The sequence below is a fragment of the Lathamus discolor genome, chromosome Z (assembly GCF_037157495.1).
Source record: "Lathamus discolor isolate bLatDis1 chromosome Z, bLatDis1.hap1, whole genome shotgun sequence".
NCBI lineage: Eukaryota > Metazoa > Chordata > Aves > Psittaciformes > Psittacidae > Lathamus > Lathamus discolor.
Window position 1 is genome coordinate 23418922 of NC_088909.1, and position 272427 is coordinate 23691348.

Sequence of the window (272427 nt, forward strand, 5' to 3'; positions counted from 1 at the left end):
CCACACAGCATCAACGGGGCTTAGCTGCAGCGGATGAGCAATGTGTGCGTGTGTGTGTCTGTGTGTGTATGCATGTGTGTGTGTGTGTGTGCGTGTGTGTGTGTGCCGGCTGTGCCAGCTGCTCTGGATCAGCTCAGGATGCACTGTGCCAGGCAGAGAGGACGGGGGGATAAGCTCTAGCAGGAGCTTCCTTTCCCCCCTCACTGCAGTTCAAGGCAGCCCCTTGGGATGCTCTAAAAAGCAGAGCAGGAACAGCCTCACTGAAAAGCATCTCCCAAAGGAAGGCCCCCTTGACTTCAAAGAGAAAACGAAGCTTGAGTCAGGCCTGAAGATGAAAGGAAGCCAGGTGATATCCCACACAAGAATAAGGCTTACAGCAGGCTCTGCAAGACCTGGCACGGTTGCTGGTGACTGTGATTTATGATTGCAGACTCTGGAAATCTGTCACAGTCCTGTAAATGCATTTCTTGGTCCTAATAAAAAGCCACAGTGTCTTGCAGTGGAAATGGCCAGTCCAGGGCACTGCCTCCTGTTGATGGGAGAGTTCATGCCCTGGCAAAAACCTTGTATTTAGTGTTGGAGAAGGTGCTCAGAGATGCCAGACCTCAATGTTTCTGCAGTGATGAGGAGCAGAAGTCATCAGGATTTCTACTGTCACCTTAACCCAGCTCTCTCCTGGGCTGTAGCAAGGACTCAGCTCATGGTCATTTCAGTCCTCTGGTGTCATGGCCAGGACCACTTTGCCTGCACGCTGGCTCTTGCAGCAGTACCCCAATGTGGTATGTTCCTTTTGCTTGCTGCCACAAGTCTGCTATGGACCTTCCTCACCCAGGGCGACAGAAATGCCCTTGGCACCTGAACCTGCAGGATACCTACACTGTGGTCCCAAAAGGACAAGAATGAGGAGGGGAAGGAGGGAGCCCAGGCTATGCCTGCTCCTGCTGTGACCAATTCTCTGCCACAGAGAACTTCCATGCCTTTGTGGGGTACTACACACAGCACCCAAAACCATGTGTATATCACAAAGCAGCAACTACAAAAGGCCTTCCCAGCATGAAGCAGCTCAACAACTGCCCTTGCAAAGGTTCATCCTTGCTGGGAACTGAGCTGGGGCAGACAGCAGCTCTCCCAGGAGCTAAACCTATCTCACTCTCACCATTTTCACTCTTGGGTGCCCAATATGCACCTTCAGCAGTCTTCCTTTAATGTGGTTATGGCAAAAACTCCCACAAAACCCAGCCAAAATCAAACACATGATCTGCTTTGGGCCCATGACATTCAGGACATCACGGTCCCACCAACCTGTTCTGCTGGGGCCTGGCTCTTCACTCAGCACCCAGCAGCCCCTACACACAGCCAAGGCACCGCACATTTTGCAGCAAGTAGTGAAGAAAATATTCCATGTCTCAGCTGAAAGCAGCAGCAGGACATCTCCACTATCCACAGAAACTCCCAAACTGGGGTCTCCAGGGCATCCTGTTGGCCTCCAGAGAAAATCATGCTCTCTATACTTGTAGAGAAGCCTGAGGGCTTAACCAGCATAGCCCAGCCAGCACATGGAGCTCTGCACTGGTGGTAGCTGGACAGAGACCATTCTTCAGGTGGGTGTCTGCGTCATACTGCCAGCAGGTACCCCTGGCCACAGCAGCAAGGAAGCTGTGAGGAGTGTGACCACAGGCCAAACCTTCCTGCAAATTCAAACATTATCACTTCAACAGCTACATGATACTCCACTTCTGCTAATCAATCACTCATGTAATTCAACGAAGAGTCACGGGTCCTCATTCCAGCTCTTACAGGAGTCAAAAATCAGACAACAGAGAAGGATACTAAAACAGACATTTAAAGAAGCCTGGGGCCAGTGATCATACCTCTGCTGCCTTGCCAGAATTCCCCAAGGACTGTTCCAGGGAGTGCTCAGCCTGTCTCTGAACCACACTTACCCCAAAAAACCTTCAGCAAAGGGAGGACTCACCTACTCCAACTTCAGCTCTGCAAGGATCAGGGGTTTCCAGGAGCAGCTGCAGCACTACCTTCTCCTTGAAGGCAAGCACTACTTGAAATGCCCACTGCATGAGCACCACAGCATGGTGTGGGCCAGGTGACACTGCTGGGATGCTTCCTGATGGAGCCGGGCCAGTTGCCGGCACTCAGGGGCACTCCTGGAATGGAATGAAGCTTTCAACATAGAGCAGATGCCTTCCTGCATCTCCCTGCTGAAGTAGGCTCTCCAGAAGCAAAACTGTCTGGGCGTAAAGCTCCAGGGGGAGTGGACTTTGCACAGACCTCTGAGCAGCACAGAAGCCAGCGTGAGCACTGGGGTGATGGGCAACACGAAGGCTGGGAGTCCAGCCTCCCTGTCCCATGCTGGCTATGCCAAGGGGGCATTTGTCCCCAGATATCCCATCCTGCTCTGAACCATTTCTGATGAATACTCAGCAGCGTGAGCTAGGCAAGTGGACAAACAGCTTAGCTCCATTCACATGGCACCCCAGTCTGCCTTACCTGCACCTGCCATAGTGTGGAAAAAGGGTTGGGTGTGGTTTCCATGTGTCGTGGTTTAATCAAAACATTTAATGGCTTTAACCTGACAAAGGGGAGATTGAGATGTCACAAAGAAGCTCTTCCCTGTAGGAGGTGCTGAGGCCCTGGCACAGGTTGCCCAGAGAAGCTGTGGCTGCCACATCCCTGGCAGTGTTCAAGGCCAGGTTGGAAGGAGCTTAGAGCAACCTGGTCTAGTGGAAGGTGTCCCTGCCCACAGAAGGGGTTTGGAACTGGATGAGATTTAAGGTCCCTTCCAACTCATGATTTGGTAGGTTTCTATGATTTGGTAGGGTGATAAAGGCTCCCCCTCCTCTACTGGTGCACCTATCTGTTCACACACAGCCCAGCACAGTGCAGCAGCAGTGGCCTCTCCAGAAACAGTGCATCCTGCCAGACCAGGGAGACAGGGGCTGTGCCGGTGCCATGGCTGTCAAGTGACAAATCACTGGAGCACATCCATGTCATTAGGATGTGTGCGTAGCTGCTATCCCAGGCTCTGAGATTAGCTGGCTGCTAGGCAGATCTGGACCTGCTGGCAGCTCTGGCCTCAGTGCTCAGCCAGGAGCTTGGAATGGGACATGCAGCCTGGAGAAGCCAGGAGGGCAGGGAATGCCGAGGCACTGTAGCGTGGCAGCCCAGACAGCTCCGGCTCCTCACTGCCAGCACCGGCTGCTGTGACTCAGGGCACTGGCTACGTGCCCCAGTGTCTGCACTGGGATTTTTCTGCACTCCAGGCTTGGCTGTGGACTAATGTGGATCTGTTAAAGAAAATTCCTTGTCCTGAGTTCCCCACAGCAGAGTCTCAGATGTCAGTTTCTTAGAAAAATAATTTGATAATTGAGTGGTACAGGAATAGGAACAGCTCAAGCTGGGTGCTTCCGGAGAGGGACCCAGCTCAAAGCAATTCCTGGGTTTCATACCCTTACAGTCTATGCACCGACCACCACACACTTTTCATGTGCCCTGCATGCATCTCTGGATCCAGTGGTGAATTTTGGTCTGGGGTCTCCTTGTCCACCATTGAGGGGTTTCTTTCATTGTCTCGAGGTGGGCTATAAATTCCTTCTCATTTCTCTGGTTGCTGCCCCTTGGTATTGATGCAACTCCTTTATCTTCCGATTTGTACTGGTCTCTTACACAGCTAAGCACCAGTTGTGGTAGCCTAAAGCTTCAGAAAGTTCCTCAATCTATGATATGCTACTAAGCAAAACCACCCAGTCAAAAGAATTCAGTTAAAGGAAATCAGCTAACTAAACTTAACTCACAACAGATCTGGCAGCCCAAGAAATTGAAAGGTTTCAGGACCTGTTGTATCCCAGAGCTTCTGATGAGAAACCTGTACTGTGGGGAAGCCCCAGCTGCTGAGAAGGTGGAATAGGTCAAACTTGATCTGACAGAGTCTATGCTGGTGGGGGACTTGGCTTAAGGGTGCACAGTGGAAAGTGGTATATGGACAGGACAGTCCTGAAGTTGCTCCCTGACCACTTGCTGAAGCCCCTGCACATGGTCCAAAGATTGATAGCGTGTAGGCAGATGGGAAATTTAGTTTTCAGGGTGCAGGGAAGAGCAGAGATGCAGCTTAGTTCTTCCATAGACACTCTCCCAGGTAGTTACTGCAGTATGAGTGTGCAGAGGGCCAGGAGATACAGCTCTTTCCTCTGGGAAGCAACTGAGCTCTCTCTAACAACCTGCCTGCCTCAAGTTTGCCAAATTGTTGCCTCTTCCCTTTGTTCCAGCATGAGAAATGTCTCACTGCAGCCTGATGGCAAGCACACAGTGCAGGGATGAGTCCCTTAGCCCTCTGCAGAGTACTAAAGCTGCCGTCCTTTACCAGTGGCAGCCATGGGCATATCCCTATCAAGGTGGGACTGTTCTCCCTTGACAAGGGGATTGGAACTGGTCTTAGGGCACTCCTGGCTTAGGAAGAGGCAGCAGCCAGCAACAATGACGCAGCAGGCTTTCTACTGCCTCTCAGCTAGTCCTGCTGGAAGATGGACAGCATCAGGTAAAGCGACGCTGCTGCCTCCAAGGAAAAAGACACTGGAGTCAAGATCTTTATCAGCAACATACAAATAGAAAGAGAACCTCTTGCCTTATCCCCAAAAGCTATGGCTTTAGAAAGCTGGTCACTAGGCCACTGTGGTGTTTGTCCTTATGTCCTTAAAGCACGGATCATGTCTGCCCACATGTGCTGCTGGTTGGTGCCTTTTCTGTGGTGTGACTGTGGTGCTCTCACTGAGCTGGGGCTGAGAGACATGAAGCTCTCCACTGCTCTTACTTACAAACACAGCAGGAGCCTTAGCAAGAAGTTCCAGGTTTTGTTCCATGTGTCTGTCTTGCTGGCAGCTTTTCCTTTTTACCTTATGAGCAGAAGACAGCTTCTTCTTCCTGTCACCTCTGGGATCATCTGTGGACAAGGGATGGTGTTGAGAGTTGCTTGAGTTATTTCTAGGAGGCCTATGAAGGGCCATGCTCCCAAGGCGAGTCTGAACCACAGGAATCTCATCCATGGACTCAGCAGACTCCAAGTGATAGTCAGGTGGGGGTCCTGCTGCCTGGATGAGGCTACTGCTGCTGGGGGGCACAGCAGCTTGCAGAGGAAAAGACGGCATTAAGAGGTGAAGGCCATGGGGAGATGTGGTGGCAGCAGGCATGGTTGGGAACTCTGCAGATGGTAAGAAAGAGAGAAAAAAGCTTAAGGAGAGAGAGAGAGAGGAAGATCCCTCGGCCCCACAAAGACATCAACGAGGCCAAGAACTCTGACACAACTGATCCACTAACATCAAAGACAATCATACATATATTTATGAAAAATTAGATATGAAAATGTACAAAATTTACACTCACTCAGCAGTGTACCCAAGTCTGATAATTTTAGAGTATCGACAAGCACTCAGAAGGACTCATTTTCCCTTCTTAGGCAAGGTAACCTCCTGCCAGTGCTGGGTTTTCATGACACACATCGTTTCTCTGTGCCAGCAACAAGAAATCCAGTCCAGAAGCACAGAAGATGACTGGTGCATCTCACCTGACCGGGGATCTGAGAAAGAGGGCCAAGGACTAGCGTGTGTTTTAGATATGCTGACCACTGCTGAGGAAGAAGCTTCATGTGTCCACTTTCTTCTTTCTTTCTGTCGCTGTGAAAGCAAGTAGCCCAAGAGAATGAAAGTCATTTTGTCAGCCCAAACTAATGAGACAGGGTTTATAATTGCTACCTCTTTTTAATTCCTCCTATTTTTAATAATGAGCATTAGGTATGACGAAAGACCAAGAGTATTTTATAGTTTAAGACTGAGTTACTATAAAGCAATGATGGAGAACAGGTATTTAATGAACACACACACACATTATCTGCATACAGTGATTCTCTGTGTGCATGTACTTTTAAGCTGTTGCCTCATATAGCTAGAGGATGTACAACACATTTTTGGACAGATGCATCTTTGGAGCTAAAGTAGAAGAGGGGACCAACAGGACATCCTGAGAGAGATAGCTTTTACCCAGAATACAACTATAGTTGAAAACAGAATTCTTATCATCTAGATGATAAGACTTTGATTAATAAGCTTGGAGGAAAGGGGGAGATCATCACCACCTGCCATCTGAGCAAGGGAAGAGAGCATCTGGATGTAGATACATGAATATCATGGGCACAGAAAACTTGACTTTGGACAGCTGATTCATACACTTTGTATCTACATACACCCCATCCTTCCCTGGTCAGGTGCTTTAACACTCATATTTGAACATACAAACCAATGGATTTTGCTCTACAGAAACGTGCACAGCTTATTACATCAAAGTCACTGCACTGGAGCAGCAAGACATTGTATTACTTTTACAGCTGAGCTGTGAACTTATGACGGAACTGCAGAATATATCTGATCACATGTGTGAGCTGAGACTGGAGAGCATCACTTGGATGCAGTGATGCAGGGCACAGGTACATGCTGAGGACGGGAAGAGCATATGTACAAACAAGGTAGCCCCACTTTGCATCAGAGGATGGGTGCAACCATGGTGAAGTGTCAGCAGCAGAGGTTATGGCACTCAGCAAGTCTCCTGCTTACCTGAGAAGGGACTGCAAAGTGGAGGTCAGGTGAGGAACTCTGCTCAGGGTCAGCTTCATCTCCGTAGGCATAGAGCTTTGAAAAGCTAAAACACACAGCAGATATACAAGAGGATTCCTTTAGACATGACTGATGCCCACTTTGCTTACACTTACACATCAGCCTGACCAAAGCACCCCCTGTCTTGCACAGCATTCCCAGCAAAACTGCAGGGTAACTTTCCTTGCACAACTGTTCAAAATAAGAAGGGTTTCCTCTCCTTTCCCCAGGAACATGAGTTCATAGGGAAGGATTAAGTAAGAGGCAAGGACGCTGTTTTCTCAGGAGTGCATGCCTATGTTATAGGCTTTGCTATTTTGATTCATCTCTCAACAACCTGAAATCGCGTAACTATAATGAGCTCAATATAGGAATTATAGGACAAATCAGACAGCTTTAAAGAAATTTCAATATAAAACAGCTTTAAAAAGTGTTATAGGAAGGATATTTTCCCAGGGGAGGGCAGGCAAGTACTCCTGCAGGTGTGTACCCTCCTGAGCCTCAAATATTTCACTATGCCTTCATTAGAACACTGGTGTTCTCTAGCCTCCTAAGTACTTTTGTCTTAGGGTCCATTAATGACTTTGATAACAAATTCCCATTCACCATCCATACTGCTGGATTCTTATCTATAACTTTACTTACCCTGTTCCTGAAGTTACTGTTGAGAATTTCCCTACTTGAATACCAGGATCCGTATAACCAGGGTTACCTGAAAAAATGTCTGCTTCCTAAAAGAAAGACAAAAAAAAAAAGAGGTCGTATTTTCAGAACAATATGGACACCAAGCGGAGAAGAGGGATTTTCACTACAGATACGTCTTCCTCCTTCCTCAGCTGCATGCCAGACATATTCTGTTCTTACAGCTAGCACAGCAGGAATATGCTGCTTAAGAAGATGGAGAACCAACAGTGAGACAATTAGAGGTCCCTGATTCATTCCTTTAGTCCAGCCAGTATTTCATGAGGCTCAAAACTAAATCACACTTATGGAGACCAGCTTAATCATTTCCTGGGACCAGATTCAAAAAATCACTTAAGAGGCTTTAAGTTATACAGTTCAGTCATAGAAGCTAAGCAGTGAATGCAAAAAACTTCTTTTCAATTCAAAATGGAGGTGAGGAAAATGAAAGCATGCAACACACAGGAAAAAAACAAGTATTTTCTGGGGTTTGTGTGAATCATGTATGGCTAGTAACTGCTGGATTTTAAAAAGTGTGATACATTGCTCATTTGCCTGAATTCAAAGTAACAACATCATGAACTTTAAAATTGTATACTTTCATAAATGTATAAGAAGATGCAGCGAAGGAAAGGGACTTCACAAGGGCCTGTAGGGACAGGGCAAGGGGGAATGGCTTTAACCTGACAAAGGAGAGATTGAGATGAGATCTTAGGCAGAAGTTCTTCCCTGTGAGGGTGCTGAAGCCCTGGCACAGGTTGCCCAGAGAAGCTGTGGCTGCCCCATCCCTGGCAGTGTTCAAGGCCAGGTCAGACTGGGCTTGAAGCAACCTGGTCTAGTGGAAGGTGTCCCTGCTCATGGCAGGGTGTTGGAACTGGATGAGCTTCAAAGTCCCTTCCCTTCTAAGCCAGTCATAGCAGCATAGCTTATGCTATGAATAAGCCTCAGAAACGCAAGTGTCTCCATTACAGGAAAGAGATCCAGTTCTGCCTCAAAAGGACACAGTTAAAATGGTCAGAGTACTAAGTGACGCAGGGTATGAAGCCCTGGTGTCAAAAAGGATGAACCACTCTCAGAAGAACCTCAACACTACTTTTCAGATGCTCTTAAACTCGAATAATTAGCAATTAAACTCGAATACTTAGACATTGTTAATCTTCCTTAATCCTCTTAAACATTGTAGTGTGCAGTGACTATAAAGACACACATCTATTTTAAGACAAATTCTAGGTGGTAAAGATGGAGGGATTTGAAATGTGATAGGCATTAGTTTCCAAAAAAGCTTAAACGAGCTTAAGAGGACCTATTTGTCTGGACAGCCTTATCAGCAAACTTGAGAAAATTAAGTCAAAGTTGGATGTCCCACAAATGGGTTCCTGAGAGAACCGGGGCCTCTGCACTTCAACAGATCCATAAACAATCAACAGGAGATGGAGTCTGGTGATGACACTCCCTTCTGTAAGGCCACAAAAGCAAAAGCCAACCACAAAAAGCTGCAGAAGATTTTTGCAGTATTGAATTACGGGGTGATACAATGGTACACACAGAACAACACTGCTAGATATAAAGTGTAAATTTTACATAGAAAGCAATGATCTCTGAACCAGAAAAGAATTCATGGAGCTGCACATTTAGTGTCAGACAAGAAGTCAAATGGGAAAAATCAGGTAGCAGTTTCAAAAGAAACAGAAGAAAGATTGGTTTTGAGCATGGAAATAAGCTGTCACCCTCACTGGCACAGAATGCTGCAGGCGCCAAGTGTTACATGGATTTGAGAAGAAACAAGAAAAGCATGTGTGACAAACCAGAAAATATAAAGCTGTTCAGAGCTCTATGCTCTAGAAGCCAGAAGACAGTCAAGCGCTGGGAGAAGGTGCTGGGGACTACAGCCCCCGCACTCCTCAGCATCCACAACCAGCCAGCGCCAAGCAGCACATGGGTTTGGTGAGCTCTGGCCAGACTGCTCTATATGCCAGAAGAGAGATTTCCAAAATGACTAGTTACTTTTTAACATCTTGGCATCAATGTCTGGAGTCTCAGTACTCTTGTAATTGTTAGATAAGAGAGTTGCCAAAATGGAAAGACTTCAGAGTTGTTGCATTTTGCATCATGCTCTGACTTTATTTGGTCTTGTAAAGAAAACAAAAGATGTGGAGAAGAATTTGCAGCTGTGGTAACATAAAATTTTAAGGGATTTGGTTTAGCAGTCCCAAACAATAGAACTTTCTGATTTGAGAATTATGCTACTTGGGTCTATTAAAGTAGGGTTTATGCAAGTTCAGGTTAATAACTGGACAAGGACCTGCAGGGACAGGACAAGGGGGAATGGCTTCAACCTGACAGAGGGGACACTGAGATGAGATCTTGGGAAGAAGTTCTTCCCTGTGAGGGTGCTGAGGCCCTGGCACAGGCTGCGCAGAGAAGCTGTGGCTGCCTCATCCCTGGCAGTGTTCAAGGCCAGGCTGGGCGAAACTTGAAGCAACCTGGTCTAGAGGAAGGTGTCCCTGCCTATAGCAGGGGGTTGGAACTGGATGAGCTTTAAGGTCCCTTCCCTCCCAAACCAGTCTGGGATTTTATGATTCTATGACTCGATGTCCACAGCATACAAACAGGCCTGCAGGACTGGCATTTCAAAGGAGATTAATAAATTATTCATCTTGAGAATAACATGAACAACTTCTTTCCAAGCAGGGAATGAAAGAGCTTTTTAAATCCATTTTGTTCCTTTCAGCCTTCCATTAATTATGTATAACCAAAGCAGCCGCATGAAAGACAGTAAACCATTAGAGCTGACTAGGAGAAGCAAATGGAAGAAAACTTGATCAGTAGAAAATATAATGTTCCCTCAAGGAGACAAAACCTACAGCTGCAGCACAGAGTTCCCTCTGCTCCCTCAGTCCTTAACAGGACAGCCAGCATCCTTCAGCTGCAACAGGAAGATGAAACCACCTTTTGCAGTTGGGTTGTTAGGATTTGGCTCTTAGCCTTGCTGAAAACAGACTGCTCAGTTGACAGACCCCCAAGTTCATTGACACCTTGCAAATCCTGGTCACACTCAGACCTCCTCTAGAGGCTGAATTACAGCTGGTCCACCCCAAGTTTCATGCTTACAGCTTCAGGATGAATTCAGTCCCCTTGCCTGCTGCAGTTGCTCTTACCAAGCACTTCAGGGGCAGCAAGCGTTATCTGGCTGGAGGGGAAGCAGAACTGATCAGGAAAAAATGGTTCTTGACCCAGATAAAGAAAAACAGAGAAAGTCTGTTGCAAGTGTTGAGGCTGAGGGTGAAAACAAGGTCCATCTTAACCACACATTGGAAGACAGAAACCATATTGACAATGTGGGGAAAGCTGAGTAAAATCCATGTGTATTATTTAAAATCAAACCTCACGAACCTGAAGCAGTGCCCAAAGCAAGTTCAAAGCTTTAGGAATGTGAAAAGAAATCACTGTGAAAGCCAGCTGCCTGGCATGAATGCAGCTATGCATTAAAGCATTGTTTTGGTTTAGTTTCTATTTCTTTAGACTGCTATGCAACTGCCTACAGAAAAACATGTTACTTGCACTTACTGCTTTGGGTACAGTAGTAGAGGCAAAAGCTGTATATGTCCGACTCTTTTGCATTCTTTGTGACACTTGTATCCCTTAAGTGTACAAATCTAGGGCTTTTACTTTGTGAGTATTCTGAGAAGGATTCTACAAGCAAATAAGAATCCTTTAACCTGAACAAGAATACTTTAATCTGAACACAGCTGAAGATTTAAACACAAACAGAGAAACGGAAAACTGAAGCCAAAAGCAACACCCAAGCTTGAATAAAGCTCAAACCCAAGGATTAAAGGGGACATGCATATTTCTGCTTACTCCCTAAAATGAATGAACAGCCAAGACAAAAGTGGGAAGAGGATAATTTCTATTTTATGCTTGCAACATCTCGGATGAATTACAAAGCATGTCTGTGTTCAAGCTAAAAAAGGCTGCAGTCAACATAGCTTACAAAAGGCAAGTCACTTGGTGTACTCCTACTCCAATCTATTTGGTTGTGTTTATCTCGGGTTGCTATGTAAGAAACAGGGAAAATCTGGTGGGTTAACATTTTTCTTCACAATGTTACTGGGCATCATCCAGTCTTTCTTGTTCCCCTAGGTACTAACTGTAGTCCTGAAATACAGAACAACTTTTTACCCTGCTTCTTCCAGGCTTGCTGCTTCAAGTTAACCATATTCAAACACATCTGGATAAGCATCAGCACAGACAGGAGAACATCACTGAATTACTACATCCCAGAGGTGCACACAGAGTCCGCCCCTTTTCAAATATAATTTCCTTATCAATCAAAATTCAGTAACTTGGAAATCATTACAGTTAATGCTTTACTACTGTTTTAATTTTCATAATGAGCAAAAATCTGTGAGATAAAATGCCAAATATTTTTGTTCTTATGGAAACACAACATTTTGTTGTTATGTTTAAATTGACAGTTCACTTTCTCCAAGACAGTAAAAAAGATATATATGAAAATCTGGGGTCTCCATATTACATGAAAGGGAATTAGATCACTTTCCCCTTTGATTTGATAGGGAAAACTACGAATGAGTTCAGAGAGATCCCACTATCTCTACACAGAATACTTGGGTCAAGCTTGGATTTAATAAATTTCTTATTAAATATAAATTGGCTCTATAAAACTGGTAGCTTACTTGCATAATAAAACTAAAAGTTTTGCAGAATTGCAGAATAATTTAGACTAGGAAGAATTTCTGGAAGTTTCTAGTCCAGCCCTATGTTAAAGACAGTATAGAATCTATCCTGTCACATTTTGAGTAACTCCAGAGATAAAGCTCCCTTGCAGCAAAACAAATTACACTTAACCTCACAGCTCCTAGTGGTATTCTTACAGTGTAAGAATATTAAAGAGCTTGTAGAGTTCTTAACAGGACTACAGATCAACAGCAGGGTAGTCACAAGGACCCTTACCACTGTGTAGACTCAAATCAAAGAAGAGCAGGTATATGGCTCATTTCTGACCACAACTGGTGTCCTTTTCCTTTTCAAAGTGGTTAAGCCATTGGTACTATTATCTGCTTGACGATTAGCCTCTCTTTCTCCAGGCTTGGAGCCTGTCTCACTTTCAGTGATGACCTGTGATTCCGTCCACAAAAGCCAGCAAGATATGCACTGCCACCCAAACAGATGGTGCTGTCCTTTCCAGGGCCAGGACTCTTCCCACTTTTCAGTCATCCTCGTTTGTGCTGACACAGGCATTTTTGTGACTGCTTGGTGAACAGAGTGGAAGGGAGCTGGGCCAGCTAAACACAAGCTCATCTTTTATATAAAGTTTATTCTTACCCAGATGAGTTCCCCCACCCTGTTCACTGCACGACTGCACCGAACAGCTGTGCTGGCAGAAGAGAACAGATAGTACAGGGCCCAAAACAAGTCGTGGAGGAAGAGAGTGGGTAGGATTGATTCCTTTGAGAGCAGTACTTGCTTATGCCTAAAGCATTCACCGAGTTACAGGCCTTACACTTTCTCATATCCTACCCAACTCCACAACAGGACCTCTAAAGTCTCATCTCTAGCAACTGCCTCTGAAGTTTGGAGCTTACAAAAGTGAAGCAAACTTTACACTGTGGACAAGTGAGGCTGGTTTTGAGAAATGGACTGAAACTACAACAAGTACCTGACTGGATCTCATCTGGTAGGAACCAGACTCCTGTTGATTTTCTACCTCTTCCACATCTTGCCGGAAACGGTGCTGCAGGATGTACTCATACGTAGTCAGTTTGTTCCGCACTGGGAGGAAAGAAAGAGCTGTCAGCACAGGAAAGGCCACTCCCTGATGACACTTATACCAACAGTCTGAAAAATTATACAATCAAATAGTAACTATAAACATGAAATGACTGATACTATAAGCCAGAAGTACCTTTGCACTATACATCTTTTACTGTCATCATCACAACACTTTCTCACAGTCCTACTATCCTTCTGACGTCTCATAGACATAGCACAGCCTCCTATACTGTAGCAATTTGTTCAGCTCGTTTCAGAGGAAATCCGTTATCCATAACCCAGTAAGGGTAAAATCTGTATTGTCCAGAAAGCTCACTGAGCAGTTAGAAGGTATGTGATGCTAAATGGAGAAAAGAAATTCAGCAGATTAGCATGTCCTGTAGAGGAGATTGAGACTCTTGATGTCCAAAACAGCGAGCATAAAACGCGCAGGTTGCCACATGCCAAATACATGTATCAAGAGTTTATATGTGCCTGAGTTTATGGGTTCTTCAGATCCACCCTCCCAAACCTGCTTCCATGAATGACCCAAAGCATATGACATTTCTGAGCAGCTTGGTTTCCTCACAAGACCCAAAATGTTACAAGGATCCAAAACTCAAGACATCCCTCCTGCAATGACCCTGTTATGGTAACTATTTTTAGAGCACAAAACACAGAAATGGATGCTGAAGATATTTAGTGCACAGCCTGGAAGTCATTCTTCCTTTTTACAGAAGCATAGCAGTTACAGCAGATGCCTACGATGTGGAACAGCCAGGCTACAATACTTTCTCTGCACAAAGACACTTGTATCAGTAATATCTGACCTCTCAAAACCATGCCCTAAACACAGGACTAGTTCATAGGGAAATGAGATAATGCTGCAAAGGATGGGGCAGCCACAGCTTCTCTGGGCAACCTGTGCCAGGGCCTCACCACCCTCACGGGAAAGAACTTCTTCCTAAGATCTCATCTCAATCTGCCCTCTGTCAGGTTAAAGCCATTCCCCCTTTTCCTGTCCCTGCAAGTCCTTGCGCAAAGCCCCTCTCCAGGTTTCTTGTAGCCCCTTTAAGCACTGGAGCTGCTCTAAGGTCTCCCCTTAAGGAGCCTTCTCTTCTCTGGGCTGAACCAGCCGAGATCTCTCAGCCTGGCTCCAGAGCAGAGCTGCTCCAGCCCTCACAGCATCTCTGTGGCCTCCTCTGAACTCACTCCAACAGCTCCACATCCCTCTTGTGTATGTGCCCCAGAGCTGGACACAGGACTGCAGAGGGGGGTCCTCCCCCAGAGGACAGTAAAAGGGCTGAATCCCCTCCTCATCCGGGGATGCAGCCCAGCACACAGGGGGCTCTGGGCTGCAAGTGCACACTGCCGAGACATGGTAAGTTTAAGAATATTGCTTCATAAGCAAAGGGCTATAAACCATTTTTAATTCAGGGTTCACTGGTTTCTGAATATTTAACAGTGTAACTTTTATAATATTTTAATCAAGCTAATTGGTTAAAAAGACTGTATTTGTCTGTCCAGATAACACTGCAGCACATCCTGTGCAATAATCACAGAATCTTAAAACAGTTTGGGCTGGGGGGGATCGTCGAAGCTCATGTAGTCCAATCCTCTGCAATAAGCAGGGACATTTTCCACTAAACCAGGTTGCCCAAAACCACATCCAGCCTGGTCTTCACTGCCTCCAGGGACGGAGCATCCACAACCTCTCTAGGCAACCTGGGCCAGTGTCTCACCACTGTCGTTGTTCAAAATTTCTTCCTCACGTCCAGCCTGAATCTCCCCTCTTTTAGCTTAAAACATGGCCTGTGAAGAGCCCCATATCCCTTTCTTTCCTATATTCCCTGTTATTTTTTAATTTGTATTCTGCTTACTATTGGTCTCTCAATACTGAAGACAAAAAAATATCTTCCCTCCAAACTTCTGAAGTGCCTTTCTTCACTGAATGCCTCTAGAACTGAGTCACAGTTAAGACTGGTGATTTTGAATAAATGGACCTACTATTTCGAGAATAACTTCCTTCCTTTTGAGTGACAGCAGTGAGTAATTAAAATCAGGACGGAAACTTTGAAAAATTCACTGTGCTTGTAACAGAACCAGGTTCTAAAATGTTCATAGTCATACCTAACTTAAGCCAGGTTTTTATGTGAAGATAAAAGCCATTAGCACTCACAGGGGTGCTGGGTTTTTTCTGTATTTTTTTTTTCAAGGTTTATGAAGAAATACTCATGAACAGTAATTACACTTTAATTTGTAAACTGTATTTGAAGTCCTGAAAGAGGTTACATGGTTCATTCCAACACTGTCTATGTTAAAGCATTCAGATGAGACCACTGAAACTACAGGAGTGAACCAGACATACTTTGTCTATCTCCCTGAATTCTTATTGTAAGTGTAATGCATACACTCATATGTTACACACAATATAGGCTTCAGTAGGGTAACATCTCCCCTTTTAAGCAAGGACTTACACACTGTACTTCTGCACAGCTGGAACCTATTTCAATAGGGTAGCAGGTTTTAGTGTCATAAAATGTCAACAAACATAAACAACAATTAAATTCTGTTTCCATGTAAGTCAAAGATTTAAAATTGAGTCAGAAATGAAAGTTAATTTGGTTTAAAATTTATTCTGAAAAAAAAAAGGGGGGGGGGGGGGGGCAAGACAAGAGCAACAAAAATATTCCCCAAACCCTGAGTACAACCAATGTAACACAAGCATATTTCTGACATTGGAATGTCTTTATTCCAAGGAGGGAGCACCCTCTTGTGGAAATTGTACATGAAGACAGGATAAATGCCGCTTGGTATGAAACTGAATAATCCTTTCTTTTCCATTCAAAAAAAAACCTTCCTGGAGTGGCCCCAGCTTCATTATGCTTTTAGTTTTTCTACAGTGCTAGATCAGCGGTTGAAATCTCCAGGCATTGCTATTAACCCAGCAAAGTAAACTTCCAATTCCACCAAGAAAGCAAAATTGCAGCTTGACCAAATTTAAGTTAAGCTGAAATTGGCTCTAAAAGAAAAACGATGGAAAATGAACTCATTGAGGGTATTGTTAATGCCAGCTGATGAACACTCACCCATCAAACACCACGCTTCTGGAGCTGCACTGGTTTGTGCTGACCTAGTTTGTGTTGGCATCATCATCGCTGTTAACTGACAGCCCAAAATCCAGCCAAGGATGCTCTGTAATGGCTGTCCTCATTTCTCTTCTTCCCTGGTTTTGGCACCACTGACTACTGCAAGTGTAAGATCTTTTCTCATTTTGACTTAAATCAGGCAGCCAAATAGCTTTGGCTTCATTTTAGACAATGGCTGAAAAAAAACGGGTTTGACGTTCCTGTGTAGATAAACAAACATAAATATTCCTTCTTGACAGAGCAACAACTAGGAGATATAATGAGGAGCCTTTCTGAAAAACTATTCCTCTGAATTCCATGACTCTTTTCTGTGAGTATGGTACAACTTCCATAAAGGGGACTTAACATGAAAGTCAGACTTTCTATTAGGAATTTAGATCAACTATTCACATTTCTCTAGGTTAATGGATAAACCCGCTCTCTCACACAACAGAAGTGCTGTGGAGCACAGTGAAGAGACTCACAAAAGCCCATATGCGGAGCCAATCTGAATCTGCCATCACCAGCATGGAGCTGGAATTAACCCATTCATCCAACCTGGTCTCTCTACTATTTTCCCCTATGCTTTCAGTTCCAGGTAAGGTGCTCAGACACTTGAATTCAGAAGCCCAACACAAGCCCTATATTACACAAATACTGCTAAGCCAACCTGGTATTGGTACAAAATCAGAAGGATCATGTTAAACCCAAATTTTCTGCCTTTGCAGTGGCAATCTTGCACAAAATGTGTATATTTGTAAGATGGGTGAACACACAGTGAATGCAGAATGAGAAGCAGCTAAGTGAAAATGAAATTGGAATGCAGATGACAGGAACATAATACCTACTGAGATAGATGTGAAAGATCAGGAGGTGACCTAGCAGGACCACGGTCATTAGGCTTAGGAGAATAAAAATCCCAGTTGTGATCAAAATGGCAGGTGCCTGAGTCTCAACTGGAGCTGCAGGAAGAAACACAAACCAGCGATCCGTTTGGTTCTTCAGAGCTGTAAAACAAAATAGATTGTCCAGGTATTACACACGCCTAACTAAACTTTACAGCTAGAAATATCATTAACTCAAAAGTAGCTGCAGACCCATTAGGCACTGGAGGCCTCAGAGATCTTGTATCTGCAAGGCCTTTAGGAAGAGTAGTTAGCTCTGTAAGGAAAGATCTTCACAAAGGTACTCCGCTCTCATGAGACCTCACTTGGAGTACCACATACAGTTCTGGTGTCCTCAACATAAGGATATGGAGCTGTTGGAGCAAGTCCAGAGAAGGCCATGAGGATGATCAGGAGCACCTCCCACATGAAGACAGGCTGAGAACACTGAGGCTGTTCAGCCTGGAGTTCATGGCTGTTCTGCATGGAGACCTCATAGCAGCCTTCCAGTATCTGAAGGGGGCCTACAAGGATGCCAGAGAGGGACTCTTCATCAGGGACTGTAGTGACAGGACAAGGGATAATGGGTTCGAACTGAAACAGAGGAGATTTAGGTTAGATATAAGGAAGAAATTCTTTACTGTGAGAGTAGTGAGGCATTGGACCAGGGTGCCCAAGGAAGCTGTGGCTGCCCCATCCCTGGCAGTGTTCAAGGCCAGGCTGGATGGGGCTTAGAGCAACCTGGTCTAAGGAAAGGTGTCCCTGCCTGTGGCAAGGGGTTAGAACTAGATAATATTAAGGTCCTTTCCAACCTAAACTATTCCATGATTCTAAATACAAAACTGAAGAAACAAGGAATGGAGTTCCTCTTCAGGAGGAGAGCCCACAGAATCCAATGCCATATTGAGATGTGCTGGCTGATTCACAGTTTGAAGAACTGCTAGTACCATAAAAGTGATGGTCGGAGCGAAGCACCATGGGGTCAATGAAGAATTCTGCAAAGACGTAGCAAGCGATGAGCAGCAGAAGCCCAAGGCCCAGGATGGCAGACAGCACACTATTCAAAAAGAGCCTGCCAAGAAAGTGAGAACTCTGAGTGGCCTCAATAACATCACATATATAATTTCAAACTCCCAGCATCTAATAAGGAGGGGGATACAGACAGCTATCCCAAATTGCTCTGACACTTTCTTGCACTTATGATAGATCCTGGTTAATAGTCTTACTTCTGATTCATTATCCTGAGAAACTAAACTGTGACTCTTTAGAGCAACCGTAGTTACAAACCAGACGTGTATTTATGACAAAGACCTCTCTGCACAAAATCTGAAGGCAGCATAACGTGGCACCCAGCCATAGTAACTCTGCTTTCCATGTGGTTTTAGGGCAGGAAAGTAAACTGGGAAACAATAACCAGTGATAGCCTCCTTATTCTTTATCTTAAATGTGGCACAGATTAGAGCTGCCTATACACTGCTGTTAAGTCCTGCCAACTGGCAAGTCTTTTAGGAAAAGCATGGAAACTGGATGCAGGTTGTTTCAGAGATAGCAACATGGTTCTATGCCCAATCCAGCTCTCAGAAGCATGAAGGAAACTCAGTTGGCATCCCATAAGCTTTTCCTGTTACCAAATAAGATTACATCCTCTGTTTTCACTTGTAGATATTCAGTTACAACAATTCTAAGTGTAGGAGTTTTATCCCTGGTGACTTGAATGTCATAATCACATTTGCATTTTCCATTTAGTTTTCTCATGACCGATTTTATTCATTTCTGAAAGAAAACTGGTTCTGTGTGGCTGAGTCCAGACAGGACTGACATGCAAGAGAATCTTGGGAAGAGGAGGGGTGACATTATTGATGCAGCATTGTGCTCCTGTCCCAGTGCCAGGCTCTTACCAGTAATTCCTCTCTCCCACACAGTTGTTGAGCCATTTGCAGTGGTGATCAAAGCCACACACACACTTGTTGCAAGTTCCACAGTGCTTTGACTTGGCACTCCTGCCAAAGAAGGGGTAGCATTAGTGTGGCAGCACCAGCTCATGACCATGACTTACCAGTGACATAAATACAAGGGGATACAGCAGTAATGATCCTGGTAATAGTGAGAAAACCTATGACATCAGGAGTACTTTTAACACCCAAGCATATCAGCCATCATTGGACCACAATCCCAAACACTGCAAATTTTGACTTTCAATGCACGGGGTGATTTCTAAGTTGGAGATCACTGATTTCTTATTTGAAACCTTTTTGCTGTTCTACAAAGCTTGATGTTACTGTCTGCTTTCTGAGAATTTCCTCCCCATATAAGATACAAGCACACACACACACAAGTTACACGTCATTAGGTCGAACACCAACCCAGATAACACAGACCAGTACAGCCCTCACAACACAACACAGGAGCAATTAGATACAACACAGAACCAGGCACACATTTGACACCAGGCAGCCTCCCAACAAACCAAAACCTGCCACAGGATTAAGTTTAACATGCACTATAGAGCTGCAGGGGCTCAATTTCAGTCTTACAGTCTAACATTAAAGACTAACAGTGAGGTGTAATGGTGAGAAAGACAGAGTAGTAGAAGGAAAAAGGAAAAGAGAAGGTACTTACACATTTACATCACAGACATGGCAATGATGGTTTTCAATGACATGTGCATGCTGATGACGATTGAAGGTGGCCAGAGGCCCCAGATAGTTTTTTGCTCGTACATTTGCATCCGCAGGATCAACGGAGACTGCAGTAAGATGAACAACTAAATGGTAGATAAAACACAATCCTGGACACTGAAGGTAACACAGTTAAGGATTATATGAGTGAGTTAATGCATCTATTTTTATCCTTGATACACAAAGCCCACATACGTGAGAAACATACGGCTTGAAATTAGAAATTACTACATAACTGGTTGCAGTACATTAATATGAGTTTTACTTATAGAGATGTTTGCACTGTCATAAATATTCACTAGAAAAAGATAACCAAATCTGCAGGAACAACCCTCTTTATTACAAACTACTTTGCCTCACAGAAATACCCTTCCTTTTTAAAGTTTTACAGTAAAACTCCTTTTTAAAGTAAAGGAGTTTTTAAAAAGTACCTTTACTTACCAGAATCTGACCCCATGTGCAGACTGTTGACATAGATCCACATTTCTTTAGCCCATACAGACTCTTTGGAAAGGAACAGCCAGTTAAGGCCATGCACAGGCCCCTTCACGAGACCAAACTTCCAAGAAAGAAAGAGAAAAGTCTCATCAAGGAACTAGTACGGATCCTTTTTCCTTAGTCAGAATCCCAAGGAAGGGGGTCACCCCCTTAAGTAGGCTCCTACACAATTTACAGATAGACCGGGTCCAGGATTTGTCACTGCTCCTTGAAATACTACCTGTTTGTATTTTTATTTCCAAATGCAGCCAGTCAGAGCAGCACTTTGGATCAGAGACCTAAAATAACTGCTGATACTTGGAAACAATATACAAATATGTAAGAATATACACACACAGAGCAGCCGCCCTGTGGGCCCGGAGTACCACCACCCTAATCTAGAGTTTGCTTCTCAATATACTGCAATTAAATGAGCGTGTGTGCAAAAATTTACCTTCTGGTTTATTTGTTCTACACACAGAAGTGCACATAGAATCCCAGACTGGTTTGGACTGGAAAGGAACTTAAGATCATTTATTTTCAACCCCTACTATGGGCAGGGATGCCTCAAACTAGAGGTGAGCTGAGCTTTACTAAGGCCTACAGAAATAGAGCAGTGGATCAAGGTTAAAAAGGTCCTTGAGAGGTCTAGCAGCCTGGAGCTTTGATGACTGGTGTAGCAGAGTGGGAAGAGATTTGCCTTAGACACAAAAGAGATATTAGCGCTTTATTAACTGGTACTAAAACTTTGGGACACGTTAATCTGTTGAATTGGAGTGACTTTAGATTGAGTTATGAAGATATTTGGTAGACAAATTCACAAGGTTTCAACTGTGATAATACCAAGAATTTGGTAAGATAAGTAGACCATTGAGAATTAATGATAGTAATGCCAAAATCACACAGGTGTTAACTAAAATGATGGTAAGCAAAAGCATCCCAAACATATCAAAGGCTCCATGGACATACATAAATCAGAGTATAAACGAAGTAAGTACATATCCCATCTCTTCAGGACTTTTCCCACCATTCTCTCTAACATATTTTCGTTATCTGGTTCTGCTAAGAAAGCACTAAGTGACACTGAACCATTTAGTTTTATTTTCACCAGGAATATGTCAAAAGCAAACACTTGCTCACAATTTAAGCACTAAATTAAAATCTCAGGTTACACTCTCCAGTCTACCACTCCCCAGGCAATCTAATGCATGAGGAGCCTCTAATCCACAAGGAGCCATACAAGGAGCCTCAAGGCCTGGCCTTGAGGTCATTCCCTCTCTGCACGTAGGCAGTAGTACATACTGTACTGACACTACCACTGGGGTTGCTCACAGCACACCCCTTCTCCAGTCCCTCTCCAATCCCAGCTGTGGGATCAGCAAGCACACACATCTCTAAGGGAGGTGGGTTGAAGAGAGGAGGTGGAAAACACATTGGGCTGAGCTGAGGGAGGCTTTGCTGGGCAGTATATGAGACCCAGCACATAAGACGCCTTCACAGTATCATCTTTTGATATTGCACACATTTAGAGGGCAGTTAGACATGTATGCCACTGCTGCTCAAGACAGACAGACCTCTCCTCTGAGGTTCACACTACACCACCTTGTCTGTCACTCACACATTTTCTACAGAAGACAGGGAGAAGATCAACTGCCAGCCATCACAAGCAACCATGCCATATAATCACAAACGTACAAAGCTGCCTTTCCAGACTTTCCTGGGCTGTCAGCACAGGGAGGTGTGACTGCCCACAGTAGCAAGGATGTTTCAGGAGGGGCTTTCTTAGTAGAAATTCCCTCAAACCCTGCATCACACTTGTAGAAGAATAATATAAAGCAAAGGAGACACATAGGTAGAAGCACACACCAGAAGAGCCTTGGAGGCAAAGATAGGAACCTTAAGAGTGATGAAGAAGAGCAGGATGTCAGTGACCTACCTAAGGTTTAAGGGCAGAAAGGATCTTAAAATAACTGTTTTTACAAACAGAAGATCAAGATTATGGTTATAATTCAGAAAAAGACTGTGGCTCAGCTGCTTTCTCCTACGCTTTCTATGCTACCTAACAACTGACAGTTTATAACAGTCCATGTTCTCCTCTTGACCAAAGGATACGATATAGCCAGCAGACAGCCAGTGGCGGGGCAGGAGAGGAACCAGGATTCCAAAGCCAACCAGTGCAAAGAAGAGGCACAGCAACCATCCAGTAATCTGGAATATGTGCAGTGGCCAGCTCCAGCCATTCCTCCGAGCACGTTGGACCTGCACCTCAGGAACACCTTCACCCAAATTCTCTGGAGCTGTCTTATTAGGAGGTTTATTGCAGATATTCATCTACAGAAATCAAAAACGGAAGACAAAAAAATATGTGATTCAAAAATACTGTGACTGAGCTCCAGTCCTGGAGAGATGCTTCAAAGTAGAGAGAAAGCTGGAGAGACTCAAATGACAACACATCTGAGGAGAGACTTCCCTCTGCATAGGGGATTTGTGATCGATTGTAACCTACAGGTTTTGCCAGTCTTTGAACTGATCTAGACCTAAACTGAGTAAAAAGAGCAAAGAGGGTATTTTGGTGGCAGTCTGGAGACAGAGCACAATATACTGTGGTTTGGGGACCATGTCAGAATGCTGTTAGGGATGACAGCAGCACAAATATTTTCAGCTGTCTCACATAGGCCACATTTTCCTTCCAGCTGGTGTGAAGAAGATAGTGAGAGCGGGTGGCCCCATGGGAGCACGCAGTCTGGAACCACAATGTTACTCTAGACAGCATCCAAGAAAACAGAGATTCCTTTGTCAGCAACAAAGGAAGTGGCAAGGCTAGAAAGTGGATAATCTCATGACTAAAAGGGGAGAAGAAGCAGGAGTTACTCCACAACACAAGTATAAACCATACTGTTGCTAGAGGAACAGAACAGAAAGTTATGTGTGCAGGACATCCATGCAGGAAGCAGCTTGATTATTCAGCTGCCTACAATGTCTGGATTTCTGGCAGGAGAAAAGATTCAACTGCAAAGATGAGTTAAAAAACATATACTGGAAAACTCATGGTGTTTGTGATTCCAGTTTGCATAACAGCTACAAGCTCAGAAGCGGTTTCTCCTTTTTTTTCAGTCTGTGTTGGATTATTAGTCGCTGCTTTTCACTTGCCACAGAGCCAGGATGAGCTTTTATCAACAGAGAGTTGGGCTGCTCTGCTTCATGGGTGCAGCACATGCTATGGAGTACAATACAGGCAGCAGGTCAGGGGGTAGCATTGCAAAACTAGCACCAAGAACCTCTGCTGGGCCTGAGCTGACATGAAGTACCTCTGCACCACACTTACTGTTCTTCAGTAGCTAGAGAGGATACTAAATTAACATCTAACGGGGGTAAGCAACTTCAGTTAATCCGATTAATTCGCACACAAGCTTGCTGAAAGAAAAGGAAGCTCCTTTTCTTTCCAAATGGCTGGAAGACAGCAGGCATGCCAACGTACCGAAAGAGCAGAATTATTCTGATCTTGGTACACCAATGATCCTGCATCGCTGCTAACCAAAGGGCTGGAAATGTCTTTGGGGATCAACTGGTAGAGAAGTAGTGGGCAAGAATACAAAAGTGTTGTGGTTTAAACCCTGCCAGTAACTCAGCATCAGCAGCTGCTCACTCACACCCCAGGCAGGACAGGGAGGAGAACAGAAAGAACATAAACCCCACGGGTTAAGATAAGAACAGCCCAATAACTAAAGTATAATACAAAACTACTACTAATAATAATGATAATGATGAGGGAAATAACAAGGGGAGAGAATATAAAAGTAAAAAGGAAAAAAAAAAAACCAAAAAAACCCAAACAATAAACACAAGTGATGCACAGTGCTCACCACCCACTGACTGATACCCAGCCCAGCCCAAGCAGTGATTGGTCCCTTCCAGTTTACATACTGGGCATGACGTGCTATGGTACGGAACACCCCGTTGGCTAGTTTGGGTGAGATCTCCTGTCTCTGCTTCCTCCTGACTTCCCATGCCCCTCTTTCCTGGCAGAGCATGAGATTGGAAAGTCCTTGATCAGGGTAAGTGCTACTGAGCAACAACTAAAACATGGGTGTGTTACCAGCATTGTTCTTGGACTAAACCCCAAACACAGCAGTGCACCAGCTGCTGGGAAGGAGAAAGATAACTGTTACAGCTGAATGCAAGACAAAAAGAAAGTAATTTATACACATCAGCACAGTCTTATCAACAAGCAGACTGGAAAACAAAGTAATCACTAACTTCAGCCATTGAAGAAATAAGCAATATCTGCCTGCATCTATAGTTTAAATTGTTATACAGCAACTGGTTCACCAATTATGAGAAATAATTACTAATCAGGTGATATTTTTCTCACCAGGTTGCTCAAAACTTGCTTGCACATCACTTTGATCTACCTGTTACAAAACCCAGTCAGGTTATTTGAAGAAATTCTCCTTCCCAGAAAGAAGATTTCTCCATTCCAGGCCCACACTGAGCCTGGAATCCATGTTTTGCTGCAATATTCTGCTGGTTTGTAACACTAGGTGGTTTTAACACTTAATGCCAAGAACTTGGGTACAATTTGACAGGATTTTGTTTACACTAACGTAAGCATAAACCACCTTCTGCACAAACCATCCCTAAAGCTGCAACCATGCCACAGCCGTGTCTCTGCCAAGAGACTCTCCAGAAGAAAACGAGCTGCATGTAACACTGCCATCCCCTTTCAGGAGCAAAGTTCCTCTTGTCTGTCAGTGACTTCTCTTGTTGCTGGTGCATTGATTATCCACCAAAACTGATGAAAAGCAAACCTACACGTGAGGAGACTTCAGAATATAGCATCTCCCGGTCCCAGTGGGCTGCCCTATGCAGCGACACTCCGTTCTGCCCAGCTATGGAAAAGACCGAGCACAGAAACAGCACACAGAGTCACCCTCAGGACAGGTAACACAGTTGGTAACTATACAAGTTAACTATTTCGCTATAAATCACCCGGGAGTTATCAGGTTCAAGCCTTCCTATGTTCAGCCTCCGGCAGCGGGCCGGACCTTGAAAACCTGACGGCCAGGCCGTGCCGCGGGCAGCCGCTCCAGGAAGGCCTCAACAAACCCTCACGCTGCTGCGCACCGCCCTCTCCTCACCTTCTCCCCGCGGAGGCGGTTGAGAGCGGCCCCGTACTCGCCTCATGCCCAAGGCGGGCAGCGGGGCCCCCGGCTGAAGCCAGCCCGGCAGCCACCGGAACCTTCGCGCGGCTAACACCGCTGCGCCCGTTGCTGTGGAAACGGATGGGCTACGGAAGGGCGAAGGGGACAAACCCCTTGTGGCGCGATCGGACTGCTCCTGGGAGCGGGGCCGGGAGGGGCGAGACCTGGTCCCTAGAAACCTGGGTGTGGATTCCTCGCTGCGCCCGCACACTCTGATACCGGGGGCCTGCTGGCGCAGGGACGCACCCCCAGAGAGGACCTGGCCGCCACATCCCGGGTATACCTGGCCACTGCACGCTCGGTCTGTGGAGAGATGCGTTGCCTGGGGGGCAGGCAGGGGTTTTACATGGGAAAGGGCTTTCCCAGTGGGTAAATTTGGATTGGAAAAAAACCTGCACGATGCCTCCATCCCAACCTTTCACCCCTGAGGGAGGTGGTGAATCCTTCCAGGAATTAGGAAGGCCTGAGGGACGCCTTGGGAGGATCAGAGGGTGCCTGTGTTTCCCCAAAAAGCCAGCCGTGAAGTGTTGCTGGTGATGCTGGCTGTGTTGTTATGAAAACACGCAAGATTTTGCAGGTGGAGCTGTTGGAGCGAGTCCAGAGGAGGCCATGGAGCTGCTGCAAGGGCTGGAGCAGCTCTGCTCTGGAGCCAGGCTGAGAGAGCTGGGCTGGGTCAGCCTGGAGAAGAGAAGGCTCCTTAAGGGGAGACCTTAGAGCAGCTCCAGTGCCCAAAGGGGCTGCAGGAAACCTGGAGAGGGGCTTTGGGCAAGAACCTGTAGGGACAGGACAAGGGGGAATGGCTTTAACCTGGCAGAGGGGAGACTGAGACGAGCTCTTAGGCAGAAGTTCTTCTCTGTGAGGGTGCTGAGGCCCTGGCACAGGGTGCCCAGAGAAGCTGTGGCTGCCACATCCCTGGCAGTGTTCAAGGCCAGGTTGGACGGGGCTCGGAGCAACCTGCTCTAGTGGAAGGTGTCCCTGCCTGTGGCAGGGGCTGGAACTGGATGAGCTTTAATGTCCCTTCCAACCCAAACCAGTCTGTGATTCTGTGACTTTGCAGGTGGCTGGGTCTGGGAGGCTCTAGGGTCAGGCAGTGGAAGGACTGGCAGCTGGCTGTGAGCTGGAGCTAGCCATCCCACTCACTGGAAGCTGTTAGGGAAATTCCCTTTCGTAGCTATTATATCAACCAGTCTTTATAGTTAATACATATATTCAGATCATACAGTGCAATGTAACAGGGTATTGGAATTTTACTGGAGACTCTGTTGTTGTTCATGCTTAAGTAAAACAGATGAAAGCACAGCCCAGCCTTGGAAATGAGGACTTTGCTTCATGGAAGTGGTCCACGAAGGATAAAGGGTACCCTAGGTCAGCCAATAAAATACCAGCATCCCAGCCACTCTGACACAGCTTCAAAACCCTCCCAGCATCATCTGGCATCACTGTAACCCCAGCAAAACTCCAGGGACATCTGGATCAACAAGAAAGCAGCAGGATTGCTGGAAAAACATCACTTCTTTGCAAAGTTGTACTGTGATTAGTACCAGTAATGTGAGCGACTGCAATTAGCCAAGTTGTCTTGTACCCGAAGGTTTGATGGGTACAGGAAACCTGTGCAAAACCACCTTTGGGGTGCCAGTTTGGCTGGGACACCTTGTGCAAGAATAAATATTTATCCTTGGAGTTCTCTGCTCTGCATCCGGGCTCAGTCCTCAGCTGGCACAGGCCAGCCCTGTAAGCCTCTCCTGCAGCAAAGCAGCGGTGCTGATTCTGGGTGCTGGCGAGCAGAGCTGGTGGCAGCTCTGGCATGGGTGCATAAGGACGTCTTTATGAGACTCCTTGCTGTCTGCGCACAGTGGCTGCTTTGTGCAAGGGGCCAGCCGGACACTCACCTCAGAAGGCCTCTGTGTGTGGAGGGAAGGGTGTCATGAGGGCAGCACGTCCTTTACTTGCTGTCCCCAAAGGCCCTCATTACCTTTTCAACCTCCAGCTGCTGGAGGCTCTCCCTGTGAATTGGTCTGGCGATGCTGGTGTGGCAGGGGGCACCCATGGAGTGTGGGGGGCTGCACCTCTTGTGTCCTTGCTGCCCACACCCCAAGTCAGGAGCAGGGGAGCAGCTCAAGTGCTCATTGAGCTGCAGGGCTGCAGCTTTAACTGCCCATATGGTCAGCTCCTGTTGGAGCAGTTGCAGGGGGAAGTCTCCTAGCCACATGGAAGCATGGCCTGAAGGAAGCATGGCCCCCAGTCACCATCCCCTCCTTGCCTGGAGTCAGGGCATCCCACTGTGCTTTCCTGGTACCTGACAAAGGAGCCGGTGATGAACCTTGGCTGTGCAGGACATGCAGGGCAGCATGTGCAACCCATCTCTCAGTCCTGCACTGCGGGGATCTTCAATGTGGCCTTCAAGAACACTGGTGCTGGGAGGAACATGAACACTGCATGACCCCATGATACTGGCACCCCGAGCTCTGCAAGGGCACCCTGCTGTGACCATGACCCCAGCTCTCCTCAGGAGCCTCACACCAGGAGCATGGGACTGCTCCCATGCAGCAAGCAGAGCAAGGAAGACACGCTTCCTAAAGACACTTTTCTTTTATTAGAGATTTATCAGAGGATACAAGGAGCTGGACCATGCCACTTACTGCCAGTCCCCTCTGCTGAGTCCCCTGGTGTGCCAGGCGTGCTGGCAGAGGCAGGCACCCCCAGGGAGGTCCCCCATTACCCACAGGGCTTTCCTTATAGCCTTTGTGACAGGTTTCTGCTGTGGTGGCTTTGCCCTACCAGCCTTGAGCAAGCATTACAGGAGAGGGATGTCTCTAATGGGACAAGAACTGGGAACACTGAGCTGAACCCACTTCATCACTTCCTGGGAGAGACGCTGGCTTGGCTGCACAGCCGCCTCCAAATGGGGTCAAAACACATATGGGGACACAAAAGCTGTGACCTTGAAGACATGCTTGCCCAGGAAGGCCTTGCGGGAGAACTCGCTCATCTCCAGCTCCACCTCCAGTGTGGCTGGTCCCACCACGGGGCTGGTGATCACTAGCTCTCCTGCCTGGCGGCCAGAGCGTCTTACAGCAAAGACACCCTGACCCTGGCCACCAGTGATAGCAAAGCGCAGGCTGTCACCCACGAAGCGGGTGGTGGTCATCTTGAAGAGCACGTGGGGCACAGTGTGGTTGGTCCTGAGTGGCAGGTAGTGGAAGGAGATGGAGGTGGGGGCCAGGCGGCAGGCTCGGCTCTCCATGGGGCACGGGTTCCTGTCGCACTGGCTGCCAGGAGAGAAGGGGAACTGCTGCTCAGTGCTGTGCTTTGGCTCTCAAGGAACTGCCTGCATCCTTACCAACTAGCCTAGCCCATGCCACAAGCTGGGCAGAGCAACCCAAGACAGCCACATCTAAGTGTGCCCACCATCAGATCTCTGTCCCACCCTGCCTCTACCAGGCAAATGCCATGCCTTGCGGGGATGCAGCTCTGGGTCACACTCTGAGGCTGGGACTAGGGGTACCACAGTCCCAGCTGGAAGACAGGATTGGAGCCAGGTTCAGATGTGCAGGATGTCCCTGCTCATTGCAGGGAGTTGGACTAGATGCCCTTTGAAGGTCCCTTCCAACCCAAACTGTTCTCTGATTCTATGAGCAGGAGCAAGGATGCTCCTCTGATTGGCTGGCTTGTGCTCAGCCACAAAGCAATTCAGCCTCAAGAATGGGGCTGGACGCTTGTTGCCTGCTGAACGACAGCTGACAGCACTTCATGGATGTGTAGCATAGCAGCATATGCAGGGTGGGGCTCTTGGGGGACAGGATGTTGGATAAAGCCACCATGTATTGGAGTGCTCCCATCTTCACCCCCAGCCACCAATGGAGAGCATGCTAACCACACCCAGGCAATTTACCACGCAATATGGTCCCCTGGACCACAGGACCCATCACTAGGGTGATGACGCAGCCCAAGCCATACACAGTACTCACAAGGCAGAGGTCTTGATGTAACTGGTGTTGTGGCGTGGCAGGGGGCACTTGGGGCGCACGCAGCGGTGGCCCCCAAAGGTGTTGATGCAGACATCGCCCTGACTGCAGTTGTGCTGCTTCCCAGCGCACTCATTCACATCTGCAATGGTAACATGGGGTGAACAGGGCTGTCCCCATCGTCCCGTGGGATGCTACCTCCACTGCTCCCACCACTCTTACCCTCACAGGCATTGCGGTCAGAATGAAGGAGGTAACCAGGTGGGCAGAGGCAGTGGTAGGAGCCGGGGAGGTTGAGGCACTCATGGACGCAAAGCCGGGTCTGGGGAATGGACTGGAAGAGCTGGCACTCATCCACGTCTGGAGTGGTTCAGAGCGGGGTCCCATTATGGCTAAGCCTTGGTTTTCCCACCTCCCCACCATTCTTATCCCTGTTTTACCATGGCACATGCCGCTGTCTAGCATCTGGAAGCCGGGCTCGCAGCTGCAGCGCCGGGAGCCTGGGTAGCCTTCTGCACAGCGGGGCTGGCGGCTGAAGGAGGCGTTGCTCAGTGTCACCCAGTCTGCAGTGTAAATGGGTGTCACTGCTGGGCATGGGGCATGGGGAGATGCTGGGGGCTGAGGTCCCAGGGGGCTGCGCGGAAAGGGGGAGATGGGCGCAGCATGGTCCCCATGAGCATCCTCATCCTCCACAGCCCAAACCTGGGCACCTACAGGAGTAGATGGGGCTCTGGCACCTGGGGCCTGACCAGCCCTGGGGGCAGAGGCACGTGTAGCTCTGGTTGCCATCCACACAGGTCCCGCTGTTGGCACATGGGTTGCTGGAGCAGTCGTCAATACCTAGGGAGAAGGAACTCATGAACACCAGCTGGAGAAGCTCATCTTTGCTCCATCCTGCTGCTCATTGCTGCAGCCTCTGGGCTGCTTTCCCTGCAGCCAGGTGAGCAGAACAATGGGACCCCATGGCTTGGGGTGACAGAGGAGCCCCCAGGCAGGGCTAAGCCTGTGGCACCCTGACCGCACTCCACTTCACCTTTGCAGGAGGGCTGGGTGCCGCTCCATGTGTGGTCCTGACGGCACGTGCGCGTCTCGGAGCCCACCAGCCGGAAACCAGCATCACAGACAAAGTGAACGTCGTGGCCTATCCGCACGCTCCGGCCCAGCACCCGTCCATTCAGGGGTACCACCGGCTGTGGACAGGTCTCTGCAGACAGACAGACACGGGGGAGGATGGACATTGCCAAGCTGGAGCTGACCCCATCCCCAGTGAGGAGCTGGGGTCCTTTGCCCAGGCTGCTTGCTGGGGATGCAGGGCTCAGAGCTGGTGCCATGGGGACGTCACCCCCCTACCAGTGTCCAGGCTGGGGTTACCGTTACGTTTGGTGGCTGGTCTCTGGAGGTGGCTCTGGAGGACAAGGAGCTGTTGCCGGAGGCCGCGCGTGCTGCGCAGTTGGGCAGCCTCGTGTGCTGCCAGCAGCCTCTGCATCTGCCGCACCACACTGAGTGCCTGCTGCTGGCTCAGGCACCACTGGGGGGACATGAGGACATCCCCATCACTGGGTGCCACCACCACCCTGCCGCAGTGTGGGGGTACCCTCTCAAGCAGCAGCATCTTCCGGGTTTGTTTGGATGCAGAACCCCTTCCTCCCCATCCCAGTGCAGGGTCTGCCCCTGCCCCTGTGTCTTCTCCAGCCTCAGATGCTCTGTCTCAGCACTTGAGTGCTGAGCAGCAGCTCAGAAGCTCTGGGTGGGTTTAGCATCATCTTGCTGTAGCAGATAAAAAGCCCCACGACCATCCCTCCCCAGCCCTGGGCAGCCCCATGGGCGCTGTGGCCATGCCGTACCCTTCACCCCGGGGTGGTGACAGGGTGCTGTGGTGTCAGAGGTGGGTGCTGAGAAGCCCCCAGCCTGCAAGGGAGCTGGCAGGGGGCAGGAGGGTCCTTACCTGAGCACTGCCAAGGGGCAGCTGCAGGATGCCCATGGCCAGCCAGGCTGGCAGCAGGACGAGGAGCATCATGCCGGGGCTGTATGAGATGAGGTGCTGTCGGTGTGGCTCTGCCACGCTCCTGCACTCACTGGGATTTATCCACATCGCGTGCCCTGGTGTTTGTTGGTTTTTCCCCTGGCTGAGGCCAAGCCGCAGGAAAGTTTCCCTTTGGCACTGGCGCCAGCCTCTTCCTTCCCTTCCCTCTCCGCACATCAGAGGCTTTGGGGCCTTTCATGTCACAGGGCTAGCAGATGCTGGGGCCAGGCGGTGGCTGCCACAGCATTTGCTGCTATGCCGGAGGTGCCAGGCTCACACCATGGCCAGCCACGGCTCCGGGGGTGCCTGCACGCAGGGCTGTGGGAGGAGGCTGATCCCGAGCGTTTGCTAAGTGTGGGAAAATCTCCAGGAGAAGGGATGGATGTGGGATCAGTGGTGGGGTCTGGCTCTCCAGTGGGCCTGCGGATGCTAAGGACGGCAGCTGGGCAGAGCCAAAGACTCACCGGCCTCGGTATGGTCTTGCTGAGCTCAGCCATGGCTGGAGCTTACAGGGGGACACCAGGGCTCTGCTGCAGCCTAGAGCTGGGGTGCAAGTTGGCATTACAGTCAGCATTAACATTAGGGTCAGTGTTAATGTGAGGTCAGCATTAGGGTTAGGACTGGGGTTAGGGTTAGCATTAGACTCATGGTTAGGGTTAAGGTAAGGTTTGTTGTTAGGTTTAGGTTTAAGGTCAGGCTTAGGGCCAGTGTTTAGGTCCAGATTTAGAGAATGCTTGGATGAGGTTTGATGTTGTTATTATCATGATGGCCGGGGTTCGGGCCAGCATTAGGTTTAGGCTGAGCCTGAGCAGGGTGAGATTACTGATGGATTCAAGGCTGGACTTCTGCTGACATCCAGTTTACCTCCAGTAGTAGGCGGTAGGATGCACCAAGTCCCTCCCACCCACAGCAGCATATGCCTGTCCCCCAACTACCCTCAGCAGGGGTATCTGAAACCTACACATCTGCCCCATGCAATGGCAGCATCTATCATTGGCGCTGGGTCCCCTCCCTGGGGTAGAGCCACATGGGTGCTAATGAGCCCCCACAAGCAATGTGTGTTCCGGGACCCTTGCCTGATCCCAAGTGCTGATGAGACATTTGCCTTTCTGAGCCTGGCACTTGTCCTGCTGCCGGCCCCCAGCCATTGCCTCCTCCCAGCCCATATCTGTGCTGCCCAGCTCTCCAGAGCCAGTATTTGGCTTCCTGCCACAGCGGTGTGTGTTACTTCCCAGCATGTTTAATTCATGGGGCAGGAGGAAGGCTGGTAGCAGGGTCCCTTGAGCTTCTCTCAGCCCCTTGGCATCCACTCTCCCAGCACCCCAGAGTGACTTTGCTTGGGATTCTAGCTCCCACTTTTCTTCCCATCCCAGCCCTGGCTTGGCGGTGGGGCTGGGGCAGAGCAAGGCTTCTGACCCCGATGCAGGGCATCCCAGCGGGGCTGCAGCCCAGGCCCTGGGAGCTGTCTGCTGCATTCGCACCAGCGAGCAACTGTTTTGACAGAGCTATTACTCATCCGTCAAGCTTTTGTTTGAGCTGACCAGTGGTGCCTGTCTGAGTCCTGAATAGGATCAAATCCTGCAACCAGACACACACACAAGCACGCAGGAGTGCGCAGGACCGCGCAGCCGAGCTCAACCCAACACCAGGGCCGCTGCAGGGTGGCTTGTCTCTCCCAGATCCTCCCTGTGGAGCTGTGGGGTCTGGTTCCCCCCCAACCCAGGCACCTGCATGAAGTTCCTGGTGCCACTGGTTTGCAGCCTCCTGGCATGGAGGGTGGGTGAGACATGGTCGGATGCTCCGGAGAAGTTGTCTGCGTTGGCTCCTGGAGGTAATCGGGAAGAGAGGCTGGGGATGGCATATTTAAGGGTGAACCCTGAGCACTGTCCCCTAAACCAGGCCAGGCAGGCAGGGGGCCAGGTGGGTAATAGGAACCCTGGGGTGGCAACAGGGGTCTTGGTGGGTGATGAGGGCTGGAATGGGATGGGGCTGGAAGTGGGGGGCATGGAGCTGGTGATGGGATGAGGCTGGGAGGCTGGGCTGGTGCTTGAGGCCATGGGGCTGGTGATGGGGGCTGATGATGGGGGTTAGTGATGGGTGCAGCCTGGTGGAGTCTGGGTGCTGGCAGGACAGAGGGGGGTGGTGGGAACTGGGCACATTCCTAACAGACTCAGCCCACCCATGTGAGATGAGGGCTCAGCAGGCTGGACCCCCCTGGCCCCTGCCCCTTTTGTGCTCCCAGCCCAAAAGCGCTTTCTTCTCTCCCGTTGAGTCTCCATGGAGACCCGGGTGCCTTCCCCGTATCCCTGGCTGCGGCCGATGGCAGGATCCTTCAGGGGGCCTTGGAAGCAGCCATCAGGCACACCAGAGGATACAGGGAAGGCACTTGCACCGCACAGTGCCTCAGCCCCAGCCCCTGCTGCCCCCCTCCCAGCTCTCAGCGTGAAGGAGACCTTCCTGGTGCTCTCACTGCACAACAAGCTGAGGAGCAAAGTGCAGCCCTCCGCCGCCAACATGCAAAAGCTGGTGAGCCCCCCTGCAGGCATGTGTCTCCCCGTTGGATGTCCCCATCCACCTCCCACAGCATGCCCAGGGAGGGGGGCAGCCCATGGGTGCTATGCAGTAGTTCATTAACAAGCTAATAGAGCAGAAGAGCTGGCTAGCGTGGGGCTGACCCCTGGCCCTGCCAGATCTGGTGCACACCAAAGACAGAGCTGGTCCCTTGGCGTCCCTATGGGGTCCCCCATGTCCCATAATGGCCCTCAGTGTCCCCTAGTCATCTCACACCTGCACACACCAAGGGCATGTCTGGTCCCCTGGAGTGCTCTCCGTGTCCCACGGTAGTCCTTGATGTATCCCAGTCACCCCACGCCTGTATATACCAAGGGCAGGGCTGGTCCCCTGGAGTCCCCTCTCAGCATCCCCCATGTTCAACCTCCTGATGTCCCTCAGCGCTCCCCAGCATTAACCCCCTTGGTGGTGCCCATACACCCCCTGGGCTGTCCCTGGAGACCTCAGTGGCTCACGCTCCCCCCTGCAGGAGTGGGACGAGGAGCTGGCCCGGCTGGCAGCGGCGCGGGCAGCCAGCTGCCTGCAAGGCCCCACTCCACCGCCGGCGCCGCAGCTGGGCTGGAGCGAGGCGCTGCTGCCGGTGGCCACCGGGGGCTTCGGGGCCGTGCTGGAGCTCTGGTTCGCCGAGGGCCGACGCTACGACTACGGGACGGGGCGCTGTGCCCGCAATGCCACCTGCCACCATTACACCCAGGTGGGCGCGGGAATCTGGGGGGGTCCGCAGGCTGCTGGACCGGGGTGACACCCCTCTCCCGCAGCTGGTATGGGCCACGGCGGGGCGGCTGGGCTGCGGCCGCTGCCTCTGTCCCGGCGGGCACGGCCCCAGCGAGGCCTTCGCCTGCGCCTACTCGCCAGGGTAAGAGCTGGGCGTGCGAAGCGGCCGGTGTCCGCGCCACCGTGGGCGGAGCCCCGGCACCAGTGGGGAGGGAGGGCCGCGGGGGAACGAGGCGGGGTGGTGCTGCTGGGGGCGGGGCCCCCGCGGGGGGGGGGGGTGTCGGGTGGAGGGGCGGGTTGGCCAATGGGGATGCGTGGTGATGGGTGGAGGCGTGGCCTTGTGCTGGAGGTGGGAGGCACTTGGCCATGTGGGCGGAGCTTGTTGGGTTGTAGGCGTGGTCTTTGCCATAAAGGGGTATTGGTTGACGGAGTGGGCGCGGGGTTTCAGGGAGTGGGAAGGCGTGGGCGTGGGCGTGGGCGTGGGCGTAGGCGTGGGCGTGGGCGTGGGCGTGGGCGTGGGCGTGGGCGTGGGCGTGGGCGTGTCCAGAAAGGGGCGTGTCTTGCCGCTGTGATCGGGGCCCCAGCTGCCTGCGGGGACAGGGGCAACTGGGAGGTGTCGGGGGCGCCCGTCCTGCCGTACAAGCAGGGCCCCTGGTGCTCCCTCTGCACCGCCGGCCTCTCCGGATGCTTCAAGTCCTGGGACCACAGCGGCGGGCTCTGTGGTGAGAATCCAAGGCCGGCCCCACTCCCCAGCCCCTGCGTGCCCTCCAAAGACAGCGCAGGCCTTGATACCCATGTCTGTGCCATCCCCAGAGGTGCCCAGGAACCCCTGTCGCATGAGCTGCAGGAACAGTGGGCGCCTTGACATCAGCAGCTGCCAGTGTGCCTGTCCCCCGGGATACACGGGAAGGTACTGCCAAGGTGAGAGGGGTGCCCTCACAACCCCTGCCTTCCCTCGCCTTAGAGACACGTGTATGGCCAGTGCAGAGCATGCGTGTGCAACGTCAGTGCAGGGCATGAGCATGATCCGAGGGCTGGAGCAGCTCTGCTCTGGAGCCAGGCTGAGAGAGCTGGGCTGGTTCAGCCTGGAGAAGAGAAGGCTCCTTAAGGGGAGACCTTAGAGAAGCTCCAGTGCCCAAAGGGGCTACAAGAAACCTGGAGAGGGGCTTTGGATAAAGGTCTGTAGGGACAGGACAAGGAGGAATGGCTTTAACCTGACAGAGGGGAGACTGAGATGAGCTCTTAGGCAGAAGTTCTTCCCTGTGAGGGTGCTGAGGCCCTGGCACAGGCTGCCCAGAGAAGCTGTGGCTGCCCCATCCCTGGCAGTGTTCAAGGCCAGGCTGGACGGGGCTTGGGGCAACCTGCTCTAGTGGAAGATGTCCCTGCCTGTGGCAGGGAGTTGGAACTGGATGAGCTTTAAAGTACCTTCCAGCCCAAACCAGTTTGGGATTTTGTGGCCAGCGCAGCAGTCATGGTCTGCTCGGTGCCCACAATTACACAGCTGTGCAGCACAAACATGGACTGGCTCAGCTCAGTGCAGCACCTGCTGTGCAGCACAAGCTCAGCTGGGATGGGCAGGGGCTGCTGAGCCCCCACCAGCTAGCACAGCTCTTCTCCTGCAGTGAGGTGCAGCGGGCAGTGCCTCCACGGCAAGTTCAGGAAGGAGGAATGCTCCTGCCTCTGCGATGTGGGCTATGGCGGCGCTGAGTGCGGCAGTGAGTCTGTGCTGTGGGGTGGCAGGAGGGATCTGCAGGCTGGGACCCCCGGAGCAGGGCTATAGGTCCTCTGGTGGGGCCACTGGCACAGGGACCCATCTTCTTCCTGTGTCCCCAGCAAAGATTCGGTTCCCCTTCCACACCTGTGATGTGCAGATAGATGGCGACTGTTTCATGGTGTCCTCTGAGGCTGACACCTATTACGGAGCCAAACTAAAGTGCCAAGTGAGTCCCTGGGATGCACCAGCTGAACAATGCCATCATGCTCACAGCTCCCCATGCACCTTTCCACTGCCTGGGCTATGTGTCTGGGGCTGACTCGCTCCCTTCCCTGCAGGAGAAAGGGGCGATGTTGGCCCAGATCAGAAACCAGAAGGTCCAGGACATCCTGGCTTTCTACCTCAGCCGCTTAGAGACCGGTAACAGGGTGACAGACACTGATTTTGAGACTGGGAACTTCTGGATTGGTAAGTGATGGCCGTGGTCAGAGTGTGGGGTACACAGGGTCCTGGTGGATGTGCCACCCCACCTTCTGCTCCTCCAGGCCTCACCTACAAAACGTCTAAGGCTTCCTTCCGCTGGGATGTGGGTGAGCCGTCCTCCTTCACCAGCTTCGCTTTCGGGCAGCCGGACAACCAAGGGTAAGTTTCTGTTGGACCTGCAGGACACCAGACTTCTGTGTGGTGTCACCACCGTGCCACCGCGGTGGCTGGCTTCACACAAACCTCCTCCCTGTTCCCACGGGGACACAGGTTTGGGAACTGTGTGGAGATGCAAGCGTTGGCTGCCTTCAACTGGAACGACCAGCGCTGCAAGACCCGGAACCGGTACATCTGCCAGTTCGGTGAGTGAGTGGCTGGAAGCCCTCCTGCACCTTCCCTGGGTGCTGAGCCCCAGGGGTCCAGGCTCCTGGCTCTGCAGGGTCTGTTCCCCACTGCCAGCCCTGCTCAGACCTCTGGGTCCTTCCTGGTGTGAGGGACACTGACTCTGATATCCCATCACAGCCCAGGAGCACATCTCCCTGTGGCAGCGGGACCCCTGAGCCAACAGCTCCAGGGCCTGGCCAGCGCTGGCTGCTGCGCTGAGCCCATGGCTCAGGATAACCCCAGTGCTGTGCCAAGCCCAGGCCATGAAGGCCCCCTTCCTGGCTCCCCTGCACAGGAGATTGGGGGCTGACAGGACCGAGTGTACCCACTTTACATCAGCATCTCCAAAACTGCATGGTCTTCTGCCCCTCACCTTCCTGTTGCCATCACGCTGTGAATGCCCTGCAGGCAGGGAGATGCCAGGTCCAACAGCATCCTCCTCCTCAATTGGTAGCTGGGATGTGTCCAGACCTTCGTGCAGATGCCATGAGGGGCCAAGGGGGGAATTTTTAGTGGGCACAGACCTCAGCATGTCTTAGGGTGAGGACTGACTCAGCTCTCACAGTGGGAGCCCCCCAGCCTGACACCACAGGTTCCTCATCATGATCTTGTCTTTCATTATTACCCCGTTCCTCACCATCACTTGGGTGGTTAATAAAGACCTCTTCTTTGGGAAGAGCAGTTTGTCTTCTTCTGTTGTCCCAGATCCACCAGTCTCTCTGTCTACCACAACCCACATCCTGCCTTACACAGGTTGGTACCTCCAGCTCCGTCTGTGGATGAATGGAGCTGGAGGATGGAGGTGCGCAGACCAGCTCCTCTTGGCTGGGCTTGTGTCTGCAGCACCTTGGAGGTGTTTTGGGGGTGGATTTAGTAAAGAGCTGTTTCTTCCAGCCCCAGGACAGCCCCATATGCTAGCCACAGGCTTGTGCCCTGCTGCTGGTGGGTGTTGTTGAAGGGGACGAGCCACATCAACATCTGTCAAGCTGGGGAGAGCTGGTCAAAGCTGGGTGCAACTGAGCCAGGAAGGCCAAGGGTCCAGCATGTCAGAGGGGGCTGGAGGTCCTAGGTGGGGTAAAGAGCCCAGGGAGGATGGGGATGAGGACAGGGCCAGGGTCCGGGGGAGGATGGAGCCAGGGATGGGTACGAGGACAGGGATGGAGTGGGGTCAAGGATGGACTGAGGGTAGAGATGGGGATAGGGATGAGGAGAGGATGCGGATGGGGATGGGAATGAAGATGGGGATAGGGACGAGGATGGAGATGAGGACAGAGACGGGGATGGGGTCAGGAATGTGGATAGGGGTAAGGAAAGGATGAGGACAGGGATTAGGAGAGGAATGAAATGGGGATAAGGAGAGGGTCGAGGATGGGGATGAGGACGGGAATGAGGACGGGGATAATGAGGGGATGAGGTTGAGGATAGGAACAGGAACGGGGATGGGATGAGGACAGGGATGAGGAGGGGATGAGGATGGGGATGAGGACGGGGATAATGAGGGGATGAGGTTGAGGATAGGAACAGGAACGGGGATGGGATGAGGACAGGGATGAGGAGGGGATGAGGATGGGGATGAGGACGGGGATAATGAGGGGATGAGGTTGAGGATAGGAACAGGAACGGGGATGGGATGAGGACAGGGATGAGGAGGGGATGAGGATGGGGATGAGGATGAGGATTTGGACGGGGATGAGAATGAGGATGAAGATGAGGATGAAGATGGGGGTGAAGATGGGGATGAGGACCGGGACAGAGAGCAGCGGTGCTGCAAGAAAGCGTCGCTGCACAAGGGGTGGGGCGTGGTCCCCTCCCCGTTCCCCCTACCCCGGCATGTCGCGGTGGTGCGGCCCGCGTCCCCCTGCCCGCCCCCGGAGGTGGTAGGGCCCGCTCGGTGGCGGCGCGCTCAGTCCGGTGCCGCGTCCGGGTCCGGGTCCGGGTCCGGGTCCGGGTCCGGGTCCGGTGCCGGTGCCGCGGGGGGATGACGCTTTTCGGCAGCGGGGACGCAGGCTGGAGATGTGAGTACCGACCCGGAGCCGGCCCCGCACCCTCTCAGCTGGGTGACACCCCCGGCACCGGCCCCATTCACACACCCTTTCCCAGGGGATGCTCCGGCACCGGCATGCTCGCCCGGCACCGGCAGCCCAGCCCGTGGCGCGGGTGTCGGCCCGCAGCCAACCTCCTGCTGCTCGTTCGTCCCCCGAGCCCACAGCCCTCCTCCGGGCAGGGCCATCCCCGGTGCCGGGGTCCCTTCCCGCGGACACGCGCGTCCTCCCGGTACCGAGCAGCCCCCACCCAGGTACCAGTACCTCCCCAGGGCTGGGATATCCTCCCGGTACCGGCATGCTTCATCCTCCCCATGCCATTACTCCCAGGACAGGGAAGTCCTCCCAGTAGCAGGATGCCCCTCTGCCACTACAGTGAAAGGAGCCAGACCCAGGCCCATGCCCCTGGGGTGACGAAGCCCTGTTGTCCCAGGTCCCCTGCCCCAGCAGGACAGTGCCCTCTGTGCAGGTGGCCTGTGACAGTGTCCCTGGGGTCCCTGGGTGGGGTGCTGAGCTCTCTGTCGCGCTGGCAGGGAGGGGAGCAGTGGGTTCTGCTGGATAGATCTGATGGGCTGTAGAGAGGGATGTCACCAGTGGTTAGCTTCGCTTCCCTTGGGTGCTGGGGACAGAAATGGGTGCCAGCATTACAGGGTGAACGGAACACCTTGCCCAGCTCACCCCAGAGCAGAGCTGGCCCCCAGACCTCATCACACAAGGTGACAGCCTGGAAAGCACACAAGTGCCAGCTTCCTACAGCTTGGAAACCCTCTCCTCAGCAGGGATTGGAGTGATTTTGCTCCGCCAGATGTGGGGCTTGAGAGGACCTGTGGCTGGTGTGCATGCTCCTGGGGCAGCCTAGAGCTCTCTGATGAGCTGGTGTGTTCCCAGAGGACTCGAGAAGCTTCAGCTCGGGGTTCCTGATGCAGTGGCATCTGCAGTGTCAGTGGTGCCTCACACTTACCATGGCCAAGGGGGAGCGTGCAAGAAGGAGCCCTCAGCATCTCACCCACTGTCTCGTACCCCAGAGGTCAGAGAGATTTTCAAGCTCTCCAAATAATTAAGTATATGGAGATGTTAGCAAAGCATTGCTTGAGGTGGCTCTCAAATGTATACTCAGAAAATAGATTAAAGCTGGCTTTTATAGTAGAATCAGCCACGTTGGAAAAGACCTTTAAGATCATCAAGGCCAACCGTTCCCCAGCACTGCCAAGGCCACCGCTGAACCATGTCACTAAGGGCATCCTCTACACGGTTTGTGAACACTTCCAGGGACGGTGACTCCACCACTGCCCTGGGCAGCCTGTTCCAATGCCTGAACACCCTTTGGGGAAGAAATGGTTCCTAATCTCCAGTCTAAACATCTCTGATGCAGCTTATATGAATGCTGGCTGTGAAATCCCAGAGAAGGGGTGAAGAGCACCGCTGGGGAAGTGTGATGTACATGTCTGGAGACATCTCCATCTAAGTCTTGGCATCATAGATGTCCTGGCAGTCTTTGGGAGTGGGATGCAGCTGAGAGCAGGGCTCCCTCCATCCCTGGCACCCATCCATTGTGGGCACAGCTCAGCAGCATCCTGAGGCTCCCTGAAACATTGCCCAACCACCCAGTAAGAGCAATAGGAAAAGAGGATTCACCATGGTGGTGGTGGGAAATGTCTCTGGGGGTTAATTACCCTCATCATCAGAGGTGTTTTCTGCTGCTCTGATTGGAGCTGTGATGGGTGCAGGCTCCTGGGGGTGGGGCACCAATGGGAAAGGGCTGCTGCAGGGCAACCAGAGCTGCTCTATGTCCTGACACAACCCTGGGCCACTCCTGTCCTTCACAAAAACTTAAATCTAGAAACAGCTGACAGCTTCCAGCTCATCCTGCAGATCATAGAATCATAGAATGGTTTGGGTTGGAAGGGACCTTAAAGCTCATTCAGTTCCAACCCCCTGCCACAGACAGGGACACCTTCCACTAGAGCAGGTTGCTCCAAGCCCCATCCAACCTGGCCTTGAACACCGCCAGGGATGGCAGCCACAGCTTCTCTGGGCAACCTGTGCCAGCGCCTCAACATCCTCACAGGGAAGAACTTCTTCCTGATATCTAACCTCAGTCTTCCCTGTTTAAGTTTTAACCCGTTACCCCTTGTCCTGTTGCTGCAGTCCCTGATGAAGAGTCCTTCCCCAGCATCCCTATAGCCCCCCTTCAGGTACTGGAAGGCTGCTATGAGGTCTCCACGCAGCCTTCTCTTCTCCAGGCTGAACAGCCCCAACTTCCTCAGCCTGTCTTTGCACAGGAGGTGCTCCTGCCCCTGATCACCTTCGTGGTCCTCCTCTGGACTTGTTCCAACATCTCCATGTCCTTCTTATGCTAAGGACAGCAGAACTGCACATAGTGGTCCATGCTCTGGAGTGGGACATCTGCAGCTGGGAAAGGAGTGTAGCTCGCGAAGCCAGTGTGGGATAGAGTGTTGACATCCTTTTTCTTCCCACTGGTCATCCTGCTCTTTTGTCTTTCCTCAGATCTGGACATGGCCAGAGAGCCCAAGCCGAGCCAGGCCAGGCTGGGCCAGAAGCGGCAGCATGGCAGCAGCCTGTACCAGTGAGTGCTAGGGCTGGGGTCTGTCCCATCCTGCTCCTCTTCCTCCTCTGCTCTCCATCACTCCAAACCCAGCCTGTATGTGGTGGTGGACATGGGTCTGCAGGATGTCCCTGCCCCATCCTGGTGGGGCCTGGACACACTGGTGGTTGCTGAAGCCCTTGCTGGTTGCCACCCATGGTGTATAGAGGTCCCTGTTCCCCATCTGAAGGTGCCCAGAGAAGTGCCCATGGTCTCCACACATTACAAATGTTGATGCTGGCGTAGTTCTGGCCTTTCAGTGCTGTTGCTCAGGGGATAGACACCCCTGCAGAGGCATACAGCGGTGGCAGTGGCCCTGGTGATGGCAGTAGATGATGGTGCTGGTAGCAGATCAGGTCCCCATTCCTGTGGGCTTCCAGCTCCCTGGCTTGGCAGGCGCGTGGTGAGAAGGGGAGGGAGCTGGGCTCTGTCTGTCTCATGAGAGCTTTTTGTGAAGCCTTGATTGAACTAATTGCTCTGCCTGTTACCATGGTGCCACAGGGATGCAGAATGGGCAGGGCAGGGACCTGTGGTCCCCTTAGCCCTGGAGCACGGCATCCGCTGCTTTGGCTGTTTTCAGTGGATGCTTTGAGCCAAGAGCTGAGCCAGGAAGAACCCTTGCTGTGTCCATAGCTGGGTGCTGGACCCCAAGACCTGGTCTCTTGTAGTGCCACCAGTACTCCCATGGCAGGGGGTGGCCTGTGGCAACCCCGTGCCTTTCTGCACAGGCTCTGAGCAGCAGCAGCCATTGGAGCTGGCACCTTCCCCATGCCCTGTGCATGGGATGGGATCCTCCCACCTGTTCATTTCCCTCTTCCCCAAGGCAGGTGGTGACCTTCCTCCTCGGGCTGACAGCGGGATGTGAAGCATTCACCATCCCCGTTGCAGCAATGGGAAGCTGGGAGGCAGCAAGGCTGGAGCAAAAGCTCCCAAAATAACCCCAGGAGCAGGCATCAGGGACAGGTCTTGGCCCCATAGGGTTGCCAGCTCATCCTTACTGGTGCTTGTGGGCTGCTTTCCGTGCAGACTGTTGCTGAATGAGGCAGTGTGGCAGCAGGGCTGGGGGTGCCTTTGCTCTGCGGTGGGCTCTGAGCTGCCTCCTATGCTGGGCAAGCCTTGGTGGCCCAGGCAGGGCAGCCCAATTTGCCCATTAGCCCTCCTCAGCAGACCTCCAGCTCCCCCTGGGCTCCAACATCAGTCCCACTGTGGCAAACTCATCTGCAGCAAAACCTGAAGCCCTGGGGACCTTACACTGGTCCCCCATTCCCAGCAGTGTGGCTGGGGAAGGCTTCTCATCCCAGCAATGCTCTGAGCACGGCTTTGTCTCCCCTTGTGTTTGGCTTAATCCCACGCTTCCTGACGCCGGGAGAACTGAAGCAGCAAAATGGACTTCAGCATATTTCCTCCTGCTCCCCCCTGCTCCTGGTCCATGGCACATGATTCATTACTGGCATGTCAGCTGCCCGCACTGGAGGCGCTCCCTTGACAGATCCCTTCTTCATCTGGAGCCCAGCAAGCCGGCAGCGTGCGGAGCCATGGACCATGAAATGCAACATCAGGGGTTCGGAATGCAGCTTCCTGAGAGCAGAGCCTGCTGGTTCTGCCCCGGGGGGGCTCCCTCCATCCCCACAAACACCCTGGTTTGTCTACAGGGAAAATCCCTCTGAGGCACAGCCAGGAGTCCCTGGGGTGTGCTGCAGCTTGTGCGGTACCCTCCAGGATGCACCCCAGGGATGGGGATGGAGGTGGGTGGGTGCCCCTGTTAGAAGTGACTGCTCCACAGCACCCATGATCCTGCAGAGCAGGTGATTTTCGTTCTCTCTTTCTCCTGCAGCAGTAACTGCGATCTGGATTACGATCTCTGCCGGGATGACTCCCCATACCGGTGAGCATCCAGGAGTGGGATGTGCTGAGCACACGCGGCTTTGGTCCATGGGCACCCATCACCCTGCTTTCATGAGGCTTGGTGGTGTTTATCCCTAGGCAGGAGGCTTTTGGAAGTGAACGCATGGAGCCCGAGCAGCGTGTGGGGTGGGCAATGCCCAGGTTATGGGTTCTTCACCACAGAGGGCCCCTGAGAGATGCTTCCTTGGCTGGCAGGGGCTGCTACTGCCCCTCCAAGGTTGTGCTCAGGCCACTGTACTTTTGTGCCCTTGCAGGGTGTACGAGTACCAGAAGATTCCTCCCCTTATTAACCGCATCCCAGTCAAGACCAAACGAACTCACATGGGAACAGGAGGCAAAAGCAGCCCAAGTCCACAGTCCAGGGCCAGGAGCAGCACCAGCTCCACTGTGGAACGGACAAAGCGTGAGTGTGATGGGACTGGGAGGAAGAGGAGGCTCAGCCCTCACATTTTGGTGCATTAGAGCAGTGATGGTGCCCAGAGGTCCGACTCGGTGCTGACCCTATGAGTCCTAAGCTCCAGCAGACACAGGCTGGACTGCCCAGGGCTGGTGGTTGTCCTCTGGACCTGTCTCTGTTCCCCAAGGATGGGGCTGTTCCAAGGATGTTCCCCAGGGATGCTGGGTGGGGAGGATGCTCTGAAGAGGAGGATGCTCCAGAGGTGGCTGCCGAGAGCTGTGTCCCCTGGTTCCAGGTGTGCTGCAGAACCAGGTGGGATCCTAACAGCTCCTCTCCCTGCAGTGCGGGCTGAAGAGCTGCATTCCATCAAGGGGGAGCTGAGCCAGATCAAGGTGCAGGTGGACAGTCTGCTGGAGAGCCTGGATCGCATGGACTGGCGGAGAGAGCAGCTGGCGGGTGAGGGGACAGGCCACAGACCCTCCAGCACCCATGTGGCTCATTCCCAGTGCCCTCCCCCTTCCCCAGGCTGGGAGGACAGGGTCCAGCCCCTTGGCATAAGGGACCGTATGAGGACAGGGTGGATGTTTGCACGGGTACCCCAAGTTTCTGCTGTCTCTGTTCTTGCAGGGTCCAAGGGGAGCGAGAGGAAGAGGTTAGAGACAGGGCCAGAGTCACCATCCCCAGTGGAAGAGCGGTCACAGCGACAGGAGGGGAGAGGAGCTGATGGACACAGCGACCTGTGCAACATCGACAGCACCGCGGAGAGCACAGACACAGAGGAGATGGTGAGAGTGGGGACAGGTCACAGCCTGGTTTCGGTTGGAAGGGACCTTAAAGCTCACCCAGTTCCAACCCCCTGCCACAGGCAGGGACACCTTCCACTAGGGCAGGTTGCTCCAAGCCGCGTCCAACCTGGCCTTGAACACTGCCAGGGATGGGGCAGCCACAGCTTCTCTGGGCACCCTGTGCCAGGGCCTCAGCACCCTCACAGGGAAGAACTTCTGCCTAAGAGCTCATCTCAATCCCCCCTCTGTCAGGTTAAAGCCATTCCCCCTTGTCCTGTTCTTACAGGCCTTGTCCTGCGCTGGGCTCTCTACTCTCCCAAAATTCATCCCTGCTTGCTTGCAGCCTGTGCCCTGGTGGGGAATACCTGGTGCAGAATTGATGCTCCATCAGGTTCCCCGAAGCTGTCATGACTGTGTGCCAGGGTGCAACCACCCATGTCTCCAGGACAGCCCCAAGCCCCCTGCAACAAACCCCTCAGTGTGTGTTACTGCAGCAGCAGTGGCTGCAAAACCCCTTTGGAGCACAAATCCCTTTTCTCCCATTTTACTCGAATCCCCCAGCTGGGTGCAGCGGGTTGATCCCGCTGCTGGCACACATCAAAGGGCAGCCACGCTCTGCGTTTCTCCTTGCAGGTAAAAAACCACGTTCGACTGTGAGGGGAGCCAGTAGGCACACTGGGATGCCAAGGCCTCCCTGCCTGGCCAGCCCTTTCCATCTTGTGTTCCTATTTCTTTTGAGACTTCCAGCTCATGCCACACACGCAGGGAGGTGCCTGCTCTGAGCACAGCCGTACCCTGCCACCAGCAGCTCCGTCTCCCAGCCATGGCCAGAGGAGTCTTTGTGTTCAAGTGTGCTTGGGTTTTCTTTTCCTCCTGTTTTCAGACCTAGGGAGAAGACATGGCTGGGGAGGGAAGGGAGAAGAAAAAAGAAAAGAAGGACCTTATCCCAAAGGAGCATCCCAAATCCTGGCTGCTTTGCCTGCCAGCATCTCCTCACCCATGGGGTGCTGTGAGTTGCAGAGAAAGCACCCCAGGGGTCCCAACACCTATGGCACAGGTCGCATCCAGTCTGCCCACCAAGGCAAGCCCACCCTGCAGATCCACGCTAGGAAATGATTCAGTGGGCACAGGTACAGCCCAAGGAGCCACTGCATCCCAACATTGAATGGAGGAAGGAGGGACCATCTGCAGACCACTCAAGGGGTTTTTGTGGAATTTTAGGCTGGTGCTGAGCCCAACTCCAACACCAGCAGCGGGGCAAGGCAAACCCAATTGCTCCCCATTGCCCCTGCTCTCACACGGCTCTTGGCCATGGGTCACATTTGTGGTCAGCAGGAGCAGGTCTGCCAAGGCTCCTTGCCTGCACCCAAGAAGTCACAGTCCATCCCCTCCCCACACTCCCCATCTCGGTCTGGTGTCCCTGATTCCTAGGTCACCCTTCTCTCACTGATAGGAACCCGTTCTGTTTCTGATTTGCTCTGGTAAAGAGTGTCTTGTGCTGGAAAATAAAAGAATTTGTATTTCTTTGCTCTGGTTACTCAACTCCCATGAAGTTTTTAACCATCTGAACCACATGTGTGGCTTTTTGTACTCAATCTGGGGTGCTGCCCGACACCGCCCTTGGCTCTGGAGGCTCTCTGGGATGCTGTCTTCCCCAGCTCAACCCAGAGACAGGAGTAGCACAGCTCTGCCTGTTTCTCAATGGAAACCAGCACATTCCCCACCAGCTCAGTGCATCCACCCATTCCCACGAATAATCAGACCCCAAAGCAGTGCCCCAAACACCCCTTGAGGAAGGACACGGGGAGCAGAGCAGGGTGATCCCAAAGCCTGGCAGCCAGTCATGAGCGCATCCTTCCTCTGCCCACGCTGGCAGAGGCCTCAGCAGAGCCATGCAGGCAGAAAAGACTCTTGTAAGAACAAATTTATTCTAAAAAGAACCCAATAAAACATGGCTCCTGCCCCATGGTGCCTGCACCCTGCGTGTGTGGATGGTCATGGTGGAAGGTCTCAGCCCTGATCCTGGGACCGCTCCCCATGAGTGCAGGGTCCTGTGGTGCAGGCAGCTGCTTGGAGAGAGGTGTCAGGCAGGGTCTGGCAGCGCGGGGCAGCACAGAGGCTGGTTTGGGGGTCTCCAGCAGTGTGTGGGGCTGTCTGTGTCCTGCAGAACCAGCTGTGTTTGGTCTCCTGCAACAAGCTCCAGTGTCCCTGGGCAGGTTTCTTGAGCCTCTGTCTGTGTGGGAAGCTCCGAGGGGTCTGGGGCTGCTCAAGGGCCGGCTCAGGGTGTCTCTGGCAGCATGAGGTGTGGATCAGACCGGCACCAGGGATCTCTGGCAACGCCGAGGGCAGCTCGGACGGGCCCCGGCCGACAGCCCCATCCCCAGCGCAGGGCCCCCCGGGCGCTCAGGCAGTGCTGGCAGCGGTGGCACGGCCACGGCGGCGGCGGCGGCCGCGGCGGCGGCAGGTGGCCTGCAGCAAGCTCTGCCGCAGCACCGGGTAGAGGCGGTAGCAGGCGTCGAGGCCGAAGCACAGCGCCTCTGCCCAGTCCTCGGGCGTGCTGCCGCTGCCGGCGCCCTGCACGGCCGACACCTGGTTGAGGGCCGGCAGCAGGGCCACTGTGAGACGGACGGCGGCCCGCCGCTCCTCCGCCTCCCCCGGCTGCAGCAGCCAGGCTGCGGAGGGGTCGGGGCCGCGGCACAGGGCGCAGCCCACGGCCAGGTCGTACATCTGCACGCCGGAGTCGGCCAGCGCCAGCGCCCCGGCGCTGATGGCGGCGGCCAGCACGGAGCCCTCGTCCTGCAGGAGCAGCACGCTGACCAGCAGCCGGGTCCGCGGGTACCGCTCCAGCTGCAGCGTGGGCTCCAGCGCAGTGCGCAGCGCCGCCGCCAAGTCCCGCTCCGCGTCCCGCTCCGCCGCCGAGCCCGGCCGCCGCCGAAACCCGCGGCTGGCGAAGGGCGCCCGGCGGAAGTCGCACTGCAGCCGCCCCATTCTCAGCGCCGCCGCCGCCGCCGCCGCCGTGGGGGGCTCGGGCGCCTCCCTCGGGCCCCACGCGGCGCAGAGCACCTTCGTCCCGCCGCTCAGCTCCACGTAGGCCGAGCCGTCGGCCTGGCTCAGCACCGCGGCCCGCGCGAACAGCGGCCGCAGGGCCCAGGGGTCCCGCGGGGATCCATCGCCACCTTCCTCCTCACCATCCGCCGCCGCTACAGCCGCCCCGCACACCGCAGCCCACAGCCCCGGCGCATGCGACTCCTCCGGGCCGCAGAGGCGGCGGTGATCCACCGGCATGATCGGCCGCGAAAGCCAGCAGGAAGAGGAGGAGCCCGGCCCGCTCCGCCCCACAAGGCAGACGGGAGCCGGCAGCCCTGGGGCGCATAGCGTTTATTGGGAGGAAACGCGGGCAGCAGCAGGTCGGGGGCGGGCAGGGGGTGCTGAGTGGGGCCCGGGGAGCCTCCTCCCCGCTCAGTTTTTCTGCTCCCCCAGCCGAAGCCTGGCAAAGTCCGTGGCGAGCTGCAGGGCCTCCCGCAGGCACCCCACGTTCTTGCCCGTGGCCTGCGCAGAGACGTCCTTTCCCCCGCCTTTGCCGTCCATCAGGCCCGACACCTCCTGCACCCATTGGCTGGCCTTCAGGCCTTTATTCGCGGTCTCCTGTGCAGAAAAAGAGAAAGAAAAATGAAAGGGAATTAAACCTCAACCCTGCCAGCAGCGAGGTAAGGGCATCCGTGAGCACGATGCAACAGGGCAAGGCTCTTCCAGGTCCACAGCTCCCAAACACTTTGCCATGCCCACAACCGCATTAGGCCTGGCTCTTCCCCTTCCCAGACTGCGCCTCCCCCTCTCCTGCAGCCTGCTAACAAACCCAAAGCACAAGGGTAGTGGCTCTTGCCAAACCCCAAAGAGTTTTTGGCTGTGTAGTGTTAGAGACAGTAACAGCCTGGAGGCTGTGGATCCTCCACTGAGGAACAGGGAAGGCAGAAGCAGTGTCTCGGAGTTACCTGGGGCACTTGACAGAGGCAGGTGATTCTGCCAGCTTCATTATCTACAGTGAACAGCATGGTGGCAGTCTGGGGGGAGTAAGTCTTGAAGAGCTTCAGAGATTCATTCAGGGCCTGTAGGACAAAATCACAGAATCCCAGACTGGTTTGTGTTGGAAGGGACCTTAAAGCTCATCCAGTTCCAACCCCTGCCACGGGCAGGGACACCTTCCACTAGAGCAGGCTGCTCCAAGCCCCATCCAGCCTGGCCTTGAACACTGCCAGGGATGGGGCAGCCACAGCTTCTCTGGGCAGCCTGTGCCAGGGCCTCAGCACCCTCACAGGGCAGAGCTTCTGCCTAAGAGCTCATCTCAGTCTCCCCTCTGCCAGGTTAAAGCCATTCCCCCTTGTCCTGTCCCTACAGGCCCTTGTCCAAAGTCCCTCTCCAGGTTTCTTGTAGCCCCTTTAGGCACTGGAGCTGCGCTGAGGTCTCCCCTTAAGGAGCCTTCTCTTCTCCAGGCTGAACCAGCCCAGCTCTCTCAGCCTGGCTCCACAGCAGAGCTCCTCTAGCCCTCGCAGCATCTCCATGGCCTCCTCTGACTCACAATCCCTACAACGCACCTTCCCTGAGCTCCTAACCTGGCTCCAGCCTCCGTGGAGACCTCAGGGCCTTGGACTTCTATCTATCCAGCCAGCAGTGTCCTGCAGCGTCCTTTTCTCCAGCACAAGAGACCCTCACATCCCTGCTGGGCAGAAGCCAGGGCAGGGGACAGAGCCAGGACTTGTGTCCCCTCACTACTGCAAGGAACTGTTTCTATTTTCCCAGTTTCAGTTATCTGGGAGCTGGCAGAATTAGTGCTAAGGCTGGAGGGAAAAACACCGTGCCCTGGAAAGTGGCTCCCAGGAGGGAGCAGTTGCTCTGCAGCACGTCTTGAGGACTCAAATGCAGAGTGAAGAAGCTGCAAGGGTTTGTCAGCACAGCAGGCACACTGCAGAGCTCAGGGGGGGCGGCACACATCCCATTGTCCATCCCAGGGAGAGCTAGCACAGACACGATACTGCACCGAGCTCCAGAGGCAAAGCGGTGCTGCTCTAGCTGGGGCTCACAGCACCACTATCAATGGGATACACGCTTCTGCCAGGGAGAATGATGCACTGGCACCATGGAGATGGGGATGGCTACAGAGAGCTTGCAGGCTTCTCGAAGCAGGATCAGCTCCAAGAGTCATGGAGTAGAAGTTTAAATAGGGCATGAAAACCAGAGTAGTACAACCTCAGGGCACCATCAGCCCATTCAGCATGGAGGACAGAAGGAGCAATTTCAGACCTGGCTGGAAAGAACTGGAGCTGTGCTGCAGCAGGCAATGCCCAGGAGGTGGGAGCCCATGTTCAACCTAGGACACCACTCCCACAGCTGATGTGCAACAGCCACATCCAGCAGGCCATCTGTGGCTTGGCAGAGCTTCTGCCTAGAGTTCCTTAAGCCCTCCTGTTAGTGTTGTAAGGGCTGCTGGATGAGCTAGGGCACGGTGCCGTTTCTATTGGGATCCTGCCCACCATCAGGTATGGAAGCTCAGGCAGTGGCCAAGAGTCCCCAATGCCCCAGCCCCCTGTGTAACTTCCCTCCTGTCACTGCTCAGGGCTGGCAGGTAGCAAGAGAGCCAGCTCTGTAACACAGCACCACCCCCCACCCCCCCAGGGAGCAGAGATCACCCAACTGCTCCTCAGGCATGAGGAAGGTCATTAAGGAGTGATCAGACCCTCCCCTACCTTTGCTGAGGCTCCATTTTCCATTTCCATGATGACCAGTGGCTGGTTAGGGTGACTCTCAATGACTTGCTTGGTCTTCTCCAGCACCTGAGGACAACAGTGGTCAGATGCTGGAGCACACACATGGTGTATGCACACAAGAACCACCCAGGTGAAGGTGTAACTTCCCTGAAAGTACAGAGGCTCCCAAGGTGCCCAAACGTACCACAGCCCAGCCTGGAGCAGCTTCATGCTGGGAGGCAGGGTGTGTGGCCTGTGTCTGAGCCCTCCTCCAGTAAAATCCAATGGGACCCAGGAGAAAGCCTGCCCCCAAGGGCACTGCTAGGGCAAAACCACCCCAGATACCATGACTAGCATTGCATTTCAACCCAGGAAACAGGCATGGAGACAGCCATGCTCTGGGATAAGCTGGAAGGCTGAAATGCGTGAGGAACATTCCCACAGCTTGGTTCCCTTCCACACCGGACACAAGTGGAGCTCCCAAAGGAGCCCTCTGCAGCCCTCCTGCACTGTCCTTTATTCCCATCAGGGCTCACTCGTTTCTGGATGTCAGCTTTGCTTGCTCGGTCCAGGTCATCCATAAATTTCTTCAGTGCTTTAACAGCCTCCCTCAGTTCATCTTTCTGCCACTGTGGGATGACAGCAGTGGCCAGTGTCTGCAAAACAGGAGTCGTGGAGAGGGTTAAAGGTATCGGTGACCATGACAGGAGATGCTGCACCACACTCATGAACCTCAAGTGCCTCAAATGGCAGAGCCCACTAAGCTCCCCTCCTCTCCCAGCCTCAGGCATGAGGTGCTGGCTGCAGCACCTGCAGGACACAGGGTGGTGTGGACAGGAGCAGGAAGCTGAACTTGGGCCTCATTAACACCACCCAGTGCTGGTCATCAAGGTACCATTCACTCTGGGGAGGCAGACCACAGATACCATCCTCACCTCACTGAGATCCACGATCTCCTTCTGCACATCCTTGTTGGGAGCTGTCTGGACCTTCACCTTGGCCTCCAGCGCTGACAGCAGCTTCCTGAGGCTGTCAACTCTCCTGAGGGCCTAGGAAAAGAGAATCCCAGTTAAAGTCAGGTAGAGAGAGGTAGCAGGCTGGGCTTTTGCCAACCTCATGAAAAGGGGTAAGGAATGATGCAGCCCTCAGATGGAGGTCAGTAACTCTTTAGGAAGCAGCAGAGCCAAAGCAGGCAGCTTGTGACCAGAACCAGGATGTGATGCTGGCAAACAGGCCCCAGGAATCTTCTTTGCCAGAAGGAATGCTAAGTTCCTCCATAAAGAGAAAGCCATCTCCCCCATGAACCCTTGCAATGAGTATCCCACCAGGGATATTGCACAGATTTGAACAAAAGGAACCTTGGCACATGGTTAATACATGGGATTTTCCAGAGGATCTCTCCTGCCTCCTCTCACCTTCCGAGCTTCGCCCCCAGTGACTGCAACTATCCTCCGGATGCCTTTAGCAATTGCTTCTTCTGAAACAATCACAAAAGGGCCAGCGTGGCTGGAGTTCTGCAAGTGCCTTTGGAAAGAACCCAGAAAGACTCACAATAAGAGAGAGTTAGAAGTCCACCTCTCACCTCAGCAGCAATTGGCGTGGAAGCAAGAAAACCACCATGCCACGAACAGGAAGCAAGCATGGGGACAGGAAGCAAGCATGGGGACAGGCAGAAATCCCAACCTAGCTGCTAAAAGCAAGTAAGCAAGGCAAAGGTGGCAAAGGCTTTGTTTCTGCACTGTCAGAGACTGTGCGTGTAGGCAGTGACAGCACACAGGCAGAGATTTTTCCTTCCTGCAAAGACTGACTTTAAATGGGGAATGCAAAGGCACATCATGATCACCACCACCTCCAGCTCTGCCCTGGGTGTGGCCAGCAGCCACTCTCAGCACTCCCAGCAGAGCTTGGGCTCCACAGGGATGCCTTTCCAGCCACCTTGCCACCTTCCCTGGCCTCTCCAGGTACTCACGTGCCCCCGCAGAACTCTACTGAAGTGATGGAGCCTGCGGGGCCAGAGGGGTCGGCCAGCAGCTCCTCCACAGGGATGCCAATTGAGACCACACGGACAGGATCAGGGTAGGTCTCATCAAAAACTGCCCGCAGTCCTTGGATAGCTTTGGCTGCTGCAAGAGGGCAGTCCTGGGCGTACACTGTCTGCAGAGGACAAGAAAGGGGTGCAGGTAAGAGCCAGTCCTGTCAGTTGTGACTGAGGGCCCAGGGAATCCTGACTTCCTCCAAAAGAGCTTAAAAGGGACCTTCTGTGCCTTACCTGAACTGTTGTTTGTTGAACTGCAGGGAACCCGAAGTCATTGGAGAGACACCTCATCTTCAGAATTCCTGGTATCACTGCCTGCTCAGACTCCCCATGTACATTCTAATGCTTTCTAAGCACAGACTCCTGAGCGGAGCACAGGGTCCTCCAGCATCTGCTCTGGCACCACACAAAGCAATGCTCTCGCCATTGAGGACACATCATGGGGTGGCCACATGTACACTAAATAAAGCCACCCCTGCAAAACTACTCTGCCAAACTTCCTGTAGCTAAATGCAACACCAGCACAGGCATGGAAATATTCCAACCCTACAGAGGGCTTGCTACCGATCCACATGGAGTTTTCCCAGTCAGGATCCTCTGAGGTGATGCCAATCTGTGCACAGTACTGCACTAGCAGCTCAGAAGACTCCTGCTGGGCTGACCTCCCAGTATCCCAGATCATCCAAAAGGTGGACTTTTCCTGAGCATATCCAACCTGGCAGCTGTACCCACCTTTGCCTCCTCAATCATCTGGTTGGCGATCCCTTCAACTTTCTTGATCTCCTGGGTGGACAAGGCTCCCTTGGCTGTGAAGTCGAACCGCAGCCTGTCTGGTGCAACCAGCGACCCTCTCTGGTCAGCCTCCCCCAGCACGGAGCGCAGGGCGAAGTTGAGAATGTGGGTGGCCGTGTGGTTGCTCATGACTGGCCTCCGCCTCGTCTGATGGAGGAAGCCACTGTTAGATGGGATCCTGCACTGTGGAGCCAACATCACCTCTAGCAGCAGAAGTGGAGGTCAATGTTCTGCTCCAAAAGAAACCTAAACTGGCTTGAGACCAGAGGAACTTATCACACTTGCTGCCTTATAGCCTCAGCTAAGGGAGCAGGATGTTCCTCACCAAATTTGTGCATGACTCTTCCTTAGCAGCCCCCTTGTTGGGCCTGTCTGGAGAGAGGCCAAGGACAGACCAGGTCACAGACACTGATCTCTGCTCCTCAGCAGGGAGAAGCACTGCAAGATGGAAGCCTTCTCTCTTGCTCCAAAGATGCTGCCTCTAGAGGGAGGGGAAATGCATTCTGCAGACTAGGCTCAATACAGCATGCACTCAGCAGGCTGAGACTATGGGAGCAGTGTCTGGAGTTAGGCAGGCAGCCCAGGCTCTCCACTGTCATCCAAAACACAGCGGGGACCATACACATTCTACATCCCAGTCCTGATCCAAAATGTGTTTCTGCTGCTGCTCAGCAAAACCCAGCAAGTGTGGCTCTAAGCCATTTGGGTCCAAGGCATTATTTGCCTTGTGGCAGGAGAAAGCCAAGCAGGAGAGGTCTTGAGACAGCCAGACTGAAAGGCCACACTGCTTTGCCTGCACCTTGTGCTGCAGGGAGAGCAGGCCGAAACACCAGGCCCCGAGAGCACCACCAATGAAAAGGGACAAAATCCAGGAAAAAAGAGATGAGCCCATGTGTCACACCATGTCTTAACTCACCTCATCAATAGACAGGTGGACCTGATCTCCTACTTTCAAGTTTCCATACAGAGTTCCTATGTGAAGCACATAACCTCCTCGGACCTGCACATTCTTTACTGTGAATTCCGTTTTCTGTACAGAGTGAAAGGCACCTTGTAAGCAGAGAGGGAGACCAAAGAGGGACGCACAGTCCCGCCAGAGGTCTCAGCTGCAAATGGACAGGTCTCAGCTGGAACCAGACTGCTGTGTGCAATAGGAAAAAGCTGAGTTCCCCCCAGTCACAGTACACAGGGCCACAAAACAGAGAAGTGAATGAAGATAGGGCATGGTTATGGGTCACTGTTATGGGGCACAGCAGAGCTGAAAGAGCTCCCCACCTCAGCTCCCCATCACAGCTGGAAAGCATTATCCTGCACAGCAATCCCAGAACCATCACCACAGGCCAGGTTCTGGCAACAGCCTGATGCTGCAGCAGAGTGCAGCTCCCCAGGAAGCAAGGGGAACAAATTCCAGCACATCTGTGCCACGCTGGACCCCTGGAAAGGAAACCTGTACAATGCCTGACACCTGCCATGGACAGGGCATTGCTGGAGCTTGCCTTGCCCATTCTCCTCCTCTGCCCAGGCCCCAGGTCAGACCAAGTCTACTTGAAGGCTCTCAGGCCCACTCACATCCTCCCTGCTGTTGTCATCCTTGACCATGTAGCCTTCGTCATAGATCTGCCCGCCTTGCTCGGCGTAGAAGCAGGTCTTGTCCAGCACTATCCCACATTCCTGGCCAGTGGATACCTCCTCCACAAACATCTTCTCCCTGCGGATGGCTTTCACTGTGGCCACAAGGCTCCCGAAATCTGTCACCAGGATGAAAGGCAGCGTAAGTAAAGTAGGAAAACCTTGCAGACACTACACAGAAGCAGAATTTCATAGCAACACCTCCCACCTATTGCAGGAGCTCATGGCAGCTACCATATTTGCAGGAGAAAGAACTAGGGCAACGGTTAGCTGGATAAGAATGAATTTCATTCAGTGCTCTCCAAGGCAGGGACTGTCACCTCCTTCCACACTTATACAGTAAAAGTCAGCAGCACACAAGCCGGGGGCCTCCTGAATTTCCACCCAATGGAAGATTTAGCAGGAAAAGCCAGAACAAGTGAGGCAAGGACCCTCTAGCGGACCCAGGAGAAACTGCAGTCTCCTGAACACCGGCAAACGAGCAGCTGAGAAACACAAACATCGGGGTGTGGAGACACAAAGCTGCAGGGAACAGGAATCACCTCAAACGTACAACAACAGATCTGAACAGTACAGCAGCCCTTGAACAGCCTGTCTTTCTCCTTCCCTGCTCGACTAGTAACAAGCAGGCTATTCACCTGCACATGCTTCCCTCCCACCTCCATATCCTGGGCAAAGTGAGCCCAGAGGGGGATCTTGTTGAGGTACGTGCCAGGAAAGGTTTGGCAGCAGAGGATGATTCTGGGATGTTTTTTTCATACCGTAGGTACCACTGGGATCTGAAGCATAGCTGTATTTTGGCGAGTCATCGGTCACCTCAAGCCCTCGGGCCCTTAGCTCTTCGATGGCATAGATGTCCAGCATGAGGAGGTCCTCCCCTCCAGCACCCTTGCCCTGGGATTTGAGCTGCAAATGACAAGCACCGAAGTGAGAAAAATATACCTCAAGCATTGGCCCATGCACACCACATCTCACTTGTATTCCTGACAGCTTCTCAGTTTAGCACTTTGTAGAATCCCAGACTAGTTTGGGTTGGAAGGGAGCTTAAAGCTCATCCAGTTCCAACCCCCTGCCACAGGCAGGGACACCTTCCACTAGAGCAGGTTGCTCCTAGCCCCGTCCAACCTGGCCTTGAACACTGCCAGGGATGGGGCATTCGCTTTGCCCTGTGTGCCAGCAGTTGGAGTGTTCCTGTCTTCTGGCTTCACAGCAGGCTATTCTAGTGCTACCAGCATGCAGAAAAAGCAGGCCTGAGCCCAACAAGGGCAAGGCAAGTACCCAGCCAGCTGGCCAATGCCACTCCATGATGCTGCAGAAAACTTATTAGGAGAGGCACCCAGGCTACAGGCCTGCCTAGACACATCTCCTCAGACAGGGAAGTCCCAAAATTACCAATCCAGAACAGACAGTGGAGAGGTGCTCCGAGCACTCTTGCTGTCTCTGTCTGAATGCTGAGCTTGAGGCCCTGGGCCTCACAGTGAGTAAAATCAGCCTCAGCCAGACAGAAAAGGCATGTCCCACAACAATTGCGGTGCTGTGCCCTGGTCTTTCCTCCAGGGCACTGGGACAGATAAGCTGTGAGCAGAGCTGGTAAGAAAGGAGCAGGCTCATTACTGCAGACTATAAAGAAGGATATCCTCCCTGCCTACCCAGAGACCAGCTCCCCCTGGAGCTGCCATCTACCTGTGCATTTTTCCGCTCTTCTTCAAAGCCCTCCATGTCAACAACAAGGCCCTTCTCCTCTGCAATCAGCCCAGTGAGATCCGCAGGAAAGCCGTAGGTGTCATACAGCAGCCAGGCAGTATCACCTTCAGAGAAAAAGGAGAGCAGTCAGCACTCCTATTCCATAACACACTGCTCCTTTCCCTGGCTATGCACCATGGTAGTACAGCAAAAACCTGTGGTGAACATCTAAAACACTCTTCTCTGACAGCACAGAGATCACACTATCATGTTGTGTGTCTGGGCAGCTGAGAAACCTGAGCAAGTGAACACAGGCCAGAAAAGAGATGGGGGGGCGAGCTCCGACAGATGGTCTTTTGACTCCAACTACGCCCCCCTACACCTTCCACCATCTCTCAATTCCCAACCAAACTGAGCCTGAGCTTTGTCACACATAATAAATGATTTTTGTTGCACCCAGACATAAGCCACAGCCTTACCAGGGATGATTTTACTGTCTCCCAGGCTCTGGATCTTCCGGTCCAGGATACGACGCCCTCTGCTGAGTGTTTTCAGGAACTGATCCTCTTCTTCATTTATAATATCCTTCACCATGTCTGGGTCTTTCTTCAGCTCAGGAAAGGCATCTCCCTGCAGACACAAGAGCATTAATCCTTCAGCATGGAGATCTGCACGTCTCAGCAGAGGAAGTCTTCAGGATATACAGTGGAGTGAGGGAAGGACTTACCAGTGACTGCACCACCACATCAACCAGAGTAGCAAAGAAACCCTTGGGGGCATTGAGCTTCTCATGGGAGTAGCGCACAGCCCGTCGGAGAATCCGCCTCAGCACGTACCTAGGAGACAGTAGAGTCCCTCATTCACATGTTACACCTCCGAGTTGTTCTAGAAGATCCACCAGCATCCACCTATCAACACCCCTTCCCAAGACCAAAAGCACAGGATTCCCTTACCCCATTTTCTCTCAAGCAGCTGCTCACAGCAGCAGCAAGCCAGAGGTGAGGTGCCAGGCTCCAGCTCCATCACCCAAACTGTGTGCTTAAGAATCAGTTCTGTGAGTCCAGCAGCACCACAGCACAGCCCCCTGGCCCAAACTTCATTGTTTTTTTGACAGCACCACTGCACTGAGCAGGGTTTTGTGCCTGTCTGTCCAGTGATCCTTTCTGGGGCTGACACAGCAGGACTGGGACACACAAGAACCCTCAGACCTGTGTGTCTTGCCCTTTTGAGCAGATCTTACTACAAGGATTGAAGCATCAAATATACTGAGCCCACACTCTGCTATCCACTGCTTCAGTGATGAATTCAAAGACATCCCGGAGATCCCAGTGCCCTTGGGGAAGCCATGCTGAACAGAATGGGAGTGGCAGCATCGCAACAGCTCCCTTCTTACCCTCTTCCAGTGTTGTCAGGTCTGCCCCCATCAGAAAGGGCCAGTGTGATGGTCCGTGCATGGTCAGCCAGCACACGGTAGGCCATGTCTATTCCATCAGCATCTTCAGCACCAACTTGCCCCATGTAGGGCCTGGCACCTGTGCCCTATGAAGACAGGAGAAGGTGGTGGGCAAACGGCACAATTGAGGATGGTGGGGACCAGCAACATGGCCGAACAACAGGGAAGTGCCTCACGAGCCACCCACCATTCCACTACCTGTGGCCACACAGGAGGCATGCTCCCCTTGGAAAGTGAAGTGAGAGCTGTGAGACTGTGCATGGTGCCACAGCCTGCACTTCCAGGGTCTGCAACACCAGAGGAAGCAAAGCCAATTTATCTCAACATTAAGAGTCCAGGACACAAGAGAGAGGGAGCGGAACAGAGTGCAGGGAAATCATCTGTTGTGCACACTGGCTCGAGGACCAGAGTCCTGGCATAACCTGCCTAGCCAAGGAACTTGGCCCTGCAAGTCATGTTTTACAGCAAACTGCCATGGTTTATGGCAGAAACCTCCTCTCTAAAGGGATTTATTATAGATCAGCATGTTCCAGGTGGGTAACTGAAGGACAAACTCTGATTCTGGGTTAGCAGCATCACATGCTCTTCCACATGGCACAAAGATGGCACTTGGCCATACAGGACTGCAGAGCATCTCCTTGGGAGAGGACCTAGGACTGCACACCAGGACAGTCCACGGAAACACTTGGGAAAGCTGCATTGCTCATTGTCTTATATTTTCCCCAGGAAATATGTCCCAAGGCAACAATTACTGCGCCAGCCTGTGTTCCTATCCTCAGGAAAGTACAAGCCGCTGGGGCTCCCAGCAGCCAGGGAAGCAGAGACCTGCAGACATAATCGCCCTGCCCAACCACCCCATGCATCTTCCCAGTGATTGAGGGAATGAAGGCAGCTGGGTCAGGCCCAGACCCAACCCCCCCCCAGTTTGTACCTTTTGGATGGCTTCAAAGTAAGGAAGGAAAAGGTCAGTGTCATAGTTGGACATCTTGTTTTGCAGCACAGAGACCAGCCTCTCCAGGCCCATACCAGTATCAATACTCTTCTTAGGAAGAGGTTTCAGTGCCCCATCAGCTTCCCTGCCCAGCCACAGAAAGAAAGATGAGCTGTGATGGATGGAGGCTCTGCAGAGGAAACCCCATCTCCATGGATTCCCATGAAGAAATCCTCATCTCCATGAGATTTCGTGTCATCAAGTTTATGATGTGAGCCCCTGCACAAGCCACATGAAGGACAACTTTGATAAAATACAGTTAACAAGACCCTCAATGACAATCTAGACCCCAAGTGGGATGGCACTTATCCCCTACTGAACTCTGGGCAGATAACTTAAGAAAATACTTCCAGTCTGTACCCAAAGCCAGTGTGACCAGCCTCTTTTATACAGGACAGTCGGGGCACAGAGTATCACAAAGTGAACAGGTCCTGGACAAAAGGGAATGGCAAAAAAGCCAGCGGAAGGTAAAAGAATACAGAATCTGAGCTGGAGCAGCCTGGGGAAGGAAGGAGGTCTGGCTCACCTATTGAACTGTATGAACACCAGGTTCCAGATCTCCAGGACATTGGGATCATCCTGATTGACCAGGTGTGAAGCATCTCTATCCCCAATCCGGTCATAGTGGATCTCGCTGCAAGGGCCACAGGGCCCTGTGTCTCCCATTTCCCAAAAGTTATCCTTCATATTGCCAGGCAGAATCCTGCCCTCAGCCAGCCTGTAGCAAGAAACTCCTATTGAAAGACAGATACTAACAGCAAGACAAGAATTTCCCAAACTAAGAGCTATACCAGAGAAACCTCAGCTCACTAACTCCCTGGATGAGCAGATGAACTGTCAGGAGTCTTGAGAGAGGCTAATCCAAGAGGACTAATTTCTTGTGACTCCTGCTGAGGAGGATCAAGTCAATATTGGCACCTGACACTTGTCCCAGCTGGAGGGAGAGCTCCTGGGTTGTTAGGATGGAACAGCTGCCTTAGGAAGAGAGTAAAGAAAAGAGTCAGACTCCTCAGTTTTGAGCGTACAAGGCTGGGTGGGAGACTACGACTCAGATTCAGAAAAACAGGATCAGACATACTCTGAAGGAGCACGGCCCCAAACAGAAGCTAAGGGGAATAGATGGCTAGCCTTCTAACATAGTTAATCCAATGACTGGATGCTGGGAGGGGACGAGGTGAATGGACTGCACAGCAGTCAGGCATGCCCGCTCTTGTAAAAACAGCATCTTCTCAAGTGTCAGAGGCAGCACAGTGTGCTGTGATCTGACCCAGTGAGCACTTCTTATGCTCTTAAGCTTACAGAAGAGATTTTGAAATGAAAGCTCTCGGTATCTTCTAGCTAATACCAGTACTTCCCTTTTGTTTTGCAGCACCACCACTCTGCAAACATTTGTGATGCTTTGATTTTGTTAAATCTTCCTGTTACATGTGCTCTGCCACAAAATACATACTATCCTTCTTTGAATGACTATTCCTCATCAAGACACACACCTTCCTCAGGCCTTACCCCAAATCCAACCAGATTTGCTTGCACTCCAGGTCTGGCTGCAGTCCTGCAGCCTCATTTCCACCAAAGTAAGTAACATAGAGTCTTTCAACAGGGATGCCAAACTCCTTGGTGAGAAGGTCCAGTGCCAGTTTACAAGCAAGTTCCTGCAGAAGGAAAGATGAGTTCAGCAAGTGAATGCAAGAAGAGTTTCTCTTCAACATGCAAAGTACTGGCTACTGTAGGTATCAGCAGCTGAATAGCCAAAAACTTTCAGTCTTCTGAAATAAGAAGGAAGCAAATTAATATATAGAGCGAACAGGTCATGAGAAACATCTCATGTGGCTTTCCAGATGCAGACAAGTTAAATCTCAGCAATGTTCACTGCCCCCTCAAAAGCCTTTTAATCCTGGTCTTATTCTGTATTCTCAACACTGTCTTTCTGAATTTCAACACTATATTATCAAGGAGCTTGGGAAAGGACACCATTATTTTATGATCATTCCTTTCTGAAGGTCCATCACTGTCACTCAGCACATGCAAGTCCCCACAACTCCAGGACAGCCACTAAAAACTCTGCCTGAAGACTCCAAACTGGCAGAGTTAATTGTCCTGCATTCAGCTGTAACAGGTATCTTTCTCCTTCCCAGTAGCTGGTGCAGTGCTGTGTCTGGGCTTTAGTCTGAGAGCAATGCTGGTAACACACCCATGTTTTAGTTGTTGCTCAGTAGCACTTACCCTGATCAAGGACTTTTCAGTCTCATGCTCTGCCAGTGAGGAGGGGCACAGGAAGCCAGGAGGAAGCCGAGAGGACACCTGGCCCAGACTAGCTAAAGGGGCTGGCACATCCATACCACAGCACGTCATGCCCAGTATATAAACTGCAGGGAGTCACCCAGAAGGCCAGATTGTTGCTCAGGTCGGGCTGGGTAGTGGTCGGTGGGTGATAAGCAATTGCATTGTGTGTCACTTCTGTTTCTTGGGGTTTTCCCTTTCCCTTTAAGTTTTATATTCTCTCCCCTTGTAATTTCCCTTATCATTATTAGTATTATATTATACTTTAGTTATTAAACTGATGTTACCTAAACCAGTGGGGTTTAAATTCTTTCTGTTCTCCTCCCCATCCCAACCGGGGGGTGAGCGAGCAGCTGCTGGTGCTGAAAATTGTCAGCTGGGTCTAAACCACAATATTAATATAATCAGCTTTGTAAGCCTGAAGTAATTAATCTCGAAACATTCTGCAGCTTCAGAAGAACTTCCAAGTTCATTAATTCCAAAGGAGCCACATGCGCCTTAGGAGCCACTCTGTGCCAAGATACTCTCTTTCTTCTTGGCAATTTCTGAGTTCAGAGATGTGTAACTTCATGCAAGAGATTCAGAGTTGCACCTAGCCTGTTTTACCTTGAAATAATCCCCAAAGGACCAGGACCCCAGCATCTCAAAGAAGGTGTGGTGGTAGACATCTTTCCCAACATCATCCAGGTCATTGTGCTTGCCCCCTGCTCGGATGCACTTCTGAGTGTTGGTGGCTCTGTTCAGTTTAGCAAGTGGGTGTGAGGGGTCAATAGTGTTGAGGAAAATGGGTTTGAACTGAAAGGAAGGGAAAGAAAAGAGGGCAATCAAGAAAACCACCAAGAGCCTGTTTTCAAATGCTGCAAGCAACAGTAAGACAGTATTATCTATGTCATGTTACCACTAGCCTGGATGCACCCAAGGCAGCTTTCAGAAACAAGCCTGCTGTCTCCTTCCTGTGAGGAGACTGCAGCACTGCCTAGAGCTTAGTATTCCTACATACACACATGTCCCTGAAGCCCAGCAAACCCCAGCATCTCCAGCGGGACTGAAAGTAGACAGATTCCCAACCGACAAACACTAAAGAAATTAACTTTTTTCAGCAGCCCAGCCTCGGCCACTCTTTAAAACTGCTGTCAGGCATCTGTGCCAGGACTAGCTGTGGTACAAACTGTCAAAGAAGGGAGACTGGCAGTGCTCCCATTATTGCAGACATTATCCCATTATCCCAGGAGACACAGGAACCTCTTCCAACACTCTTGCCAGTTTTGCAAGAGCACAGTGGGCTCCATCAGACACACCAGTCACCTCTGTGTGACCAGAAGGAAGATGGAGAAAACAATAGTCTTCCACATAAAATAGCTTCACAGGTGTCAACTGATACAGGATGCGTCCATAAGGACCACAGTACCAGAGCGGGAATCCTACCTGGTTCATACCAGCATTGGCAAAAAGCAGCGTGGGGTCATCCAGGGGGATTGTAGAAGATGAGTGCACATAGACGTGCTTGTTTTCCTTGAAGAAGTCAATAAATCGTTGCCGGATCTGGCTCGCTGTTAACGTAGTCTCCATACTGAACCTGCAAGTTACAGGTGTCCAAAGCAAGCGGAAGGGAAAGTAGCAAGGCCTTGGTGCAGTCTGAAGGAACAACAAATAAGGTTCTTACATGTTGTCAGCTCAAGAAGTAACATCAGGATCACCGCCTCCATCTCCTGAAAGGGTCCCCCCACATTGGTTAAGTACTGTCACTGACTCCTCAGCTCAACCATCAGCTTGCCCCAGACAGTGCTGCCCAATCGCAAACTTCCTCTCCCCCAACCTCCCTGTTTTCTAGAGCTCTACATCAAGTTACTTGTTCTTTGAAAACATGTGGGTTTAAAATACCCATTTCACCTGAATACCAAACTCAAGTGAGAGGCTGTGCTTGTTCTGCTGAAGACATGGTGGGGGACTGCCAAATCCTAAAACCACTCAAGGTGATTAAATCACAGCATCATGGAAGGGCTGAGCCTGGAAATTATCACGTCATCCACCCCTCCCGCTCAAAGCAGGGTCACTCCAGGGGTGCCTGGGTGCTTTCCCAGCGAGGAACCACATTGCCACACACACGTCAGAGACGGATGACACCTCCTGCACAGCCTAGAGCGTACACGAAGCTGTACTCTGCCGATGGAGCGCAATGCGATCACCTGAAGGGCCAAGCTCCCCCCACCCTGCTGTGGTGCAGGGACATCATTGTACCAAGGCCAGCGAGGCGCTGCACGAAGGCGGGAGGGCAGGACTTGAGGAGCGAAGGAATGAATGGGCACAGCAGCGGCTGCCGGCCGCGGCAAGGCCTCAGAGCAGACTCCATCCGGTCTCAAGCGCCCTCGAGAGGCAGCAGGGGCCCGGCAGCCCTGCGAGCAGCCAACCAGAGCCGGCAGACGCGCATCCCCCGTCGGCCCCGGCTGAGGCGAGGAGACCCCGGCACTGACCGCGGCACTACCCCCTTCCCCTCCCGCTGTCACTGTCCGCCGCGGCCCCCTTGCAGCCCGGCCTGCCTGCCTGTCTCCCTACCTGCCTGTCTCCCTGCCTGCCGGCCTGCCTACCTGCCTGTCTGTCTCCCGGCCTGCTGGCTGTCTGGCTGTCTGTCTCCCGGCCTGCCCGCCCGGGGCGCCCGCCGCCCCTCACGCCGTACCTCCGCAGCCGCCGCAGCCCCGAGATCCGCACCTCCGCAGCGTCCGCTCCGCCCCGCCCCTGCGAGCTCATCGCCGTGCGCCAGCTTCCGATTGGCTGCGCCGCCATCGCTCAGGGTAAAGCCCCGTCCCCTCCCCTGGGCGGCCGCGGGGCTGGGTTTCTCGCTGGCTGATGCAATGGGCACGGCACGGCACGGCGCGGCGCGGCGCGGCGCCCGGGTGACGCGGCGGGAGCGAAGCCACACTGGGAGCCGCCGTGTTGGGAGTGCGAGCGCTGGTGCGGTGCTGGTGCGGTGCTGGTGCGGAGTCTGCCAGGGTGGAAGAGACCTTCAAGATCAAGTCCAACCGTTCCCCAGCACTGCCGAGGCCACCACTGAACCATGGCACTGAGGGCCTCGTCTACACAGTTTGTGAACACTTCCAGGGACGGTGACTCCACCACTGCCCTGGGCAGCCTGTTCCAATGCCTGAACACCCTTTGGGGAAGAAATTGTCCCTAATACCCAGTCTAAACCTTCTCCTGCACAGGTTGAGGCCATTTCCTCTTGTCCTATCCCTTGTTCCTTTGGAGCAGAGACCAGCCACCTCCTGGCTCCATCCTCCCAGGCAGTTGTGGGGAGATAAGGGCTTCCCTGAGCCTTCTCCAGACTAAGCCCCCCACCTCCCCCAGTTCCCTCAGCTCTTCCCCATCACACTTGTGCTCCAGGTCCTTCACTTCCAAAATAGGGATGACAGTGGGCTGCAAAGGCAGCTATGGAGGGGATGTGGAGGGCAAGGAGCTGGCTGGGGATGGTGGTCGAGGTGGCTGCTGCGCTGGTGAGCAAAGCTGTGTGGGCTTCCCTGCTGGGGGATGTAATGGCTACAAGGTTTCTGCATGGGTCTGAGAGGACAAGGTCATGGCTAAGAGGTGCAGGGGAGTGGGTGTCTACTCGTTAGGAACATGCTCTAGTCAGGCATTTGGGGAATTGATGGGGTAGGGACATGGAATCCAAGGGCACGTCAACGGGAGGTGCCATGTTGACAAAAAATTCACTGCGAGGGCGGTCATGCAGTGAAATGTGGTGTCACACTGACAAAACAAATCACTGTCAACCGTTGAAAGTGATTCGGAGAAAACTCCAGGAACAAACTCGCCAACAGAGTTTCAAGCTGACAACCAGGTATTCTTTATTGCGGCACCGGGAGACGGGGGATAGCTCTTCCTAATGTATATCACCGTATTGCTACACAGGCCATCCTTACACAGTCACGGGGCATACATACATATTCGTGAGGCTACACATGAATTACATCATTTTCCATAAAGTTTCCCGCATGCATACAAAAATGTGATGGTGGTCTCTGAGGGTCGTTTACTTCTTCCAACAATCTTCATCACTTCTGGTAGTCTTTGAAGCACCAGCTTAATATTACAGACATAGCAATCATCCTGTCCTTCTACTTAGCAGTTAGTTTAACTGCTCCCATCCTGGACATCTACAAGTCTCAGATACTCCCTTTCCCCAGGTCCTGTTTTTGTATCCTGATTTTCTTACGCTTTTTGTACTAAGGTCCTAAGGACCTAAAACTATGTCAACTACCTTCACGCACCGCAGTTATTTTCCATTACAAAGCCATCAAACTTAACATTGCTTAGGACTGATTACATTTTCTGCTTTTGTGCCTCCTTGTCTCAAAAGGGAGCTCAGACTGTGGGGCCCCTGCAGGTTTGTGGGGTCTGGTTCAACCCCTGGGCAACCTGATCTGAAGTCGTTGGTGACCCTGCTCGTCCTGACAGGTCTTGGAGCAGAGTCCTCTCTAACCTGGGTGGTCCCAAGGTGCTTCTGCAGTGTTGGTGTCTGGTGGTTTGGTGTCCCCTCTTTCCCAGAGCATCCCTTCTGCCCAAGCAGTGGTTCTAGAGCCATGAGTATGTCTGTGCTCCTGTCCTTCTTGGCCTTTGTTGCCATCAGTTAGCCCTTTCCAAAGGTTACTTGCTGCTTGCCTTCCCTGCTCGATGCTGGGCTGCAGCCATCTTCACTTTACTTTGGTCTCTTTACCAAGGAGCCTGGAAGGAAAAGTGGAAACTCCGGTCCTGTTGGCTCCTAATGGGAATGTGGCTCTGGATGCTGCTTGCAGATAGCAGCAGGAATGGGCAGGTCTGTGCAGTCCAATTGCTTGTGCAGATGATTGCAGCCTCAGCAATGCCTGCTACAGTGGGTTTGTGTCTTAACACCATCCAAATCCACACCCAGCATGCTTACCTCTCATGGGGGCTGCAGTCTGCCCACCGAGAGGGAAGGAAACATCACTGCTGCTTCTCCTCCATGCTCTGTGTCCCCTGAAAACCCACCTTCCAAGTGGGAGCCCCTTCACCATTGCCCAGCTGCTGGCCTCGGTATTTCTTTGGAGACTGCCAGATCTGGAACCACTCAGACACTTAGGGAATAGTCAGCTCTGTCCCCTCCACCAGGCCGAGTGGGGCTGAGCAACCAATGTGTCCCTTTGGGCACATGCAGATGTAACAGCCCCCTCCCCACTACTTACTTCTTATTTCCTTCCCCCCCTTAAACTCAGGTTTCACCAATTCTTCTGTTTCAGCTGAGGCTTTTTACATGGTAGCTCTGAGTTTCTTTTGGCACCTTACCTCTGCCTCCTGAAAATCCATGCCCCCAGGCACGTCTGTGCCACAGAAACCTTGGCTTTGCAGGCACCTCTTGGGCTGAGGAGCATGAAGCATTGTCCTCCAGGAAGGAGAAAGGTGATGGCTGTGTGCTTGGAGCCCCAGCAGGGGGTGATCAGGGCTGCAGGGAGCTGAGGATCTTCTCTGTTGAAAGCATTGGCATCAGTTGAGCTTCCAGTATCAGAAATGCTCTTCCTGTGCTTCCTAGGCTGGGCTTTGGATTAGCATCCCTGGCTTCAACCATCCCAAACTCACCCCTCAGACTGGAAGATCACCAGCCACAGTGATGTGGAACTGTTTTCCTATTCCTGGTGGTGTTTCCAAGTGCTTCTCAAAGCTTTTGTTAGAGATAACAATTCTGCAATTGTTATAGTGCTTCTGGGAGCTGGGGCTTTAGTGGGGGAGGACTGGGTGACAGGAGACATCCAGCCCGGTGTGCAGGGTTTCCTTGGCACCCTGGCTGTGCCTGGGGCAGGCCAGGGACCAGGGCTGGTGCTGGCATCATCCCTCTCCCCGTGGGCACCCGGAGCCACAGCCTAGGCTGTGCCCGGCTCCTCTCCCCGTCCCGCCGTGTGTCACTGCAGGGATGGCGGCCCTGGCTCGCAACGTCCTGGTGACACTCCCCAACCGCGGCGTCGGGCTTGGAGCTCGTGAGGCAGCTCGCCACCAGCCCCTGGCCCCCGCAGCACATCTTCACCACATGCCGTGACCCCGGCGGGCCACAAGGGAAGGTCAGTGGAGGTGTGGGACGTGGGGATGGTCCCAAATGGGGCAGGCGGTGGGAATGTGTGGTCCCTGCAGCCCTGCCAGCTCACTGTCCTGGCTGGGTTAGTCTGGCAGTGGGGACAGGGCTGCTCTGGTGGGGTCTCATAACCCCCAACCCCTGACCTAGCTGGGTGGGATGAGGCTGGAGGAGCAGAGATGGTGCCTGTGTCCTCAGACATGGTGCCCGTGTCCTCCTGGCCACGCTCACGGCCAGCCAACGCCTTCTCCATACTGGGATCAGCCAGGACAGGGGCAGCCCCTGAGCCCAGCAGTACACTTCTCCTCCTGCCCACAGGGATGCCCTGACCCCTGGGAATAGCTCCACAGGCTTTTTTGACAAAAGCAAGGCTATCATGGCCCAGCTCTAGCTGGAGTGACCGGGGAGCTGGGGTGGGAGCAGGGCCATGCCGCTGGTGACTTCTAACCTCCTCTCTTGCTCCATTACTTTGTTTCCAGGCAAGAATGAGCTGCCCAGCACCCCAGCATCAAACTGGTCCAGCTAGGTGCGGAGCAATCCGTCTCCTTGCACCTAACATTGCTTCTAGCCCTCTGCTTGCTTCAGGGATGGGTCTGAGGGCACCTTTGCCTTAACACAGGCAGCCAGGCAGCTCCAGCCCTGCTGATGGGGAGGGATCTGTGCACATCTGGGCAGACTTCCCACTTCAGAGCTGTCCTCTGGCTGGAAGCAGTCAAACTGGCTTTAATGGCAGGCAGAGGTGGGTCTGGACACCTCAGCTGAGCAAGATTCATGGGAAAGGTATGACCTGTGTTCCCGAAGATACTAAATACAGTGCCTGGGTTTTGGGCTGGGACATGTAGGTTCGACAGGTGAATCAAGGCAGGGCATACTGGATGGTTCCTAAACAGGAGGGTTGGTTTGGGGTCTTCTTGGGGATGGCCATGGTTGGTGTGCCATTCCTTGCAAGTGAAAAATGGAGAAAAGAAATAGACTGAAGGATGCATATGGGGAATTTTGTCCTACAATGGTGGCAGTATCCCAGGTAGATGCTCAGACCCAGAAACATGCTCCAGTTTGGAGCCCAGACTGGGGAGATGGTCTTTCATCCTTTCGTTGTTCCCGTGGAGACAGGCCAGATTCAGTGGCCTTTGTCACCAGCACTGGAGAGCAAATGGACATGGACAGCACAGGGAACTGGGGACAGAAAAAGGAGAGCAGCCAGGGCAGTATTTGGTGTTGCCAGAGTTGGGGTATTTGCAGGCAGGAAGCTTCTAGGGTGCTGGGCAGGGATGAAGGCTTGGGCACTGGGGTGAAACATGGGGAGATAAAGAGCACCAGGGTGAGGAATGTGCTTCCCTGCAGATGTGTCTTGAGTAAGCAGACAGCACTCTCTGAGAGAGCAGTAGCTGCTCACAGCCCCTTTTATTATTAAACAGATTGTTAAAGTATGATACCTTCTCTGTGTTAAAAAATATCATCTTGCATATTACCTGTGATGGGAAGAGCACGTTTACTTTGCTCACCAAAGCATGGCCAACATAAAAGGGACATCTCAGGGGCTGACCACTAAATAAACCTTCACTAAAACACCAGACTACCAATCAAGTCCCCAAATAAACTAAAAACCTACGAAAAAAAATCCAACAGCAATGAATATTTAAGAAGAGAAGCTACTTCAGGCTGTCTTTCTCCATCCTGAGGAAAAGTTGACTTCAAAGCAGTAACAGGAATGCACTTTTCAGAAAGGAAAGTTAAAAATTAAATCCGAGATGCCAACAACCTGTCACTTTTGTTCTCTCTCTTCCTTTCTCACCCTTACCCTCATATTTCTTTCAAGGAGACAAGACTTTGTTCCTTCAGCAAATTTGCCTGGCATATCGCTGAAGCGTGCTGGTCTCACATTCCTGGCCTCTTGGAACAGTGACTCAGCTAGTCCAAACAGCAGTTAATCATTCACCAAGGCAACTGAAAGATCCCTCACCCATGGTGGAGTGACAGAGCCTTGAACTCTGATCATTATCCAAAGTCACTAATAAAACCCCTACCATATATCCTGCCCCTAGCCATCCACATCCTCTCAAATCCCAGTGCTCCATCCCCTCACATACAGCAGCCCCACAAGAGATTATCTCATCAAAATCCCCCCAAATGTTTTCATGACACCTCTGTGGGGGTCCATGCTGAACAATGCAACGTGGTAACAAGTCCCAGGATACTCAAAATACTTGCTTACACCATAAAGACACCAGCCTAGGTCAGAATCATAAGATCATAGAATCAACCAGGTTGGAAAAGACCTTCAAGATCATCAAATCCAACCATCCCCCAGCACTGCCAAGGGCACCACTGAACCATGCCACTAAGGGCCTCATCTACACAGTCTGTGAACACTTCCAGGGATGCTGACTCCACCACTGCCCTGGGCAGCCTGTTCCAATGCCTGAACACCCCTTGGGGAAAAAGTTGCTCCTGATCTCCAGTCTAAACCTCCCCTGGTGCAGCTTGAGGCTGTTTCCTTTCATCCTATCCCTTGTTCCTTGGGAGCAGAGACCAGCCACCTCCTGGCTCCATCCTCCTGTCAAGCAGTTGCAGAGAGCGATAAGGTCCCACCGAGCCTTCTTTTCTCCAGACTAAACCCCCCAGGTCCCTCAGCCCTTCCCCATCACACTTGTGCTCCAGGCCTTTCACCAACTCCGTTGCCCTTCTCTGGACCAGCTCCAGCACCTCAATGTCTGCCAGAAAAAATAGATCAATCTGTTGCTCATCAGTGTAACAAAACACTCAAGAGGGGTGTATTCAGCCTTACAAACCTTTGCTAATTCAGTCTTGTAGAAGCATAAGAGCAGCAATACAGTTCAGGGGCAAATCTGTTACAAAAAAATAATTCAATCTTTGTGATTGCCTCTCCAAGCCAGCAGGCCCATCAGATAGCACCTGCAAAACATTTGTGTGTGAAATATGCATGGGAGCAAAAACACACTCCAGCATGCCCACACACATGGTTCTAAAGGGCTTGGCGGTGTACTAGGGTTATTAAAAGGCAATATATAAAGTTTAATGTTGGTCAAACCAGTCCATTTCAGATCCTGAAGGTGTTTAGATGACTCCTTTTAAATCAACAATGGCCACTTCAGTGGGGTGAGCACCTGGGAGGGGATGCACTTCGTAAGAAGTAAACCCAAAAGCTGACCACAAACTGAAAAAAATCAGAATCCCAGACTGGTTTGGGTGGGAAGGGACCTCAAAGCTCGTCCAGTTCCAACCCCTGCCACAGGCAGGGACACCTTCCACTAGAGCAGGTTGCTCCAAGCCCCGTCCAACCTGGCCTTGAACACTGCCAGGGATGGGGCAGCCACAGCTTCTCTGGGCACCCTGTGCCAGGGCCTCAGCACCCTCACAGGGAAGAACTTCTGCCTAAGAGCTCATCTCAGTCTCCCCTCTGTCAGGCCCTTATCCAAAGCCCCTCTCCAGGTTTCTTGTAGCCCCTTTAGGCACTGGAAGCTGAACCACTGGAGCTCTCCTCCACTTTGCTTTCTGCCCCAGCAGACACCGTAAATTTGCCCAGCATCCGTGGGGCCGTGCAGGCTGTGGGGTGTCATCTGAAGGACCAGGGCTTGAACCTGCTCATCAACTGTGTGGGTGTCAGCTCGCACACCACGCTGCACTCCCTGGATTCCCAGGAGATGCTCTCTGTGTTTGCCACCAATGCCGTTGGGCCACTCCAGGTTGCCAAGGTACCTTCTGGGTTTCTCCTGCTTGGGGAGATGTTCTTCATGGCAAAGGTGGCCTCAACTGGTGCGTTCTGGCTCTCCCAAATGAGTAGAACTGATGGGGCAAGACCAGGACTGGGGGTCTCCTCTACCCACCCGGAGAAGCAGGGAGGCAGCTCAGCCTATCCCCAGCATCTCCAGCGCTCTGCTCCTCTCTATCTGGAGCTCCTGTCTGCTCTTTCCTTGGGGAAGGGAAAGGCTTGAGCCTGGCCCCTCCTTGGGGTGTCCTCCCCCTCCCTTGCCCTTCTGCTGGGGGTGTCTCTCCCGTGGTCTGCAACAGAGACCTCCAGGGCGCTCCTCAAGCTCGAGGCTTGTCCCACGTTAACAGAGCATCCATGTCTTTGGCAAGGAATCTCTGCCGCTCCTGGAGAAGGCAGCAAAGGGCTCGGGGCAGGAGGGGCTGAGCTGCAGCAGGGCTGCCATCATCAACGTCTCCACCAAGCTATGCTCCATCGGGCTGTGCCTTGGTGTGCACTAAGCCCCCATGTACCCATGCCATGCCAGCAAGGTGAGGAGCTGGGGACGATGCTGGGGATGCTTTGCATGCCGAGGGCACGTGGACGGGTCACAAACCCTCTGCCTGGTTCTCCAAGTGTCAGCTTGGAGACCGAGACAGCAGGACCCAGGACTGAGCCTTTCAAGGGGGTTGTGCCAGTGCTGTACCCCAGGGCCAGGTCCCATTTCCCACCTTGTGGCTGGGAAAAATCCCGCTTCCAGCACATCCGTACCCCAGCTCATGCTGGCATGACACTGCCTCTTCCAGGCTGCCCAGAACATGGTGACAAGGTGCTTGGCTGTGGAGCTCCAGGACAAGGGGATCTTGTGCACAGCCATCCATCCTGGCTGGGTGAAGACCGACATGGGAATGGAGAAGGTACTGGGCTGTGCAGGCTAGGGTCAGCAAGACTCCCACTGTGCCTCCAACTCTTGAGCACTTCGGGATATTGTGTGATGCTGTGAGCTGCCAGGACCATCGCCTGGTGCAGACAGGCAGCAAGCTACAGTGTGCCAAGTGCACAGGATAACCAGCCCTGGCCCCCCAACCCAGCACAAAAGAGCAGGGGCATGGCAGCAAAGAAAATACCACCATGAGCACTATGGGTGCTGCTCCCCAGGCTCATTATAGAATCCCAGGCTGGTTTGGGTTGAAAGGGACCTTAAAGCTCATCCAGTTCCAGCCCCCTACCACAGGCAGGGACACCTTCCACCAGAGCAGTTAAAACAAAGCCAAACCAAAGACACTGCAGCATCCTTCATGCCCCACTTGTCAGTGGTGGGCTGAGCCTTGGTGCTCAAGAGATGGTGGTGACACCACTGGAGATCTGAGGACACCTTTAGTTTTCCAGCTCACCACAAAGCCTCCCTAGCTCCAAAAATACCCAAAGCCACATCTCCTTCAGAGCACTGCCTGTCTGAAGCATCTCTGGGCTGTGAGTACACAAGGTCCTTGTGCGGCTGGGAAAGCACATGAGGATTTATCCTTCCTTGCAGAAGCAGCCCTGACATTTACTTCTCCCACCTGCTGAAACAGGATCCCAGGCATCAACCTCCAGGCAGCTTTTCTTGGTGACTTCAAGAACCATCTCTCAGGAACGTAGAATGGCTTGAACTGGAAGGGACCTTAAAGCTCACCCACTGCCAACCCCTGCCACGGGCAGGGACACCTTCCACTAGAGCAGGTTGCTCCCAGCCCCATCTTTCCTGGCCTTGAACACTGCCAGGGATGGGGCAGCCACAGCTTCTCTGGGCAACCTGTGCCAGGGCCTCAGCACCCTCACAGGGAAGAACTTCTGCCTCAGATCTAACCTAAATCTCCCGTTTCAGTTTAAACCCATTTCCCCTTGTCCTGTCACTACAGTCCCTAATGAAGAGTCCCTCTCCAGCATCCTTGCAGCCCCCTTCACATACTAGAAAGCTGCTCTGAGGTCTCCAGGTAGCTTCTCTAAAGGTCATCTCTGAAGGCTGTCTGCTTTCCGTGCTGGTTATGGCCCATGGCATTGATGCTGCACCTTGTCCCCTCTGCAGGCACCGCTGATGGTGGAGCACAGCGTGCTGGGCATCCTGACTGTGCTGGCCAGCCTCTCGCAGGACACTTCCATGGCCTTCCTCGACTGGGAAGGGAACAGCCTGCCCTGGTGACAAGAAGACAACTGTTGCCTCTTGCCCATGCTGTGTCCTCCTGCTCACCAGCTCACCCCTCTGCATGGTCACTCTGCTCTCGCTCATGCCAGCAAGATGGGAAGGGTATGGGAAACAACTTCTCCTCCCTTCCCCACCCCACATGTGGCCCTGCAGTCCCCCTGTGATCCCCACCTCTGTAAACACTGGGAGCTGATGCCTCTTTGTTTTTTCTCTGCATCCCCAGCCTCAACCTCCCCACCAGCTGCCTGAGCACTGTGTGTCTGTCTGTCCTGCCTCTGACCAAAGCATCTCCCAGCTGAGGGGAGAAGGCAGCTGAGCCCTGTGACCCATAGCCCCTTGGGGACCTCAGGTGGGGCACACACAACCCGGGGATGCCCCACAACAGGGTAGGGGGAAAAACAGCCCCATGAATGCTGTGAAGATCTCTCCTCCTGGGGCAGGGCCTCTGCCCCCACTCCGTTGCCAGACACAAGGGACAGCTGTGGGTTGCGTAGGCCATAGTGGGCACGGCCACACACCAGGGTAAGGATTTAGGCACCTGGGAAGGGGCTGCCCCATAGAGCCGGCAGTGGACAGCAAAGCTGGTGGCTCTTGGCAGGAATTTATTGAGGATGTGGGGTGGGTGGGAGCAGCAGCACAGGGCCGAGCTGCCAGGATCCAGGCTGGCATCTCAACAGGGAACAACCTTCCCTTCCCAGTCCAGGAAGGTGCCGGTGTCCTTCTCAGAGAGGGAGGAGAGCACCTTCAGCATCCCTCGCACGCTCTCATCCACTGTCACCGGGGGCTGTGGGGCAGAGGAGGAGAGGCAGCCCATGCCTGAGACCTGGCTAAGGCTACCCTGGAGCAGGGGAAGTTGCTGCTCAAGGACAAAAGGAAAGCCACCAGCAGGGCACTGAGCAGGGAGTCGAGAGGATGGGGGCACCAGGCACCCAGGGAAAGGGCAGGGGGAGATGTCCCGGCAGCGATGGGACAGGCAGGGAGGTCATGGTCAGGAGCTCAGGGCAGCAGCTCCCTCCCATGGAGAATGAGCACAGGGGCATAAGTGGACCAGCCATGGTGAAACTCCTACCGTGTGTCCGGCAGAGCTCCCCATGTCGGTTTGCACCCATCCAGGGTGGAGAGCAGCACAGAGGACACCATCTTCCTTGTACCTCAAGGACTGGCACTTGGTCAGCATGTTCAGAGCAGCCTGCAGCAGACAGGGCAGGGATGGCAGTGGGGGACAAGGGTGTCAGCAAGGGGTCACGTGCAGACCCCATGGCAGGGACAGGGCAGGGGAAGCAAATCTGTCCCGAGCACAGCATGGTGGTACCTTGCTGCAGCGGTATGAGGGAACGTGCATTAGATCCCACCCGGCAGGAGAAGAGATGGAGCCTCCATCGCTGGACATGTTGATGATGGCTGCCCTGCTGCAGCTCATCGCTGAGCCTGGGCTGCCCTGGGCAGCCTTCTTCAGCAAGGGCAGGAATGCCTGCAGGGAGAAAGAGGAGACAAGAGCACACATGGAGGTGGCACAGGGGACAGGACCAGCTCCTTCCACAGCGGTCAGCGCTGGCACCAGCACAGGAGCATCCTCCCACTGCCCCAGCCCACCAGGCTCCAGCTCCTGTGCTCCAGCCCGCAGCTCCATGAGCTTCTCCTCATGTGGAGCAGGCGCAGGACCCCCTCCCACCAGCCTCTGGTGCTGCCCCGGGACAGCTCAGCTCGGGTGAGGGTCTCACCTGGCCCATCAACAGGGGCCCAATCGTGTTGGTGGTGTAAACGCGGGTCATGGCCTCCAGTGTCTCGTCCTCAAGTGCATTCAATATCACCATTCCCGCGTTGTTGATGAGGAGGGTGAGCCCTGAGCCCCCCAAGTGCTCCCCGACTTGGGCTGCAGCCGCCTTGATGCTGGCAGGGTCGGTGACATCTGCAGAGCCCACACAGGGAGCTCAGTCCCTCACATTCTGGCTTGGAGATGGCAGCGCTGGTGTTCCCAGAGGAACGGCTGCCTCCCGGCTCTGGGCTCCCGGTGTGCGCAGCACCAGGGCGCTCGCCGGGTCTGTGGCGCTGGGCAGAGAGGGGAAGCGGGGCAGGGACCGGCTCAGGGCACCTACCGAGCGGGATGACGACCACGTTGCGGTGCTTGGAGGCCAAACGCTGCAGCTCCTGCAGGAGAGGGGGTCGTGTGGGCATGGAAGGGCAGGAGGGGCTGCGCACAGGCTCAGCCTTCCCCAGGCACAGTTCGTGTTGCTGTGGCTCCATCCCTGCTCTGCCTCGCACCTAGCTCCCTGCTCCAGCTCCTGCCGACGGATGGTGAGCGCTCCGTGCCTCCCGCTCGCACCGCGGGCCACTGTCCCCTCCACACATCCCGTGCACGGCCGGTGCCACCCCTGCCCTGTGCCACCGGTGCTGGAGCCCTTCCTTGGCAAAGCCCCTGCCTGCTCCAGCCTGTGCCCTGTCCCCAGCTCCCGTCCCCAGCAGCACCCGCTGCGTCCAGCCCAGCCTCACCTGCGCCCGCTGCCCCGTGGGGGACCGACAGGCTGCAAAGACCCACTGGGGGGGGGCTGGCATCCCCAGGAAGTGCTGGACCAGCCCCAGGCCGATGCCCCGGTTGGCCCCGGTCACCAGCACCGAGGGGACCCGAAGCCCTGCCATGCTGCTTCTCCTCTTCTGCTCCAGCTGCACTGTTTACTCGGCTCACTCATGCTGCTTTATACCATGTTCCACCCCTCCCACTATGGGCTCACACAAACTCTTGGCTCCAGGTGCAACCTCTTTAGCTCTTTGAACTCTCTACTGGAAACCAGTCTCTGCTATTGAAGGGCAAAAATCACTTCGTTTTCCAGGCACACTCAGTTGACCTCGGCAAAGCTGCCTGATAATCCAGGAGCTAGCGGCCAGTCTGGCCAGGAGAGGCTGTTGTGGGTGAGGAGGGAGCCAGCAGTATGTGGCATGCCCCATGGCTAGAGTGGGCTTGACAGCTTCACAAGGCGGGCTTTCTACATTGTACCCACATGACAGTGGGCAGATGCTGACCTCATCTCCCTTCCCTAGGACCCTGAACCAGGTTATGTCTCAGCTGGCTGTGAGCAGACGTTTTTTCCCTTGATCTTGCCTCTTCCAGCCAATGCCTACTCCTTGATTCTTGGGCAAAAGACCCGTGATGTGGAGCAAATCTGCTGGGGTTCACCGGCAGAAGGACTTGCATGGCCTCCACTTCACCATGGTGCTGGTCATGCTCTGCATCCCTTGAGAGCTGCCTCGCTATGCACCAAGCTCAGCACCTGCCCCACCACTAGCGGAATGCTGGGGACATCGCTAGTGCTGGGACCTCCACTCTCTGCCTTCCCACTCTCCGTATTAGCTCATGCTCTTGTGCCTCTATTTTGCGACTGTCGTGGTTTAAACGAAGTCAGCCATAAACCACACAGCTCATCCACTCACTGCCCCCCGCCTTCTTGCCCTCCCCGTGCCCCTGGAGGGATGGAGAGGAGAACTGAAAAGAATGCAACTCCCACAGGTTGAGATAAGAGCAGTCCAGTAACTAAAGTATAACACAAATCACTACTGCTATCACCAGTAATAATGATGATAAAGGAAATAACAAGGGAAGAGAATACAACACCTCAACACCAGCCAACCAATAACTCGCCCCGTTCCGCCAGCTGAGCACTGACCAACACCTCGTCCAACCCTGCAGTCCCCTAGCCCTTCTGGGTAACTCCCCGTTACATCCTGGGCATGACGGGCTGTGGTATGGAATACCTCTTTGGTCAGTTTGGGTCAGGTGTCCTGCCTCTGCTTCCTCCCAGCTTCCCCTCCTCTCTGGCAGAGCATGAGGCTCAGAAGGTCCTTGGCCAGACCAAACATTTGAGCAGCAACTGAAAACATCGGCGTTATCAGCACTGTTCCCAGGCCAAAAAATGAAAACACAGCACTGCACCAGCTACTGAGAAGGAAAAAAATGACTGCCACTGCTGAACCCAGGACAGCGACTTTTCTCATGTTCTTTGGGGAAGGACAAATGTTTGGGGTTTTGCCCAACCCCCTGAGAGATCTTACCCAGCCCTGGTGGCTCTGAGGCTGTTTAGACTCATCTGAAGGGGCAAGGCCTGAAGATCCTCATCAGCAAGAGAAGTGTCAATCCAAGTGTCACGCTGCCATCTGAGAACTCACTGCATGCAGCGTCCCCTCAGCTGGTGGGTTCTGGCTCTCTCGAACAAGGCATCGCCATCCATCAAGATTGATGGGGCAAGACCAGGTCTGTGGGTCTCCTCTACTCACCCAGAGGAGCAGGGAGGCAGCTCAGCCCATTCCCAGCATCTCCAGTGCTCCGCTCTTCACCATCTGGAGCTCCTGTCTGCTCATTCCTTGGGGAAGGGAAAGGCTTGAGCCTGGCCCCTCCTTGGGGTGTCCTCCCCATCCCCTGCCCTTCTGCCAAGTGCTTCAAGACAAAGGAGATCTTGTGCATGGCCACATATCCAGGCTGGGTGAGACCAACATGGGCACGGAGAAGGCTCTGGGCTGTAGGGGAAGGTCAGCAGGAGCATGTCCCTCCACTGCACCCCTCTCAGGGTAGGCAGAGGCACTCAGTGCTAATGCCCCAGGATCATCTCTGAAGCCTGCATTGCTGTGTGCATGGGGCTGAGGGCTCTGGAGATGCTGAGGGGCAGGGAGGGGACCATAGGCTATGGCCATGCTGCCAACACATGATCCAGGCAGGCATGGAGAACATCACAGCAGCCTGGGGACTTGTCACCATGGGGCCAGGCCTCCTCAGCCCCAGGAGTCAAGGTCTGAACACCAAGTCATAAACAGGGGAGATGTACTTTTGATATAGTTACAACAAAGTGGACATTAGATTTTCTGCTAAAGCAAGCATTTTTAGAAAACAAAACATCTCTGCAGAAGACTTATTAACGACATGTGAATCACAAATACCAAACACAAGGCAGCCTTGGAAACATAGGCACTGAACAAATGCAATATGGTTAATATGCCTAGTGCCTCCAGGCCATTGCTCTGCTGCTGCTCACATCCCTTCAGAAAGCAGAACAAGCATCTGAACGAAGCTTGTCTGGGATGCTTTTAAGCATAATCTTTGAATAAACAGAGGTTGTAATAATTCTTTAGCAGAAAATATTTTGAAAGCAGTAAATACTAAAACAGAATAAAACAGGGTAAAATGAAATCAAATAAAACAGAATAAAAAAAATTAAAGAAAATTAAATTATAAAATTAACTGAATTTTACCATGGGTGTGCATCATCCAGACAAGAGTCACATCCCCACATCTGCAGCCCAGCAGCTGTAGTCCTGGTGCTGGCCATGCTGGGCCAGTGCCAGCCCCTCTGTGGAGGCTGCTGCCTCCCGCTGAGCCTCCTGCCCTGCAAGGGGCCAGGGCTGCTCCCCAAAGCCAGGGCTGCTCCAGCAGACCTGTGCTGTCTGAGGAGGGCTGAGGAAGGGGCAGACGGGACAGGACAGGCATGCATGGCGGGCAGGCCCAGAGAGCCTGGACCCACTTCCCATGTGCTGCCTGAGCTCCATGTGTCCTTCTGTCCCTCCTGGTACCAAGCATTCCCCACTGAGGGGGAAGGCAGCAGGTCCCTGTGACCCCCACCCCCTCGGGCATCCCCAGATCGAGGAACATCTGCGTGGCCTCATCGGGACCTCACATCCAGGATACCCCAAGCCCTCAGGGGCAGCCCCTGTCCAGGAGAAGGGCTCTGCACTTGTTCTGATGCCTCCTGGAGGGAATATCTCCAGAGGGTGGGTCAGGATTAAGGGGAAGAGTGCTATCAGTGTCATTGTAGTGTGTGTCACCTAGGAGCTGCCTGATCAGGAGGAGCAAGCGCATGAGGCCTTCCACAGAATCATAGAATCACAGACTGCTTTGGCTTGGGCAGGACCTTAAAGCTCATCCAGTTGCAACCCCCTGTCATAGGCAGGGATGTCTCATGCTGGACCATGTCGCCCAAGGCTCTCTCCAGTCTGGCCTTGAACACTGCCAGGGATGGAGCATTCACCACTTCTCTGGGCAACCTGTGCCAGGGTCTCACCACTCTCACAGGGAAGAACTTCTTCCTCATACCTAACCTGAACTTCCCCTGTTTCTGTTTAAACCCATCACCCCTTGTCCTGTTGCTGCACTCCCTGATGAAGAGTCCCTCTCTGACATCGCTATAGCCCCCCTTCAGGTACTGGAAGGCTGCTATGAGGTCTCCACGCAGCTTCTCTTTTCCAGGCTGAACAGCTCCAACTTTCTCAGCCTGTGAACAGACAGAAGTAGCCTCACATTTGCAGGTCCTGGTCTTCATGGAGGATTTTATACTCCTGATATCTTCTGGAGGAGCTACACTGCAGGGCATAAGGAAACTGTGACGTTTGCAGACAGCATCGGTGACATCTTCCTGACAGATGGGGTAGAGGAGGCAGCAAGGGGCAGTGCTCTGATGGACCTTGTACTCACAAACCAGGACAGCTTCAATGGGAGGAGTGTCTGAAGCAGCAGAAGTTTGTGCTGCCATTCAGAGGGAGAGCTATGGGATGAGCCCCTCTGTGCACAGGGACAAAGCACTGCCAGGATGACAGCCAGGTCCCCAGTAGGAGGAGAACCAATCTTCAGACCAACCCAGCCGATTACATGCAGAAATAACTCTGAGAAGTTCTCTCAGGGCGTTACTGGGGACGCTCACAACGAGAGTGAACCAGAGACCAAGAGGAAGGCTCAAACAGCGCTGCTCGTTGTTCACAGACACACGTTTATTAAGGCTTGGGCACAACACGGTGCATCAGCACAGGGCCCCGCTGCCAGGATCCTGCCTGGCATCTCACCAGGGAACGACCTTCCCTTCCCAGCTGAGGAAGGTGCCGGTGTCCTTCTCGGAGAGGGAGGAGAGCACCTTCAGCATCCCTCGCACGCTCTCATCCACCGTCAAGGGCGGCTGCAGGGGCAGAGGGAGAAGAGTGAGGAGAGGTCAGCACAGGGCAAGGAGAGTTCCTCGTCCCTCATCTGCTTCCCTCACATGCCTCCAGCTCAAGGTATCTGCCAAGCAGCTCCCCCAGAGCCCAGCATGTCTGGGACTGTTCACTGGAACCTAAATAAATTGGTTCTTCCAGACCCTGGTCAACAGCTCTCTACCTTCTGTGGTCCGGTGTCCTCCATGTTCCCCATGTCGGTTTGCACCCATCCAGGGTGGAGAGCAACGCAGAGGACACCATCTTCCTTGTACCTCAAGGACTGGCACTTGGTCAGCATGTTCAGAGCAGCCTGTGGGGGGATGCCGCAGGGACAGCATTGGAGGAAAAGGGTGGCTGTACTGAGGTCTAGGCATAAGACTGTGACCTCAGGACCTCAGTTGCAAGATGGAGAGGTGCAGGAATCAACAGAGGAGACTTTGAGGGCTTGACAGCTGTTTGCTGAGAACAGAAGGTTGAACCCATATTTACCACAGGGCATACCTTGCTACAGCGGTACGAGACAATCTGTGCCATGTCAAAAAAAGCGATATCCCCAATGGAGCCAGCATAGCTGGACATGTTGATGATGGCTGCCCTGCTGCAGCTCATTGCTGAGCCTGGGCTGCCCTGGGCAGCCTTCTTCAGCAAGGGCAGGAATGCCTGCAGGGAGAAAGAGGAGACAAGAGCACACATGGAGGTGGCACAGGGGACAGGACCAGCTCCTTCCACAGCGGTCAGCGCTGGCACCAGCACAGGAGCATCCTCCCACTGCCCCAGCCCACCAGGCTCCAGCTCCTGTGCTCCAGCCCGCAGCTCCATGAGCTTCTCCTCATGTGGAGCAGGCGCAGGACCCCCTCCCACCAGCCTCTGGTGCTGCCCCGGGACAGCTCAGCTCGGGTGAGGGTCTCACCTGGCCCATCAACAGGGGCCCAATCGTGTTGGTGGTGTAAACGCGGGTCATGGCCTCCAGTGTCTCGTCCTCAAGTGCATTCAATATCACCATTCCCGCGTTGTTGATGAGGAGGGTGAGCCCTGAGCCCCCCAAGCGCTCCCCGACTTGGGCTGCAGCCGCCTTGATGCTGGCAGGGTCGGTGACATCTGCAGAGCCCACACAGGGAGCTCAGTCCCTCACATTCTGGCTTGGAGATGGCAGCGCTGGTGTTCCCAGAGGAACGGCTGCCTCCCGGCTCTGGGCTCCCGGTGTGCGCAGCACCAGGGCGCTCGCCGGGTCTGTGGCGCTGGGCAGAGAGGGGAAGCGGGGCAGGGACCGGCTCAGGGCACCTACCGAGCGGGATGACGACCACGTTGCGGTGCTTGGAGGCCAAACGCTGCAGCTCCTGCAGGAGAGGGGGTCGTGTGGGCATGGAAGGGCAGGAGGGGCTGCGCACAGGCTCAGCCTTCCCCAGGCACAGTTCGTGTTGCTGTGGCTCCATCCCTGCTCTGCCTCGCACCTAGCTCCCTGCTCCAGCTCCTGCCGACGGATGGTGAGCGCTCCGTGCCTCCCGCTCGCACCGCGGGCCACTGTCCCCTCCACACATCCCGTGCACGGCCGGTGCCACCCCTGCCCTGTGCCACCGGTGCTGGAGCCCTTCCTTGGCAAAGCCCCTGCCTGCTCCAGCCTGTGCCCTGTCCCCAGCTCCCGTCCCCAGCAGCACCCGCTGCGTCCAGCCCAGCCTCACCTGCGCCCGCTGCCCCGTGGGGGACCGACAGGCTGCAAAGACCCACTGGGGGGGGGTTGGCATCCCCAGGAAGTGCTGGACCAGCCCCAGGCCGATGCCCCGGTTGGCCCCGGTCACCAGCACCGAGGGGACCCGAAGCCCTGCCATGCTGCTTCTCCTCTTCTGCTCCAGCTGCACTGTTTACTCGGCTCACTCATGCTGCTTTATACCATGTTCCACCCCTCCCACTATGGGCTTACACAAACTCTTGGCTCCAGGTGCAACCTCTTTAGCTCTTTGAACTCTCTACTGGAAACCAGTCTCTGCTATTGAAGGGCAAAAATCACTTCGTTTTCCAGGCACACTCAGTTGACCTCGGCAAAGCTGCCCGATAATCCAGGAGCTAGCGGCCAGTCTGGCCAGGAGAGGCTGTTGTGGGTGAGGAGGGAGCGATCAGCATGTTGGAGTCTTCTGGCATGCCCCATGCCTCATGTAGGCTTTGCAGCTTCACTAGCATCCTGTGGTCCAGATGGGCTTTCCACACTGGACCATGCTGTGTCTCAGATGTCCACCAGCAGATGTTCTTCGCCTTGTTCTTGCCTCTTCCAAGCCAATGCCCATTACTCACTGTTGTATGAACAGTCCTTTGAGTGGCACAATCGCAGCGTTTTACTGGCAGAAGGAAGCCCATTTCCTTGGACAGAGACTGTTCACACATCACATATCTGCTGGTCATGCACTCCATCCCTTCAGGTGCGGTTCTAATTTGAGCGGTCCCTCTGACAGCACCACAGAGGACTCAGGTGCCCAGTACATCCTCCTGCAAAGAGAAATGCCTTAGCAAAGCTCCATTCTCCACACTGCCCATATACAAGGGGCACTGGTACTTCTGTGGTATCACCAGTGAAGCCTCATCTTCCCACTGCCTCAAGTGAGGCATTACAGATGTGCAGGGCTGGGGTTGGTATGCGTGCACATCCCGTGTTCCTGCTCCTTGCAAGTGAAGACATATCCCCAGGAACCTTATGCCAACTCCTTGTTTTCAAGTACCAAGTCCCAGAGCCATTGCATGCGCTGCTGGGCAGCAATGGAGACACTGACACTGCTGACATGTCACCTTCTCCCCCATGATGTCTTGACATTCGTGTTAACCTCAGGCAGGTTGCATGGTCACCCCAGTGATACCAAACAGGCAGTCCTGTCCTACCTCACACCCGTCTTATATTTGGGCAGCTGACCCAAGGGCTTAGCCGTAGACGTGACCTCTGGCTGCTTCTAGCTGCCACCAGCCAAATCCAAAGTAGGGGTGTAATGGGACAAAGCCCTGTTACAGTGGAAGTATCCAGTGAGCCTCTTCTGTGTCTGATACGAAGGGTCGTGGACTGAGTCCAGAGGAGGCCACGGAGATGCTGCGAGGGCTGGAGCAGCTCTGCTCTGGAGCCAGGCTGAGAGAGCTGGGCTGGTTCAGCCTGGAGAAGAGAAGGCTCCTTAAGGGGAGACCTTAGAGCAGCTCCAGTGCCCAAAGGGGCTACAAGAAACCTGGAGAGGGGCTTTGGGCAAGGGCCTGTAGGGACAGGACAAGGGGGAATGGCTTTAACCTGACAGAGGGGAGACTGAGATGAGCTCTTAGGCAGAAGTTCTTCCCTGTGAGGGTGCTGAGGCCCTGGCACAGGTTGCCCAGAGAAGCTGTGGCTGCCCCATCCCTGGCAGTGCTCAAGGCCAGGTTGGACGGGGCTTGGAGCAACCTGCTCTAGTGGAAGGTGTGCCTGCCCGTGGCAGGGGGCTGGAACTGGATGAGCTCCAGCCCAAAACATTCTGTGATATGATGTGATTCTATGTTCCGTCTGCATGAGGGATCAAGCCTTCCATCCCTACCTGCCCTCCCCAGGTCATGGCTCGGGTGGTCTCATTTCACATTGACTCAGCACAGGACAGGTCAGTGGTTTTTATCAAACCAGCACACTCCACATCTAGATCTGGACATCACAACTGTGAGAAATGTTCTCAGCAATAGCAATGAGTTCTTTCCCAGATATTTTAAAACCAAATTAAACGTATACAAATCCATTCCTTTCCCCAAAAGCCTGTGTACCAAATAGCAGTGGTTTATAGAGAGTTTTTGCAAGTAGAGACAAGACTCAAATCAGAAGGGAAAACTTAGCCTTTTAACACAGAAATTTGCCATTTCTGCATGTTGGTGTTTAACTATCATCACCACGTAACCTTTTGAGAGAGAACTGGATTTTGCGCATTCCACCACAGCCTTTGAGCATGAGAAGCTAAATCCCCTTGATACGCCCGCTCTGCCAAGTGGACCTGGCTCGCACGTCCCTTCCAGCCTCAAGAGGTTTTGCAGTTCCCCCTGTACTCTGGAACAGCCCCAGCCTTCCTCTGCTCCCACAGCGAGCTTTTCCGAGGGTGTTCATTTGCTCTCACTCAAAATTTACTATTTTGTTTTCTTAGTGTGAATCCTGAGATAAAGTTCAGGGCACGGGTCTGAAATGCACGCAAACACACATGGATTTCTGGCACAACAAAGGAAACGTAATCTTCATCTGCAGGCGCTAGCCAGCTTTCCCCCTTCTGGAACCTGTGGGAAACATTCCCTGCTAACATCTTCATTTAGTTCCTCTGCTGATACTCTGACTTTGCCTACAGGTACAACATCGGCACATTGAACACATAGTTCACTCACTTGGACAACTTCCTGGTAACCAAGACTGCGGATTCACCCCTCCTCCCTTCTAGCTCCTGCAGCTTTCCTTTGGCGGTAATGCCCCTTTTTGTAGCCCAGTGGTACTTGCTGTACCAACAGCCCACGAACCACTCTTGCTTCCACGGCTCTCTGGTGCTGGGCTGTCTGTGAAGTATTCCTCTGTGAGAACATGACAGCAGCAATCGTCTGCTTTCCTCCTGTGCATCTGCAGCTTGCATCTGGGAGGTGATCCCGGATCTTCCCCCTTCCTTCACCCTGTCAAGTCACAGCCTCTCCTTAAGCTTTACACACTTCATTTTCCCCTTCATTTTTCCTTTCTTTCTTCCTTTTCGTTCCGTGTACCTCCCTGTGCTTTTCCGATTCTCCACACTGGCTTGAGAGACTTCTTTGTCTTGCGAATTCCTACCACTTATCATCAGTGCAGAGACCAGGGTCTTCAGCTGTCTGTCTCAGGCTGCTCTCTCACCAAGGACCCCCACAAGCCTCCCCACCTCAGCACACCTCCCAGACACAGGACTCTCAAGGCCCTTCAATAACCTTGTCTACATTGTCACTTCCTTATGACCAAAGAGCACAGCTATGCTTGCCAGTATATTGCATTTGCACAAGAGCTCTGCTCCTCCAAGGTTTTCTTCTGCTAGGCGGAAGATGAGGCCATCATCCATGGTCTGTTAGAAACCTCCACAGTGCCTCAGGACCAGACAGTGTCGAAATAAAAGAATCAGCCTCTTCAAATCTCCCATTTTTGCTGTGTCACCACCGTTTTGCAGCCTTATACTGTTCTGGAGTCCTAAGTTCGTAACACTGACTTTGGGTCCCTGTGCTCCTTGTTGAGTTGAAACAAGCACTGCTTCTCCAGGAGCCGAGTCCAACCTGGCGCCAAGAGGCAGAGGAGAAAGCAACCGGACTTGGCTGGCTAATGACCCAGTCTCTTCCCAAGTGCTGCTGCTGTCCCCAGGCCACAGGAAGGGACCTTGGACCAGCTCCAAAGAAGGGATTCAGATGGTTCTTTCGGTCTGAAACGTTCTTGCGTGGTCTAAACCTTAAGCTGACCATAAGCATCTGCGCACTCCTCTCCCACACCTCTCAGCAAGCTGTGTTTCCTGTATGGACGCTTTTCATCTCAGCACACCAGGAAGGCTCAGAAACAGCTTTCCAAGGTGCAGCCACACCTTCTCCACTCTCAGATGCTGAAAGCTCCAGTGTGCTCACGCTCCCCTCCGTGTTTGCACAATGACACTCCTCCTTGCAGAAGTATTGAGAAGCGTGTTTTTATTTGCAAGCCAGCGGGATGTGTGCTTGGCACGATTATCTTCAGGAGATTTCATCTACTGGGTAAATAAGAATAAACTCCTTGCTCTTTATCAAGCCTATTTTCTTCAGGGCGTATTCAAGCTGTTTGGGGCCTTGTCATCACGGATTAGTCACCTGCTGAAGAATCAATGGAGATGAATGGACTACTAATCAAGGGGTGGGGTGCAAACGACCCACCCCTGTAACTGCTTGAACATGAGCACACACACCCTACCTGACTCATTTCTTTGTGGCTGAAGAGGACTGGTGACACCCCATTGCAAAGGGATCAAGCTGGCAGTAACGGCGAGAGCCTGAGCTTAAATGCAAGCTTCCACTTGCATGCAAGTAGGAGTCCTCATTCCCCATCAGAGTGAGGAGGTCCCAAGGAAGTCTTCTCATGGCACTGTTTCAGAGCTCCCAGTAGACTGATCTGGGTTACCCCTGCATTGTACCAGCGTGTATTCTTTGAGCCCAGGAGCCCAAACCGCTGAGGACAGATGCAAAGCACGCGGGACCCTGGCAGAGCACTGGTGTCTTAACATAAGAAGGCGGCAAGGCTGAGGCAGATTTCCAAGCAGCCTCTGCCCAGTGCAGAGCACAGCTACAGGAACTCTTGGGTTCTCTAGGACCTAGATCAATCTGTGGGGAACCACATGCCGCTTGTGGCTGCCTCAGGCAGGGAGTAAAGACATTCCTCCTTTCCCAAGCTCATGCCAGCTTCTCTGGTCCAGACTCCAGAGAATCCCACCAAAGTCCCTGGGCCAGGGTTTTCCTCTAAGCAAAGCTTTCCTAAGCACCTTAAGCCAGCTCATTAGAAATAGGAGGCACAGAGGCTTAGACGGGAGCTGGGCGGATGATTAGTGCTGGTGGGAATTGAACATGATGCCAAGAGTGGCAAAAAGTGCAGAAAACACCTTCACTCCCCACACATCCAGCAGAGCCAGGGACAAGCGGGTAGAGCGGGATGGGGGGACTCTACCTGTGGGATACAGCACAGAGGAGCCAGTTTTTCTTCAAAGCTGCCGGTCTTGGGCAGGGTGGAGGGGCACAACCACCTCCTGCCCAGAACAGAAATCCCTGTCGTAGCTGAGCTGGTGGTGGAAGCAAAAAATGTCGACCAATGAACTGTTCATAGTCCGAGAAAACAACAAATCCGAACTGAGTTTCAGAGCTTGATTCAGCTGCCCAAAGACAGACACTGGCTAAATGACTGTGGAATTCTTCGAAGGTACTGGACTGTACTGGTGCCGTTTTAGGACTGTTGGGAAAGGTGCACGGAGAAAGTGCGGAGAAAGAGGCTTCCCTGCAAAGTCTGTATTAGCATCTCTTTAAAGAGATGGCTCCAGCCAGGTCTCTGCACTCTGGTTTCACAGGAGCTGGTGTCTCGTTGCAAGGAAGGAGAAACGAAAGCAGAGGTGGTTTGGGTGCTGCTGACTCTGCCTTGAGCTTGCGGAGTCCACACAGCCCTGTTCTCTGCTGGATTCCCCCCATGCAGCCTGAGAAGTCTCCTGGACACAACCGCCACCCGGTCCAATGCCCAGGTCTGAGGGGTATCGAGGATAACAGAGAGCCCACTGCAAATGCAGAGCCTTGAGCCCCTGTTGGACCTCAGCAAAAGGATTTTTTTCCCAAGTAAATCTTTCCCAGGAGACGTAAAACGCTCCGACTCTTCGCAAGACCTAACTTGGGCCACAGCGTTTGGACTCAGTGCCAGCTAGGGGCCTCAGACCAGGATCAGAACCGCTTCTCTCGGGATATTCCTCTCACAAGAGCAGTCCAGATGCCTCAGCTCCCCAGTTGCAGCAGTGCTGGCAGCTCTGGTAGTTGTCCACGGGAACAGAGCCACATTGCTGGGACCCATGGAGACACCTCATTTCCCCTCTGACCTCTTTTCCGCCACCGTCTGCAGGCAGTTGGGTGGGTTATCCTTCCTGCTTCTGCGTGACGTCATGAAGAGTGACCTCAGAACCACCAAGCAAGACAAATGTGGTTTCTCTCTATGAGATTTGTTATCAAGGATGCAGGAAAATGGGCTGTCACACGTGACACAGAAATACCCCCCATCTCAGAAACACTAAGGCACAGGCTAAATGACCAGCTTGTGTATGGCTTAGTTTGACATCCATGTGCTGGAGTGAGAGAAGGAGGCAGGGATGAAAAGAGCATTTTATCACCTGATGTGTAGCAACAACCAACAACTTCTTTCCAGCCCCTCTTCTTTGTTAAAGACAAAATATGTGACCTTCCTCCTAAAGGCCAGGTTGGACAGGGTCTTGAGCAACCTGGTTTAATGTGAAGTGTCCCTGCCCATGGCAGGGGGCTGGAACTAGACGATCTTAAGGTCTTTTCCAACCCCAACCTTTCTATGATTCCATGGAACTGTGCTACCTACAAGTCCATACCACCCGCTCCACAATGAGACTCAAGCCTCTCAACCGGTGTGACCTGGACTTTTGACTGGTGCCCTAATTCACGCACCAAAGACGTAGGGAAAATCTTAAGCCAGCAGTGGGACTTGTTCTTCTGTCAGAAACATCTCGGCTTCAAGTTATGGGATGCAGCAGAACAGAACATCAGTCATCAGGGTCAGATAAACCACCCCATGATCCATCACTGTGGCATGGAGACGGCTGTTATGGTGGACAGCGAGGAGTCTGCAGAGATCAGTAACAAGTCCCCAGACAGGTGAAACATGCTCATATTTATACTCTCAAGTGCTCCAAACTCCAGTGGCATCAGAATCTGGCTTTTCCAGATAGCAGGGAGATACCAAGGCCCCTCACAGAGAGACTAGAGCACTTTGTGGGCTTTTTGTTGTTGTTGTTGCATTTCTCTTTATTACTTTCTTGGAAACCTCACAATATTTAACTAACAGAATTTTTAAGGAATCGATACTCCTTTATTTGGACTTGGGACTAGCAGATGAAGCAATGTCCACACCGAAAAGAATTCAATTACAGCTGCCTAGAGTCTGCCTTTTCTTCACGGTTTACATTTATATTCAGAACAGGCTCCTATAGACCTCAGCTGTGGCTGCACAGAAACTCTTCCTGCAGAGCAGATCCCAGGGTGTCCTTGTATCCAAGGGTTTTGGAGACAAGACCCTGGGAAGAGTTCGTTAATGTAATTCGCCTGCAGTAGGCAGGATCTTTGTGGAACAGGTGGCCAAAACCTCACTCCTCAGCATGCTTCACCGTAACCGTAGTGATCGGACAAGGGGTGATGGGTTTAAACTGAAACAGGGAAAGTTCAGTTTAGATAGAAGAAGTTCTTCCCTGTGAGGGTGCTGAGGCCCTGGCACAGGGTGCCCAGAGAAGCTGTGGCTGCCCCATCCCTGGCAGTGCTCAAGGCCAGGCTGGACGGGGCTTGGAGCAGCCTGCTCTAGTGGAAGGTGTCCCTGCCCGTGGCAGGGGTTGGAACTGGATGAGCTTTAACGTCCCTTCCAACCCAAACCAACCTGGGATTCTATGCTTGTGTGTTTCTACCACTCTATCCTTACTTGCTACCTGCCTGCCAGTCTTTGCCACAGATAGAGCAGCATTCTGGTGACCAATCACCTAGCAAATGGCCTGAGCACAGAATGAGGCAGGAAAAGAAGAATGGGGCCTTTACTCCATAGATATGCTCTAAGGAGGGTTTCTGCTTCTTATTATTTAGTAGTATAATTAACATCTAGTAAATTCCAGTTTCTATGTCATTGCTCAAATACAAAATGTCCTCAAAGCATTTTTATGTCTGTCATGGAACCAGCAAATTCAGGATAAATGAACCCTGTAGTTCAAACTCAATTAAAGCTCCACCAACATCACCTACAGCTTCAGGAAGTCACATGGATTCATCACTGAATTCTGAAACTTTATGCCCAGTGATTCAAAGTGTGCAATCACTCACCTGGTAATGGGTGGGCTTTCAATCTCCAGGAGTCTCCAAGGAGGACTGACTCCAAATGGCTCTCTGGCAGGGCTCCATTCATACCCTTGTCCTGGCTGAGCTGTGGTGAAGTATGGCCATGTAGCCCCCATAGGCTCAGGACCCAGCTTTCTCACTTGTCACGGCTTTGCACCTTCTACGATATCCCAAAGGAAATTGGGGAGCAGAGGCTCAGTGCAGCAGAACTGCAGTGGAGCAGGATAAAATTAGCACAAATCACCGGATGCTATGAGCAGATTAATATCATTGATTAGTTTCTGATTTGATTCTGAGTCTAGGAGACTCCTCAGTTGCGTGGAAGACAACTTCCTTCTGCAAGTGATAGAGGAGCGGACAAGGAGAGGTGCCATGCTTGACCTCGTGCTCACCAACAGGGAGGGGCTGCTGGAAAAGTGACGCTCGGGGCAGCCTTGGATGCAGCGATCACGAGATGGTCGAATTCGAGATCCCCAGGACAGTGAGAAGAGCGTGCAGCAAGCTCACTGCCCTGCACTTCAGGAGAGCAGACTCTGGCCTCTTCAGGAGCCTGCTTAGAGAGGTTCCATGGGATACAGCCCTAGAGGGCAGGGGGGCCCAAGACTGTTTGCTGATATTCAAGGGTGACCTGCTCCAATCTCAGAAGCATTGCATCCTGACAAGCAAATGGGACAGGAAGGCCAGGAGACCCCCATGGATGGATAAGGAGCTGATGAAAAACTTACAGGGGAAAAAAGAAGCTTATAAAAGGTGGAAATGAGGACAGGCAGCGTGGGGAGAATACAGGGATGTTGTCCGGGAAGCTAGGGACCAGGTCAGGAAAACTAAGGCCCAGTTAGAACGGAGTTTGGCAAGGGATGTGAAAGAGAACAGGAAAGGTTTCTATAGGTATGTAGTAAACAAAAGACAGACTAGGGACAACGTAGGCCCCCTCCGGAAGCTATTGGGAGAACTGGCTACCCTGGATTTGGAGAAGGCTGAGGTTCTGAATGACTTCTTTGCCTCAGTCTTCACTGGCAAACGCTCTGACCACACCACCCAAGACTTGGAAAGGAGACGCAGGGACTGCGAGAATGAAGACCTTAGGCCCACTGTAGGAGAGGATCTGGTTCAAGACCGTCTTAAGAACCTGAACGTGCACAAGTCCATGGAACCTGATGGAATCCATCCGCGGGTCCTGAAGGAGCTGGCGAATGAAGTTGCTAAGCCACTGGCCATCACATTTGAAAAATCATGGCAGTCAGGTGAAGCTCCCGACAACTGGAAAAAGGGAAATGTAAGCCCCATTTTCAAGAAGGGGAAAATGGATGACCCAGGAAATTACAGACCAGTCAGTCTTACCTCTGTGCCTGGCAACATCTTGTAGCAGATTCTCCTGGACAGCATGCTAAGGCACATGAAAAACAACAAGGTGCTTGGTGACAGCCAGCATGGCTTCACTAAGAGCAAATCCTGCCTGATCAGTTTGGTGGCCTTCTATGATGGGGCTACGGAGCTGATGGACAGGGGTAGAGCAGTTGACACCACCTACCTGGACTTGTGCAAAGCATTTGACACTGTCCCACACAACATCCTTGTCTCTAAATTGGAGAGACATCAGTTTGATAGGTGGACCACTCGGTGGATAAGTAATTGGCTGGACGGCCGCATGCAAAGAGTTGTGGTCAATGGCTCGATGTCCGGCTGGAGACCGGTAACGAGTGGTGTCCCTCAGGGATCGGTGTTGGGACCGGTCTTATTCAACATCTTTGTCGCTGACATGGACAGTGGGATTGAGTGCGCCCTCAGCAAGTTTGCCAATGACACCAAGCTGTGTGGTCCGATTGATATGCTGGAGGGAAGGGATGCCATCCAGAGGGACCTTGACATGCTTGTAAGGTGGGCTGGTGCCAACCTTATGAAGTTCAACCATGACAAGTGCAAGGTCCTACACCTGGGTCGGAGCAATCCCAGGCACAGCTACAGGTTGGGCAGAGAAGAGATTCAGAGTGGCCCTGCAGAGAAGGACTTGGGGGTGCTGGTCGATGAGAAAATGAACATGAGCCGGCAGTGTGCGCTCGCAGCCCAGAAAGCCAACCGTATCCTGGGCTGCATCAAAAGGAGCGAGACCAGCAGGTCGAAAGAGGTGATCCTGCCCCTCTACTCTGCTCTTGTGAGACCTCACTTGGAGTATTGTGTGCAGTTCTGGTGTCCTCAACACCAAAAGGACATGGAACTGCTGGAACAAGTCCAGAGGAGGGCCACGAGGATGATCGGGGGACTGGAGCGCCTCCCGTATGAAGATAGGCTGAGCAAGTTGGGGCTGTTCAGCGTGGAGAAGAGAAGGCTGCGTGGGGACCTAATAGCAGCCTTCCAGTACCTGAAGGGGGCCTATAGGGATGCTGGGGAGGGACTCTTCGTCAGGGACTGTAGTGACAGCACAAGGGGTAAGGGGTTAAAACTTAAACAGGGGAAGTTTAAATTGGATATAAGGAGGAAATTCTTTCCTGTTAGGGTGGTGAGGCACTGGAATCGGTTGCCCAGGGAGGTTGTGAGTGCTCGATCCCTGGCAGTGTTCAAGGCCAGGCTGGATGAGGCCTTGTGTTGGATGGTTTAGTGTGAGGTGTCCCTGTCCATGGCAGGGGGGTTGGAACTAGATGATCTTGAGGTCCTTTCCAACCCTAACTATTCTATGATTCTATGATTCTATAATACACTAAGCTATTGTATATGTATCCATTTGTAACAGAGCAAGTTACTGAAGATGTATCCAATCATCATACAGCAAGTTATTGAACATGCACCTAATTATACGACAGCAAGCTATTGTAGATGTATCCAAATATTATACAGCGAGCTATTATAAATGTAGCTGTAGTTGTGGTGTATTACATGAAAATGTATCCAATTATAATACATGTATCCAATTATAATATAGCAAGCTATTGTAAGCCGAGGCAGAGAAACAGTATAAAAAGGACTGATGCTCTATAGTAAGGGGCTTTGGTCTGATCACACTGATCTCTGACTGAGTCCATAATTTTTCTGCGGCAACTGACGCCCAGCGTGGGGCACCCCCTTTATTTCATATTGAAACTGAAGAAATTAAAAGCGCATGGCACCGAAGAAAGTGGAAAACGCGGAGCTGCAGGGACGTCAGCTGTATTCGATCCGCCTGGACAAGGATCGGGAGGTAAAAGCCTCGGAAGGAGCCTTGTGAGCCTGGAAGACACTGTGCAGTGCAAATACGGTAACAGCCGACGGATTGGAAGAGGAAAGAAAAAGAAACCCAAAACAACCAGAAACGGCAATACTTAAGCTCTTCCAACATATGCTCTCTGTGAGAGAGATAGATTATGATGAAGCTATGCTAAAAAGACTATTGCTCTGGAGTAAAGAAAAAGAGCTGATCCAGGGGGTTAATGAAACCTTTGAGCTTGGGACTTGGGAAAAAATCGCTAAGGAAGAAGCCTCCGTTCTATGGATGTTTTCAATCCTTCTTAAGGTGAAGGCAGCAACCTTTAAAGAGACAGACTTACATTTAATGTTGATATGGTTGAAGACGCGTTATCCAGAGACTGATGACCCCTGACACCTATCAACAAAAAGGAGAAGGAGCCTGTGCACCTCCATCAGACTGCTGTTGCTTATCCTGAGGTTCCGATGCCTGATAATTCTGATGCTGACCTGGATGGTCCTTTTGACCTGGAGCCTATTCATCCGGAAAAGAAGCCTCCCCCAGATCCTTATGATAAACGGGCAGCTGTAGAGGGAGAAGCGAGATGGGTGTGGGATGCAGATGTATTGTGTGCTTTCCCTGTGGTGTATGCGCTGGATCAAGACCAGCGGTGGGAAGGTCTCTCGTATGCACTTATCAGGGGTATCGGACAGACTGTGGCGGAGCATGGACTTGGGACCCCATATAAACTCATCTGATACAGTCTCTCTGTGAAACTCATATCCTAGGAGTTGGTAAATATAAGTATATCCATGTTTCTATCGACCTTTGGATTCCTTTATAGATATTGCTGGCCACTTCTTCCAACGTAGGCTGGCCACCTGTGTCAGAATGAGTGTGCATTTTGGTCAGTATAAAAGCCCAAGCCTCATGCGACGTGGGGGAGGCAGAGCCTCTGCAGGGACGCCTGCCAAAGTTGAGCCTGCCACCTTGCACTGTGATGACGCTTCCTGCAGCTGGTTTCCCGATAGTCTCCCCAGCGTCCTTGTGCCACATTCTGCACGTGGGACTGTGTAGTGGGAGTAATGATTGTCTGGATTTTCTGTTTCAAATATTGTTCCAAAAGTTGTGTGTGCGTGTGCATGTGCTGAGGGCAGTGTTCTGTGTATTTTTTGTTGTCAGGTTTGTGTGAAAGTTTTTAACTGGCAGCAGTTTAACATTTCAGGCAAGAACGGGTTAATCCAAAAGTGCGGTTGCAGGAAGATATTTATGGCTGCTGCTGAAGCAGGCAGGCAGCTGTAGCTGCTGCCGAGCAGGTCGGTGTTTGTAGCTGCGTAAAGCAGGGTAAGCGACTTCGGAAAGGAAAACCAAAACTAAAAACCAAACATGGGTAATGATGCAGCAAACTCCTTGACTGTTAAAAATGTGCAGTTTACTTCTGCAGCTGCTTCATTCTTAGCTCCTGGAGTAGCTAGTGCTCAAGCTTTAGCAACATTAAGTTAGGTGTTTGGCTTGTGCAACGAGAAAAAGGGGGAGATGTGGATGGATTTTTGGCAAAGAATGGCCATGTTCCCAAGTCAGCAAGTGCCTACGTGGAGCTCGACACGAACCAAGGATGAAGGAGGACGTGGGTAAGGAAGCAAAAGTAACGGTGCAAGCAAGATAAGAAGAAACTGGAATGTGCTATGTGAGCGGGCAAACAGAGCGCGTCGAGGCAGTTTGAGCGGCAGTTCGCGCGGGTAGGAGAGCGGGATAACTGCCTGATCAAGAGGACTCGCCTGGAGCGCAGGAGGAGGAAGGACTGCTTGCTTGTGTAGACAGACGTAGACGGACCGATCGACCAGATCATGGTCACAACATGATCAAAAGCTGTAGTGAGGAGTGACGTGAGTACCCAGACTGAGCCTTCCTGCAGACATGCGGCCGTGCAGGTCTCTGGCTGCAGTAAATGCCTGAGCCTGGCACTTGTATTGGAGGGAGCCAGTGACACCGCTTGTGTGCGGTGTGAGCGAATAAATGATCTGCTCGGGCAGGTGGCTGAACTGAGGGAGCAGGTAGGAAGGTCGAGAGCCATCAGAGAATGTGAAAGCGAAACAGATTGGTGGAGCCACACCCTAAGGCAAGGGCAGAGGGAAGTGGTTGAACAAGTGGTGGATCCCCTTCCCTCCTACCATCAGACAGACGGAGTGAACTTAAGGGACAAGGAGGTATGGAGGGAGGTCCCTCCTCGGAGAGGTAAGCGAAAACCTTCGCAATCCCTTCCTCCCTCCCAGTTACCCTTGAATAACAGGTATGAAGTCTTGGAACTACAGGGCCAGGTAAATGGAGGTGGAGGGGTAGATCTATCTAGTGAGTCACCTAGGGCTTGGCACTCACCCTCATGCCTTAGAACTTCTGCTACCAAGAAGAAAAGAAGAGTAATTGTGGTGGGTGACTCCCTTCTGAGGGGAACAGAAGGGCCCAGTTGTTGACCAGATCCATCCCACAGAGAAGTCTGCCACCTACCTGGGGCTCAGATTAGAGATGTTAAAAGGAAACTCTCTGATCTGCTGCAGCCCTCTGACTACTATCCGCTGCTGGTTTTTCAGGTTGGCAGTGATGAAATTATTACAAGGAGGGCAAGGGCAATGAAGAGAGACTTCAGGGCCCTGGGACGGTTGGTTAGAGGGTCTGGAGTGCAAGTGGTGTTTGCCTCCATACCTGTTACAAGCAAGGGTGAAGAGATAAATAGAAAGAGTCTGCAGATTAAGATATGGCTACGTGACTGGTGGCAAAGGCAGGGGTTTGCCTTTTTTAATCATGGGCTGCTATATGAAACACCTGATTTGCTGGTGGCGGGTGCGATACACCAGTCCCAGAGGGGGAAAAGGTTTTGGGGGCAGGAGTTAGCAGGGCTCATTGACAGGGCTTTAAACTAGATATGAAGGGGAAAGGGGAGATAACTGGGCCTGTTGGGGACAAGCCCAAGAGAAACATGCTAGGGCTCGAAGGATGGCATACTAGGGAGGACTCTTCAATCTATTGCTTCATTTGAGGGAAAGGACAGTTGTTTAGACCCTGTCCCGCAGGGGAAAAAAGGGTATCAGGGCCAGAGTCAACAGAGCTCACTCACAGAGCTTTAGGTTAGACTCAAAGCGCGAGGGGGTTGTAGCTGGGTTTGAACTAGTGGGGCATTGTTCGAGTATTAATGAAGACCAAAGGGCCTCCTGCCTCCCAAGGGTGCCACTAGCATGCTCTGCTCGCTCCCTGAAATGCCTGTACACCAATGCACGCAGCATGGGGAATAAACAGGAGGACTTAGAAGTCTGTGTGCGGGCTAAAGGTTATGATCTGGTGGCAATTACAGAGACATGGTGGGGCAGCTCACATGACTGGAATGTGGTCATGGATGGCTATGTCCTTTTTAGGAAAGATAGGTCAGCGAAGTGAGGTGGTGGAGTTGCTCTTTACGTGAGAGAGCAACTAGAATGTATTGAGTTCTGTCCGGGGTCGGATGAGGAGCAAGTGGAATGTCTGTGGGTACGAATCAAGGGGCAGACTGGCACGGGTGATACAGTTGTGGGGGTCTATTACAGACCTCCTGATCAGGATGAAGGAGTTGATGAGGCTTTCTACAGGCAACTGGAAGTAGCCTCGCGACTACATGCCTTAGTCGTCGTGGGGGACTTTAACTACCCCGATATTTGCTGGAAGACTCACACTGCCAGTCATTCACAGTCTAGGAGGTTCCTCGAGTGCATTGATGATAACTTCTTAATGCAAATGGTGGACAAACCAACCAGGAGAGGAGCGCTGCTGGATCTAGTACTCACCAACAAGGAGGGTCTGGTTGAAGTGGTGATGGTCAGTGGCAGCCTTAGCTGCAGTGACCATGAGATGGTGGAGTTTAGGATCTTGTGTGGGAGGAATAGAATACCTAGCAAGGCCACAATTCTGGATTTCCGAAGGGCCAACTTTGGCCTCTTCAGTCAACTGCTAAGGGAAGTTTCATGGGAAAGTGTACTAGGCGGTAAAGGGGCTCAAGATAGTTGGTCAGCGTTTAAGGACCACTTCTTCCAAGCTCAGGATCAGAGCGTCCCAATGGGTAGGAAATCAAGTAAGGGATCTAGGAGACCAGCATTGTTAAACAAGGAATTGCTGGGCAAACTCATGTGGAAAAAGAGAATCTACAGATTATGGAAGGAGGGGCTGACCACTTGGGAGGAATATAGGACAGTTGTCAGAGGATGTAGGGAGGCAATTAGGACAGCTAAGGCCTCCTTGGAACTTAATCTTGCAAGTCGGGTTAAGGACAATAGAAAGGGCTTTTTCAAATACATAGCGGATAAAACTAACACAAAAGGCAATATAGGCCCACTGCTGAACGAGGTGGGTGCCCTGGAGACAGAGGATTTAAAGAAGGCAGAGGTGCTGAACGCTTTCTTTGCCTCTGTCTTTACTCCTGCAGACTCTCCCCGGAGGCCCAAGATTCCTGTAGCCCCAGAAGGAGTCAGGACAAAGGAGGAGTTTCCTTTGGTAGATGAGGATTGGGTTAGGGATCAGCTATGCAATCTGGACATCTATAAATCGATGGGTCCGGATGGAATACACCCGCGGGTGCTGAGGGAGCTGGCGGAGGTCATTGCTAGGCCACTCTCCATCATCTTTGGTAAGTCGTGGGAAACGGGCGAGGTGCCTGAGGATTGGCGGATGGCAAAGGTCACACCAATCTATAAGAAGGGCAAGAAAGAGGAACCCGGTAATTATAGACCGGTCAGCCTTACCTCCATCCCTGGAAAGGTGATGGAACAACTTATTCTTGACACCATCTCTAGACATATCAAGGATGAGGGGGTCATTAAGAGCAGCCAACATGGTTTTACCAAGGGGAAGTCATGTTTGACCAACCTTATAGCCTTCTATGAGGAAGTAACTAGGTGGATGGATGATGGTAGAGCGGTAGGTGTAGTTTTTCTTGATTTCAGTAGGGCATTTGATACTGTCTCCCACAGCATCCTCATAGATAAGCTAAGGAAGTGTGGGCTTGACGATCAAGTAGTGAGGTGGATCGAGAACTGGTTGAAAGGAAGAAGGCAGAGAGTTGTGGTCAATGGCGCAGAATCTAGCTGGAGGTCTGTGACTAGTGGAGTTCCTCAGGGGTCAGTGCTGGGACCGGTGCTGTTTAATATTTTCATCAATGACCTGGATGAGGGAACTGAGTGCACCCTCAGCAAGTTTGCTGATGACACAAAACTGGGAGGAGTGGCTGACACACCAGAGGACTGTGCTGCCATTCAGCGAGACCTGGACACGCTGGAGAGTTGGGCGGGCAGAAACTTGATGAAATTCAACAAGGGCAAGTGTAGAGTCTTGCACCTGGGGAAGAACAACCCCGTGTACCAGTACAGGTTGGGGGTTGACCTGCTGGAAAGTAGCGAAGGGGAAAGGGACCTGGGGGTCCTGGTGGATAGGAGGATGGCCATGAGCCAGCAATGTGCTCTTGCGGCCAAGAAGGCAAATAGCATCTTAGGGTGCATTAGAAAGGGAGTGGTTAGTAGGTCAAGAGAGGTTCTCCTCCCCCTCTACTCAGCCTTGGTGAGGCCGCATCTGGAATATTGCGTCCAGTTCTGGGCCCCTCTGTTCAAGAAGGACAGGGAATTGCTTGAAGGAGTCCAGCGCAGAGCCACAAAGATGATTAAGGGAGTGGAACACCTCCCTTATGAGGAGAGGCTGAGGGAGCTGGGTCTCTTTAGCTTGGAGGAGACTGAGGAGTGACCTCATCAGTGTTTACAACTATGTAAAGGGTGAGTGTCAGGATGATGGAGCTAGGCTTTTTTCAGCGATGTCCAGTGATAGGACAAGGGGCAATGGGTGTAAACTGGAGCATAGGAGGTTCCATGTGAACATCAGGAAAGACTTTTTTACTGTGAGAGTGACAGAGCACTGGAACAGGTTGCCCAGGGGCGTTATGGAGTCTCCTACGTTGGAGGTATTCAAGGCCCGCCTGGACAAGTTCCTGTGTGATGTACTGTAGGTTACCCTGCTCTTGCAGGGGGGTTGGACTAGATGATCTTTTGAGGTCCCTTCCAACCCTTGGGATTCTGTGATTCTGCGGCTGCTTCATTCTTAGCTCCTGGAGTAGCTAGCGCTCAAGCTTTAGCAACGTTGAATAAGTTAGGATGTTGGCTCGCTAAACAAACTAATGCTACAGCATCTGCTCTCTCTGCATTACTCACTGATGTTGATTCTATTAGACACGCAACTTTGCAAAATACAGCAGCAATTGTTTTTCTCCTCTTCGCACATGGGCATGGGTGTGAAATTTTGGAAGGAATGTGTTGTATGAACTTGTCAGATCATTCAGAATCTATACATGAAAATATCCATAAATTGAAAGATAGTGTGATGAAGTTAAGGGAAGATGATAAAGATTGGCTATCATCACTTTTTTCCTGGCTGGGGTATAACTGATGGTTATTAGTCTTGGTCAAATGAGGATTGATCTTGTTGCTGTCTTTTTTGCCATTATCTGTATGATACCTTGTTTGTTACAATGTATTCAACGTATGACAATGAATGCTATGAAGCGTGTTTGGCTTGTGCAACAAGAAAAAGGGGGAGACGGGGATGGATTTTTAGCAAAGAATGGCCATGTTCCCCAGTCAGCAAGTGCCTACGTGGAGCTCGACATGAACCGAGGATGAAGGAGGACGTGGGTAAGGAAGCAAAAGTAACGGTGCAAGCAAGATAAGAAGAAACTGGAGTGTGCTAAGATGCAAAATAGTGAACTGCTAAAGGTTAAGTTCTCATACGCTTATTTGATTAATTGTTACTAGTTGCTGTGTGCTGCAAGAATATGTATCAAAGCGTAATATACTAAGCTATTGTATACGTATCCATTTGTAACAGAGCAAGTTATTGAAGATGTGTCCAATCATCATACAGCAAGCTATTGAACATGCATCTAATTATACGACAGCAAGCTATTGTATTATACAGCGAGCTGTTATAAATGTAGCCGTAGTTGTGGTGTATCACATGAAAATGTATCCAATTATAATATAGCACATAATATAATTATAATGTATCCAATTATAATATAGCAAGCTATTGTAAGCCGAGGCAGAGAAACAGTATAAAAAGGACTGATGCTCTATAGTAAGGGGCTTTGGTCTGATCACACTGATCTCTGACTGAGTCCATAATTTTTCTGCGGCAGTGCTCCATCCCTGGCATTGTCCAAGGCCAGGTCTGACAGAGCCTTGGGCAATATGGTCTAGTGTGAGGTGTTCCTGCCCATGCCAGAGGGCTTGGAAGTATATGTTCTTAAGGTCCTTTCCAACCCAAACCAAGCTGTGATTCCATGATTCTATTTAATTCTTGTTATCAGAGATGTTTTGTCTAGGGCTTGTCAACCCAAATGAAAACAAGCAAAATAAATAATGACGCCTATATAAATCAGAGCTGCTCAGCCATTACTTCCCTGTTGAGCTCCAGGTTGTGTTCTCGCTGTACTGGGATTTCAGTGTTGTTTGTGCGTATGGTTCTCTATGTAATAGATGAAAGTAAAACATCAATACTCACCTCGTGGCAGGCAGCAGAGCTGGTACATGGAAGTCCCCTCCAGCGTATGCTTGTGGTTTCCCTAACACCCGGTTTTCGCATCCCTAGATGCCACCAATTATTTTCCTTACTTTACTCCTTTCCACACCTTCGGTTGGTCTGTTGAACCAGGTACCTGACAGCTATCAACAAAAAACCAAGAAGAAGAATCCCCCCAGGCACCTTCATCCCCACACCACAGCCTACTTTCCCAATCATTGCATCTGATTGCCATGGAGAGAACCAAATCAGGTGCATTTCCGGGCAGGCAATAAAAACAGTTGTGAAGGGTTTGGTACCTTCTTGACGGTCCTGGTTTCATCTGGGCTAGTTGATTCTCTTCCTAGTCGCTGGTGCAGTGCTGTGTTCGGGCTTTAGGATGAGAATAAGGCTAACAACACGCTGATGCTTTGGTTACTGGTTAGTACTTACCCTGTACTCAGGCTCATGCTCTGCCAGTGAGAAGGGGCACGAGAAGCCAGGAGGAAGCAGAGGTGCTACCCCTGACCCGAACTAGCCGCAGGGGTATTCCAAGCAACGGAACACCATGCTCTGCGTGGAAACTGGGGGCAGCTGCCAGGAATGCTGTGAGCCTTCCCCGCAGCCCAGCCCTGGGGAGAGAGGGGCTCCCCGCACCCTCCGAGGGCACGGGCTGCCCGGCCGGGGCCGCCGGGCAGGCGAGGGCCGCCGGAGCGGGCTGCGGCGGGCGCGGTCGTACGGGACGTGGCGGGGCCGGCAACGAGCGCCCCCGCCCGCTGCCCGCGCCGCAGGGTCGGGAGGCGGCGCCGGGCGCGCCCCGCCCCGGAGCCGCAGGGATGGCGGCGCGGGCCGTGCTGCTGACCGGCTCCAACCGCGGCCTCGGGCTGGGGCTGGTGAAGCAGCTCCTGCGGACGCCGCGCCCGCCCGCCTGGATCTTCGCGAGCTGCCGGGCCCCCGCGGGGCCGCGGGCCCAGGTCAGCGCGGGGAAGGGCCGGGGTTTCGCCTCGTGGGTGCCGGCAGCGGCCATGGTGCGGGAGGGTGCCGGTGGCAGCGCGCTCGGGGAGCTCCGCCCGTGCGAGAGGAGCGCTGCCGTCGCAGCAGGGCTCTCGCTGCGCCGTGTCCTGCGCGGCCTGACGGGCCTCGGCTTGCCTGTCGTGCCTCGGCGAAGGGTCAGCCCTCTCGCCGCCTGCCTACCGCGCTGCCGGGTGTTCGAGACCGCCTGGGCTGTGTCCCGGCCGGCCCTCCCGTGCCAGGCCTCTGCGCCTGGGCTGCGGCACAGCGCCGCCGCGCGCGGGGCTGGGGCGGAGGAGCGCCAGGCTGGTGCGAGCCTCAGTGCTTCTGCTCCGGCTGTTCTGCGGTGTCGCCGCTTTCCAAAGTGCGGGGGTCGTTAACCGGTGGCGCGTGGAGCCCTGGGGTCTTCCTTTCCCTGCTTTGCACTGCACTGAAGTGGGAGAGACCCGCACGTGGGGAATCTCAGGAGCAAAGCATCCTCACGGCTCCAGCTTTCCTTAGCTCTGGCTTTGGTTTTCGTCTGCTTACTGTGACCCACCACCGCTTGCCATACAGTGTGCTGTGTGCCTTAGGAAGCCCTTGGGATGCTCTCTGTGTACTCGCTGCTGGTGTTACTCGAGCTTGTGCAGTGAGGACTCACCCTGCTGCCAGCCTGGGCTGCCCAGCTCCTGCTGCTGCTGCTGCTGCTGGCCAAGTTCAGAGGGTCAGAGCTAGCTCAGATTTCTGGGTTGGAAGGGCCCTTAAAGCTCACCCAGTTCCGTCCCCTGCCACAGGCAGGGACACCTTTCACTAGAGCAGGTTGCTCCAAGCCCCGTCCAGCCTGGCCTTGATCACTGCCAGGGATGGGGCAGCCACAGCTTCTCTGGGCAACCTGTGCCACCCTCACAGGGAAGAACTTCTTCCCAAGATCTCGTCTCAATCTCCCTTCTGCCAGGTTAAAGCCATTCCCCCTTGTCCTGCCCCTACAGGCCCTTGTCCACAGCCCCTCTCCAGGTTTCTTGTAGGCCTTCTTCTTCTCCCCCCAACTTTCTGGACTATGGCAAGGATGCGCTCAGAGGACTTCCTGCAGGGCTGGACTGGAGCCAGTGTCCCCCGGGGCAGTCCATGCACGTTGGGATGGATGCTTCTCTAAGCATCTGGGGGATGCTCCTCTAAGCCTTGTACAGCCGTGTGGTTGACAGTTGCCTTTTGGAAAGGGTTTCTGAATCCTCCATGTTTGGTAAAAATAGTAAAAACATGCAAATAAGTGGTTCGTTTTTCTTGGGGGGGGGCAGATGGAGTATCCAGGGCAGAGTGGATGGGATTGGGCTACTGGCACCCAGATGTGATTTCCCTAGACATCAACGTGGCAATCACAGCTATTCCTCCTCCATCTCACTTGCAGCAGTCACTGGGAGACACTTCTGGCTATATCCCTGGCCAGTTTGCATTACTTCCCCAGGGAGCTGGTCCTTAGTAGTTGCTCTCACCCTTTGCTGTGGCTCTGGCTGCGTTATGGACGTAGACCTTTCGGGAGAGTGGCCACAGTACCTTGCAGTTTTGGCCATGTCGTGCTCTGAGCACATGGCCCTTGCTTTGTGGAGCCTAGCAGAAGCCTGAGAACCTCAGCAGGCCCAGCCCAGCTGTTCGCAAGCACTGACTAACATCTGGAAGATGTTTCCCTCAGGGTGGGACCATTGCCGGTGCTCCAGCATGGTGCTTTGCATTGCCTCTGCCTCGCGCTGATTGTTTCCATGTCTCTTTTTGTAGGAGCTGAGAGATCTGGCATCCAAACACCCAAACTTGGTTCTCGTGAAGCTGGGTAGGTGTGCTCTGCCTCCGAGTTGGTAAATCTGTGGCTGGTAAAATGGGGCCACTCTTGCCCCCTTTTCTTCTTCCCTCCCTCCCTGCCTTCAGGCTCTATGTGGGGATCCAGCTCTTCAGAGCTGCTTCAAGTCCTGCTGGCAAAAGCCCGGCTTCTCCAGACCTCTCTCAGCCCTAGTACCCCGTTCCCTGAACCCTCCTTGCCCCGTGGCCACAGGACCAGGAGGTTCTTAAGACCTATCTTCGGCAGCCTCCAGTTCCTGCAGGTGAGTGGCTGCATCCTTGCTCTGCCGTACAGCTGAGCTGCCTTGCTCCCAGGTCCCAGGTGAGACCAGAAGGCGGCTCCTGTGGAAACGCTGTGAGATGGGCCCAGAGCCTGGGCAGGAGCTGTAGGACCTGGCAGAGTCGTCCCACAGCAGGTCCCAGAGCAGCCCCTGTAGAGACCGTGTCCCTGCAACCTCCCGAGGCTGCCCTGGGTTCTCGAGAGCTTGCTCAGCCATGGCCTCTGCCCACTGGCAGAGGCTGACACAGCATGGGAGTCCCAGCAGTGCTTTGCCACCGTGGGTTGTCCCCCGCTGACTCTGCCCCAGGGCAGGGTCCTTCAGCTGCTGGCAGCTGGGTGAGGAAGGCGGTTTTGGGGTGAGCTGGGCTTGTGGGTGCCCGGGTGCGCTGAGCTGCTTGCACAGCACCATCTGGTGCCCACAGATGGAAGAGCACACAAGCCGGGGTGCGTGGATGTTGCTCGGCATCATAACCTCTCTCGTCTTTCCAGGTGGACCCTGTGGGTCTCAACCCCTTCTCTCTTCCGCTGCAGATGTTGCAGATCCCTCCACCATTATAAAGGCAGTGAAGATCGTGGAGGAGAAGCTGAATGGCGCGGGCTTGAACCTGCTGATAAACAATGCTGGCACCTACAGCCCGGAGGCGTCGCTGGAGACAGTGGATGCTGAGGAGATGATAAAAACGTACAAGACCAATGCGGTGGGGCCACTGCTCATGGCCCAGGTATGGATGAAGCTTTGAGGATAACGCTTGCCATGGAGTGGGGATTTGACCCAGCTGGAGGGTAGCTGGGACTGACTATGGTTGTGAGGCTGCACCTTGAATCCTGTGTTCAGCCCTGGGCCCCTCACTACAAGAAAGACATTGAGGTGCTGGAGCGGGTCCAGAGAAGGGCAACAGAGCTGGTGAAGGGCCTGGAGCACAAGTGTGATGGGGAACGGCTGAGGGACCTGGGGGGTTTAGTCTGGAGAAAAGAAAGCTCGGGGGGGACTTTATTGCTCTCTACAACCGCCTGACAGGAGGATGGAGCCAGGAGGTGGCTGGTCTCTGCTCCTAAGGAACAAGGGATAGGGCAAGAGGATACAGCCTCAAGCTGCACCAGGGGAGGCTTAGACTGGAGATCAGGAGCAGTTTCTTCCCCAAAGGGTGTTCAGGCATTGGAACAGGCTGCCCAGGGCAGTGGTGGCGTCACCGTCCTGAAAGTGTCCCCACACCGCGTAGATGGGGCCCTCAGTGCCATGGTTCAGTGGTGGCCTCGGCAGTGCTGGGGAACCGTTGGATTTGATGATCTTGAAGGTCTTTTCCAACCTTATTTGGAAAAGATTCTATGATTCTGCAATGGAGATTTCAGAGGGTTTTGCCGTGTTTCCCAGGGCTGCAGGAGGGATGGGTTAGTGCTGGGGCTGTGCCTTGTTTTGTGTTGGGCTGACTGGGAGCACTGAAGCAAACACCCAGCTCTCTTGGCTTCCCACTCTTCTTCCTCCTCCACCCTGCCGTAGCCAGGCTGGGGTGCAGCTGCCGTAAGTGGGGCTTGCTCAGGACACAGGTTCCACAAGGCTGCTTCTCCGCAGGCGTTCCTGCCCCTGCTGAAGAAGGCTGCCCAGGAGAGCACAGAAAAGGGGCTGAGCTGCAGCAGGGCAGCCATCATCAACATCTCTACCGTGCTGGGGTCCATTGAGAAAACTCCTCAGTGCTTCTTCAAGCCTGTCATCTCCTACCGCTGCAGCAAGGTATGGACACTGGGAGTCGTGAGCTCGGTGGGAGTCAGAGCTGCCTGTTGTCAGTGAAGCACCTGAGAGGATGAGATGGAGGGACTGATCCCTGCCCAAGCTTCCTGGGCATCCACATGCCCAGCTGCTGCCCTCCTAGGGCAGAACACAGTCTCTTGAAGACCTGGCATTGCCTTTTCTCCCTCCCGTGGGAGGGAAGCCTTGCGCGTGGAGCTTTCTACTGCCCATGGCTGATGCTTCTTTCGTCCCCAGGCTGCCCTCAACATGCTCACCAGGTGCCAGGCTCTGACCTACAGGGAAGCCGGGATCCTCTGCGTGGCACTTCACCCTGGCTGGGTGAAAACCGACATGGGTGGCCAGGAGGTGGGTCCTGGCTGAGCAGGTCGAGAGGGGCACCCACGGGTGGGACACAAGCCTACAAACATGCACAGGGGTGCCTGGGGTGGCTGAGATGGATGGCTCTCAGGAGCAGGGGTCCATGTGAAAATGAGCTGCCTCTTGGGCTCCTGGCTGCCTGTGTCTGTGCAGAGCCGCTGCAGAACATGTGAGTGCTGCCTGGAAATAGCACCAGCACATGTCCACAGTGAGCAGGAGGATGTTCAGGGGGATACAGGGGTTTTGCAGCCTGGAGGTGTGCAGAGAACCCGAATCTGACTGAGCAGGGAGGGGAGGAGCAGCACCATCCCATCCCGTGTCCCCTTCCTCAAAGAGCTGCAGGTCCGTGACATCTCCTCTCATCCTGCAGGATCCCTGTTTTGCAGTGGGGGTGGCTCCTGCAGCACTGGGATCCTGAGGAAGCTGCACGTAGCACCCCACTTGCAGCGGGGATCTCTTATGCGTTCTGTTGGGTTAAGCCTGTAGTTGGCTTCCCAGCCCAAGCTACCATCATCCAAGCCACCAGAAAGCATGCAGATACCCAGCCATCCTCCCATGTACCAGACTCTCCCACCTCCTGTGGCTCTCTGCATGGTTTGGGTGGAAGGAGCCTTGCTGATGATGTGCATGAGCTGAGCGGGAGCTGGTGGATGGCTGGGAATAAAGGGATGGGATCCAGAGAGACCTTGTGAGGCTGGAGAGATGGGACCGTGTGAACCTCATGGAGTCCAACAAGGCCAAGTGTGCAAGGTCCTGCCCCTGGGCAATCCCAAGCACAAACACAGGCTTGGGGAGACTGGATGGAGCAGTCCTGAGGAGAAGGGCTTCGGGTGTTGATTAATGAGAAGCTCCCCGTGACCTGGCAGTGTTTGCTTGAGCCCAGACCCCCCCTGTGTCATAGAATCATGGAATGGTTTGGGTTGGAAAGATCATCCAGTTCCAACCCCTCTTACACGGGCAGGGAAGCCTCACCCTAGACCCTGTTGCCCAAGGCCCTTTCAGCCTGGCCTTGAACACTGCCAGGGATGGAGCATTCACCACTTCTTTGGGCAACCTGTGCCAGTGCCTCTCCACCCGTACAGTAAAGAACTTCTTCCTTTTATCTAACCTGAACTTCCCCTGTTTAAGCTTAAACCCATCACCCCTTGGCCTGTTGCTACATTTCCTGATGAAGAGTCCATCCCCAGCATCCCCATAAGCCCCTTTCAGATACTGGAAGGCTGCTATGAGGTCTCCACTCAGCCTTCTCTTTTCCAGGCTGAACAGCCCCAACTTCCTCAGCCTATCTTCATACGGGAGGTGCTCCAGCCCCTGGTCATCCTTGTGGCCCTCCTCTGGACTTGTTCCAGCAGTTCCATGTCCCTTTTATGCTGAGGACACCAGAACTGCACACAATACTCCAGGTGAGGTCTATGAGAGCAGAGTAGAGGGGCAGGATCACCTCCTTCAACCTGCTGGTCACGCTGCTGGGGATGTAGCCCTTGTTTCTGGGCTCAAGTGGACACTGAAGTCGGCTCATGTTTGGTTTCTTGTCAACCAGCACCCCCAAGTCCTTCTCCACAGGGCTGCTCTGGGTCTCTTCTCTGCCCAGTCTGTAGCTCTGCCTGGGATTGCCCCGACCCAGGGGCAGGAGCTGGCACTTCGCTGTATTGAGTAGGATCCTCTTCTACAGGGGGCCCAAGGTCTTCATTCTCGCAGTCCCTGCGTCTCCTTTCCAAGACTTGGGTGGTGTGGTCAGAGCGTTTGCCAGTGAAGACTGAGGCAAAGAAGTCATTCAGAACCTCAGCCTTCTCCAAATCCAGGGTAGCCAGTTCTCCCAATAGCTTCCGGAGGGGGCCTACGTTGTCCCTAGTCTGTCTTTTGTTTACCACATACCTATAGAAGCCTTTCCTGTTCTCTTTCACATCCCTTGCCAAACTCCGTTCTAACTGGGCCTTAGTTTTCCTGACCTGGTCCCTAGCTGCCCGGACAATGTCCTGTATTCTTCCCAGGCTGCCTGTCCTTTTATAAGCTGCTTTTTTTCCCCTCTATGTTTCTTCATCAGCTTCAGGAGGTCTCCTGGCCCTCCTGACTCATTTCCTTCTAGTCAGGACACAGTGCTCCTGAGATTGGAGCAGGTCACCCTTGAATATCAGCAAACAGTTTGGGCCCCCCTGCCCTCTAGGGCTGTATCCCATGGAACCTCTCTAAGCAGGTTCCTGGAGAGGCCAGAGTCTGCTCTCCTCAAGTGCAGGGCAGTGAGCTTGCTGCACGCTCTTCTCACTGTCCTGAGGATCTCAAACTCTACTTTCTCATAATCACTACAGCCAAGACAGTAACCCTAGAGCAGCTCCAGTGTCTAAAGGGGCTATAACATGCCTGGAGAGGGGCTTTGGACAAGGGCCTGTAGGGACAGGACAAGGGGGAATGGCTTTAACCTGGCAGAGGGGAGACTGAGATGAGCTCTTAGGCAGAAGTTCTTCCCTGTGAGGGTGCTGAGGCCCTGGCACAGGGTGCCCAGAGAAGCTGTGGCTGCCCCATCCCTGGCAGTGTTCAAGGCCAGGCTGGACGGGGCTTGGAGCAACCTGCTCTAGTGAAAGGTGTCCCTGCCCATGGCAGGGGCTTGGAACTGGATGAGCTCTAAGTTCCCTTCCAACCCAGAGCAGTCCGTGACTCTTGAGAATGACAGTGGTGTCTCGGTCCTGCTCTTCACTTATGCCCATTGCAGGCTGACCTGACAGTGGACGCAAGCGTGCAGGGGCTGCTGTCTGTACTGCCGATCCTCTCTGAGAAACACCACGGGACTCTGCTCAGCTGGGAAGGTAAAGCTATTCCTTGGTGACCACTCTGTCCCTGTGAGCGGCCCTGCAGTGGGGACTCCCTGGGTGCCCTGGAGCACCAGGATGCTCAGCTGTCCGTGACCTTAAGGGGATCTGTTTGGGACTTCACCAGGCCTGCAGGGCAGCCTGTGATCCTGCCTTCACTCTGCCAATAAAGTGAATTAGTCCCTGTGCCTTCTCCTAGCAATGCTCCATGAGACTGCCTCTGCCTCTGGCCTGGAGCTGGCCCCTGCAAAAAACGCATCACCAAGGCATGGTGTCTTTGCTACAGATTTCCTGGAGGGGGCTTTGCTGCTGGACATGGTGTCCTTGGGAGCAGTCTTGAGGCTGGAACGGGAGGGCCAAGCACACAGTCTAGTTATGCAGTCTCACACGGCCAGCTCTTCCCATAGTGGAGACCCAGCGGGGCATGGTACCCCTCGGTGGGAGGAATCTGGTCTGTTGTGCAGCACAGCCGGGGAATGGCACTTTTGTGGGATGGAGAAGCTGAGAACCTTAGTAAGATGGGCTGGGCAGCACTGGACTGCATGGCTTTGCCCAGGAGGTGATAACAGCCTGAGAGAAAAGGGCTTTGGGGTGGTGCTGGGTTTTCTCAGGAAGGTTCTGCTTCTTCTGGATAGAGGTTCCCTTAGAGGAGCATGCGGAAAAGAAGACAGGGCCCCTGTAAAACCAAACCTAGTCTCAGGTGGGCAGAGCAGCCTGGCTTGCAGGAGAGGCAAACCCACTGCTCCTTCCAGCTCAGAGGTCACCACCTCTTCTTTCTCATCTGGAAGATCTGCAGAAGCCCCTCATTCCGTCTGGAACTGGCCCTTTCTGGGGTCACGCCTCTCTCCGAACCAGGGCCCTGCCTGGCAGCACCAGCTTTGCTGGGAATCTTGAGGCCGTGCACTGCTCTGCGCAGGAGCATTTCCCAACCTGGAGCACAAATGCTGTGGTCCCCCCACCGCAGGCTTCAACCCCGCCCCAGGCAGGCAGAGCATCAGGCAGACCGCTGGGCTTGGGCCACGTTTCTGTCCTACCGAGGCAAGTCCTGGCACCCACAGCCTGGTATCACAGGTACTGGGGACGTTTTCTTCCTCACCCGCTCCAGTTCCTCCCAGGCCAGTGGCATTTTGGTAGCCAAGACTTTTGAAAGGAAGGGGACAGCAGGGAACATCTGCAGCCTGGCCACCAGCCTGGGCTCAGGGACAGGGTGCCTGCAGCTGGAGGTGGCTGCCCGAGCTTGTGAGCTTGGACCCCTGACTCCTTGTACCGCCTTCTTGGTGGTCCCAAGCAGCACAACACAAGCGCCCAGCCAGGGATAACAGAGGCAAATGCCCCTGTGCAGTTCAGGGGTGCTGGGAGCATCCCCACATGGAGAGGGTGTCCTTTTCTCCATGGACATTTTCCATAATGAATGGGCAGGTCCTTTCTGGAGTGACTGCAGGAGCAACCTGGTTCCAGCCTGGGTGCCGCTTCTCTCTTGGAGCTGGGGTTTTGCTGCCCCATCCCTGGCATGGGGGTGATGCCAGCCCCCACCGGCTGTGCCAGAGGAAGCCATAGCCTGATCCTGCTGCTGTGTGGCTGTGTGACACTGGCAAGCCTCCACCGAGTGCCCTTCCTGCCCCTTGGCAGAGGTTCTCCTGCTCCAGTTGCTCCACACAAGCAAGCTGGAGCCTGTGCAGTCACTACGGGCAGGGTCCATGTCCATATCTCTCTGTTGGCTCCCTTCTCCTCCATGCCATGTGCTGGATCCTGGGAGATGGGCCAGGCATCCCACCACTGCTTGCAGGTGGTTTACAGCTCCCACCATGCCCACTGCCAGCCCCACGAGATGGATGCAGCTGCTCTTCTGGGAACACAGGGAGAAAAGCGGGCTGCTGAAAGCTGGGAAAGGCTCCATCAGCTTGGCTGGCGGTGTGCAGAGCTAGGACACGGGATGGTTGCCCACCTACGTTGGCAGTGAGGTTTTGGCTGAGCTCAGGGGGCTGCTACATGTGTGAGCATCTTTCTCCAGCCCCCTGGGAATGGGGACATCACAGCATGGGCGAGTCCCCCAGGATGTGGGCAGCGCTGTGTGCCCCCAGCGGCGCAAGGAGGAAGGGGAAGCTCTGCAGGTAAAGAACTCGGACATTACTGGAAGCCCAGCTGAGGGGATGAGAACAGCCCTCAAAGGGCTGCTGGATGTTGAAGCGCTGTGAGCATCATCCCGTAGGAAGCCTGTGCGGGTCTTCCCTTTGGACAGCAGGACAATTACTGTGTGGAGCAAATCGGCAGCAGGTGGGTCAATCCCGTTTTTCAAGCCAACAGCAGAGTGGTGCCGGATGACCCAGCTGGGACCTCTGTGACTGGGAATTGCCCTTGGTGAGAGCTTTGCCAGACCAGTGGAGGTCAGTGGCTCCCCAGGAGCCCGTCCTTCCACGCTCCAAGACAAGGCTTATCCCAGGGAGCACACGCTGGAACAGGGACAGTGCCTGTCATGGTAACTGGGAGGTTAGGGATGCCCAGGCTCTTCAAGGTGCTCCAGAACATGTGTTCCTCAAGAAGCCTCATCAAGAAGCCAGGTGGGCAGGTCTCCTGCTCAAACACTTGCCAAGTGGTGTTGGCTTTTCCTTTGCACAAGTTCCATGTGTTTGTGCTCATGCAGCTCATCTCCCCGTTTCCTCTCCTGCCTGATGCTTCCTGCCTCGCTCACTGCCTTCTGTAGGCTTTGCCCTTTGTGTCAGGCTTATCTCCTGGTCCTGGGCAGTGTTGGACCTCAGTGTCACCCCTGAACACCGTGATGGCAACATGCCATGTCCTTTCACTGGGCTGCAGCACCATGCCCGGGAGACACCTGGAATGCCAGCTCCACGCTGGGAGCACAGGCAAGCTGGGATAGGGCAAGGATGATTCAGGACCCATCTGCCTTTAGCAGATGGCTTTAGCATCTCTGTTCTGAAGCTGGAGGAGAGGTGCCAGCTGGACCAGCACACTGGTGCAGGAGGCTGCTAGGCCCAGCAGTAGGGAAATGTGGACAGCCCCTCGGGGACCTTTCACACAGGGGCTGCGCAAGGGCTTGGGAACATGTCTGGGGACTTCCAGGGACAATGAGTGGGGAGGTGAGTGGGGAGGTTGTCACCCAGAGCTTCTCCGTCTGCCTCCGTCAACCTCTGGGGAGCCATAGCAGCACCTGCGGGCAAACACGTGTCTGCTCTGGAGAGCCCGGCAGCACTCCGAGGATTGACTTCAGGGCTGGGAAGGGCCCATACTTCCCATGGTCTTCCAGCAGCTGCTTCCTTTCAGGCCAATAGCCACAGGCAAAGACTTTTGCACCGGCATTTGCGGTCAGGCAGGTCCATGGGTCAGGACAGGCGTGGGGATGACATGAGGAGCCCTGGCGGGACTGGGCAGAGCCAGGACAAGACCCATTCTGAGAGGCAGCCTCCCATGGCGAACAGCAGCAGGCAGAGCCCTGGTGAGAGGCAAAGGCGCTTCAGGAGAGGGCCAGGAGAGGAGGCTGGGAGCGGAAAAGGGCTGCTCCTGTGACACAGATGTGGCTGAGGAGGTGGAGCAGGAGGCAGGTCACAAACAGCCAGCACATGAGGAAGCACCGGCACATCAGCCGGTGTGGCCAGGGTGGCCGCAGCAGCCCCGGTGCAGCAGACCCGCACCAGCCAGGGAAGGACCGGGAGCAGAGGCAACCAGGACTGCAGGGACCTCAGCCAGGACCGGGGATCCCCTGGGCAGAAGCCTTCTTCCAGCCGAAAACACCTCTTCATTCTGAAAGGTGAGGACACTGTCCATGGCACAGGGGGACGGGGCAGCAGGGTGCTCACAGTGGGGACATCTTGGCCCCAGGTGACCATTCCGAGCGCCACCAGCAGTGGGGTCGACTGATGCTGGGAAGGCCGGATTGTCAGAGAACTGCAGCTCTCTGTGGGGCGCTGGGGCCCAGGGCTGCCACCAAAGTACCAGGAGTCAGCCTGGGTGCATGAGAAATGGGGCTCAGGCGCAAGCTCATCCCGGAACCTGCAGCACAAGGGGTGCCAAGGAAGACACGTGGGGCCAGCAGATAATGTGCCAAGGCTTCCTCCAGCAGCTGCAGGGCTGGGTTGCTCCATCGCTATCTGCCCCTGCAGAGCCCGCCCCGGTGCATCCCTTCTCCCTCTGCTCTGTTATTGTTAGCCAGGAGGAAGCAGCTCAACAAGTCCCACCTCAAGCTTTTAACCCCCTGCTGCCCCTGCTGCTGCTCTCTGCTCCAGTCTGCATTAGCTGGGAGGGCTCCACAGCTGGTCTGGGAGAATGGCTTGGTACCGGGCCCTTCCTGTGGGCTTTACCTCTCTGCTGGGGACCAGTAGCACCTCTGGAAGGTCTCCCCCTAGCCATGTTGTCTCCCATTGGTCTCCCACACCCACTCTTGCAAAGGATGGACGCTGGCATTGCCATCTCCCAGTGTGCAGAAAAGGTTGTGAAGGCTTCTGGGTGCTGATGGTTCCCTCCTTGCTCTCTCTTCCTCCTTTTAGTTGGTGGGATTCCCCCTGCTCTGCAGCGGTGGGACCATGGAGGTGGAAGCTTTCCAGCTTTAGCCCAAATACCTAAGGAAATCCTTCTTGTGGAAGGCAGTTGCAGCACTTCACTGGCTTTGGTTGGTGAGACGGGGTTTAAGTGAACCCCGGGGTCTCCGGAGGTGCTCCTGCTGCTCCTTTGGGAAGTGGAAATCAGCCGGACATTTCAGCAGCATTCTCGAGACTGTCGTCTTCTCCCACACCTGAACTCTGCCAAACTGCTTCTCAGGCTGGGGCTGCACCCTCCAAAGCGATGACCACCACGGGACGCCTTCCCTGAGCACCAGTGTCCGTGCAGGATCACAGGTAGGTCAGCCAGCCTGGTGGCGATGCAGAGATCTCCTGCAAATACACCTTCGATGCTGACGTGCCCATGTGCACCCCCAGCATAAACCAGCAGTTCTCCTGGGCAAGCCTGCTCCGTGCCCTGGGGCTCTGGTACAGCCACACACATGGATCTTCCAGGAAAAGCCTGTCTGGGAGCAGTGCAAGCTGCGCTGTCACCTGAACTTGGCACAGGAACACGGGTTCCAACCAGAGCTGGGCTTCTGCCCATGCCTGTGCCCACAAAAGGGGGGATCCTGCCTTGGCCATAGTGTCCTGCCGGGGCTTTGGAGCAGGTCAGCCTCTCCCTGCCTGACCCCCGGTACCGGCTGGGCCTGAATTTCCAGCTCCTTCAGAACAAGTTCCCGGGAGCTGGCACCGGGAGCTGGCGTGGAGCTGAGCTGCTGCTGTGTCCATCCTGCGCCAGGAGCCTTCGTGGGGGCTGCGGGGGTGGTAGAGGGGGTGAAGCACACCAGAGGGGTTGTCCCATCGGTCCAGAGCACATCAGCACCCAAATGCATCTGTGAAAAGCAGTGAATGGCACAGGGACTTCAGGGATGTCACTGGAGACCCCAGGTTCCCTTCCCATCCTCTGCAGCTACATGGTTTGTGTCCCAGCCTTTGCCAGCCATGCTGAGTGACATGGCCAGGATGTCCACTCAGCTCCCAGCCCTGCTTCCCTGGAGCATCCTTCCCCCGTTGTTGGCTCTAGGGAGTGGACTGAAAGCCACTGATGGTAAGAACAAGGATCCAAGCTCATTTTGATGAGTTCTCTCCCCCATGTCACTCTCCTTGGAGCCAGGGAAGTGACGCTGGGGAGGAACTTGGCTCCTCTTGTTTGTTATTCCAGGATAAAGTTACCCTTTAAAGCAGAGCCAGTGCTGTCAGGGCTGCGTGCCGTCCGGGAACATCACTCCTTCCCAGCGGCTCCAACACACTTATTATTGTGCTCGCAGAGAGCCAGCCCGCTCCCAGCCTTGGGACGGGGATGCAGACCAGCATCCAAAAAGGATCCAACAAGGAGCCTGGAGGCTCTTTGCCCACCCTGGGAAAGTTGGAAGCAAAGGGGAAATAACCTCTTTGCAGAGAGGGGGAGCTCTTCTGTCTCTGGGGAAAGAAGGAGCAGCAAGCAAGAGCTGGAGCAATGGAAGAGCAGGGGGAGCTGGATGTGGCTGGGGTACCTGGGAATGTCTGTGGTCCCCGCTGGAGAAGAACCAGGGGTGTTGCCACCATTGTGGCTCAGCTGGGGACCCTCTTGAGGAGGCAGACCACTGGTTCCCACTGGGGAAACTGCTGTGCAGGAGCTGGGTGGTGGCATGTGGCTGGCACCCATCTCCCCACCCTTAGAGTCCAGCACCAGCCCAGCATCTCTGGGTGACGTACAGCAAGAAAGAGGGCTGGCTTCGCCTTCAAGCTCCGGCATCTCTCCTTGGTGATCCGAAACCCAGGGCACCCCATTCTGCTGTGAGCTATCATCCCAGGGATTAACCCGGCACCGCAAGACATGGAGACATTGGGGTTCCTCAGCAGCGCTCTGGCCATCCTACCCGTGCTAGACCCTCTGGAGGGGGCTGGCGGCTTGCTTAGGGCTTGACCCCGCACGCACTGAGCACTGCCTGTGGGGTAGAGGGGAAGGAAGCCTGGTGGAGCTGAGCCCGGGAGAGCTTCCTGCAGCATGCTCCAGCCTTCCCGTGCTGCTGCAGATGGCTCTGAGCGGGATGGGAAGCTCGGAGCTTCACATCCTGCGTGAGGCTGCCTGAGCCCTTCCCTGGCATTCGCCAGCCTGGATCCCTCTGCTCTGCGCAGGGTGGCGGGTCGGCAAACGATGCTGGTATCAGAGGGAAGCCCTGACTCATGCCAGCAAAGATGGGACTTGCTCATGTCAACAGAGCTGGCCCCAGCACCAGGACATGTGCCAGGGACAGGAGATGGCAGCTGGAGCCACGGCCTGGGGCTAGTGGCATGCACACGTACGTTAGCGGCGTATGAGGGGAGCTCCCGTCCCACGCTAAAGCTCAGGGGAGGATGTGGCAGGATTTGTGCTATCAGCATGTCCTTCCCCCTGCTACCCCTGACCCACCAGTGCCATTTAGGAACCAGATTTACCCCACGTCTGCCTGTTTGGCTGCCACCGCTTTCCTCCAGAGACACGCTTCCCAGCAGGTACCAGTTTGGACCAGCAGCTCAGGAGAGGCAGAAGAGGTACAAGACGAGGACAAAGCTCCTGAGAAGCCATTTTGTGGTGCCGGCTTCAGGAGCAGAGAGCAACTTGTGCTGTCAGGAGGTCTCCCTGCACCTCCTCTTCTGCAGGGATGGACTGAGCGTGGAAGGGCCAGGCTCAGAGCATGGAAGCTCGCCAAGTTCCCGTCCCAGGAGCAGGGATAGCTCAGAAGCCTCCTGGCTGTCCCATGTGCTCTCCAGCGCATTATTTCCCCTTGGGTTTATATGTGCCTTGCTGCAGGATCCGGGCTGGGAGAGCTGCAGGCCAGCGGGGAGAGGAGCTGATTACAGCCACTTCCTACCCTCGCTTACCCTGCGCAGCCGGTTTCATTTCTTTAATCCCCAGCCCAGCATTTCCTTTCTTGTTTTGCTTGGACGGGAGGGATCCTTAGCTGCAGGCTGGTGCTTGCTGCAGGGAGCGCTTTCACACTCCAGAGCAATGCAGCTGCCCGCTGGCTGCCCCTGCATGGACCAGCTCTGCTTTTGCAGCGAGTGCTGCTCAGGAGGGGATGGGGGCCTCACCTCGGTGGTGGCCTGGGACCACCACAGAGCAGGTCAGGGTACACACGGAGACCCCTGCGCTGCTCAGGGAGGACCACGTCTGCAAACAGCTCTGCCAAAGCAACCTGTCTTCCAAATCGCCGCCTTCCCTTGCATCCCCTATGGCGCTGGCACGCCTGGCCTGGGCCAGCTTTGGGGCGAGGAATGCCAACCCCATGGCTGGTGCGGAATCCTCAGGCTGGTGATGCCGTGGTCCGGCCGTGTCACCTCCCTGCCATGTGTGTGCTGAGCTGGGCTGGTTGCTGGGCTTGTGCATGACCTCAGCTTTCCTGCTCCGTGTCCGGACGGTCCCCAGGGGAATCTTGTGAGTCATGAATGCTTGTGGAGTGATTCCTCCAGGGTGTGCGTGAGATGGCTGCTCCTGTGCTGAGGTGGGGATGGCTGCCTGCTCATGGGAGCTAAGGTGGTCCTAGGGGACGCTCAGCCCCCAGGCTGGACAGGCTGCCCGCCACAGCCCAGGGTGGAGAAGGGGGTTTGGAGAGGGGACAGCAGGCTGGTGGCCGAAGAGCCTGGGCAAGCCCACGGTGCCCTTCTGCAGCTCCTTGCCCTCCTTGGCCTGCTTCGGGACTGCATCTGCTGCAGGCACAATCTGGATGTTCTGGCTTTGCTGCTAAGCCCTGAGTTGGGTGTCTGCTTGCTGGCCAGTCTGGGAGAGCTGACTGGCACCTCGTGTCACTTCACGGGGTCCCTCCAAGGATGTCCTCACCTCCTTTGGCCCAGCCCCATGGGCAGGCAAAGTGCTGGGACAGGAAGCTCTGCCCCGTGGAGAAGGATGGGCCGGGCCAGGGCTGTGTCCCAGCCTGCCGATGCTGCGAGCTGGCTCCAAGCGCGCTAGGGAAGGGTTTACGGCAGAGCTCAGAGGACCAGAGCTGCTGGCACAGCCTTTCCCTGCTGCCGCCAGCCTCTGAGCACGGCCGTGCCCCGGTGAGTCAGCTGGAGCCACAGCTCACATTGCTCACGCTGCGCCACCCGGCTCCCATAGCTTGCCCCAGGCTGTGTTGCCCAAAAACACGCAGCCGGAGGCATGAGGAGCCCAGTGCCGGGATGCCGGACGCTCAGCTCCAGGCTCTGCTGAGCTGAGGCCCGTGGGGACGACATTCAGGCTGCGAGTGTGCCCGGCACACACGTGGCTGTCCCGGCGCAAGGCTGGAGGCTCTGGCCTGTACTTGCTGCCTTGCTGCGGCGCGGAGCAGGAATGCTGAGCACGCAGCAGCACCAGGGCAGCTGTGGAGCCAGGCAGGCCTGCAGCCAAGGGCTGGCCTCCTGCCCTCCGGGGAGAGGCGAGAGGAAGACGTGGCTCCAGGCCTAGCCAGCAGTGAGAAGAGCAAATCGGCCAGAGACCCGCAGTGCGGGGCTGTGCTGATGGCTCAGGCCTTGCTCTGCGTCGCGGCAGGCAGCTGGCAGGGAGTGGGGAATGGGCTCTGAGTGCTGCTGGGTCACGGACTCCAGCGAGGGGCTGGGCGATGCCAGACGGTGCTCAGACAGGGAGCCCTCGTGCACTGGAGCTGCGGCCCGCACCAGCACCCATCTTCCCAGCACGGGCCGGGGCTGCCGGGAAGCCTCCTCGGGTGGCCGTGTTCCAGGAGTGCCGGTACCCATGCTGGGAGGTTAGCCCTTCCCGGGAGGAGGCTCTGGGGAGCAGGCAGGCTGCGGGTGCTGCAGGGTGTCAAGCCTGTCCTTGCTTTCGCTTGCAAAGCTGCCTGTGCTCGGCCAGCTCCCGGTGACCTGGAATAGCCCATGCAGCGTGCCAGCCCTAGCCTTGGCACTGGCGGTGGTTAGCTCAACGTTCCCAGTCTGGCAGGGCGGGCAGGCGGTGGCCGAGGGCAGGAGAGCTGGAGGCAGCCCCAGCCTGCCTGCAGTCCCCTCTCCTGAGGGCTGCACAGGGATGGAGCTGCTCCCCATCCCAGCGGCAGCTGGGAACGCTGTTTTACCTTGCATAGTGCTGGCGTGGCTCAGACCAGTTCCGGGCATGCCAGACCTTTACCAAGAGGGTGTTCAAACCCCGGCACAGGCTTCCTGGAGAGGTGGGTGGTGGCCTAAGCCTGTCAGTATTGAAGAGGCATTGGACAAAGTCCTTAATAACATGCTTTAACTTTTGCACAGCCCTGAAGCGGTCAGGCAGTTGGACAAGACCGTTGAAGGTCCCTTCCAACCAGAAGTATGCTATGTTATGCTATGCTATGTCATGCCATGCCATGCCATGCCATGCCATGCTATCCTGTTCCATTCTACTGGAGTACTGTGTACAGTTCTGGTGACCCAGCCTAAGAAGCACATGGAGCTGCTGGAGCAAGTCCAGAGGAGGGCCACGAGGATGATCAGGGGACTGGAGCACCTCCCGTATGAAGACAGGCTGAGGAAGTTGGGGCTGTTCAGCGTGGAGAAGAGAAGGCTGCGTGGAGACCTCATAGCAGCCTTCCAGTACCTGAAGGGGGGCTACGGGGATGCTAGGGAGGGACTCTTCATCAGGAAATGTAGCAATAGGACAAGGGGTGATGGGCTTCAACTGAAACAGGGAAAGTTCAGGTTAGATACAAGGAAGAAGTTCTTCCCTGTGCAAGTGCTGAGGCCCTGGCACAGGTTGCCCAGAGGAGCTGTGGCTGCCCCATCCCTGGCAGTTGGTTCCTGGCAGTGTTCAAGGCCAGGCTGAATGGGGCTTGGAGCACCCTGCTCTAGTGGAAGGTGTCCCTGCCCATGGCAGGGGGTTGGAAGTGGATGAGCTTTAAGGACCCTTCCCTCCCACACCATTCTATGATTCCATTCCATTCTAAATGCTCAGTATCTGAAGATCCACCTTGCTGTGAGGGAGCAGGTACAGTCAGCCTGGTGTCTTCAGCTGTAGTGGGTGAGCCCACACAAGCTGTGGTGGACACTGGGCAGCCACTTACCTGCAGGCTGGTGGCACAAGGAGGATGGGATGCACACATGCAGAGCAGGGCGGGGAGGGAGGTCTGCTTTGCAGTCCCCATGGTCACCTTGGTGCTGTGGCGGCAGTGTGATGCTAGGCTAGGTAAAGCCTTGATCTAACTCTAGGTGACTCTTCCTGTATTCTCCTGTGTCAACTATACTACTGTGTAGGAGAGCAGCAGAATTGACACTGCTTGTCAGGGGTAGGTGCAGCACAGGAGAGGGACCAACTGACACTGAGCAGGGCTGCCAGCAGCTTTCCAGTGCTGCCCACGGTGAGGGGAAAGTAATCAAAAAAATCTCATGACGACTTTCCTGTTTTGTATGGGAAGAATGCCAATGGACTTGGAGACAAAGTCCGTCTCCTGTCTTTTACAGGTGGCCTGAAAGGATGAGATCATGGTCTTGTGTGCAGAGTTGCACACGTGCGCTCCTCACACCGCAGAGGGATGACTGCGGTGTGATCAGCGAGAGAACAGACAAAGAGGAACAAAGTCACCTCTGCAGCACGGCTCCAAGAAGGTGTCAGCAGCTTCAGACAGGATGTTGCTCCAGGGCAGCCTGCCGAATCCGATGCCGACAGCTCCTAAGTGTCCCTGGGGGATAGGTGCTGTGGGAGAGCAGGGAAGACAGGCGTAGACCCCATGACAAAGTCCGTGGTGCTTGGCCACAAGCCAGCGCACTCCAGCCAAATCTCTGCCACACTCATGGAAAAGCAATGGAGAAGCAAAACACAAGGAGCTTGCCTCTGTACCCCTGGCCCTCAAACCCATGCACACATCAGATGTTTCAATCACATGTGGTCATGTGAAAGAGATGGGGTCATGTGAAAGAGAGGAAGCCCTCCAAACACAGACTCTTGTCCCCATCTTTGGTTCTGCTGTGTCTATAAGTGACTTATATACACTTTGCTCTAGAAGGAGCCTGTAAAAATCAGCAGAAACTCTGGTTGTTGCCCACAAAAGTAGGTGAGCAGGGCCATAAAGGTGGACCATGAGCTTTGTCATTAGAAAAAAACAGCTCCAATAAATTACAGTTCAAAAGCAGTAGTCTCAACACCCTGTGAATGGCATGGAATCAAGAGTGAAAGCGATTAAAGAAGAGATCCTCTAGCTGAAGGGTCCTCAACAAAGGACATCCAAGGGGTCTTTCTGAGAAGCTGCTTCTCGGTGGCCTGTTAATCTCAAACAGTCTGAGGTTGCTCCCAGGACACGTGGAAGCATTTGGTCATGCCTTAACAGCAGTTAGCATAAACCTCAAGGGTGGTGCAAGGGCAGGCAGAGGTTTTAATCCATTTTATCAGGAACATCTTCTTCAGTGTAGCTGTGGGTGCATTCATCTGCAACAACCTTGGACATCTGGAACACAGGTCTTTGAACAACTGAAACCTCGCTGTTTACAGCACAGTTTTAAGAACATAGAATATCCTGATTACTAACAGTTGGACACCCTGAGAACAGGGGAGGTAAAGGAAGAAGGATTGGAGGCTCACTGAGGGACCACTGTCGGCCCTCTCTGTGCTCATCTGCTCTGCATGGCCACTGTGGCTGGGAGAGCCAGATGGGCAATCCCCTCTGCAAGGAGGTCAGCAACTCTTGGTGCCAGGGGATTCTAGCTGGGAAGCGGGCAGCAAGGCAGAAAGAGAGGAAGATTCTCAGGAGGAGAACCCAGGATTCCTGGCTGCCAGTCTGATCCAGAAAGGGATGATCAGGCTCTTGTTGCACCCATCACATCTGCCCATTCCTCTCCAACCCCCCTGACTCCGCAGTTACTTTCACAGCTGGTGTTGTCTACAATACTCAGAAAATAACTCCTGGAAGCATCACCAGCTGCGGTGAGATTCTTAAGCACTGGAAACACATATGCACACAGATTTGCCATCCTTGTCCACCCTGTGGGTGTCCGTCCTTTCATCCTCCTCACCCTCTGGTTTAATTCCAGTAGCAGGAGGGTGAGAAGGAAACGTCTCCTCCACGATGGCCACATCCTTCTCTGACTTCACCCAAAGGCACCCCGCTCCATCCTGACATGGGATGTCCCACTGTGACCCCAACTCTGTCAAGGAGGGCTGTGAGGGCTCCCCAACCATCCTCAACCACTCAGATCCTGCTAGGTGTTTCAGTAGCAGAGCTATGGGATGAGCCCCTCTGTGCACAGGGACAAAGCACTGCCAGGATGACAGCCAGGTCCCCAGTAGGAGGAGAACCAATCTTCAGACCAACCCAGCCGATTACATGCAGAAATAACTCTGAGAAGTTCTCTCAGGACGTTACTGGGGACGCTCACAACGAGAGTGAACCAGAGACCAAGAGGAAGGCTCAAACAGCGCTGCTCGTTGTTCACAGACACACGTTTATTAAGGCTTGGGCACAACACGGTGCATCAGCACAGGGCCCCGCTGCCAGGATCCTGCCTGGCATCTCACCAGGGAACGACCTTCCCTTCCCAGCTGAGGAAGGTGCCGGTGTCCTTCTCGGAGAGGGAGGAGAGCACCTTCAGCATCCCTCGCACGCTCTCATCCACCGTCAAGGGCGGCTGCAGGGGCAGAGGGAGAAGAGTGAGGAGAGGTCAGCACAGGGCAAGGAGAGTTCCTCGTCCCTCATCTGCTTCCCTCACATGCCTCCAGCTCAAGGTATCTGCCAAGCAGCTCCCCCAGAGCCCAGCATGTCTGGGACTGTTCACTGGAACCTAAATAAATTGGTTCTTCCAGACCCTGGTCAACAGCTCTCTACCTTCTGTGGTCCGGTGTCCTCCATGTTCCCCATGTCGGTTTGCACCCATCCAGGGTGGAGAGCAGCACAGAGGACACCATCTTCCTTGTACCTCAAGGACTGGCACTTGGTCAGCATGTTCAGAGCAGCCTGTGGGGAGATGCCGCAGGGATGGCAGTTGGAGGACAAGGCTGGCTGCAAGGGGACAAGTCTACCAGTGCAGACCCCATGCTGTGCGCCCATATGTTGACAGCTCTCCAGGGCAGACTGTGCTGCTGAACTGTCCCCTTGTGTACGCTTGGCCTTTCCAAGGCTCATCCTGGTAAGTCCATCTTATGTAGGACCAGGGCCTTGCACAGGAATGTGCTGAGAGAGGGACCTCCCTCACAGCACAGAGAGGTGTAGGGACTGAATGCGAGGTTGATGGGTGATGTGAGATCATGTGCAGAGGAAAATGCTTGAGCTCATGCCTGGTGCAGTGTGGCAGTACCTTGCTGCAGCGGTATGACACAGCTTGTCCATATTCCCACAAATAGACATCTGCAATGGAGCCGGCATAGCTGGACATGTTGATGATGGCTGCCCTGCTGCAGCTCATCGCTGAGCCTGGGCTGCCCTGGGCAGCCTTCTTCAGCAAGGGCAGGAATGCCTGCAGGGAGAAAGAGGAGACAAGAGCACACATGGAGGTGGCACAGGGGACAGGACCAGCTCCTTCCACAGCGGTCAGCGCTGGCACCAGCACAGGAGCATCCTCCCACTGCCCCAGCCCACCAGGCTCCAGCTCCTGTGCTCCAGCCCGCAGCTCCATGAGCTTCTCCTCATGTGGAGCAGGCGCAGGACCCCCTCCCACCAGCCTCTGGTGCTGCCCCGGGACAGCTCAGCTCGGGTGAGGGTCTCACCTGGCCCATCAACAGGGGCCCAATCGTGTTGGTGGTGTAAACGCGGGTCATGGCCTCCAGTGTCTCGTCCTCAAGTGCATTCAATATCACCATTCCCGCGTTGTTGATGAGGAGGGTGAGCCCTGAGCCCCCCAAGCGCTCCCCGACTTGGGCTGCAGCCGCCTTGATGCTGGCAGGGTCGGTGACATCTGCAGAGCCCACACAGGGAGCTCAGTCCCTCACATTCTGGCTTGGAGATGGCAGCGCTGGTGTTCCCAGAGGAACGGCTGCCTCCCGGCTCTGGGCTCCCGGTGTGCGCAGCACCAGGGCGCTCGCCGGGTCTGTGGCGCTGGGCAGAGAGGGGAAGCGGGGCAGGGACCGGCTCAGGGCACCTACCGAGCGGGATGACGACCACGTTGCGGTGCTTGGAGGCCAAACGCTGCAGCTCCTGCAGGAGAGGGGGTCGTGTGGGCATGGAAGGGCAGGAGGGGCTGCGCACAGGCTCAGCCTTCCCCAGGCACAGTTCGTGTTGCTGTGGCTCCATCCCTGCTCTGCCTCGCACCTAGCTCCCTGCTCCAGCTCCTGCCGACGGATGGTGAGCGCTCCGTGCCTCCCGCTCGCACCGCGGGCCACTGTCCCCTCCACACATCCCGTGCACGGCCGGTGCCACCCCTGCCCTGTGCCACCGGTGCTGGAGCCCTTCCTTGGCAAAGCCCCTGCCTGCTCCAGCCTGTGCCCTGTCCCCAGCTCCCGTCCCCAGCAGCACCCGCTGCGTCCAGCCCAGCCTCACCTGCGCCCGCTGCCCCGTGGGGGACCGACAGGCTGCAAAGACCCACTGGGGGGGGGTTGGCATCCCCAGGAAGTGCTGGACCAGCCCCAGGCCGATGCCCCGGTTGGCCCCGGTCACCAGCACCGAGTGGATCCGAAGCCCTGCCATGCTGCTTCGTCGCTACTGCACTGCTCTCACCTCGACACCGCAGTTGCTTTTTGCTACTGGGTTATCTCACATTTTCCCATGAGGGCTTGCATCAGCCCTTGCGTCTAGGAAATTCTCAGCCTGTACCTGTTTTTTTGGCCATGGTCCATACCCATGATCCACCTTTCCCAGCAGCCAAAGAATGACACAGAAGGAGCCAAGTATCCTGCCCAGGCAGGGAGTGCCCTGGGCAGGATACCTGGAGAGCTGCCCTTTGTACCTTCCCTGCTCCACCACACATCCTGCTTTCCTGTGCCGAGATGCCCCTTTCCATTGCCACCACCCTTCACAGGATACAAGGCTCTCTCCCTCCCCTTGCCCCATGTCAGCCAGGCAAGAGCGGACATGCTGACCCTACACAGTGCACTTTGTTGGCCTTAACATATGGAACACCAAAGGCAGGGTGGGGAGGGAGCAGTTGGGACAGGTGAGTGTCCCTTTGATACAGGTTTAAGCAATGTACAAGGGGGATAATACAGGGAAATCCTACTAATATACAGGGGAGTGTATAAAGGGGTTAGAAGAATTCACTTGCTTAAACAAAAGTATTGTCTGTTATGAACACCTATCATGCCTACTAAGCAGAACAAGGCACAAATTACTGATAAGGGGAGAAGCAGAGGTCTGTTTCTACTGATAAGCAACTATTGACAAGGAAAAGTGGACGCCTGAGTCTATTGATAAGGGGGAGAAACAGGTGCTTTATGGCTGGGATACCGACCAAACCCTAAGGCTACGCATGAAGATTCAAAGCTGAAAAGTTTAAGAAGAGGAAGACACATTTACTCCATCTGGAAGACCCCTACTCACAGGAGGAAGACTCATTTACTTCATCTTGAGACCCTTGCCCATGACCAGAGGGGGGCACTGCGCAGACGCAAAGGACCTTCTAGCTCATCATAAAACGAAGCGGCGATAGATACTGAATATGTATAGGCGTATCAATAATCTAATGCATATGTGTACTTTAAGAGAATAAATGTAAAGGGAAAAGCGACCCTCCATGTGCATACTTTGGAGAAACAACTTTAACGACTTGTGGAGTCAATCCGCGTATCACCTTCCCCTAGTGGTGGGGTTTTGGTTGAAGAAACCACCACCCCACCAGCACTGCTTGGAAACCCTCGAGAGCAACCCCTGAGGGTCTGCTCTATCACAGCTGCAGTATTTACATGGTAAAGGTCATAGAAGGATAAAATTCAGTTTCCTTCCCCAGGGCACACACAGGAGGTGAGAGATACCCAATCCCAGGGTAGCCCCAGCTCATTCCTGCAGCAGTGAGGCAGTGATGGACTGATTTCTCAGCTGCTTTCCAAGCAAAATATCAGACTAGTGTTACAAGAGTGTCAGCACAGGCCTGAAGATCCACCATGAGCTCCTGCTGTGCTTAAAGTCAATGGAGAATTGAATTGAATGCTCAACGTCCATGAGCATCCCATGGTGGTTCCTGCTCTCAGACTCTGCACAGACCATTTGTAATAGCAGAATCACAGAATCCCAGACTGGTTTGGATGGAAGAGTTCTTAAAGCTCATCCAGTTCCAACCCCGTGCAACAGGCAGGGACACCTTCCACTAGAGCAGGTTGCTTCAAGCCCTGTCCATCCTGGCCTTGAACACTGACAGGGATGGAACATCCATAACTTCTCAGAAGATATATTTAACGTAGTTAGGAGACATCCTCTAGGTCCATTAAGACTATTAATAGCAGCAGAGCAGGCAGGTGACTGTGTAGGGCCACCTGGGGAGAGCCTGGGGCTGCTTACAACTGTTGAAGTCAGAGCAGAGGGAAGGAATGTGAAAACAAGTGAGTGTCACAGAGGTGGTTTGGCATCACATGTGAGCCACCGATTGGGAAGTGGGAACAGAACGTCAGACAAACAACAGGGAAAAGAGGGTGTGTGCCCAGGAAAAGCCTGAAAGAGCATGGGGAACCTGCTGTTTGCTGGGGCTGTGGATAGACAGGGATGGGAACAGGGATGGGGATGGAGTTGAAGATGTAGATCTGGTTGTGGATGCAAATACGAATAGTGGTAGGGGTGGGGTTGGGAACGTAGGTGGTGTTGGGGATGCTGTTAAGAGCTGGGAATAGAAATAAGGATGGGGATACTGTTGGGGATGTAAACAAAAATGGAGATGCAGATGTGGATGGAGCTGGGGATGCAGACAGAGATAGGTTTGGGGATGCAAATAGGAATGGGAATAGGAATGGTGATGGAGTTGGGGATGCAGATGCGGGCGGGTCTAGGTATGCAGACAGGGATGGGGGTGTGGACAAAGTTGAGGATACAGATGGGGGTAGGGTTACAAACAGGGATAGTGATGGGGATGCAGACATGAATGGTGTGATAAACACATAAATGTATTGCCTTTCGCAAATCATAGGTGTTGCTATGTGGATATAACTGCATGAGTTCACAATAACAGAAACAAAGCTCGCTAAAGCCACAAGATTAGACAACAAGTTGAAAATGGCCAGAACTCTTGAGCAAAATGGAGTCACATAGCAAAAGAATTTGTAAAGGTAAAAGACAAGTGTGTGTGGGGACACACTCACACACACTGATATGAGAAAAGCTAGTGCCTGGAAAACACAGGGTTAAAGTACTTTTAGCTTAACTGAGGTCAAAGATAAAGAACAATGTTTGTGTTGCAAGTTTGTGGTGAGATAACAGGATTTAGTGGCCCCACTAAACATGAATGAGTGCTTTCACACCATCCTTCTACTTACCAGTTAGTTTAGAGACAGTGCCCCCTGAACATCCGCTAGCTTTGGATACTCCTTGTGTGCCAGTCCTGTTCTGCTTGCAATAAATTCTGCAGGAAGGTCACACTGTTCTAAATCTTTGCCAGCTAGCAGAAGAATTACAGATATGGCCGGTTTCAGCTAGTTTTGTGATTACCGGGGCATCCAACTGTGCCAAAGGTGAAAAGTACACCGCGAGGAAGACTGCCTACTTCATCTTGAAGACCCCACTATCACCAGAGAGCAGTGCGCAGATGCCAAGAGGGGGAGACTTATGAAAGTAAGTTCCTGGAGCTAGTTATAATATTCCCCGCCTATACAAGGGAATGATGAATATGTATATGGCTAATGCAGTAGCGAAACTATATAAACCTGTAACAAGTGCTAACCAGGGCACCTCTGGCTAATGTCACACACCCAGCGCTGTTTCCTTTGCTTTATTGACTGTCCCTCAATAAAGCCCTGTTATCTCTATTAGAGGAGCGAGCTCGTATTTCACAAAAGGGGATACGGATGGAGGTGCGGGCGCGCGCGCCGATGACCCCCACACTTCCGCCGCACATGCGGCTGCGGGCGCGGACTGCACAAGGAAGGGGCCGGGATGCGGAAGGGGAAGTGGCGGGGGTTGGAGCCGCCCCGCCCCGGATCCCGGCGCCGTTTCCGGTCCCCGGATCGTGGCCGGGGTTCGGCTTGGCTTGCCGGGCAGTGGCCGCGGCGGTGGCGGAGGCTGGAGCCGCTCTGGGGACGCCGTGAGGCCGCGGGGGAACTCACCAACCCTGCCCGTGCCCGGCCTGCCCGTCCCCTCTCTATGGTCCTCCTCCAGCAAAGCGTGTCCTCTGCCTGCGTTCGCAGTTAGGACAGTTACCGGTAAGTTCTGGACGCAGGAAAACAGCTACTGGTGAGGATGATCAGCTCTATGGGGAGAGGTGGAAAACAAGCTGTCCCGACCTGGGCGGGAAACTGGCAAAAGGCTAGGAGTGGGTGCTGCAGGACCAGCGTGCCCACGGCAACACGTCTTCCCCGCGATTCGGGGAACTCTCCAGGAGCAAGCCTGCAAAGCTGCAGCTGACAAGCAGGAATTCTTTACTGCGACGCCGGGAGACGCGGGGGATAGCTCCTCCTAGCGTGTCGCGTCCGAGCATCAACCAGGCTGTGATTATGTTGTCCTTAAATATGCATATTCATTAGATTACATACATTACATCATACTCCTAGAGAAACCCTCCCACATGCGCACTAAAATGTGGTAGTGGGCTTTGGGACCCCTGGTGGTTATTTCTTCATCACTTCGTTTTAGGATCGTTGTCGTATCCGTAACTACCAGGTGGTTCTGGCAAAGCTTGTCAAAGCTAACAAAGCCTAACATCCTTGAAGTTACTTATTTACAACCCTGTTCTTCAGTCAACCCCATTCTTCAGCCGGCACAGCTCCCTTAGAATGGGTGTCCTTGCAGAGTAGCAGGGGGTTTGGACTGGATTGGAGCCATTTCTTGGGGTTGTGGCTGTAATTGAGGTGCAAAATCACTACTGGGATGATGGAGCTTTACTGTGTCCTACTCTGACAATTTGGTGCCTCTTCCCTTGTCTCTCAGGCTTGTGTATGAGAACAAGAATATGGCTTCTCCTAAAGTCTACACCCTGCAGCCTTGGGTCAACAACCTCCTCTTGAATTATGAACAGATGGATCTCAGTGAGAATCTCCTGGCTGGCCAGGTCCTGCGGGTGAGTATTGAGAGGGACTAAAGTGCTCCAACAGCATCTGAAATCCTAATTCCTGGAAGTGTTCAATGGTTCACAGTTTGGTGGCTGTTTGGGTGACCCTTCCTCCTCAGAGTCCCTCATTTTCAGTTGTAGGAGCTTTGATTTGCCCATTTTTGGTAGCTTTCTCTAATTTCTGCACCTCTGTTAGGTATGACCTGCTTTAATCCAAAATGTCTGTGGTCTCCAAGCTCATCTTTCAGCCTAGCCTCACACTCACAGCCTGCCTTGCCTTCCTCCTCCCCCTCTTTGCATCCCGTCCTTCCTTGTACCATGCCAATTAATGGGTGGCCCTGACAGTGAGTAACATGAAGTAGAAGAAGAAGCACCCTGTGAGGGTGCTGAGGTCCTGGTACAGGTTGCCCAGAGAAGCTGTGGGTGCCCCATCCCTGGCAGTGTTCAAAGCCAGGTTGGATGGGGCTTGGAGCAACCTGCTCTAGTGGAAGGTGTCAGAGTTGGATGAGCTTTAAAGTCCCTTCCAACCCAAACCAGTTTGGGATGTGTGATTCTGTGATGGATTAGTTTTTTTAGCTTGGTGGGAAGCTATGAAAGAACGTATGCACACCATTTATAAATGAAGGTGGCACTCTTATATGATGGTACATGTCTTTTCATGTCCCCTCTTTGTGCATCATGTTCCAGCGTCACCAGTCAGGTGGATGATGTATGGGATGTCTGTGACCAAATTATAGGCAGGTACCAGGAGAAGCCCATTGCTGGAGGGGCTGGGACAGGCCAGGACTGATCCACAGCTCCCAGCCCATAGAACAGGCAGATTTGAGACCTGGAGGAGCAGTTTAGCACTTCCCTCAGGGGTTGTTTTGACCCAGCATGGACATGGTTTAATACAGGCTCAGGGTTGCTACACCGTTAAGAAGAAGGGAGTGGCTGTCATGATACTACTGTTTACTGCTGCTCTCTGTCTCCCTGTGCTCTGCAGAAGAGCATGTGTCCGCAACCTGCCCAGGGCCTTTTTGCCTGGATTCTTGCTACTGGTTTGGGTAAAAACCACTTGGCTTCATAGTGGATGGTGACCTTCTTTGCTAAGACTCCTAGACTGTCCTGTCCTTGTTCACAGGGAAGTATGTAAGTGACATTTCTTTTTCTCCCTTCCTCAATCTCTTCATAGGTCTTGTGTGACTCAACTGTGCCAGGCCAGCCTGAGGCTGTCCAAGATGCTGTCCTGCAGGTCTCAGATGGGTCCTACTACATCCGTGTGGTCATTGCAGCCGAAGCCCTGCAGTCAGAGAAAAAGTGGGTTCCACCATGCCTAGGCTGTGGCTGGGACAGTCGTTCTCCACAGCTGCTAGTGGGGCTTATGCCTGGCCTTGTTTCAGGTTGTGTTAAGCTAAAGCAATCACAGGCTGGGAAGTCTGCATGAAAGAGCTGCCAAGGGAAGCAAACCAGAAGACTGATGCTTGGTGCTCTGGCTTTGGCGGGCTGGGATGGGCAGGGGTTGATGGCAGAAGCTGTGATGTGTGTGTAGATGTGATTCGAAAGGACTAAAGAGCCTGTGGATTTTGTGAAAGGAACCAGAGCATTAACATGGGAGCTTAGGCTGCTTCTTCAGCAGTTTCCCCAGTTGGACACCACTAGACTCTGGGTTGCTGGTAGCAGAGCCAAGGATAAGCACCAAGAAATAAATTGCAGGAACCAGGAGCCCTTGGTCCTTGATGCTTATGCTGGGGTGTGTTCCAACATAGAATCCTAGAATAGTCGGGGTTGGAAGGGACCTTCGAAGCTCATGTAGTGAAACCCCTATCTAATTGTCCTATCCATGCCCTGGTGTGGTTGGTGTAACTGCTGGGGGAGCTCCTCTGTGTGTCTGGGTGATCCAGCTCCATTTTTCATCTCTCCAAGATGCTCTTGCTCTGCTCTTTTTCTAGCACTCACACGCAAATCAGACTTTCCAGCCTCATTTGCAGAATTATCGTCTTGCAGAAGTACACAGTGTGTTTCCAGGAGGAAGCTAGGCCGGTGAGTGCTCTGATGAGTGGAAGCAACTTATTCTTGGCTTCCTTCATGCTTACCTGCTTTAAGCTGCTCCCAGGAGATGGAGGCAGATGATGGGTGGCCTTTCTTCTCTCTCCTGAGCTGGGGCAGGAGGGAGCAGGGCTGTGACTGCAGGTGCCTCATGGGCTCTCTTTTCCCCTCAGGAGGACTGTGAGTTTTACCTCCGGGTCCAGAAGTTCATCGTGCTGCCCATAGAGAAGCTGAGATTGGAGTCATCTGACGGGTACAGTGGGGAGCTTGGCTCCAGGGGGGGCTTCTTCGACACACTGGGAGTCCTGTTGTGACCTGGTTGTGGTGGGGACTTTCTGCTCTTTGAAAGAGGAATTATCTTCCTTGCAAGCTGTGAAGGAGATGGGGATTCAGAGGAAATTGGTAACTGGCTTCTCTCTCACTGCAGGAACAAGGAGCCCTCTGTGATGCAGAAGGTAAAGAAGCTCTGGCTGTAAGTATGGGCTCGCCACTGCTGGGGAGCATGTCCAGGTACTGTGACGAGAGCATGGCTCTGGCTGAGGCTTTTGCAGCCTGGTGTGGGCAGGTTTAGTTTATGGCAGCTGCTGGACAACCTAGCACAGGATGTGACAGAGCCAAGTAGACCATGTGGAGGGCTCTCCATCCCCAGCCTCTTCGTCTGAGCTGGGAAGAAACACCTGTAGGAGACTTGTGCCTGCCAGCCATGGGCCGCATGGGCGGGTAGGTGAGCCCCACACAGCTCAGTCTTCGTGCTTGGAGACCCAACTCTGGAGATCCACAGAGGTCTCCACTGTAGAATCACATTATCCCAGACTGGTTTGGGTTGAAAGTGACCTTAAAGCTTATGTAGTTCCAAACTGTGCCATGGGTAGGGACACCTTCCACTAGATGAGGTTGCTCCAAGCCCTGTCCAAGCTGGCCTTGAACACTGCCAGGGATGGGGCAGCCACAGCTTCTTTGGCCACTCTGTGCTAGGGCCTCACTACCCTCACAGGGAAGAACTTCCTTGTATCCAACCTAAATCTCCCCTGTTTAAGTGTAAATTCATCACCCCATGTCCTGTTGCTACAGTCCCTCTCCACCATCCTTGTAGGCTCCCTGCAGACAGTGAAAGGCTGCTGTGAGCTTTCCGTGCAGCTTCTTTTCTCCAGGAACAAGTCTCTGTCTCCAGGAGCAAAGCTTCCTGATGGGTATTCCTGGGAAATCCTGGTGGGATTCCTGAGCAAAGACTGGTGGCCAGATCCAGCACGCAGTGGGGAATCCATTATTTCCACAAGCTGTTTCTCCCAAGCCAGGGTGCTTGATCTGTTAGAGCTTCAGAGGGCTGTTTGGCCTGCATGTGCTCAGCTCTAACCTGGTTTTGTTGTCGTTGTTATTGCAGGAAGAGTCTAGCTGAAAGTGACAGCCCCAGCTCAGGTAAAAGGTTATGGGGGGTGTGTGGTGTTCTGGGTGCCTGGTGGGGCTCTCTGCTTTACTTACCTTGGTCCCTGTTAGACAAGGGTAGCACAAACCTTACCAGATCTCACAAGGCAACGCTGCTAACCCTAAAGCAGGTCAAGATGGTTCTGACAGCTAAAGCAGTGTGGACCACTGCACACCTTCTGCTGTGCCAGGACCTGCGTAGAGAAAGGAGAGAGTTTCTAGAAGAAAAGGAAATGCAGAATTTTGTGTTTAATCAGATTTCAATGCACACGGCAGTCATGCAGCAGAGTAAAAGCAGTTGCGAGGGAGCCTTGCCTGAGTTAAGGTGTCTTCTCCACTGATGTTCATGTGTTCTTGTTCCAGAGTCATCCATCTCTCAGCTGATTGATGCCATAAGACAAAACCATCTGGAGGATTTGAAGGGAAGTGCTGAGGAATGCCTGGATTTAGGGGTGCCCAAGATGATGGCAGCAACAGGGAAGGACGAGGTTCCTGTCACGCAGTGGGAGGCAGCGCGCAAGCAAGAGGTGAGTCTGGCTGCTGTGACACCTGAGGCAGCACTGTGACAGCTTGTGGTGCTCTGGAAGGGTGAGAGGAGGGCAGAGCTGGGGGGTTGCTGAGCAGAGGGGTGTGCTCAGCAGCCAGTTATGGGTGGGCTCCTGCGTCCCAAGTGAGCTGCCCAGCGAGAACCACGCAGTGTGTCTCGTTTCAGCAGGGCGAGGACACCTTCATGGTCCCGGCCAATATCCTGGTGGTCCCTCCTGAGGAGGGGGCAGTTGCTTGTGATTCTTCCAGGGCAGGTCAGTGCAGTGGCTTCCTCTGCAGGGTACGTGGGTGGGCAGTTCAGTGGGGAGATGACTCCCTTTCCTCTGACTCTGGGATGTGACCATCAATGTCCTTTTCATTGCAGAGACAAGCGAAGCAACTCCCAGGGAGAGTGGTGATGGCAGGATGGGGCTGGCTGAGCTGAGTGTCATATCCCAACCCAGCTGTGAGTAGTGAGACTTCCCCATCCCATCCTGTCTCTGTAGTTTCCTCTGCAGTTGGCTCAGCCCATTTTCTCCTTGGATTGAGCAGAGGAGGTACTGGCATGGCCAGGTCTTTAACAGACCAGGATTACCAGCCCTGCCTTGAGCAGGTCCTATTCTTGCAGCCTCCTGAGCTGAGCAGCTTCGGTTTGTTGTGCTGCGAACATGAGTGATTTTGTCCCTTTGCATCACAGAGGACAAGTCCCCTGCCCAAGTGCAGGAGCTTGATTCATCACCAGGACAGGCTTGTGCCACCAAGCTTTGCTGCAGAAGGACCTGCGGGAGCTCGTGCACAGTTCTTTGTAGCCGCCACAGGGCTGGGAGTGGGCCAAGATCAAATTTCTTTGCTGAAGTCAACCCTTAGCTTCATCATTGCAGCTGTTGCGTCAACGGCCTTGTCGGAGAGCCCGGAGGGATCTATGGACACCCCCTGGGACAGGCTCCCCCCAGTATGTTTGACCATGAGCTGTTCAGATGGTGAGTCCCCATGCCGCCCAGCCTACCCTGCTGGCCCGAGACACCACCTCTCCTCTCACTTGGTGACCACATAGTTCATACAGGATGCTGCCTTGCTTTCTCTGGCTAAAAAGTAGTGTTGTAGTGTTCCCATTGGCCTGTGCCTGCATCCTTGAGCTCCAGTGTTCTCCTGCCCGAGCTGACCATGCATTTACTCTTTACCAGGGAAGACACTTCCACAAGGCCCCCTGTCAAAGAACAAGCAAGATGTGGCTGCTGACAGCAACACCCCAGACTCACTGGAGCTATGTAGCCAGGACTCTTCTGAGGGCGGGTCACCAGGAGTGCCAGTGCAGACCTCCTCTCCCCTGCTTGGCAACTATGGCAATGCCGATCTGGTGGAGACCAGCACCACACAGGCACCATCAGCCATGGAGGCAGTTTGTGATGCCCCCAGTGCTGCCCAAGGACTGCAGGTTTTGTGGAGCTCTAAGGCAACACCAAAGCCTCCTTCTCCAGTTACTCCCATCTTGCCCAGCAGCTGGTTGCAAGCCCCGCCCAAAGGGATGCCTCACCAGGAGCAGGCAGACTCCAGTGTCACCACTTTCCCTCCAGATACATTGGAGCATGGTCTGGATTGTGTCAGTTTCCTGGGAGGAGGTGCTGGGGGTGCCAGGAGGAAGCTGCTGGAAGGAGATGGCCAAACACAGCCAGCCCACCATGAGCAGCAGCATCCCCGAGGTGCCCCTCGGGGCAAGAGGAGAGAGATGGGCAGAAGGCTGAAGCCTGTGAGCACACAGGGTGCTAAGAAGAGCAGAAAAGAGGAGACAGGGCTGCAGCATGGGAAGGAGCTCTCTGAGGAGGAGGAGGAGGAGGAGGAGGAGGAGGAAGAGGAAGCAGCTGTAGTGAGTGGCCTCAGCTCCAAGGCAGAGCAGCACAAAGCTCTGCAGCCGGTAAAGATGAGGTGGGGTTCCCTGGGGAGTAGGGAGCCTGGGGAGGTTCTCTGGGTCCCCACTATTGCTGCGGTCCATCCCTAAAGGCCTTTGCTCACCTGGCTGTTGAGGATGGGGAGTTGAAGGCGGGTATTGCCAATACATGGTGGCCACAACCCCATGCAAGGAGGATGTGAGGCACTGGGTGAGGATGTGATTGAGCCCAAGCTGGGTGAAATCCAACACTTCCTGGTGGATCTTCCAGCTCTCTGGGTAAAATAAGATTGGAAGAGCAGGAAACAAGGGACTGGATCCAGGGTTTTCCTGGTATCTAGAGCTGTGCTCTGGGCTTTGTGACCAACCTCACCCTCTCCTTCATTCCTGCAGTACAAGAAGAAGCCACTCCAGTACAAATACGAGGCACCAAGCCCTGAGCTCTGCGAGCAGATAAGATCTGTCAGGTCAGTGACACACCTCGTGTGGCCACCCCTTGTCCCCGCCACGGCTGGTCCCATGGCATGCAGGCAGTGCCACTCGCATCCCCGTGGCAGGTACCCACATTCTGCCTTACCCTTTGTTGCTGGGCTGCCCCGGTGCATGGTGGCATGTCCCCAGCTGGGTCCATTCTCACCCTGACTCCTCTGCTGTGGTTTCACAGGATCTCAAAGGTGATGCTGAAGTGGGCTTGCTGGATCCTGATGGAGAAGGATGTGGATTCCTGAGCCCAGCCTGTCCTTCCTTTCTTCAGTGGTTTAAGTTAAGGCTGCTAACTTGAAGAGCACTTGGAGGAAGGATGGAGGAACAACAGGACCCCTGTACCCAAGGGGACCACTGAATGGGTTGACCTGACTGCAGAGACTCTAGCTGTAGAGTTTCCGGGGACATGACCTGTCAAAGGCCAGCACCCTCAGTGCTGAAGAAGGGGGGAAAGCATCCGTTCAGGGGTGCTGGCTCCCCTCTCCCACTTAACCCTCTCCATCCTTTCAGAACTCCCTGGCACAGCAGATGGGGACAAGTGGTGACACAATGCCACCGCAGCAGGGCTGTGTTTATCAGCCCCACAATCCGATCCCCGCTCTGAAGGCGGCGAGGGAGTTTGGGTGTTTTATTGGTTGGCTTCCATAGGTTCCTGCACTGTTCATTACAAAAAGTACCCCACAGGGTTATGCTGTAGAAATGAAAAATAAAAATTGTATATTTTTTAAATACACAGCTCTTGTATTAAAAAAAAAAAAAAAAGCAAAAAAAAAAAACCAAAAAAAAACCAAGAAAGAAGCATCTTTCTGCTTTGTCGTAAACATCTGTGTAAGGAATGCGTTTGGTCCAGAGCGGAGGTCAACACAGGAGAAAGCCGCTTAGGTGTTGGGATAATGCTGGTGCCATCGGGAGAGCTGTGGGGCTGGCACTGGGCTGCATGCTGGAATGCTGTGGGTCATGGTCCCGCCGATGGAAACCTGCGTCTTGAGGGGCTGGTACCTGGTGGGGTTGGGGCTGTGGTAGTGAAGGGGCCCTGATAATGTGTGCTCAAAGTGGCTGCATCCTAAACCCACCAGCTACCCCTGCAGCGGTAGAGGAGGCCATCTGCGTAGGTGATGTGCTCAGAGCATCCTGAGGGCTCTGGCACGGTCTCTGGGTGTCCCTGTCCTCATGGGTGATGTCCATCCCTGCAGCAGAAGGTGGGTGATGCCGTCGTTGGCCTGGTACGGAGCATCCCTGTGCCTCAGCTGCCAATCCCCTGGCACAGCGTGCTTCCTTGCAGGGTTTTCTTGGGAACAGCGCAGTAACATGCAGGGGCTTCACTGTCCCAGGGCTGGCTGTCCCCGGCCCGGTCTTTGGTCTACGGCTGCTGAATCTTGTGCATTCCCAACAGTTCGTGGCTGCTCGTCGGCAGTGCCCGCTGTAGCCTGCAGCTGCTCTAAGCCAGCGTGGGGCCAGTCCTGCAGTGCGGCCCCTACGGAGGGTGCTGGTGTGAGTGCAGAGGAACCCTCCATACCCAAAACCTTGCAAGCGAGGGGAGCATCTTATCTCACCTGCAGCATCCAAGGACACTCCGGGCTCTCCCTCTGGCTCCGGGAGGGACTCATGCTTGGTTCTCCGTCTGAGCACAGGTGACCGCCGCAGGCGCAGGGGGACGGTGCCCACTGGGAGAGACACAACCCAGCCCCACGTTATGGTTACGCAGCCCAATTGCTTGACTCCTGCCCCCTTTCTGCCTGCGAGCTCAGGCAGCCAGGCTGCTGCAGGAGCCAATCCCAACGCCAAGTCTCCCATGTGATCTTCCCAGTGCAATGATGTCATTATCCATCACCCCAGCACCGGGGATGGCCACCCATGAGCTGAGACAGGCAGCACCACCAGGCAAAAGGATGCCACCGAGCCAGCACCTCCCTCCTCTGGTGTGGGTGGGGTGTGAGGGGTGCTCGTAGTCCCACTCCAGCCCCCACTTACTTCCCAGCTCCACTGGGCACTCAGGCTCCCTGAGCTGCTCCTCATGAATGGACACAGCTCGGCGGCCGATCCCCCATGGCACTGCCAGCCGTGGCATCAACCGGTTGTCTGAGAAGCAGTGGGAATGGGGAGCCTGCAGCACCCCAGCCTCACTGGCAGACCTCTCTACACCCAGTGCTGGGTCCCTGTTGCCATCATTCCCAAGGAACAGTCCAGCAGTGGGATGAAGGACCCCACGCGCTCATGGATCCTTACCTTCAGTGTCGGGCGGTGTGGGCAGGGGGCTGCTGGCCCTTGGCTCCCCGCCATGGCTGACCCTGCGTGGCAATGCCACCGGCACACTCCGGCCCAGCCGCGGGAGGCTGCTGCTCCAGCCCTCCCGGGGCCCTGGCTCGGGCACCATGCTGGGATCAGCCGGGACGAAGGAATGCCGGGGCTGCTGGGAGCTGGCGCCCTGCTGCTCGGGGGAAAGCAGCTTCCCAAGGGATCTCCAGGCTGGCTGAGGCTCCGCTGTGGCAGCCGGGCTGCGGAAGGGTGTGTCTGCGGGGGGTGGGACAGAGCCACGGGTGTGTGGTGAGGATGGAACCATGGAACAAGGGAGGCTGGAAAAGACCCTCAGCATCACCGCGTCCAACTGCTCCCCCGCACTGCCAGGGCCACCACTAAACCATGTCACTAATGGCCTCGTCTACACGGTTTGGGAACACTTCAGGGCTGGTGACTCCACCACTGCCAGGGGCAGTCTCTTCTAATGCGTGATCATCTGCGGGAGAAACTGCTCCTGATCTCCAGTCTAAGCCTCCCCTGGTGCAGCTTGAGGCTGTTTCCTCTTGCCCTATCCCTTGTTCCTTAGGAGCAGAGACCAGCCACCTCCTGGCTCTGTCCCCCTGTCAGGCAGTTGTAGAGAGCGATAAGGTCTCCCTGAGCCTTCTCCACTCCACTGCCCTTCTCTGGACCCGCTCCAGCACCTCAATGTCTCTCTTGTCTTGAGAGCCCAGAACTGAGCACAGGATTTGAGGCCCCAGGGGATGGGACCATCCCATGTGCTGGGAACCAGTCTGCAGCCACCCCAGGGACTGAGTTTCCACCCACCATCGCCAGCACTGGGCATTGTCCCAAGGGTGGGTCCCTGACCAAATGCCCATGCCTATGCCCAGCAGTCCCCATTAGCACTGCTTGGTGCTAGCAGAGGGGATAGAGCCCTCTGCTCTGGGGGCTGGTGTGACCCTCCCAGACCCCCCCCCTCCCAGTGACCTACCTGTGGACACAGAGTGCGTGCGGACCTTCAGGGATGGCGGTGAGTCTGCAGAGCTGTCCACAATATCCCCTGCAAGCACAAGACACAAGCCAGCATCAGTGAGCTGGGGTCTGCCCCATGCCACCAGCACCCAGTGAGGGGTAGATGTGGTGGGGCCCACAGCTGGGTGCACAAGGGGACATGCCCGTGCCCACCCATGGTGGGGGGAGGGGGGGAGGATGCAGCCCCTCACCATCAGAGCCAGCTTTCTTGATCTCGCTGTCTTTGCTCTGCAAGGGGAAAGAAACCTGGTAAGGGGGGGGTAAGGGTGGCACTACCCTCAGGGATGATGGGTGCTGGGCTCTGGGGTGGCTGCAAGGGATGGGTGCACACAGGGAAGGAGGGACAGACACACAACATGCAGTGCACAGGAGTCCGTATTTCGCTCCCCTTGAAGAGGGTTAGGTGACAGGAGAGAGGGCACGGGCAGAAGCAGCACGGGCACCCCCACCCCATGGACCACCGCCTCCACCCACCCTTTGGGTGCAGGATCTGTCCTCTACCTACCTGCTGCTTCTTGCCCTCAGCAGCCGGGCCCTTGGTGACACCGATGCGGTGCAGCATGACCTGCATGCGCTGCTCGAAGGAGACGGGCAGCTCCCCGTCGCTCTTCTCCAGCTGCCTCTTCTGCAGGACACACACAGCCCTGCCAGGGCACGGCACCCACCGCAGCACCCACCCAGGTCTCCAGCCCCAGCCGTAGCCTTGGGTGATGGAGGCATGGCCGCAACCCAGCCACCACTCCGGTGTCCCCATGTGGTGCCTGGCAGACCCCACCACCAGCCCCCTCCGGTGGGAGCAGCACCCACCAGCTGAGCGGAGCAGCAGCGGTGTCTTGGTGGCGGTGCTTACCTTGTCCTGCCTGACCCCCAGTGCGTCCTCATCCTCCCCAGACAGCAGTATGAGCGACTGGGATTTGCCCTCCCGTGAGTACTTGGGCCGGATCCTGCGCGCAGAGCCAGGTGTCTGGCAGTGCTCAGGCTCTGCGCGGGGCTCGGCTGCGAGTTCCCCTTCCTCGGATCTGCTCAGGGGCTTCCCTGCCTCGCCTGCCTTGCTGGGCACTCGTAAAATGTCACTGAGCATCGAGCGCCTGCTCCGGGGGGCGCCCTCGGGGTCCTTCTCACACCTCGAGCCCCGGCTGGATTTGGGTTTCTTGAAGGCAAAAAAATTCCCGATTTTCTTCTTGAGGGTGCGGGAGCTGGAGGGAGCCAGCGGGGCTGATCCAGGGCAGGTCTCTGGAGCCATGGGGCTGGGGAGAGATGGAGCATTGGGAAAGGTGAACTCCGGGCTGCATTTCCCTCCCCCATCCCCTCCCACCCTTAAGGGATGGATCCAGACCCTGGAAATCCCACCTGAGATGATGTTCCCAGCATGGGACCCTATCGGTGATGCCCCATTGCTTTCTCAGTCTTATGGCAATGGGGTGCTGGACACATACTCTACCCCACGGCTGCCATCCCAGCCCTCTCCCACCAGCCTTGCCCTTGATAGTGCCCCTGAGTGTGATGTTTCCCCCAGCATCTCCTTGGCACTGAGACCATTTGCAGGGAAGGTGAAGGCAGGGGGCTTGCCCAAGCCCTGGTGATGGGTGCGTGGCCCTGAGCACCCCCTGGGCTTACGGCAGCTCCCCTGTGATGAGTCTCTTGCCAAAGAAGTCCTCCAGCCCCTCATCCACGCGGGTGATGCTCCTGTCCTCGCTGTTCTCGCAGGCCACAGGCTGCACCTAAGAACAAGTGCAGCTGTCAGAGACCCACACACATGAACATGTGTCACCCATGCCTGTGCACTGACAAGTGGGTGCCCGTGCAGGATGGGTGCTGGCATCTTCTGTCTCACTGTGGATCCAGCATGATAGCCAGACCATGGTGTTATCAGCTGCATTCCAACTCTAATCATCCTACCACATCCCTGGGGCATCAGAAGTCCCTGACAGCCATTTGCCCTGCCTGATAGCCCACTGCATCCTGCTGGATGCCACGTGTAGGGTGCTGGTGGCTCCACACACATGTATGGCACCCCTACCTGCTCAGGCACCCCTGTGCTACACACAGGTAAGGTGCCTCTGCCCCTCCTTGACACATGATGGCAAAACCTGCTGAAGCCCTCCTAGAGCCGGGCCAGGTCTCTGACCCCACTGTCCCCATGGGAGAAGCCTTTGGCAGGGATGCTTTCTCCATCTGTGCTCCAAGGGAGGGACACACATGCTGCTGGTGGGTGAAGGATCATGCGACCTGTGTGGACCCACATCTGCATTCTTCAGGCTGGTGATTATCCTCAAGTCCAACTTTCGAGTGCCACCGTCACCTGCATGAAGGCTACCCACTCCATCCCCATTGCAAAGCATGGGCCAAGCCTTCCACCATCGCACCTGCCTCACCCTGGCTTGTAGCACTGCACTGGTGGCTCCCTGTTGGTGAAATGGAAGTGCTCCACCACCAGTGGCATTTCAATCCATAACGACTTTTCATTACGGCTGGATTGATGCTGCTCAGGAGCTGTTCCAGCCATCTGAGATCTGCTCTCCCAGTCACATCACATCCATCAAAGCCTGTCCTTGCTCAAGGCTTGCCCAAGCAAGAAACGGCTCCTGCTTCTCCTCCAGCCCTGGGGCAAGCAATACTGTTACCATACAAGCCAGGGCTTTCCAATGGGTGGAAGGATCCAGCTGCATCATGGTGGCATAGTGGCAAGGTGATGCCAGCAGGATCCAGCCCTGGGGACACCAATGGAGCCAGACTCTCCACTGATTGCACCCAAAAGTTACTTTTCCTTAGGGAAGGGGGGTGCAAAGGCAGGATCCCCAGTGCTCAACCTTTGATGGGGGGGGGAGGGGTATATCCACGCTGCTGTGTCCTGCAGGGCCCCACATCAGCATCACCAGGAGCCATGGTGGCTGCTGGCACTTGAGAGACGATGGTTTTGGATGAGGGGGAGCAAATTAGGAGAGTGGCATCTGAAGCCATTGCTGAAGGCACCGGCCCCTCTGCACCCAAACTCTGCGGCTTTCCATCCCTGCTGCCTCCCTGCTGCTCCCACCGGCCAGCATCTTCCGGCAGGCAGCAGGAAAGGGGATGAAGGATTTCCCTCACCCCTTCCCAGCTCCCCCTGCCCATGCTTTTGGACTCCCCCCTCCTCCGAGGAGGTTTCGGCAGGAGCCAAAATGCAGGATAATAAACCAGCGGCAGCTTCCCGCATCTCATTTCCCTGTCTTGCCACAAATACCGGCTGCAATAACCCACCCAACTGACAAAATACAGGGAACCCCCCCAAAATCCACCCTTACCAACGGTTTGCCCCCTGCTTACATTGGGCTTGCTGGGCGGCTGCTTATGCCGGCGGTTGGGCCGGGGCCTGGCTTTGGTGCAATGCTCCAGCTTCTCGCCAGCGGTCGGCAGGTCCATGAGGGATCCGGCAGCAGTCGGCAGGTCCATAAGGGATCTGGTGGCGGCGGTGGCAGGCTGCGTGGAGGGGAGCGAGCCGCTCGCAGGCTCAGCATCCTTTGTGGAGGCAGGGCGTGCCGGCGCGGCGGGGCTGAGCGGCGGCGGCGCCCGGTGAGCTCGGAGCCCGCTCACGTCCCTGCCTGCCGCTGGCTCCAGCTCCGAGACACCTACCAAGGGCGAGAGGGCCCCGGTTGGCAACCAGCCTCGCCAGGCCTCATCATCATCATCATCGTCGCCAGCATCATCACCTTCACCCACCCGCGGAGGGTCAGCGTGTCCCTGCCTGTGCCGTGGGAGGGAGCGTGGCTGTACCCAACCAGAGCTTGCGCGGCTGCTCCCGGGACAGCGGCTTTGTGGCGCAGCCAGGGATGGATCCTGCTGCGGTCCCTGGAAGTGTGTGTGCATGGGATGCTGGGGGGATGAGGAGGGGGAATGCTGGGGGGATGTGGGAGGGGAGATGCTCGGGCAGGAATCCCTGCAGCAAGTAGCAACTGTGTGTTACAAGTACCACCAGTGCTGGCCCCAGGAGCAGCACCCACCAACGCACAACCGTTTGTTCTGCAGGCAGCTCCTCATCCCTCCAGTGGATGGGAGGCAGGATACTGCTGGGCTTGGGGACATCAGGAGACATCGGGGTGGCAGGTGTGGGGGTCCAGTGCAAGCTCCGCTTCAGCCAAAGCCAAGCACACAACACAGGGAAAGCCCATAGAAGCCAAAGTTGCCCATCAGCTGCGCATTACCTGTGCCCCCCTAAATCCTGCCCCCAGGTACTCAGGGCTCAATGGGGCAGCATCAGCAGCACCATCTCCTCCCTCATGCCGGGTCTCAGGGTGCTGGGTGGCTCAGTGAAGCCCATGCTCAGGGTGACTCACGGAATGGGCAGGGGGAGATGCCACAGACAAACCTCCCACCCCCTCCTTATGAGGAGGGACCCCACTGCCAGCTGACACCCAAGACTAGCACAATAGCAGGTTCAAGGTGAGCTTTGCCTATGGACCCACACCACGGCACTGAGAGAGGCTCTCCAGAGGGGACAGACCCTTGCCAGGCACTGCCCGCTGCTTGTAGCATTATCATGGCTCTGCCCATCATCATGGGGGCCTTGCCCATCATCAGGGGGCTCTTGCTCATCCGCAGAAGGCTCTGCCCATCATCAAGGGGCTCTTCTGCACCACCCCCCCCACCCGCCCCCCGCTCTGTCATGCCCCGTGGCAGTGGCACAGCACAACCTGTGCTGTGTCAGAGGGAAAGCCGCAGAGCAACCTTACTTCTTACGCTTGGCGTGGGCCGGATGCTCCTGAAATGCTTGGTTTTCCTCCGCAGGGCCATCTTGTACTGCACGGAAAGAGGGGTGGTGGTGGTTTCAGTACTGGCAAGCTGGCCATGGTGAGTGGCATCCCATGGCATGGCGCACCAGAGCCACAGTGATGGGTGCAACCCCTCCATCACCCCCAGGGCTGCATCCCTTGATCTTGGTCCACCACTGAAACCACAGATGATGCCAGATGTGTTGCTTTCCTGATCAGAACCCTGTGCCAGATTGGATCCCAGTTCCCAAAGCAACCAGAAAAGCCTGGACCACCACAAGGACAGGCTCCCATTGCCATCAGTGCAGGCAGCATGGCTGGGCAGGCCAGCAGTGCCATTTCACAGCACTAATTGCCTTGGCACTGCCCTGGGGGCATGCTTGGGGTACCTGCAGCCCCGTTAAGCCTGGCATCATCCGTTAAGGCGGATAAGAGGCCGTTACAGCCAGGGATCATGCGGTGGCAGTGGGGTCAGACCCTACCTCCTCTGCAGCAGAGTCAGGAGGATTCCTGCCCCTCGCCAGTGCCACGGCATCGTCCTCAGCCAGCTCTGGCAGCAGCGCCGGGAAGTTGAGCCCCTGCCTGGGGAAGCTCTCCACCTAAAATCATTAAGAAGCGCTTCAATTATCCCAGGCTGCCCTGCGTGCTTCGTGCAGCTCCGTTCCCTGCCTGTGGCCGGGATTTGTGGGCGGATTTAGGCCTGATTAGCCGGCTGCCAGACCCAGGCACGAGCAGCCAGTGCCCAGCTTCACCCCGGCACCCCCCCCCCATGTGGTGGCTTCATTCAGGACCTTAATGCTGCCGTGACCGCACCGGGAGAGGATTACCTGCGAGCAAAACCAACCTGAGTGGGAATTGTCCTGCTCCCCAGCTAGCAAATCCATGACCATAACAATGGCTGGTGTTTGGGCAATGCTGGGGTACCCAGACCCACATCCCACATCCCATTTCCCATTACCCCAGGTGCTGGCAGCTCACCAGTTTGTGTTGGGCAGTGGTCAGATCTCCCAGCACAGCATCCATAATGCAGTCAGCCACGGCGGCTGTGACAGCCAGCTTGATTTCACTGGGAGTAGGGAGAAGGGTGTCAGGACCAGCCCCCCCAGCCCTGCAAGTCACAGGGCCAGCCCCCCACTGACAGCCTTGCTGGGTAGGTGCACCCAGAGGGGCACCCAGGATAACGCCCTGGGCTCCTGCTTGCTGGGATCAAGAATGCGAGCAGGCACTGGCTGGGATGAAGAATGCCAAGTGCATCCCCTCATTAATGGTCGGAGCTCCCTTTGCCAGCCATGGGGGTGTGCCTTCAGGAACATCACCCCATGGGACTTCCCTAGGGAATATTGAACTAGATCCAGGTGGGAAGCAAAGCCACAGCTGGAAAAACAGCAGCAGGACCCAGCACACCACCGCATAAGGAAGGGAGCAGTTGGTAGGGAGCTCCTCAAATCCTCATCTAACACCATGGGTGAGAGCCAGGCACTGAGCGAGAATGAAGAACAGCACATCACCCACTTCAGCTTGCTGAAGACATCAGTGACCATCTGGTCCAGGACAGTGCTGAGGTTGAGGTGGTCCTGGAGGTAGATCCGCTCTGACATGGCATTGACCAGCTGGTCCCTGACTCTGCTCTTCTGCACCACAGCTGGGCACAGGCTGTGTGCCGTGTCCAGCGTCGCCTGCATGATCGCCTGGAGTTTGGGGAGGAAAGGGGAGGTTTTGGTATCTTTTCTATCAGGATTCATGTGGAGATGCCATGTCCCTTATCCTTAGGCTGAGGACAATGATCATCCCATGCTGTTGGCAGCTCCCTGCGGGTTCCCACCTGGATTTCCCGGCCGCAGGTCTGTGATGCCTCCTCCGTGAGACACTCCAGCTTGTGCTGCAGCTTGCTGTTCTGGTATGGACTGTTTCCTGCTTCATACAAGAGGGGCAGGATCTGCCATGGGAAGAGAGACAGTGTGGATCATCCCATGCCACTTCATCCTTGCTTTCCATCCTTCCATGTGCAGCCCATATCCACGGTTGCCCTATGGAAGAACATTGTCTGCAACTGCTGGGGAGACCCAGCAACCTTCTATGTGGGTCAGGGTTGGGCATCCTGGCCCCTCGTGGTCCCTGTGTCCTCCCAGCCGGCTCCTCAGCTGCTCCCCACTACTCACTGACCTTCAGCTCCTGCATGCAGCCATGCTGCTGCCCACATCAGGGGAGACCCTTTCTCACCCCTTTCACCACCTTTCCACCATCAGTACTGTCCTCTTAAATCCTATCATCTCCACTGGATTAAGTACCCAGTGGGGTGCCAAAAGAGTTGGGAAAAAAAGAAAAGGAGGTGGTTTGAAGAGAAGCAGAGGAGGTAAAGGTGTGATGGGAAGAGAGAAGTGGGATCAGGAGGATTATCCCAGGGCTGACAGCACCAGGAGCTGCCCAGCCAATGCAGTGGCCTTCATCATGGGCTGATAGAGCATCCTCATCACTGGACTGCACCCCTCTAGGGTGGGATGAGGGTGCCTCAAGGAGGGTCCCCTCGGGGATGTGGGGAGTATGGGCATCTGTGGGCTTTGGGGTGTGCCAAAGCTGGAGCACCCGCCTCTCCTATGGAGGGTGCATGAGTGGGGTGGGGGGCTCTTGCTGAAGAGGGGCTGCACTTGTAAACCCCAATCCCAGGGGGTGTATGCAACTGTATGCCCCTGGGGGAAAGCAATGAAGGACATGTTGGGCCTTGCTCTTGAAGGGGACTCAGAAATTCACAGCTTGCACTTGGTGATGTGTGTCTGGGGCATTGAGCATCTTGGTGTTCCCTGACTGGTGGTTAATTATGTCATTAACTAGTTGATATCCCGCTTCAATTCTACATGGAAGCCAGGTTTGCTGTGGTGTTTCCGCTGCAGCAGACTCACGCTGACAGAGAGGTTGGCGTTCCTGATGGCCTCCTCAGCAGAGAGGATGTCCTCCTCCGCCTCCTTGCCTACACACACGCTGAGCATGTCCACATGCTTCTGCACGCTCAGGCAGGTCTCATTCACCATCTGGAGTTCAGAGAGGCTGCATCATGGCCCAGAGCAGCACTGCCGCTTCCCTTCCTCACCATCACTTTCCCAGAGGATATAGTGATGGGGCGGTAGGGGCACAGGCAGATTGCAGCCCTCCAGAGCATCCCTGCCTAATAACCGGGGTTGCCATATGGCCCCATGCAAACCTGTTTGGAAGAGGTGGTGAGGACACCCTGCTGAGGCCGTGAAGTGCGCACAGGCAGTGGGTGCCGGAGCTGGTTCCTTGTCAGGCAGGACTGGAGCTGCAGCAAGCAGGAGGCCATGAGCAGCAGGTGTTGGGGCACCCAGCCCCATGTCACCCAGCCCATGTCCCCTACCTTGTGCACCGCCTGCTCTGTCTTCTCGGGGTGGCTGCGGTACGCCTGTGCCACGTCGCTCATTGGCAAGGGCATGCATTTGAGGGTGTAGTTCCTGCAGGAGGGGACCCTCATGAGGCCATGATGAGCCTCCATCAGCCTCATGGGGCTCATCCCCACAGTACATGTCCCCACAGACATAACACTCCACCCAAAAGCAGCCCGGACATTGCCCCATGGTCCAGCCCTGGAGATGGATTTGGTGATGGTTTGCCATCACAAACCCCAACAGGGCAACAGTGACCACCTGCCCAGGCTCTCCATCCACCCCTCTTTCTTTGCACCTTTAGAGGACTTCCATAGCCAAACACCAGATCTGATGGTGTATTCAGCAGGTGGACAACCTCTACCCATCTTTCATTCACAGGGAGGAGGGGAGCAGCACATCTTCACCAGCAGCAGGTCCCCCATACTTGCTGAGGGCTGCCTTGTCTGCTGGGTTAGGATGCAGAGCCATGGGAGACCTCAAGGTGGGTAATGAAGGTATCATCACCAAATTGGTGACAGGTTGCTTTGCTGGCTGGAAGGCCCAAGTTGTGGACCAACTCTCTTGGGACCTGTACACTGCATGATGCACTTGCTGCTTCGAGGGGACAAAAGGCCCTGTGGATGGTGACATCCTGGTGCCATAGGTTCTTTTACATGGTGGTACAAACCAGAAGGACCAAGCGGCTCCTTCTTTACCTCTCCAAAGCTTGAGCCACCTCCAGGAGCCCATGGGCAGTTGTGTTGTTCCTGTCCCAGACCACAGTCCTGCAAAGAGAAGGACATGAGTGAGCCCTGGCTGCACCCACAGAGCCCCGAGGAGGGTGCCTACCCATGGATAAGCCAGGAATAGTGAGCCCAAGGCTGACTCCAGGCACCACAAAGCCTAAAAATGGGGTAAAAATCTGAATCTCGATACGCAAAACCTAAACTTGGACTTTGGAAGGGGCTGTAAAACTACCTGAGCTTCGTGTTGATCTGCAGAGCCTTGGCTAGCATCTTAGCCCCTGTGTCCCCCATGGCGTTGCCACTGATGTCCAGAGCTGTGAGGCTGGTGTTACTGCCCAGGGCGCTCAGCAGGACATTGGTTCCGAGCTTGAGGCGTGATTCGGCCACCGAAAGGGACTGGAGGGGCTAGAAAGGGGACAAGGAGGGGTAGAGGTGGCCAGGGCATGTCAGGACATGTCTCCCTTGCAGACACAGCCACCATCCCTGTCTGGCAGCTGCTGCAGGCAACTGAAGCTGGATTTGGAGAGCCCAAGTCACACTGAACCCCAAGAAAGAGGATAGTGATGGGTGCTGAGGAAACCCCCTGGATTTAGCTCAGATTCCTGGCAGGCAGCAAGGAGCAAAGAGGTTATTTTGGAAGCCGGGCTGCAGCCAGGTTACACCAAGCATCTCCACTGCTCCTTCAGCCAGACACAGGTTCCCGCTTTCCCAGATGAACAGGAACAGCTCTCGCTTCTCTGTCTGAGCATCTGCTTCAGACCCAGGAGAATAAGAGGGGAAGGATTTGAATGGCAGCAGGAGGGAGGTAGATTTGCTCTCAGTCTGTGCTGGGAGGGATCCGGAGAAGCACCCAGGCACAGAGGATGCAGGATGGGGGGATTGAGGAGAAACTGGACTTACGCAGTCGTCCTCCTGGGTGAGCTGGACAATGCGGTGCAGGACATCCAACAGCCCTTCCCTGTGGGAGAGGCAAGGTGAGGTTACACATGCCCCCATACCCCCAGCCACAGGGAAGCAGGCAGAGCTCCGTCCTCCCTCCTCCCCTTGCTCCAAGGCTGTGACCTGTCCCTGTCGTCCCATGAGGACTGTGCCAGGAGCAGGAGATGGAGCCCCCGTGGTCCCAGGCTCCCCACTGGTTTGGAGCAGGCAGGACCGTGATCCCTGGCATTCCCAGCCAGCCCATGGGCAGAGAGAGTCGAGGTGGGTGCAGGGTGCCGGGATGGCTCCTGGCTCTTGTGCTGCAGCTTTGTGCTTACTTGGATTTGATGTTGAAGTTTTTCCCCAGAGACACATGCCTAATGGACTTGCTTCTGCCGATGGAGAGCACCAGCGTCACCATGTCGGGGTCAAAGCCTGTGAGACATGGGAGAAACTCACCAGGATGTTCCAAGCAGTTCACAGAGGTGGCACCAAGGTGAACCCTTGTAGGAGACCCACAGAGCCATCAAGACGCACATATGGGACTGTCCCTCCTATGAAGAGTTTATCTGCTGGGAAGGCAACAAATAGAAGCGTATTTTGGCAAGGATTGGATGGAGACTGTGGGTACAAGAGCGAGCTTTTGGAGCACTGGTGGCATGAACAGGTTTTTGAAGGACTCCAAACCTTAGTGTTCCTAGAGCAATCTGGCTGTTGAGCTCCATGGTCTGCTTTAAGGTTTGGGTGGGGCCTTTCAGATTAGGAGCTGGCGGAGGTAATATTTGTGATTAGGATTGCTCATCCATGGTTTTGGAGGCTATGATAGGACAAGGTTGTCAGCAGAGGCTGCAAACTCCTGCAGAGTAGTGGGAAGAGCTTCACAGAATCCCAGACTGGTTTGTGCTGGAAGAGACCTTAAAGCTCATCCAGTTCCAAGCCCCTGCCACAGATATGGACACCTTCCACTAAACCAGGGCCACCACCACCACTCCCCACATGGGATGCAGCTCTATAAAGTGGTGGAAGAGGCCTGGCATGCTGGGAAGGACATCAGCAGAGGAAGAAGTGCACATGCAAGGACTGCCTGCCTTGGGGAAGGCTGGTTTTGGGAGTAAAAAGCCATAAGCCTGATAAGGTGGTAATTTCTCAGGCACGAACCCATAGCTGGCCACTGGGTGCCTTGACCCCCATGAGACACAGCCTGTAATGCTGCAGCTTCTGCTGTGGAAGGATGTTCACTGGTGGTAAGTGCAGTTGAATGCCGCTTTAGCCAGTGCTGTGAAGAGGCAGCAACTGCAGCAGACCCTACCCGTCTCCCTGGGGACTTCTACAAGCTCATAAGGTGCCCCCGGGGCTGAGCTGGTCCATGGCGGCTGGACCAACAGATGGAGGGGATCTTCCTGCACGTGGGGATGAAGCAACCTACCATTGTCAGACAAGTCCAGGTCACCGATGGAGCTGGTGACTGGGATGAGATCCTGGATGACTTGTGCCCCTGCTGACCTCAGCTTGGGAGAAACAGTAAGACATCAGTACAAGGGGAGGTGGAAGCCCTGCAAATGAGATCCTGCCTTCGGGAAGGTCACCCCAGCCCTACAGCAGACAGGGGCATGGAGCTTCCCGCACAGGTAGCCACCTCCTTGAGAGCCACAATAGGGCCCCCCCAGCTAGGCTATGGGTGCCTGCCCTCACCTCACAATTGCTGAGATCCAGGCGCAGGTCACTGATGTGGCTGTTGTCCGCCAGCCCTTGCAGCAGTGCCCTGGAAAAGCCACCAAAGCCACCCATCAGTGCAAGCAATGGAGGCATCAGCACTGGAGGTGGGAGCGGGTGCTGGAGAAGACATCATAGAGTCATAGAATCAACCAGGTTGGAAAAGACCTTCAAGATCATCAAATCCAGCTGCTCCCCAGCACTGCCAAGGCCACCACTAAACTATGTCACTGAGGGCCTCGTCTACATGGTTTGGGAACACTTCCAGAGACAGTGACTCCACCACTGCCCGGGGCAGCCTCTTCCAATGCCTGACCACCCTTTCGGGGAGAAACTGTTCCTAACATCCAGTCTAAACCTCCCCTGAAGCATTGTTCCCAGAGCTCTCCCTCTCACTGCCCCATCCATCCACCTCACCAGCCCTCTTAACATGCAAAGCCCTGAGTGTGCTCCCTCTGCAAGCCCATGCTCACCCCGAATCCATTCCCCTGGATGGACCCATGGTCCCCTCTCACCTTACAGCATCTGCTGGCAGCTTGGTGCCTGCCAGGGAGACGTGCCTGAGTGCGCAGGCCTGGCTGAAAAACTCCTTGATTCCAGATGAGGTGGTTTTCACCCTCCTGAAAATGATGGGCACAGCAGGGCATCATCTGCCATCTGACACCCACCTAGGTACCACAGTCCCCTCCCTGCCATCCCAGGGCCTTACTTGTGAGAATACACGTTTTTGGAGAGATCCAGATGGGTGAGGCTGGTGTGGCATCCGTGGACCAGGGCTCCAAAGAGCTGCCAGGGCAGGGATGCGAGCTGTGTTGAGGAGGGTCCAGTCCCTCACACAACCCAGGAATGGTGTGGGGTGAGCTATCAGGGATGCTAAAGGGATCTGCCCTATGCTGGGGCTCTCCTCTTTCTCCTGCTGAGCCCCAAGACCCCCAACCTGCCCGTGGCAGTTGACACAAAGTGGGAGATCATTGGGCTGCCCCCAACAAATGCTGTATCCACCAGCCCTGTGCCAAACAGGACAAGGTGGCCTAACCTCCAGCAGCACACCATGGATTCAGGGATGGATCACTGCTTAGGGCCCTCTCCATAGGTACTCACAGTATCCAAGGGGCAGTCCGTGCTGGCCAGGCTGAGATGGGACAGCGAGTGGCACTGGTGAAGGAGGTTCTGCAGTTTCTGTGGGTAGAGAGGGCTCAGTGGCTTTGCCCAGGACCCTGAACCACCCTCCAGCACCCTGCAGCCCATAAACCCCATCTCCAGCCTGCCCTCTCTCTCCTGCAGAGCACAGGGATGTATCTGGCACAGGTGGACCCAGCCCCACACTGCTCACATCCTTGCTCCATCTCTCACTCTCCCACAAGGAGATGCAGCAGGATGTCCCCAGTCCAACCCCTGTTACTCCAGGGTAGGCAAGGAGGTGATGCAAATGTGAGTTCCCTATCCCTTGGGTGCTGCAAGGCAGGATGCAGACCCAGTAGACTGAAGGCACCCAAAGTATGCTGGGGACACAGCCCTGACAGTGTCACCCCATCGCAGTACTCACACTGGTGTCATCCGCAGCCAGGGAGCCAGGGTTTCCAGAGAGGTCCAAGTGCCAGAGGGAGGATCCGATGGCTTTATTATCTGCAAGGGCCTTGCATAACATGTTCATCCCTGCTCGAGGAGAGGAGGAGAGATGGATGCCCACGAGTGCTCTGCAACGGGGAGAGCCGTGGAGCAAAGGAACAGGCACTTTCCTACAGCAGGACATTGCATCCCTGAAGATGCCCTTTCCAGTGTGCTCCTGCAGCCCCTTCAACCACCCGTTTGGTGCCAGCTTCACCCCAACTGCTGCTGTGCCCAGCCTTCCACCAGCACATAGGCAGTGAGCGGGATGCTGGGTGCTACCTTTGGCAGTGAGCATCGTCCTGGCCAAGCTGAGGCTCTGCAGACCCTTGGGACTCTTCTCCACGTGCCGGCTGAAGGCAGCTATACCTATGAAAAACCAGAGAGCCCCGAGGTGGGTGTGCGTCCCATCCCAAGCTACAGCCCCAGGGCAGGGGGAAACTGCTGCTGGGATCCAAACTTGAGCACCAGTTTTCATGGCAAGGTTTAGGCTGGAGACAGGAACAATTTCTCCCCCAAGGGTTGTTCAGGCATTGGAACAGGCTGCCCAGGGCAGTGGTGGAGTCACCAGCCCTGGCAGTGTTCCCAAACTGTGTAGATGAGGCCCTTAGTGACATGGTTCAGTGGTGGCCTCGGCAGTGCTGGGGAACGGCTGGGCTTGATGATCTGAAGGTCTTTTCCAGCCTGGCTGATTCTGTGACTCTAAGTTGGGTACCTCTGTCTTCCAGCTGGTTGCCATCAAGGTTAATTGTGTGCAGGACAGAGTTGGGATGGTTGCTGAGTGCCTGGGCCATCCTCTGTGCAAAGTCCCTGTGGGGAGAAGGGTCACCCATCTGATCAATGTACAGCCACCTCCAGGACACATGGCCAAGAACCCCATATCCTTCTGGTGACTTGCCATCAGCTCCTGCCCCCATGGCAGAACCATCTCCATCTGAGGAGCCAGCAGGAGAAAGCAGAGCATCTCCAAGGGTGGGTGATGTTTGCTGGCCTCCAGGGTCTCTGCTCCCAGTGAGCTCCATGTTTTGGAGCGATAGGTACCAACACCACCCCTAGCACAGAGGTCCATGGACCTCTCTGCTCCATGCGTATGAGGGGACCACCACCAGGCTGCCAAGACCCTTCTCATCCACCCTGTGATGCCTTTGCTTACGCTTTCAATCCGCTATTTTCCAGCACCAGCTCCTCCAGCGTCACAGATTTGCTGAGCATGTAGAGCAGCTGCTCCGAGATCTCCTGGTTCTGGCAGGGACAAGGGAACCCTTGTGGAAACCTGGACACCTCCAGCATGCCCAGAGCCACAGCGTTGGCACTCACCAGCCTGAAGTCCTTGCAGGAGAGCTTGGTGAACCACAGGTTGAAGGACAAAGCAGCCACACTCAGAGCCACGTCTCTGCAGGGTGACAAGGACAAGGGAGTCAGGGCCAGGCTGGGATAAGCCTGGTCCCAAATGGGTGCCCCAAGATACCCAGTCTCAGGATGCCCAAACACAGTGTTCAACACGGCAGGACTGGGGACCCATGTGGTTAAAGCAACCCACAAACATAGCTCAGCTTCCCCAAATTATTTCCTCAGGGAGAATAAAATGAACCAAACTATTTTTATGCCTCTGGCCTTTTTAGTAGTGTGTAAAGAACAATACAGGTCTTGCTTGGGTGGAAACAAGTTTCTTTTTGACTTCCTGGCCCAAAGAAACCTCTAAACCCATCTCCTTTTGGCTAGCTGAACACAGATCCTGTTTCCTAAAATAATCAGCCCAGAACTTCGACTCCAGCCCAGCAGTTGCCTTCTCACAGAGCTGAGTCCTTGCACCATCTTTCTTGGGATGGAGATGTGGCTGAAAGCTCCATGGGGACAACACTGGGCACCACCTGAGCTCATGGCTCTGCTATAAGATCATCTGTTATCTATTTTGTTATAATTATAAAGCTGTATTATCATAAGATTGTAACAGATGTCTGGGGTGCTGGGGGTGAGCAGCACTGACTGCTTTGCATATGGAAACCCCTGACAGCCATGAGTGGTGAGAAGCTGCCGTGACGTTTTGGTTTCACCTCCACAAGCAGCTCATGGGCTTATTTAAATGTTAAAAATGAACAGTGATGCTGCCCAGCCTCCTGGGACCATAGCCCCATGGGATGGGGCTCACCATGTTTGATGTGGGGGAGCATCAGCCTGCAGATGGGGTGGGCGTGGAGAGTCCAAAGTGAACAAAGCTTCTATCATGAGCAGAGGAGTGTGTTGGGCACCCCTGTTGTGGGAGGGAGGATGAGGACAAGTGCTGGCATGGCACAGGCTCCATGGGCAGCATGGAAGGGTACTCACCGGCTCTCCAGGTGGCTGAAGTCCAGCAGGTTGAACTCCCGGCAGTCCTGGCTGTGGTAGATGTTGTCCACATCCTGCTCAGATGGATGGACACATGGATCAGGCTCAGCACATGGCTCTGGGGAGGGCTTATGTGGCTAGTGTCACTGGAGAGATCTGAGCCATTGGGGATCCTCCCCTGGGAGCCCGTTGTCTAAAGCCTGAGCCTAACCCCACCTTGATGCTGTTGCTGGCAAAGCCTGTGTCCCAGGCTGGTGGCATGGCTTGGTGGGTGCTGGACCACTCTGCAGGGACTGGACAGCAGAAGGCAAAGCACCCTCAAGCTGGTGGGAATGGGTTGTGGGGAGAAGTGGGCTGGAGTCATGTCCCAGAGGAAGAGAAGGACCTGCCATGGCATGGTCCCAGAGGGGTTCTCCTCTGCTAGGGACACCCAGCAAGGCCACAGATTTCCAGGGGCTCTCCTTAAGTGACAGTCTGGGAAACAACTTGGCCCAAAGCATCTCATTCCCACTTGCACTTTGATTCCACCCCACTGAGGATCAGAGATAGCTCAAGCCAGGCAAAACTGTATGAGGCTGCTGAATGGAGGCACCCATGAGCATCCTGCTTCACTGCCCACCAAGTGACACACGGCCAGCAGCTCTTCTCCATGGGACAGAAGAGCTTACCCACTGGATCTCTTCGCGGAAAGCAAAGCCATTGTAATCACACAGAGCAGCGTAGGTCTCCGAGAACCCCCCTGCAGAGAGAAGGCAGTTTGGTGGCAGACCTTCCTGTGGGAGCATGGAGGAGACCCTTGGGAGGAGCATGAAGAAGAGCAATGGTGGGAGCTCTCCCTTCCCTCCTCAAAGAGACCAGAGTGTCCTGTGTGGTCTACTGCCAGCCCAAAAGTGATTCCACAACCCAGGGGGCTGTATCTTGCTTTGCTTGATCCATGTATATACCAGGCAAGATGCATTGCTATGATGACAATGGAGGCATCTTACTCCATACCAAGCTCCAGGAAAAGCCGCTGGCTCTGCAGCCATGCTGTATAAGACAGGTGAAGCATCAACAGCTGCATGTCCTCACGGATGAGCACCAAGCAACCTTACCTCACAGCCGTCTTGCTCCTCTCTGGAGCCATCCTCTCAATCCTGCTCCTGCCACATACGATGGGGTGGTGGGGACCAGACCCCACTAGCAGGGCTCCTTCTAACCTAAGCCACCATGGATGCCTTGCCAGCAGAGCTCATGCTGATGGACACTGAGTTGTGATGGTCACCAGTGTGTTACAACATGGGGAGGTGCGGGGGGCTCACCACAGGGTGCAGGGCTGCTCTGCAGCATCTCCTCCAGTGAGTCCGTGATCCGCCGGATTCTCTCATACAGATTGGGTGGGGAGCTCTTGAGCAGTGTCCTGGGGAAGGACCAGAGGGGTGTATGATGGTGGGCTGGGAGAAGAGCATCCCCATCTCTTTATGCTTAGCTACAGCCCTTGTGTGTAGGGTAGCCAGAAACATCCTTCCAGATGTGATCAGGGAGCAGGGTCTGGCCTTCACCAAGGAGGGTTTCTCCTATTAAAAGGGGCTAGTGTGAACCCATCAACAGGCTGAGAAAGTTCGGTCTGTTCAGCCTGGAGAAGAGAAGCTGCTTGGAGACCTCATAGCAGCCTTCCAGTTTCTGGAGGGGGCCTATAGGGATGCTGGGGAGGGACTCTTCGTCAGGGACTGGAGGGATAGGACAAGGGGTGATGGGCTTAAACTGAAACAGGGGAAGTTCAGGTTAGATATAAGGCAGAAATTCTTCCCTGTGAGGGTGCTGAGGCACTGGCACAGGTTGCCCAGTGAAGTGGTGAATGCTCCATCCCTGGCAGTGTTCAAGGCCAGGTTGGATGGGGCTTGCTGACTTGATCAAGAGTAAGGTGTCCCTGCCCATGGTAGGGCGTTAGAACTGGGTGATTTTTAGGTCCTTTCCAACCCAAACCATTCTATGAATCTATGATCCTATGAAACCTACGTGGGGCTTTTCTGAGCAAAGAGGTTGCTCTGGTACCTGCACAACTACCCTTGAGGAGCAGAAGACCCTTACCCAGGAGATGAGTCTGGAAAGACCTTCTTAAGAGACATGGTGATGTGGATGACAACTTGCTCCAAATCATCAGAGGACATGAACTGGAAGGCATGAGATGCTGTATCTGTTTCTATGACAACCTGCAGGGTGCAAAGGGTAGGAGATGCCCAAGTGAGCTGGCAGCAGTGTCCTCAAGCCCCCAGACACAGCGGTGACAGCCAACAGCTCCTTGCTGCAAATACCCAGGGGCTGCTTATAAACCCCACCTGAGCACATGGGAGGCTGCGAGCACCAAGAATTTAAGATAAAATACATCAAAGAGATCAAAAAGTGCTGCAATAGGGCAAAAACCTCCCCCCAAATTCAAGCTAAGCTAATGCAGCAGCAGCCCAAGACAGCAGGGTGAGAAGCCCTGATGCTGCCTCAGCTGGAGGACAGAGGTTTCCTCCCTGAATTTGTCTAATTGGGTTTTGAGACTTTTTTAGTTCCTACCAGGAAAAAAATCCCATGGCAACACGCTCCCTGATTTAATTACAGGCTGATTGAGGTGTGGGAGCGGGATGAGTTATCTGCTGGCATGACTGGAGGATGGAGCTGCCACCGCTGCCCTGGGCTCTGCCTGCAGGGTAACAACGCCTGGGCTCTCCATAGCCCAGACAACCGCCTCACCCCATCCACCCTGAGCTCTCACTCGCAGCACCCCTCACTCTCTACCCAGCTCCCCTTTATTTCTCCCCTGGAGCTCAGCTGTGCAGCAGAAACCCTGTTTGGAGGCTGGGGCCATGGATGCTTGCTTTAATGAGCAGATGACAGACAAGAGGTTAAGGAGGACTATGGCCCTGTTTTGGCTGACACATCCAAGCCAGGGCATCCCATTCCTCTCCTCCACAGTTCCCACATGCTACTTCTGTCCTCTGCTCACGCCTCCTCCTAAGAGGATTACTGTGATTTAAAACACCCTCCTGCTAAATTTGTCTTAGTCTCTGTAAGCCAGCAGCCGATTGTCACCTTTTCCCTGCTGAGCTGAGGTGCCACGGCCAAGCACTGTCTGCTAGAGAGGAACAGGCACCCATGCTCACCCCAGCACCCATGGGTGCTTCCCTGCACCTCCAGCCCTGAGGTGGTACCCAGGGCAAGGCCATAAGGGGATTTCTTTAGGGGTGTCTGAGAGATAAATACTCTGTGGAGCTCTCACAGGTCATCACTGGTGACCCTTGATGTGCAGTGGGGGGACAGGACAGCCCCAGGCCCCGCGGTGGGCTCCAGGTCAGTTTGCCATGGCAGGTGGTGGGTCCCCAGAGGGATTTGTCCCAGTGTCTGGTGCCACTCACCAAGCTGGGCTCTTGCACTGTCATCTCCCTCACCTCCAGGAAGCTGAAGCTGCTGTGAACCTGTGGGTGAGAGGACCAGGACTGGATCCAGCACTGATGGATAAGGGGGATCCAACAGTGCACCTCAGCTCCCACCCTTCGCCATGGCCTGAGGAGTGCCTGGCCATGCCCCCCAGCCTTTACCAGCCCTCTTCCCCTTCACCCCATCCTCATCCTCATCCAGGGGGCTTCCCAGACCCAGAGGCCTGGGTGCCCACGGGTGCCCCAAGTGATGCCCTCCTGGGAGCCATTCATCACTTACCCTCACTGGCAGTGTCACTGGCAGCACATAGGCTCGCCAGGGCGTCAGCACCTAGGCAGGGGATATCAGTGTGACATTGGTGTGACAAGAGACAGTGGTGACACAGGAGCCACCCCTGTCCCCTGCTGCGGCCATGCAATGGCTGGGAGCTGGCCTGGGGAAACTTGGAAAGCTGGAGCCAGGCCAGACTCTGCACATACCAAGATGCAGTCATCGTACTTGGATTTCACCTGCAGCTGGACGCTCATCACAAGAAGCACCTCCTTTGTTCCCAGGAAGGTGGTGATGCCCTCTAAGAAGATCAATGTCTGCATGAAGTGATGGGACACCCCTATTCCTCTCCAGCCAGCCCTGCTGTTCCTGGGGACACCATCCCCTGCACCCCCACCTCAATCAACCCCTCTCCATCCACACCTGATGGCTGCTCTCTCAGCTAAGCCACACTGCACACTGGGTTTGGGTCTTGTTTACCCCTCAGGTGATAAATCCACCTCCCCGTCATCTTCTGCAGCCACCACCAACCACAAGGCCACTGGTTTACACTCACGTGGTGCCTTGCTTACTGGGAGCTGGTGCTGAGCAACAGGAGGATCCTGGTTTCTCTTCCTTCCTTCCCAAATATACCACTGGGGAGCAACTCTGCACCCAATTGCTTCCACCCCACAGTGCACCCAGAGATTTATTCTGCACCTCTAGTTTTTGGAGATGTGACCTGCACAGGTGGTCATGGTACCAACCTCTCCACGTCTACAAACCACTCACTGTGGACCAGTGTGAGTATTGCTTGCTACCTCTTCTCATTCCCAGCTGAGAAATGGGACCAGAACCATAACTGCCCATCACCATCCAAAGCAACAGGTTTTCACGACACTGAGCCCCCGTGTTCAGTGGCTTGAGCCACACATCCCATGAACACACCATGGTGGAGCTGGATCATGGGGATGCAGCAACCTGGCTCCTTCCTACCCCTTGTTGGAGCTGATGAGGCTGCAGGGCCCCAAGAGCTTTTGCTTTTTCAATCAAAGGAGAGAACGCCAGGAGCAGGGGTACTTTACACCTCTCCTGTGCTGCTGGGGAGCTGAGGCTGTGCCTCCCCAGGGAGCTGCACCCACAAACGCAACAGCTTCAGCTCAGTCCTTGAGGAGCCAGAGATGCTTATCTAGGGATGCTTCTGGCCCAAGCATCATCCTCAACATGAGCTCTTGAGGACAACAGCAGCCCCTGTGCCCCATACCCTGCTTGGACCCCCCTGAACCACAGCTGATGATGATGAGGAACCGGAAAGAATTTCTGCCACCCCCAGCACAGCAAACCCAGGCTGAGGAGGCCCCATACCACACTGCCCACATTCATGATGCCCTGGCAACAGCAATGATTTACCTTGGATCTCGGTGGGGATAGCTCTGTGGGATGCGGCCATGGCTGGGTCAGGGTGTGGGTGATGCTGCGGGGCTCCCAGCAGCATCCCTGGGCGCTGTGGGGAAGGCGCCGGCTGGGAGGAAGCACGGAGGTGCCTCCTCCCCCTCCCAACGCTCACTCAGTGCCTCTTCCTGCCCCGTCAGATGAGATTTGCCGCCTGAGCAAAGAAGCAAAGTGAAAGCGACGGTGCCCACAGCCACCAGCATTGCTGCCCAGCCCTTCTCAGTGCAGCTTCACCCGGGGGAGCAGGACACCCCTGTGCTGCCTCCCAGCCAGGAGACTAGCATCTCCCCATGGTGCTGGCCTTCAACAGTTCCAGGTCCTCTGTCCTGCAGTCCCCTGAGGTGGGTCTACCTGAAGTGTGAGAAGGGTGTGAAAAAGAGCAGCTCTACCCTTTCCAGCACAGCCCCACCATCTCCCACCAGGCATCTGCAATGGGAGACCATCCCTGGCAGTGTTCAAGGCCAGGTTGGATAGGGCTTTGAGCAACCTGGTCTAATTCAAGGTGTCCCTGTCCACGGCAGGGGGCTGGAACTGGATGAGCTTTAAGGTCCTTTGCAGTCTGGGATTCTATGATGGGGATGGGTGCTGGTGCCCACTGCAGGCATTGCTTCTCCACAGCAGGAATGACCCAAGTGTCATGTCAAAATGACAAAGCTGCTGCCCCAAAGCAAAGGCAAGAGGCAAAGACATGGTGGGCTCCTTGGAGAGAGCACATCACTCTGCTGCCACCCTGGACTAGATAAAAGCTACAAGCACTGCAGGGTGGAGCAGAAAGCTGTCCTGTGTCCCATGCAGGACTTCATTGGACCCAGTGTTTCTCTGCCCTGCCAGACTCAGGAAGGTGCTGGGGGCAGCAGCAGAGCTGCTCTCAGCATTCTTCCAAAGTCTGCCTGCTGCTGCTGAAACCCTTCTTGATAGACAAGCCGTTCTTCCATCCTTCATGTGCTTCTCCAAGTCCAACTCCAGCTGAGCTCTGGTTCAGCCAACTCCATCCATGCACACTCAAGCAATGTCTCTTCCTTCACAGGAGCCTGTTTCCTCCCTTCTCCTTTCAGCATGTTTCATTTGCCTCTTCCTGCTCATCCACATTGGTTGCCTACCACACTTGCCTGACTTCCTGATGAAGACCTCCTTAGGTTTTGCAAGGCTCCCTAAGATGTCCCTGATATACAATTGCCTTCTCTTCACCTGGAGAATCATCTGCTACAATGATGTGAAGACAAAGTAGTAGAAGATGTTGTTAGTTTCCTGCAGTGAGGCAGAAGAAAGCATGCCATGGTTGGCACCAACAAAACCTCAACCTGACACTGGCTGAAGAAGCAGTCTTAGACCCCTGTTCAGTGATGTGGAAGGAGCTGGTCCTTTTAACATGGGGGAGCTCACAACCTCTGGAAGCCAAACGAGCCTCTGGCAGGTTGCAGCAGTCATGCAGAGCTGGCTTCAGCCCTCCCCCCATTCTGATGCCATTCTCCAGCATGGCCTCAGGAGAGCAGCCAGAGATGGCAGCCAGGCCAAGCTATCAGCTGAGGCAGCAATGCTCCCACGATCCACGCTAGCCCTGGATTTTCCTTCATGGTCCAGGACACAGCTTTTCTACCACTGGGCTTGAGCAGGGATGCTCTGCCCACATAAACATTTAGGCACGAGACGCTGCTCTGTATCCACATCCTCAGGAGCAGGGTGGGATGTTGCTCTGCATCTCTCCAGAGCAACTCCACCAAGGGCAAACCAGAAGCCCGCAAAAGGCACAAAAGCATAGATACTGGTCACAGCCCAAATCAAATGAAAACCAGGCTGCATAGCAGGACTATTGACTGAGCAAGCACCAAGAAACCAGGCCAACTGAGCAGACCACAAAGTAACACACCAGGCTGAACAAAAGAAGACAACGGCCACAGGATGAGTACTCCAATCCCCACTAATCCTTGCCTGTGTCTCTGAAGAAGGTTCATAAAGCAGTCCACCATAAAATGCTGCTTAGAAATGGTTTCTTCCAGTGGCACAAGAGAAGCTACCAGTGGTCCTCTTTGGAGGCCAGCCTCTTCTCAGGCCTACTGAAGCAGTGGGGTCCTTGGACAAATAGACCTCTCAGGCTCTCTTCCTTTTAGCCCACCATCTCTCTGAATACCAAGAGCTGGAAGCACAAGCCCTGGATTCACTTAGACCTGGATACAACAGTACAAGCTGCTGTGCTGTCTTGCAGCAGTGCTCAATGCAGACCATGAGACCAGACCAGAGCATGTGTGACACCTCTTGGGGACACCATCACAGGTCACCAGTTAAAACAAAGCCAAACCAAAGACACTGTAGTATCCTTCACTGTCAGTGGTGGGCTGAGCCATGGTGCTCAAGAGATGATGGTGACACTACTGGAGATTTGAGGACACCTTTAGTTTTCCAGCTCACCACAAAGCCTCCCTAGCTCTAAAAATACCCAAAGCCACATCTCCTTCAGAGCACTGCCTGTCTGAAGCATCTCTGGGCTGTGAGTACACAAGGTCCTTGTGCGGCTGGGAAAGCACACGAGGATTTATCCTTCCTTGCAGAAGCAGCCCCGACATTTACCTCTCCCACCTGCTGAAACAGGATCCCAGGCATCAACCTCCAGGCAGCTTTCCTTGGTGACTTCAAGAACCATCTCTCAGGAACGTAGAATGGCTTGAACTGGAAGGGACCTTAAAGCTCACCCACTGCCAACCCCTGCCACGGGCAGGGACACCTTCCACTAGAGCAGGTTGCTCCCAGCCCCATCTTTCCTGGCCTTGAACACTGCCAGGGATGGGGCAGCCACAGCTTCTCTGGGCACCCTGTGCTAGGGCCTCAGCACCCTCACAGGGAAGAACTTCTGCCTAAGATCTCATCACAATCTCCCCTCTGCCAGGTTAAAGCCATTCCCCCTTGTCCTGTCCCTACAGGCCCTTGTCTAAAGCCCCTCTCCAGGTTTCTTGTAGCCCTGTTACAGCAGCTCCCAGTGCCTAAGGTCTGCCCAGTGCTTTCTTTTCTCTAGGCTGAACAACCCCAACTCTATGTATATAGAATTAAACACACAGAGTCATGCACACACACAACTAATAACATGTACCACAGTCTCACACAGGTGCGGGGCCACCTGCTCTAGTTCTCACATTTGTAGTGAAAATTAAGTTTAGCAACTCTAGCGCTTTTTATGATTTCATTTTAATGATTTTAAGCCATACTGTGCCATCTTCAGCAACTCCTGCTCTGAAGCCAGCAGTACAAGAGGTACTACCCTGAACTTAACAGTGCATAGCTACCCAACTGCTTACTCTCAGCTGGCTCTCAGCTGTTTCACAGGTAACTAAGAAGATACAACACAGAAACTGCACCAAAGTATCCATCCAGAATGAAAAGGAAATAACATTCCTTTAACATTCCTAAAAGGAAATAACATTATCAGCTGCACATAAGCAAAATGAAGAGCAACAAGGACTTCCACAGCATTTCCAGCTCAAGTTACGAATACTGACATTTTACACCACCTTTCTGTTATAAATTCCTTCACGCAGTCCCAGCTGAGCAAGCTCAGCTCTCTCTACCGCTATGCAATGGAGGTGGTGTAATGAACAGGGACCATATCCTGGCTTCACCACAGCTCTGACACTTGATTACGTGCATGCTGGCCTGTGGTGGTGACAGAAGAGCTGCTCCCTGCTCACAGAATGCAGCTTTGCAGTCTGGAGATCACTGCCAGGTCGCCCTGAACAGCCACAAAGAAAGCAGGCAGTGAGCACACATGTTAATCCATTATTATTTATTAGCTGTACAGCAGTATATTTTCCTTCCCAGCTTTCAAACCCCATTACATATTTTATAACAGTATTTTTTATTCCCCATGTTGGCTTCCTAAAATAATGAAAAATATCACACAGTACAGCTAAGTACAAAAATGCATCAACCTAGAGTCTGATAGCTAAACTGATAGCTCTCTTAAAAGCGATACATAGAAGAAAAATTTGTTTGAAATCAGCAAGACTGAGGCTCTATAAAAAGCTTACATATTTTAACATGTGACTGTTCATATACAGGCATCATTTGTATTTCACATTATTCCTTTTTGTCTTTATCAAGAGATCCAAAATTGTGGAATTACTGACCTACTAAAATTCCTTGGCCCAGGTTTGGAGGGCTGCAGTGACCCACTTAGAAATCACCACTTCTGCCTTAACATAGGATTCATAAACACAACTACAAGACAGAGCAAAGAAAATGTAGTCGTGAAATCGTAACTCAAAAAGGTGGTTAATTATCCATATTCCAAATGCCACTTTTGTGTGCTTCAAAACCAGATTTCAGGTGTGGGTTTCTCTTGTTCTGCAAGCAATAGTCTGGGTATGTCTCTTCTCTACATGACTGGTTATCAACAGCTTTTCCAACATTTACACTCTATCCATTTGTCTTGTCGCTTAGTTTTAAAAGAATTAAAATACTGGTGTTTATTTAAACTGCATTTTTGCATACCTCTTAATTAATGGAAAAAGATTAAAATGTAAAAAAAAAAAAAAGTTATTTACAAGCTTGACCATTACAGAAATGCTTTGCAGAAAGCAAAGCATAGTAAGGACAGAAACCAGTTGGAGCATGCCAAAACTACTGTGTGCAGCCGACTTGGAGAACCAGAGCTAGTCAGTGGGGAAAAGCAAAAAACATTTTAGAAGTCTAGAACCCTCCCAAGTCTGCATTTACAGTTAAAAACACTATGGAGAGAAAGATGTTCAAGGACTCTGGGAACTGGAAGGGCAAGTCCGAAGTGGTTTACCAGGTACTCTAGTCAAGACTTCTGCTTTTTTTTTTTTTTGTATTAAAACTTGGTGCATGTAACCCCGGCCCCTGGACCAGCTTTACAATGCAGTTCAGAGCAAAACTAAATCAAGCATCTCACAGTAAACCCTCAAGGACTCCAAAGTATTTCCTAATGTTCTGTGATCCTGTAATGCTAACATAAAACAGCAAGTTCTAGTTAAATCACATTCTAACATAATTTCGAACTTTTTATTTCCCAGTATGTTTGGTAAAATGGTCTAAAATGATGCATTTCCCAAAGCCAAGAAAAAAGATAAAAGGAAAAAAATAGATTTGAGCCGCTTAAACACAGCCCAGGCCAGTTCAGTCAGCCAACGTGGTCTTCCTCCATCACCGGTCCATCATGCTGAGAATCATCTCAGGAGTGAGGTCTCCATTGGGAGCTTCCACTACAGCAGGCTGAGTTTCCTCCTCTTCCTCTACTGTTTCCGCATCAGGTTCTTTCTTTACTTCAACTATAATATTTTCAATTTCACCAGTGTTCTGGTCTTCAACCTGAATGATTGCTGCAGCTAGAAGGGCAGAACACAAAGGGGGAATGGGAGGAGCAACAGTGTTTTAAAGTGGTTCAAAGCTGGCCTGCAAGCCTTACCAGATAACTTCTCAGTAGACACTTAGGGCTTTTCCATTCAAAGGCCCACAGCTCACATACCCACACCAGTGATTTAACTCACCTCATTCATTCAAGCATCAATTTCCTTGCCCCTGCATGAAGATGTGCCACCACTACAGAAGTTTTTTCAGTATGTCTTTTGATATTAAGATATTCCTCTACAAAAACCATTGTCTGAATAATCAACATACAGGAGCACAGCAATGTGTGGGCATAAGGCAAAACTTCAAATTCAGGGGAATATAGTGATTAATTCAGCATAAAATATAATTCCAGGTAGGACACACACCACACTTGTAGCACTGAGCAGCCAAGCAAGCCACTGGGGAAGCCATTACCCCTCTAAGAAACAAATTTGCTCTTCCTGCTTTGTTCCTAGAATTCATTTACTCACTTTGCAGTTACAGATTTCTAGACTTACAGAGAAAACACTGCAGAGTTAAAACAACATCTGCACTGATGCTGTGCTCAGAACCACAGGCCTGAAGCATGTTGTTTTGTGATAATACCTACAAAAGTGTCCTCAGGTAGGAATACTACAAAGAATGGACTAATAGCTGCTTTACCAGGAACTGTATAGACTTAGTATAGACTTAGTAGAGACAACAGAATCATAGAATCATAGAATAGTCAGGGTTGGAAAGGACCTCAGGATCATCTAGTTCCAACCCCCCTGCCATGGACAGGGACACCTCACACTAAACCATCCCACACAAGGCCTCATCCAGCCTGGCCTTGAACACCGCCAGGGATGGAGCACTCACAGCCTCCCTGGGCAACCCATTCCAGTGTCTCACCACCCTAACAGGAAAGAATTTCCTCCTTAGATCCAATCTAAACTTCCCCTGTTTAAGTTTTAACCCCTTACCCCTTGTGCTGTCACTACAGTCCCTGACGAAGAGTCCCTCCCCAGCACCCCTACAGGCTCCCTTCAGATACTGGAAGGCTGCTATTAGGTCCCCACGCAGCCTTCTCTTCTCCCGGCTGAACAGCCCCAACTTTCTCAGCCTGTCTTCATACGGGAGGTGCTCCAGTCCAATGTAACATGCAAAAGGAAGTGAGCAGTTTGCACTCCTCTGAAATGGAATAATACTAATGAAATAATGTCCCCTCCTTTTAGCCCATGTTCTCTCATGACCAGGAATCCCTTGCAACAAACTTCACATGGAAGGTCAGCTCTTAGAAAAGCAGAGACAAGTACAGCAACCTACTTTTTAAATAAACTCACTTGAGGGGAGCAGTTCTCCTACAAGAACTGTCAAATCTGAGGGAAAAGCAGCTCAAGCAAGTAGTGCAACATGTTCTGGTTAGTGACTTACGCTGGGATTGTTTTGGCTGGGTGGCAGCTTTGCCTGGTGGTCTTCCTCTTCGTTTCTTACTAGGAGGTGGTGCAGGAGCTTCTTGCTCAACTTCTGGTTCAGCCTCAATTTCTACTGCTGTCTCCTCTTCATCTTCATTATCATCCAAATCTGGTTCAGCATTTTCCTCTGTAAGAAACATCGCATCAAGTCAGTCCTCAGTTTAAACAAGAATGAAACCATCCATCTACAGAGAACCACCACCAAATCCTCATCCAAAAGGAGTGAACTTTGATGAGAAAGGCAGCAACCAAGACCTATACTGGTGGCAGACCGTTAGTCTGTCACCCGCACATTAGAGAGAACAAGTTGTCGTTCAGAAAGCAAAAGCAAATAGAATTGGTAGGTTACATGAAAGCAGCTCCTCTGCACATCCACAAAGGAGCTCAGAGAGACAATCGCAGGAGGGGAAAAAAATACTACATTGCTGGATTACTCCAAGGCCTGTCAGAACATCTGGGGCAAGACCAAAAACACACAAAAAAGTTTTAACAGATGTCAAACAGGGTAATACTGTTTGGACAGCTAAATTATGGCGCTTAAAGTTGTAAGGGTGTTCACTGCAGAGAAGAATGGCTTCACTCATGAAAAAAAGAGCGACTGCATAAGGCACGCTCTGTTTATCTGACTGAAGGGGAAAAAAATGAAACTGCAGATCTATGAGAGAAACACAACCCTGGATAATGCAGTTCTCGTAGGAACCTGGTTAGGACCTCTTCCTCACCACTACTTAGCTCACACTAGTCAAATTTTCACATGTATCAAATGGCTCCTGAGGAAGTCAACCCATCTGAGGCTGAAGGGATTCTTTCAGTTCACCAAACAAGCATGACTTCTGACCAGGTTCTCCAAAAAACTGTTTTGAACCCACACCATATCAAACAAGACTTAGGGTTTTAGAATAGGCTAATTCCCAGGAAGCCTATAAATCAGATACTCCAGAATCCCACATTTTAAAATACCTTCCATCAAGGCAGTTATCTTACGCTTTCTGCCTCCAAGATATTTTCATATTTTAAATGAAAAATAGTTACAAATGCTTTATTCAACAGATTGTATTCATTTTTTGTCAAACGTCATAGATATCATACAAACATGAGTTTAAGCACTTACTTCTATAGTCAGTCAAGGTTTGCACAAGCCATTTGACCACACTCATCCTATAAAACCTGTGTGCCACAGAAGAATTTCAGATGCCCATTCTCTAGCCAAAAAGATCTCTGCTCTTCCAACCTACACTCCTTGATTAAGTACCTAAAGCACTCCAGATGAAAGACTAATTAATCAGCAACTCTGCTTTTGCAGAATCATCTTAGAACTGACTGGTCTCGAGACTCTACTTGGATTTTTCCTGTTCAAGACATGACTAAATTATCTCTCTGACAGGAGGAAGACTATGCCTGAGCTCTTTCTTCACAGACAGTACTGCAGGTAAGGGGATCATTATTTGCTGGAACAGCCTGTCATGTCTCTGTTCTTGAGAAGCTTACAGCAGCCACCCTATTACAAACAGCACCTTCTGGCAACCTGTCCAGGAAGTTAGACGTCCTCTAAAGCTATCTTCTCCATACCAGCATACATACAAACATAGCCATGAAGTGGAAGATACCACCAGCTCCTTGACCCTTTTAATTGCCTCAGCACACCTTTTTTAACAGTCCACAGACTGCGAGCACTATTTCCACCATTCTCTTGGATGCTGCAAGCCTTCCTCCACAGAAGCAGTCAAGCAGTTCAGCAGTGGGCATTGTCTGGACACGCCATGCCATAATAGTGAAGCGGAAGCATGCACTACTTCATAGCAGTGCACCACAGAAACACAGGGTTTCTTTAGGGACACTGAAAACATTAGCAGAGAGTTTCACACACAGAAGAGCAGGAAGGACAGCAACTGCACAGCAAGACAAAGGGCATCAGACCCTGTTTTTTTCAACTATATGTCTTGGAAGAGAATTTGTACAGCCCCTCACAGGCAGTCATAGAATAGTTAGGGTTGGAAGCTCACCCAGTTCCAACCCCCTGCCAAGGGCAGGGACAGCTTACACTAGACCAGGTTGCTCCAGGCCCTGTCCAACACTGGCCTTGAACACTGCCAGGGATGGGGCAGCCACAGCTTCTCTGGGCAGTGTGTTCTCCAGTGTCTCACCATCTTCACTATAATATTTTTCTGCTTGCCAACTAGATAAAAGCCTTTCAAGTGCAGAACCAACCTGCAGAACAGGCAAACTAATAGCGAATCTCAGGCCTGTTTTCTCAGAATGTACTGAGCTGTTTCTCACCACTGTCAGAAGAGTCTTCTTTCTTAGACCGCATCTTTCGCTTTCGGCCACGTTTGCCTTTCTTTGTCTCTCCTCCATTCTCTCCTTCCCCACCATCTAGGCCAGAGCAGTTATCAGCATGTCTGGCCATTGTGTTCTACTCAGAAGATTAAAAACACAATAAAAAACACAACATGCATTGAATTCAAGATCAGCTATTCTGGCTCTGTATTTTCAAGCACATTTCTGGTAACTTATGTATTTATTTTTGGGGGTAAATTACATTAACTTTTATGAATAAAGCTGTATTTTCTCATTGCTCATGATGTCAAGGTGAATATGTGATAGTACTATCTCTGAATTATACCCCTCTTTTCCTCTCAGGAAAAAATGCTCTATTTAATCAATACTGTGCTCATCACCTCTCCCACCTTTCCTTTTGCTCCCCTCCATGTTCCTCTCCCCTTGACTAAAAGCCTCATTCCACCCCAATTCCACCCACAATTCATGTATTTCTTTACCCTGCGAGTGAATGTTTTGCCACACTTGGAACAAACAAAGGCAGCAGGGACAAAGTTGGGATCATGGTATCGTTTGAAGTGCATATCAAGAAGCTGTTTCTGACGGAAGGTTTTATCACAATGGCTACAGGCATAAGGCTTTTCTCCAGTATGGGTCCGTTTGTGCATGACCATGTGCCGCTCCTGACAGGAAAAAGCAAAATAGGATAAGTAGCATAAGAACTCACGACATGTGGATACAGAAGAGCAAGTTTTCAGCTTAAAGGAGGCCAAAACATCTTCCTCAATATCAAGGAAAGGATGATTCCACAGGAATGTAAGAACATCTTGACTGATGGCATATTTTGTACTGGCTACTTCCATCCTATCGAGACTCTTACCCCTTTTTCAACAGGTACATCAAGGCTGTCAGTCAGGAGACACTTCTCCACAGGGGAGAACTACATCAAGAAACAAAGGCCACCGAACTTTCCTTCACACAGGTTTAGAGAGCTGATTTGATCTTGACAGCTTGTCGAACTTAACAGCCAAGATCTCCACCTCTTATTTTCAGCTTCCACTCCAACACCAGTCCCAGCAGCTTACCTGTCTGCATGCATAATCGCACTGGTCACACTTGAAGCGCTTCTCATTCTTGTGAGATTTCTGATGCTGTATGAGGGCATACCGCTCATGGAATACTGCGTCGCAGTATCGACACTTCTTGCCCTGCTCGATGTAGGAATGCTGCTTTCGCAAGTGGACACCTGGGAGCAAACAAATCAGAGGCTTTAACCACCACAGCTTTCCAAGCAGGTAAGATTAGCCTAAAGTACCTTCTCGGATCATCCCTCCACACACTCTTGAGCTCAAGCCAAAAAAGTGAAATAGTTACTTTAGAATGCAACTAAAGACCTAAGAGACTTGTAATTAAGAGCAACGAGAACGTTTTGCAGGAAAACTCCATCAAGGTTTTCCACAGGATTCTATATTTGGTTATTAGTCACAAACTCTGCTGGTACCATACACTTGCATTTGATAACGTGTTATTGTGAAACTACAGTGTCTTGTGGGCTGTTACAGAATCAGAGAATGAACCAGGTTGGAAAAGACCTTCAAAATAATCAAGTCCAACCTTTATGCCAGCACTGCCAAGTCCACCACTATACCATGTCACTAAGGGCCTCATCTATGTTTAAGACTATTCAGAATAGCTTGGACACAGCCAGAGAACAGGTAATACAATAGACAAAGCAGGATTTCCTGCAGGATTAGAAGGCATAGTGACAGGGCTAGAAGGCATACCAGCAGATAACTCCCAACAGAGGTCTTAGTGATTTCTTTAAAATCCTCCGAGAGTATACCACAGCTGCACGAGCTAGCTTACATTAAAGCACTATTAGAAGAAAAAAACATAGCTAGCATCAGTTTTCCTCTGTTGTGAATCAGCATATTTGCTCCCGACATCAACTGACTGCCATCCTCACAAACTGCAATTTACACTTGCCTTTACTGGAAGGGAGCCTGACTTCTCATTACTTGGGTGATATTCTGCTCACAGACAGAAAGTTCTCCCAGACTGTGGCTTCCTCCTTTTCGTCAGCTGCTCTGGGCATGATATTATTTTTCATCTTCTTGTAGAACATGAGAGCTTTCCTGGTGGAATCATACTGGGTACTGCTCACTAGATCAAGACCTTCCTACTGCAAGGGCTCAGGGCTCTTGCGGCAACTCAGTTTCTCCTACTCTGTCTGTGGCACACAGCTCCACATCCTGGAAAAAATTAACTATTTGGTCCAATTCAAACCTTTTAGCTTGATGAAAATATCTCTGCATGAAACTTAATGGCCTCCAATGTGCAGGAGGTCACTACATGACTTTTAAGGCCCTTTCCAACCCCAACCCTTTCTATCATTCTATGGTTATTCAAGCCCCAATCCATATGCAATTGTCATCTCAGTCCAAGTTCAACGAATGCCTTGTACCTATGGGCTGAAAACAGTAGCTTGCCTTGCATGCTTGGAAAACATGCTACATTTTCAAGTAATGAGAAGAAATTGAAAGTTCTTAGTTTGCAGCAGCTATTGCAAGCTAGCTAAGAGGGTGTATTACCATCCACACATCTAAGCCCAAGCTTCACATTGTACAGTTACCACAAGTATTAGGTTACAAGAGACAGCAGTAAGGTTATGTGAGCTGTAATTCTAGAGCCACTTCTGTGAGATACATACCCAAGTCACTCTTTCTCGCTATAACAGTATCACAGTGAGGACAGTGAAATTTGGCCACATTCTCTGTGTGCTTCTGCAAAATGTGCATCTTCATGGTCCCACTCTGAGTGAAGCGAGCATGGCAGATGTAACATTCATATGGCTTCTCTCCTTCAGGAAAAAATAGGACAAGTACTTCTATTAAAAAGAAATCTCACCAAGAAGCCCCAAACAAAACAACCTCCCAGAACTCGGAACAGACAGCTAATTGATAGCAATTGTAACCTCTGGAAAGGAGCTCAATGATGTGTCTTTCTCTAGAGGTTTTAGCTCCAGCATGCTCCTTTCTGCAAAGAAACTTGAGTTCAGTCTTTAAGCAAATGAGTTAAATTATTACCCTTTACTCTCAAAAATGCATGAAGACCTACAAGCACACTGCCAGAAGACACAAGTGGAATCAGAGTTTTTTGGAGGTGGAGGTTCTGAATGCTCATATATACATGCTAGGGCATTTCCTCCTCACCTTTCTCTTCAATTTTAGCAATTCAGTTAATGTGGCATTCCAGTAGCATTCTGTGCTAAAACCATCCTTATATGTATTGAAGGTAAAGTTCAGGTATTTACTAACACGCATGAGATGGTTTTGCAAGTACACTCCAGATGAAACTGCAAACGGCTATAATATTCTGCTGGAAGTTGAACACTGGTAATAAAAGTTTCTTCTGTTCCTACCACAAGTACCTGTATTTTACCACCTCACAGTCAAACTCAGAAATCAGAGTCCTATAAGCTCATTTCTCAGCGCAGGTTATGAATTTACTAGTGCTTACAAATCACGGTGCATTCTCGTCACCTGCAGACTCTAAAAAGGTTTTATATTAAACTATCAAATAGCATTTCTTTTGCTGTTTAAGCATTAGCACACATTGTACACAGCTTCAGCACTGATACTAAAATCCCAGGACATTAATACCAGAGTGGGTCCTCATGTGCCTCTTCAGTTTGTAGGTATCCCTGCTGGCATAGCTGCACAAGCTGCACTGGAACGGACGCTCTCCGGTGTGAGAGCGGATGTGGCGTTTCAATTTGCTAACCTGGAAGCCAAGAATAAGACTGAAGTTAGCAGAGAAGAGCAGGTCAGATCACCAAAATACCAGAAATCAGTCAAGAGGTAAGGCAGTCTGGTTTCACCTTGTCACTAATCTAAACATGTTTCAACACCACCCTCACACTGCAGAGCCACTCACCCTTGCCCACTGTACTTCACCTCCCAACATCATTCTGAGCCTTGTTTGATGCCTGCCTCACACTCAGTGCAGCCCAATTTAGAGTTTCAACCATCAACCATCTCAGCATTTTAAAACATGTTAAAATTAGAAAGTATCCTGGAGAGAAACAAGAAAGTGTTCTGAGAAAAATCATGACCCCATGGAACATTGTGGGGATCAGTGTGCCCTGCATAGGGTATTTTTCTCCAGAGGTGCTTCACTGGGTCCTCTCCAGTCGCTTTGAGGAACCTGATAAATCCTTTTGTTACTCAGAAGAACAAAAATCTAGTTCTGCAATCAACAAAGTGACTTAATTCCTTTCCTCTTTTGCTTTTATTTAGAAGGTACAAATGCAGCTGAACACAAATGTTAATGCAATCTCTGCTCCAGCCTGACCTTGCTGCTAACCACCAACCTCTGTCTACAAAACGCAGCACGAGCTCACATAAGGGCCTGCTTGGCTATTCTTTCCTAGTTCATACTATGAAAACCACAACAACATAATTAATTCAGCATTCAAAATACAGGGCTTGGAATTACAGCACTGCAGCCACAGTGTGGGTAGGAGAAAAAGCCCCTGCTCCAGCTCTCCCACTGTAGCTTTCTTCCACTGCAGACATCCCTTTTTCTTTCTAAGTTACGTTGCTCAACATCTTATTCAAATTTCCTATCACAATATAAAAGCTGTCCTTAAGAAACAATGCTGCATAGGGACAAGCACTGGTAGGTTTCAAGAAACACATGATTTTCAAGGAAGCTTCATTGAGAGTAAATGTGACAATCACCCAATATTAGCAAAGCTACTTTTCAGCAACATTGAGGCAAACGCTCATTAGCTTTGGCTACAGTCACCTTACTGACATAAACAGACTGTGCAAAAGGCACATTTCTAAAGTGGAAGAGCTCACCTCTAGTCTGAAAGCAGCCAGATGCAGCAGGAGATGACTGCCTGCTTCAGCATAGAGCACATAACAATTCCTGCAATCACCTTAAAGACCAAATAATCTAAGAAACAATGACAACAACTATTGTCTCCGAGGAGGAAATGGGTATCACCCAGGATTTCTGTGCATAAAAGCTCTCAAACTCTTTTCTCATTAACTGAGGAAACCCTACCACTGGCTTCCAGGAACAGACCTGATTTAAAAGTTCTTTTGCTCAGAGCCTTCTAAGCAAAGCACCAGGGAAAAAATGGCTAAGAACAGAGTGTCTAACAGATGGTGAACAAGCTTTGAAGCCTCCAAGGAAGCCTTCAGTGCTGTAGCAACCAACGTACCTCCACACTAGCATAATCACACATTGAACATTTGAATGGTTTCTCATGGGTATGTTTGTAGCGGCGATGCCGAACCAACTCTCCACTGGTCACAAAGGCCATGTCACAGTCTGGGCACTTATGAGGGCGAGTACCTAATGGTTTGCAGCAAAACAAGAGACAGTGACATTGAGATGTAGTGATAAAAGGAAAAAAACAATCCCAAACCGTCCCATATTTTAAGTACTGGATTGAAGATACTACGGCATTATACCCTTTCAGTGTGGAAAAGCTCCCTTATTTTTCTGTCACTTGGTGATTCACAAATTTCAATCCACCTAGTTAGACGTAAGTATGCAGAAAAAATGAGGGATACGGATTACGCTTTTCTTTCAACAGAAAGGTCACAACCACCTTAAGTGTAATTACAGTTCAATTACCTGTAGTTTTATGCTAGAAGCTTTAGTAAGAAGCAACAGAAATGTGCTACAGTTCCTGGTCATAAGTTTTACTGGTCCAGTTTCTAATCCACTCCTTGGGGTTAAGAGGTTTACTTTTATTTTCAATTCCTTTATGTCTAGCTCCAGTCTTATTCTCATCTTACTTTTCTGCAAGCAGCAGCAACACAAGGCTCATAACACAAGTACTAATGCCCAGGACAAATGGAACATCTCTACAACTTCAGATGATGTCCGACCATGCCCATGATCAGTTTTATACTTGTGTACTAGACAAACTCTGCACCTGACCTGGCTAGGCAGAATACAACTTCATTTGTATAAGAAACAACAGCGTTGCATGGCCCTCTTTGCCAGTGACTGTAGTGATAGGACAAGAGGCAATGGGTTCGAACTTAAACAGGGGAGATTTAGGTTGGCTATAAGGAAGAAATTCTTTACTGTGAGAGTGGTGAGACACAGCAGAGACTACCCAAGGAAGTTGCTCTATCCCTGCCAGTGTTCAAGGCAAGGCTGGACATGGCTTGGAGCAACCTGCTCTAGTGGAAGGTGTCCCTGCCCGTGGCAGGAGGTTGGAAATGGATGAGCTTAAGGTCCTTTCCAACCCAAGCCATTCTATGGTTTCTTCCTTTTTAGCCTGTCCCAGGAGAGGAACTGGATTTGAGATAGATCCATCCTGGTTTTCACTCTGTTCTCATGACAGAGCAGATCCTAGAGAAACAAGATGTGCAAAAGCAGGAGTACCTGTGTGAGTGTTGAGGTGGTTCCTCAGCAATGTGACTGTCCGGAAAGCCCTGCCACACAGATGGCACTTATGTGGTCTTTCATCAGTGTGGCTTTTCATGTGGCGGTCCAAGTTGGAACGACGTGGACAAGTGTAACTGCACAGTTCGCACTGGAATGTCTTCTTTACACCTAGCCATGAAGGAAATAATCTTTACTCTTGACAGTACTGTGGTCTACTGTGTAACACAAGAGATCAGCAGGTAAAATAAAAGATTCTTGGAGGTGTCACTACCACAAGGAACCAGCATGCACCATTAAATCCAACTGCTTATCCTTCAGAACAGTCATTGCCTATGGTTGGCTTGGCTTCAATTTTCATCAGTATGCATGCCAGCACTCAATGTTCTCTCTCTGCTCTAAAAAGGGTTCCTTAACTTACAGCTTCAAGAAAAGTCAAGCATACCTATTGCTGCCTTTTGCACCATCTTACCTTCCCCAGCAACTGGTTAAGAAAAACCCCACAGAACTAATAACCCACATGTACACAAACTCTTACATATGTATTGCAACAAAGAGAAAACCCTTTTCAATTGCAGTCCTATGGGAATACAAGTGCCAGAGCATTCTACTTGAGGAAAATGAGCTCCTTTATAGCCTAGATGGAGGAGATGGGAGAAACAAGAGAGCTGAGTGCTATTGTATAAAGACTAAGTGTCACTGGACTTTCCTCCCAGTTGCACCTACTCAGTCACTTCAATCATACTGCAAGGTCCCACCACAACAAACACATTTTCAAAATCCACTTGCAGACAGGGAGCTTACCTTTCTTTTTAATTTTTGTTGGTTTAGGTGGCTTCATATTGCCCACCACCTTTTCTGCATTGACCTCAGACAACAAACCCTCCTGCTGCTCCTCTTCAAAGTCATACACAGAGACATCCACATCTTTGCCTTCCTCAGTGTAGCGAAGCTTGCTCTTTTTGTTTTTCTTTGTTTTTTTGGCTGGTGGCTGGTAGTCTGGATCTTTTTGCCAATTGGGATCTTCTTGTGGCTGAAGTTCACCTTGTTCCAGTGTCTCCACCTCACCATTAGCACCCACTTTCACTACTTGGAAGCCTTCTGGTAAAGGGAGGGTGTGACAGATCATGGGCTCTCCCTCTTGCAGGCCTCCTTTGGAAACCTCATTTTCATAAGCTCCCTGAAGTTCTTCCACAGATGTGGTGGCAACAGGTACAGTCACTGGTACAGGTACTTGGACCAGCTGAAGCTCCCCAAGGTTTATGGGCTGCTCTTCCATGTTAACAACCTGAAGCGTTATGATCTGCGTGTCATCCACTGTGGCCTCCGTTTCTTGAGGCACTGCACCTTCCATTACTTCAGTCTTCATCTGAAGAAGAGTTGGATCCAGCTGCTCCATCATCACCATCTGCACACCACTGTTGACATCCTGCACTACTTCACCCCCATCTGCTTGGTTTGGTGGTACATGACAAGCATCGTCCTCCTGCCCACCTTCACGGCGTCTTTGATAGGTTTTTCTCTCTTTCCCTTTAATAAAAGTTTCTGACTCCTCCACGATAGCGTCGACTGCCTCACCTTCCATTTCACCTTCCTGCTGTAAAAACATGAGAATGAATGCCACACACCACCCAGTGGAGTTCAACAACTGCATAAACCCCAAAGAGGGACAAGCAGCCTAACTGAAAGCAATGGGCTCAACAGCAGCATTGTGTTGTCATCACATTCAGAAGCAGGATTTGAGAACTAGAGTCTCCACAAGCCTATGAGCACTGGGAACCAAGGCAATCACAGAATGCTACCTGAAGTGAGAAAACTGTGCCAGTTTCTTGGAAAGGAAGGAAAGCAAGGAAAAGAAATTCATATGTATGTTCCAATTTCTCAAAGACCACAAATCCCACAAGCAAGAGGTACAGCAGTATCATTCCTTACTGATCTTGTCACTTCACACAGCTTAGCAATATCAGAGGTAGTCTTTGGCTGTAAATTTTAAAGGCACAAAAATAACATACTATTAAAAGTAAAAAGCCAACCTTAAAGAAAGTGTGACATGCAAGAACCGCAGAACTTTTTCAGGAAGAAAAAGCACAAAGCATTGAGCACAGAACTGAGCACCAGAGCAAAGGATGCTGCACGATGCCCTCTTCAGGCCGAGCGAGCTCCAGCAGGCAGAGAAGACATAAAATTTTACTTCAATTTTAACTACATGGACTCAGATGCGGACTCAATGATTTCTCATGATACCTGGGCAAAAATCTATACGTAGTCACAAACTGACAATACTGAGGCTCAGCATTTGGTGCACACAAACAAAAGGTTGAGGATTTTTTGCTCCTCATCCAGCATTATTCTCTGCAGTCAGGGTAAAATATGAAACTCCTGTATTTCCATTCCAGAGGGCAGTTGTTTCAAGAGTAATCACAGCTAGAAGAAATTATGATTCAGCAGCTATCTTCCCCTCTCCCCCCAAATTAAAGTAAGAAAGATTATACCAAAGGAGCATTTCATAAGTCTACCTCTGTTTCAGGTGGTTTACTTGGGAAAAATGAAAGCAGATTCCACCACCATAAATGTATTTCCTGCATTAAGGTACAACTTATTATAACCCTTACTTAAGTATTAAAATATAAAGATCAATTTTACTGTTGAAGTAAGTTACAAAAATTACAGTTTCCTTACAAAGGTTGTGATAAAGTTCTGATCCCAGTTCCCAATTTGGTAAGAGCCTTCCATATTTTCCTACTGGAAAATGACTGGCCTCTCGGACCAGCTAAAGGAATCTGTTGAACTTGTCTCGGGAACTCAAAGCTTGAATCTCACAACATACTACTTTCAAGTATCTACACTTCACCTTGCATTCTCATTTCAGAAACGCACAAGATTGTAATACACGAACATGAAACACAGTGTCAGTCTACATCACAATTACAAGACCTGTAATTGTTACCATTTTTAGAGTCCTTACTTTATTCTACTGCCTCTTCTAGTGCCCAGCACTCCTGTCGTGAGACCACTACAGCTCACTGTTCTGCAGCCTGCTTAGACTAGGGACATCTACTCCAGTGCTGTCTCGACTGAGCCTGCTGTGGGCAGCAGCAGTCTTCAGAGGGCACCAGGCACCCAGAAATACCGACAGATGGCTCCATGTTCACTCCCTGCAGGGATTCAGCCTCTCCGTACCTTCACCGCCCATCAGCTTGTCAAGTCAGAGTAAATCCATATGGACAAACAGCTAAAGTACACAGGATGATGTAAGTACTTGACACCAGCCAGCAGGTGATCCAAACGGAGCGCTGGTCTTTGGCCTACAGCAACGGCAATCGGAGCAAATGGTGTTTCAATTATCTCAAATATTTTCAGAGAGAGAGAGAAACGTGTTGTCAGGTGACCAAAAGTCTCTGAACAGGAAAAGGAATGACAGAGATAAACAGAATAAGAATATGGTAAATAGCTACAGGAGTAATAGCCGAATATTTAAGGCAGAAAGAGAAAAAAAAGCAAAATCCCATCTGCAGAGCTAATGCAATTTCCTCTTGATGCCTTGTAGAGGAACAGAGGTCAGCATCCTTCACACAAGCACAGGCACCTCTGACCAGAGGCGGGCTCTTGTAAGGACCTTCACGTTTATTGCCTGTATCAAAGTTGGTAATGAGCCTAGGTTCACCTGAAAGCCAACCAGCAGGCCAAGATCTGCCAGTGTCCTCTACCTGTAAAGCCACTCAAGCGGAGTCAGCAGGAAGGCATCATCTCGCACTTGCACACCAGCAAATCCTGTGTTCACCAAGAAAGAGGTCACTCACATACCTGAAGACTGCAGCACGCGGCTCTGTAGTGAGGAAGCTTGCCAGCCGAGGAACGCAGGCTTGCACCAAGACCAAAGAAACGCCTGCAGGCAAGACTTCATTTAAAGGATGCTCACAAAGGCAGTGGACACTGTGGAAGTGAAAGGACCCTTACAAGCATTCAGTAAAGAAACTAAGACACTCCTATTTCTTCCAGCCCCCTCTCTGACCTCAGGGACACCTACCTCTTACTCTAGAGATTCTACGCATCACTGCCCACAGAATCATAGAATCAACTAGGCTGGAAAAGACCTCTAGGATCAAGGCCAACCATCCCCAGCACTGCAAGGCCACCACTGAACCATGTCACTAAAGGCCTTGCCTACACAGGTTGTTAACATTTTCAGGAACAGTGACTCCACCACCATTCTGGGCAGCCTGTTCCAACGCCTGACCACAGTGAAGAAACTGCTCCTTATCTCCAGTCTAAACCTTCCCGGGTGCAGCTTGAGGCTGTTTCTTCTTGTCCTTGCCACATCCTTCTGCGAAGGCCAGACCCCGAGCTCAGACCTAGCTAAGCTTGGGTGTCCTCCCACATCACAGCCTCCTGCCACTTCCTATTACATTCCCTCTGGTTCATTCTGACTCACCCTTCCAGTACTCCAAAATTCAGCACATGGACAAGCATTTACTCCAAGCTATGCACTACAGGCTGTTCCTTTCAGTAAATTAATATGAAAATTACTGGTTTAAAACCAGGCTCCTGCCACTAGCGCAAATGCCGCAGTATTTTAAAGAAAACTACAAACCTCTCCAAGTTATATTAACAATGTATCATAAAGACACAGACATATACAGGAGTCTTGATAGATGTCTTGGCCAGCTCAAAACTCATGCCAAGCTGTCAAGATTTCTTCCCAAGAAAGCGTGGATCTTCTGGCTACAACTGGGGAAACACAGGATGGCTTCTAAACTTGAGCTTGGCAAAAAGCATGGGCCCTTCCCTATTAAATAAGCTCTCTCAAAAGACACCACCCCTGCTGCAGTGAGGGTTGCCCTGCCTGCTCCTGTCAGTTCTAAATCACCCTGTTTTAAAGATTTTTTTTTTGTTGGTTGGTTTCATTTTTGCTTTTTTTTACCTTAATCCTCCTATTTCGTGAAGCGGGTTATAGAGGAAGGTTTTATGTTTCCTGGAGGAGTCACCAGAAGACGCCATCAACTCACCGGATAGGATCCTGCAGCTTGCTGAGGATTTTCCATTTTCACTGATTTTAATTTAAGTGGATCTTCCTCAATTTTTACAGATCTACACTCCTAGAAATGAGCCAAGAGAGTTCCAAAACACTGGAAACTTTTTTCAGAGGACATGCTGTTTCCTGCAACTAAGACCATTATCATGGAACACTAGGAATAAAAAACAAATACGTATCTTGTCATTCTAATCTTTTATTTTTGGCTTTCATCTTCAGCTCTCTTCCTATTAGTTACTGTATCTTCTACCAACAGCTTAGTTCCACAATGACTGAATCTCAAAAGGAAAACAAAGTAGGAAGTTAATAGAAGATGATGTGGTAAATCAAGACTGGGAAAAAAAAAAAAAAAAAGGAGCTTCTACAATGAGAGTGACCAAGGAAAGACCCGACAACTGAAATCTCCACCAAAAATTCCCATGTAACAGCTTGAGATAGTCTTCACACACATGCCTGCGGCAGGGGGTTAGAACTAGATGGTCTTTAAGGTCCCTTCCAACCCACAACATTTATGATACTATGATTCTGTGCTTGCTCAATGGGCTCCAACAAGTAAAATAAGAGAGACTGTCACTAAACACTGTGTCCCAGCTCAATGCTCTGCTACAATCCAGTGAGCCAGGTAAAAAGTTGTGTCCTAACAACAGACCTAAGATTTCTCAAATAATTGATAGGCAGCTCATCTAAAAATTAAACAGGCAGAAATAAAAGGGGGTGTGTATTTGACACAACTGACACTTTACGACAACGACAGGAATCAAAAGGTTGCTTGACAGAAAGTAATTTAATGCTAAGAGCCCTACTGACTGCAGCGCAACTACAACACAACATTTTGCCAGTCTGGGTCCTCTTCAAAAGACTTAAACTAGCAAAACATTCAGCCTGAATGTTTTCAGCTTCTTTAACATTCAAGAACAAGATTTAAGAAAGCTTCCAGTACAAGAAGGTTGATAAAGCTCAACCAAACAATCAAAAGAAAAGGGACTGTGAGACACAGCATTCAATTATTGCAGTTTGCAACAGCTTTAATCTTCCTTGGAGAAGCATTGAAGACAACGTGCTGCAGATGTCAGCGCAGACAGTACAAACCCAGAGAGGGATGTTTATAGATTAGGATGGCTACTGCATGTTCTTTCAGCTGGGTTATTTATTATAAAGCTACTGTCACCACAAGGCATTTATCCACCTCTCAGCCAATGTTACAAAAAAAAAAACAAACCCTGAACTGCATCAAGCTTCATGTGTATTTTGCATCAAGCAAAATGTGTATTTTTCTGCCAAAGTACAGCCTCACTGAAAAACTGTGGGACACGCAAAGCAATTGAAGAGTAGATTTAGTGCTGTAATGTACAGCTCACTTGAGGAAACCAAATAAAAACAAAAATCAATAGAAAAAGTGAAGCCAAATGCTATCAATGAATTTTTTGCGTTTATAAAATAATGTAAATAGCAGCAGCTACATTAGTGCAAGCAAAGAAGAAAAAACAACAAACCAAACAAACACAAACAACAGAACTCCAAAAAGTAATCCCGCAACACATTCAGACTTTGAATTCAGACAACCCATGTCCACATCCCACTCCAAAATTGACATGGCTTTGACACTTCTGGATTTGCCACTTACTAAAACTGATATGGGACTGTTAAAACATTGAGACTTATGTTTCTCCTGCAGGTCCTATGAACCTTTGAAAACTGAAGGGAGGAGCAAGCAAAAACTTCACCTAAAAGACTACAGTTATTCAGTATTTCTGACACTTAAAGAGAAAGATTAAAAAAATCCAATGGGACAAACAGGTATTTTTTTCCTTTTTTCCCCCCTGCTCTTGCAGTCAGTATGTACGTCTAAGCATTTAAGGACATTAGCAGATGCAAAGTTACTTCAGAAGACTTTGGCCATTCTCCTTCCCCACTGTGAGACAGCCATATTCTTCCTCTGAACAGGCTCACAACTAAGCATAGTCAAAGACAGAGCAGTTTAAAAGGTAGGCAGCCTTCCCATCTCCTCCAGCAGGGCTTCCCTGACAAGAGATGAACATGGCACAAATATAGCTTTCTCTAAAGCAAACAGACATATATAAACTGTAAAGCACTAAGTACAGCCTTTCCCAGCACTGCTCTTATTCACTATTCACTGCAATTGCTCCTTATCTCCTGGGTGTATCAGAAGCAGCACCAAATCCAGAACAAGAATTAGCTGGATGTGCGAACTCTTTTCAAAGGTCCACTCTCTTGGTTTAAAACCATTCCAACGGTTCCCTACACGGCGCAGCACTCCAATCAAAAAGTCCTGACACAATGTGGAAAGTGGTAGGAAGATGCTTGAAGAGCTCTGAGCAGGACTATGCATCCCTAGGCAGAGTTCACTACCTTGGTCTCAGCATTTCACAAACACAGCTATAAAGCTTTTGAATTCAACGTGGTTCTAAGAGTAGCTCAGCCATGGTACAACACCCAAGAGAAGAGGCTCAGCTGGATCTAAGCTGTGTACAAAACCAAAGACCCACAGGCTGTCCAGAAGTCAGATTATATAGAGGAAAATTTCATATTAAAGTCTCACCCATTCCTGTTAACTGCTCACAGAAATGCAGGTAACTAACAGCATCCAGTTATAAATAACAGGTGTAACAAAAGCTTAAGAATCCTGTATTCAATTCTTTAGAAACCAGCCTTCCCTCTTTTTCATTTTAAAGATAAGCCTAGAAATGTGAAACATACTGGATAAAGCTCACAAACCTTAAAGGCACATGTAGCATCCTGTGAACAACTTGGAGTACGGTGTTTACAGGGCTATCACATGCAAAACATGAAAGATTGAGCAGAAAGTAAGAAACTGGGATAGGTTTCTTATATTAAGCAACTTTCTCATGCTGGAAACTTAAAGCTTTCATTTGCCAACTGCATTACATTCAATATCCAGTGGCTGTAATTTCTGTGCCCATCTCCAGCTGTTTTCTCATTTCCTCCTTGAAACTTACAATATGGTCACTAAAACCGACCAATTAATTCAAATATACTAGTTCACAAACAGCTACTGCAGCTTTAAACAAAACAAAACAAAAAACCAAACAAACAAAAAAAACACACAACAAAAAACCACCACACACACACACAAAAAGGGCTATTAAGGAACTGGCCTAAGAAATACTTTAGCACCTTGGAGAGAGTAAAGAACAGGAAAAGCAAGAAACCTAGAAGGGAAGAGTGAAGAGTGAAGTCCTGCTGGTGGTTACCTAATCAAGGTGTCTGTGCCAGAGGTGTCTCCTCCTAAATAGGGCAGGGAGAAGAGCATGTCCTTCCAGAGAGTGATTCAAAGTTTGTAAGTTGATCCCTACACTAAATTACCATCTAGAGGAACCCACCTTTCCCCTGCATCAACCAGATATAAGACCAGATTCTCAACTCCCATAATGGCTTCTTAATCCCTGTAAGACAGGAAACCACAGCTCTGCTGCCAAAACAGCTGCCCCCTTTGCACTGATAGAATTATTCACTCACCAGAATAAACTTGATCAACAAGCAATTCCAGCTGAAAACTAAAGCAGGAAAAAAAAACAATTCATTATGTTAGAACATGTTCCTGATCCGATTCTCAGCAGGAATGCTTGGGCAGAGATAAGGGAGCAGGTTCAGACTGTCACCAGCTTAAAGCTCGGAGCAAACACCAGCACCAATAACCTTGTGTCCCAGAAGCTAGGTGGCTATACTGAGATGTGTCCCTCCCCTCCATGCTATTCTCCCACCCACCCAGTCACACTACAGGTCAATTGCTGTCTCAATCATCCTGCAACCTTCTGGGTCACAGCCAGTTTGTGGGTGCCTTCCTGTTTAAATCCAATAGCATTTAACTGTGATCAAACCCACACACTACTCGTTTACTCAATTAGCAGTTAATTGTGAATGAAAGTTACCTTTTACTTCTGCTTATGTGAAGACGTTTGAAGATGTTTGATAACATCTGCTTTTGGCCAGATGTTACCAAACCTATCTTTACCTTCTACCCTTATGAGCTCCTAAGAGCCCAGCCAAGCCACCATCTCCATGGCTACAAGACATTCATTACCCACAGTCAGCTTGATGTAGAAATAGGATCAAAAAGCATCCTGCGACAATTCTACAACTGCCTCCAGCCTCCCCCTGCCATTTTAGCCCCCTCCTTCCTACCCACAAAAGTAATCATCCTAATTGCTGCTCCTGCCCAAAGCAAAGCTCTTTCTAACAGCAATGTCTCATGAAACAGTTGAAGGTGGTAACCCCTTTCATTCAGGACTGATCCCTATTTTTCAGTCAGCAAGTGACTTTCTGCAGTTACTCAGGATACAGTTAGCCTGGGACTTTGATCAAGAACTCAGGGGAGGGAAGACGTGCAACACGTGAAAATAGAGTATGCATATAGGGTCTCCCAGAGAGACAGAAGGAAATTCAACTCTGTATCTCTTCTCAGTTGTCTGTATCACAAGGTCCCTCTTAATCCTTATACCTGACAGTGGTAAAGGCCCCACGGTCACAGCTCTTCCAGAACTAATCCTGCTAGTTCTGCTGTAAAAAGCTGTAGCCTGCAATGGAGAGGAAAATGTCATGCAACAATACCAACTGCCTCAAACTTGCACTGTGAAGAAATATTCACACCACACCAATTTCCCCCCCCTCCAAAAAAAAAAATTCTTGCAGTTCCCAATAACAAATCCTAACCATGTTGAATTCACTTGGGCTATAACTAACTTTACCTGACATGGTAATCCTTAATAAAGAAAGCAGTCTGGTAGAAGCTTTCCAGCTTTATTTCTGGAAGAACCAGTTTTTCCTTGGTTTTCCTTTAGATTTGGAGAATTCAAATTTTATTGAGAAGGTAGTAGGGAAAATTTTAGTAAATGTACTTGCTCTTAAGACTTGTTCCTTTCTTCCTTAATTTCTCCTTCCATTCGTAGCTAACATTTTTTTAAATTTTAGTTTTTCCCTACTTCTTCCAGTAACTGCTAGTGCAGTCTCCCCAGATGAGCTATTTCTTTAGTCATACACAGAATTCTCTAGTTAAAGTGGGGAAATGCGAATGAAACATTTTGACATCTATAATTTTGGGGAAAATGTTTCCCTTCTTAATCTATTAAGAAGACTATTCTGCTTTGCTAACCTGACAATTCATTTCAGAAGAACAGGCAATTTTATCAGGTGTAAAATACAGAAAGATTTACACTTTAAAACTAGCAGTCACAGAGGAATTTCTTTTCAGCTGATACCAGATCATAAAAGTAATCAGTCCCTCCCTTTTAGAGTTCTTCATAATATAAAAGTGATGAAGGAGCTCACAGAAGACCACTGGAATACTTACAGGTAATAAACTGAGAACAATGGAAAACTATTTCAGGTTAAAACAGTCTGTAAAAGCCACTGCCACCAAAAGACAAGTCTACTACTGACGGCAGATACCAGAAAAGGTTAATAGTTTTCTCAACAAGTGTCTGCAGCCATTTTGACCCTCACACATGAATTGAAGCTTTCATTTAGGCTATTAGCTAACTGCTAACAGCAAAAAAAGATGTTTCTTCACAATCAGTCTAACCAGAGCAGGATTCTTTGGCTTCTGACTCCACACCCAAAAAGAGACCAATGCAACAAGTTTCATGGCATTCTAGACTTCATAATAAGCTAGCAGTGTTTGGATTTTGTTTTCCTCTAAGGCTTTATAGAGATGAATGAGTATTCAAGAACTACCTGCTGGGGAACAGCTGCTCCTTTTATCTTCTTGTGAGTACTCATTAAGTAGTGACACTCGTGGACAAGGGAATTCAGGCTTAAAATCAGAGGAGCAGGATGTGCTCATCCCTGGGATGGTGACATGGGTCCTACCCCATGAACAACAGCTGCCCAACGCAGGAACTGTGAGTCATCTCACAAATTACACCCTGATGCATATAAGGAAAACTAAAGTCAGTGCTTAGTAAACTTAATGTTAGGCTGTCAAATGTAGAGGTGTAGTTTATTGTTGTTGCTGCATGGACAGGAAATTCCAAGAGAGTTTTGCCCAGGTGGACAAGACAAACTTCTGGAGCCTAAGTTATCCTTGCTTTGGAATCACAGATCACAGGGAAGTTTATCCAAATTAATAAATGTTGGAACAGACGCAAACAGAATCAAACCCAGGTGAACCCTATACAGTGGCCTTCATGCTAAAGTTCTTAGTTTAATACATTTTAGGCACACATATAATTCATTTGGACTCACATTATCATACACTGAGCCCTAAATGTGCCATTAAAATCAACCTTCAAAGCAGGTGAAGAAAAAATAAAAATCCTACAAAGGCACTTGACCTTCAAGGAAAAAAGGCCTCATTTTCAAACACACACACTCTTGTCAGAGAAGCCATCTCCACTTTAAAGCTGCCCACTCGTTCCTATCCATGTCACCTCAACTATCCCTCACGTTAGCACAAGCATTTCTAAGATCGCAGCTAATTGGGCAGAAAACTAACCTAGGCCAGAACTCACCCAGCCAAAAAGATACTTATTTCCATCCAGACCAGGTCTTTGGTGCGCCCAACATTTAGGCCAGGCACGAGAGAAACAGGCCCAGAGAGCTTCTCCCAGCACAGTATAAGCTTTAAGCGGTCAGGAAAGTACTGCCTCACACGGAATGCATACCACACTTTAAACCCCTTAATTTACATTTAGGTTCTTGACGCTTCTGCACTTCTGCCTGGACTGATTTGTTCTCTTCATGTTGGCTATTCTTCATGCAGCTCTTGATGTCAGAACACACTCTGGAATAGAACAGATGAGTTGCACTAGTGAAACTACATAAAAGAGAAAGGGAAGAGAAGGGGGTGAGGGGAAAGCACTGTTTGAATATGTAATGCTTGTTTAACAGAAAACGTGTAGCCCCACAACTCTAAGAGCAGCACTGATAAGGTCCTGCTTGAGGACCTCTTCACTTAACTAAAAAAGCCTTAAACAAAACCAGAAGTATTTTAATTGGCTTTAACACTTTTCATGAGGAAGAATGAACTCATTTTACAAACACCTCTCACTACCTCTTCTCAAACTCTTTAGCATTTTCAGTTCGTACAACCTAAACCTCTGTATGCCTCATGTCAAGTGAAGAGTGCAATATGAAATTCTGGAGCTGGCTATACCTACTTCAGCTGGTTTTTCTCTCTTGTGCTGTGGAATACCAAAACACAGCACAAAAGCAGCTTTTATTGTTAAAGGGGTGTAGATTAGAGCAAGTATAACTCTTTCAGTACTGTTAATGTAAACAAGTAGCACTACTGATGAAATAACAAAATCAGCTCTAACATGGTTTTAACCTTGTTTTCACGAGGAAGAACAACCCATGCAACAGTCCATGGCAGGGTTGCAAAGCTACCTTTGTTATCCTTATCAATTAAGGATATTAAGGATATCAATTAAGGATTAATTTATCCTTAAAATACACGTACAGAACTAAAACATTTACAAGCTAGTACATTACTTCTCATCTGTAATATTTTTCAGTCCTCAGTGTGCATACATGCTACAAACCCAAAAGCACTAAGCAGCTCCACAGGAGTATTTCTCAAGCAAGGAACAGTCCTGCTGCATGCAGTGATGTGACCAAGCAGTGCTGAATTTCACCCTTTGAATTTAAGTACTTCTCCCCCTGTTTTTTCCATCATTTATTTGGTACAAGACACTGAAGTCTGGGTTCTGGTTGCATTTTTTTTCCTACACAAGTCTATCTTTAATTGTTCATCAGCTTCAAAGTACACCACTGATGAGAAGTTTGTAGAGCTGGTGATGCTCAGTGCTAGTGAGCTTCTAAAAAGCATTTGGAATGGATCTCTTTTTAGTTCACACTAACTCTGCAAAAATCACATTTGCTCTATGCATTCACTGACCAGAACAGGCGATGCTCAGAGAATACATGTGGTGTGTGTCACTGCTAAGGGCATGTTAAGACTGCTGACCCAAGCTGCAGCCTGGATGACAGGTTCTGTGCTGGTGAGAGCTTGCACACAGTGGTGGGCGGCATGTAAACCAGTTAACTGCCAGTAGCTAAGATTTTATTCCTGACCTGTAACCCTGGAGGAGACTACCATTTCCTAAAACTTAACAACTTGTAAATTAACACAGAAGAGTCCTAAGAGTGAAAGACTTTTCCAGTCAGAAGACACTTGATGTGAAGCAAACACCTCCCATGTGGAACCATCATCTCACAGGTCTCGCCACTGGTCAAAACACGCCAGGACCGCTCAACACACACTTCATTGAATGGATGCAACCTTCTACCTACTGCTAGTCTTTTATCCTAACTTTGGTTTTCCTGAAATTCTGGATCAAGAAATAGTTTTCTTCCAGTTTTCAAACCCAATCTTCTTCTCCTTGGCAAATGACTTAACAGTGGAAAGATTTGTTTTGAACAAAAAATGCACCCAAGCTCTTAGTAAGGGAAAAGAGAAAGCGACAGTAACAGTAGTCTGTTTCCACACTATAAGCAAAACAAATTCAGAAAGGTTTAGTGGGGTATCTGCAGAGTACAGCTGATGGGAGTCAATGCAAGGCACAACCATCACCCTTCTCCCTTTGCAAGGTATTGACTCTGCTTAATGAAAATTTATTTTTTTTCAATCTGGAAGTTTTTTTAAAAGAGATCATGTGAAGTAGAGCAGCCCTGACACCACTCAAGGACTATTAGCCTATTGACATACAACCCAAAGAGCAAAGCTTCCCAGCACTGCAGGCATACATACTTCAGAAACGCAAGACATTTCTGCTTGACTCTATGGCAATGTCCCAGAGGGAAGGAAAGCCATTCTTCCCCTCCTTTACTGGAAAGATGGCCTACTTCTGTTACAGTATCCAGCCTAAATTCTGGCATAAAATACCTTGCACAAATTTACATTCAATCAGATCTTTGACTTATGGGCAAGGTTTGATAAGCTTGAAGGAAAACAGGAATAAGCCGGAAATGCAAGCGCTCCACATGCCCATTTCTGAGGTTAGTACACATGGGAAAAAGCCTATTAGAGGGATGCCAAAATGATGAGATGTCTTAAGATCAAGACCTACAAGAGCAAACTGACAGCTGTGATGAGGCTAAGGGACATTCTTGCTCCTACCTTCAACTACCTAACAGAAGAGCAAAGAGAAGCTGACCCACACTCTGGGAGGCACAGTGTGAAAAGACAAGATGCAACAGACAAGCTGCAACATTGAGTGGTCAAACACTGGAGAAGCTTGCTCAAAGATACTGTGGAAATTAATCTTTTAGTTACTGAAAACAGTCACTAAATAGAACCCCAAACTTCTTATCTAACTTGAAAGCCAGTCCTGCACTGAGCCGCAGATTAAACCAGGGTACCACAGGAAGTCACTTCCAATCCAAATCATTTTCCTGGGTAAAATATTCTCTGACACTGTATGAAAATGAAGGATATACTTTCACTTCAAACAAAAGTGAGGGATTTTTTTAGTCTATGAAGTTATAACTATGAAGCTGTTAGGAAACAAAGATTTACTGGTCTCAGCATTCTCTTCCATACAAATTCTAGGGGATCAGGAAACCCTTCTGCAGGATCTCAAACACTGACCAGTTCTTCAGCTGACGTGCAGAAACAGTCATACTCAGCTACCTACTAGTGAGCAGCACTTTCGGAGCAGTGACTATACAAAGCCACCTAGTTTTTAAGAGAATAGCATGAGAAGAGCACAGGCTCAGGGCATCACTGTTCAGGAGACACACACCCACATGTGACATGAAGTCAAAGAAGGGCTGTACAAAGAACTACCTCAAACAAGGCTCCTATATGAACTTCAGATAGAAAAGGTGGAAGCAATACTGACAAGGGACCTCACTATTTTCTTAACTGGCAGGAGAAAACCCAGGACCACAATGAACAATTCTAAACTAATGGAAAAGACAGACCAGCCTTTGAAGAAATAAGGACTATAGCGTACTCTTTTCTCCAGAATTTTAACAAAAGATTATATGTTGAGTGCCATAAGGTGGCTGAAAAGGTTCCCTGACTGCCAGCACAGGACAGCCTGCTTGAAGAGGCAGCTTTGGGACAAGAACAAATGCTAACACATAGTATCAAAAACAAATGCTCTGGATCCAATACTTCTAATCAGGGACAGCCAGACTGGTAACAGAGCAGGACAAGCATTCATTGCTATCTCCCTTCTTTGAATCTGGTGGAGCTGGAGACAGCCTCCCTAAGGAACTGTTTGCACAAGGCACTCAAAGCAGACATCTCCAAAAACATTACAGACGTCACAGGCAAGTCAGACATCTGAATATTTGATAATCTACTCTATCAGTCATGGAAGCTGCCAAATTCTTCTTCATGTAGGTCAAAACATTGGTAGAACAGGGAGAGGATACAGCCACTTCAGCAAGACAAAACCATCTCCACACACACTACAGAACCAAAGTATAAGCTACTCTAGGCTCACATAATGCTCTAGCAGCTCAGAGTAGGTAGAAGTCAACAGTAGTCATTCCTGAGCAGGAAGGAGAGGAGTGCATTAATGTGGAAGGTAGGCAAGGATCAAGTAATCAGCAGGTACCTTTTGAGTATTCTGTATTGCCACAGGAAGCGATAAATCTCTCTTCAAAGATCAGAAGTGGCAGTAAGTTATATACTCAGCAGGAATGCTGGATAACACTAACTTCTTCCATCCTCCAAAAAGAAAAGAAAAGAAAGGTTTTAATAATCTGATAATCTTTGACTGAAACTACTTGTCTTCGAAAATCCGAGTTTTTCCAACCTGTAATGCGAAAACGCCTTAAGTGCTTTAAAGGGTTCTCTCACTGTACATACTGGGAAAGCAAAATTAGTTTATACTGCACCTCCGCTGCAAACAGTTTAGCGCAGGAGAAAGCTACAGTTTTAAAATGTAGTATTGTTACACCTATGACAAGTATGTGCAACCCAAAACAGGGGCACATTTTTAATTCAGTAGCATTTCCTGCTTTTATATTAAATCTCTGGAAGTGGTTTCAAAAAAACAGCTTTGCAAATCACATACAAGGAGATAGAGGAACAACACAAAAAGCTGAAATAATTGCCCAAAAATCGCTATTGTTAATTTATTTTTTTCTACAGCAGTGAAAAGCTCTTCTACAAGCCAGCCCAGAGCAAGGACATCTCCTTCATTGTTAAACGATGAGAGAATTTAATTCCCTCCACAATGATTTTAACCAAAGTTTAGTGCTCTGATTCAGGAGAGTAAAACATGTTTACAAATATCCAAATGCTGCCATCACTACTTATGATCTCGACTACCTTTTCAGAAAGCCTCCACTTACCCCAAAATGTTAAGCCCGCAAAGGCTTAAATCAAACTCAGAGCTGCAGTTCTTCCACATCCACTTGCATCTACTTGCCCCCACAAAGCAAATCTAGGTGACTACCTCATTACTTGGTGATCTACTTGCCAGCATACAACTGGAAGGAGATGAGGTAACAACAGTTCCTTTCATATTCAGGGAAGCCATGACTTTTACTTCCCTACTTCCTTAAATGCTTTGGTGTTATTCCCAACACATCAAAAGTAAATTCACTTGTATAGTTTTATCAATAGGCTGGGAAGTAAAATAGTCCATTCTCCAACACAGACATAAAAAAGAAGCCCTACAAGGACAGATCAGTGTCCATTTAGTCCCGTAACCTGTCTCCAAAAGCTCAAGCAGGAAACACCATGCAGAGAAAGGAATCAGTCCTGTCTGTAGTTAACCACCCTTATCCCAACATACAGCCATGGGACTAGGGACCTCAAGCTTTGGTCCTGATGATCCATTTCTGAACCTGCAGTCTCTTACCAAAACAGGTTTTCCATCAACTGTGGTGTATTTTATCCCATTTCTTCCCCCTACAAGCTACAGGCTCGCCACAAAACTCACCACATCTACCTAAAAAGATGTCGTCATGCGAGTGCTAGGAACCACACCACTGAGCAGCAGACTGGACACAGTCTGAGCTACTGCAAATCACAAGTGGCAGCAGCAGAGCTACTCTGCCTCCTTACCAAGAGCCCAGAGAAAGCAGACCTGCCAAACTCAAGCATCAGGTGCTTCTGCTGAAACTCCCATCCAGAGGAGCAAGTGGATTATGTGCAGCTCAGCTTTGTAGCTGAGACAATTCTTAAGTTTACATTTTCCCCTTCCCACAATTTTAACATGTGATACATGAAAAGTACTTGTAGCTTTCAGCAATCTCCACCTAGAGATGCTCAGGCCATCAGGCTACTCACTATAACATTCTGGAGAGCTCTGAAGTGGCAAACACTTGTGTCAAGTCTCCATACAATGCATTGTCAGAGCTCAAAAGGAAGTATTGTTTACTCCTTTTTCCATAGCTTTTCTCTCCCTAGCTTCATTCTTGATTAAGTCAGTATCTTACTTGGCATTCACTTTAAAATGAGAATCACTGCCTGTAAAATAATTTCACACATACATAAGAATGCAATATAACACAATTCAGTAAATTTTATCTAACAAAAAATTAAATGGTTTTACAGAGGTATATTTTCTAAAGCAGAGGCAATGAAAATCACCTTGCTTCACCCCCACTGAGAACTTTCCATACTGTGAATTGGGAAAGAAGAATTCCTTTAGTGATACAGGCTTGGGACTGGCTGGCTTGACAGCAGCACAGCTGACCAGGTCCAAGGGCTGCTCAGTAGACAGCAAGCTGAACACATGCCAACAACATGCCCTTGCAGAGAAGAAATAACATTTATCCTACCAGCACCTCATCCACAGATCAGGATTTTTTACAGTCACGTTTGGACTAAATAGATGGGACACTTTTGATAGATCTCCAATACAGCTATCAACACCTGCTTGCTTTCTTCAGAAGATTTTATGGCTTGATCATGTTCTACATTTCTAAGGAAAAGTCCTAAGCCTATCTCTGCTAAAAAAAAAGAGGGAAGCTGGTGAAAGAGGAGCTGCTCCCCATCTTTTCTGTAGCATGATCATCTCTCATTTGATCATCAAGTCTGACCTCTTATGAATTACAGTTCTCTAAACATAAATGAAACAAAAGAAGTTCAGTACCTTGCAGGTGCCTGAAGCAACTTTCAGACTTTTTTCCCCACCATCTTGATTTAAAGTTGTTAAGAAATTCAGAAATATACAGCTGCTCTTCATATCATAACCCAGCAGCTAATCACCTTCACTGTGAAAAACTTAAGACTTTTAATTTGAACTTATCTTTGAAGCTACAAATTCCTGTTGTGCTTGTCAACAAGATTAAAAAAAGCTCACTAATATCCAGTACTATCTTACCAGGGAGATACCTGCAGACTCTGATCAAGTCACCTTAGTTTTTTCAAGAAGCTGCACAGTAAATTCTTACTACTTCACTGCATGTCACTATTACTTCGGTCTCCATCAAACTGGAGATCAATCCCCCCTGCAGACAGTAATTTGGGGGCTCTTAAATGTTTATGCCTGAACGTACACAGTGTGCTGGTAAGGACTTCAATTCACCCCACAAAGGCAAGAATCTCTGCTCCTTCTGTTAATGCATTTGAGAACTACATTAGCCCCAAGGTCACAGAATCACCTTGGAAACTAATGTTCCAGCTGTTTATCCACTGTGACTCCAAAATGCAGTCCAGCCACTGCTTTTCAGAACATCATGTGCGTTCATTTAAACTCAGCTGAACTGCCCCGCTCTCAAGTGTACAGCTGTTCAACAGCAGCCTTAGCACACATATCCCAATGTATCTACTTCGCCTAAGGATAGCAACGGCCACACTGTTGTGATGATTGCCTCCCCATGAACCACAGCTTCATCATGCAGAAGTTTTAAATCAACAGACATTTTCCACCAACAAAATCAGGAATGAAAACAAATTGTGACAAGCCATTACCAGTTTTTACTGAACATACTCGGAAACTATTCAGACTTGTAGACCCCTGGACTATTCCTGAACAGCATTTACTGACACTCAGTAGTGATTTTCTGTATTCCCTATGGTCTTCAGCATCAAGAGAAACACCTTTAACAAAGTCAATAAATTTAACAAGCTTTTTTCCTGAAAGCTTTATTTACTAGGATTAATTACATACTCTTCTCTCCTTAACTCAATCCTGTACTAAGAACAAATGGGAGAGCTGATAAAAATGTAACCTATAGATGTATTAACACCATGTAGGACTAGCCATACATTACTAGTTGCCATGTTTATCCACTCCATTTCCTTTTAAGACTGATACACCAGCACTTCTCTGACCTCCTAGAACTTCCCTAGTGTTCCAAAGTGGATCAACTGTACATTATTCCTTCCAATACTACAGGTAGGGATACTCCAATGCTAAAAGTGGGGGGAAAAAAATGCACTGGCCATGGCGAACGCCTCTCTCACCTCTCAATGTACTCTGGTGGCAGCGTTTTGGGTGTTTTTTATGTTTGGTTTTGGGGTTGTTTCAAAACAAAACAAAACAACAAAATACACCATCACAGAGTTATGTCAGAATCTTGCAGAACAGCAACCTAACTCTAAATACTTGAAAGAGCAAGGATTACTTTGTTATCTCAGTAAAGACAAGTAGTACTCCTTACAGAACTGAACCAAGCTACTTTCTCCTCTAGTTTACAGATTGCTACTTTACCTTTTGATGTATGTGTCTGAGACACATACAAGCTTCTAATCATGAAGCATATTAATACAGACAAAGGTGTCTTTCACACTCCAAACAATCTGTGATTTGGCTTCTGTTTTGTTAGAATTTGACAAGTTCAATGATGTCAACAAAAAGTTTTAGATTCTGAGGAAAAAAAAAGAAGAGAGGTAAAATAAGATTTTCAGTAGAAGCTGAACTTAGTTCACTGTCTTCTTGACATCCGAGTGAAGCTTTTCACGGAAAACCTCATGAGGCTTTAGACACTTCACCAGTTTGTTGCTACGGCAAAAAAATAAGATGACACTGACAGCTGACAGACCAAACAATTATACACATTACCTGAACTAGGGAATGTACAGAAAATAGCCTGAGTCAGAGCTTGCTGCACTGCTACCAGTACAGCAGCCCTCCTCTGTGTTATCTGGTCAGCACACCCTAACTAATCACTGCACTTCTAGTGCTTTTAAATGCTTTTAAACGTACCTCACCTCTTAGGATCACCTCCACACAGCACACTGAAATCCTCGGGGAGCTGACAGCAAAAAGCAGGAAGGCTTGAACTGAAGGGCCTCTAAAAACAAAGCTTTATGTAAGAAATGCAACTCTAAACATTTAGGACTCACAACTTTATCCATAGGGATAGTTAAAGAATAATTCTTCAGGAATCCATTCTATCACAGATCTCCCTCAAGTAGCACATGCTAACTGTGCTATTCCTGAGAGCTGTCTCTGTGCTACTTCTGTATTTCACCTGTTATGAACCATACTGGAAAGACATTAAGATTTGATACCTTCAAAGTTTTTATAATCTAATTATGGGAAACTTCACTTTAGGTTTAATTTAGATACCAAAACAAAGTTGTTCAGGATATAGTTACCAGAATGTTAATACAATCGGAAACTCACTCCTCACCCCATGTTTATTCTACCCTTCTTTTCAAGGTTATTTTTGTTAATCAGAAAATACTGAGATCACTCAACTGAGCAGCTGTTTAGTTTCCATATTAAATTTGTCTAGAATAAGCATATCTCACTTAATTCCTGAAGAATAATTATTATTGGAGAGAAGTGGGACAAGCAGCAGAACAGCGTTTTAAATGAAATTCAAGTATCCCTCAGTACAAAAAAGGCAACATCTACAGTCAGGACTTCTAAGTTTCATCAAAAATCTGAAAGAACAAAAGCCATGTTCTGAACCATTTTTACGAACCATAAATGTAACCTTTGAATGAAAAAGGGACAATTGCTCTATCTGTGTGCATCTTTAAGGGCAGGAAGCATTGTACAACAGCAGAGCTTCATACTGTACTTAAATTTCAAGGTTGAGTACAACGAAGATTGTACTGGGCATCTGAACTACAGCGAGATGGATGAACAAAGGTTTAAAGTTAGACAAACAAATCAGTAGCATTCAGTAAGTCAGAACAAAACAACCACCCAGTCAAACCTTTGGTTTCTCGTGGCTCCAGCATGGAAGCTGAAGGCCAGCAGTTCTGTGTGAGCCTTCGCAAATGGCAGTGGTGCAGCTAGCAGCAGTAGCTGTTCCACATTTCTGTTACATGCATTTCTAGAGCATGTACGAGCACAGGAGGAAGCAGCATTTGCAATCCTAATGCTGTTACTCCCTCAAGCATTCCCTCACTTGTAAAAAAGAAGTAAGAGAAGCAAGAGTTGTCAGGATAGAGTTTCTATGGAAATATATTTGAAATAGATGATGTACAAAAAGCTGTTCAGACAGCAGGAAGAGCTAGCCAGGGGTCAGAGCTCAACACAGCTTGCTGTCACAAGCAATGAAGAATCTGCCGAAGCACGAGGCATAAGGGCAAGGAATAGCCTGGCTCTTCTCAGAGGGCAGATGAACCTAATAATGCTCAGTATCTGACTTCCAAAAACCTTCATCAGAAAAGCAGGAGATCTTGGACATGAAGTAATAAGGGGCAGAGAAAAAATGCAGATGAAGGAAGATGCAGAAATTCCTCAGAAGTTAGTAACCACATACAATTAGATTTTCCAGGTAAATGCTGACTAAACATGGGTCAGCTTCTGGCATTTTCAAGACAAGAGCAATAGCACCGCATCAGGCAGGTATCAACCTGCAGGCACAAGAGCTGGGAACAACACAGATTAGCCATGGTTCATATTCAAGACACAGCCTGCTACTAAGGAAAGCAGTTCTTGAAATAGCTCTTTCCCTCAGTAGCGCTGCAGGCACGAGCTGCCAGCAAGCTGGAGTGACACTTCTACAAGCTCTGCCCAAATTGGGCAAGCCTCACTGTATTATTTCAGCTGCAGGGCCACTTGAGGCTGTAGGAACTCAAAGTTTCAAGAGTATTAATAAAGCCATTCTGTGCATCCTAATAACCTTTCCACGTATACTGTAAGTAGGGAGCACATTACAATAGACCTAGCCCTGTACATCCAGAAGAAAAGCAAACTGGAAGTAAAAAAATATATCAACCTAAAACATCCCAACATTGCTTTGCCCTTATGCTAAAACAGCTCCTTCCTCCAGTTCTAATGATGTCTTCTGTTCTGAAATAAAATGTTAGGTAAGGCTTGAGCAAGAACAGCAGCTTGACTACAATATGGAGTTATTTCTTACACCAAATGGACTCCTACAGATTCAACAGGCTCTGTAGAAGCAGATTAAACTGGAACATGAGAAAAGATTTACATACTTCCTACACTGAAACAAAAAACACATGCATTGTAAGTGGTAAACAGTATTTCTGATGCTTCTAATAAGCCCCTCTGGAGTGTATTACCGGAATTCAGTAGCTGGTAGGAGGTGAGGAGCAGCCTTTCATTTATTTAAGGGGGGAAGACTAGATAAAAAACAAAAATAGGAAGTCACAGACAGGAAAGCAAGCTTGTTCTCATAAACAGGCAAGTCCTAAGGATTACACTGAACAGAACAGGATCCACACAACATGACAAACCCGCTGTACCAGAGTCATTTCGTAAAGCTAAGGCAAGGCCAAATCTGACACCATATAAACACATTCACTGAAGAAATCTGATGTAGAGAACAAAAAGCAAACTGCTTGGACACAGGGCATGTGCGATTTCCTGTTCTCCATCACAAAAAGAATCGGGTTTTGTGCTCCCCCTCACCCCACATCCCCCCCCATGGAACACAGGGAATAAACCCATGGTTCGTGCCGCGCTTTCAGGCTCCGGTCCTAACTGGGAGCGCGGCTGCGGACGCCTCAGCGGTGCCTCGGAGCCCCTGCGGCCTGGGCCATGCCAAAGCAAGTGACACAGCTTGTCACGGGGTCGGTGGCAGCTCCAGTGTGCCCGTTCCCCAACGCGCCGATGAGGCCTGAAGCCACCGCGGGAGCCCGGCGGAACGGAGCGGGGCGGGGGGGGGGGGATGGCGGGACATTCGCTCCGCGGGCACGACGGCGGCGGGTAGCGGAGCTGGACGGTGGGGAGGGGGGGGAGTGTTTGTCGGTCGAGCAGCGCGGCGAGAGCGGGCGCCCCCCAGCCGTGCCCGCGTCCCGGTGCTGCATGGCGCTGCTCAGCCTGCCTTGCAGAGGGAGCTCGAGTCCCGCTCTGCGCCTCGCAGCGCCTCTCACTCCGCAGCACACGCCAGCGCAGCGAGGCGGCGGCCGGCAGGAGCGGGACACGCAGCCGCCGCCGCCGCCACCGCCCTGCGTTCAGGATCCGGCCAGACACCGAGGGAGGCAGCGGGTGGAGGGCGCCGGGCCGAGTCCCCACAGAGGTTCGCGCTAAGTCGGCGGGGAGAAGAAGGAGAAGGGGGGGGAAGAGGCGGCGGCGGCGGCGGGTGGGGAGCGGGCCCGGCCGGCTCGGCGGGGCGGGGAAGGCGGGGGAGGGGAGGAGGAAGGGACAGAAGGAGAAGGGAAAGGAAGGGGGGGGCCGGCGGCTCGCGTGGCGGGGAAGGGGCGGTCATCAGCGCCGGTGGCGCGGCGGAGGAGACAAAGGAAAGAAAATGGAGTCCAGGCCGGCGGCGGCCCGGGCGGGTGGGGACGGGCGGCGGGAAGGGAGGCCTGTGCGGCCCAGCGCCGCGCTGTGGGGAATGGCGGCGGTGGCAGGCAGGCGCCGGCCGCGCTGGGGACGATAGAGGGAGACAAAGCCCCCCTGCTTCCCCGGCGGCGGCCGCTGCGGGGCCCCAGCCTGAACCGGAGCCCCATCGTGACACCTAGAGGCCGGAGAAAGCGACTGCAAACCCCCCCGCCACCGCTTACCTGCGCCCGCACCCCGCACCGAGCTCGCTCCGGCCGCCAAGGCCCCGCCGCAGCCGCCGCCGCCCGGCCCCACGCCTGCCCCCCGGGCCCCGCGGAGCCGCCGCGCCCCGCAGCGGCCGCCGCCCCGCGCCCAGCACCAGGCTCGCGGTTTAATCGCTCCCACAGTCGCTTCGGACACAAAATGGCGGCGGGCGGCGGCAGTGCGCGTGCGCCAGCGCGGCTGCCCGCGGACCCGCCGGCCCGGGGTGGGGAGGGGAGGGGACGGAGCGCGGGGAAGCGGCCGCGCGGTGCAGCATGGGAGCGGGCGGGGCCCCGCGGGGCTCGCGCCAACTTCAAACGTGTGCGTGCGTGCCCGTACGTGCGTCCGTGCGTCACGCGCCACGGGGTGCTGGGCGGGAGGGAAGGATGGGGGCAGCGCTGTGGGGCTGCCCCTCTTGGCCCCCACAGGCACGGCTCTCTTCGCCCGAGCCACCGCCCCCCCGCTTCACCTCAGCTACTGTTCCTCCCTTCACCTCAGCCAGAGATCGAGGTCCCCCTCAGCAAATTTGCAAACAAGTTGTCAGGGAGTGTGTGTTGATCTGCTGGAGGCTCTGCAGAGGGCTCTGGACAGGCTGGATCAATGGGTTGTGGGCAATGGGATGAGGTTTAACAAAGCAAAGTGCCAGGTCCTGCACTTGGGTCACAACAACCCCATGCAACATGCCAGGCTGGAGAGCCGCTCATGGAAAAGGACCCGGGAGCGTTCATTGACAGAGCTGAGCATGAGCGGCTTGTGCCCAAGCAACCACGAAGGCCAAAGGCATCCTGGCCTGTATTGGTACCAGTGTGGCAGCAAGGCCAGGGCAGTGATGGTCCCCCTGTACTGGCACTGGTGAGGCTGCACCTCAAATCCTGTGTTCAGTTCTGGGCCCCTCACTACAAGAAAGACATTGAGGTGCTGGAGTGGGTCCAGAGAAGGGCAACGGAGCTGGTGAAGGGCCTGGAGCACAAGCGTGATGAGAAACGGCTGAGGGAACTGGGGGGGGTTTAGTCTGGAGAAGAGAGGAGGAGACCTTATTGCTCTCTGCAACTGCCTGACAGGAGGATGGAGCCGGGAGGTGGCTGGTCTCTGCTCCTAAGGAACAAGGGATAGGACAAGAGGAAACAGCCTCAAGCTGCACCAGAGGAGGTTTAGACTGGAGATTAGGGACAATTTCTTGCGCGAAAGAATGCTCAGCCATTGGAACAGGCTGCATAGGGCAGTGGTGGAGTCACTGTCCCTGGGAGTGTTCACAGACGGTGTATGCAAGGTTTTCAGTGCCATGGTTCAGTGGTGGCCTTGGCAGTGCTGGGGAGCAGTTGGATTTCATGATCATAAAGGTCTTTTCTAACCTGGTTGATTCTAAGAAAACTCAGGCCCAGTGGAGGGTGTGCCTCAGCTCCAGGGAAAGAGGCTCCTGAGGAGTGTAAGGCCATGGCAAAAGCCCACACTGAAACTGGTGCTTTCCGCTGTGCAAAAGAGGAGTTTGTTAGTCAGAAGACTGAATCTTAAGCTGGGAGAGGAGTCAGTAATTTCATAAATTAAGCACTGGGATGTTTGCAGGGGCAATTTTACAAATACCAACAAATTTCCAGAATTAGGCAGTGTTTGCCTGGTGGTTTTAAAGGACCTTCAGCTTGCCAAACTTGTAATCTAGTGAGACAAACTGCTCAAGTTTCAGTGCTGCAGGAAGGGTGAATGCAGTGCCAGGGATTTAGTGGGGAGCTTCTGAGGAAGCCAAAAGCCCATCAGAAGTTTGACTCTACAGCATTTTCTGCCTGTCTGCAACTTTCCCTTCTGCCTTCCAAAGGTGAAACCAGCCACGGCATACAGTGTGAATTCGTATGAGAAGGCACAGCGGCTGTCTAACTTTCTGCGATTTCATTCTGGGCTTCACATACTTTCTCATCTCTGGTAGTGTTGTTGCAGACCCATAGCTGATTGACAGGCAAGCTGAGGGGAGGGAAGAATTTGGTGAGCTTGTCTGCGTCCTCTTTATATCCTCTTGCCATAAAAACATGTGAAATGGAGCTTGAGTGATGGGTTAAAATATTGCAGGCTCAAAAATAAGATGCGTTGGAAGAGAGCTTTGTTTTTTGCTTGCTTATCAATCCCTGGAGGACAATAAGGGTGGGGATTCAGAGAGAAGACTAAACATAAAGAAACCTCAACACAAACCCATGCTAGTAGGACTTACAAGTTACAAGGCTGTTACAGTTGAAACCGATATAAACAATCTTGCCCCAAATTTTTGCATCTTGAGATGTCACTGCAGGGCAGAATAAAAGCTGTTCAGCAGCCTAGGCTTTACCCCAACCTGTTTAGCAAGCGACAAAGCCACCAGGCAAATGTAGCATACATTAGCATGTGTAACCTGGCCCCTAAATCCTACTCTGAATAATGTTTATGTTGAATAATGCTTATGTTGAGCTGCATCATGGAGAGGAGAAGGATCTGCCCCGCTGCTGCTCTGTGAGGATGGAGTTGGGCTGAGAGGTGGTGACAAGCAAGAAGGTCCAGATTCTGACCCTGTTTTACAGGTTTCTCCTACCAGAGCTCTCCTGGTCCTCACAAAAAAGCAGAGCATGGGTGGCAGTGCTGTGGGCTGCATTCTGAGCACCGATACTCCTTTTGGGGCTGTTGACAGCTGAGACCAAGTTCCCTTCTGAGGGTTGTGACACCAGGCTGAGCCCATTAATTTCTTGCAGTGGGGAGCTGTAGCTTGAGAGCGGCCAGAGGGGATGAGCTGTTTTGAGTCACAAGGATGTAGCTCTGTTTCTGCAGCCTTGGCTGAAGGAGTGAAAAATGAGTTACACAGCAATGGCAAAAAGTGGCCATTAATTTTGATAGGCGACAGGGTGTAGCTCATAGCATAACCCCTGGGGTCTTCCTTGCATGAGAGATTTCAATCACAGAAATAGAATATCCAGAATTGAAAGGAACCCACAAGGATCTTGGAGTCCAACTCCTGTTGGCCTATCAAAAGCTTTGTTAAAATCCCAAAATACCCCACACCCATTGCCTTCCCTTCGTTGCTGTAAAAGGAAATTAAATCAGTACATCATGAAGAACATTTCTGTGGAAACGAGATTCTGCAGTGTGAATTCTTTCAAAATCAGTTACATTTATTCTAAACTGTCAACCCATCAATCCGTGTGCTGTAATGCTTGGGAGAGCAGCACATCTTTTATGTGTAGCCATGAATCCTGCTTTAAGCTCAAGGCTTAGTTCAGGCACAGCTCAAAACAGAGGGGAGCACTGGTTGTATGTAAAGTTGCTTCTTATACTCCTTTAAAAACTCACCCAGGGCCGGAAGTAAATGGGTGTAAATGATCCCTCTGCCTTTTGTTTGTAGCCATCTTATGACAAATGGTCACTTGTCTTTTGTAGTAGTAATGTTGCTGGTTAGGAAACAGAAGCTGTACTGGCAAATACCTATTCCTGGACTTCCTCTGCCAGAACTGTCCCTAACCATCTCTACTAGCATGTGCTGTGGGTCTGACCTATTGATCCTGGTTTATCACTCGGAGGTTTTTTTTAGCTGATTTGCAGCGAATTCTAGCCCCAGCTTCAATTCTAATTGTGGGTGCTCCTGAAAATCAGCCTCCAAGCCTGTCCAAACTACACACCCAGAGGCAGATGCTCCTTCTGGAAAAGCTGCCTGAGTGAGGTCTTTCTCATAGATACCTTGCCCATGAGCAGAATGGCAAGAACTGAAGCCAAATTGCTCCTGACCACCTCGCCAAGGCCCCAGAGTGAGCTCACCCACCTCTTTCCCTGCTTTTCTTAGCGCCGTGCTTCCATCACACTGTACAAGCCCTCAGGAGTCTCCTCACTCAGCTCTAAAGAAGACTGTTGTAGTCAAGTTTGAGAGCCAGCATTAAGTCTTGGAGATTGCCTGGAGCACATGGAATGTGCAGAATGAAGTGAGGTCCCAGTCGTCGCCTGATTAGTGGTCCTTGGAGATCAAGCCTGTACGTATGTGCCAGGCAGCCCTGTGAGGAACATGTCAGTGATCATGAGGAGGTAGTTGTTCAGCATAGACTACTTGGCTGTTGGAATTATTTCTAAGCACCCTAGTGAATGCCTTGGGATTTCATGATTTCATACAAGCCTGGGATGAGGTGAGACGTCCAACACTGAGGCTGCTCAAACCAGACCTTCCCAAACTACAACCCTCTAAAGATGACTGCATCAAGATTTAAGTCTTTTCTTACACAAGGGCTGGCCAGAGCTTATGGCATTCCAAAGCGGCAGCACCATTTTAGGGTGATCATGGCTCATGGCTGCTGTTGGTATTGTCACAACAGCACCAGCCCTGATGCTGTTCAAGAGAAGGGTGTGTTGGTTCATCAATTATTTTGTGTTGATGATCTGCAGGGGCTCCTCAGGATGCAGGTACAGATACCACAGAGTGCTCCAGAATCCATCAGCACCTGTGTGATTAAAAGAAAACCAGCAGTAAGTGGGGAAAACGAACATCTTTCCAAAGTCAGAGCATGTGGGTAATGCAAGCGTGACACAAACACCCTCCCACAGGCTGCATCTCCTACAAGAAGAGCAAGTAGCTGCTGCGCACCAGCACGTCAGTACGAGAGGGAGATGGTTTAAGTGCTGACACAGATTTGGCTGACAAACGTGGTGCTGGCACACTGTCTCCTTTGAAACAGCAAACACGCTGCTGCAAAATCCCTCTGTGGTGCTGTGTGCATCCCTGTGTGCTGTGGGGTGGCTCCCAGGGACTTCACCCTGTGCAGCACTGCAGTTTCTGCGCAATGGCTGGACCAGATGTCAAGTCTCAGAGGGAAAAGTTGAGTCCCCTGCTGCTTTGAAACAGCTGGCTCATGTAATGCTTGTCCTACTCCTTCCCAGCCCTGAAAGAACCCCAAACGAAGCAGGATGCAAACTGCAGTGAATGTTTTCATTGAGTGCTGTCCAAAGAAACAAGTATTTTTGAAGTTTATTCCAGTTAAAATGGCAATCCTGCAATTCCAGGTGACCTGGCAGTGTCCATGGGGCAGAGGTCTTTGGTGATGCTGGCATAGACCCATTTAGAGCAAAGGGCTGGGCAGTAGATTCCTAAATTAATCTGTTTTGTTGTTTTCTCCGCCACCACTCCCGATGTTCTTAAAGCCACATAAATAATGAGATTATTCCTTGCAGTTCCAGGAGCAGAGATATTTTGTCCTGACCTGCAGCTCCCTGCCTGCCCTGACAGAAGGCTGCTTTCCTGCTTCCATCTCTCTACAGCCAAGGAGTAGCTTATCTCAGAAGATGGAATTGTGCTGCAGGGATGGGGCTAGGTTTTGGTAGGGTGAGGAGGACACACATGTAGGCGAGTGAATTGAATCTGTGGCTCTGGCCACTGGAGTCCTGGGCTGGTTTTATGTCCAGGAATTATTCAGGGTAAAACAAACCAAAACAGGCTCAGGAAAGACCTTAGAGCAGCTTCAAATACCTAGAGGGGCCAAAAAGACATCTGGAGAGGGACTTATGACAAGGGCCTATAGGGACAGGACAAGGGCTTTAACCTGGCAGAGGAGACACTGAGATGAGCTCTTAGGCAGAAGTTCTTCCCTGTGAGGGTGCTGAGGCCCTGGCACAGGGTGCCCAGAGAAGCTGTGGCTGCCCCGTCCCTGGCAGTGTTCAAGGCCAGGTTGGACGGGGCTTGGAGCAGCCTGGTCTGGTGGAAGGTGTCCCTGCCCGTGGGAGGGGTTGGAACTGAATGAGCTTTAAGTTCCCTTCCAAGCAAAACCATTCTATGATTCTGTGACACAAAATAGCCAGGCCACTTTCCACCTCTCAAGGGCTCTTGTCCACAGTTGTATGTGCCAGCTGCGACCCAGATCCCACATCTCTTGCTGCCTGTAGCAGACAGTGTGTTGCAGTGCTTTGGGAGAAACTGTGCTTCTCTGCTGGAGCGTGTCCAGCCTTCAAACCAGGTGGAGGAAGGCTCAGCAAGCAGGGATACAGTAAAGTGGCCGCTTGTTACACCCTTCCTGCAATCCCATCTGCAGATAAAATCACATCCCAAAGTGGTTAATCCATGCACCAGGACATGCTTTGCAGCCCGCTCCAGCATGGGTGCCACTGGGGTCCCTGCCCTTGCTGCCTTTTGGGGTATCTTTGCTGCTCTAACTCCACTCCCAGGACCATAAGATGATTAAGGGATTGGAGCAGCTGTCATGTAAGAAGAGGCTGAGGGAGACGGGACCGTGTAGCTTGAAAAAATGAAGGCTCGGGTGGGTTCTTATCCATGGCTAGTGGAGGGTGAAGGCAGAGGCAGATGCTCCTCAGTGGTTCCCAGTGAAAGACCCAAGTGCAGAGTAAAGCTGAAATACAGAGATTGGACTTAAATTTCAGAGAAGCTTCCTCTGTGAGGGTGGTTAAGCACTTGCAGGTTGGCCAGAGAAGTTCAGGCATCTCCATCCTTGGAGATACACAAATCCAACCAGATGTGGTCCCAGGCTCTAGCTGACAGTGCTTTCAGCAGCAGGGAGTAGATGAGAAATGAGCATTTCCAAAGGTGCCTACCCACCTGAACTATTCTGTGAGTCTTTGATCTGTGTGTGCCGCAGTGATGAGATGAGCACCAGGAGGTGTCAGATCTTTACAGGAAGGGTTTTGAAAATCCAGTTCAGCTGTGTGAGGTCTGTCCCCAGCTCACTGGATCCCTGCCTGGGCTTGGGTGCTGTGGTATTTTCCCACCACAGGTAAAGAAGACAGAAGAAACCAGGGCTACCACTGCCGAGCATCCCAACCAATTAGCCTCAGTGTAGCCACCTAGTGTCACCTGGGGTGGTGCTTCTAATGCCCAGCACCCAAATTTTGGCAGCACTTGGCTGGGCAGGGATGCACCCACACAATGTCAGAAATCAGTTATACCCCATGAGACCCACCACCATCCTCAAGCCTGCTGCACTGACCTCCAGCTTCACCTGCCCCTGGGCAGTGGGGGCAAAGAAACACCTGCACAACGATGCTATCACTCATTAAAGGTTTGGTTTTATTTCTGGTTTAAATCAAAATTAGTTGCTCTCTGTAATTACATTATATATAGATTTATAGAGACATTATAGAAAAGAATTTTTTGCTTTTTTTCTGCAAAAATCTGTAAATAAAAAATAAAACAATAAAATGAAAACAAAAGGTCGCAGCTTCTGACTGTGGGTCTGGCCATCCTTCTGCTGCTCCTCCTGCCCCTGCCCTCCACGGTGCTTCCCAGCAGACCAGGAAGGGCTCTGGGCTGGGGTCACATCTCATTAACGTTCCCTACAGCCACAGCCGGGGAGGGACAGGAGCACGTGGAGCTGGAAAGAAGAAACGCCAGCAGAATATATTAATATCTCGTATCTCATTTTATTGAAGTCCTGGGACTCCGGGTGGCAAAGGGCAGCAATCCCCATGGCCCATGCAAAACAAACAGCATGGTTTCCCCAAAGTGCAGCTCCAGAAATCCGGTAGTCTCCATGCTGCTCCAGCAGCCAACAAGGGGGGCAGGACGGGTGGGTGCCTGGTGTGTTTTAACTAGCAATCAGAGGGTGGGATGTGCAGTGAGTACTCCCCTGCAATGGGTGCTCCATTAGTGTGCAGCTGCAGCAAGCTGCCATGTGGGTGATGCTGTGGTGCGCTGCTGGGAGCGGCACGGGCCAGGCAGCCCCAGCCTGTGCCAGGCCGGTGCCTAGCAGTGCCTTGGCCCTCAAGGGATGGCAGAGGGGTTGCATGGTGTCTCAGAAAGCTGTGCTGGCCATGCTGGCTGGGGCAAAGATCCGCGGGAGGCTGTCCAGGGTCTCCTCCAGCCGCCGGTGAGCTGATTTGCCATCTTCCCCTGCAAGCACATGCTGTGGTAAGGGAAGCAAGCTCCAGAAGCTCTGTCATATTCCCATACCCAGCCACCTTCCTTGGCCTTTCCAGGGAAACGTGGCCAATGCCAGGCAGAGCTGAGCCTGCATGCTAAAAGGCCACAGAGTGGAGAACTCTCTGGGACAGGTCCCAGCTGGGATCTGGCTCAAAAAGCCCCCAACGCTCCTGATGGGGATGTTGCACATTCTGTTCTTCAGCTGCCTGCCCTGCCCACATGGAGGAGGGATTTGGGATCACCCATGTTTGGGCTGCAGGAGAGCCTGGCTTGGGGGAAAGTGGCCAGGGCTTGGGGCTCTGCCAGCTCCAGCATCTCAGACGGCTATGTACATCTGCATACATCTTGTAGGCCCCTTCCAATACCTAAAGGAACTACAAGAAATCTGGAGAGGGACTTTTGATAAGAGCATGTAGGGACAGGACAAGGGGGAATGGCTTTAACCTGGCAGAGGGCAGATTGAGATGAGCTCTTAGGCAGAAGTTCTTCCCTGTGAGGGTGCTGAGGCCCTGGCACAGGGTGCCGAGAGAAGCTGTGGCTGCCCCATCCCTGGCAGTGTTCAAGGCCAGGTTGGATGGGGTTGGAGCAACCTGGTCTAGTGGAAGGTGTCCCTGCCCGTGGCAGGGGCTGGAACTGGATGAGCTTTAAGGTCCCTTTCAACCCAAACCAGGCTGTGATTCTATGATTCACTGGACATGGGATCCCAAGGGGTTCCCCAGGCACACACAGGGATGCATCCATCCATCCATGCTACAAGCTGGCTGTAGTCAGCACCCCACCCACAGCAGCCATCCCCAGCAAGATGTGGTGACATGGACAATCTGCTGGGACGTGGGCCACAAGGCCTCTGCGTGTGCTGGGTGCCACGGGGATGGCCTCTATGAACAACCAAGACACACAGAATCCAAACATGACATGGCTGACAGGCTCTAAGACAGAGACATTCGTGAGCAAAGCGGCCAGAGTGGGACAGGGGATGAGGACAGCTCACGTGTCCCAACCTGTGCAGCAGCTGCCGTGATCTGGAGGCCTAGAAACCCACTCAGATGGTTCTCTCAGTGCCATCTAGCAAATAACAAATGAAAACCAGGCTTAGTGCTCCATGGCCACAGGAGCCTGGCCCTCACTGCCCACTGCCATCTTGCTGTTGCCTGGCAGAATTTGGGGCACGATGAGCCAGGATGTGTGGGGTAGGCAGCGACCAGCCCAAGACCCCCTTCTCCCACTGGGTCTGCTGGCACCAGGAGACATGTGGTGTTACCCACACTTGGGATAATGTGTAGGAAGGGAGCAGCGAGGAGCAGCGGGACACTCACCACACAGCATCAAGCTCTGCTTGGCTGCCTCCCGCACAGGCTCCTTGTCAGTTTGGCACAAGTAAACCAGCTGCTCGATGCTTTCCTTGGCCTGCAGGAGAAAGGACAAGGGGTTCAGTGTGGCTGGCAGCAGGGACACAGCAGAGGGGAAGGCAGCACAGGGAGCTGCAGCCCCATGGTGCAGGAAAATCCTGGTCCTGTTCCTTCCCTCCCCACTTCCCTTCCTGCCCTGCCCGTGCATGCTTCTCCAGCATATGTGGGGCAGCCACAGCTCCTCTTATCAAGGGAGCTGGTATGTCTGGAGCCACCAGCCACATGCAATTCCTCTTGCTCTGGAGAATGGAGCTCAGCTGCCTGCTCCCTGCATCACTCTCACCTTCAGACAGCCCAGTGCTGCACACCCTGCCACGCGCGTCTGCACCTCCTCGTCCTCCAGCTGCTCTAGGTAGCACACAAGGGCCTGGGGGAGAACAAGGGGGTCAGTGCCACCACTCTGCAGAGGCAGGAGTCAGCACTCACATCCCACCTCATCCTTGGCTACTCCAGCACATACCCGTTGTCGGAAGCGGGGATTCTCTGCCAGGCTGCGGAGCTGGGCTGACACGGCGCTCACCACCTTGCTGTTGCCCTCCACAATGAGCAGGCTCAGCGCTTTCAGTCCCTCCTTCTTGAGGCGGCCTTCAGGCATGCGCTTCAGGGCACGCAGCACCACATCCTGGTCATCCGAGTTGAGGTTCTGTGCCAGCATTGCTGTGGGGAACCATGGGCTGAGCCGGAGTGTGAGGACCCCAGCTGCACTGACCCTCTCCCACAGGGAACCCAGCTCTGGCAACCCTGCACCCGTGCCTGGTAGAGCTGACCCCACACAGGCTGCCAACACATGGAGGCACCCAAGCCAAGGTGCTGCAGATCTATAGCAAGGGCCTAGGGTGCTCAGGAAGGCAGCATGGGTGTGGGCTGTGCACTGGATCAGAACAACTTGTCCACCCCAAGGATGGCAGAGCCTCTGGGGGATGCCCCAAGACCACCATGCAGGGTGATACCCTGTGCTCCAGCACCCCATAGAATTATGGGATAGTTCAAGTTGGAAGGGACCTTCAAAGCTCATCTAGTCCAAACCCCTACAGTGAGCAGGGACATCCTCAATATCCTCATACCAGGGTCTAGGGAGCATGAGAGGGCACCCACCTTCCTCTGCCAGCTCCATCATGTAGGTGTCAAGCACCAGGGTGCCAAGCGACTCAAAGTGGCTCCAGTACTGGAAGATAGTGACCTGCTCGCCCTGGGCACTGCCAGGCCGCCGGGGCAGCCGCCGATTCAGCACATCCTCCACCAGTTTCACACAAACTGCAGGAAAGAGCTGGGCTCAGGATGTGAAGCAGCCACCGCCATCCCTCTGCAGGGCTCCTGGCACCCACAGGCCCTCACACATGGTCACTGTGTGGGGCTGGTAACTCCCCGAACACCTCTGTGCTCACCAGCATCAGCCAGGCCAGGGTGCTGCTCATTGATGGGTGCTGCGTACTGTGTGCTGAGCACCTGCAGGAACCGCTCCACAGGGCAGGAGTAGACGTTGGGGGCTTCCACGCAGCAGTCCCAGAGGGGCAGCACACCCTCCTTTCGTGTCGAGAACTGCACCACTGCAGGGACAGGCACTGTCAAACACCCCAGGACACCACACCACATGCAGCCCCAGTGTGGTCCCCTCAGCTGTGTGGCTTTACCTTCGATGGCAGAGGCAGCTGCTCCCGCTCGCTCCTCTGTGAGCTGGCACACAATCTCCAGAACCTGCGCCTCCCGCAGCAGCCTGTCCAGGGCGTACATCTCCTGGCACCGCAGGGGACCGAAGGTGCCCAGTTTCTGCAAGGCACAGCCAAAACGGGGACCTCAGGGACAGAGCTCACCACATGCTGCAGCAAGACACCCCTCAAAGGGGAACACAGAGCCCACCCCAGATCTTCCATCCCTAGCACATCCACCCCTGTGCTCACCAGCAGCAGGCGATTGCAGTTGTTGAGGTGAAGCACCAGGGCCTTATCCAGGAACTCATTGCCAGTGCTCAGGGGGTCGGTGCTGGCCTCAGAGCCACTGCACATGCCGGTGTCTTCTGCACCAGTCTCGCCTGCGCTGGGGGCCCTGCTGCCACGCTGCGGTCTGCCAGCCCTCCTGCAAGCCGGGGACAGATGGAGGCAGAGATCAGAATGGGAAACCTGGGCCCGGACATTCCCCAGAGGAATTCCGAAGGACCTACAGTACAACAGCATGAGGGCTGAGCAAACAAGCAGGTCCCAGAGGCATAGGCCATGGGGGCTGCCTCACAGTCCAGCACCCATGGAAAGATGCAGGGTGGCACTGTGCCCCCAGAATCATAGAACCACAGAAGGGTTTGGGTTGGAAAGGACCTCAAGATCATTCAGTTCCAACCCACTGCCATGATGTGGGGAATGCCTCACACTAGACCATATCATACAAAGCCCTGTACAACCTGGCCTTAAACACTGCCAGGGATAGAGTATTCACAGGCTCCTTGGGCAGCCTGTTCCAGGGCCTCACCACCCTTCACAGTAAAAAACTTCTTCCTTATATCCAATCTGAATCTCACCATTTCTGTTTAAACCCATCACCCCTTGTCCTATCACTACAGTCCCTGATGAAGTGTCCCTCTCCAGCATCCTGTAGCCCCCCTTCAGATACTGGAAGGCTGCTATGAGGTCCCCACGCAGCCTTCTCTTCTCCAGGCTGAACAGCCCCAACTTTCTCAGCCTGTCTTCCTATGGGAGGTGCTGTAGAAGGGCCAGATCCTGTTGCTTCTCAACCCGGACCTGCCCTGAGCTGTGATGGGATGGTCTAAATGTGTTTGGCCACTCTGGCAGAGCTGGGCATCCCCCATCCCAACTGCCCCAGGGCTGCATCCTCCCCTGCACCGCATCCCATGACCCTGTTGTGCACCTCTCGTCTTGGAGAGGCTCTTCCTCAGAGCCCTCGGAGTCCTCCATATCTGAGGTGTTGAGAAAGCTGAAGCTCTCCAGTGCGTGCTCCACTGTCAGGCTGATGCTGGAGGCCCGGCTGAGGAAGACACCTTGCTTCTGCTGCAGAGGAAGGAATGGCAGGGTCAGATGCTGGCTTGTCAGCCAGACAGCCCCACCTTCTGCATCCCCATGCATTACTATCAGGAATCATGGAATCACAGCCCGGTTGTGGTTGGAAGGGACCTTAAAGCTCATCCAGTTCCAAGCCCCTGCCACGGGCAGGGACACCTTCCACTAGAGCAGGTTGCTCCAAGCCCTGTCCAACCTGGCCTTGAACACTGCCAGGGATGGGGCAGCCACAGTTTCTGTGGGCACCCTGTGCCACGGCCTCAGCACCCTCACAGGGAAGAACTTCTGCCTAAGAGCTCATCTCAGTCTCCCCTCTGTCAGATTAAAGCATTTCCCCTTTGTCTTGTCCCTACAGGCCCTTGTACAAAGCTCCTCTGCAGCTTTCTGACAGCAAAATGGCCCCATCCCCCTTATCCCTTGGCACTACGATCAGAGGTGGCTCTATCGCCCTTGTCCCCAGGCACTGCCAGCCCTGTCCCCACAGTCCCCAGGCACTGCCAGCCAGGACAAGCCTGTTCCCCCTTGCCCGGGTGCTGCAGGCAGCTCCTCACCAGAAGCATCTCCTCCAGGTGCTTGAGCTCCCGTTCAAGGGGATGTAGCTCTGGGAACTGCCCCCGATAGTCATCCAGGGCCGAGCCCAGGAGGCTGATGGCCTCCTCCAGACCCGAATCCACCACCTTCCCCCGGGGCACCTCAGGGACACTGGCGGGCAGCGGTGTGGTTGTCACCGGGCTCTCATCCATGGACGCTTGTGCTGGTGCCATGAAGACACCAGTGCTGCAGCTTCCCTGTGCTGGCACCTGGTTCTGCACTTGCTCGACCTCGCTGGTGGTGGCCCATGCCACAGAGGCACAAGGCTTGACCTCAGCACCCCTGTCATGTGCTGGTGCCACCGCTGCCACTGAGGCGCAGGGGATGGGGTCCATGTCCTGCTCAGCAGTCCCCGTGTCCTGCGGGCTGGGTCCGAGCTCCCAGGGGCTCTCTGCAGCCTTGGCCTCCATTGTGGTGTCCACGCTGGCCTCACTGATGTGGCTCAGAGTCCGGGAGTAGGGCACATGCCCATTGGCCACCGCTTCCTTCTTACGGCTGCCCAGCTCCTCTGGCTGGCTCTCAGCAGTGGGAAAGCTGGCCCCAGTGCCAGGCTCAGCCTCCTGCTGCTGCTGGGAGAAGGAGATCTCGATGGCGGGTGCCAAAGCTTGCAGCTCCGGCTGCACTATGGGCTTGTGCACAGCGTGGCGGGCACTGCTGGGCAGCTGTGGGCTGGAGGAGTCGTCGGAGGACTCGGAGGAGATGGACCAGGCTGTGCCATTCTCCAGCTCCTCCTGGCGGCGCAGCATGTTCTGGGGAGCAGGAAAATGGTGTAAGGTAAGACCTTTCTGATCCTCAATCTGCATTCCCTTCAACCGCGGGCACTCTGGCTCTGCCGGCATGGCAGGATGGCAGACCACGGCTGCCTCTTCCAGCCCCGCATTTCACCACACACCAGCAGTGGCTCCAGCTCCACACACCCAGCCACATACCCTATTGAGGCCCGGGGTGCCAGTGGCGCTTCCCAGCATGGTGAGCAGCTCCAGCATGGCCATGATGGGATGAAACACTTGGAGCCAAGGCCACCACCCACCATGGCTGCAAGGGTGGCGACTGCTGCAGCGCCAGCTCATGGCAGGCAGCACTGGCATCACGCCAATGTCATGCCAATGATCACAGAATCATAGCATCAACTAGGTTGGAAAAGAGCTCTAAGATCATCAAGTCCACCATCACTGAACCAGTGCCACACCAACAGCATGTTAGCATCACATGAGCACAATGACAGCATCATGCCGGTGCCAGACGAGCACTGTCACACCAGCACCGTTACACTAGGACCACAGCACACCAATGCCACCAGTGCAGGGACATGGACAAGCCTTCTACTCTCTAGTGCCTGGAGACAGAAGCAGGGCCAGGCTGTGCAGCCCACGCTCCCCTAACTTGGAGACTGTCTCCCTTGGGACAGCCAGGGCCCATCCTGGCAGGATCAGGTCTCTGGGCATCAGTGAAGGCTGGTGAGTAGGAGATAAGGAGCAGCTACAGCTACTGCAGGATGGGCACAGCACTGGCTATGCTATGGGCTGGCTCCAGCCCTCGCACTTACGCGGCCCTGCTGCGGCCATCTCCCAAGCTCGCCTGAGGAGACATCGCCGCAGGAGCAGCTTTGAGACAGCTTCTCGAAGAATGTCTCCCGAAAGATGTCCAGCAAGGACCAACCATGCTTGTCGACCGCCTGCCCAGGGCTCTCAGGCTGAGAGAAGAGGAGCTGTGAACACGGGAGGAGCAGGCACTGGTGCCAGGGTGCCCTGGCTGGATCGCTGGAGAGGAGCTGCCCACCCCTGTGTCACCCACTGGGACGTAGCCTGGTCACATCCCCGTGCAGACCCCTCCATGGGCACCTCACTGACCAGCCCTCAGCACTACACTTACATAGAAAGCCTGTTCCCGCAGGGATGGCGTGTCAGGCGGGCTCTGGTTGTAGGTGGAGAACCTCTTGTTCACTGTAGAGGCCTTGTTGACGGTGCTGGCCGCTGAGGGCTGGTCGTCCTTGTCAAAGGGGCTGGGGAGGAGATCAGGGAGGTGAGAATTGTGTGCCACCCTTGGTGAGCCTGCTCCACAGCACGCAGTCCTCCAGGACCCCATCCAGCCCACCTCTGATTTTCCATAATTGCAGCCCAGGTTTGGGATGGGAGAGAGCCCAGGCAGGCTACCTCTTTTCATACCGTGCCAGGCATCCCAAAGCTTGCCATGTGCCACCAGCAATCCCTGCTGAGATACTCACTTCCAGGTCACCTCCAGGCTGAGTTTGAGGGTGCCCAAGTCATTGATATCCACAGCCACTACCTGGGGTAGAGCTGCAAAGAGGTCCTTGGTCTCGCAGGACACATTGCCCACCACAACATGGTTGGCTAGGCTCTTTAGCTCCGTCACCTGGAGAAGGAAAGGGAGGAGAGGAAGAGACAAAGTCATGGGCTCTGTTTTATACATGCTGTTTGCATCCAGGTGTTGTGCCAGGATTCACCACCACCAGATGTCCTCCTCCCGCCCCAGAGGGGCTGAGGCTGAGGTGAGCTCCTGGAGGGAAGCCCTGCAGGGTGATAGCTGGCCCACATCATCCTTGCCCCCTTCTGCACTGTACCTTGATGGAGAGGAACTCGGTGACAAGGGGCAAGAAAACCATTTCCTCGCTGTCCCACACCTGCTTGCTGTTCACCTCAATGCGGCCACGCAGCTTCCACCGCTGCCGTCCGTACTTCATGAAGATCTGGGTGTGCAGAGGCATAAGAATGGGGGAGACAAATCACTGGGGTGATGGGTGCTCTCTGTGTGTCCCCAGGCATGGCCAGAGAGCCATGCCACCCACTGCAATATGCCCTCCACACCAGCGCCCACCTATGCCCCCCAGGCATCCCAAAGACCACAGGGAAAGAGAAGAGCAGATCCCAACCCATACAGTCCCACCAACCTCATACTGGTCACCAGCACAAAGCCGGGCAAAGCCTGCCAGTCCTGCAAGAGAAGGTAGAGGTGCATGAGCAGGCAGGAGGCAGGCAGGCAGTGGGCCAGGAACAGAGTGAGGCACGTTACCTTTCATCCGGACATGGAACTCGCCCAGCTGGCTCTCCAGCTCATTCTCCAACAGACACATATTCTAGGGATAGAAGGATATGCAGCACCCATCAGAAGCCACGCATGGGACCCAGCACCCTGCCAGCCCAGCCCAACACTGCCTTACCTCTGTGTACTCCTTGTAGCCCTTGCTGGCCTCGGCCAGGCTCTCGCGTGCCTCCCGGCTGCCCGGTGAGCCAGTGCTGTAAGCCTTGACCATGTTGTGGGCTCCATCACGGAGCCGCCGTTGGATGCAATAAGCCTCATAGAGCTCATCTATCTGCAAGGACAAGCCCGAGCTGTGGTGATGGGCAGGGGGCACAGCATGGCCATCCCAGTGCTGCACCGAGGTGATCCTGGTCCCCAGCTCTCACCTTGCTAGCATGAAACTCCAGGCGACGCAGGAAGCGCTCGATTGACTTCACTTGCTGGAAAAGCAGAGGAGATGGTGTGAGCAGCAGCACAACCCCTCCACAGAGCAGCTGCAGGTCAGGATGTGCCCTGCTGCCTGTGCTGTAGCTGGGACAGGTCCTGGCCTCCTGCCCTGCCTGGGAGGTGCAGGGTGGCAGTGGCGGAGAGCAGAGGCTGTGCTTGCACCCATGTGCTGCAGCATCCTACAGCCTTCTTTACTCCAGAGGGTCCCCCAGGAGACAAGCCAGGCTCCAGAGTGCTCTTCTCCCATCTTCAGAGCTAATCCAGGCTCAGCACTCACCAGCAACAATTTCTGCTTGCAAGAAGCAGGTTACAAGCCCCTGCCTGCCTCCGCTCCATCCCTGACCAGACCCACCATGCCCACAGAGCCCCATCACACCCCACTGGCCACAGGGCAGTGCAAGCAGAGAGGGGCTGGCAGTAGCACATCCCGGCTGTTAGGATGGGGAAGACAAAGAGGAGGGGTACTGATCCCTCTTACCTTATCCAGATCGTAGAGAAAGCCCTGGAGGAGAGAGGAGAGGGATAAGACGCAGCACAAAGCCATTTCTGCCCATCCAAGGAGATGCAGCACATTGCACCCACCACCCAGAGCATGTCCAGCATCCAGTCAGGGCTGGAGAGTGCATGACAGTAGGACAGCCCCACACCAGAGCCCAGACTGGCCCCTAATGTCTCCAAAGAAGGGACACAGATGGACCATGAGCTGCCCCGGCTGTGTCTATCATCTGCCCAAAGCAGCATGCCCTATAAGCATCTTCCCAAGCAACACTCACCAGGCGTGAATTCCTCTTGGACTCACGGATCTGGGTGCTGAGCTTCTCCAGTTCCAGCTGGTGCACCTCCAGGTAGGCTCTGGGGGCAACCACACCATGGGATCATGCTGGGGTGCCACGTTCAGGGCTCCTGTCACCCACTGCCCACACCAACACACCATGCCTGGCCCTGCATCCTCACTCCCTGCTGCAGCACCCAGGCAAGGGAGCCCATGTGTGCCACTACATGGGATGTGGTGGGATGTGGGACCCCACACAGCTCTGGGACTGTGCCCAGAAGACCTGGCACACCCCTGCCTGGTGAGAGTAGACAGCTGCCAACCCCAAGTCACATGGCAGGCTGTCCCCGTGCTCCTCAGGATCTCCCTGCCTCCCACCACCCAGCCATGGGGAGCCACAGCACTTACGTCAGGCCCTTCTTGAGAGCTTCGTACACCTCGTCCAGGCGGTTGGGCTGAGGCACCTTGGGTGGTGGGGATTTGTGGGACATTGAGAACATCCTACTGACCCTGGAGCCAGTCTTGCGGGAGACGGTAGGGGTGAAGGGCGAGAGGTTCCTGAGGAGAGAGGCAGGCAAACAGGGGTGGCTGGGGTTAGCACACAGCACCGGGGTCCTCCTTGGTGCCCCAGCCTGCTGAGCACCCTGTCTCAAGACAAGAAGGAGGTTTAGGATGGAGGCAAGGTTGGCCAGATCTGCCTGCCTCTCCCAGGACTCCCAGTCTAACCAGTGGGACTGGGTGAGACAGGACAGTGAGGCTGGGCAGTGCTGCCTGCACCGCATGCCTACCCCCCCCCCCCTTTCCCCCCCGCCCAGTGCATTGGCTGCCCCAAAGCCATGGAAGGACAAGGAGAAACCCCACAAAAAAGCTGGCAATGGTGAAGAGTAGGGAGGTCAGACTGTCCCAGCAGGGTCCGAGAGGCAGATTATGGGGTAGTCTCTGAGAGGTGTGGGGGTCCCAGGTTCGGAGGAGCGAAAGCAAACAGAGCTGGCAGCAGCTGGATCCAGGCTGTGTGCCTGGAGAGACCGTGGAGACACCTCTAGCCCTGGCCACCCACTGAAGGGGCCATGTTCTGCTCCACCCCAGCACTCCAGGTTGCCAAGCCTATGCAGGTGTTCCCTGCAGTGCAGACACTGTGGCAGGGTGACACATGCCACCATCAGCTTGCTGGCCTGCTACCATGAGCTCCCAGGGACAGGCAAGGATCCCAGTGGGTGGCAGCACAGGAGCATCCTGCAGACAGGCAGCCCTGCCACTCCAGCACACAGTGCAGGACGTGGGGCAGGGATATCCTCACAGATGCTACATCTCTGCAGATGTCACCAAACTCGCAGCACAGAGCTGCCCACTGAAGGGTGCCGACCCAGCACGGGGCCCCGAACACCACCCTTCCTGCCTTGTTCAACGGAGTCACTCCCACCCCAGCAAGCAACGCCTCGCTCCAACCGACTCTTCCATTCTTCCTCCCAATGCATGGGCGCCCAGGAGACACCATGGACTCCTCAGCTCCCAGCTCTGGACTGGACCTCCCATCCTGTGCTGCTCTTTGCAGGAGGAGCCCAAAGAGTTCCCTGAATTATTGGTGGGGGGGAAATGAATGTCTTGGGCTCTTCCCAAGCTAGAGCAATGGGTAAATGCTTGATTTCCACCATCCCTCCTCATTTCTGTTCTCCAGGGCTCCAAAGGCATCACCCATAAGCATTTGCCCACGAGCCACTTGGCTGTGAGCATCCAAAATTAATCCCTCTTCCCTGTCCCCAAGCAGGCCCCTCTGGCAGCTACAGATCTAGTGATGTGCTGGTGGTCTGGAAAGTGTCACTTGGCCCTGAAGCTGTACAGAACCTGAGGATAAGAGCCAAGCAGGACTGGAAGTCTGCTCCTAGGCATGGGGAGGCTCTTCCTGTGCTTGTGCCCACCCGGTGAAGGTGCCCATAGGCTGGTAAGGCAGCATGGCACTGCTTTTCCCAGTCACTGGGTGCACTGGAGGGTAAAGAGGCTGGCTGGGTGCTAGGAGAAGGGATTAAAAGAATTAAAATGCCACAGTCCCGCAACCCAAAGCCATGGAACACCCCTGTCCCAAGAACCACTGTGAGAGGGTAGCCAGGGGCTAGGGATGGTGCAGAGGAGGGTGGTGGGGATGAGCAGCTTGTGGGATGATTCTCACTGACATGAGGTTCAGCAGAGAGGAGGAGGAGGAAGGGGATGGTGGGACCACAACATTGCCAACAGCCGGACAGGATGAACAGAGACCAGCTGCTCCTCGCAATGCAGCTTATGGGCAGCCAATGAAACCTTTCAGCAACACGTTTGAAGTGACCTGGAGGAATCTCTGATTCCCACCAGCACTCAAACCCCAACCCGGACAACGCAGGATGTCCAGGCCATCAAGACACAATGCTTCAAAGCCACCTCAGCTCCTTCACTGCATCATTAAACATGATGAAATGGTCACAGGGAGGCTCTTCAAAGCTGGTGGTGAGCTACACTGCCCCTCCATGCTCTGGTAGTGTGGGCTGCAGGGTCCTCACCAGCCTGGGACACAGTACAGCAAAGGGTTCAGGTGATGGGTTCTCCCTCCCGTTTGACCTCAATGCTCATTGCAGCCCCCACCAAGCAACATCCCCTAGGTACCACAAGGGTCTCTTGAGGGAGATTCCAGGACAGCAGGTTGGGAAGGTGCCTTGGGATGCACAGCAGGCACCACCACCTGCCCCTGCCCAAGCCTGTCCCCATCTTTATCCCTCATAGCAGGCAGCATGAGCATCCATCTCCTACCTGAAGGGCCGGTCAGCTGTTGAGTTCACTCCAGCGAAGGACTGGCTCCTATTGATCTTGGTGACGAGGACTCGGCGCTGCGGGCGCACAGACAGTGACATCGTTGAGTGTGACCTGGAGGGCCTCCCTGGGGGCACAAGAGAGGGGTGTCACTAGCAGCAGAGTGGGGAAACACACACAGGCACCCACCGGCTGGGAGCCCTCCCTCCTGCTCAGTCCAGGGACACTGCTAGGTGATGCTATGGGTGCCCTGCCTTGTGTGAAGCAGGACTGTGGACACTGTGAGCACTCAGCAAGGACAGACAGGACCCTGCACAACACAGTCCAGTGCGAGGCACCCCTGCCCGTGGTAGGGGGTTGGAACTAGATTATCTTCAGGTTCTTTCTAACACAAACCATTTTGTGATTCTACGATTCTGTGTCCTAGCTTGGCCCCATGGGAGCCACAGGAAGGCTGATGCCTAATGCCTTCCATGGCCCTTCCCAGACATAAACATGGCAAAACCTCTGCTGTGCCTCTGCCAAACCCCCGCCTGCTAGACACCTTGTCCCATGTCCCACTGTTGCCTGTGCCACCCTCAGCAGGGGCAGGAAGGGTGCGGGGCTGGATCCGCCTGCCCAGCCCTTCGCTGTCTCCATGCTCCCTTCCGCTCACTCCAGCAACCAGGAGGGAAGCCCATGGACAACAAAGCACTTTGGAAAGTCCCCAGCCTTGCCAGGAGCTCTGTGTCGGGAAGGAAACGCCGAGCCATTCCCTGCCAGACCCTAGAAAGGCCGCGCAGGCAGCACGTGTCCAGCCCCATGGCTGCTGCAGCCCTGCCCTCTGCTCCTGGCGCTGCCAGAGACCCAGCCAGGACCCCTGCAGTCACTGCTGGTGCTTGCACATCGCTGCCAGTGCCCGCATGTCCCTGCCACGGCCAGGACCCAGCAGATTTCTGGCCTTGGGGCCTGGACCTGGCTGCCACCACATCAGGACAAGCAAGGGGATTCTCCCCTTCTGCTTGTCTCTGGGGAGACCCCTCCCTGCAGTCCTGCATCCAGCCCTGGGGCAACAACACAAGAGGGATGTGGAGCTGCTGGAGGGAGTTCAGAGGAGGCCATGGAGATGCTGCAAGGGCTGGAGCAGCTCTGCTCTGGAGCCAGGCTGAGAGAGCTGGGCTGGTTCAGCCTGGAGAAGAGAAGGCTCCTTAAGGGGAGACCTTAGAGCAGCTCCAGTGATGAAAAGGACTGACAGAAAAGCTGGAGAGGAGCTTTGGACAAGGACATGTAGTGACAGGACAAGGGGGAATGGCTTTAACCTGACAGAGGGGAGATTGAGATGAGCTCTTAGGCAGAAGCTCTGCCCTGTGAGGGTGCTGGGGCCCTGGCACAGGGTGCCCAGAGAAGCTGTGGCTGCCCCATCCCTGGCAGTGTTCAAGGCCAGGTTGGACGCGGCTTGGAGCAACCTGGTCTAGTGGAAGGTGTCCCTGCCCATGGCAGGGGGTTGGAACTGGGTGAGCTTTAAGGTCCCCTTCAACACAAACCAGGCTGTGACTCTGTGATCACAGGGAGCATTGCTGCAGGCCAAAGCCCAAGGCAAGAGCAGGGGGATCAGGGATTCTCCTGGCCCTGCCACCCCCAGCAGTGCCAGCTGGGCACATGGAGGAGCCCAGCCCACAGGGCTTGAGACCAACTCAGTCCCTTTTTCCCTGCCAACCTCCCAAAGCCGAGTTGCGGGCCTGGGAGCCAGGAGCTGACAGGTGTGATCCCACACAATGCCTGGCAGTCACACACCATGCCAGGGAAGTCCAGGCAGGGTCCTCAGACACACAGCGTCCCAGCTGCCCACCCCAGCATGGCCAGCAGTGAGCCCCAGCCGTAGTAGCACCAGGGACCACACACAGATGCAGGCACTGCCCTGGATCCTGCTGCTATACCCATTCCTTCCCCTGGCACAACAGGAATAAGCCCAACTCGAATCAGCACAGACCTGCTCAGCTGCTGGTGGGCACCGCTCCAGTGCTGTGCTACTCGGTGTCCTGCAGCCATGCTGTCACCTCCCTGCACACCAGCCTGGGACAGGCATTCACAGCACCCGGGATGAGCCAGGGGTCCGGAGTCAAAGCCAACCACCACCAAGAACCTCTCCCAGCAGAGCTGGGATTCAGCAGATCCATCTGGTTCCCCCTTGGCACTCAAGTCCTAGCACAGCACCAAGTAGTTGCTCGGTGTGTCCAGCCACTTTGGTGTTATCCTGGTGCTAGCCCATCTAGTTTCCAGGACAACACTGTCCCAGTTAAGCTTATTAGGAGAAGCTGTAATCCCTGGCAGCCAGGCTGACCTGCAGGGCCTGGGCAGATTACCCTCTGCAGGGCTCTTTAATCTGCTCCCCACTGAGCTAACAAGGCCTGTGGCACCAGTGCTTGCTGCCCCAGATGGGCATTACGGCCAACTATCTATAGGGAAAGGAAAGCACCCACCACCCCTGAGACCCTGCTCTCCACAAGTGGAGCAGGTCAGAGCTCCTACGGGGTGAGCACAGCCCTGCCAGCCCATTCTTCTCCAATCCATGTTGCTGTCTGGGGACACACAGGGCTTGAAAGAGGGAGCCCACACAGGGCAAAAGGATATGAGAGCATCACAGGGTATCTCAGGGGGACAAGGATGCTGCAGGGGCTGCAAGGGACCAATGCCCCTGCACAGCTCCACAGGAGAGCCAGAGCAATCCCCAGCCACTCACCCAGGCACCTTGGAGGCTGGGTTGTGCTCCAAGGCCGCCAGGGCTCCTGGGCTGGCATAGGGAGCAGTGCCATGAGCCTGCTCACAGGACCCTGCTCTCCCCCAAACACCCCTCAAACCCAACCAGCAGCCAGTGGATGCAGACCTGAGTCAGCAGCAAGAGACGGCGCAGCCCAGTGCCAGGTCCTGCCAGCACCAGCCCATCTCCACAGCACCCTGCAACCCCAGGTCAGCACCCTGCAGCTCACCCCCTGTGTCAGAATTCCAAAGCCCCTTCCAGAAGAACACAGGCAGGCAGGAGCTGGGTGCCAGAGGGCACCGCCACCTGCATGAGGCAGGGCACGCAGGGTGTGGGGTCTCCGCTCCTGGCACGCTGGGCTCATAGTGGAGGGAAAACCCCCGGCGTGGTGCATTCCTGACATTACCAAGATAAGAGGTACCTGGTACGGGCAGCACAGCCATCCCCCGTGGTAAGCAGAGCCTGGGGCACACTTGGATGGGGCTGCTGACCACCACATCTCACCCAGGCTTACTGGGAAGCTGGCACTGGGCACAGCACTGGCACAATCATGTCCCTGCCATGTGCTGAGCCCCAAGCACATCCCTCCCTCTCCTGAGAAGGAGCTGCATAGGTCTTGCCCCAAATGTCCAGTCCCTGTTACCCCCACCACCCTCTGCCCTTATTTAGGACCTTGGTGCTAACAAAGCTGCCTCCCGACCCAGCTTTTCACCTTGCTGTGCCTGCGCTGCAATCCCAGGAGTCCGTCTGTCTGTGTGTGCTCGGCCAGCACTGCCTGTGGGCACTGGCCAGGCGGGCAGAGCAGCATCCAGATGTGGGCAGCTGGATGGGCAGCACGGCGCAGGGTGCTGGAGCCCACCCCGGGGCTCCCCAAGCCTGGACGCCGGCTCCCTCCTCTCTCCTACTCCTGCTTCTCTGGAGATGATTGGGATCCCAAGAATGCTGGTCGGAGTGGTGGAGGGGGCAGTCCGACCGGCTGGGTTGGTCCCAGCTGGTTTCTGTTTCCGACACTCAGACACCAGCCTCAGGTCGCTCTGGCAGGTTTATCAACACTGCCCTGGTCGGAAGACGCCCCAGACTGGCTCCCCCTGAGCCCTCGGCCTCAGCCCTGGGACCAGCATCTCCAGTAACGTCACTCACCGGAGAACAACGCATGGGGTGGCCAGCCCAGCACCCCTGACCCTGGTAAGCGGCACCCACAACCAGCCAGCAGCACCCCAAGGAGGGGCTGGGCTGTTGTCCCCACACTGGTGACCCTGTGGCCACCTCCCCAGGCACAGTGGGGTACCAGTGTCCCCAGTGAGGACACGGCACAGCAGCCATGGGCTGGTCCATCCTGCCTACTATGTCTGTGTCAAGCTGGGGTCCCACCACCCCACACCAGCAGCATGACCCTTGGGTGAGCCTTGAGCGCATGATCGGGATGGCCTCAGGAGCCTGTGAACTTGTCCTGTGGCACAGCCCAGCCGCTGCATTTGTGTTTGCACAGCTGTGTCCCCACCGCCCTGACCCAGGCCCCCTGCCAGCCCCTTCCGGCCCTGGGACAGCGCTTGGCCAGCTCTCGGCGTGGGCTGGAGCAGCTCTTCCCTCCCACCACCTCTCATCCCTCCCTGGCACACAGGACACAAGCATCCAGGGACACACACCATGGTCACAGGGAGCCTGGGAGCCGCCTTTTCCCTGACCTCCTCACGCTCTGCCTCTCATCCAGGCAGACATCCCCCAGTGCCGGGTGAGGAGGGGGATTGGGGATTTTTGGGAATAGGATGAGTCAGTGAAGGGAATCCCAGCTCTTTGTTACTCACCCGGGAGAGAAACTCCCGGCCATAAAGTTGCAGCCCCAACCAGAGCAGGGGATGGTAGTTTGGGGGCTGGACGGGTGCTGAGGCCATGGCAGCAGAATCCACCCTCACAGCTGTGGGAGGCCACTGGCTCCTTGGGCCAAGTGGGAGGGCGGCAGGAAAGGGAAGGAGCTGCGAATGGGATGAATTGGAGGAAGTGCTTATTTACCCCACGGAGTATCCCTGAGGAAGGGCAGGGCACGGTGCAGGCAGACACTCACAGCCGCCTCCCCGCCTCCCACCCCACCACCCATCCCATGGGATCCCAGTAACAGCCAGAGCAGTCTGCAAGCCCCAGACTGGGACCCAAGGATGTGGCCACTGGTGGAGCTGGGGGGTTCCCCAGTGCCTTGTTGAGCTCAAGCCCTGTTTTCTAGGACAGCTCCTGAGAACCAGCCCAGGACCACCATGGTCCTAGTGAAATGGGTCCCCCACCGCCAAAGGCATAGATCAAGCAGCCAGCAAGGATCCCAATGGCTTTGGAGGCCCTACTAGATGGGACTGCAGCCTCACACAGGGGGCAAGACCCTGCTCCTGAGTGGGCTGTGACCCCTCTCATAGGCGCTGAGATCCTCTGGAAGGATCCTGGGGTTGGCATAACCTTGCGAAGGTCCCACATGCCACCTTCACCCCTGCCTGCCCATCTCAAGGTGCTCTGCTGGCTACCAGTAGCTTCCCCTCCACAAACCCTACACGGGTAACTTGTTGCCCACGTATGAAAGCAGTCCCAGGACCCCCCATTCTGCCCAGTTTCCTTGGGAATACCATCCTGGGGATGCACAACATGGAGCCAGGCTGTCTGTCTTCATTAGCGTGGCCACACATAAGACATGGGAGCACAAGGGGGAGAAAACTGATTTGGTGCTGTGGCATTGGGGGTGCTTTGCCCAGGCATACGTGGCCCCTCTCCTGCCTTGAGATGCAGAGCCTGGGCCCTACCCTGCCATGGACACCCCTTCACTGCATCCTGCAGTGACAACTGTGTCCCTTGCAGGTGGCGGGTACCCACATCCTTGGTGCCCCTGGCAGGGAGAGCTCTCCTCCTGGGGAAGCCGCTCACTCTAAAAAGCCCACCCCCGCAGCCCAGCTGTGTCACAACCGGGCGTCCCCAGATGCCCCACACTTGCTGGGAAGCTCCGTACCTTTGGGTTTGCCATTCATAGCGGGCTGCGGCAGCAGGTCCCCCTCGGGCTGGGGTCAGCGTCCCGGCCTGCGTCTCTCTCATGCCGTCCGTCTGCCCGTGTGCAGGGCCCCCCCGGGCTGTCTCCTCCCACACTTCCCCTGCCCAATGGCTGACATCACTGCCAAGCGCCGCAACTCCAGACGGGAATCAGGGATGGGAAGACAGAGGACGGGAGGGATGGAGGGATGGATGCCTGTCTCCCCTGGAGGGAGGAGGCCCCACTGGCACTGGTTGCTCCAGAAAAGTGGCACCCCGTGGTTCCCCATCCTTCCCTCCCCACCACCCCACTGGGGAAACTGAGGCACAGGGGAAAGGCTGGGGACCACCCTGTAGGTCACGGCAGTGCAAACTCCCCCCCAGACCCTCTCCAGGTTGCTTTAAAGCAGAGTGAAGAGCAGGGCTGCTGTCAGACCCCGGGATGGGGGGATACAAGACTGCCATGGCTTTGCTGTGGGTTTTCCACGGCATTGCATCCCTCTGGCATGCTCATGGGAACCCTGCAACACTGGGAAAAGGGTTTCCTTGCTCAGATGTCCCCAGTCTGTGTCATCAGGGTCTCCAAAGCCTTGGAGGGGGTGGCTTCAGCTAGGGCTTTCTTGCAGGGCTCTCCAAAATGCTGAGTGCCATTCCCACATGGACCCAAGGACGATACACTCCCCAGGGGATGCAGCTCACATGAGGCAGCATGGCAAAGCCACCTGCCCTCCATGCTAACCCATCAGCACCTTCCAGCCCCACAGCATCCTGTTTAGGGCACAGGGATGCCCTAAACAACTGGGGAACTTTGTGGCACAGATGCCACTGCCCTCCAACACTACTGGTCCCTGCACAGGTCCCAGTCCTGGGGTACCCAGGCCTGGGGTACCCAGGCCTGGCACCCCCTCCAGCTCAGATGCAGGAGGCTGGAGCAGCAAACTCCATGCAGGCTGGGACCAGCTGCCATCACCACGTCACTGGAGCAGGAAGAGCCACCTCCCTCCATGCTCCTTTCCTGTTTGCTGCTGCTTTTAGAGCAAGGTCAGGCCAGGTTCAGGAGGAAAAGCACTGCGGCAGAGGCCTGGGGGCGCTCACAGAGGTGGGGTGCTCCCAGACAAAGTTACCGCCCTGCCTAGAGGGTGAGACAGCTGTGCTGCTGCTCCCCCAGCCCAGAGCTGGTTCCCTCCCCACTGGTCTCTGTGAAGGATGGGCCCAGCACACTGCAGGGGAGGAGTTGTGCCTGGGGTCCCTTGCAGAGTGACACGGCTCCCCTGCCATGGGCACCCATGCATAGCCAGCCACAGTCAGGCTTGCCACCAAAGAGTGCTGATCCCAGGACAGCCTCTCTCCTGGTGCCTGGGTGGGTGCCTCAGTGGGTGCCCACATGGGTGCACAGCACCAGCCTCGTTGGGAGAGCACTGGGGAAGAGCTGGTGAGCTGCATCCAAGGAAAAACCATCCCAGCACTGGCAAAGGGCTGCATCTTGTCACTCACCTGCCTGAAGCCTCCATGCCAGTGTCATAGAATCACAGACCAGTTTGGGTTGGAAGGGACCACAGAGTTCCAACCCCCTTGCCACGGGCAGGGACTCCTTCCACTAGACCAGGTTGCTCCAAGCCCTGCTCAAGCTGGCCTGTGTGTCATGGAGGGGAGCCAGAAGCCCACCACACTGCAAAGTATGTTGTGGGGGGGAACCCATCTCCACCCCAGCTTTCAAGAACTTACATGAAGACCGTGTCTCCTCCCTTGGCTGGTCAGGATGCATCCTCCTGCCTCTCCCCACCAATGGGAAAAGTCCCAACCCAGTGGCTGCCATGGGCAGGGCACCATCACCCAGTTTTCCACCTCTTGCTGCTTCTCCCAGGGAAAAACATTGCTCCTGGCACTGACCAGCCTTCTGCAAAGCCTCTGCCGCAGCGCTGGCCCATGCCAGCTCATTTGTTCTCATTAAAGGTTAACGAGAAAGCCCTGCTAAAGCTGCTAGAGCCACGGCAGAGCTGTTCCTCGGTGCCACGAAGTGATGTCCAGGCTTCCATACCAGAGGGGAGGCAGCTCACAGGGACTCTGCCTCTCCATAGCCCTGCCTGCAGCCCCAGTGCAGGCAGTTCAGGCAAGCTGCATGGCACAGCACCACCCTGGGCATCACCCATGGGGAGACCACTAGGAGCAGGCAGGAGGTGAGAGCTGTGTATTCAAAAGGTGCAGAGAGTGCTGGAGGAGGACTTGGGCATGTAGCACCCCGCAGCACCCTGCAGGGCCCTCGGCTAGGACACCCTGCCAAGGGAGGACAGAGCAAAGGCACGAGCTGTGGCAGCACTGCCAGGGCCTGGGCAGTAATCAAGTTAAATGAATATCCGTGGCCTGGCTGGAGACAGGGAATGGAAGAAGGGAAGGGGACAACTCGGTGCCAGTCATTCTCCCAGCTGAGGGGACTTCGCTGGCAGGTCATCACCTCTGGTGCCTGCCTCCACCTATCCCATGCAGCAGAGATGTGGGTATAACACCCCAAGCACATGTTTTTTATGGCGTCCGTGTCATGCCCTCCTCTCACAAGGCCTGGGGAGCTGCCCCAAGCATCCCAACCATGACAGCTGAACATGCAAACAAAAGCCTCCATGGGCAGCCGTGCTTGGATATGCATGTTCCAGCCACTCAGAAGGAAAATCCAGGCACCCCAGGAGGACATTCCCACTTCACGGCCCTCTCCAGGGTTCAGGACTCATGTCCCTGTGACCCCACATCCTGCCAGCACTGAGTCCTTCGGAGGTTCCCCAACACCTCCCTGGTGGCCCCAACACCACCAGCACCAAGGCTGTGCCCACCCACCCTGGGGAGAAGCCACCGCCAGCCCCAGGAATACACTCCCCTGCTGGCACCAGCACCAGAGACCAAGGTGATGTGGAAGCTAATTCAGGCTGTTTGTGGACAAGCACAACAGGCACATGCGTGTGTGACTGAATGTCACTGCAGCTGGGAATGTGGCATTGCAGGGCACAGGCAGCCTCAGCGGGTGCACGGTGGGCAGGAGTCACTGCTGGCCAAAAGTCGCTGGGGAGGTGAGTGCCAGCACATGGGCATCAGGCTGGTGAGGGGCCAAAGAACTCCTGGCCAAGGCAGAGACCTAGGAGAGGGCACAAGGTGACAATTCTGTCAAGAGGACAGAATCCCAGACTGGTTTGGGTTGGAAGGGTCCTTAAAGCTCATCCAGTTCCAACCCCTGCCACAGGCAGGGACACCTTCCACTAGATCAGGTTGCCCAGACCCACATCCAGCCTGGCTTGGGATGTCTCCAGGGATGGGGCATCCACCACCTCTCTGGGCAACCTGGGCCAGTGTTTTACCACCCCAAACATACAAAACTTCTTCCTCACCTCCAGCCTGAATCTCCCTCTTACAGTTTAAAACCATCACCCCTCGTCCTGTCGCAACAGGCCCTGCTATAATGTCTCCCCTGAAAGAGATCCACCGCCATGGCTTGAAGAACCACTGTGAATGACCAAGTGACTTGTGGCCAGGCAAGGGCCATTTATGGTCTGGGAAAGCCAGGTCCTACAGCTGCAGTTGTTCATCCCACACCACAGGGCTGTAGCTGACCTCTCTGACTTTAATTTTTGCAGGAACCAGCAAAGCAGCTCCAAAACCTCCCGGCAGCCCAATGCCACAGATCCTGTGCGGAGTTCCACAGGGTTGATGCCCCAAGGGCTGGAGAAGGACCAGCCCTTGTGCCAAGTCAGGCTCAGTCGCAGCGGGGCTGGCACCAAGGCAGCCGGCAGCATCCCTTGCTATCCAGGCACCAGGGCCACAGCAGCCTCCAGCCCTCCCCCCTCATAGCGTCCCCACACGGTAGCAGAAATAGAAGCGATATAAATGGCAGCCCTATAAATAACCCCAAGCACGAGGCAGTGAGCTCGTCCCAGCCCGGCAATAGCCTCAACCCATGCTGAGCCAGGCATTGGGCTGCCTGCGCTGTTCCCTGGGGACCCCAAACACCAGCTCCCTGCACACGATGGGTCTGCCAGGTCCTGTCCTTTAAGTCAGAGCCATGGCAGGAGCTCCATTGCCCACCAAGCCATGGCCCCTAGTGCAGGCTGGAGCCCAGCGTGGTGGCATCCCTGGGAGATGCCCCTGTGCCACTGCTCAGCTCTTCTTGAGGTAGCAGCAGGCACTGGACGATGCTTGACCCAGGCGCCCCAGCAACCCAGACTACAAAGCTCCTGAGTGCTGGCCAGGAGCCTCAGGCAGGGTTTGGGAACAGATGCCCCCACCCTGACCACTGTCCATGCTGCAGACTAATAGTTATCCACCCGGCTGCAGCCTAACACCCACCTCATTGTTGCCCATCCCAGCACCCCCATCCCTGCCCTGCCCTGCCCATGGCTGCCACATTCCCACTTTAGTCCCATTACGTCGCGTCCTCCTTGGGGGCTCAGCTGCCACGACGCCAGCACCCACCACGGCTCCGGGGTGCTGTAGCGATGAACTGGGGACCTCCACCCACCAAGAACCAGCAACGCTGCTGCCGACCAGCCCTGCGGTGCCTGATTTTGCGTGGTGTCATAGCCTGACGCCCAAGCCCTGCTTGGGGACACAGCAAGGCTGCTCCTCAGCCACCAGCCAGGAGCTAGGTCATTGGCCAACACATGGTTTACAGGAAGGCCAAGTCTTCCCAGTGGCCCCTGTAGTCTCCTTTGGGAATCTGGCAAAGCTAGAACCTGCTGAGGCTGTTTGCAAGCCCTGGGATAGCCAGAGGTGCAGCAGAGAAAGAGTTAACGGTGTGAGGCCTTCCCAAGCACTTCTTGGCAGGCTGGGGAGGGCTGGGAGATAGGAGGATCGGGCCAGCAACAAAGCAAGATCTGTCTCATTAATTCCTTTGAGCATTCCTCCTTCTGTCACTCAGGAGGAGGAGGCAGCACGCAGCTGACACGGAGCACCCAAGTCCCTCAGGAGACCCCCGCCACGGGGTCCTGTCACCCCGCAGGGGAGATGGGGGGGAGGAGATGGATGCAGCCTCTCCCCGGAGACTTATGGCTCTGGCGTCGGGCAGACGCTGGGGCACGGCCCTACATGGACACGGGCAGCTTCCCCCTGCCCAGCATTCGCGAGGGATACGAGGAGGGCAGGGCACGGCTCCTCCGTAAACAACCGGCCCAATCCCAAACCCGTGAGCAAAGCAGTGAGCCCCGGACAGGGGCTAGGACAGACACTGGGCGTGGGATTGGGTGACATTGGGTGGGGGATGCTCGCTCCGATATCCCGGTTCCTTCTCTGGATGCCTCCAGGCACTGCCGCAGGGTGCGGAGCTGCCCTTGGAGCGGCAGGGCGACGGGTCGGAGCAGCTGAGCCCCTGGGCCACGTCCCCGTCCCCGCTCGCCCGCTGTCACCGAGCTATGGGTGCCCACCCGGGGCTGGTGGCAGACAGCGACGTGGTCCCCCCGCCCCAGGGTGTAACCCCGCTAAAGCCACCAGCCTCGCTCCCCACTGACCCCACTGTGACCGGTGTGCCCCCGGCGGCGCGGAGGTGCCGGTGTCACTCACATGTCCCAGGAGAGGCGGGGGACAAGGCGCAGGGCGAGAGTGGTCCTGGCTCGGTGCATCCCCTTTGTTCCACTCCCATGGACGGGGAGCAAGCGGGGAGTTCGTTCAGGCTCTTGGCAGCGCCCACCCCGGCTCTCTCCATGGAAACAGGGGAGCCATGTGATTTCGGCAGGAAACCACTGCGCAGCCAGCGCCAATGGCGGCTGCATGGCCGGGAGCGCCTCCTTCCTGAGGAGACACGGCAGACACTACCATTGCCGACATCGACATCGCCGACACCGCCATTGCCGATACCGCCATTGCTGACACCGCCACCGCCATGGCCATGCAGGGGTCCCGTCCCCAACAGCCCAGCCCGCCGCTCTGTCGGCACCCCCCAGGGGTCCACCAACTCCACCGCTAGCCGTTGGCAGCGAGAACCCGCCTTGCAACGGGAAGTGGGACCCGGGTGCTTGCCCGCCTGTCAGCAAAGCAATGGCTGGAGCCCCCCCACCTCCTGTCCCACCCCACCGCAGCCTCCCAGGCTCCAGCTCTCCCTGAAAGACCCTGGGCAGCTTGCATAGCCCTCTGACAGGGGAACGGCAGTGAAGTGACATGACCAGGGCTGTCCAGTGGCAGAGAAAGAAGCAGCCCCCAAGCATCCTTGCTCCCAGCTCTGCCGTACCTAGAGCCCCACACTGCTTCCCTCCCACTTCCCAACCCTGATCGTGGAAAGCAGGAGCCGTGCTAAGTACTCTGTTGAGCAGCAAGTCCACCCTGGGGGTCCACCCTGTGAGAATAAAGCACAGGCACCAACCCATGTTCCCCATCCCCACCAGCCACCAGCCGCCATAGGGAAGAAGCAGAGGAGCGGTTCCAGCATCCACAGCTAAGGACTTGAGATGGGCAGACACCCCTACAGATGCCATGGTTACACAGTGCTTCCTTATGGACCATCATGGCTTCTGTGGATCAGTAAATCAGACCCTATCCTGCCAGACCAGGTCCTAAATCCTGACACCTCTGAGCATCCCTGGAGGTGGAAGGGGGGGAGGAAGCCACCCTTCCCCAGCACCATGCGTGTTAGGGGGATGCACCATGCCCCTCTCCTTTCTTCCAAGCCCATCTTTCTCCCAGATTTGTCCTAGATCATACAGAATCAACCCAGTTTTAAACAGGACCAATGCTTTTGCAGCCCCAGTGAGACATCCTCCACGCAAGGACAGGACAACACAACGCTCCAGCCAGCCCTGTGGTGTAGAAGCACTAATTAGACCATCACCAGGTCTCAGAGCTCAGTAGAGTAGGGCAATATCAGTGACGAGGAAATCATTGCACCACTGTTGCTCTCCTGGGGCCACACCAAGGAGCGGAGCACTGCTGCCAAGGACACCTGGCAAGAACCAGGGCATCCCAGCTTCTGGCCTGGTAACAGGGAAGGAGAAGGGATGCAAAGGTGGGAGAGAGGACAGCAGGTCCTGTGGCCACTGAGGAAAGCCGGACCAAAAGGCCAACACAGACAGGCAGAGAGGCTAGCTGGTCCCAGTGCCACATGGTCCCTGTCCCATCAGGATGACCCGCCACATGCCTGGTGTGGTCAGCACCACTGAGCTGTGCTTGATCCAACATCCCGTGTGGATCAAGGTGCGCTGGATCCCATCCATACCCTGTGGATGGTGTTATCACCTTGCTCACCCCAAAAGCTCTCCAAGGGCAGCCAGGTCGTGCTGCATGGTCAGAGGAAACCTCATCTATTAACACCACTGAACAGGTGTATGGTCAAAGTCCAAGCAGAAGTTCTGTGCTGAGCTCTTGGGCCTTGCCCCATGAAGGTGCTCTGCCAACATCCCTGCAGGGCTCCCACTGAGAAAACAGGCAGGAAGCTAGTCCCATGCAGCACTCGAAGGAAGCTCTTAGTGAACAGAGTTGCTTGAGTCACCCTCACCCAGTCCTTGCAGCAATACCAAGGGTCAGCACTTGGGTCCACCAACACATCTCTGCAGGCTCACTGCCAACCTGCCACCACAGCACCAAGGTGACCATGGGGACTGCAAAGCAGACCTCCCTCCCCGCCCTGCTCTGCATGTGTGCATCCCATCCTCCTTGTGCCACCAGCCTGCAGGTAAGTGGCTGCCCAGTGCCCACCACAGCTTGTGTGGGCTCACCCACTACAGCTGAAGACACCAGGCTGACTGTACCTGCTCCCTCACAGCAAGGTGGATCTTCAGATACTGAGCATTTAGAATGGAATGGAATCATAGAATGGTGTGGGAGGGAAGGGTCCTTAAAGCTCATCCACTTCCAACCCCCTGCCACGGGCAGGGACACCTTCCACTAGAGCAGGGTGCTCCAAGCCCCATTCAGCCTGGCCTTGAACACTGCCAGGAACCAACTGCCAGGGATGGGGCAGCCACAGCTCCTCTGGGCAACCTGTGCCAGGGCCTCAGCACTTGCACAGGGAAGAACTTCTTCCTTGTATCTAACCTGAACTTTCCCTGTTTCAGTTGACGCCCATCACCCCTTGTCCTATTGCTACATTTCCTGATGAAGAGTCCCTCCCTAGCATCCCCGTAGCCCCCCTTCAGATACTGGAAGGCTGCTATGAGGTCTCCACGCAGCCTTCTCTTCTCCACGCTGAACAGCCCCAACTTCCTCAGCCTGTCTTCATACGGGAGGTGCTCCAGTCCCCTGATCATCCTCGTGGCCCTCCTCTGGACTTGCTCCAGCAGCTCCATGTGCTTCTTAGGCTGGGTCACCAGAACTGTACACAGTACTCCAGTAGAATGGAACAGGATAGCATGGCTTGGCATGGCATGACATAGCATAGCATAACATAGCATACTTCTGGTTGGAAGGGACCTTCAATGGTCTTGTCCAACTGCCTGACCGCTTCAGGGCTGTGCAAAAGTTAAAGCATGTTATTAAGGACTTTGTCCAATGCCTCTTCAATACTGACAGGCTTAGGCCACCAACCACCTCTCCAGGAAGCCTGTGCCGGGGTTTGAACACCCTCTTGGTAAAGGTCTGGCATGCCCGGAACTGGTCTGAGCCACGCCAGCACTATGCAAGGTAAAACAGCGTTCCCAGCCGCCGCTGGGATGGGGAGCAGCTCCATCCCTGTGCAGCCCTCAGGAGAGGGGACTGCAGGCAGGCTGGGGCTGCCTCCAGCTCTCCTGCCCTCGGCCACCGCCTGCCCGCCCTGCCAGACTGGGAACGTTGAGCTAACCACCGCCAGTGCCAAGGCTGGGGCTGGCACGCTGCATGGGCTATTCCAGGTCACCGGGAGCTGGCCGAGCACAGGCAGCTTTGCAAGCGAAAGCAAGGACAGGCTTGACACCCTGCAGCACCCGCAGCCTGCCTGCTCCCCAGAGCCTCCTCCCGGGAAGGGCTAACCTCCCAGCATGGGTACCGGCACTCCTGGAACACGGCCACCCGAGGAGGCTTCCCGGCAGCCCCGGCCCGTGCTGGGAAGATGGGTGCTGGTGCGGGCCGCAGCTCCAGTGCACGAGGGCTCCCTGTCTGTGCACCGTCTGGCATCGCCCAGCCCCTCGCTGGAGTCCGTGACCCAGCAGCACTCAGAGCCCATTCCCCACTCCCTGCCAGCTGCCTGCCGCGACGCAGAGCAAGGCCTGAGCCATCAGCACAGCCCCGCACTGCGGGTCTCTGGCCGATTTGCTCTTCTCACTGCTGGCTAGGCCTGGAGCCACGTCTTCCTCTCGCCTCTCCCCGGAGGGCAGGAGGCCAGCCCTTGGCTGCAGGCCTGCCTGGCTCCACAGCTGCCCTGGTGCTGCTGCGTGCTCAGCATTCCTGCTCCGCGCCGCAGCAAGGCAGCAAGTACAGGCCAGAGCCTCCAGCCTTGCGCCGGGACAGCCACGTGTGTGCCGGGCACACTCGCAGCCTGAATGTCGTCCCTACGGGCCTCAGCTCAGCAGAGCCTGGAGCTGAGCGTCCGGCATCCCGGCACTGGGCTCCTCATGCCTCCGGCTGCGTGATTTTGGGGAACACAGCCTGGGGCAAGCTAAGGGAGCCGGGTGGCGCAGCGTGAGCAATGTGAGCTGTGGCTCCAGCTGACTCACCGGGGCACGGCCGTGCTCAGAGGCTGGCGGCAGCAGGGAAAGGCTGTGCCAGCAGCTCTGGTCCTCTGAGCTCTGCCGTAAACCCTTCCCTAGCGCGCTTGGAGCCAGCTCGCAGCATCGGCAGGCTGGGACACAGCCCTGGCCCGGCCCATCCTTCTCCACGGGGCAGAGCTTCCTGTCCCAGCACTTTGCCTGCCCATGGGGCTGGGCCAAAGGAGGTGAGGACATCCTTGGAGGGACCCCGTGAAGTGACACGAGGTGCCAGTCAGCTCTCCCAGACTGGCCAGCAAGCAGACACCCAACTCAGGGCTTAGCAGCAAAGCCAGAACATCCAGATTGTGCCTGCAGCAGATGCAGTCCCGAAGCAGGCCAAGGAGGGCAAGGAGCTGCAGAAGGGCACCGTGGGCTCGCCCAGGCTCTTCGGCCACCAGCCTGCTGTCCCCTCTCCAAACCCCCTTCTCCACCCTGGGCTGTGGCGGGCAGCCTGTCCAGCCTGGGGGCTGAGCGTCCCCTAGGACCACCTTAGCTCCCATGAGCAGGCAGCCATCCCCACCTCAGCACAGCAGCAGCCATCTCACGCACACCCTGGAGGAATCACTCCACAAGCATTCATGACTCACAAGATTCCCCTGGGGACCGTCCGGACACGGAGCAGGAAAGCTGAGGTCATGCACAAGCCCAGCAACCAGCCCAGCTCAGCACACACATGGCAGGGAGGTGACACGGCCGGACCACGGCATCACCAGCCTGAGGATTCTGCACCAGCCATGGGGTTGGCATTCCTCGCCCCAAAGCTGGCCCAGGCCAGGCGTGCCAGCGCCATAGGGGATGCAAGGGAAGGCGGCGATTTGGAAGACAGGTTGCTTTGGCAGAGCTGTTTGCAGACGTGGTCCTCCCTGAGCAGCGCAGGGGTCTCCGTGTGTACCCTGACCTGCTCTGTGGTGGTCCCAGGCCACCACCGAGGTGAGGCCCCCATCCCCTCCTGAGCAGCACTCGCTGCAAAAGCAGAGCTGGTCCATGCAGGGGCAGCCAGCGGGCAGCTGCATTGCTCTGGAGTGTGAAAGCGCTCCCTGCAGCAAGCACCAGCCTGCAGCTAAGGATCCCTCCCGTCCAAGCAAAACAAGAAAGGAAATGCTGGGCTGGGGATTAAAGAAATGAAACCGGCTGCGCAGGGTAAGCGAGGGTAGGAAGTGGCTGTAATCAGCTCCTCTCCCCGCTGGCCTGCAGCTCTCCCAGCCCGGATCCTGCAGCAAGGCACATATAAACCCAAGGGGAAATAATGCGCTGGAGAGCACATGGGACAGCCAGGAGGCTTCTGAGCTATCCCTGCTCCTGGGACGGGAACTTGGCGAGCTTCCATGCTCTGAGCCTGGCCCTTCCACGCTCAGTCCATCCCTGCAGAAGAGGAGGTGCAGGGAGACCTCCTGACAGCACAAGTTGCTCTCTGCTCCTGAAGCCGGCACCACAAAATGGCTTCTCAGGAGCTTTGTCCTCGTCTTGTACCTCTTCTGCCTCTCCTGAGCTGCTGGTCCAAACTGGTACCTGCTGGGAAGCGTGTCTCTGGAGGAAAGCGGTGGCAGCCAAACAGGCAGACGTGGGGTAAATCTGGTTCCTAAATGGCACTGGTGGGTCAGGGGTAGCAGGGGGAAGGACATGCTGATAGCACAAATCCTGCCACATCCTCCCCTGAGCTTTAGCGTGGGACGGGAGCTCCCCTTGTACGCCGCTAACGTACGTGTGCATGCCACTAGCCCCAGGCCGTGGCTCCAGCTGCCATCTCCTGTCCCTGGCACATGTCCTAGTGCTGGGGCCAGCTCTGTTGACATGAGCAAGTCCCATCTTTGCTGGCATGAGTCAGGGCTTCCCTCTGATACCAGCATCGTTTGCCGACCCGCCACCCTGCGCAGAGCAGAGGGATCCAGGCTGGCGAATGCCAGGGAAGGGCTCAGGCAGCCTCACGCAGGATGTGAAGCTCCGAGCTTCCCATCCCGCTCAGAGCCATCTGCAGCAGCACGGGAAGGCTGGAGCATGCTGCAGGAAGCTCTCCCGGGCTCAGCTCCACCAGGCTTCCTTCCCCTCTACCCCACAGGCAGTGCTCAGTGCGTGCGGGGTCAAGCCCTAAGCAAGCTGCCAGCCCCCTCCAGAGGGTCTAGCACGGGTAGGATGGCCAGAGCGCTGCCGAGGAACCCCAATGTCTCCATGTCTTGCGGTGCCGGGTTAATCCCTGGGGTGATAGCTCACAGCAGAATGGGGTGCCCTGGGTTTCGGATCACCAGGGAGAGATGCCGGAGCTTGAAGGCGAAGCCAGCCCTCTTTCTTGCTGTACGTCACCCAGAGATGCTGGGCTGGTGCTGGACTCTAAGGGTGGGGAGATGGGTGCCAGCCACATGCCACCACCCAGCTCCTGCACAGCAGTTTCCCCAGTGGGAACCAGTGGTCTGCCTCCTCAAGAGGGTCCCCAGCTGAGCCACAATGGCGGCAACACCCCTGGTTCTTCTCCAGCGGGGACCACAGACATTCCCAGGCACCCCAGCCACATCCAGCTCCCCCTGCTCTTCCATTGCTCCAGCTCTTGCTTGCTGCTCCTTCTTTCCCCAGAGACAGAAGAGCTCCCCCTCTCTGCAAAGAGGTTATTTCCCCTTTGCTTCCAACTTTCCCAGGGTGGGAAAAGAGCCTCCAGGCTCCTTGTTGGATCCTTTTTGGATGCTGGTCTGCATCCCCGTCCCAAGGCTGGGAGCGGGCTGGCTCTCTGCGAGCACAATAATAAGTGTGTTGGAGCCGCTGGGAAGGAGTGATGTTCCCGGACGGCACGCAGCCCTGACAGCACTGGCTCTGCTTTAAAGGGTAACTTTATCCTGGAATAACAAACAAGAAGAGCCAAGTTCCTCCCCAGCGTCACTTCCCTGGCTCCAAGGAGAGTGACATGGGGGAGAGAACTCATCAAAATGAGCTTGGATCCTTGTTCTTACCATCAGTGGCTTTCAGTCCACTCCCTAGAGCCAACAACGGGGGAAGGATGCTCCAGGGAAGCAGGGCTGGGAGCTGAGTGGACATCCTGGCCATGTCACTCAGCATGGCTGGCAAAGGCTGGGACACAAACCATGTAGCTGCAGAGGATGGGAAGGGAACCTGGGGTCTCCAGTGACATCCCTGAAGTCCCTGTGCCATTCACTGCTTTTCACAGATGCATTTGGGTGCTGATGTGCTCTGGACCGATGGGACAACCCCTCTGGTGTGCTTCACCCCCTCTACCACCCCCGCAGCCCCCACGAAGGCTCCTGGCGCAGGACGGACACAGCAGCAGCTCAGCTCCACGCCAGCTCCCGGTGCCAGCTCCCGGGAACTTGTTCTGAAGGAGCTGGAAATTCAGGCCCAGCCGGTACCGGGGGTCAGGCAGGGAGAGGCTGACCTGCTCCAAAGCCCCGGCAGGACACTATGGCCAAGGCAGGATCCCCCCTTTTGTGGGCACAGGCATGGGCAGAAGCCCAGCTCTGGTTGGAACCCGTGTTCCTGTGCCAAGTTCAGGTGACAGCGCAGCTTGCACTGCTCCCAGACAGGCTTTTCCTGGAAGATCCATGTGTGTGGCTGTACCAGAGCCCCAGGGCACGGAGCAGGCTTGCCCAGGAGAACTGCTGGTTTATGCTGGGGGTGCACATGGGCACGTCAGCATCGAAGGTGTATTTGCAGGAGATCTCTGCATCGCCACCAGGCTGGCTGACCTACCTGTGATCCTGCACGGACACTGGTGCTCAGGGAAGGCGTCCCGTGGTGGTCATCGCTTTGGAGGGTGCAGCCCCAGCCTGAGAAGCAGTTTGGCAGAGTTCAGGTGTGGGAGAAGACGACAGTCTCGAGAATGCTGCTGAAATGTCCGGCTGATTTCCACTTCCCAAAGGAGCAGCAGGAGCACCTCCGGAGACCCCGGGGTTCACTTAAACCCCGTCTCACCAACCAAAGCCAGTGAAGTGCTGCAACTGCCTTCCACAAGAAGGATTTCCTTAGGTATTTGGGCTAAAGCTGGAAAGCTTCCACCTCCATGGTCCCACCGCTGCAGAGCAGGGGGAATCCCACCAACTAAAAGGAGGAAGAGAGAGCAAGGAGGGAACCATCAGCACCCAGAAGCCTTCACAACCTTTTCTGCACACTGGGAGATGGCAATGCCAGCGTCCATCCTTTGCAAGAGTGGGTGTGGGAGACCAATGGGAGACAACATGGCTAGGGGGAGACCTTCCGGAGGTGCTACTGGTCCCCAGCAGAGAGGTAAAGCCCACAGGAAGGGCCCAGTACCAAGCCATTCTCCCAGACCAGCTGTGGAGCCCTCCCAGCTAATGCAGACTGGAGCAGAGAGCAGCAGCAGGGGCAGCAGGGGGTTAAAAGCTTGAGGTGGGACTTGTTGAGCTGCTTCCTCCTGGCTAACAATAACAGAGCAGAGGGAGAAGGGATGCACCGGGGCGGGCTCTGCAGGGGCAGATAGCGATGGAGCAACCCAGCCCTGCAGCTGCTGGAGGAAGCCTTGGCACATTATCTGCTGGCCCCACATGTCTTCCTTGGCACCCCTTGTGCTGCAGGTTCCGGGATGAGCTTGCGCCTGAGCCCCATTTCTCATGCACCCAGGCTGACTCCTGGTACTTTGGTGGCAGCCCTGGGCCCCAGCGCCCCACAGAGAGCTGCAGTTCTCTGACAATCCGGCCTTCCCAGCATCAGTCGACCCCACTGCTGGTGGCACTCGGAATGGTCACCTGGGGCCAAGATGTCCTCACTGTGAGCACCCTGCTGCCCCGTCCCCCTGTGCCATGGACAGTGTCCTCACCTTTCAGAATGAAGAGGTGTTTTCGGCTGGAAGAAGGCTTCTGCCCAGGGGATCCCCGGTCCTGGCTGAGGTCCCTGCAGTCCCGGTTGCCTCTGCTCCCGGTCCTTCCCTGGCCGGTGCAGGTCTGCTGCACCGGGGCTGCTGCGGCCACCCTGGCCACACCGGCTGATGTGCCGGTGCTTCCTCATGTGCTGGCTGTTTGTGACCTGCCTCCTGCTCCACCTCCTCAGCCACATCTGTGTCACAGGAGCAGCCCTTTTCCGCTCCCAGCCTCCTCTCCTGGCCCTCTCCTGAAGCGCCTTTGCCTCTCACCAGGGCTCTGCCTGCTGCTGTTCGCCATGGGAGGCTGCCTCTCAGAATGGGTCTTGTCCTGGCTCTGCCCAGTCCCGCCAGGGCTCCTCATGTCATCCCCACGCCTGTCCTGACCCATGGACCTGCCTGACCGCAAATGCCGGTGCAAAAGTCTTTGCCTGTGGCTATTGGCCTGAAAGGAAGCAGCTGCTGGAAGACCATGGGAAGTATGGGCCCTTCCCAGCCCTGAAGTCAATCCCCGGAGTGCTGCCGGGCTCTCCAGAGCAGACACGTGTTTGCCCGCAGGTGCTGCTATGGCTCCCCAGAGGTTGACGGAGGCAGACGGAGAAGCTCTGGGTGACAACCTCCCCACTCACCTCCCCACTCATTGTCCCTGGAAGTCCCCAGACATGTTCCCAAGCCCTTGCGCAGCCCCTGTGTGAAAGGTCCCCGAGGGGCTGTCCACATTTCCCTACTGCTGGGCCTAGCAGCCTCCTGCACCAGTGTGCTGGTCCAGCTGGCACCTCTCCTCCAGCTTCAGAACAGAGATGCTAAAGCCATCTGCTAAAGGCAGATGGGTCCTGAATCATCCTTGCCCTATCCCAGCTTGCCTGTGCTCCCAGCGTGGAGCTGGCATTCCAGGTGTCTCCCGGGCATGGTGCTGCAGCCCAGTGAAAGGACATGGCATGTTGCCATCACGGTGTTCAGGGGTGACACTGAGGTCCAACACTGCCCAGGACCAGGAGATAAGCCTGACACAAAGGGCAAAGCCTACAGAAGGCAGTGAGCGAGGCAGGAAGCATCAGGCAGGAGAGGAAACGGGGAGATGAGCTGCATGAGCACAAACACATGGAACTTGTGCAAAGGAAAAGCCAACACCACTTGGCAAGTGTTTGAGCAGGAGACCTGCCCACCTGGCTTCTTGATGAGGCTTCTTGAGGAACACATGTTCTGGAGCACCTTGAAGAGCCTGGGCATCCCTAACCTCCCAGTTACCATGACAGGCACTGTCCCTGTTCCAGCGTGTGCTCCCTGGGATAAGCCTTGTCTTGGAGCGTGGAAGGACGGGCTCCTGGGGAGCCACTGACCTCCACTGGTCTGGCAAAGCTCTCACCAAGGGCAATTCCCAGTCACAGAGGTCCCAGCTGGGTCATCCGGCACCACTCTGCTGTTGGCTTGAAAAACGGGATTGACCCACCTGCTGCCGATTTGCTCCACACAGTAATTGTCCTGCTGTCCAAAGGGAAGACCCGCACAGGCTTCCTACGGGATGATGCTCACAGCGCTTCAACATCCAGCAGCCCTTTGAGGGCTGTTCTCATCCCCACAGCTGGGCTTCCAGTAATGTCCGAGTTCTTTACCTGCAGAGCTTCCCCTTCCTCCTTGCGCCGCTGGGGGCACACAGCGCTGCCCACATCCTGGGGGACTCGCCCATGCTGTGATGTCCCCATTCCCAGGGGGCTGGAGAAAGATGCTCACACATGTAGCAGCCCCCTGAGCTCAGCCAAAACCTCACTGCCAACGTAGGTGGGCAACCATCCCGTGTCCTAGCTCTGCACACCGCCAGCCAAGCTGATGGAGCCTTTCCCAGCTTTCAGCAGCCCGCTTTTCTCCCTGTGTTCCCAGAAGAGCAGCTGCATCCATCTCGTGGGGCTGGCAGTGGGCATGGTGGGAGCTGTAAACCACCTGCAAGCAGTGGTGGGATGCCTGGCCCATCTCCCAGGATCCAGCACATGGCATGGAGGAGAAGGGAGCCAACAGAGAGATATGGACATGGACCCTGCCCGTAGTGACTGCACAGGCTCCAGCTTGCTTGTGTGGAGCAACTGGAGCAGGAGAACCTCTGCCAAGGGGCAGGAAGGGCACTCGGTGGAGGCTTGCCAGTGTCACACAGCCACACAGCAGCAGGATCAGGCTATGGCTTCCTCTGGCACAGCCGGTGGGGGCTGGCATCACCCCCATGCCAGGGATGGGGCAGCAAAACCCCAGCTCCAAGAGAGAAGCGGCACCCAGGCTGGAACCAGGTTGCTCCTGCAGTCACTCCAGAAAGGACCTGCCCATTCATTATGGAAAATGTCCGTGGAGAAAAGGACACCCTCTCCATGTGGGGATGCTCCCAGCACCCCTGAACTGCACAGGGGCATTTGCCTCTGTTATCCCTGGCTGGGCGCTTGTGTTGTGCTGCTTGGGACCACCAAGAAGGCGGTACAAGGAGTCAGGGGTCCAAGCTCACAAGCTCGGGCAGCCACCTCCAGCTGCAGGCACCCTGTCCCTGAGCCCAGGCTGGTGGCCAGGCTGCAGATGTTCCCTGCTGTCCCCTTCCTTTCAAAAGTCTTGGCTACCAAAATGCCACTGGCCTGGGAGGAACTGGAGCGGGTGAGGAAGAAAACGTCCCCAGTACCTGTGATACCAGGCTGTGGGTGCCAGGACTTGCCTCAGTAGGACAGAAACGTGGCCCAAGCCCAGCGGTCTGCCTGATGCTCTGCCTGCCTGGGGCGGGGTTGAAGCCTGCGGTGGGGGGACCACGGCATTTGTGCTCCAGGTTGGGAAATGCTCCTGCGCAGAGCAGTGCACGGCCTCAAGATTCCCAGCAAAGCTGGTGCTGCCAGGCAGGGCCCTGGTTCGGAGAGAGGCGTGACCCCAGAAAGGGCCAGTTCCAGACGGAATGAGGGGCTTCTGCAGATCTTCCAGATGAGAAAGAAGAGGTGGTGACCTCTGAGCTGGAAGGAGCAGTGGGTTTGCCCCTCCTGCAAGCCAGGCTGCTCTGCCCACCTGAGACTAGGTTTGGTTTTACAGGGGCCCTGTCTTCTTTTCCGCATGCTCCTCTAAGGGAACCTCTATCCAGAAGAAGCAGAACCTTCCTGAGAAAACCCAGCACCACCCCAAAGCCCTTTTCTCTCAGGCTGTTATCACCTCCTGGCAAAGCCATGCAGTCCAGTGCTGCCCAGCCCATCTTACTAAGGTTCTCAGCTTCTCCATCCCACAAAAGTGCCATTCCCCAGCTGTGCTGCACAACAGACCAGATTCCTCCCACCGAGGGGTACCGTGCCCCACTGGGTCTCCACTATGCAAGAGTTGGCCGTGTGAGACTGCATAACTAGACTGTGTGCTTGGCCCTCCCGTTCCAGCCTCAAGACTGCTCCCAAGGACACCATGTCCAGCAGCAAAGCCCCCTCCAGGAAATCTGTAGCAAAGACACCATGCCTTGGTGATGCGTTTTTTGCAGGGGCCAGCTCCAGGCCAGAGGCAGAGGCAGTCTCATGGAGCATTGCTAGGAGAAGGCACAGGGACTAATTCACTTTATTGGCAGAGTGAAGGCAGGATCACAGGCTGCCCTGCAGGCCTGGTGAAGTCCCAAACAGATCCCCTTAAGGTCACGGACAGCTGAGCATCCTGGTGCTCCAGGGCACCCAGGGAGTCCCCACTGCAGGGCCGCTCACAGGGACAGAGTGGTCACCAAGGAATAGCTTTACCTTCCCAGCTGAGCAGAGTCCCGTGGTGTTTCTCAGAGAGGATCGGCAGTACAGACAGCAGCCCCTGCACGCTTGCGTCCACTGTCAGGTCAGCCTGCAATGGGCATAAGTGAAGAGCAGGACCGAGACACCACTGTCATTCTCAAGAGTCACGGACTGCTCTGGGTTGGAAGGGAACTTAGAGCTCATCCAGTTCCAAGCCCCTGCCATGGGCAGGGACACCTTCCACTAGAGCAGGTCGCTCCAAGCCCCGTCCAGCCTGGCCTTGAACACTGCCAGGCATGGGGCAGCCATAGCTTCTCTGGGCAACCTGTGCCAGGGCCTCAGCACCCTCACAGGGAAGAACTTCTGCCTAAGAGCTCATCTCAGTCTCCCCTCTGCCAGGTTAAAGCCGTTCCCCCTTGTCCTGTCCCTACAGGCCCTTGTCCAAAGCCCCTCTCCAGGCATGTTATAGCCCCTTTAGACAGTGGAGCTGCTCTAAGGTTACTGTCATGGCTGTAGCGATCATGAGAAAGTAGAGTTTGAGATCCTCAGGACAGTGAGAAGAGCGTGCAGCAAGCTCACTGCCCTGCACTTCAGGAGAGCAGACTCTGGCCTCTCCAGGAACCTGCTTAGAGAGGTTCCATGGGATACAGCCCTAGAGGGCAGGGGGGCCCAAACTGTTTGCTGATATTCAAGGGTGACCTGCTCCAATCTCAGGAGCACTGTGTCCTGACTAGAAGGAAATGAGTCAGGAGGGCCAGGAGACCTCCTGAAGCTGATGAAGAAACATAGAGGGGAAAAAAAGCAGCTTATAAAAGGACAGGCAGCCTGGGAAGAATACAGGACATTGTCCGGGCAGCTAGGGACCAGGTCAGGAAAACTAAGGCCCAGTTAGAACGGAGTTTGGCAAGGGATGTGAAAGAGAACAGGAAAGGCTTCTATAGGTATGTGGTAAACAAAAGACAGACTAGGGACAACGTAGGCCCCCTCCGGAAGCTATTGGGAGAACTGGCTACCCTGGATTTGGAGAAGGCTGAGGTTCTGAATGACTTCTTTGCCTCAGTCTTCACTGGCAAACGCTCTGACCACACCACCCAAGACTTGGAAAGGAGACGCAGGGACTGCGAGAATGAAGACCTTGGGCCCCCTGTAGAAGAGGATCCTACTCAATACAGCGAAGTGCCAGCTCCTGCCCCTGGGTCGGGGCAATCCCAGGCAGAGCTACAGACTGGGCAGAGAAGAGACCCAGAGCAGCCCTGTGGAGAAGGACTTGGGGGTACTGGTTGACAAGAAACCAAACATGAGCCGACTTCAGTGTCCACTTGAGCCCAGAAACAAGGGCTACATCCCCAGCAGCGTGACCAGCAGGTTGAAGGAGGTGATCCTGCCCCTCTACTCTGCTCTCATAGACCTCACCTGGAGTATTGTGTGCAGTTCTGGTGTCCTCAGCATAAAAGGGACATGGAACTGCTGGAACAAGTCCAGAGGAGGGCCACAAGGATGACCAGGGGCTGGAGCACCTCCCGTATGAAGATAGGCTGAGGAAGTTGGGGCTGTTCAGCCTGGAAAAGAGAAGGCTGAGTGGAGACCTCACAGCAGCCTTCCAGTATCTGAAAGGGGCTTATAGGGATGCTGAGGATGGACTCTTCGTCAGGAAATGTAGCAACAGGCCAAGGGGTGATGGGTTTAAGCTTAAACAGGGGAAGTTCAGGTTAGATAAAAGGAAGAAGTTCTTTACTGTGCGGGTGGAGAGGCACTGGCACAGGTTGCCCAAAGAAGTGGTGAATGCTCCATCCCTGGCAGTGTTCAAGGCCAGGCTGAAAGGGCCTTGGGCGACAGGGTCTAGGGTGAGGCTTCCCTGCCCGTGTAAGAGGGGTTGGAACTGGATGATCTTTCCAACCCAAACCATTCCATGATTCTATGACACAGGGGGGGTCTGGGCTCAAGCAAACACTGCCAGGTCACGGGGAGCTTCTCATTAATCAACACCCGAAGCTCTTCTCCTCAGGACTGCTCCATCCAGTCTCCCCAAGCCTGTGTTTGTGCTTGGGATTGCCCAGGGGCAGGACCTTGCACACTTGGCCTTGTTGGACTCCATGAGGTTCACACGGTCCCATCTCTCCAGCCTCACAAGGTCTCTCTGGATCCCATCCCTTTATTCCCAGCCACCCACCAGCTCCTGCTCAGCTCATGCACATCATCAGCAAGGCTCCTTCCACCCAAACCATGCAGAGAGCCACAGGAGGTGGGAGAGTCTGGTACATGGGAGGATGGCTGGGTATCTGCATGCTTTCTGGTGGCTTGGATGATGGTAGCTTGGGCTGGGAAGCCAACTACAGGCTTAACCCAACGGAACGCATAAGAGATCCCCGCTGCAAGTGGGGTGCTACGTGCAGCTTCCTCAGGATCCCAGTGCTGCAGGAGCCACCCCCACCGCAAAACAGGGATCCTGCAGGATGAGAGGAGATGTCACGGACCTGCAGCTCTTTGAGGAAGGGGACACAGGATGGGATGGTGCTGCTCCTCCCCTCCCTGCTCAGTCAGATTCGGGTTCTCTGCACACCTCCAGGCTGCAAAACCCCTGTATCCCCCTGAACATCCTCCTGCTCACTGTGGACATGTGCTGGTGCTATTTCCCAGGCAGCACTCACATGTTCTGCAGCGGCTCTGCACAGACACAGGCAGCCAGGAGCCCAAGAGGCAGCTCATTTTCACATGGACCCCTGCTCCTGAGAGCCATCCATCTCAGCCACCCCAGGCACCCCTGTGCATGTTTGTAGGCTTGTGTCCCACCCGTGGGTGCCCCTCTCGACCTGCTCAGCCAGGACCCACCTCCTGGCCACCCATGTCGGTTTTCACCCAGCCAGGGTGAAGTGCCACGCAGAGGATCCCGGCTTCCCTGTAGGTCAGAGCCTGGCACCTGGTGAGCATGTTGAGGGCAGCCTGGGGAGGAAAGAAGCATCAGCCATGGGCAGTAGAAAGCTCCACGCGCAAGGCTCCCCTCCCACGGGAGGGAGAAAAGGCAATGCCAGGTCTTCAAGAGACTGTGTTCTGCCCTAGGAGGGCAGCAGCTGGGCATGTGGATGCCCAGGAAGCTTGGGCAGGGATCAGTCCCTCCATCTCATCCTCTCAGGTGCTTCACTGACAACAAGCAGCTCTGACTCCCACCAAGCTCACGACTCCCAGTGTCCATACCTTGCTGCAGCGGTAGGAGATGACAGGCTTGAAGAAGCACTGAGGAGTTTTCTCAATGGACCCCAGCACGGTAGAGATGTTGATGATGGCTGCCCTGCTGCAGCTCAGCCCCTTTTCTGTGCTCTCCTGGGCAGCCTTCTTCAGCAGGGGCAGGAACGCCTGCGGAGAAGCAGCCTTGTGGAACCTGTGTCCTGAGCAAGCCCCACTTACGGCAGCTGCACCCCAGCCTGGCTACGGCAGGGTGGAGGAGGAAGAAGAGTGGGAAGCCAAGAGAGCTGGGTGTTTGCTTCAGTGCTCCCAGTCAGCCCAACACAAAACAAGGCACAGCCCCAGCACTAACCCATCCCTCCTGCAGCCCTGGGAAACACGGCAAAACCCTCTGAAATCTCCATTGCAGAATCATAGAATCTTTTCCAAATAAGGTTGGAAAAGACCTTCAAGATCATCAAATCCAACGGTTCCCCAGCACTGCTGAGGCCACCACTGAACCATGGCACTGAGGGCCCCATCTACGTGGTGTGGGGACACTTCCAGGACGGTGACTCCACCACTGCCCTGGGCAGCCTGTTCCAATGCCTGAACACCCTTTGGGGAAGAAACTGCTCCTGATCTCCAGTCTAAGCCTCCCCTGGTGCAGCTGTTTCCTCTTGCCCTATCCCTTGTTCCTTAGGAGCAGAGACCAGCCACCTCCTGGATCTGTCCTCCTGTCAGGCGGTTGTAGAGAGCAATAAAGTCCCCCCGAGCTTTCTCTTCTCCAGACTAAACCCCCCAGGTCCCTCAGCCGTTCCCCATCACACTTGTGCTCCAGGCCCTTCACCAGCTCCATTGCCCTTCTCTGGACCCGCTCCAGCACCTCAATGTCTTTCTTGTAGTGAGGGGCCCAGGGCTGAACACAGGATTCGAGGTGCAGCCTCACAACCATAGTCAGTCCCAGCTACCCTCCAGCTGGGTCAAATCCCCACTCCATGGCAAGCGTTATCCTCAAAGCTTCATCCATACCTGGGCCATGAGCAGTGGCCCCACCGCATTGGTCTTGTATGTTTTTATCATCTCCTCAGCATCCACTGTCTCCAGCGACGCCTCCGGGCTGTAGGTGCCAGCATTGTTTATCAGCAGGTTCAAGCCCGCGCCATTCAGCTTCTCCTCCACGATCTTCACTGCCTTTGTAATGGTGGAGGGATCTGCAACATCTGCAGCGGAAGAGAGAAGGGGTTGAGACCCACAGGGTCCACCCGGGAAGACGAGAGAGGTTATGATGCCGAGCAACATCCACGCACCCCGGCTTGTGTGCTCTTCCATCTGTGGGCACCAGATGGTGCTGTGCAAGCAGCTCAGCGCACCCGGGCACCCACAAGCCCCAGCTCACCCCAAAACCGCCTTCCTCACCCAGCTGCCAGCAGCTGAAGGACCCTGCCCTGGGGCAAAGTCAGCGGGGGACAACCCACGGTGGCAAAGCACTGCTGGGACTCCCATGCTGTGTCAGCCTCTGCCAGTGGGCAGAGGCCATGGCTGAGCAAGCTCTCGAGAACCCAGGGCAGCCTCGGGAGGTTGCAGGGACACGGTCTCTACAGGGGCTGCTCTGGGACCTGCTGTGGGACGACTCTGCCAGGTCCTACAGCTCCTGCCCAGGCTCTGGGCCCATCTCACAGCGTTTCCACAGGAGCCGCCTTCTGGTCTCACCTGGGACCTGGGAGCAAGGCAGCTCAGCTGTACGGCAGAGCAAGGATGCAGCCACTCACCTGCAGGAACTGGAGGCTGCCGAAGATAGGTCTTAAGAACCTCCTGGTCCTGTGGCCACGGGGCAAGGAGGGTTCAGGGAACGGGGTACTAGGGCTGAGAGAGGTCTGGAGAAGCCGGGCTTTTGCCAGCAGGACTTGAAGCAGCTCTGAAGAGCTGGATCCCCACATAGAGCCTGAAGGCAGGGAGGGAGGGAAGAAGAAAAGGGGGCAAGAGTGGCCCCATTTTACCAGCCACAGATTTACCAACTCGGAGGCAGAGCACACCTACCCAGCTTCACGAGAACCAAGTTTGGGTGTTTGGATGCCAGATCTCTCAGCTCCTACAAAAAGAGACATGGAAACAATCAGCGCGAGGCAGAGGCAATGCAAAGCACCATGCTGGAGCACCGGCAATGGTCCCACCCTGAGGGAAACATCTTCCAGATGTTAGTCAGTGCTTGCGAACAGCTGGGCTGGGCCTGCTGAGGTTCTCAGGCTTCTGCTAGGCTCCACAAAGCAAGGGCCATGTGCTCAGAGCACGACATGGCCAAAACTGCAAGGCACTGTGGCCACTCTCCCGAAAGGTCTACGTCCATAACGCAGCCAGAGCCACAGCAAAGGGTGAGAGCAACTACTAAGGACCAGCTCCCTGGGGAAGTAATGCAAACTGGCCAGGGATATAGCCAGAAGTGTCTCCCAGTGACTGCTGCAAGTGAGATGGAGGAGGAATGGCTGTGATTGCCACGTTGATGTCTAGGGAAATCACATCTGGGTGCCAGTAGCCCAATCCCATCCACTCTGCCCTGGATACTCCATCTGCCCCCACCCCAAGAAAAACGAACCACTTATTCGCATGTTTTTACTATTTTTACCAAGCATGGAGGATTCAGAAACCCTTTCCAAAAGGCAACTGTCAACCACACGGCTGTACAAGGCTTAGAGGAGCATCCCCCAGATGCTTAGAGAAGCATCCATCCCAACATGCATGGACTACCCCGGGGGACACTGGCTCCAGACCAGCCCTGCAGGAAGTCCTCTGAGCGCATCCTTGCCATAGTCCAGAAGGTTGGAGGGGGGAAGAAGAAGGCCTACAAGAAACCTGGAGAGGGGCTGTGGACAAGGGCCTGTAGGGGCAGGACAAGGGGGAATGGCTTTAACCTGGCAGAAGGGAGATTGAGACGAGATCTTGGGAAGAAGTTCTTCCCTGTGAGGGTGGCACAGGTTGCCCAGAGAAGCTGTGGCTGCCCCATCCCTGGCAGTGTTCAAGGCCAGGCTGGACGGGGCTTGGAGCAACCTGCTCTAGTGGAAGGTGTCCCTGCCTGTGGCAGGGGACGGAACTGGGTGAGCTTTAAGGGCCCTTCCAACCCAGAAATCTGAGCTAGCTCTGACCCTCTGAACTTGGCCAGCAGCAGCAGCAGCAGCAGGAGCTGGGCAGCCCAGGCTGGCAGCAGGGTGAGTCCTCACTGCACAAGCTCGAGTAACACCAGCAGCGAGTACACAGAGAGCATCCCAAGGGCTTCCTAAGGCACACAGCACACTGTATGGCAAGCGGTGGTGGGTCACAGTAAGCAGACGAAAACCAAAGCCAGAGCTAAGGAAAGCTGGAGCCGTGAGGATGCTTTGCTCCTGAGATTCCCCACGTGCGGGTCTCTCCCACTTCAGTGCAGTGCAAAGCAGGGAAAGGAAGACCCCAGGGCTCCACGCGCCACCGGTTAACGACCCCCGCACTTTGGAAAGCGGCGACACCGCAGAACAGCCGGAGCAGAAGCACTGAGGCTCGCACCAGCCTGGCGCTCCTCCGCCCCAGCCCCGCGCGCGGCGGCGCTGTGCCGCAGCCCAGGCGCAGAGGCCTGGCACGGGAGGGCCGGCCGGGACACAGCCCAGGCGGTCTCGAACACCCGGCAGCGCGGTTGGCAGGCGGCGAGAGGGCTGACCCTTCGCCGAGGCACGACAGGCAAGCAGAGGCCCGTCAGGCCGCGCAGGACACGGCGCAGCGAGAGCCCTGCTGCGACGGCAGCGCTCCTCTCGCACGGGCGGAGCTCCCCGAGCGCGCTGCCACCGGCACCCTCCCGCACCATGGCCGCTGCCGGCACCCACGAGGCGAAACCCCGGCCCTTCCCCGCGCTGACCTGGGCCCGCGGCCCCGCGGGGGCCCGGCAGCTCGCGAAGATCCAGGCGGGCGGGCGCGGCGTCCGCAGGAGCTGCTTCACCAGCCCCAGCCCGAGGCCGCGGTTGGAGCCGGTCAGCAGCACGGCCCGCGCCGCCATCCCTGCGGCTCCGGGGCGGGGCGCGCCCGGCGCCGCCTCCCGACCCTGCGGCGCGGGCAGCGGGCGGGGGCGCTCGTTGCCGGCCCCGCCACGTCCCGTACGACCGCGCCCGCCGCAGCCCGCTCCGGCGGCCCTCGCCTGCCCGGCGGCCCCGGCCGGGCAGCCCGTGCCCTCGGAGGGTGCGGGGAGCCCCTCTCTCCCCAGGGCTGGGCTGCGGGGAAGGCTCACAGCATTCCTGGCAGCTGCCCCCAGTTTCCACGCAGAGCATGGTGTTCCGTTGCTTGGAAAACCCCTGCGGCTAGTTCGGGTCAGGTGCAGCACCTCTGCTTCCTCCTGGCTTCTCGTGCCCCTTCTCACTGGCAGAGCATGAGCCTGAGTACAGGGTAAGTACTAACCAGTAACCAAAGCATCAGTGTGTTGTTAGCCTTATTCTCATCCTAAAGCCCGGACACAGCACTGCACCAGCGACTAGGAAGAGAATCAACTAGCCCAGATGAAACCAGGACAGTCAAGAAGGTACCAAACCCTTCACAACTGTTTTTATTGCCTGCCCGGAAATGCACCTGATTTGGTTCTCTCCATGGCAATCAGATGCAATGATTGGGAAAGTAGGCTGTGGTGTGGGGATGAAGGTGCCTGGGGGGATTCTTCTTCTTGTTTTTTTGTTGATAGGTGTCAGGTACCTGGTTCAACAGACCAACCGAAGGTGTGGAAAGGAGTAAAGTAAGGAAAATAATAGGTGGCATCTAGGGATGCAAAAACCGGGTGTTAGGGAAACCACAAGCATAAGCTGGAGGGGACTTCCATGTACCAGCTCTGCTGCCTGCCACGAGGTGAGTATTGATGTTTTACTTTCATCTATTACATAGAGAACTATACGCACAAACAACACTGAAATCCCAGTACAGCGAGAACACAACCTGGAGCTCAACAGGGAAGTAATGGCTGAGCAGCTCTGATTTATATAGGCGTCATTATTTATTTTGCTTGTTTTCATTTGGGTTGACAAGCCCTAGACAAAACATCTCTGATAACAAGAATTAAATAGAATCATGGAATCACAGATTGGTTTGGGTTGGAAAGGACCTTAAGAACATATACTTCCAAGCCCTCTGACATGGGCAGGAACACCTCACACTAGACCATATTGCCCAAGGCTCTGTCAGACCTGGCCTTGGACAATGCCAGGGATGGAGCACTGCCGCAGAAAAATTATGGACTCAGTCAGAGATCAGTGTGATCAGACCAAAGCCCCTTACTATAGAGCATCAGTCCTTTTTATACTGTTTCTCTGCCTCGGCTTACAATAGCTTGCTATATTATAATTGGATACATGTATTATAATTGGATACATTTTCATGTAATACACCACAACTACAGCTACATTTATAATAGCTCGCTGTATAATATTTGGATGCATCTACAATAGCTTGCTGTCGTATAATTAGATGCATGTTCAATAACTTGCTGTATGATGATTGGATACATCTTCAATAACTTGCTCTGTTACAAATGGATACATATACAATAGCTTAGTGTATTATAGAATCATAGAATCATAGAATAGTTAGGGTTGGAAAGGACCTCAAGATCATCTAGTTCCAACCCCCCTGCCATGGACAGGGACACCTCACACTAAACCATCCAACACAAGGCCTCATCCAACCTGGCCTTGAACACTGCCAGGGATGGAGCACTCACAACCTCCCTGGGCAACCCATTCCAGTGCCTCACCACCCTAACAGGAAAGAATTTCCTCCTTATACCCAATTTAAACTTCCCCTGTTTAAGTTTGAACCCGTTACCCCTTGTCCTGTCACTACAGCCCCTGACGAAGAGTCCCTCCCCAGCATCCCTATAGGCCCCCTTCAGGTACTGGAAGGCTGCTATGAGGTCCCCACGCAGCCTTCTCTTCTCCACGCTGAACAGCCCCAACTTTCTCAGCCTGTCTTCATACGGGAGGTGCTCCAGCCCCTGATCATCCTCGTGGCCCTCCGCTGGACTTGTTCCAGCAGTTCCATGTCCTTTTTATGTCGAGGACACCAGAACTGCACACAATACTCCAGGTGAGGTCTCACAAGAGCAGAGTAGAGGGGCAGGATCACCTCTTTTGACCTGCTGGTCTCGCTCCTTTTGATGCAGCCCAGGATACGGTTGGCTTTCTGGGCTGCGAGCGCACACTGCCGGCTCATGTTCATTTTCTCATCGACCAGCACCCCCAAGTCCTTCCCTGCAGGGCCACTCTGAATCTCTTCTTTGCCCAACCTGTAGCTGTGCCTGGGATTGCTCCAACCCAGGTGTAGGACCTTGCACTTGTCGTGGTTGAACTTCATAAGGTTGGCATCAGCCCACCTTACAAGCGTGTCAAGGTCCCTCTGGATGGCATCCCTTCCCTCCAGCATATCAACCGGACCACGCAGCTTGGTGTCATTGGCAAACTTGCTGAGGGCGCACTCAATCCCACTGTCCATGTCAGCGATGAAGATGTTAAACAAGACCGGTCCCAACACCGATCCCTGAGGGACACCACTCGTTACCGGTCTCCAGCCAGACATCGAGCCATTGACCACAACTCTTTGTGTGCGGCCGTCCAGCCAGTTCTTTATGCTTTGATGCATATTCTTGCAGCACACAGCAACTAGTAACAATTAATCAAATAAGCGTATGAGAACTTAACCTTTAAGAGTTCACTATTTTGCATCTTAGCACATTCCAGTTTCTTCTTATCTTGCTTGCACCGTTACTTTTGCTTCCTTACACACGTCCTCCTTCATCATCGGTTCATGTTGAGCTCCACGTAGGCACTTGCTGACTGGGGAACATGGCCATTCTTCGCTAAAAATCCATCCACAGAGCACTTACCACTTCTTTGGGCACCTGTGCCAGTGCCTCACCACCCTTACAGGGAAGAACTGCCTCCTTATATCCAACATAAGCTTCCCCCTTTTCAGTTTTTCATCCATTGACCACAACTCTTTGCATGCGGCCATCCAGCCAATTACTTATCCACCGAGTGGTCCACCTATCAAACTGATGTCTCTCCAATTTAGAGACAAGGATGTTGTGGGGGACAGTGTCAAACGCTTTGCACAAGTCCAGGTAGGTGATGTCAACTGCTCTACCCCTGTCCATCAGCTCCATAGCCCCATCATAGAAGGCCACCAAACTGATCAGGCAGGATTTCCCCTTAGTGAAGCCATGCTGGCTGTCACCAAGCACCTTGTTGTTTTTCATGTGCCTTAGCATGCCTTCCAGGAGAATCTGCTCCAAGATGCTGCCAGGCACAGAGGTGAGACTCACTGCTCTGTAATTCCCCGCGTCTTCCATTTTCCCCTTCTTGAAAATGGGGCTTACATTTCCCTTTTTCCAGTCGTCGGGAGCTTCACCTGACTGCCATGATTTTTCAGATGTGATGGCCAGTGGCTTAGCAACTTCATTCGCCAGCTCCTTCAGGACCCGCGGATGGATTTCATCAGGTCTCATGCACTTGTGTACGTTCAGGTTCTTAAGATGGTCTCAAACCAGATCCTCTCCTACAGTGGGCCTAGGGTCTTCGTTCTCGCAGTCCCTGCATCTGCCTTCCAAGTCTTGGGTGGTGTGGTCAGAGCGTTTGCCAGTGAAGACTGAGGCAAAGAAGTCATTCAGAACCTCAGCCTTCTCCAAATCCAGGGTAGCCAGTTCTCCCAATAGCTTCCGGAGGGGGCCTACGTTGTCCCTAGTCTGTCTTTTGTTTACCACATACCTATAGAAGCCTTTCCTGTTCTCTTTCACATCCCTTGCCAAACTCAGTTCTAACTGGGCCTTAGTTTTCCTGACCTGGTCCCTAGCTTCCCGGACAACATCCCTGTATTCTCCCCACGCTGCCTGTCCTCATTTCCACCTTTTATAAGCTTCTTTTTTCCCCTGTAAGTTTTTCATCAGCTCCTTATCCGTCCATGGGGGTCTCCTGGCCTTCCTGTCCCATTTGCTTGTCAGGATGCAATGCTCCTGAGATTGGAGCAGGTCACCCTTGAATATCAGCAGTCTTGGGCCCCCCTGCCCTCTAGGGCTGTATCCCATGGAACCTCTCTAAGCAGGCTCCTGAAGAGGCCAGAGTCTGCTCTCCTGAAGTGCAGGGCAGTGAGCTTGCTGCACGCTCTTCTCACTGTCCTGGGGATCTCGAATTCGACCATCTCGTGATCGCTGCATCCAAGGCTGCCCCGAGCATCACTTTTCCAGCAGCCCCTCCCTGTTGGTGAGCACGAGGTCAAGCATGGCACCTCTCCTTGTCCGCTCCTCTATCACTTGCAGAAGGAAGTTGTCTTCCACGCAACTGAGGAGTCTCCTAGACTCAGAATCAAATCAGAAACTAATCAATGATATTAATCTGCTCATAGCATCCAGTGATTTGTGCTAATTTTATCCTGCTCCACTGCAGTTCTGCTGCACTGAGCCTCTGCTCCCCAATTTCCTTTGGGATATCGTAGAAGGTGCAAAGCCCTGACAAGTGAGAAAGCTGGGTCCTGAGCCTATGGGGGCTACATGGCCATACTTCACCACAGCTCAGCCAGGACAAGGGTATGAATGGAGCCCTGCCAGAGAGCCATTTGGAGTCAGTCCTCCTTGGAGACTCCTGGAGATTGAAAGCCCACCCATTACCAGGTGAGTGATTGCACACTTTGAATCACTGGGCATAAAGTTTCAGAATTCAGTGATGAATCCATGTGACTTCCTGAAGCTGTAGGTGATGTTGGTGGAGCTTTAATTGAGTTTGAACTACAGGGTTCATTTATCCTGAATTTGCTGGTTCCATGACAGACATAAAAATGCTTTGAGGACATTTTGTATTTGAGCAATGACATAGAAACTGGAATTTACTAGGTGTTAATTATACTACTAAATAATAAGAAGCAGAAACCCTCCTTAGAGCATATCTATGGAGTAAAGGCCCCATTCTTCTTTTCCTGCCTCATTCTGTGCTCAGGCCATTTGTTAGGTGATTGGTCACCAGAATGCTGCTCTGTCTGTGGCAAAGACTGGCAGGCAGGTAGCAAGTAAGGATAGAGTGGTAGAAACACACAAGCATAGAATCCCAGGTTGGTTTGGGTTGGAAGGGACGTTAAAGCTCATCCAGTTCCAACCCCTGCCACGGGCAGGGACACCTTCCACTAGAGCAGGCTGCTCCAAGCCCCGTCCAGCCTGGCCTTGAGCACTGCCAGGGATGGGGCAGCCACAGCTTCTCTGGGCACCCTGTGCCAGGGCCTCAGCACCCTCACAGGGAAGAACTTCTTCTATCTAAACTGAACTTTCCCTGTTTCAGTTTAAACCCATCACCCCTTGTCCGATCACTACGGTTACGGTGAAGCATGCTGAGGAGTGAGGTTTTGGCCACCTGTTCCACAAAGATCCTGCCTACTGCAGGCGAATTACATTAACGAACTCTTCCCAGGGTCTTGTCTCCAAAACCCTTGGATACAAGGACACCCTGGGATCTGCTCTGCAGGAAGAGTTTCTGTGCAGCCACAGCTGAGGTCTATAGGAGCCTGTTCTGAATATAAATGTAAACCGTGAAGAAAAGGCAGACTCTAGGCAGCTGTAATTGAATTCTTTTCGGTGTGGACATTGCTTCATCTGCTAGTCCCAAGTCCAAATAAAGGAGTATCGATTCCTTAAAAATTCTGTTAGTTAAATATTGTGAGGTTTCCAAGAAAGTAATAAAGAGAAATGCAACAACAACAACAAAAAGCCCACAAAGTGCTCTAGTCTCTCTGTGAGGGGCCTTGGTATCTCCCTGCTATCTGGAAAAGCCAGATTCTGATGCCACTGGAGTTTGGAGCACTTGAGAGTATAAATATGAGCATGTTTCACCTGTCTGGGGACTTGTTACTGATCTCTGCAGACTCCTCGCTGTCCACCATAACAGCCGTCTCCATGCCACAGTGATGGATCATGGGGTGGTTTGTCTGACCCTGATGACTGATGTTCTGTTCTGCTGCATCCCATAACTTGAAGCCGAGATGTTTCTGACAGAAGAACAAGTCCCACTGCTGGCTTAAGATTTTCCCTACGTCTTTGGTGCGTGAATTAGGGCACCAGTCAAAAGTCCAGGTCACACCGGTTGAGAGGCTTGAGTCTCGTTGTGGAGCGAGTGGTATGGACTTGTAGGTAGCACAGTTCCATGGAATCATAGAAAGGTTGGGGTTGGAAAAGACCTTAAGATCGTCTAGTTCCAGCCCCCTGCCATAGGCAGGGACACTTCACATTAAACCAGGTTGCTCAAGACCTTGTCCAACCTGGCCTTTAGGAGGAAGGTCACATATTTTGTCTTTAACAAAGAAGAGGGGCTGGAAAGAAGTTGTTGGTTGTTGCTACACATCAGGTGATAAAATGCTCTTTTTATCCCTGCCTCCTTCTCTCACTCCAGCACATGGATGTCAAACTAAGCCATACACAAGCTGGTCATTTAGCCTGTGCCTTAGTGTTTCTGAGATGGGGGGTATTTCTGTGTCACGTGTGACAGCCCATTTTCCTGCATCCTTGATAACAAATCTCATAGAGAGAAACCACATTTGTCTTGCTTGGTGGTTCTGAGGTCACTCTTCATGACGTCACGCAGAAGCAGGAAGGATAACCCACCCAACTGCCTGCAGACGGTGGCGGAAAAGAGGTCAGAGGGGAAATGAGGTGTCTCCATGGGTCCCAGCAATGTGGCTCTGTTCCCGTGGACAACTACCAGAGCTGCCAGCACTGCTGCAACTGGGGAGCTGAGGCATCTTGACTGCTCTTGTGAGAGGAATATCCCGAGAGAAGCGGTTCTGATCCTGGTCTGAGGCCCCTAGCTGGCACTGAGTCCAAACGCTGTGGCCCAAGTTAGGTCTTGCGAAGAGTCGGAGCGTTTTACGTCTCCTGGGAAAGATTTACTTGGGAAAAAAATCCTTTTGCTGAGGTCCAACAGGGGCTCAAGGCTCTGCATTTGCAGTGGGCTCTCTGTTATCCTCGATACCCCTCAGACCTGGGCATTGGACCGGGTGGCGGTTGTGTCCAGGAGACTTCTCAGGCTGCATGGGGGGAATCCAGCAGAGAACAGGGCTGTGTGGACTCCGCAAGCTCAAGGCAGAGTCAGCAGCACCCAAACCACCTCTGCTTTCGTTTCTCCTTCCTTGCAACAAGACACCAGCTCCTGTGAAACCAGAGTGCAGAGACCTGGCTGGAGCCATCTCTTTAAAGAGATGCTAATACAGACTTTGCAGGGAAGCCTCTTTCTCCGCACTTTCTCCGTGCACCTTTCCCAACAGTCCTAAAACGGCACCAGTACAGTCCAGTACCTTCGAAGAATTCCACAGTCATTTAGCCAGTGTCTGTCTTTGGGCAGCAGAATCAAGCTCTGAAACTCAGTTCGGATTTGTTGTTTTCTCGGACTATGAACAGTTCATTGGTCGACATTTTTTGCTTCCACCACCAGCTCAGCTACGACAGGGATTTCTGTTCTGGGCAGGAGGTGGTTGTGCCCCTCCACCCTGCCCAAGACCGGCAGCTTTGAAGAAAAACTGGCTCCTCTGTGCTGTATCCCACAGGTAGAGTCCCCCCATCCCGCTCTACCCGCTTGTCCCTGGCTCTGCTGGATGTGTGGGGAGTGAAGGTGTTTTCTGCACTTTTTGCCACTCTTGGCATCATGTTCAATTCCCACCAGCACTAATCATCCGCCCAGCTCCCGTCTAAGCCTCTGTGCCTCCTATTTCTAATGAGCTGGCTTAAGGTGCTTAGGAAAGCTTTGCTTAGAGGAAAACCCTGGCCCAGGGACTTTGGTGGGATTCTCTGGAGTCTGGACCAGAGAAGCTGGCATGAGCTTGGGAAAGGAGGAATGTCTTTACTCCCTGCCTGAGGCAGCCACAAGCGGCATGTGGTTCCCCACAGATTGATCTAGGTCCTAGAGAACCCAAGAGTTCCTGTAGCTGTGCTCTGCACTGGGCAGAGGCTGCTTGGAAATCTGCCTCAGCCTTGCCGCCTTCTTATGTTAAGACACCAGTGCTCTGCCAGGGTCCCGCGTGCTTTGCATCTGTCCTCAGCGGTTTGGGCTCCTGGGCTCAAAGAATACACGCTGGTACAATGCAGGGGTAACCCAGATCAGTCTACTGGGAGCTCTGAAACAGTGCCATGAGAAGACTTCCTTGGGACCTCCTCACTCTGATGGGGAATGAGGACTCCTACTTGCATGCAAGTGGAAGCTTGCATTTAAGCTCAGGCTCTCGCCGTTACTGCCAGCTTGATCCCTTTGCAATGGGGTGTCACCAGTCCTCTTCAGCCACAAAGAAATGAGTCAGGTAGGGTGTGTGTGCTCATGTTCAAGCAGTTACAGGGGTGGGTCGTTTGCACCCCACCCCTTGATTAGTAGTCCATTCATCTCCATTGATTCTTCAGCAGGTGACTAATCCGTGATGACAAGGCCCCAAACAGCTTGAATACGCCCTGAAGAAAATAGGCTTGATAAAGAGCAAGGAGTTTATTCTTATTTACCCAGTAGATGAAATCTCCTGAAGATAATCGTGCCAAGCACACATCCCGCTGGCTCGCAAATAAAAACACGCTTCTCAATACTTCTGCAAGGAGGAGTGTCATTGTGCAAACACGGAGGGGAGCGTGAGCACACTGGAGCTTTCAGCATCTGAGAGTGGAGAAGGTGTGGCTGCACCTTGGAAAGCTGTTTCTGAGCCTTCCTGGTGTGCTGAGATGAAAAGCGTCCATACAGGAAACACAGCTTGCTGAGAGGTGTGGGAGAGGAGTGCGCAGATGCTTATGGTCAGCTTAAGGTTTAGACCACGCAAGAACGTTTCAGACCGAAAGAACCATCTGAATCCCTTCTTTGGAGCTGGTCCAAGGTCCCTTCCTGTGGCCTGGGGACAGCAGCAGCACTTGGGAAGAGACTGGGTCATTAGCCAGCCAAGTCCGGTTGCTTTCTCCTCTGCCTCTTGGCGCGAGGTTGGACTCGGCTCCTGGAGAAGCAGTGCTTGTTTCAACTCAACAAGGAGCACAGGGCCCCAAAGTCAGTGTTACGAACTTAGGACTCCAGAACAGTATAAGGCTGCAAAACGGTGGTGACACAGCAAAAATGGGAGATTTGAAGAGGCTGATTCTTTTATTTCGACACTGTCTGGTCCTGAAGCACTGTGGAGGTTTCTAACAGACCATGGATGATGGCCTCATCTTCCGCCTAGCAGAAGAAAACCTTGGAGGAGCAGAGCTCTTGTGCAAATGCAATATACTGGCAAGCATAGCTGTGCTCTTTGGTCATAAGGAAGTGACAATATAGACAAGGTTATTGAAGGGCCTTGAGAGTCCTGTGTCTGGGAGGTGTGCTGAGGTGGGGAGGCTTGTGGGGGTCCTTGGTGAGAGAGCAGCCTGAGACAGACAGCTGAAGACCCTGGTCTCTGCACTGATGATGAGTGGTAGGAATTCGCAAGACAAAGAAGTCTCTCAAGCCAGTGTGGAGAATCGGAAAAGCACAGGGAGGTACACGGAACGAAAAGGAAGAAAGAAAGGAAAAATGAAGGGGAAAATGAAGTGTGTAAAGCTTAAGGAGAGGCTGTGACTTGACAGGGTGAAGGAAGGGGGAAGATCCGGGATCACCTCCCAGATGCAAGCTGCAGATGCACAGGAGGAAAGCAGACGATTGCTGCTGTCATGTTCTCACAGAGGAATACTTCACAGACAGCCCAGCACCAGAGAGCCGTGGAAGCAAGAGTGGTTCGTGGGCTGTTGGTACAGCAAGTACCACTGGGCTACAAAAAGGGGCATTACCGCCAAAGGAAAGCTGCAGGAGCTAGAAGGGAGGAGGGGTGAATCCGCAGTCTTGGTTACCAGGAAGTTGTCCAAGTGAGTGAACTATGTGTTCAATGTGCCGATGTTGTACCTGTAGGCAAAGTCGGAGTATCAGCAGAGGAACTAAATGAAGATGTTAGCAGGGAATGTTTCCCACAGGTTCCAGAAGGGGGAAAGCTGGCTAGCGCCTGCAGATAAAGATCACGTTTCCTTTGTTGTGCCAGAAATCCATGTGTGTTTGCGTGCATTTCAGACCCGTGCCCTGAACTTTATCTCAGGATTCACACTAAGAAAACAAAATAGTAAATTTTGAGTGAGAGCAAATGAACACCCTCGGAAAAGCTCGCTGTGGGAGCAGAGGAAGGCTGGGGCTGTTCCAGAGTACAGGGGGAACTGCAAAACCTCTTCAGGCTGGAAGGGACGTGCGAGCCAGGTCCACTTGGCAGAGCGGGCGTATCAAGGGGATTTAGCTTCTCATGCTCAAAGGCTGTGGTGGAATGCGCAAAATCCAGTTCTCTCTCAAAAGGTTACGTGGTGATGATAGTTAAACACCAACATGCAGAAATGGCAAATTTCTGTGTTAAAAGCCTAAGTTTTCCCTTCTGATTTGAGTCTTGTCTCTACTTGCAAAAACTCTCTATAAACCACTGCTATTTGGTACACAGTCTTTTGGGGAAAGGAACGGATTTGTATACGTTTAATTTGGTTTTAAAATATCTGGGAAAGAACTGATTGCTATTGCTGAGAACATTTCTCACAGTTGTGACGTCCAGATCTAGATGTGGAGTGTGCTGGTTTGATAAAAACCACTGACCTGTCCTGTGCTGAGTCAATGTGAAATGAGACCACCCGAGCCATGACCTGGGGAGGGCAGGTAGGGATGGAAGGCTTGATCCCTCATGCAGACGGAACATAGAATCACATCATATCACAGAATGTTTTGGGCTGGAGCTCATCCAGTTCCAGCCCCCTGCCACAGGCAGGCACACCTTCCACTAGAGCAGGTTGCTCCAAGCCCCGTCCAACCTGGCCTTGAACACTGCCAGGGATGAGGCAATCAGAGCTTCTCTGGGCACCCTGTGCCAGGGCCTCAGCACCCTCACAGGGAAGAACTTCTGCCTAAGAGCTCATCTCAGTCTCCCCTCTTGTCAGGTTAAAGCCATTCCCCCTTGTCCTGTCCCTACAGGCCCTTGCCCAAAGCCCCTCTCCAGGTTTCTTGTAGCCCCTTTAGGCACTGGAGCTGCTCTAAGGTCTCCCCGGAGCCTTTTCTTCTCCAGGCTGAACCAGCCCAGCTCTCTCAGCCTGGCTCCAGAGCAGAGCTGCTCCAGCCCTCGCAGCATCTCCATGGCCTCCTCTGGACTCAGTCCACGACCCTTCGTATCAGACACAGAAGAGGCTCACTGGATACTTCCACTGTAACAGGGCTTTGTCCCATTACACCCCTACTTTGGATTTGGCTGGTGGCAGCTAGAAGCAGCCAGAGGTCACGTCTACGGCTAAGCCCTTGGGTCAGCTGCCCAAATATAAGACGGGTGTGAGGTAGGACAGGACTGCCTGTTTGGTATCACTGGGGTGACCATGCAACCTGCCTGAGGTTAACACGAATGTCAAGACATCATGGGGGAGAAGGTGACATGTCAGCAGTGTCAGTGTCTCCATTGCTGCCCAGCAGCGCATGCAATGGCTCTGGGACTTGGTACTTGAAAACAAGGAGTTGGCATGAGGTTCCTGGGGATATGTCTTCACTTGCAAGGAGCAGGAACACGGGATGTGCACGCATACCAACCCCAGCCCTGCACATCTGTAATGCCTCACTTGAGGCAGTGGGAAGATGAGGCTTCACTGGTGATACCACAGAAGTACCAGTGCCCCTTGTATATGGGCAGTGTGGAGAATGGAGCTTTGCTAAGGCATTTCTCTTTGCAGGAGGATGTACTGGGCACCTGAGTCCTCTGTGGTGCTGTCAGAGGGACCGCTCAAATTAGAACCGCACCTGAAGGGATGGAGTGCATGACCAGCAGATATGTGATGTGTGAACAGTCTCTGTCCAAGGAAGTGGGCTTCCTTCTGCCAGTAAAACGCTGCGATTGTGCCACTCAAAGGACTGTTCATACAACAGTGAGTAATGGGCATTGGCTTGGAAGAGGCAAGAACAAGGCGAAGAACATCTGCTGGTGGACATCTGAGACACAGCATGGTCCAGTGTGGAAAGCCCATCTGGACCACAGGATGCTAGTGAAGCTGCAAAGCCTACATGAGGCATGGGGCATGCCAGAAGACTCCAACATGCTGATCGCTCCCTCCTCACCCACAACAGCCTCTCCTGGCCAGACTGGCCGCTAGCTCCTGGATTATCGGGCAGCTTTGCCGAGGTCAACTGAGTGTGCCTGGAAAATGAAGTGATTTTTGCCCTTCAATAGCAGAGACTGGTTTCCAGTAGAGAGTTCAAAGAGCTAAAGAGGTTGCACCTGGAGCCAAGAGTTTGTGTAAGCCCATAGTGGGAGGGGTGGAACATGGTATAAAGCAGCATGAGTGAGCCGAGTAAACAGTGCAGCTAGAGCAGAAGAGGAGAAGCAGCATGGCAGGGCTTCGGGTTCACTCGGTGCTGGTGACCGGGGCCAACCGGGGCATCGGCCTGGGGCTGGTCCAGCACTTCCTGGGGATGCCAACCCCCCCCCAGTGGGTCTTTGCAGCCTGTCGGTCCCCCACGGGGCAGCGGGCGCAGGTGAGGCTGGGCTGGACGCAGCGGGTGCTGCTGGGGACGGGAGCTGGGGACAGGGCACAGGCTGGAGCAGGCAGGGGCTTTGCCAAGGAAGGGCTCCAGCACCGGTGGCACAGGGCAGGGGTGGCACCGGCCGTGCACGGGATGTGTGGAGGGGACAGTGGCCCGCGGTGCGAGCGGGAGGCACGGAGCGCTCACCATCCGTCGGCAGGAGCTGGAGCAGGGAGCTAGGTGCGAGGCAGAGCAGGGATGAAGCCACAGCAACACGAACTGTGCCTGGGGAAGGCTGAGCCTGTGCGCAGCCCCTCCTGCCCTTCCATGCCCACACGACCCCCTCTCCTGCAGGAGCTGCAGCGTTTGGCCTCCAAGCACCGCAACGTGGTCGTCATCCCGCTCGGTAGGTGCCCTGAGCCGGTCCCTGCCCCGCTTCCCCTCTTTGCCCAGCGCCACAGACCCGGCGAGCGCCCTGGTGCTGCGCACACCGGGAGCCCAGAGCCGGGAGGCAGCCGTTCCTCTGGGAACACCAGCGCTGCCATCTCCAAGCCAGAATGTGAGGGACTGAGCTCCCTGTGTGGGCTCTGCAGATGTCACCGACCCTGCCAGCATCAAGGCAGCTGCAGCCCAAGTCGGGGAGCGCTTGGGGGGCTCAGGGCTCACCCTCCTCATCAACAACGCGGGAATGGTGATATTGAATGCACTTGAGGACGAGACACTGGAGGCCATGACCCGCGTTTACACCACCAACACGATTGGGCCCCTGTTGATGGGCCAGGTGAGACCCTCACCCGAGCTGAGCTGTCCCGGGGCAGCACCAGAGGCTGGTGGGAGGGGGTCCTGCGCCTGCTCCACATGAGGAGAAGCTCATGGAGCTGCGGGCTGGAGCACAGGAGCTGGAGCCTGGTGGGCTGGGGCAGTGGGAGGATGCTCCTGTGCTGGTGCCAGCGCTGACCGCTGTGGAAGGAGCTGGTCCTGTCCCCTGTGCCACCTCCATGTGTGCTCTTGTCTCCTCTTTCTCCCTGCAGGCATTCCTGCCCTTGCTGAAGAAGGCTGCCCAGGGCAGCCCAGGCTCAGCGATGAGCTGCAGCAGGGCAGCCATCATCAACATGTCCAGCTATGCCGGCTCCATTGGGGATATCGCTTTTTTTGACATGGCACAGATTGTCTCGTACCGCTGTAGCAAGGTATGCCCTGTGGTAAATATGGGTTCAACCTTCTGTTCTCAGCAAACAGCTGTCAAGCCCTCAAAGTCTCCTCTGTTGATTCCTGCACCTCTCCATCTTGCAACTGAGGTCCTGAGGTCACAGTCTTATGCCTAGACCTCAGTACAGCCACCCTTTTCCTCCAATGCTGTCCCTGCGGCATCTCCCCACAGGCTGCTCTGAACATGCTGACCAAGTGCCAGTCCTTGAGGTACAAGGAAGATGGTGTCCTCTGCGTTGCTCTCCACCCTGGATGGGTGCAAACCGACATGGGGAACATGGAGGACACCGGACCACAGATGGTAAGAGAGCTGTTGACCAGGGTCTGGAAGAACCAATTTATTTAGGTTCCAGTGAACAGTCCCAGACATGCTGGGCTCTGGGGGAGCTGCTTGGCAGATACCTTGAGCTGGAGGCATGTGAGGGAAGCAGATGAGGGACGAGGAACTCTCCTTGCCCTGTGCTGACCTCTCCTCACTCTTCTCCCTCTGCCCCTGCAGCCGCCCTTGACGGTGGATGAGAGCGTGCGAGGGATGCTGAAGGTGCTCTCCTCCCTCTCCGAGAAGGACACCGGCACCTTCCTCAGCTGGGAAGGGAAGGTCGTTCCCTGGTGAGATGCCAGGCAGGATCCTGGCAGCGGGGCCCTGTGCTGATGCACCGTGTTGTGCCCAAGCCTTAATAAACGTGTGTCTGTGAACAACGAGCAGCGCTGTTTGAGCCTTCCTCTTGGTCTCTGGTTCACTCTCGTTGTGAGCGTCCCCAGTAACGCCCTGAGAGAACTTCTCAGAGTTATTTCTGCATGTAATCGGCTGGGTTGGTCTGAAGATTGGTTCTCCTCCTACTGGGGACCTGGCTGTCATCCTGGCAGTGCTTTGTCCCTGTGCACAGAGGGGCTCATCCCATAGCTCTGCTACTGAAACACCTAGCAGGATCTGAGTGGTTGAGGATGGTTGGGGAGCCCTCACAGCCCTCCTTGACAGAGTTGGGGTCACAGTGGGACATCCCATGTCAGGATGGAGGGGGGTGCCTTTGGGTGAAGTCAGAGAAGGATGTGGCCATCGTGGAGGAGACGTTTCCTTCTCACCCTCCTGCTACTGGAGTAGGGTGAGGGTGAGGAGGATGAAAGGACGGACACCCACAGGGTGGACAAGGATGGCAAATCTGTGTGCATATGTGTTTCCAGTGCTTAAGAATCTCACCGCAGCTGGTGATGCTTCCAGGAGTTATTTTCTGAGTGTTGTAGACAACACCAGCTGTGAAAGTAACTGCGGAGTCAGGGGGGTTGGAGAGGAATGGGCAGATCTGATGGGTGCAACAAGAGCCTGATCATCCCTTTCTGGATCAGACTGGCAGCCAGGAATCCTGGGTTCTCCTCCTGAGAATCTTCCTCTCTTTCTGCCTTGCTGCCCGCTTCCCAGCTAGAATCCCCTGGCACCAAGAGTTGCTGACCTCCTTGCAGAGGGGATTGCCCATCTGGCTCTCCCAGCCACAGTGGCCATGCAGAGCAGATGAGCACAGAGAGGGCCGACAGTGGTCCCTCAGTGAGCCTCCAATCCTTCTTCCTTTACCTCCCCTGTTCTCAGGGTGTCCAACTGTTAGTAATCAGGATATTCTATGTTCTTAAAACTGTGCTGTAAACAGCGAGGTTTCAGTTGTTCAAAGACCTGTGTTCCAGATGTCCAAGGTTGTTGCAGATGAATGCACCCACAGCTACACTGAAGAAGATGTTCCTGATAAAATGGATTAAAACCTCTGCCTGCCCTTGCACCACCCTTGAGGTTTATGCTAACTGCTGTTAAGGCATGACCAAATGCTTCCACGTGTCCTGGGAGCAACCTCAGACTGTTTGAGATTAACAGGCCACCGAGAAGCAGCTTCTCAGAAAGACCCCTTGGATGTCCTTTGTTGAGGACCCTTCAGCTAGAGGATCTCTTCTTTAATCGCTTTCACTCTTGATTCCATGCCATTCACAGGGTGTTGGGACTACTGCTTTTGAACTGTAATTTATTGGAGCTGGTTTTTTCTAATGACAAAGCTCATGGTCCACCTTTATGGCCCTGCTCACCTACTTTTGTGGGCAACAACCAGAGTTTCTGCTGATTTTTATAGGCTCCTTCTAGAGCAAAGTGTATATAAGTCACTTGTAGACACAGCAGAACCAAAGATGGGGACAAGAGTCTGTTTGGAGGGCTTCCTCTCTTTCACATGACCCCATCTCTTTCACATGACCACATGTGATTGAAACATCTGATGTGTGCATGGGTTTGAGGGCCAGGGGTACAGAGGCAAGCTCCTTGTGTTTTGCTTCTCCATTGCTTTTCCATGAGTGTGGCAGAGATTTGGCTGGAGTGCGCTGGCTTGTGGCCAAGCACCACGGACTTTGTCATGGGGTCTACGCCTGTCTTCCCTGCTCTCCCACAGCACCTATCCCCCAGGGACACTTAGGAGCTGTCGGCATCGGATTCGGCAGGCTGCCCTGGAGCAACATCCTGTCTGAAGCTGCTGACACCTTCTTGGAGCCGTGCTGCAGAGGTGACTTTGTTCCTCTTTGTCTGTTCTCTCGCTGATCACACCGCAGTCATCCCTCTGCGATGTGAGGAGCGCACATGTGCAACTCTGCACACAAGACCGTGATCTCATCCTTTCAGGCCACCTGTAAGACAGGAGACGGACTTTGTCTCCAAGTCCATTGGCATTCTTCCCATACAAAACAGGAAAGTCGTCATGAGATTTTTTTGATTACTTTCCCCTCACTGTGGGCAGCACTGGAAAGCTGCTGGCAGCCCTGCTCAGTGTCAGTTGGTCCCTCTCCTGTGCTGCACCTACCCCTGACAAGCAGTGTCAATTCTGCTGTGTCCTGCTCTCCTACACAGTAGTATAGTTGACATAGGAGAATCCAGGAAGAGTCACCTAGAGTTAGATCAAGGCTTTACCTAGCCTAGCATCACACTGCCTGTCCTAGAAATAGTAATGGTGGGCCTTTGATGTGTTTAAAAGTAGACACTGTCTACAGGAAAAGTCCAAGATGTGGGGACATGCTTGTTGCGTCATTGCGTACCTGGGAACCTGCAGCTTGCACAGGGCTCCTTGTCAAATCTTCTCATTGCTCCTTGTCAGTTCTGAGCTGTGCAGCTTCTAGTCTAAAGCTGAGGGGCTCATATTAGCCAAAGAAAACTTTGCTATAGGATGTCCAAGTAGCCATGACTTCTCAGAGCAGAAGAAAGAATTTATGAACAAGGTAAAAATGTCACCGGATTGCTCTCACATAACTCTGTTTCAGACCCCAAGGAGGAGATACGCAGTCATATCAGACAAAGTCCTAATTTTCGTGTGGGTCCTGGCAGTGTCTTCATGGTGCCACAGTACTTGGCTGTTCAAAACAAAGTTTTCCATAAGACTTCCACTGATTCTTCTCTTCATTCTGGGGCAATTTTAAACTGGAGGGACCCCAGAATTTCCTGCACATGGATGATACAGGAAAAGCATCCCTGAAAGGATACCAGATTCATAAGTCCTATGTTTGTGACATAGCCATGCCTCTGGTGACACTTGAAGGCCCCAAGTGTCCTTAAATGCCTGTTTCCCAACTTTCTGGGGTCAGGACTGGTTTCACCTCCTGTGCTTGAGAGCAGTTCCTCAGATCCCTGATCCAAGCCTGGGGCTGCACAGTGGTATCCTTAGTGGCCATGGGGAGGGTGGCTATGCATTACAGATTCCCTGACACGAGCCACATGAGCCTGACAGGGACTGCAAGCAAGCTACAGGGCAGGATTAGAATTCAAATCAAACTTGGCCAGTTCCACACGTCCATGAACAGGAAGAAGAGGCAAGAGATGATCTTCAATAAGGGGATCAACTTCTTCAGAGTTTAGGACCAGAAGCCACAGAGCAGACTGATGGAGTCTTTCGTGTGCTCCCAGGCCATGGAGGCCTTGTGCCACACCATTTCATAACAGAGCTCTCAGGGACGTTGCATATTCTGCTTTGGAAAACAGCAGCCTTAAGAGACCTTCTCAAGTCTCTTCATGACAACATTGTTGATGGATGGTCCAACAGGAATGTGGTGTCTTCTCATTTGCAGGGTGAATTTTATGCCTTTCCCTGAGAAAGATGCTCTGGAATGTCCCTCTGTAGGACCTCTGAAGGCCACACAAGACAGAGAGGAGTAGGAGGAGATCTGGCGGGATCTGCCTGTCATTCTTGCTAAATAGACCCAAAGATGCTTTCTGAAGATCTTGCCCTTGTATAGTTCCAGAGAGTCCTACTGAACGTCTCCTTTTTCCAGGAAGCTGGTCTTGGTCTCCCTCCAGAAGAGAAGACTCTGGGGAGACCTTGTTGCAGCCTTTCAGTTCTTCAAAGGGGCCTGTAAAAGAGATGGGGAGAGACATTTTAACAGGACCTGTGCAACAGGACAAGGGGTGTTGGTTTTAAATTGAAAGAGGGAGACTCAGGCTGAAAGTGAGGAAGAAATTCTTTACACTGAGGCGGTAAAACACTGGCCCAGGTTGCCCAGAGAGGCGGGGGATGCACCATTCCTGGAGACATTCAAGGCCAGGCTGGATGTGGTTCTGGGCAAACAGATTTAGTTGAAGGTGCCCTTGCTCATTGCACAGGGTTGAACTATATGAGCTTTGAAAGTCACTTCCAACCCAAACTGTTTGACAATTCTATGATTCTGTCTGTCAAAGAAAGGAAATGAGTGGAAAAGGCAAAGGAAGAAGGTCACCTGGCAAGTGAGCCTCATAGAGAAATTGAACAGGAGTGACAGAGAGAGCTAATCTCCAACATTGCTTTCCTCCCTCAAACACTTCCTCCTTCTCCTGCACTGAGTGCCCCCGAAACACAGCCTTTAGTGTGTGACCACCACAGTGCAATTCCCAGAAGGGAAGTCATGGTCCCTCCAGGCTCTGGTTATTGCAAAAGTCACTGTTGTTCTCTTTGTTCCCTCTAACATGTGGGTGCTAGAGTTAAACTAAGTGCCACCGAGGTTTTCTCCAGAGCCTGGCACTGAGCTGCTCATGAGCACAAGGCAGAGAACTGCCTCATCCCATCCTAATGTCAGCTCACCCTCTTGGGTATTTTCAGCTTTCTGCCAAGCAGTCAGGAGAGCTTCTCTGGGGGTGGAAAATGACAGTGAGCACAAGCAAACTCTCAGCATCAGACCTCAAACTGTACTTCCAGTTTTCAGGAAGAAAAAGAGGACATCCCCATCACACCAGGAACCCAGCCCACAGGTCAGGGTCTGAATCAGCTCTGGCAGAGGCTGTAATGGGATGTGGGTGGAGGTCCAAGGGAATGCTGGACAGGGTGACTTAGGTCCCTCCAACTCCTCCAACAAGCCATCTTCATGGTTCGGAGATGTGCTCTGACCTGCTGCAGAATTTGTCTCGTAGAATCGTAGAATCATGGAATCCCAGAATGGTTTGTGTTGGAAGGGACCTTAAGGACCATCTAGTTTTCCATCACACCTGCCACAGGCTCAGTCAATCACAGAATCATAGAATCCACTAGATCAGAAAAGACTGCTAAGATCATCAAGTCCAATCGTTACCCAGAGCAGCCAAGTCCAACCATGTCGGCTGCCCTGGGCTTCCCTGAGCAGTGTTGCCAGAGAAGGATTCCCCTGCAGGGACCATGACCAACCAGGGAGGTGATAGTGGAGCCCTGGGGATGTTGGATGAGGGACTCTGAGCACATCCTGAGTTATCTCACCTCCCTGCCTCAATCTTCCTGCAGCATCACTCAGCTCCCCACTATGGTATACTAAACTGAACTGCCCTCTCTGCATGATGCTCCCACAGTACAATATCCCCCCAGCAGCACTGTCATATGCAGCAGCCTCGATCCCTTGCTGCAATCTCAGCACTACCAGCATTTTGCAGTATTTAGGCCCGTATTCCAGACTGCTGCAGCTCCAAGCAGCAGCTGCCTAGTCCATTTGTAGCCGCTGTCATGAAATCGTGTGATTTTGTTCACTGGGCTGTGCTGGGTGCCCCATGCCAGAGAAGGGGATGGTGAAGGAGCTCTCCTCCCCGTGGTCCCCACATGTGGCAGGACTTCCGCTGTGATCGTACAGTGGTCAGTACTCTGCACCATGGCTGCAGCAACCTCAGTTCAAATCTGAGTCACAGCAGCCGTTTTGCCAATCCAGGCTAAAGATATGAGGGAGGCAGCTGCAAGGAGGTTGGTTTGCAAAGGGACATGCCCTATAAGGGGGCCATGAGCTCTTACATGAGCGTTAGATTAGATACTAGGTATCTCTGGAGGGATATTGAGATGAGATCCTAGAAAGTTCTTCCCTGTGCACATTTGCATACATCTTTTAGGCCCCCTTCCAGTACCTAAAGGGACTACAAGAAATCTGGAGAGGGGCTTTTGACAAGACAAGGGGGAATGGCTTTAACCTGGCAGAGGGGAGACTGAGATGAGCTCTTAGGCAGAAGTTCTTCCCTGTGAGGGTGCTGAGGCCCTGGCACAGGGTGCCCAGAGAAGCTGTGGCTGCCCCATCCCTGGCAGTGCTCAAGGCCAGGTTGGATGGGGCTTGGAGCAACCTGGTCTAGTGGAAGGTGTCCCTGCCCGTGGCAGGGATTGGAACTGCATGAGCTTTAAGGTCCCTTCCAGCACAGAACAGCCTGGGATTCTATGTGCTGTCTGCTCCTAAGAGTGACCCGTGACGATTTCCTGACCTGTCGTCAGTGAACAGGGTCTCTCCAGCGAGGAAGCCGTTCAAAACATTTCCTTTACTCTTAAGGAGCCTCCACGCCATGGAGACACCCTGATTGCTTGGTCATGGTGCCCTCTCCTGACGGCTGTGCAGAACTCACCCTGGACGGCAGCTTTCGGTGAAGCCATGACAACGAGCTGCATGAGGTGTCGCGCAGCGTGTCTCGATTTATTCACCACTGCGGAGGAACTGAGAGCAGCAAAGGGCTGCAGCACTCGGCAGGTCGGCTCGGGTGTCTCAAGGGCACTGAAAACACTTACTTCTTTACCCAGAGAAAGCTCAAAAGGAGTTTTCCCTTCTAAAGATAGTACAGAAGGAAGAGAAACAAAGATCTAGAGAACCAGGCCTTTAGCACCAGCAGTACCCGTCACACTTTTACACAGCTGAGAAGCAAAACCACAAGGAAATACGTAATTTCTCCATCCCGTGTCTTTTTCTTCCCCCAGAAAGTCAGTTTGGGTTTATAAAGCCATTAGGCTACATGAAGAATAACGTACTGTGCTTGAGCAACTGCTGTATGTTCAGGCTGGAAAATGTCAAAAACCCAAAGGGGATATTTTTCATCCAAAATTACTCCATTTTTCTGGTAAAAGAGTTTCTATCTCACAAAAACAACACTGAAGTATGTGTACACATACTCAGTGCAATTCAGGGCCTGGTTGAAGAAGTGTGGTGGCCCTGTGGGCCACTGCAGCCCCTGCTCTCACATGAACTGTCTTCCCTTTAAGTGACTCAGGGCTAGGCTTTGGTTGGAGTGGGTTTGGGGTGACAGTGAACAGAATCACAGGATGGCTGAGGTGGAAAGGGAGCTCTGGAGGTCGTCTCAGTACCCTGTGCTCCAGCAGGGCCACCCACAGCTGGTTGCCCAGGTCTGTGTCTAGATAGCTTTTGAGTATCTTGAAGGATGAAGATTCTACAGCCTTGTTGTGCAACCACAAGCCGCTGTGCCCATGCTTGATCACCCTCACAACGAAAAAATATATGATGTTCAGATGGGGTCTGCTGTGTTTCAGCTTGTGCCTGTGGCCTCTGGTCCTGACACTAGGCACCACTGGGAAGAGCCTGGTTTACCTCCTAGGAGAGATGCTCCAGTCCCTTCAGCATCTTCATGGAGGTCATCACATAGAAAAAGAAGGTGACAGCAGGAACTCAGCCTTTGAAGAAGCTGCTTGAACATGGTTGGTTTGCGCACGTGAACACCCAACAGTGAGAAAGGGAGCAAGAGGGGACATCTCAGCTCTCCCGGGAAGGACTGCCCCAGCAGGAGGATGGGCTCCTAAAGGATAAAGCCTTTGCCTGAACAGGGGCTTGAACCCTGGACCCTCAGATTAAAAGTCTGATGCTCTCCCAGCTGAGCTATCCAGGCTCTCAGTTGGGGTTTTCGGGGATGCTCAAGACAGGCAGCGAGGACCCCACTTCACTGTGGCACGGGAGGGACAATGTGGGGACTTGCTTTGGCCTCTTCCACCCCAACAAAGCGACCACAGCGGAGGGCATCCTCCTGTGACGAGGAGCTCCACCGGGACCAGGACCCCTACCCTGCCCTGGCAGGCACAAACACGAGGTTTGCCCCGCTGGGGGCAGCCAGAAGCCAGAGCGACAAAGGAGGAGGAGGGGGAGAACGACGAGGGTCTGGGCGCGGGCCGCGCTCGCAAGGGACCGGCCCTGGATGCGCCCGGGGAGCGCTGGTGCCGCCAGGATGCGCCGGCAGCAGCGGGAGGGATCTGGGAGCGGCTGGGAGGCCCCGCCGGCTCCGGGGGTTCCGGCCGCAGGAGAGCAGCGGCAGCGGGGCCGCGCTGGGGCCGGGGCCGCGCTGGGGCCGGGGCCGCGCTGGGGCCGGGGTCGGGGCCGGGGCCGGGGCCGCACCGCGCTCAGCGCCCTGCGCTGGGGCCGCGGCGATCGCGGCTCGAGCCCGAGCCCCAGCAGCAGCTTTGCCGACAGCCAGGCCTTGGTTTGCTCTTCTCCTTCTCCAGCCCTGCAGGACGGGGCCCCTCTGCTCCAGGGGAATCCACCGGGCCAGCCCAGTACCCACCAGTGCCCTCAAGCCCCACACAGACCCAACCGCTCACTTCATCCTCCCTGGGAGAAAGACAACATCTTCCCATCATTAGAGCTTTCTTGAAGCCAGCCCACTTTGCTGGAGCTCCATGTTCCCATCCTGACCAAGCTGGAAGGCAAGCCTCCCTGGAAAGGCTGTGTGGCTTCCTCCCTTTCCCACAGGGTGCAAGGAGGTGGGAGGCAGCAGCTTTCTGCTGCAGAGTTCAGCCTCAGAGAAGGTACTGTAGGAAGGATTTGCATGCAGAAGATCAAAAGGCCACACTGCGCGTGGGCTGTAACTCCCTCCACAGCATCCTCTGCTCAGCACCAGCCCATTGCCCTGCTAGAGCACACTGGAAAGGATGAATCACACTGGGATGACTGTGGCACAATGGGAAGGCTGGGACAAGCCCATGAGCACTTGGGTTCTGCTCCACCACCAAAGTTCAGCACCATTTACCTCCTCTGAAATGCTTTCCTGTGGCCACCCCAAAAAGGAGCAGCTCTTCACCGTGACTGCATCATCAGGTCCCCAAAGGGAAGGTTTGGTCAGACACATGGCCATACTGTTCTGCTGACTTTCTGCAAACACATTTAAAAAATAAAAATTAAACCCCACAACTTTCCCATCTCACAGCCCCTTCCCAGGCACAGCCCTACACGTGGTCCTTAAGGCAAACTGAAGCATGGAGACCATCCCCACTGCCCACAGCCCCAACCCCACACAGGCAGCTCTGCCAGGCTGACAGCCAACAGCAGTGATTTCAAGGAGAAAAGTTAAATTATGCCATGATGAGTTCTGGGCTAAGCAGGCATTCCTCAAGCAAGGGTCTGCCTAGAGAGGGGCTGGAGGGCAAAGAGCCTGGTAAGGGCAGAGGATGGGGCAGGACTCAGGGTGAGCAGAGATTTCTTTGAGCTCCTGTTCATGCTCATAGAGGCTCCTCAGGTTTCTATCCAACAAGTAGAGCATAATGAAGACTCATCTGCAGATCCTTCCTCCCTTTAGTCCTGCACACTCAGCTGGTGCCACCAAGCTCAGT

At 53.2% G+C, this 272427-nt stretch overlaps 17 protein-coding genes, 5 long non-coding RNA genes, 1 other non-coding gene and 1 pseudogene across 48 annotated transcripts; 10 read left to right on the forward strand and 14 right to left on the reverse strand.

The window, feature by feature from the left end:
- Positions 1-1822: 1822 nt before the first annotated feature.
- Positions 1823-25542, reverse strand: ZDHHC1 (zinc finger DHHC-type containing 1). Of its 4 annotated transcripts, none has more exons than XM_065662769.1 (11): positions 25412-25542; positions 20238-20355; positions 19738-19864; positions 19017-19118; positions 18066-18190; positions 17083-17241; positions 13015-13127; positions 7299-7384; positions 6615-6699; positions 5573-5681; positions 1823-5209 (listed from the first exon to the last, which is right to left on the reverse strand). In XM_065662769.1, the coding sequence occupies exons 2-11, from the start codon at positions 20278-20280 to the stop codon at positions 4674-4676; spliced, it is 1485 nt and encodes a 494-aa protein (XP_065518841.1). In that variant the 5' UTR covers positions 20281-20355; positions 25412-25542; the 3' UTR covers positions 1823-4673. The 4 variants fall into 4 exon arrangements, with proteins under 4 accessions (XP_065518841.1, XP_065518840.1, XP_065518839.1 ...); XM_065662768.1 differs by having other exon boundaries at positions 19738-19882; XM_065662767.1 differs by lacking the exon at positions 20238-20355 and adding an exon at positions 22386-22604 and having other exon boundaries at positions 17083-17196; positions 19738-19913.
- Positions 25543-28382: 2840 nt separating this feature from the next.
- Positions 28383-31453, reverse strand: LOC136005683 (fibulin-7-like). The gene is made up of 8 exons (XM_065663378.1): positions 31385-31453; positions 30811-30967; positions 30473-30643; positions 30154-30279; positions 29880-30002; positions 29662-29799; positions 29443-29581; positions 28383-28743 (listed from the first exon to the last, which is right to left on the reverse strand). The coding sequence occupies exons 1-8, from the start codon at positions 31451-31453 to the stop codon at positions 28383-28385; spliced, it is 1284 nt and encodes a 427-aa protein (XP_065519450.1).
- Positions 31454-33193: 1740 nt separating this feature from the next.
- LOC136004956 (C-type lectin domain family 18 member A-like) lies at positions 33194-37958 on the forward strand. The gene is made up of 12 exons (XM_065661981.1): positions 33194-33293; positions 33897-33988; positions 34503-34727; positions 34792-34889; positions 35348-35469; positions 35561-35668; positions 36370-36462; positions 36581-36687; positions 36800-36929; positions 37007-37103; positions 37215-37306; positions 37467-37958. The coding sequence occupies exons 1-12, from the start codon at positions 33194-33196 to the stop codon at positions 37502-37504; spliced, it is 1302 nt and encodes a 433-aa protein (XP_065518053.1). The 3' UTR covers positions 37505-37958.
- Positions 37959-39277: 1319 nt separating this feature from the next.
- LOC136005860 (RNA-binding Raly-like protein) lies at positions 39278-45719 on the forward strand. The gene is made up of 7 exons (XM_065663753.1): positions 39278-39343; positions 41879-41957; positions 43810-43860; positions 44135-44283; positions 44620-44733; positions 44905-45062; positions 45696-45719. The coding sequence occupies exons 1-7, from the start codon at positions 39307-39309 to the stop codon at positions 45717-45719; spliced, it is 612 nt and encodes a 203-aa protein (XP_065519825.1). The 5' UTR covers positions 39278-39306.
- Positions 45720-46971: 1252 nt separating this feature from the next.
- Positions 46972-48385, reverse strand: EXOSC6 (exosome component 6). The gene has a single exon (XM_065661901.1). It carries the CDS (start codon positions 48345-48347, stop codon positions 47466-47468), a length of 882 nt encoding a protein of 293 aa, XP_065517973.1. The 5' UTR covers positions 48348-48385; the 3' UTR covers positions 46972-47465.
- Positions 48386-48423: 38 nt separating this feature from the next.
- On the reverse strand, positions 48424-64429 carry AARS1 (alanyl-tRNA synthetase 1). Of its 2 annotated transcripts, none has more exons than XM_065661898.1 (21): positions 64341-64429; positions 63092-63301; positions 62273-62461; positions 60893-61038; positions 59913-60104; positions 59327-59471; positions 58336-58481; positions 57670-57778; positions 57422-57572; positions 56943-57067; positions 56021-56165; positions 55200-55378; positions 54547-54660; positions 53571-53777; positions 52773-52957; positions 52219-52327; positions 51739-51852; positions 51340-51459; positions 50804-50890; positions 49055-49168; positions 48424-48707 (listed from the first exon to the last, which is right to left on the reverse strand). In XM_065661898.1, the coding sequence occupies exons 2-21, from the start codon at positions 63233-63235 to the stop codon at positions 48522-48524; spliced, it is 2907 nt and encodes a 968-aa protein (XP_065517970.1). In that variant the 5' UTR covers positions 63236-63301; positions 64341-64429; the 3' UTR covers positions 48424-48521. The 2 variants fall into 2 exon arrangements, with proteins under 2 accessions (XP_065517970.1, XP_065517972.1); XM_065661900.1 differs by lacking the exon at positions 64341-64429 and adding an exon at positions 64252-64329.
- A 1051-nt stretch (positions 64430-65480) lies between these two features.
- Positions 65481-73660, reverse strand: LOC136005640 (uncharacterized). Its single transcript, XR_010608820.1, has 2 exons — positions 73400-73660; positions 65481-68915 (listed from the first exon to the last, which is right to left on the reverse strand). It is a non-coding gene; the product is annotated as an uncharacterized LOC136005640 (long non-coding RNA).
- On the forward strand, positions 67490-73630 carry LOC136005639 (C-signal-like; annotated as a pseudogene).
- Positions 73661-74215: 555 nt separating the features above from the next.
- LOC136004835 (C-signal-like) lies at positions 74216-76311 on the reverse strand. The gene is made up of 6 exons (XM_065661727.1): positions 76124-76311; positions 75730-75781; positions 75355-75542; positions 74946-75104; positions 74703-74822; positions 74216-74417 (listed from the first exon to the last, which is right to left on the reverse strand). Exons 1-6 carry the CDS (start codon positions 76268-76270, stop codon positions 74304-74306), a joined length of 780 nt encoding a protein of 259 aa, XP_065517799.1. The 5' UTR covers positions 76271-76311; the 3' UTR covers positions 74216-74303.
- Positions 76312-80356: 4045 nt separating this feature from the next.
- LOC136004895 (C-signal-like) lies at positions 80357-82449 on the reverse strand. Its single transcript, XM_065661857.1, has 6 exons — positions 82255-82449; positions 81861-81912; positions 81486-81673; positions 81077-81235; positions 80757-80885; positions 80357-80559 (listed from the first exon to the last, which is right to left on the reverse strand). The coding sequence occupies exons 1-6, from the start codon at positions 82399-82401 to the stop codon at positions 80446-80448; spliced, it is 789 nt and encodes a 262-aa protein (XP_065517929.1). The 5' UTR covers positions 82402-82449; the 3' UTR covers positions 80357-80445.
- A 6415-nt stretch (positions 82450-88864) lies between these two features.
- On the reverse strand, positions 88865-101606 carry LOC136004897 (uncharacterized). 3 transcript variants are annotated; one of them, XR_010608614.1, is made up of 5 exons: positions 101189-101606; positions 100872-101032; positions 93818-93893; positions 93670-93725; positions 92757-93362 (listed from the first exon to the last, which is right to left on the reverse strand). It is a non-coding gene; the product is annotated as an uncharacterized LOC136004897 (long non-coding RNA). The 3 variants fall into 3 exon arrangements; XR_010608613.1 differs by lacking the exons at positions 92757-93362; positions 93670-93725; positions 93818-93893 and adding exons at positions 88865-88899; positions 90137-90360; XR_010608612.1 differs by lacking the exons at positions 92757-93362; positions 93670-93725; positions 93818-93893 and adding exons at positions 88928-89478; positions 90137-90360.
- On the forward strand, positions 94607-100745 carry LOC136004896 (uncharacterized). The gene is made up of 3 exons (XR_010608611.1): positions 94607-95543; positions 97756-97956; positions 99875-100745. It is a non-coding gene; the product is annotated as an uncharacterized LOC136004896 (long non-coding RNA).
- Positions 101607-101670: 64 nt separating the features above from the next.
- LOC136005722 (C-signal-like) lies at positions 101671-109071 on the forward strand. Of its 2 annotated transcripts, XM_065663466.1 has the most exons (7): positions 101671-101842; positions 103629-103680; positions 104497-104687; positions 105536-105694; positions 105947-106057; positions 107327-107472; positions 108777-108847. In XM_065663466.1, exons 1-6 carry the CDS (start codon positions 101705-101707, stop codon positions 107441-107443), a joined length of 768 nt encoding a protein of 255 aa, XP_065519538.1. In that variant the 5' UTR covers positions 101671-101704; the 3' UTR covers positions 107444-107472; positions 108777-108847. The 2 variants fall into 2 exon arrangements, with proteins under 2 accessions (XP_065519538.1, XP_065519539.1); XM_065663467.1 differs by lacking the exon at positions 107327-107472 and having other exon boundaries at positions 108777-109071.
- Positions 109072-112559: 3488 nt separating this feature from the next.
- Positions 112560-120472, forward strand: LOC136005724 (uncharacterized). Of its 2 annotated transcripts, none has more exons than XR_010608854.1 (3): positions 112560-112636; positions 113373-113720; positions 119805-120472. It is a non-coding gene; the product is annotated as an uncharacterized LOC136005724 (long non-coding RNA). The 2 variants fall into 2 exon arrangements; XR_010608855.1 differs by lacking the exon at positions 119805-120472 and adding an exon at positions 114337-114483.
- A 1286-nt stretch (positions 120473-121758) lies between these two features.
- LOC136005721 (C-signal-like) lies at positions 121759-123967 on the reverse strand. The gene is made up of 6 exons (XM_065663465.1): positions 123806-123967; positions 123412-123463; positions 123037-123224; positions 122628-122786; positions 122159-122287; positions 121759-121961 (listed from the first exon to the last, which is right to left on the reverse strand). The coding sequence occupies exons 1-6, from the start codon at positions 123950-123952 to the stop codon at positions 121848-121850; spliced, it is 789 nt and encodes a 262-aa protein (XP_065519537.1). The 5' UTR covers positions 123953-123967; the 3' UTR covers positions 121759-121847.
- Positions 123968-127365: 3398 nt separating this feature from the next.
- ACD (ACD shelterin complex subunit and telomerase recruitment factor) lies at positions 127366-133393 on the forward strand. Of its 2 annotated transcripts, none has more exons than XM_065663468.1 (10): positions 127366-127602; positions 128327-128456; positions 129622-129746; positions 130379-130469; positions 130649-130728; positions 130903-130947; positions 131857-131891; positions 132261-132424; positions 132808-132888; positions 133304-133393. In XM_065663468.1, exons 2-9 carry the CDS (start codon positions 128349-128351, stop codon positions 132865-132867), a joined length of 708 nt encoding a protein of 235 aa, XP_065519540.1. In that variant the 5' UTR covers positions 127366-127602; positions 128327-128348; the 3' UTR covers positions 132868-132888; positions 133304-133393. The 2 variants fall into 2 exon arrangements, with proteins under 2 accessions (XP_065519540.1, XP_065519541.1); XM_065663469.1 differs by lacking the exon at positions 133304-133393 and adding an exon at positions 133120-133182.
- Positions 133320-135519, forward strand: LOC136005719 (uncharacterized). Its single transcript, XM_065663463.1, has 4 exons — positions 133320-133402; positions 133607-134334; positions 134701-134774; positions 134972-135519. The coding sequence occupies exons 1-4, from the start codon at positions 133345-133347 to the stop codon at positions 135033-135035; spliced, it is 924 nt and encodes a 307-aa protein (XP_065519535.1). The 5' UTR covers positions 133320-133344; the 3' UTR covers positions 135036-135519.
- A 19-nt stretch (positions 135520-135538) lies between these two features.
- On the reverse strand, positions 135539-158704 carry CARMIL2 (capping protein regulator and myosin 1 linker 2). Of its 3 annotated transcripts, none has more exons than XM_065663461.1 (40): positions 158554-158704; positions 157374-157465; positions 157174-157224; positions 156873-156932; positions 155560-155681; positions 154791-154888; positions 154158-154228; positions 153490-153563; positions 152482-152557; positions 152318-152406; positions 151880-151974; positions 151447-151533; positions 151103-151212; positions 150658-150735; positions 150266-150342; positions 150072-150176; positions 149536-149605; positions 149270-149351; positions 148182-148278; positions 147826-147883; positions 147158-147330; positions 146896-146964; positions 146173-146266; positions 146002-146097; positions 145703-145831; positions 144628-144741; positions 144318-144493; positions 143784-143871; positions 143288-143404; positions 142767-142833; positions 141364-141665; positions 139678-139781; positions 138911-139307; positions 138566-138685; positions 138252-138288; positions 138020-138088; positions 137017-137301; positions 136762-136869; positions 136344-136454; positions 135539-136264 (listed from the first exon to the last, which is right to left on the reverse strand). In XM_065663461.1, the coding sequence occupies exons 1-40, from the start codon at positions 158636-158638 to the stop codon at positions 136110-136112; spliced, it is 4488 nt and encodes a 1495-aa protein (XP_065519533.1). In that variant the 5' UTR covers positions 158639-158704; the 3' UTR covers positions 135539-136109. The 3 variants fall into 3 exon arrangements, with proteins under 3 accessions (XP_065519533.1, XP_065519532.1, XP_065519534.1); XM_065663460.1 differs by having other exon boundaries at positions 150266-150363; XM_065663462.1 differs by lacking the exon at positions 136762-136869 and having other exon boundaries at positions 150266-150363.
- A 3648-nt stretch (positions 158705-162352) lies between these two features.
- On the reverse strand, positions 162353-198039 carry CTCF (CCCTC-binding factor). Of its 11 annotated transcripts, none has more exons than XM_065662380.1 (13): positions 197936-198006; positions 189660-189772; positions 185778-185872; positions 174885-175677; positions 174081-174251; positions 172900-173033; positions 171329-171449; positions 170377-170526; positions 168752-168912; positions 168167-168349; positions 167667-167802; positions 165349-165516; positions 162353-163928 (listed from the first exon to the last, which is right to left on the reverse strand). In XM_065662380.1, exons 3-13 carry the CDS (start codon positions 185829-185831, stop codon positions 163747-163749), a joined length of 2253 nt encoding a protein of 750 aa, XP_065518452.1. In that variant the 5' UTR covers positions 185832-185872; positions 189660-189772; positions 197936-198006; the 3' UTR covers positions 162353-163746. The 11 variants fall into 11 exon arrangements, with proteins under 11 accessions (XP_065518452.1, XP_065518449.1, XP_065518453.1 ...); XM_065662377.1 differs by lacking the exon at positions 197936-198006 and adding an exon at positions 194216-194298; XM_065662381.1 differs by lacking the exon at positions 197936-198006 and adding an exon at positions 194211-194298 and having other exon boundaries at positions 174885-175674.
- Positions 198040-204937: 6898 nt separating this feature from the next.
- RIPOR1 (RHO family interacting cell polarization regulator 1) lies at positions 204938-238155 on the reverse strand. 4 transcript variants are annotated; one of them, XM_065661295.1, is made up of 23 exons: positions 237985-238155; positions 236901-237248; positions 217851-217977; positions 215484-215633; positions 215077-215155; positions 214782-214805; positions 214243-214296; positions 213996-214148; positions 213848-213911; positions 213726-213769; positions 213399-213524; positions 213042-213190; positions 212690-212819; positions 210778-211566; positions 210078-210217; positions 209120-209294; positions 208853-208988; positions 208607-208768; positions 208317-208475; positions 207682-207878; positions 207505-207588; positions 207129-207219; positions 204938-205782 (listed from the first exon to the last, which is right to left on the reverse strand). In XM_065661295.1, the coding sequence occupies exons 3-23, from the start codon at positions 217949-217951 to the stop codon at positions 205685-205687; spliced, it is 3105 nt and encodes a 1034-aa protein (XP_065517367.1). In that variant the 5' UTR covers positions 217952-217977; positions 236901-237248; positions 237985-238155; the 3' UTR covers positions 204938-205684. The 4 variants fall into 4 exon arrangements, with proteins under 4 accessions (XP_065517367.1, XP_065517365.1, XP_065517366.1 ...); XM_065661293.1 differs by lacking the exons at positions 236901-237248; positions 237985-238155 and adding an exon at positions 229123-229279; XM_065661294.1 differs by lacking the exons at positions 236901-237248; positions 237985-238155 and adding an exon at positions 223571-223670.
- Positions 238156-241547: 3392 nt separating this feature from the next.
- Positions 241548-248946, reverse strand: LOC136005524 (C-signal-like). 2 transcript variants are annotated; one of them, XM_065663086.1, is made up of 7 exons: positions 248773-248946; positions 246933-246984; positions 245925-246115; positions 244926-245084; positions 244563-244673; positions 243147-243292; positions 241772-241842 (listed from the first exon to the last, which is right to left on the reverse strand). In XM_065663086.1, exons 1-6 carry the CDS (start codon positions 248908-248910, stop codon positions 243176-243178), a joined length of 768 nt encoding a protein of 255 aa, XP_065519158.1. In that variant the 5' UTR covers positions 248911-248946; the 3' UTR covers positions 241772-241842; positions 243147-243175. The 2 variants fall into 2 exon arrangements, with proteins under 2 accessions (XP_065519159.1, XP_065519158.1); XM_065663087.1 differs by lacking the exon at positions 243147-243292 and having other exon boundaries at positions 241548-241842.
- Positions 248947-253387: 4441 nt separating this feature from the next.
- Positions 253388-261091, forward strand: LOC136005628 (uncharacterized). Its single transcript, XR_010608817.1, has 3 exons — positions 253388-253551; positions 254789-254964; positions 260632-261091. It is a non-coding gene; the product is annotated as an uncharacterized LOC136005628 (long non-coding RNA).
- Positions 261092-261268: 177 nt separating this feature from the next.
- Positions 261269-263329, forward strand: LOC136005629 (C-signal-like). Its single transcript, XM_065663268.1, has 6 exons — positions 261269-261430; positions 261773-261824; positions 262012-262199; positions 262450-262608; positions 262800-262928; positions 263127-263329. Exons 1-6 carry the CDS (start codon positions 261284-261286, stop codon positions 263238-263240), a joined length of 789 nt encoding a protein of 262 aa, XP_065519340.1. The 5' UTR covers positions 261269-261283; the 3' UTR covers positions 263241-263329.
- A 7314-nt stretch (positions 263330-270643) lies between these two features.
- Positions 270644-270716, reverse strand: TRNAK-UUU (transfer RNA lysine (anticodon UUU)). The gene has a single exon. It is a non-coding gene; the product is annotated as a tRNA-Lys (tRNA).
- Positions 270717-272427: the final 1711 nt, after the last annotated feature.

Excerpts from the sequence above, each read along its gene's own strand:
- LOC136004835 (XM_065661727.1), bottom strand. The coding sequence starts at position 76,270 with ATGGCAGGGCTTCGGGTCCCCTCGGTGCTGGTGACCGGGGCCAACCGG. Across the intron at positions 75,782-76,123 it reads CCACGGGGCAGCGGGCGCAG|GAGCTGCAGCGTTTGGCCTC; the intron begins GTGAGGCTGGGC and ends CCTCTCCTGCAG. Across the intron at positions 75,543-75,729 it reads CGTGGTCGTCATCCCGCTCG|ATGTCACCGACCCTGCCAGC; the intron begins GTAGGTGCCCTG and ends TGGGCTCTGCAG.
- LOC136005524 (XM_065663086.1), bottom strand. The coding sequence starts at position 248,910 with ATGGCGGCGCGGGCCGTGCTGCTGACCGGCTCCAACCGCGGCCTCGGG. Across the intron at positions 246,116-246,932 it reads CTTGGTTCTCGTGAAGCTGG|ATGTTGCAGATCCCTCCACC; the intron begins GTAGGTGTGCTC and ends CTTCCGCTGCAG. Across the intron at positions 245,085-245,924 it reads GGCCACTGCTCATGGCCCAG|GCGTTCCTGCCCCTGCTGAA; the intron begins GTATGGATGAAG and ends GCTTCTCCGCAG.
- RIPOR1 (XM_065661293.1), bottom strand. The coding sequence starts at position 229,264 with ATGGAGAGAGCCGGGGTGGGCGCTGCCAAGAGCCTGAACGAACTCCCC. Across the intron at positions 207,879-208,316 it reads GATGGAGCTGGCAGAGGAAG|CAATGCTGGCACAGAACCTC; the intron begins GTGGGTGCCCTC and ends GGTTCCCCACAG. Across the intron at positions 205,783-207,128 it reads GCAGAGCTTGATGCTGTGTG|GGGAAGATGGCAAATCAGCT; the intron begins GTGAGTGTCCCG and ends ATGTGCTTGCAG.
- LOC136005722 (XM_065663466.1), top strand. The coding sequence starts at position 101,705 with ATGGCGGCGCGGGCCGTGCTGCTGACCGGCTCCAACCGCGGCCTCGGG. Across the intron at positions 103,681-104,496 it reads CTTGGTTCTCGTGAAGCTGG|ATGTTGCAGATCCCTCCACC; the intron begins GTAGGTGTGCTC and ends CTTCCGCTGCAG. Across the intron at positions 105,695-105,946 it reads TCTCCTACCGCTGCAGCAAG|GCTGCCCTCAACATGCTCAC; the intron begins GTATGGACACTG and ends TTTCGTCCCCAG.
- LOC136005719 (XM_065663463.1), top strand. The coding sequence starts at position 133,345 with ATGGACACCCCCTGGGACAGGCTCCCCCCAGTATGTTTGACCATGAGC. Across the intron at positions 134,335-134,700 it reads AGCACAAAGCTCTGCAGCCG|TACAAGAAGAAGCCACTCCA; the intron begins GTAAAGATGAGG and ends TCATTCCTGCAG. Across the intron at positions 134,775-134,971 it reads GAGCAGATAAGATCTGTCAG|GATCTCAAAGGTGATGCTGA; the intron begins GTCAGTGACACA and ends GTGGTTTCACAG.
- CTCF (XM_065662380.1), bottom strand. The coding sequence starts at position 185,831 with ATGAAGAGAACAAATCAGTCCAGGCAGAAGTGCAGAAGCGTCAAGAAC. Across the intron at positions 173,034-174,080 it reads CCACCTCAACACTCACACAG|GTACTCGCCCTCATAAGTGC; the intron begins GTACTCCTGCTT and ends GCAAACCATTAG. Across the intron at positions 171,450-172,899 it reads GTGATTATGCTAGTGTGGAG|GTTAGCAAATTGAAACGCCA; the intron begins GTACGTTGGTTG and ends CTTGGCTTCCAG.
- LOC136005683 (XM_065663378.1), bottom strand. The coding sequence starts at position 31,453 with ATGCTCCTCGTCCTGCTGCCAGCCTGGCTGGCCATGGGCATCCTGCAG. Across the intron at positions 29,582-29,661 it reads TGACCGCAATGCCTGTGAGG|ATGTGAATGAGTGCGCTGGG; the intron begins GTAAGAGTGGTG and ends TTACCATTGCAG. Across the intron at positions 28,744-29,442 it reads TACATCAAGACCTCTGCCTT|CCAGTGCGACAGGAACCCGT; the intron begins GTGAGTACTGTG and ends CTCTCCTGGCAG.
- LOC136005721 (XM_065663465.1), bottom strand. The coding sequence starts at position 123,952 with ATGGCAGGGCTTCGGATCCACTCGGTGCTGGTGACCGGGGCCAACCGG. Across the intron at positions 122,288-122,627 it reads TGTCATACCGCTGCAGCAAG|GCTGCTCTGAACATGCTGAC; the intron begins GTACTGCCACAC and ends ATCTCCCCACAG. Across the intron at positions 121,962-122,158 it reads AGGACACCGGACCACAGAAG|CCGCCCTTGACGGTGGATGA; the intron begins GTAGAGAGCTGT and ends CTGCCCCTGCAG.
- LOC136004956 (XM_065661981.1), top strand. The coding sequence starts at position 33,194 with ATGAAGTTCCTGGTGCCACTGGTTTGCAGCCTCCTGGCATGGAGGGTG. Across the intron at positions 35,669-36,369 it reads CACGGGAAGGTACTGCCAAG|TGAGGTGCAGCGGGCAGTGC; the intron begins GTGAGAGGGGTG and ends CTTCTCCTGCAG. Across the intron at positions 36,463-36,580 it reads TGGCGGCGCTGAGTGCGGCA|CAAAGATTCGGTTCCCCTTC; the intron begins GTGAGTCTGTGC and ends CTGTGTCCCCAG.
- LOC136005860 (XM_065663753.1), top strand. The coding sequence starts at position 39,307 with ATGACGCTTTTCGGCAGCGGGGACGCAGGCTGGAGAT. Across the intron at positions 41,958-43,809 it reads CATGGCAGCAGCCTGTACCA|CAGTAACTGCGATCTGGATT; the intron begins GTGAGTGCTAGG and ends TTTCTCCTGCAG. Across the intron at positions 43,861-44,134 it reads CGGGATGACTCCCCATACCG|GGTGTACGAGTACCAGAAGA; the intron begins GTGAGCATCCAG and ends GTGCCCTTGCAG.
- EXOSC6 (XM_065661901.1), bottom strand. The coding sequence starts at position 48,347 with ATGCCGGTGGATCACCGCCGCCTCTGCGGCCCGGAGGAGTCGCATGCG.
- AARS1 (XM_065661898.1), bottom strand. The coding sequence starts at position 63,235 with ATGGAGACTACGTTAACAGCGAGCCAGATCCGGCAACGATTTATTGAC. Across the intron at positions 55,379-56,020 it reads AGATCCCAGTGGTACCTACG|ATTTCGGGAGCCTTGTGGCC; the intron begins GTATGAAAAAAA and ends TCCTGGTGACAG. Across the intron at positions 51,460-51,738 it reads AGATCGTGGATCTCAGTGAG|ACACTGGCCACTGCTGTCAT; the intron begins GTGAGGATGGTA and ends CCTGTTTTGCAG.
- LOC136005629 (XM_065663268.1), top strand. The coding sequence starts at position 261,284 with ATGGCAGGGCTTCGGGTTCACTCGGTGCTGGTGACCGGGGCCAACCGG. Across the intron at positions 262,609-262,799 it reads TCTCGTACCGCTGTAGCAAG|GCTGCTCTGAACATGCTGAC; the intron begins GTATGCCCTGTG and ends ATCTCCCCACAG. Across the intron at positions 262,929-263,126 it reads AGGACACCGGACCACAGATG|CCGCCCTTGACGGTGGATGA; the intron begins GTAAGAGAGCTG and ends CTGCCCCTGCAG.
- ZDHHC1 (XM_065662766.1), bottom strand. The coding sequence starts at position 22,604 with ATGAATATCTGCAATAAACCTCCTAATAAGACAGCTCCAGAGAATTTG. Across the intron at positions 7,385-13,014 it reads ACCAGATGAGATCCAGTCAG|GAAGCAGACATTTTTTCAGG; the intron begins GTACTTGTTGTA and ends TCTTTCTTTTAG. Across the intron at positions 6,700-7,298 it reads ACAGTAACTTCAGGAACAGG|CTTTTCAAAGCTCTATGCCT; the intron begins GTAAGTAAAGTT and ends TGTGTGTTTTAG.
- LOC136004895 (XM_065661857.1), bottom strand. The coding sequence starts at position 82,401 with ATGGCAGGGCTTCGGGTCCCCTCGGTGCTGGTGACCGGGGCCAACCGG. Across the intron at positions 81,674-81,860 it reads CGTGGTCGTCATCCCGCTCG|ATGTCACCGACCCTGCCAGC; the intron begins GTAGGTGCCCTG and ends TGGGCTCTGCAG. Across the intron at positions 80,886-81,076 it reads TCTCGTACCGCTGTAGCAAG|GCTGCTCTGAACATGCTGAC; the intron begins GTATGCCCTGTG and ends ATCCCCCCACAG.
- ACD (XM_065663468.1), top strand. The coding sequence starts at position 128,349 with ATGGCTTCTCCTAAAGTCTACACCCTGCAGCCTTGGGTCAACAACCTC. Across the intron at positions 129,747-130,378 it reads GCCCTGCAGTCAGAGAAAAA|CACTCACACGCAAATCAGAC; the intron begins GTGGGTTCCACC and ends CTCTTTTTCTAG. Across the intron at positions 131,892-132,260 it reads AAGTGACAGCCCCAGCTCAG|AGTCATCCATCTCTCAGCTG; the intron begins GTAAAAGGTTAT and ends TTCTTGTTCCAG.
- CARMIL2 (XM_065663460.1), bottom strand. The coding sequence starts at position 158,638 with ATGCTGCTGGGAGCCCCGCAGCATCACCCACACCCTGACCCAGCCATG. Across the intron at positions 157,466-158,553 it reads TATCCCCACCGAGATCCAAG|AGGGCATCACCACCTTCCTG; the intron begins GTAAATCATTGC and ends TGATCTTCTTAG. Across the intron at positions 156,933-157,173 it reads CAGTGACACTGCCAGTGAGG|GTTCACAGCAGCTTCAGCTT; the intron begins GTAAGTGATGAA and ends TCTCACCCACAG.